The sequence below is a fragment of the Pristis pectinata genome, chromosome 17, assembly GCF_009764475.1.
Source record: "Pristis pectinata isolate sPriPec2 chromosome 17, sPriPec2.1.pri, whole genome shotgun sequence".
NCBI lineage: Eukaryota > Metazoa > Chordata > Chondrichthyes > Rhinopristiformes > Pristidae > Pristis > Pristis pectinata.
In genome coordinates, this window is record NC_067421.1 from 17,683,981 (window position 1) to 17,972,338 (window position 288,358).

At 39.2% G+C, this 288,358-nt stretch overlaps 1 protein-coding gene across 1 annotated transcript; it reads left to right on the forward strand.

The window, feature by feature from the left end:
- The first annotated feature begins 58,928 nt into the window (after positions 1-58,928).
- LOC127579350 (mediator of RNA polymerase II transcription subunit 13-like) lies at positions 58,929-226,350 on the forward strand. The gene is given in 35 exon segments (XM_052032086.1): positions 58,929-59,468; positions 60,531-60,768; positions 137,262-137,346; positions 144,486-144,569; positions 169,159-169,304; positions 170,232-170,423; positions 173,300-173,485; positions 181,067-181,229; positions 183,061-183,162; positions 186,187-186,918; positions 192,285-192,522; positions 194,450-194,552; positions 196,194-196,315; positions 198,194-198,287; positions 198,765-198,985; positions 199,189-199,394; positions 200,027-200,469; positions 200,472-200,837; positions 200,840-200,959; positions 209,105-209,281; positions 211,797-212,020; positions 212,249-212,441; positions 212,741-213,209; positions 213,872-214,091; positions 214,349-214,537; positions 215,123-215,346; positions 216,398-216,540; positions 219,094-219,252; positions 219,384-219,568; positions 220,765-220,813; positions 220,816-220,889; positions 223,270-223,351; positions 223,354-223,442; positions 224,640-224,746; positions 224,839-226,350. Coding segments are annotated over 35 exon segments (6,627 nt in total). The 5' UTR covers positions 58,929-59,399; the 3' UTR covers positions 224,972-226,350.
- The last annotated feature ends 62,008 nt before the right edge of the window (positions 226,351-288,358 follow it).

A 288,358-nucleotide genomic window follows, 5' to 3' on the forward strand; every position in this document is an offset into this window, starting at 1 on the left:
AATAAACTGCTATGGTGTATAATGTGAAATATTTAACTATATTTCCCATATTGGTGTGATCACACCATCCAAATTTTATGATATTCCATAGAATAAATAAAACAAATACTGAAGATACCATCCATTAAGAATGTAACTGTCAAACTTTCCCATCGTTACCAACATTTCTTTGGTACTGCAGTGGAATTTTCCCTTACTGAAGCAGTGTCCTCCAGCGTCCCATACAGTAATAGCTCTGGTTTCCATATCCTTCTGGGTTCTTTGTGCTGTGTGCCACATATAATACATAAGAACACAAGAAACAGGAACAGGAGTAGGCCAGTTGGTCAGCCTGCTCTGTCATTGAGTACCTTACCTCCATATCCCATGATTTACTTGCTATCCAGATATCTCTTCATCCTTGTTTTAAATGAAGTCAGTGACTGAGTGTGTGAAGACATTTCTCCTCAATCCTAAATAGTCTATGCCTTTGAACCCTGGTTCCAAACTACTCATCAGGTGAAACATCTTCCCTGCACTCATCCTGCCAAACTCTGTAAGAATTTTGAAAACTTCAATGAGATTACCTCTCATTCTTTTAAACTATATAGAAGTCAGGCCTATTTGAACCAATCTCTCCTCATAAAATCAATCTTGCCATCCTAGGAACCAGTCTGGCAAATCTTTGCACCATTTTTTGGGGTAAGAAGACCAAAATTGTACGCAATACATTGGTGTCATCTCACCAATGCCCATAAAGGTCTTCCTGTATTCAAATCCTCTCAAAATTGTGGCCAACATACCAACTGCTTTTCTAATTTCTTGTTGTACCTTCAGAAATAAGATATCTTTATTAGTCACACATACATCGAAACACACAGTGAAATACATCATTTTGCGTAGTGTTCTGGGGGCAGCCTGCAAGTGTCGCCACACTTCCAGCGTCAACATAGCATGCCCACAACTTCCTAACCTGTACGTCTTCGGAATGTGGGAGGAAACCGGAGCACCCGGAGGGAACACACGCAGACACGGGGAAAGCGTACAAACTCCTTACAGACAGTGGCTGGATTTGAACCTGGGTCGCTGGCACTGCAAAGCTTTACACTAACCGTTACACTACCATACCTGCCATCAGGTTGGCTTTTAGTGATTTGTGTCCAATATTTCCCAATCTGTCACCTTTTTGAAAAACACCCTGCTTTTCCGTTTTGTGCACTAGATCTGGATGACCTCACCTCTTTCCATATCTCCTGCCTATTACATTCTTGCCCGCTTGCTCAGCTCCCCTTGGAGCCTCTTTACACCCTTCTCCGTACTCATAGACCAATCAGTTTTGTATCATCGGCAAACTTGAAAATATGACACTTAGTCTCTTCAGTGAAATCATTGATATGTGCATTATATCAGAGAATAGTGGTAGTGGTGTTCCAGAAACACCTCTCAACCCACCAAGGGAAATAAGACAGGGGAATCAGATGCCAGCATTAGCTGAAACTGGCAGGTGTGAATCCCCCAGGCTGAAGAAACATTGCAAGAGATTGCTGCAATTCCAAAGAGCTTCTAAATAAGTTTTTGCCCATAAAATGGGAGCACTGAGTCTGCCTCAAGCAGCTTGAGAACTACAGTGCAGGAAAAGGAGACGTATACGATGGTGAACGGAACAGGAGCAAATGTCTTGTAAAATGTTATTCCACCCACCAAAATAAAGGAGTTGATAGGCCACCTGGGTCAGGTGAGGATCTCATTAAGGATTTTCACAGTTGACTGTTCTAATGCCCGTACTAAACTCTCATCTTCCTCTGTCTGTTAACCTGAGGTCATTCAAGGTGTTGCCACCCATATCCTGATGTGGCCCATGTCTCATTGATCCATTGCCTCTGAGCTCACTGACCTTCAGAGTGGCATGGTCTACCAATAAACCAGTTTTAAAATTCTCATCCTTCTTTTCAAGTCTGTCTTTGAACCCTTCCCGTCTTATCTCAGTAACCTCTGGCCTGACAACCCTCTGAGATCACCACACTCCGCCAGAAGTTTGCTCTCTCTCATGCACCTTATATTTGTGATCTGCTGGGGGAAAGCTCCGGAGTTCTACCTCTAAAAATCCCTGCCTCTCTGCCTGTCTCTCCTCCCTTAAAATCCATAAAACTCGCCTCTCTGACCAACTTTTTAGTCACCTCTTCTAAAATCTCCTTATATGAATTTTTACTTGGTAATACTCTTATGAAGATCCTTAGACCCTTAGAGTATAGTTAAGTTGTTGATACTTCGTGTGTGAAGACTGTAAATTACTGCAGAGACAACTATAAGACAGTCATCTCTAGCCAAGATCATATGCCTGCACTACCCATCTGTGGCTGTGAAAGTGATGGGCACATTCGATGTTGAGGTCAGAAGGTCATTTCGAGTAGGCATGGGGTCCAGTAGAAATATCACCTGCCAGGTCATTCATTCATCAGGCCAGTGACATACATTTCAGCAGAGTTGAGGAAGTCATCCAGGTTGGCAGGGGGCCCATCCACTTCTGTTACATTGCCAGCTTTCCCATGGCGTAGGGTTCGATAAATGACAGTTCACAGCAGCCCCTCAGCTTTCTAACTATAACGTGATACCACAGCAAAATAGTCAGGTGGTGGCTTGTGTATTTATGTTGCAAGAATTCTTCATGTGGATTCCAGATTTTCTGGAGTTTTTCCTGCTGTATATCATCTCAAAATCAAAAAACTGTGGATGCTGGAAATAGGAAACAAAACCAGAAAGTTCTGGAAACGCTCCACAGGTCAGTCAGCACCTGCTAAAAAAACTGTTAGAATTTCAGGTCTGGGAGCCTTTGTTGGAACTGGGAAAGAGAGAAAACAAGTTAGTTACCAATGGCAAAGAGGTAGGGGAGGGACGGGGGTGTGTGAAGGGAGTATCTCTGATAGGGTGGGACCAAATGAATGACGGTGGCAGTTAGAAGCCCCTTGTGCTTCTCAGGAATTCCAACCTCTACCAGGAAGATGGACAAGTGGATTATGCGGGATGGGGCAAACTTAAAGTTGTGCTGGGCAATGATCTCATTCGGAGTTGCTGGACTAATAGCCAAGGAGAGCTATATCATGGAACATGATGACGGGTGATGGTGATTGGATTGTTTTCAGGCCATGTCTAGGATTAAAAGGAAAACATTCTGTTGTTTCTTTATTTGTAATACTCGAAAAAATGCAGTGTTAGGAAGAAAGTATGGGCTATTGAGAGGATGGTGGGGGTAGCCTTGATTTAATAGATAAAAGAGATGCTCTGCAGCTCTAGCCTAGCCCCCATATTGTTGAATCTTGCTGTGCCTGCTACTTATACTATCCGCGGGGGGGGGGCGCGGGGGTCGAGGGTTGTAGCCCATTGAAATGTTTGAGTCATAGAGAGATCTAGCACGGGAAGAGGCCCTTTGGCCCACCAGGTCTGCACCAACCACCAACACCCACCTACATTGATCCTACACTAACCCCTTTCTTTATTCTCCCCACATTCCCATCAGTTCCCTCCAATCCTACCACTCAACTACACACGAGGGGCAATTTAGAGTAGCTAATTAACATACCAACTTGCATATCATTGGGATGTGGGAGGAAACTGGAGCACCCAAAGGAAACCCACACACCCGTAGGGAGAATGTGCAAGTTCCACACAGACAGCACCAGAGGTCAAGATTGAACTCAGGTCTCTGGAGCTGTGAGGCAGCGGGTCTACTAGCTGTACTTCTGTGCTATTCTTCTCTTCCACTGCATTTCATTGCTTGGCCTTTTGCTCAAAAGAAATTGACCACAGCTCACCTGCATACTCATTACACCCAGCTTAGAAAATTGTCTGCTGTTTTCCCCTGGCCTGCTGTAGTAACCCTCTAGACCTCAGGCTTGTGAAAGGTCTTTAGCTCTAAATGCTAACCCCCTCCCAGATAGTGTTCCAGCATTATACAGGAGCTGTCTTCAGTCAATAACAGAGCCACTGTTGTGATGTATGACACTCGGTTTGTTCTGGGTGGGATCATTGGCTGGCAGTAATGCCTGGGTAACACAATGCCACCAGTCATGGGCCCTCAGAGGCTAAACAAAAAAATAAAATGCTTCCTGCAGCAGGTGTATCTTTGCTTCTTCTGCCCAGCAATAAAAAAAATGTTCACTACAAATGATCAAAATGGCCTTGAACATTTTTATTCTTGAGTTGGATCAGACCATCTCTGGAATAAAAAGAAACATCATCTGGTGTTTCTTCATACATAATAGATGGAAAATATGCAGGGCTAAAGGAAAAGAGCATGGGAGGAGAACTAATCAGATAACTCAGAGATCTAGTATCAGCACAATGGGCCAAACGGCCATTTCCTGTGGTGTTCTGTACTTTATTCATTTTTGGTCTGAAACGTTTTACCAGCTAAATGATACCTGGTGTTGATTATTCCATATTCACTTCACTGATAAATTCAAACTTCTCAATAAAGCTGAGGTTTGACCAAGTGTTATTGCAGTTACATATTGACCATTACACATAAGGTCTACAGGCAGGTAAATAAGTGCCTCACTGCAGTCTGCTGTGGTTTGCCTCATTAATAGCTGTCTGCTTGCTAATATAAGATGCTGGTCTGTTATACAGTGGCAAAAATGTCACAGTAGCTCATTCAGTACTTAAAGACACACACACATAACATTGCTTAAACTACAAAATAATCTTATTCAATGACGACTGATGCCGCTGGGGCAGTTAATTAAGTCCTGAACCCCCTTGCCTGTGCAAGCCAAAGTAGATGTTGTTTGGGTGTGTCTGAGAGGTACTGGGTATACCAGAACTCTGAATGCCTTCATTTTCAGATTATCTGTTACTAGAAGACCATGCTTTAATCCCAGAACTACAGTTTATTTAAGGAGCTCTTTTCAATTCATGAAGGATTAAACAGAGGATCTGTGCAGACTTGACTGTTATGGATAGGTTGCAGATAATTTCTGTTTTCTCAGACTGAATTGGCCACTGAGGTGTCAGCACTGAACAGGCATTCAAGTGAATGCATTAGCAGAGTCAATGGCCAATTGGCTTCCACCTTCAACCTTTTATGCTGATGAGAACAGTCAAATCTTTACTGCTGTCCTTCAGAGTGGGAGCATGGAATCACTGAAAGTGCCAAAGTAGTTATATTGCATCCATAAGCTGTCATTTTCTCCAAGGGTTCCACTAACACTGCTTTTTCTGGTAAGTTCACAATCACAACCCCAGTTGTTCAGGAACTGCAGCCAAATGGTGGTTCTGGGCATTCAGCCAAGACAGGAATACTGATAGCTCTGTTGTTCTAAATGTAAAAAGTATGTAGCTAATGACATAGTTGAGATGTGTAGATAATAAATAAATGCTACTGGTATATCATCAGTGAGATGGCTATGTATTTACTTCATAAACAGTTCACCTATACATTTCATGGCAATAATAAACACTAATGTATTCCTAATAAAGTCTGAAGGATGTGGGTGCTCCATGGAACTCAGTAAGATTATCAAGTGAGTAACTAAATTATACAGACCATGAAAACTGAACTTTCAATCCCCAGTCTCAACTGAACTTGCTGATTTGAATGGTAGGAAGTTCAATAATTGGCCACAGCCATTGGGTTAGGCAGAGCAATGTACCCTTAGGTTGTCTATTGAAAGTGAAGGCATGCAATCTTGAGTTCAGCTGCATTGTCCCCTGCAGTTGAATCATCTGCAGACATTCAGCATTTCATCAGAATATGCTCCTAACTGCCTGAGGATATTTTCTCCAGTTAAAGGCAGTTCCGACATTGGAAAAATGACCACACTTCAAAAGATCTAATTGTAAATTGCCTTGGGATACTCTATTAAAGTTACTATATAAATGCAAGTTTCCTTTCATTTGCAAATACAAACCCCTGTTGCTTTGGTGTCAAGGCTCACAGTTTAACCTGGACAATAGGACTGATGCAAGGTTATCAACCTGAAACATGAGCTCTGATTTTTTTCTCTCCACAGAAGCTCACCAGCCAGCTGAGCATTTCAAGCATCTTCTGTTTTATGTTCAGGTTTCTATCATCTACAATACTCTGCTTCCCATTTATTATTAACTGAAGTGACCATCGGGAATGGCCATTTCAGCAGGATACTCGAGAGCCTAAAGTGACCACAGAACAAAACCCCATCAAGGAGGGGGTTCAACTGAGAGACGAATAAATTGTTGAGACGTCACGCCAACATTAAAGAACAGACTCAACGATTTTCCTGAAGGTACCAGAAACCTGAGACCCACACAATTGATTTTTTGTGATGCTGATTTTTCAGTTCCATTAACCATCAAGCTAAAATATGGGGATCTATTTGTTCTGTCAGTCAAAATGCAATTGTTTCTGCATTTTCCCTGCAAGGAAAAGACCTTTGCTTGCTTTTAATCCCTCAAGTTCCCTTACCCTTCACTGACCTTCCCATCACTACTTTACGTCCCTCATAACCTGCTGAGGCCTCAGCCCAAATCTTCTATGTTCAATGCTCTGATCCTCCCAAGCCCGTGCATCCCCCTCAAAACACCCAGGCAACAATTCCCCGAGCCTTCTCACCGTCCATCCACCCAACCCGTCAATTCCCTATCCACGGATGCTCAATCTCTAAACCCACCCTCCCAACCCAGTCACTCACTGGATCATTCATTTCAATCTGTGGACCTGGCCCTTGACCCTGACTACAAGCCTCGAATGATTCAGATGCCACCACACTAGCCATTACCCCTACCTAAGGAACCAATCATTCTTACCTCCCCTGGCCACAGGACAAGACCTGATGTTTCTGCCCCAGCACTGCCCCACCCACCCTTTTTCACCTCACCATTGAACTGACCCTGAGTCTTTTACCCCAGTGCTATGCCACCCTCCCTCCAATCCTGGCCCCAGCACAGCCCCCAAACTACCCAAGGCCACCAACTTTCCTTCTCTAACTCCTGCAAACCCACGCACAGTCTCAAACATAACCTTCATCCCATTTTCAGAGAAGATAGAATGTAACAGCTGTTTGTTTGAAGATTGAAATGAAATTTGCCACAGGGTGGGAGGTGGGGAGGGGTGACCCGTGGCAGAAATTGTCACTTGCACCCCACTGCATTGCCAGTCTAACCCACCCATTAGAGTTCACTGGCCTTTGCAGACGAAGTTGCTCAATGCAATGTGGGTCCCATTCGAATTAGCGTCAGCTGGAAACAATTGTGATGATGTCACTAAGTTGCACTGGCTCTTTGGGATAGAATTGAACCCTCATCCCAATTGGTCGTGGTAAAGTGGACCTAAATGAGACATTGTTTGCAATGGAATCAGTGGAGTCTAATTGGACTGCAGTGAAGTTTCAAACATAGTTACAAACAACAAGCATGAACTCTAGGATGGAGTACTCACAAACATACTTGACAGCAAGACTGCAAAATCCCACATCAGCAGCACAGGACCATTATGTACAATAAAACAAAGTCCTAATTACAAGAGCTGGTTGCCACAGTGGATCAGAGCTCTGTCACCCTGATGTCTGTGTTCTCAAGTAGCAGAATATGGGCTCACAAGTGCAAAGCATCATTGTGAGGTAAGACTTTTATCACATGGGGAACAGGGAAAAGTGGGTCCAAAATAATGTCCTGGAGCAGATTAGCTGCTCACCTCTCTGTCAGGGGATGATGTGTTCACAGTGCCTACAGAGAAAGTTCCAACAAGAAAATAAAAATGGACTTATTCTCAAGCTTGTATCACGTTGTGAGTTTTGTAATTGCATCTTTATATAGCCTATGCTTTGCATAGAACTTCCTCTTCCTGTATCTATACAACTAAATGTCATTGTATACAAAGCATCAGTTCCTTGTTTCTGTTTCATAAAGGATTGTCAAAACTAATTGATTTTTAAAAAAAATTATTTGCAGGGTCTGGATGTTGCCAGCAAGACCAGAAATTACTGCCCATCCCGAAGAAGGTGGTGGCAAAGAGCCTACTTAAAACTGCTGCAGTCCCTCTGGTGAAGGTACTCTCTTCAGTATTTAGGCCCAGCAATGATAAAGGACCATAGATTTATTTCCAAAGCAAGATACTTGTAAGGGAACCTGCAAGTGGTGATGTTGCCATGTGCCTGCTGTCCTTCTCATGCTTGGCGGCAGAAGTTGCTGGTTTTGGAAGTGTTGTCAAAGTAGCCTAGGTGAGAAAATAAAGTGCATTTTGTAGAATTACACACTACAACCTGTGAATGATTAATGGGGTGCCAGACAAGTAGGCTGCTTTGTCCAGAATGGTTCTGAGTTTCTTGAAAGTTGTTGGAACTGCACCCATCCAGGTAAGTGGCGAGTATTCCATCACACCCCTGATTTGTGTCTTGTAGATGATGGAAAGGCCTTGGGGTGTCACCTGCTGCAGAGTGCCCAAAATTTGACCAAATTTTGGTCGAAAATTGGTATTTTGTTACATCATGTGATTTTATGTATGGCAGTTACAACAGCATTTCTTAACAGTAAACCACTTCAAGGTATTTCATAGAACATCGAGCAGTACTTCACAGGAACAGAACCTTCAGCCCACAATGCCTGTGCCAACCATGGTGCCAATTTAAACTGCGTATCTGCCTGTACATGATCCATATACCTCCATTTCCTGCCTGTTCGTGTGTCTGTCTAAACACCTTTCAAATGTTGCTATCGTGCCTGCTTCTGCTACCTCTGTTGACAGTGCATTCCAGGCACTTGCCACCCTCTGTGGGGGGGGGGAAAAAAACTTGCCTCAAATCTCCTTTCAACTTTCCCCATCTCACCTTCGAGCAACGCCATCTAGTATTTGACATTTCCACCTTGGGGGAAGAAAGACTGACCATCACCCTATCCATGCCTGTTATAATTTTATATACTTCTATCATGTCTCAAGGTCTGTGCAAGGTGGGGTTGAATGGAAAAGGCATGGAGAAGAAAACAAGAGCAGGAGGTCCTGAGTTTGAGTTTGGAGGAAGCCTGAGGAGGTAAAAAGACATGGTGAAGGAATTGCCATGGATGGAAACTACAACCTTGGTGGTGGAATTGAAGCAACATACAGTTAAACACCAAAAAATGGAGGGCGCAAATTATGATTGCGGATGGGTCAAAGTGGTGTGAGATTAACTCATGGAGAGATTTGTAAAATCCACAAAATGCTGGAGGAACTCAGCAGGTCAGGCAGCATCTATGGAGGGAAATGAACAGTCGACGTTTTGGGTCGAGACCCTTCATCACAACTGGAAAGGAAGAGGGCAGAAGCCAGAATAGAAAGGTCAGGGGAGGGTGAGGAGCACAGGCCGGCAGGTGATAGGTGCATCCAGGTGAGGGGGGAAGGCAGGTGGGTGGGGGAAGGGGGCATGAAAGGAAGTGATGCAAGAAGCTGAGAGGTGATAGGTAGAAGAGGCAAAGGGCTGAAGAAGGAATATGGTAGTGGAGGACAGTGACCATGGAATAAAGGGAAGGAGGTGGAGAATTGATGAGCAGGTCATGAGGGCAGGGGAGGGGAAAGGGAAGGGATGAGGGGCTCACAGGAATGAGAAAAAACAAAGGGGTGGCTACCGGGAGTTAGAGAAATCGATGCTGAGGCCGTCAGGTTGGAGATTACCAAGGTGGAATATGAGGTGGTGTTCCTCCGACCTGTGTCTGGCCTCAACATGGCAGTAGGGGAGGCCATGGATAGACATGTCAGTGTGGGAGTGGGAAGTGAAATTAAAGTGGCTGGCCACTGGGAGATCCTTGCACCAGGAGATTTGTAAAATGATGTGTCTATGACTGGGACCTTGGGAAAGCCAACAAGAACAGCAAAAATGAGTGACACTTAGGAGGGGTTATAATTAACCAATGGAATTGAATAATGATGCACCTGATGCATTGCATGTAGCCTATGACAGGGAAATTTCACTTGAAACACTCTCGCTGCTTAAACAGCCAAAAATATGGTAAGCAGTGAATGTCTTCCTTTCTGTTCTGTTCCTTGAATGAAACACATGGACTATATTAATCAGAAACCTGTATGTGGGATTAAACTTCCTCAATGTGCAGGATTACATGACACCTGATCTCACCGTGTTTCTCTTTTGCATCATGCATCAAGGGAGGCTTCGATTTCTCTACAAGGAGGAAACCTCTGTAAAGAATGAAGATCCACGGTGTTGATGAAGGGGAAAGATAAGATGAGATAAATAAGGGAAAAATCATTAGGGCAATGGCAAGTTTTAATTTTAAATACTTGTACCTAGAAATTGGATTTCATTTGTTTTGGGTGGATTAAGTTGTTTATGTCCATGGCATTAACACCCAATGATTACACCAGCAAAGAATCCTAAAATTGACCTAAAGGAGGTTTAAATCTGAGCTGGGATGGTTCAGTGAAGGGTGCAGTGAAAGAGGAACCTGCCTGTTTCCTGGTAGGAACTGCAAAGATCCACTGCCTGCACGGTTACAGTCTCACTCCCAACACGCACTGCCATAGAGATGGCCGCAACGAGGATGAGGCAATTGTCTGTCTCTTTGTGGAAAGTGTTTGCCAAGAAGGTGTGGAAAAGGATGCAAGGGTCCTTGTCGAGGTTCATCCCCAGCAGCTGCACGACAGAGGATTCTCTGATCCCTGGGTTGTTCCTGGGGACGCACACCAAGACAGACATCAAGTGCTGCTGGAGGATCATCAAGTCAGTGAAAGATGAAAAACTCGTTGGTCTTCCAGTGCAATGAGATGTACGTAAGGGAATGCTGCCGACTGACACGTTCCAGGCTGCAGGAGCTCGGTGCAGCCAACACAAAGTCTTTGTGGAGAAGATCCTGCTGCTAGAAGACGCTGACTGGCTGTATCCAGTGTAACAGTCTCTCAGACACTTGAAAGGTGTGTTGTTCAAAGAGGCCACGTGAGTGGCATTGGTGCTTTGTACATCGAATATATTAACTTGACGATACTATGAAGGTATTGACTTAAAATCACTATGAATGTATAGATCAGATGATTAACTATTCAATAAGATCATGGTTGATCTTTTGCCTCAATGCCAATTCCCTTCACTGACCCCATACTCAATTCCCTTCATATCTAAAAAATATACAACTTCCATCTCGTCTGTACTCATGAGTGAGCCTCTACAGCCCTCTTCGGTAGAGGATTCCAAACATTCACTACACTCTGTGTAATGAAAGCTCTTGTCATCTCTCTCCTGCATGCTTCACCCCTTATTTTAAGACCACACCCCTGGTTCTAGACATCTGAACATCCCAGCCAGGGGAAATATCATCCTTGCAACTATCTTGCCAAGTCCCATAAACATGATGCACTGAAATGCACAAAAAGCGTATAAACAATGAAGGGAAGTGGTTTGGGAAAATACTTTGACCACTGGACTATGAGTCTAGCAGATGTTTTGATCAAGACGTCAGCACCTTATTGTGGATTTCAGTGTTCCTTGTTATGCAGTTCAATGAAGGTCACAAGTTGCACCTTTGTGCCCTAGTTTATGTTGGTGGTGGGGGGGGGGGGGGCAAATGGGTGTAGCATGAATAGTGACGACGTTAGCCACTGGGAAAACATCAGGTGCACTCACATGATCAGGATGAGGAAATACCTGTTCCAGCTTCCCTGTTTTACCTGTAAATTCTCATTGGCATGACCTAACTCAAGTTAAAATCTTTTTATGTACTGTTTGTGCAAAAAAAAGTGCTAATCACTCTCAAGGTTTGGAAAGCTTCCATTGTTTTATGGTCCAGGGAAAGCATGATTTGGAGTGTACTGTATAATTACTAGCAGAATTAAAATGTAAAGAGGAGCAAGAATAGATAGAATGAAGTTTTGAGAAGTTGCGAAGTGACTTAAGAAGTATTCGAAATTCTTCTGAGTGTCAACAAAACAGACAATGCCTAGAGTTGGAAGAAGGAAGTCTCTATTACAATAACAAATTGTTTTTAGTAAAATGTATATCAGACAACGAGTTTTGGCTATTAGCAGCACAAAATGCTTGCGGAACTCAGCGGGTCAGGTAGCATCTATGGAGGGAAAATGACAGTCGATGTTTTGGGTCCAAACCCTTCACCTGGACTAGATGCTGATTGAACTACTGAGTTCCTCTGGCATTTTGTGTCTTGCTCCAGGTTCCTGCATCTGCAGTCTCGTGTGTCTCCAAGTTTTGCCCATTGTCTATCTGAGCAAAATCTGCCAAAAATCTTCAATTGTGGCAGCAGCATTCAGGTCTTGGACAGATTTGATAAAATAGAAAAATGCAGTAGAAGAAAATTCCACTGGCAGGTAAGTGGAAATCCAACCATTTGGAGGCAGGTCCAGTAACTGAGTACTTGTCCAATTTGGAGTCAGAGGAACTTATGAGAACATGGATGTCATTAAATGAAGATAAAGTATCATTGCTTGTATAGAAACTTAAAATTTATTGGGAGCACATGATATAATCTCTCTGAATGCAGCTTTAATGAATAGCTACTTTTGATATTAAACCATTTACTGTGTCCAGTGATGTTGGAATAAAACCAATGAAGAAAATGAGAGATATTTTATTTTGCTGTTTTGGCATCTGTAGTGGGCACTACAGTAAAAATACATTAACTACATCAAGAAAGGATTGTTGTACATTGTATGTGGTAATGTAATATATGACAACCAGCCATTTGTAAGAACAGATACAACTTCGACATTGTTTAATCAAGTTAACTAAGTGCAGGCATAGGATTTTTAGTCATTAAAGTGCATTTATGTTCTTGACAATCAGACATTTACTTGGGGCAGTGAAGTATTGACAATACACAGGAAGTTATGCCTCAGCTTTTAAGCATGTTGTATAAATCAGGTTGTTGTATGCTTACACTGCTGTGTAAGTCATTTCTTTCTACTTAAAAGACTTTGTAACATGCATTATAAACTTAATTATTTAAAATTAGCATTCATGTTTTTCCAGAGGTTGTTCCCAGCGGTGCTACTTGTCCTTCTGTAGACTGAAGAATGGAATTGTCTGGACAACATACAGTATATCTAACTATAGTTTGAAGGAGGTACGCTTCTCTTGGAGTGAGTTAACATTCTCTGTTGTTGCATCTCTCTTCAACAGTCGTCAGATTATTCAAGATTGGTAATTACTTTCCAAGCAGCCCCTTCAATCCTACTTGGTGCTGATTGAAATTGCCCGTGACACAAGCCACGTCACTTGCACACAGAAATAAAACTGACTTTCACTTGGAGCAGGAGTCTGCGACAGACTCTGAGAAAGCCAAACTCCAGTGGGCTCCCAGGCACAGAAACCTTCGTCCTGTAACATCCCCAGTAGCTTTCTCACCCAATGCTATGGAAAGTGGAAAAAGGCACGAGGTGGGTGGACCTCGGGAGGCTACACTGTAACCAAAGGGACAGGAGTAACTTTAGGACACTGTACTCCAGTACCACTGTACACTGCAACCTTGGGACAGGAGTTTGAGAAGGCTTCATTCTTGGGAGCAGGTGGGCAAATCCTGAGGAAGGCTAAACCTCCCTTGAGAGGCCCAGAGGGGTGTACCTCACCCTCTGGCTCTGAAAAGAGATGTCTAAAGATTTCAGGCCTCTTCTCTCCCTGATTCCTCTAAGCTCTATAAGTTGTGTCCTGTAAAGAAAGGTTTCTGGTGTCCATCAACAGAGCCACTCAAAGGCTTCCACAAGCAAGTTTCTGATTGGCACCTATGTTGGACCTGATGAACCACATCCAAATCCAATCTGCACATTTAATGAAGATTTAACAATAGTTAAAACACATGTTCACATGTCAAGGTTGAAAATTTGCAACCCACAGAATGTCAGCCTGTGGTGTACATAGGGATCTTGATGAATAAAGGGATCTTGGGGTCCAAGTTCATAGCTCCCTGAAAGTGTTGACGCCAGTAGATAGGGTGGGAAAGAAGGCATATGGCCTACTTACCCTGGTGAAGTTAAGTATAAAAGTCAGGAAGTCATATTTCAGTTGTATAAAACTATGGTCAGGCCACATTTGGGGTATTGTGTGCAGTTCTTGTTGCCACATTACAGAAAGGATGTGGAGGCTTTGGAGAAGGTGCAAAAGAGATTCACCAGGATGTTGCAAGTATTAGCTGAGAGAAGTTGGAAATATTTGGATTGACTTCTCTGGAGCGTTGGAGGCTAAGGGTCGACCTGATCAAAGTACATAAAATTATGAGAGGCATAGACAGTAGTCAGAGGATGGAAATGTCAAATTCTGTTCTGTTGTCAAATGTCAATTTTGTTACTGTTTTACCTTGTTTTACCTGTGTAAAACACTGTAATGAATTGATCTGTACGAACGGTGTGCAAGACAAGTTTTTCACTCTATCTCAGAACATGTGGCAATAATACTCCAATTCCAAATACTAGAGGACATCGCTTTAAGGTAAAAGGGGGAAAATTTAAATGAGGTGTTTGTGGCAGGGTTTTACAGAGAGTGGTAGGTGCCTGGAACACGAGGGGAGGTAGTGAAAGCAGAAATGATGGTAGCATTTAAGAGGCATTTAAACAGGCACATGAACAGGCAGAGGATTGAGGGATATTGACCATGTGCAGGCAGATGTACAGTTTAAAATGGACATAGTGGTCGGCACAGACATTGTGGTTTGAAGGGTCTGTTCCTGTGCTGAAGTGTTCTATGTTCGACCTCAGCCAGAGAGTTGAGCAGATAATTTTAATTGCCCACTAGTCCTGCTGGCACCTAACCAGTTGGGTTAAATCTCTGCCTAATCTTTAGTCTCCAATTCAGGTCTGATGAGCATTGATCCATGTGTCGATGGAGAACTCTGACTGTGTACCGGATGCACCATTTTATAGAATGTGGTTAGTGGGGAAATGCAAGCTCATGTAATTGATAAAAGAACTCGGGTGGGAGGTAGGGAAATCAATAAAAGGGATAAGAGCAAAAGTGACCACCATTTGGATTTCGGTTATTCAATAAGAAGAGTAATTTTCACCTTCACTATATTGCAAATCAAAGCCAGGCTGGCTCCAGAATGGCTGGGAAATCCCCTTTTCCAGTATACTTCCAAAAACTGTTGAATCAAACGTTACAACTTCATATTGCACCCAAATTGGGTGTTTTGAAGAAAGTAGGCAACTTTGTGATACAGCTGAGTCTAACTAAACAGGTTGAAGTGCTACAATGAAATAAACTTTTCCAAGTGTGGAAAAAAGAGACAAATACTTTGATTATTCTTGTGTTTTCTATTAAGGTCCAAATACATTGCCCTCCTCTCCACATCACTGTACTGAAAACATTGTCGGGTCTTAACATAACTCAGAACCCAAACACTGTCCAACTTCTTACCACCTCTATATTTCTTTCCCATCGACGATCATTTTACAAATCTAAACTGGGCCTCTTCAAAAGTATTGAATGTCTCTTAATTTATCTCATTTTATTCTAACTCTTGGAGGTGTACTGGCCTAAGGAATATGGGGATCTTTACTGAGTTTTCCTAATTAAGGTTTAAAAATCATAAAGAATCAACATCGAGAAACATCACCCCTGACCATAAAATGTTGATAATATTTGGAATAAAGCCCACATTTTAGTGAATCTCATTAATTCTGAAGGGGCTAATTGGTAGTTTGAAAATTCCAAATTGAGTAGGAGTAAAAGTCAACTTGCCAGCTCTCTGCCTTCCTGCAAAAGTCTTGAGCTGTTTGGCGGCTTATGGAATTATTGTCTGGAATTGTGCGTTGGTGTGTGCTAGGCAGAAGGTCTATTTCAAGTAGTTGTGGGTATGACCCATAGAGCAAGGCAGCCCTTACTGTCATCTGTTGTCAGACACATTTTTCCACTGTATTGGCATGGAAATATAAAAGGAATCTATATGGCCCTTGCCAGAAATTTATTCCTTCTGGGACTTAACTCTCTAGTTGTTGTAGTACATCAATGATCAATAAATGAAGCTATACCTGCAATCAGGCTGAAACTATCCATTTGGATTTTCATTTTGAAAGACTGCACATTCAAATCTTCCTCTGCTATTGTTTGCTACAATATAAATATCTCTTTCCTTGTTGAGCTGAAGGCATCCTGCATGTTAATGTAACTTGAAGATAGTTAACATCGAAACTTGTCATTTATAAATTCACTGAACAATTGAGTATCCCAACTGGTAGTAGAGGTCTTTGTCACTGAGGTGACTTCAAAAGTCAAAGGAAGAGAGTTGCATGTCAAGATCACTCCTTAATGATAAGAACAATCACCGAAGAGGTGATCACTCTCTATAAACAAGAATAACAGTATCAGAACACTGTTGAAAGAAAAGCATAACCCTTCTTTGATGCACTTCTCCCTCAAATAATGCCATCAACATGCAGGCCAGCTTGTTACTTTATTTGTGGAATCTTGCAACAATGGTGGTCACATTTCTCTGTATAACTCCACTGTTCTTCTGATAGGTGGATTATCAATTTTTTTTAATATAATTCTAAAAGGTGAGATAAATGTCTGCATCACAGAAATGTTCAAACCATTTTTTATCTTCAAACCATACTTTTCTTTCCCCTGGGTTTCTGTAATATTTACCAATAATTTCAGCGTTGTGCTGTGGCTAAATTCACAAATGGCCATATTTACCAGTTTGCAATTCTGCAATGTACTATGGAACAGTTTTCATCATCAAAGGTTCTGAGTAAATGCAAGTTGTTCATTGGGTCTACTGGTTTAAAGGAATTTTCACTCATATTGAGGGGATTAATTTTGACAATTCTACCCACTTTCCTTAAAAGACACAGATCAGTGGTTTTGCACTCATATTCATTTCTGGATACAATTCTGTGTTACCTTCAGCAAAACACATGCCAAAAAAAGGAGGAAAACTGAAAAGATTATCAACAAGATAGTTCACAAGTTCATGATGCATTCCAGCTTTTTGTCAGAGCAGGAGGTATCAGAAAGTCTGGCCCCTGCTTCTGTCAGCTCACGTCTCAGATATTCAAGTGCAGGCTGTCAAAAGGGATCACCGGTTCAAATTAAAAGCATAAGCAGATAAAACCTTCCAATACCCAAATGTTGATCATCCTCCTGTGTGGGTGGGTAATTTACTTGGCATCTTTCTCAGCCCTGGAACTTTTTCCTGGTCACAAGCAGTTCCTGCTGAGTTCACACTCAGATGCAAGTACAAAATAGTCATAGTTATTGAGTTATGCAGCACTGAAACAGGCCCTTCAGCCCAACTCGTCCATGTCAGCCAAGTTGCCTACCTGAGCTAGTCCCATTTTCCTGCGTTTTACCCATATCCACCTGAACCTTTCCTATCCATGTACCTGTCCAAATGCCTTTTAAATGTTGTAATTGTACCTGCCTCTGCCACTTCTTTTGGCAGGTTGTTCCACACACCCACCAGCCTCTGTGTAAAAGAAAAATGTTGCCCCTCAGGTCCCCTTTAAATCTTTCCCCCCTGACCTTAAATCTATGTCCTCTAGATTTAGACTCCCTACCTTGGGGAAAAGACTGCGACTATTTACTTTATCCATGTTCCTCACGAACATACAGAATCACCATGAAAACAGGCCCCTTGGCCCACCATGTCCCTGCTAATCATCAGCCAGTCATTTACACTAATCCTACATTAATCATATTTTTTATTCTGTCCACATCCTTATCAACTCCTCCCAGATTTTACCACTCACCTATATACAAGGAGCAATTTACAGTAGCCACTTAACCTACCGATGCACAGTGGGAAGAAACCCACCTGGTCATAGGGAGAATATGCAAACTCCACACAGACAGCACCTGAGGTCAGGATTGAACCTGAGTCTCTGGTGCTGTGAGGCAGAGGCTCCACTAGCTGCGCAATTGTGTTGCCCACAAGTATATACAAATGTTCTCTTACGTTTTTAAAAAAAAAGAACAAATTGTAAATTTGACTTCAGGCATAACTGAGTTTTTGGAAAGATGTTTTTAAAAATGTATTTCTGTTTAAAAACAAAATGTTCTGATGACAGATCATCTTCTTGAAAGCTTAACATTGTTTCTCTCCCCACAGTTGCTGCCTGACCTCCTGATTACCTCCACCATTTGTTTTTATTTCAGATTTGCAGGATCCACAATATTTTGCTTCTGTATTCATGCAAACAGTAGTTGCTTTCCACTATGTGTGTTCTCTCAAGCTAGCCTTGAACAAAGAAACAATTTATTTTCAGGAAGCTGTCCTCACATCTTATGATGTTACAAATCTAACCTACCATATTTAAATAAAGCTTCAATATTATACCCATAGAGGGATAATTTACCAGCTTGGGGATTTATTAAAAAAATATTTTAAGTCTCATGCATAACACTGAATTAATATTTAAAAATTCCTTCAAGACCATGTAGAATTTTTCAACAAAATATTGCCCTTAACTGAAATCACTCTTACCAGTAGCACGATCCCCTTCATTAATAATTGATTTGATAGCAGTATATGGGAAAATTACTATTAAACTAGATTTTCAGAATTTTCGGTGACTTTTTCTTATCTTTGCTGTTAAGTTAGCTGCTTGTAAATACAGCATACTGTTTAAAAAAAATAGCATCAAATCAAAAAGTGAAGCAGAGGCAAATTTTACTTGGCATCTAATAGTGGGATGCCTCAATGGGAAAATCCCTGGGTCACTGAAGTAAGAGAACAGCCTTCAGCTCTCATTGTGTAAGAATAAGCTATTAACACATTCAGGAGCTTCTGTTCCATGACTGCTCACTGTTAGTAGGTAATTAATGGTGTTTGTTCAAAGTAGGACAAAAAGATGCAGGGTTATTTTAGATCATTAGGCTACATTATAGCTGAAAAAATGTGTTAGCTTCATATTGCTTGGTCTCAGCTCCTTAAACCCTTTCCCCATTTTGTACATTAATTTTGCCCTGCTCTTTGTAGGTTCTCCAGTATTGTACATTTTCCTTGACATTGGAGTCCCTCAGGATCAAGGATGACATCTTCCACTCCAGTTCTATGGGATATGAGGTGACTAGTGAGGCCAATGTAGTTTCCACAGAGTCTTCCAAAGATGGAGCAAGAGGTGCCTGATGGACAGGTGAATGGTCGTTTGTATGCTCCTTTCACCACTGGACTTCTGGATGTTCCCAGTGCATGGAATTGAGACAGTCTCCTCCTCTGCTTTGAGCTCTTATGGACAAGGAATTCCCAGGAGTCTGTAGTTATTTTCCCCGGGGAGATTTTAAGAACAATCCTGAAGTTTTTCCTCTCAGATAGAAGAACTCAGAGTAGATGAAAATCAAAAAAAACTGCAGATGCTGGGAATTTGAAATAAAAACAGAAAATGCTGGAAATATTCAGCAAGTCAGGCAGCATCTGTGGGAAGAGAAACAAAGTTAATATTTCAGCTTGATGACCCTTCATCAGAATTGCATTTTCTGGTTTGATCTCAAATTGAGTATCTGATGTCCTCTGACTGACAGGGCAGAGAGAAAACCTTTGCCTGAGCCCAACTTATAATACAACCACGTGGAGGGAAAGGGCAGATGCTCAGGCAGAGATAAGAGTAGGGCTACGGAAATGAATAGAAATAAAACAAGCACAAGACCAAGCTTCCTTTCACCTCCCAGTCATCAAAGGATTGCTGGTGTACTTCATTCCTCTGCAGATACTGGTCTGCTGCTATATCATCACATTAACCCAATTCTGAGAGCTACTGTCACATGTCAAGCTGAATCCTCCACTTCTGGCTTTGGTTTAAGCAGGAGGAGGCTCAGATTTGATAAGGCCACTTGAAAACATATTCTGATTCATGGCCTTTCCATCATATTCCTGTTGGAGCAAGGGAGAATAAACCAGAAGCACTCTGAAGGTCATATTTAATTTTAAATATTGACTCCCTTTGGGAGCTGGATAAAATGAGGCCTTAATTTAGTATTGAAAACCTGCATTTCCCCATTATTGGGAAAATAAAGGCCAAATGGGTCTAATGAACATGTCATCTTACAGTTGTGTGCCATGATCCATTGCATCCATGGTCCAGTTTCCATTTAATCTTCAGAGTGAGACAAAAATAAAGGTAAATAAAAATCCAGGTCAGTCTGTTGGGGGAGGTTGTGTGTGTGTGTGTGTGTGTGTGTGTGTGGGTGGGTTCGATGCTTGAGACTGTTGCATGGACTGCAGGAGCAGTTTGTTGGGTGAGTTATTAGTAAGCAGGGAGAAATCTGAGAAATTCCTATCTAACCTACTAAAATGATCAAAGCAGGTTTCAGGGATCAAAATGATTACAAGATGGGTGACAATATGATAGATGTCTTTGCACCTCATATATTAAACCAGTCGTAGACTGAATCTTGCCCATTTTGAATGCTTGCTGAGAATTTGCAGTCACTGTATGAGAGGGCAACTTCGTCCATTATTAAGTGACCATATGCAAAATGAAAAATCTCGAAACTTCCAACCTGGTTCTCAGTGTTTGTGATTTAGGTGCACGACCTCTGACTTTCCCAAACTTAATCAACTGGAACAGTTATCGACACAGACACACAAACTGTTTCCTCTACCATTAAAAATCTCAAACAAATTAAAATCCTTCTTTTTGTGGAGGACAGCTAACTGGCACTTAAATCCTTTCATAGTTACCAGATAACTTTAGGCTAAAAAGCATTCTAATGAAATTCCTCCAAACTTTTTCCAATGTTTTCATATCTCCCTTGATATGAGAAGGCTACAACTGGCCTCTGTAAAATAGATGAGTTCTAACCAATGACTTGCACATGGATATTCTATTCCCTTTAGTTTTGTACTGGATTATCCAAGCAATACATTCCAATACTACTGCTTTGGCTCTGGCTTTTCAACATTGGACACAAGCATTTAAAGTTTTATTTACAATTACATGTGAATCATGGTTTCGCTCAACAGTTTTCAAGGTTGTAAACTTACATTGTATATGTGTGTCGATAACACCACCTCTATCTACATTGAACGTGACATCACTGTTTATCATCGGATCATTCCCCATCACATCCAAATCTGCTTGTAGTTATTTTTTTCCTCACAAAACTCTTCATCTTTTATTACAGTCAGTATATTAGGCTAACAGTGTGAATGATATTTTACCAGCACAGAACATGACTTACCTGACTGAAACTTCAGAATATGGGAGGCACCAAAATGTCTTAATATTGTGCCTTTTATTCTCATTCCTGTCATAATATTATGACTTTTTTTTAAAGTATCTTTCCATACACATCACAGTAAAAAAAAATGCCTTTTTAAATGGCTCACTTAAATGAACGTATTAAGGTAAATCACTTTAAACATAAAGAGCCCAGCTGTCCCACTTGAGCCGCATAATTGCGATGGAGCTCAGCTGGTCACCACATGCAAGCTCTGCCTGCACACTCCTTCCCATTCTGGTTGTCTGTTTGTTAATCCCATGCTGCACATAACTTGGATGAAGTGATCTGAAGTGAGCTCTGACTTGTTGGTGACCCTTCCAAGTCCAAGCAAGGATGATCATGAAGTATTGGTGTGGCAGCTTTATTGTTTTCCTTCATCTTTTTCCTTTTTGAGGATGGGCTTTGACTTCCCAGACCAGAGTTGCCACTGGAAATACATTGTTATAATACCTCATGGATGGCATTGAGTAAGGTGTTCAGAAGCACAATGCCAGTTTTAACTTGACCGTTTCCTCCATTTCCTGACGAAGCAAGTTGCAGCAACCGAGAATCTGCTGGAAGAACTCAGCGGATCAAGCAGCATCTGTAGGAGGAAAGGAATTGTTGATGTTTCAGGTCAAAATCCTGGGTGCTGAGATAGAAGTGAGATAAAAGGCTGAGATACAGGGTTTGGGCTGTCCTGATGCAGGGTTTCGATATGAAACATTGACAATTCCTTTCCTCCCACAGATGTTGCTCAACCTACTGAGTTCCTGCAGCAGATTGATTGTTGTTCCAGATTCTTGTGTCTCTTGTGTCTCCTACAAGTTGCAGCCTGGATAAAAAGCAAGACTGGCCTTTCACAGCCTGGGATTGCCATTCCAGACAACAAAATGCTTTTTGAGTGTCCTCACTTATTATTTAGGAATCATGGCAGTTAATGTGTGCAGAGCAAGATCCCTCAAACAATAATTAGATAATCTATTTTACAGTTCTGACAAAGGGTCACAGACCCAAAACATTGACTGTTTCTCTTTCCACAGACACTGCCTGACCTGCTGAGTCTTTTCAGAATTTTCTGTTCTTATTATCCATTTCACAAGTTGCAAATTAGCCATTGTCAACAGTATTTAAAGGAACTTTGTAATAACTGCAAGAAGGGGAAGCAGGAAGCATTTTCATTGCCCTTGCTTTTGTGTTTTAGACCAGTATTTGATCTCTCTGTTGCTGCAATATTTTTGCTGCCACTACAAACCAGCACTGACTTCTACTCCCAACTCCAACCATTCCCCTTTAATGTTCTGGTTCGGACCTATTGTGATTTCTTGTCTTGCCAACTTTCCCACCCTCCAATGGCTGCCAGCCTGTAAGCAGCATGCTCAGTGCTGGCAGCTGCCCATGTGATTGTCAAGAAAGCCTGAGCATTAAAATCCTTCAAAGGATCTCAGCGGGCAGGTGGAGTGAGGTGGTGGTGTGGGGAAGACATTGGTGGACAGCCAGCCAAAGCAAATTCTTCCCTACTGTTCACTGATACTGAGCAACGGATGATTCATGAGAACTGCGAACATCAGTGCTCACACTTATACCAATCTAGTGAGATGGTGTTTGATGTTTTTTAGGTCTACTTTTCAGAGGACAATTCTTCAGTGTGTGAAACTGCAATGGAATGATGTATAGTTCCAAGCTGGGTCAGCAGCATGCAGAGGCCCAAAGGAGAAACCTATTGTGACATGAGTGTAAACTGGAAATTCAAATTGTTGTTAGCAATTAATTCCAGATAATCTCCACTGGACAATGACAATTAAATTGAAAGTATCATGCACTGAACAGTCCTCTAATCTGATTGTTTTAATGTGGATATTCTATTATGCTGCAGTAAATCTTCATCGTTTTCTAAATCATATTTGATGGTTGTCGTCCGTGATCGGAATTTTCTGGGATCTTAGTTTCCAGCAGGAAACAACACTTAAAAATAAAACTGAGTGAGAAAAGAGGAGTGATCTCTAATCACAAACGCTACCATCCAAAATCCAGATGGAAATACAGGACCAGGGAATCAACATTTTTCTTCATACTGTGACATCATGTTTCTTCTCCAATGACGTCAGGATTAGGGAGATTGATACCCAACCCACTGTCTCCAGTTCATGGCTTCATTAAAGTAGATTTACAAATTCTTTTCTGCACCAAATGCCTAGTCTGAGATTACGGTCAACTAACAATTCATGTGCATAAACTAAAGAGCAAAGAATCAGTGAATACAGCTATATAGATTACCCGATATAACCTCTAAAATATCCTTGCAATTGGGGGACTATACTCCTATTTAAATTTTATCTGAATGTACATAAACTTTTGGTTAGATTGAAACAGAGAAGCTTCTTAGTAATTTGGTGTATCTTGCAGTATTTCTCGTGTTTTTCAAAGCAAATAATGAACTCTAGGCCTGAGACGGACTAAGTCACTCCAGTTCATATTCAAATGAGGAGACAGTGGATTCTACCCTTTGTTGTGGAATGCCATTTTATGTTGTCTTTTGAGATCAAGCATCGAGCATGACATTCAGCGTTTGTGTTTCCTGAGGTGATTGGTGAGGCCAATGTGGTTCTTCCACGGCTGAGGCAGGAATGGGGGTGGGGGTGAGTGCGGGAGAGGGGGTGAGGAGGGTGGGGTTGAGGGGGAGCAGGAGGGAGGGGGTGAAGAAGGTGAGTGGGAGTTTGAGTTGGTCCTCTCCTCTATCAATTATGCTGGGTTTCTGCATACTCCTGATACATGGATTCAGAGTACCATCCTGAATGTCTCTTTCTCCTCATTGAGCAGTCATGGATCAAGGATTGCCAGGAGTCAGTGGGAATGTTCCTCTTTTTCAAGAAGGCTTTGATCATGTCTATGAATCTTTTCCTCTCTATGCCCAGTAACCACTTCCCATTACAGAGCTTAGAATAGAATGTCTGTTTCAGGAATCCGGTGTCGATATGCAAATGATGTGGCTTGACCAACAGAGCTGACTGAGTGTAATTAAGATCTCAGTATTGTGGATGTTGGCTTCGGAGGGAACTCTGATGTTGGAGATTTTGCAGAGAGCATTGAAGGTACTTTGAAGTATCTGCAGTAGGTAGCTCATGTCTCAGAAGCACATAGGAAGGCAGGGATTACTGCTACCCAGCAGATCACAGGTTTTGTGCCAGGTCACAGAGCAGAGTTATAGAGTAATACAGCACAGAAACCAGCCCTTTGGCCCAACTCTTTCATGCCAACCAAGTTGCTCATCGAAGCAAGTCCCATTGGCCCATGTTTACCCCATGTCCCTCTATACCTTTCCTCTCCATGTACCTGTCCAAGTGTCTTTTAAACGTTGTTATTGCACCTGCCTCAACTGCTTCCTTTGGCAGCTTGTTCCATATACACACCACCCTCTGCATGAAGAAGTTGCACCTCAGGTCTCTTCTAAATCTTTCCCCTCTCGCCTTAAACCTATGCCCTCTAGTTTTTGATTCCCTTTCCCTGGGAAAAGGCTGTGTACATTCACCCTATCTATGTCCCTCACGATTTTATACACCACTATAAGGTCATCCTTCCTACGCTCCAAGGAATAAAGTCGTAGTCTGCCTAACCTCTCCCTATAACTCAGGCACTCGAGTCCTGGCTACATTCTTGTAAAGGTCTGGGGTCTCCATTTTCAATACTTTTTTCCTCAATTGATCAAAGGCTGTGTTGGTGCATTGAAGGTGGTAGTGAATTTCATTATCGATACCTGCCTTTGCTGAGAGGTGGTCTCTGAGATATGGGGTGTGATCCATGTTTTCCAGGGACTCAGGTGAACCATTATCGTCAGAGCATGCTGCTGCATAGTGAGAGACAGATTGGCAGGAACTTTGTCCAAAGCACTGGAGCACATGAAAGAGAGACACTAGTGAGTAGGTTAAAAATTTCAGGAAATAAGTCAAAAGTCAAAGTTGAGTTTATTGTCATATGCACAAGTACATGTATGCACAGGTGCAATGAAAGACTTACTTGCAGCAGCATCACAGGCACATAGCATCAGATAAGCAGCAATCACAAGAAAAAGACATAAAGTAAACATAAATTAAACAATTTTTACAAGAAAGAACACAATTAGAACAAAAAAGAGTCCATTGTGGTGCAAAGTGATCAAAGTGGTCCTAGTGTGGCTATACTAAGGTAGTGATTGGGGTTGTGCAAGTTGGTTCAAGAAGCAAATGGTTGAAGGGAAGTAGCTGTTCTTGAACCTGGGGTGTGCGACTTCAGGCTTCTGTACCTCCTGCCCGATGGTAGCTGCGAGAAGACGGCGTGGCCCGGATGATGGGGATCTTTGATGATAGATGTTGCCTTCTCGAGGTGGTGTCTCATGTAGATACTACTGAAGGTGGTAGATGTAAAATGCCAGAAAATTTCAGCAGAGCAGGCAGTATCTGTGGAGAGAAAAATGGGTTAAAACATTTGAGCTTGATAACTTTTTAAATCAGAATAGTTTAGAGGAATGATAAAACTTAAACTGCAGTTTAAGTGGGGGAGGATAGAGAGATAAAAGGAAGGTCTGTGATACAGTGGAGGTCAGGGGGGATAATGTCACAGTGAAAGTACAGTCAACATGTCAGGAACCTCGCTGTTCAGAGACCAACATTCACATAGAAGTCATGGAATCACACAGCATGGAAATGGGCCCTTTGGCCCAACTGGTCCATGCCAACCAAGATTCCCATCTCAGCTGGATCCTTTTGCCCACATTTGGCCCATATTCTTCTAAACCTTTCCTATCCATGTACTTGTCCAACTGCCACACCAGCAGCTTCCAACTGGAAGTCTGGCATTGGTTTAAGTTAAATGAAGAGGTGCAGTTAAAGGTGCCCAAACATTACTCCTGGCCACACAATGAATTCAAATGGTTACATTTTAATGACTAAATTAAATACAAACATTCAGGATTAATTTTGTTAGCTGCAGTTGACCAGGAGTTCAGCCTGTCACTGAAAGCATCAAGGGAATTCATGCTGAAAAATGATGGTTCTGAGCGCATATGGATGGTAGAAGTTCCATCCCTTTGTTATTGATACTTAGCAGAATTTAGAGAACTTAACACTAAATCTGACACTGGAACAATGTTTTTTTGTTGCATCTCACAGGTAATTGCTGGGTTTATACTGATGGTTTATATTGATAAGCTACTGTAATGTCAGATGCTGGACTGGTGCCAGACACCTAAATAATACAACAAAAATTTATTAGCTTTCCAAAGTAATATTCCTGCCTGAGTTTCCTGCAGTTAAAAGGTTCTCTTTTTTCAGAAAAAGAGAGGTTTCTGACAAGCATATACTTAATTAAAGTATCAATCATTTGTCTCGTGCTGTGGAAACCTGTCAGTTGGCAACACAACAGAATGTACAGAAGCCCTGATTGGGCAACAGATTAGATGTAATTATATTTCTGAAATCAGAAACAAACTCCTCCCATGAAATAAGTTTGTAAGCAATACTGAGGGGAAAACATTTAACTCTTTATTCAAGTTCTGTGTATTTTTAACTAGTTGTGTTCATGCTTGTTTTCATTTACATTGGTGGAAGTGTCTCATACTGTTGCTTTGAAATGCAGATGTTCCTACATTCAGTTGGTGATTGTGAGTGTGTGTGTAACTGTGTATATAGTTTGTATCTGTGCATGTCTGTGTGTGCACCTGTGAGTTTGTGTATGTGTGTATGTGTGTGTATGTGTGTGCGCGTGCGCGCGCATGTGCCCATGTATGTGCACAAGGTTCTGGTCTTGAATTCTTTGTTTTTTTTTGTTCATTGCACCTGTGTTACTTCAAACTGGTTGGACCTGATATTTAGCTCAGTGCTGACATTAAAACATTTTTGACATCCATTTCAGCAGAATGACAGCTTATCCAAATTAATTAGGACCAGGGGATGTTTGGATAATTGATTAGTTTCAATAATCAAACACCAATTAGGAAAACATATATATGAGACATCAGTCTTCACTGTTTTATGCAGTGATGCAGAATATAACTGATCCATTTAACTGGGGAATTCATTTTGTTGTATCTTTGTTTTTTTTAGTAAATTCTAAAGCGGAAATTTTCAGTTTCTGTGGACGAGTTTACTTCCATCGTTGTACAATGACAGAGAACCCCCGCTATATCCACCTTACAACAAAAGAATTGAACCCCAAGGAAATAAAATGTATTGAATTAAAACTGAATACCTCTCATTCAGTTTAGTTCAGGTCAGGCCATCAACATTCAGTTAAATGGTATCCCACTGTCTACTTTCATTCTACAACATTCTACCAGGACAGCTGTATTGAGTAATTCCTGTTAGCTTTACTCTCCAGTGAAATGATAATTCCCTGCTTTGACTATTGTACCAATAACTCACTGTAGTGCAGCAGATGTATTATTTCCTCCAGTTGGTACCGTCTTTAGTGTTAGTGCCATGGGTTAACAAAACACGACTGCATGATCTATGGTCTTCTATCCACAATGGACTTTATCTGTGTGTGTTTGTGTGTGTGTGTAAATATCCTGTCTTCTAATACCAGCATCCTCTGCCAGACCAACATCCCTAGCATGAAGCTCTAGTTACACTCAATCAGCCCATTTGTGTGAGCAATACCAGACTCCCAACACAGATCCTTGGTCGCAAGTTCTGTCATGGCCAGAGATTACCAGGTGGAGAGAGGAAAAGAAATCAAAGATCTTCTCAAAGCCTCCGTGAGAAAATGCAATATCCCCATTCACTTATGGGGATCCCTAGCCCATGTCTGCTCATTGTAGTGAAGGGGATTTTGGATTGGCACTGAGAACCTCAAGCCCATTGGTTGGAAGCACACACAAGCCCAGCATAAACAGGGGGAAAAGGTGCACCATTTTCCAAATTCCTGCTCCACATCTTATGGCAGAGCCCACTGGTCCCACATTGCCTTCACAAGCCACCTCAAATCCATGAAACTGGAACAGAATCAAGTCCCAAGTATAAATATCTGCATTGATGCCTTTACTACAAAATGATAGAACAGAAATTTGTGTTGTGTAAACAACAGCCTCTGTTCCAAAAAGGCTATTCATGGAGTTCACCAAATAAGGGAGGAAGATAACTTGGATGTCTACAGCATCATCACAGTCCCATACATCCTTACAGTTATTGTTATTATTGCCTAATAGGTACAAAATATGCATATCTCGATCACCCAAAGGCCTCTATATTAACTCAGTGGTTTTGTTTTGGTGCTAATGGCTGAAGGTAAATTTGCATTTACATAATGTAATTCACATCCTCAGAACATCTCAAAGCAGTTCACACTCAATGAACTATTTCTCATTTAAACAACATCAGAAAACATTGCAACCAAAGTGTCGCACAGACAACAGGGAGATGAATAGAAGCTCATCTGTTTTCAGGGCTTTAGCTGAGGCATGATTATTGGGTAGGACATTGGGTGAGGGATATGAACAAGCAAGGTGAAGGAAGGCACCAACAATATCACACAGTTTGCAGAGCATGTACAAATCCTAGAGTGTGCCTTTATTCCACAACCTTCTGGCTCAGAGTCAACACTGTTACTCCTGAGCCAATTTGCAAGGTATTTACCCTAATCCCCAATGTGGGATAATCACCCAAGCTGCCTTTCAAGACATTGCTTCTAAAGCAGCTGATATAGTGACCTAACATTAAACGGTTTGCCTACCGTCCTGAAAGGAACATATTCTCAGAGCAGGGGGTGGGTGGTGAGGAAGGAGCGTGGATAGAACATGAAGACAATGAACAAAAGAACATTCAATATGGGTATAAAAATGTTCAGCAACTTTGACCTCTCATTTAAACATGTACACCCTGACATAAATCCTTATTCAAAATGGAAAAAGGTGCAAAAATCTGTTTTATGTGGGTAGCAATCCTTTCACCAAAAGGGGTGAAGAAAATCTCCTCTTCTATGTGGTAGCATTAATACTTTCTGGACAGGTCCAAGATGAAAACAAAGCCTGCCTGGAAAAGTGCAGATCTGATAACAATACATTAAAAATTGCTGAAGATATATATTTGAACCTGAGATCAACCCAAGTTGATGGGATGGAAGGAGAATACATGGAGGAGATCAAATAACCTTTGCTCAATGAGCTCATCGTCATAATAACTGGCAAATACTTTGAAAACATTAAACTCTCCAGGCAGATTGGATTTCAGGCATGTACATTGATGGGATGTAGATGCTGTTTGCAGGTCACAACCCCTTAAAAAGAAATATTAAAGAAAGAAAATGTAAGTTATATAACCATGCAGCACTGTAACAGCTTGTCAATACTGATAATACGGTGGAGAATTTGGTCAGCTGTGTTAGGGTGGTGCCCTGATAAAACCGAGACTAAGAAATGAAAACTTGGATAGCAAAAACCCAAAACAGATACTGCACTTAGGATGAAAACAAAATGGATTGATTTCAGTCCATGGCAAGGACTTTTACATGTCTCAGATTGTTTCTGTCTTTTGCAAACTGTCTCTGTGTAAATCCACAAAACCACAGTTCCTGTACGCTCGTATCCCAGCACATGACTTCAATCATATCTCATCACTAGCTGCCAAAAATGTACCATCCAACTTGTAGACAATCCGATCACTACCACAGATATGTGTGACTCTTAATCACTCATGGTTGCTATTATGACAGCAGCTGCTAATTCCTGCAATAGTAGTTCAATGACATTTTATATACAATTCAAACTTTGCTTATTTTAGCTATGCTTAGAATGACTAAGAACTGCCAAAATAAATACAAGGTTTCAGTCTTGCACTCCTGACAATGAGGTAACTTTTCAAGTTAATTCCTTGCTCAATAGACAAATTATTTTAAACAATTGCCAGCACAGTAGTGGACTGATTGATCTGCAGTGAATCTTTTCAGGCTTCACTGAAGTGTCTTACTATTTAGAACTTGTACATAAGAGGTTTATTCTTAGCCTGCTTTTGAGTTTCAACTTACCTTGTTTTAACTTACAATGAAAATGAGATCCTATGCAAAGGAAAAACATTGTAATTCTTGTTATTCATCAAGGGAGAAAACATAGCCCTTGTCTCTAAAGAAGTGCATTATTTATTCATCCAAGTGTTCCAAAGCATTAAATGTCCTTTTACTACAACTAGACCATGAGGAAAGTATATATTGCAAATTATTACAGTACTCTTGCCAAGTGTACTGGTCTCCAGCCAATCAAGCAAACCATTCGGGAATCCTGAATCCAACAGGAAATTCCAAGCATTTGCCTTGCCATTTGTTCTGTTTCCATTCCTAGAACAAGTATTACAGTGGTTATTAGCTTGACTCATATAAATATTTAGAGGGTACTGAGAAGATTTATAAATATGTAAACTCTATTTTTATTACTACTTCTGATAGGTTCAGATAATCAACAATAAGGCAATTGACACTCCAATATATTTTTTACTGCCAACGTAAGCAGCTCTTGGTTTGAACAGGGCTTTTAGCCAGTGACTTAATCTTGTGCATCAGATGCTGGAGTCAGTGCAGGAGTCTTGCAGAATGAACGTTTATCTGCTGGTTTGTTGGTACATAGAGGAATGGGTGCAATAGTAAAATCTTCTGTTGTGTTAAATCATGAAGATATAGAATATTAACAGGTTTGGTTTGAATTGCTTTGTGGAATGTATGATTAATCCGATTGTGATGTTGGGAATCTGAGTTTCAATCCTGTTTGAAGTCATTTTCATTGTTGAGCTAAATGTTATTTGACACTTCAGTTTGCTGCTTTATTTCAGTCACCAAATAAGCTCATTTGTTCAAATTCAATTGGAGTGCGAGAATTCCTTTAGATAGCTAGATGCAAATCTCCATTCCCTGTGTGTTGCCTTGGATCTAGTACTTACAGTGGATTGCACTGTTATTGCAAGAGACAAGACGAAACATGAATGCAGCAGCAGAGGAAAGCACTTGCTTCAGGGGCAAAGACACAATTAACTTTCAGGGGACTGGGGCATGCCTTAAATCTATGGCAAACAGTATGCAGTGAATGGCCCACACTGAGTAACCAGCACCCCCCCCCCCCCCACAAAAGATATGTTTGAATAACGGCTGTTGCATACAACAGTGTGTTTTTCTCATCAGCAGTGTGGTTAACATATCACTAGCAGATGGATTACAGCCAAACATCAATGAAAAAGAATTCATGTGGAATTCAGAACTGCATTATGATTTGATAATTATATTTCTGTTGGCATTTACACCACATTATTATAGCAAACTCATTTTTTTAGTGTTGAAACTTCAATGTTGTTGAAGAAATTGGACAACATTTTGAAATATTTGTACATATGTATGATTACGTTTCTATGTAGCTCTCCATGTACGACAATTCATGCTGTAAACTATGTGTACTGAAATCATGAGCACATTTTCCATAAACAGGTCTATGGTTTTGCTATACCTGCCCTCCTGTGCAGAAGGAAACTTTCCTAGAGGAAAACAGAAGTTTGTTCTCTTGGCTAAGGACAGCTGGAACTTGAGCTATGTGAGTTTTGAAACCTTGTTAAATAATTGGTTCCTCCCCAAGACAGAATAATCACCCATTCTTCGACTGAAGACTGGCAAAGTACATCTCAAGATAAAATTTCACCAGAGATTTGAAAACACCTGTCGAAAAGGTGCTTGAAGCCACAGTGAGCCTGATAAACAATTGCCCAAAAATAGGTGTATCATAACCGCCTTTTTGAAAACTATATTTGATGAAATTTTGTTTATAACATCCTTCATATTCATTAAAACATGTTGCCCATCTTCCAAAGATAGTTCTGTTTTACCACAGGAAGAAAGCACAGGTGTGTATATCAGCCATCTGAAATCTCAGGTAAGTAGAAGGAAAAGTTTTATTTTAAAATTGACAGCTTGGTTGTAAACATGGAATAAATCCACATGACATTCCTGAATGGCAGTAATATGTACACAGCTATAAAAACTCTTGTTTGTGGAAGGTACTTAAATACATGCTGTGATTAATCACACAGTCATGAAGCTAGCCTTGCTAATCATGTAGCAGTCAGAGGTACTGTGTAAAAAGAAAGAACAATAAAACAGGTAGTCAAGCAGTAATGCATTTTGACTGCAAGATTCATGCATTATACTATTACGCTTTGGAAGTGATCAATCAGAGGATACATTTTGAGAAATTACTTTCACCAACAGGTTTTGTAAAAATGCATGTCTAGAAATTGGATCATGCCGCACACATTTTACAGCCATAAAGAGGGGTCCAACATGGTAGATGGCATGTGAACACACAATTAGGAGCAGGAGGAGGCCACTTTGCTCTTCAAACCTGCTCTGCCATTCAATAAAGTCATGGGTGCCCTGACTGTGATCTTAATAGAATATTCATGTCTACCCCCTTGCTTATAAAGAATCGATTTCCTTCTGCCTTAAAAAAAATTCAAAGATTCTGCTTGCACTGCTCTTTGAGGAAGAGAGTCACAAAGACTCACAACCCTCTAAGAGAAAAGAACTTCACCTCATCTCTGTCTTAAATGGGTGAATCTCGAATTGGGGATCACTTTAAAACTGAAGTGATCCCCAATTCTAGATTCTCCCACAAGAGGAAAGATCCTCTCCACATCCACCCTGCAGAGACCCCACAGCATCAACGGAATACACACTGGAAAGATACAGTGTGCAATTTAGAAAAGGCATCAGCACAGGTGTCCAAGATACCTGGCTGAAGAAGGGCTTGCAAACCTGTTTGAGATTTACTTAGTAAGATATATTTGCAACTGTCTACTGTCTGAGATGTGTAATCTGTGGTTGGTATTGTTAGGTGCTTGGCAGACAAACCGCTGGTGCTCAAGGGATTGCTTAAGGCTCCCATCCAAAATCTCTAATTATTTGAGTTTGGAGCCAAGTAGAGTTCCTGGCCAACTCTCATCCTCTTCCTGGTTACCTCCCTTCCCCCGGACTTTCCATACGCATCATGGGCAAAGCCCAAGTCAATGCTTCCCAACACAAGGAAGCTGTTTCTAGGACCACAGCTGACACCTGCAATTTGACAATAACCAATAAGTAAGGCTGCCAAATAATTTCCAACAGCCCTGTTACAGGACTCCTTGAGCGTGTCAGGTTCTCTCCTGGATTTAAACAATATCCAAATTCTAAATTACAATATTCAATGCATAATAGCCCATAGATTACCTTCATAGTTATATTCTCATGGCACATGGAAGGCATAAATCCGTACTTATTTAAAATAGATAATAATATATCTTTGTCAAGTCCCCATATTTTAAACCACTGTGTATCCTATTGAATTTAAGTACATCAAATTAGATTCATTTAATACAAAGTTATGATCATTTTTCTAGTGACTGTGTATCATGATGGAGAACAGCATTAAGAAAATTAAATCAAAAGGAAACTGAAATTTAAAATATTTACTCTGATTATGGTACAGATGTATTATGTTTAACAAGATTCAGAGACTTGGCTCCTGGAGATGTTATTGTTTTGAAGAATTACCTTAGCTGGCTAAGGCAAGTTGCTGAACTTGCATGGTGACTGATGGATGATGTTTGGTGGATAAGCCCAAAGTTGTATGCTCTAAAAATACATCAAATGATTCAAAACTATAACATCTGATCTGTCAGGTGCCATGCTTAATCAAACTGAGACTCATATGCAGCACAACTGTGTTATGATCCCTCCAGATCTGTGAAATGGAATGGTGTGATGGGAAATGGATCACAGGATCAGTGAAATATTGCAGGGGCAGGTGAAGACTGACTTAGGCTGGTTGGACCTGGTCGAGAAAGATCGTCTTGCAACAGAAGAAATGAGATTATCAATCAAAGACCTCTCTTGTTCAGCTCCACTTTGGTTACTTTTGGCCTTGTGATGTCCGTGAGATAAATATGTGAAGGTCAGGGGAGGTGATGTGGGATGTGGAGAGGAAAGGTGAAAAGTGCTTTGATTGCTGTGATTAGCAACATTGGTTGTACAAGCTTTAGAAATTTCCCGGCCTCAATTGATTCAAAGAAGTTTACAGCTCAGGTCAATGCTTCTCAGCTCTCGGCCCAGATTTCTGCAGGTCATGGCCCTTCAAGTGCTGGTCCATGGTGAGGGTTTCTGCTCCACTACCCCTACAGACAGTGAGTTCCAGATCTTCACATGGTGAGCGAAGAAAGTTTTCCCCAAATCCCTTGTAATCCTTCTGTCGTTTACTTTAAATCAATGTTCCATCAGCTATTGACTTATCTGGCAAGGAAAGTTTATCCTACCCACTCACCTCTTAATAATTTTGTATATCTAGGTTAAATCTCCCATCAGTCTCCAATGTTCCAATGAAAATAATCCCATTTTATCCAATATCTCCACATAACCATCATTATCCAGCCCACTAATGAACCTTGTCAGCATCCTCTCCAGTACTATTAACTCCTGTATTTGGCTATCAGAAACCTAATGACATTGTTATATACATTGTGGTACACAGTTCTAGCATGACCCCACTGCTGTTATATTCTATGCCTCGGTCAATAAAGGCAGGTACCCTAAATGCCTTTCATTCACCTTGTCCACATGTCCTGCTACTTCCAGGGATCTGTGGTCATGCACTCAAAATCCCTCTGTTCCTCAACACTACTCAACACCCTACCACTTGTTGTGTATTCCCTAGTCTTGTCTACAAATAATCTTACACTTCTCTAGGTTACATTCTATTTCCCAATTTCCCACCCACTTAATCAGTCAATTGATATTTTATTCCAGTCTAAAACTTTTTCCTTGCCATCAATGACTTTATTAATTCCAGTTTCCCTTGTATGTAAGAAGAAATAGTGAAAGGATTTACAGACTGATTAACAGTCTGATGGACCATGATATTAAAAAGTCCTTGTGTGCTCCTATTATCCAAACACTAATAGTCCTTTAACAGCTCCTACAGCTCAAACAAAGAATTGATAGTGGGGGCAAAGAAGGCAATTCTACTCCCACTTTCACTCCTGCCTCCACTAACTAGATGTCAATCCAATACTTCTAGCCAAAGCTGCAATTTCCACTTGCCATAACGGCTCGAATGCTGAACCTGCTCAGAAGCAGGAGTGATGTCATTAGTCCAAAGGCTCACTTCCTGCATTCAATCTGTCATGTGAAATTGGAAATATGCTTTTGAAGAAAGACCTTGCAGAAGAAATTTTCACAAACACAGTTACCACACCATTACAGATCAGAAGCAGAGCTCCTTCCCCCATGGTGGATACTACGGCTACAGACAGTAAATCAGAAGTAACTTAGATGAATGCAGCTCCTTTGGTCTAATACTATCTCTTAAGTTGGATGCCACTATTTTTAAATTGATTTTCTTTTGTCTTGGAGCTCCCAGTATATATTTTTGACAGAATTCTTATTTTGAAATATCTTGCAGCCATTATGGTGAATATATGCTGTAGATGTTGTGTATTTAGACTGTCAAAAGGCCCTCGACAAGGTGCCGCACAAGAGGCTGATTAATAAGATGGGAGGTCATGGAATTACAGATAGGATATTGGAATGGGTGGAGCATTGGCTGGTAGGCAGAAAGCACAGGGTGGGAATAAAAGGACCCTGTTCTAGTTGGCTACCGGTTACTAGTGGTGTTCCGCAAGGGTCAGTGTTGGGGCTGCTTCTTTTTACTTTGTACATTAACGATTTGGATGATGGAGTAAATGGTTTTGTGGCTAAATTTGCAGATGACACCAAGATAGGTGGAGGAGTAGGGAGCATTGAGGAGACAGGAAGGTTGCAGGGAGACCTAGATAGTTTAGGACAATGGGCAAGGAAATGGCAGATGAGATTCAATGTTGAGAAATGTGCGGTTGTACACTTCGGAAACAGAAATAAACGGGCAGATTATTATCTAGAAGGGGAGAAAATTCAAAGTACAGAAATACAAAGGGACTTGGGGGTACTCGTGCAGGATACCCTAAAGGTTAACCACCAGGTCGGATCGGCAGTAAGGAAAGCGAATGCAATGTTGGCATTCATTTCAAGAGGTATAGTGCATAAAAGTAGGGAGGTGTTGATACGGCTCTATGGGGCACTGGTGAGGCCTCATTTGGAATACTGTGTGCAGTTTTGGACCCCATATCTTAGGAAGGATATGCTGATGTTGGAGAGGGTTCAGAGGAGATTTACAAGGACGATTCCCAGAATGAAAAGGTTTACATATGATGAGCGTCTGTCGGCTCTTGGACTGTACTCACTAGAGTACAGAAGAATGAGAGGGGACCTCACAGAAACATTTAGAATGTTGAAAGGACTGGACAGAGTAGGTGTGGCCAAGCTGTTTCACTTGGTGGATGAGTTCAGGACCAGAGGGCACAACTTCAGAATTAGAGGGTACAGGTTTAAAACAGAGTTGAGGAGAAATTTCTTTAGCCAGAGGGTAGTGAATTTATGGAATTCTTTGCCACGTACAGCAGTGGAGGCCCAATCATTGGAGGCATTTAAGGGGAAGATAGATAGTTATCTAATTAGTCAAGGTATCAAGGGATATGGGGATAAGGCCAGAAATTGGGGCTAGAAAGGAATAGTATTTTTTTCTTTTTTTTCTCATGGAGCAGACTTTTTTCCCTCATTTCTTATTTCTTTTTTCTTTCTCCCTTTCTTTTCTTTGGAGCAGACTCGATGGGCCGAATGGCCTACTTCAGCTCCCTTGTCTTGTGATCTTGCGATATGACAAAATCAAATTTTAAAACAAAACACGAAAATGTATAATATTTGCTACAATTTGATCAATTTTTTTGCATTTTAAATGAATTATAAAATTATGAAACTGGCTGATACATATTTCCTTGTATAGGGATGTGAAGTAAAGGATATGCTCAACAATAGCAATTATAGAATTGGGATATATTGTTTAAGAAAGCATGCCTAGAAGTTGGATCCATATGCACATGTTTTTATGCACATTTTGTGTGGAAAACCATTTTCTGTGCATTAGATCATTCAAGTGATCCTTTCCTGGTTTATTTGTGACCATAAGGAAATTGGCCTAGACATGATTCACTTTAGCACATCTAATGTTTACTCTTCACCAGACATCCAGCAGTAATGACTTTACTCAATGCATGGCAGCTATGTCTGTGTTTACCAACAGAAACTGGCTGTTAAAGGTGTAACCCGCATCCTTGTTATTTTCACTCACAGTAAAACAAGGAACAAACCCCACAGCAAACTGACAAAGAAGATACGAACTGGGGCATTGATGTTTTTCCCACAACCTCTGCCAGACATCTACTGGTCCATATTTATATATCCTGTTTGTTATGTCCTCAAAGAACTGTAGCAAATTTGTCAAACACAGTTTCTCTTTCATAAAACCATGTGACACTGCTAGATTGTCTTATGATTTTTATATGTGTCATGCTAATACCTCCTTTTTAATGGATTCTAGCATTTTCCCATTGACAAATGTTAGGCTAACTGACCTACAGTCTCCCTTCTTTCTTGAACAGTGGCATTACATTTGCAGTTTTCCAATCCTCTGGGACTTCCCAAGAATCTAGGGAACTTTTGCAGATCACAATCAATGCATCCATTATCTCTGCAGCCATTTCCTTTAAAACCCTAGGAGGTACTAACGATGGAAATTGTTTTAAGTTCCTCCCTCCCTCCAGTCCTTTGATTAGCTGTTATTATTGGTGCTTTTTAGTTTCTTCTGTCATGAAGACTGGTCCAAAATAATTACTTAGTATCTCTGTCACTTAATAATTTCCCATTATGGAATCCCCAGTCTTGTCCTTGAAGGCCACAATGTTTACATTAGCTACTCTCTTCATTTTTACATACCTGGAGAAACTCTTATTGCCTTTTTAAATATTATTTCCCGGCTTAATCTCATACTCTATCTTCTCCCTCTTTATAATGTTTCTAGTTGTCCTTTGCTTGTTCCTAAATATTTCTTAATCCTCTGGCTTACTACTAGTTTTCCAATATTCTTTGCCTTTTCTTTCAATTTGATGCCATAACTTCCTTAGGTAAACATGGATGGGCTATCCTTCCTGTAACACCTTCCTTTATCACCAGAATATACATTTGCTAAGGTTAGTGAAAGAGAAGTTTAAAGTTCAGACAGCAGGTGCCCATTCTCTGATGTCCCTGAATCTTCCTATTCCAAGTGCAGGCCTGACCCTTCTTACTGTTCCCCCTTACTCTCCCCTATACCACAATGGTATAAGGACAGACTTGGCTAAAGTGGACCAGGAAAACAGGGTAAGGTGGTAGATTAGCAAGGAGATCTTTCATTAACCTCAGCAAATGTATATTCTGGTGAAAATCGCATAATAGGACATGGAGGGGTAGAGATTCGCATTCAGACAAGTGATCAGGTTTTCAGGGGATGATTTTGGAGACACAATTATGTAGTGGGGGAAGGAATGGAGATATAATCGGTTTGTCCGAATGGCATTGGCAGTGAGAGTGGGGTGGTTTAGTAGGAGCAAATGTCAAGAAAATTTCTTAAGGGAACCCATCAGAACTTTAATACCTTGACCAACACAAGGGGCGTTGAAGGAACTCAGTGGGTCAGGCAACATCTGTGGAGGGAGATGGACAGTCAATGTTTCGGCTCAAGATTCTTCATCTGGACTGGAAACGTCGACTGTCCATTTCCCTCCATAGGTGCTGCCTGATCTGCCTAGTTCCTCCAGCGCCTTTTGTGTTGTTCCAGATTCCAGCATCTGCAGTTTCTTGAGTCTCTGATACCCTGACTCCCAGCCACAAACCTGGTAAAATTGGTTTTCTTTAACAAAAGCAGAAATGGGCCTCAGACACACAAATGAATATTTTTCACATAGTGTTAGAACATAAATTGCAGACTATGCATGGAGGACCAGGAACAAATTTTGGAAACCAGGTGACTCATGAACAAAGGACCCGATCGTATGTAACAGTCAGGCTTCAAATTAAATTCTTTCTCTTCGTGCACTGAAATATTTTCCTTTGCACAAGAATTTCTAGTCATTGATATTTTCTTTCCCCTGGCAAGTTTTGGAAACATGGTTATCAAAATATACATTTCCTTCTTTTAGATCTTGAATTTGAGGGATTTTTCACTTATGCACAGACACTCAACTGAAGCTTATCTCTAGCAGCTTCACTATGTGCTTCAGTAGCATCTCATATTCTGGAGCTTTACATACAACTGCTGGCGCTGTATATACCTGTATTATTTAATTCTTGCAGATATTTGTAGTCACTGTGCAGGCATTGCGGCATTCCAGCTATGGGCAAAGTTATAATTTTAATGCCACTCACAGGTTGGTTATTTACCTGATATCTTACTGCAGAATAGAAAGATGTCTTAAATTGATAGTTCTGCTGCAGTAGTTCTTCATGCTATCTCTGTCTTGATGAAACAGCCCCTATGATCTATAAAATGTAGTCTGGTGAAAGACGCCACAATTCCTACTAGTTCCAAATTTATCGTATCAGCAGTGGAAATCACCAATGCAAATCTACCATGCTGAAGTTATTTAAATACCACAGAGGACAAGCCATTTTAGACATCAGGAAATCAAATCCCATTTCTCAATTAAAATTGTTTATTCTCAGGATGAGTAAAAGATTCAGATTTGATCTATAAACCTGAAGGGTAATGGTAGGGCATTCTGACAAATGTTTGTAGATTCTTTTGTCTTCCAAGTGAGAGATAGCGCTATATTCACACAAGCAGTAGTTGTCTTTCTTGAAGTGAAGTGTTAAGTACAAGAACGATCTTCCCTATGATTTTCAAAAAAATTATGGCTTCCTGTTACACCCCTCAGGCAGACAATTGCAAATTTACATGACGATCATGCTTATTTCATACAGTCTTTACACATAATCCACTTTTAATTGCAACTACCAAAGTGAAAACAAAGTACGTATTATATATTTAACTACCATTGGTTAGAATAGCTCTTTTAGCTAAGGGCTCAGGTGATGTTATGTATCAAGAGAATAACTGGTTTATGGACATCATCTACATCCAAATCTAATCTTATTATTGACTTTTTAAAGCCTTTTATTTTGACATACAATATTGTTGTGCAATCTCTATAAAATGGATGTATCCCTAATGAGAATTTAGAAAAGTGCTGACATTAGAGTGAATGAAGACTGCAAGAGGCCATTGTGATGGCACCATGACAAAATAATAATATGATGGGACATACAAAATGGCATTACAGAGGAATTAGGGATGGTCAGCAGTAAGAAGTAGGACTATAATTTAACTGAGATAGTCAGATGACATCATAAACCACACTCCTTGGCTTGTTTATGCACATTATCTCCTCCAAGAGATTAAAGCAAGTTTGTAGTCACATTCAACTGTTGCTTTATAAGCAAATAGGGGAAAATTCTTATTGCAAAAAACTTGTGTGTGATAAATATTGGGAGTTGATTCAATGAATTTTACTGACTGACAGCTTGCTGTAATAAAGAAAGTATACAGCTTAGTTCAGGTATATGAGAAACAATCAGCCCATTGTGGAAATTGCTGCAATTCTCCACTTTGTTTCAATGGTTCTAATGCAAAAAAGGTGTTGTATTCATTATTCCTTCAGATTGTGAGCCTGTAGGCTTGACCTGAAACTGGCTGCATGTTGCACAGAAAGAACTGGGATCTTGAGACTGACTGTTTCCTGTAGCTGAACTCAGATGAATGTTTTGAAAGTGCAATTAAGAGAAACAATCTGTGTGCTGACAGGGATTAAGTGCTCTGTGACTGGAGGCATTGGTTTGCATTGATCTGTGAGGCACATTCCAATGTTCTTATGCCTGAACAATGGAAGAATTGATGAGCATTCACTTTTTCACTATAAGCAGATACTAATTTCACTATAAGAAGAGAACTGTTCTATTCATTTCATTCAAAATGATTGGAGAAATCAGAAATATTTCACTAATGGCATTTCGCCATATTCCATCTCACCATTTTTAGTTACAATGAAACTGGCAACTTCAGTTAATTGATTCAGTTGCTTCAATTAAGTGATAATTTATCCTTCCAGGTTTTGACAGTTCGGTGACCATGGTGACATTCTTTGATATACTATGGCTCTATCTGAGAACAAAAACATGTAGAACACTATTTCTATTCAGCACACTTTGCTACAAGTTTAAGCACTTTATTATTTGGGTATTTCTGCACTTAATAAATGAAATAAGGTTTCAACCTCATATTAAGACAGAATTAAGTATTTTATCATAACTTGAAACTTCAGCCACATCTTACACCAACATTTTAGGTTTGCACATGAACTAGAACAAGAATTCTCAGCAGATCTGAACTATGGTAAGTTCAAGGGACATGCTGGTGGGTCGTAAACAGGGATTTCAAGATGACCCTGTGCTTTTGAACATAAGTGGAAAGATCAAAGGTCCAAAGGTCCAGACTTGTATCGCATTCAAAAATTAACTTGAATGTATATTTATTACAGCTTGCCCAGAGAAGATTAATCAGCAAACCTAGACAACACTCTAATTGGCAGGTTTCATGAAATACATTTTCAGTGGTGTATATTAAAACCATTAAAATATTTCCAAGAAATCTCTTTAAACAGAAGGCTGAAGTCATGGAAATACACAGGATTGTATAATCCACTTTGTTATTATGGTAATAAACCATATTCTCTTACAAATGCTTATTTTAATATAAACTCACCACATCTCTATTGAAAAATAAGCCAACGTTTGGAAATAGCTATAAAGTAAGATTAAATCTGGATCTGATATATTTCTTTAGTACAAAGGACAAACTATAGAGGATTTTTTCAGCCAACTCAATGGCAAATCAATGCTGCCTTTTGTGAGCTTCTGAAAACTAATAATACCTACTACCTTATCTTGCGTTTACAAGGCATTTGCCTTTATCATGGCACTTAAAGACAAACTTGCTCATGTTTTCTAATGACCTGGAAGACAATTATTAAAAAGGTGGTACTGCAAAATTTTCTCATACAACCTCTCCACACTGAGCCATACAGATGAAGGGGGGTCTTGAGTTGAGCTTTAATCTGTGCTCGGTTCAATGATCTTGAGTTGACAGTAGATGGGGGGGGAAGGGGAAGTAATGGCTACAATTGGAAATGGTTCAGGTCTGAACTTAAGGCTGCTATAGATCTTAGAGTGGTGGCGGTAGATTGCAAAGCACAGCAAACAAATTGAAGCTTTCTCATTACCTGTTGGCAGGGAGGGGTCATGTGTCTGTATACCTATAAGGTAGTGCACATGAGCCAGTGTCTGCCTTCTTGGCACATAACAAATGTTCTCATCAATTAAGCTCAGAAAGCCCCAGAAAATACTACAGGGTGTCCCAGCTTCACACTGGATTGGAATTATACTCCAAAATTAATTTGCAAAAGTGATGAGTGACAGTTTTATGGTGTAAGCTTGGGTTTAGTGCATGCACCCAGCAGGCAGGATGGGTTCAGACTCCCAAGTTATACAGTTACAATCCTGGTGCAACTAAATGGCATCTAGTACCCAGTATTGCAAAAATAGGTGCTTAGCTGCAATCTATAGTGCTCTGCACCATGCACCGATATTGCCAGGGCTCAGAGTAGGTACTGATCCACAGATAAATGACTGGAAACATTTAGGCTGATTGGAGAGCATCTGGGCTGGATTTATGCTTTGAAGTAGCATTAATTTAAAGCAGAAAGTGACTTGCAACCAGTGAGTAATCCCAGTATATACACTCCAATTTCTAATATATGTAGATTTGTTTGCCTGATTTATACACATGTAAGAAAAACTTTCACTGAAGTATTGGATGATGTCTCTATTATAACCAAGGAGGCAACATATCACAACTACACAACCTTCTTTCTAGTTCTATTCAGTCTGCTTAGATCAGCACAGTCCCAAGACAGGTTAATGTGCTGATTAAAAACAAAGGATGAATTAGAAGTTTTTGGAAAAAAGCTCTTACATACCTGATTAATACAGTAATAAATATAGGCAGACAAAATTGTACATTTGTTTTCACAAAGATATTGCAACACATACACAAGTCAATACATCACAACTGTTTTTGTACTACAGAATGCAGCACAGTTTTAATGTGGTTAGTTGCTTTTATATTTTGTCCTTCAATACTTGTCTTCTATATTTTTAAATGCGTCCTATTAATTCTCAACTCATTCTCTAATCAATGACTAAAACCCTCCTTCAACCTTCATGAATCTGTGTCTGCTTTCATCTTATTTAACACTCTAGCTGCAACAAAGAATATCTGTTGAGATTTTAACTGAAAACCATGTATGGTCCAGACTTGCTTTTCTTTAATGAACAGACTTTCCTGTCTGTAAATTCAGAATGCATTTTGAAATCCTAGTTTAGAATAACCCACACCAGCGTGAGTCTTACCAGACCACTGTTCGGTACCCTACAAACAATCAATGAGAGATTCCTGTTTTAACCTCCATTGTAATGTAGGAGAATAAAGGTTGATGGCTGTAGATGCTGTTGTTTTTTAATCTAATATGTCTACACATTGAATATTTAGGTCCAATGACTCGCTCAACAGATTACTTCTGGCATATTGGGATTTACATCATTTTAGCCACAAAGCATCTGAACATTTAAAACTTAAAAAATTGCTTTGTATGTGCCTAAACCATCATAAAGCACCACACAATTCATCTTTCCTTCTTTCCTTGCAACACAGAAAGAGGCCATCGTCCCACTGGGTCTGTGCCAGCTCTCAGACCAATCCCATCGATCCTATTCCCCCCACTTTTCCCTGTAACCTGTTCTCTCTGACTGGCTCATAAACTCCATTCTGATTGTCCTACCTCCAAATAAGACTAGGAGTAATTTACAGTGAATAATTAACCTACCAGAATGTGTGTGGGATGTGGGAGGAAACCAGAACATCCATGGAAACCCATGCAGTCACACGAGAATATGCAAACTTCATACAGAGAGCACCAGAGGTCAGGGTTGATTGAACCAGCACCATTATGTTGCCATAACCATAACCAACCCAATCTCCGGTTGAGCCAGATTTGTGAAATCAATAACTTTCTCTTAAAATTTTTCCTTTGCTGCAGATTAATGCTGGAAATGCTCAGAGGTTGTGGATGTGAAATTGAGGTACTTGAAAGATGAAGTGTGAATTGTTTACCTTGTTTTATCACTGGAACTGTAAGAAGCAAATATTAATGTTAGGGGCTGATAAGCAAAACTTCCCATTGTGTAACGAGAAGGGGATTGAATGAAGACAGGAAACATAACCTGAAAATAGAAATTAATCTAAAATGAACAAATGGAAGTAGTTATATATCACTGTTATAATATTGAACAAATCTGTTTGACTGCCTATGTAACAGAATTTGAGCAGATTAGTAACATTAACAATGACAGTATGAGTGACTGTTCTGATTGTAATTACCTTCTGCTACTCATGGGTTCTGCTGACAGTGCATTACTTCATCTTTCCAAAATTTAAAAATGTTTGTATCTCCAAAATATTTATCTGCTGATAAAAAGTATTAGTTTTTGAGCTGAAACAAATTCATTTGTAGGTAACAATGGGCAAAATGGTTCCTAAATTTCCTGCCATTCATTCCAATACTGACAGTGAACATCCTGAATAAACTGATCGTTATAATAAAAGCAGAAAACATTTGAAAGAGTCGGCAGGTCAAGCAGCATCTGTGGAGAGAGAAACAAAGTTAATGGTTCAAGTCAAAGATTCTTAATCAGAATAGGGAAAGTGAGAAAATCAATTGAAGTTCTACCCTTGATTTTTTAGATCCAAGCCAGGTTATCTATCGAAGTGGATTCCAAACTGATTGATGTGTTAGAAGGAGTGTCATCAGAAGCTGAGAGTATTTAAACTGCCAAAGAGAAGTATCAAGAACAATCTCTTTTAATTATTCAAGATCCTGAAGAATGTAGATGAGAAAAACACCACTACATTTGATCTGGCCATAGAATCAATCACTTTGGGTTAAGTCTTTATTTAAGTCTGAAAAGCCATGTGCAAAATTAGCACCCGAAAACATGAGATATGCCCCTGGATTTACAATGTTTTTCTTCATCAGTTACCTGATTTTTTAAGTATATTTCAGTTTCCCTACATTTGATATGTGGAGATAAGTCACATACAAAATACAGTGGTGTCCCTGCATATATTTTTCCAATTAGTTAGTTTAATGAAAAATAATATATTCCAGAAATGGTATTCAACATGTTGTAGAAGGGTGAGAAGCTATCTGTGGTTAGCTTTATGAAACCATGAGCACAATGTGTGGCAACGGTGAATTGAACTAGTAAGATGTTGGGCTGTATAACCAGAGGATTCAAGCACAAATTTCAAGAAGTGATTGTAAATTTTAGTGACTTGAGTTGTAAGAAGTGGCAGCAGAAGCTGGAGAAAAGATTTATAACGGATGATCTTAGTGAAATATCCAAAATTCTGAACAGTGTAGACAAAATGAACATTGATATGTTTGATGATATCACATGTGATGAAGTAGGGCTCAGCTTCAAACTTACATGGAGATGGCTTATGCAGGTTAGATGTAATTACTTAATGTGGAAAATGGTGAATATATAGAATAGATACCATGACTAATATGGATGCAGTGATTAAACAGGCAAATTCAAGGTAGTTGGAGAATGACCTGCAGGAAACTTCATTCTGGTACAAGAGATATCATAGGATATGATATTTCCCAGAAACTTGTACAGTGGCATGCAAAAGTTTGGGCACCCCGGTCAAAATTTCTGTTACTGTGAATAGCTAAGCGAGTAAAAGATGACCTGATTTCCAAAAGGCATAAAGTTAAAGATGACACATTTCTTTAATATTTTAAGCAAGATTACTTTTTTATTGCCATCTTTTACAGTTTCAAAATAACAAAAAAGGAAAAGGGCCCGAAGGAAAAGTTTGGGCACCCTGCATGGTCAGTACTTAGTAACACCCCCTTTGGCAAGTATCACAGCTTGTAAATGCTTTCTGTAGCCAGCTAAGAGTCTTCCAATTCTTGTTTGGGGGATTTTCGCCCATTCTTCCTTGCAAAAGGCTTCTAGTTCTGTGAGATTCTTGGGTCGTCTTGCATGCACTGCACTTTTGAGGTCTATCCACAGATTTTCGATGATGTTTAGGTTGTGGGACTGTGAGGGCCATGGCAAAACCTTCAGCTTGTGCCTCTTGAGGCAGTCCATTGTGGATTTTGAGGTATGTTTAGGATTGTTATCCTGTCATAGAAGCCATCCTCTTTTCATCTTCAGCTTTTTTACAGACGGTGTGACGTTTGCTTCCAGAATTTGCTGGTATTTAATTGAATTCATTCTTCCCTCTACCAGTGAAATGTTCCCCGTGCCACTGGCTGCAACACAAGCCCAAAGCATGATTGGTCCACCCCAGTGCTTAACAATTGGAGAGGTATTCTTCTCATGAAATTCTGCGCCCTTTTTTTCTCCAAACATTCCTGCATCCTCACCACAAAATTCAGCGTCAGAAGTTTGCAAAGGAACATCTAAACAAGCCTGATGCATTTTGGAAACAAGTCCTGTGGACTGATGAAGTTAAAATAGAACTTTTTGGCCGCAAGGAGCAAAGGTATGTTTGGAGAAAAAAGGTGCAGAATTGCATGAAAAGAAACCTCTCCAACTGTTAAGCATGGAGGTGGATCAATCATGCTTTGGGCTTGTGTTGCAGCCAGTGGCACGGGGAACATTTCACTGGTAGAGGGAAGAATGAATTCAATTAAATACCAGCAAATTCTGGAAGCAAACATCACACCGTCTGTAAAAAAGCTGAAGGTGAAAAGAGGATGGCTTCTACAACAGGATAACGATCCTAAACACACCTCAAAATCCACAATGGACTCCCTCAAGAGGCACAAGCTGAAGGTTTTGCCATGGCCCTCACAGTCCCATGACCTAAACGAAAATCTGTGGATAGACCTCAAAAGAGCAGTGCATGCAAGACGACCCAAGAATCTCACAGAACTAGAAGCCTTTTGCAAGGAAGAATGGGCGAAAATCCCTCAGACAAGAATTAAGATACGCTTAGTTGGCTACAGAAAGCATTTACAAGCTGTGATACTTGCCAAAGAGGGTGTTATTAAGTACTGACCATGCAGGGTGCCCAAACTTTTCCTTCGGGCCCTTTTCCTTTTTTGTTATTTTGAAACTGTAAAAGATGGCAATAAAAAAGTAATCTTGCTTAAAATATTAAAGAAATGTGTCATCTTTAACTTTATGCCTTTTGGAAATCAGGTCAGCTTTTATTCACTTAGCTATTCACAGTAACAGAAATTTTGACCAGGGTGCCCAAACTTTTGCATGCCACTCTATCTGCTACAATAACTCAGTGGTCTTTGCTAACTACTATTTTTTTGTGTTAAATCCTGAAAACGTAAATGATTGTAATTTTACCCTTACCTACTCATTGGGAAATTGACAGTTTCTGATCAATGACCCTTCCGACCCTTGATAAATTTTACATTTTTTGAAGGTTTTTCTGTTGACTTGAAGGTATGATTGCAGACATTATGATGAATCGGGAGCATGAAAGTTACCTGGACAGTGCACTGCAAAAGACACGCCTTAGATGAGGTAGCTTTTAGTTTAATAGTGGTCAAGGGAAGAAAGTTTTGACCACAAATCAAGCAGGCTTGGAAACCTGAGATGTTGTGACGGAGGTGGGAGTGTTTCCATGGGCCAGCTGTCCTTGGTAGTTGGGTCATAGTTTTGCCAGATGCTGTTTGCAGTAGCCTAGGCAAGTGACAGCAGAGCATTTCTCACTGGAGGATGGAGTGTATGTTTAAGATGGTGGATAGAGTTTCAATAAAGCAGGTTGCTATGTTCCAGATGGTGTTTCATGGATCCAACTAATGGAGTTTAGTCCCACTCCTGACCTCTACCATGTCGTTGGTGGAAAGGCATTGATATCTCAGGTGTGTGTGTGGTGGAGTTGCTTGACACTTGTTTTGATTTTCCAGTTATCAGCCCATGCATCAATACCCTCTAAGTCCTGTTGCATGTGGGCATGAACTGCTTCACTTCCTAAGAAGTTGTCAATGGAATGAATGTTGAGCAATCATCAATAAACATACCCCACTCTAACCTTATAATGGGAGAATGGTCATTGATGAAGCAGCTGAAGAGTTTTGGGTCAAGGACCTTGCCTCAAATAACTCTAGATTAATGTTCAGTGGCCCAGCCAATGGCCCAGAGTTTGCAGTCAGTGGTGAGACACCCATATCAACCACTGAAAACTGCATAAAGTTCAAACTTACCTAATGCGGGAACTTGAAATCTGGAACCTGCTAAAACTCTTATAGTAAGGCTCCGCATGTCAATAGGGCCTTTTACGTAATAAAGAGATCACGCAGGGAAGTCGGGGTGGTGTGCAGAATGAGGCCTGTCCAAGAAACATGTCAGAAAATCTTTGACACCCGGTTTAGCCACACTGCCTTGATTAGCTGTTTCTGATATTCCCACATTCATTAACATCTAAAATATCCAAAAACTATAACGATCAAAACTATTAACTTTTATTTTACTTTCAACTTTTAATTTAAAAAAAAGTTAGAAAATTTCAAAATGCTTTAGAAATCTGTCTCACAGCCAGTCCCCTCCAATAAAATCAATGGAGGAGTTCATATGCTGGACCCAACCTGCCACAGATGTTCATGGGGATTCACCATAAGTCATGGGTACTTGCTGCAGCTTCGGGATCCTCCTCTGGATTGCTTTGAGTAAAGGTCAAACACCTGATAGAAATGAAATTAGAGCAACTTCTGCAGAAATCCTGGGTTAACTGCAGTTTCTACACAAGCTGAAACTGGTTAACATTGACGTTACAGCTGCAGTGTTAATGCATCCTGGGAATAGCCACCACAGCTGAGGGCTCTTTTCCATTCACTTTCCTTTGTTAATCTAATTCTTGACAAATAAATGTTAACAGTGGGCCAATGTTCCAGGATATGAAAATAAGTCACTACCTTATGATATTTAAAGATCTAATCACTTAAATTTCTACAATTATGTTCTTTTCATAGCAGTCTTGCATTCTCTTAACAAATCATAGCAAGCTACAGCCTCAAAATAGTGCTATGTGGGAGTTTCAAGCCAGATTTGTTCAAAACCTGAGGAGAAAAATGCTCTTATGCATAAGGATGATGGGTGAAAGTAACTTAAAATTCTTACTGATTTGATAGCATTACTAACATTATTGATTTAACCCATTTGTATTGACTGCATCAGCCACTTTCTTACCTGTATACCATGCATGTTAGCACTGGCTTACAACCACCACTGCATGAGGCTCAAGGCCATTAGGAGTGGGAGAGAGCTGGGAGAGGATTGAAATGGGGTGGGGATGATCAGGCTGGAGTGAGACAGGGTGTCTGTGGATTGGTCAGAGATAGAACGGGGCCGGGGTTGCTTGGAGGGGGATCAGCTCAGGCATAAGGGGATCTCAGGTTTTGGTAGGGTCTAGGGCAATCAGTCAGAATAGTAGCTGGATAGTCATAGAGTCACCTTACCCAACTCTCTCCCACTCCTAACACTCCTCATGCAGCTGTGGTTGTAAGCCAGTGCTGACAGGCATGGTGTACTGAGAAGAAAGTGGCTGATGCATTCAATGAAAATGGGTTAAGTCAGCAATGTAAGTGATGCCAAATCAGTAAGAAATTTAAATTACTTTCACCCCTGGTAAAGGAGTCATAGAGCCATCCAGCATAGAAACAGGATCTTCAGCCCACTGTGTCCATACCGACTATCAAGCACCCATCTGTATTAATTCCATTTACCAGCACGTGCTCCATAGCCTTCTATTCATTGGTAATTCAAGTGCTATCTGTTCTGAAAATCTGTCTCCAGCACCCCCTCAGGAATCAAGAATCCTGATGCCATCAGTAATGAGTGGAAACTGGATGTGAACACTATGAAAAGACCCCAAAGGAAGAACTACCTGGAAGGTGACGGGCTCCCAGGCTGCAGGTCCTTGTTAATATTGGAAAAGCAAACTTCAGCTCCCTAGTTAAGGCCTGCTTTGGTGTGCTTGGCCTGCGTCATCTGCAGGCTTTGAATGCACAGAAAGAGTTTTGTGCGTGTGATGGCTAAATGTGGTTTGTACACCATTTGAAGTGGGTATGCATGCCTGACAGCCTCTACACCTGTGTCATATGCACATAGGACCCAGAACAAACTTTCAGCCATGTCCTACCCATGCCTTGAGGACTGAATTATGTTCAGTGGTTGGGATTTTGATCAAGTTTGAGCTTTGTTGCACATAAAATTGTTGTGCTATACAATAGAATTTCTAGTCACCTGTGTTTGCTATGATTGTAATGCATACTTGCTGTAGGTAAAACATAGCTAGGGAGTGAGTTGCCAGTGTTTACTACTAAAAAGTTGGAAAAAAAAATCGCTGAAAGCCTACCTGCACATTAGGCTTTCTTTTATTTTTTTAAATCACTGTTGAAACCTGGTGCCGGCAATAAATGTTGACCATGCACAATGTACATTTTCATTCACTTTGTTTCAATAAGGTGGTTTGTTCATATAGACCACTGGCCAATCTCATTTGCTTATGGTCAGCAGTGAATAAGGCAGAATAAGTGAAACTGTGAGTGGAACTGGGACAACAAACAAAAGAAGTTCACAATTACATGAAAGTGAATGAATATTTTGTCAAAGAAATATTTAAGTTAAAGTCTGAAAAAATCTGTAATTATTACTGGCCTTTTTAATTTTCTTGTGCTTTATGGAGACTGAAAGATGATGCATCTTTTGAGTAATGGTTTTTCAAAACATCCTGAATTTTCTTGAACACTTGTAGAATGCAACAAAACTCCCTCAAATGAACCAAACATAAAATTCAAAAAATTTAAGTCCAGTGTACATTTGATCCAACACAATGTCAACCTTCATTCATAATGGCATCTCGCTATGAAAAAGACAGGCAGAAAATAATTAGCATTGAATCTGTTCCATTCAGTCTTGCTGCAAGCAGGCAAAGTGTGCCTCAATATGCCCCAGCTCCCTGCAGCCCTGTAATTCTCCAATGTGGGAGAGCCAACAAAAGGTCTTTAATGATTTTAAAAGAAAATTCTTAAAGTGGTCAAAAACAAGTTCCAGGAAGTAACAGTGACAATGAAATACATCCCCGAAAACTCATCATACTTTTGTGTACATCACTCTCAGCCACTTCTAGCAACATATGCAGCCTCCTTTAAATATTTGCAGTGAGCTGCACTCAGTGCATGAACTGACAATGGTCAATGATTCTTGGTGAAAAGAGAAACCTCTTGACATTTAACCTAGATCCATGCTTCTGTAACTTAAAACATAAATATTGTATTCACACAGCATATTATTTATTTTAGATATCTGCAACATTATGTCTGAATTCGATCAAATCAAAACTGCACAAACCACAGAGACTGTAATAAAATGATTTAACGCAAAAAGGTCATCTTCAGCAAGTGACAATTTTGTAGGCTTTCCCATTAAATTTCTCTGATGAATATATGAAAAGTTATGGATGAAAAATGACCATCCAAAACATCAAAGCTTATTCCTCTGGTACTTTACTGTCACTCCAATATCGTCTAGTTTCAATTTGTAGTCACAGAATGGTCTCCCCTTTACTGGGGAGACCACAGATTACTGACCACAAAGCCAAACATCCTCATTCACTCCGTGAGTGACTCTGAGCACCTGGGGCCTGCCAATTTACCGTGACTATCACTCCGGCCTCTCCATCTTTACCCTCCTACATGATTCCAAAGGAACTCAAAGCAACTTGAGGAAAAGCATTCCAATTTTCGATCAGAGACACCGCAGCCTTTCAGACTTAACGCAGACGTTCAACAATTTCTAATGTTGATCTTGCTGCTCCAGTTTGCACCTCCACTGGTTCCAAAGTTTGTTTCTCTACTTGAACCATCATATGCACTTTTGCCCTGCATCATCTTCCCTGTCGTCATTGAACTGCTGCTCCACTTGTTCACTATCAGTAAAACACTAGTCCTTTCCAAAAATGCCTGATGATATCATGAGCCAATCCTTTCAGAAATCTGGGCTGTCCAAAGGGTTCCCAGGGAAATACTAGTAACTCTGGGGCAACTAGTGTATTGAGTCTCTGTACTTCTTTGTTAATTTACTAACTAAATTACACTAATATTCTTCTTCTTCTTCTTTCTCTTGCAGCCACTCTATGTTTGTGGGTTCTAAAGTGACTGATGAGGCCAATGTAGGAAGCAAAGACTCCTCCACAGATGGGCCTGGAGGTGCCTTGCAGGTGAGCTGCTAGGTAAGTGGTGAGGTGATGCACTCTTTTTGCCACTCAATGGGCCTTCTGTATGCTCCCAATGCACGGCTTTGATTCCAAATGCTCCTTCACAACTTTGAGTGATCACAGGCCAGTGATTCCTAGGATCACTGAAAATGTTGCTTTTACTCGAGGTGGCTTTAGAGCATGAAATTGAATCTTACTTCCATCTACCTAGTAGTGTCTTCCATTACAGAGCTCTCTCAATAATATTGAAGCCTAGTATTCTTTGGCAACGCCCCCCCACCTCACCTCACCTCACCTCACCTCACCTCACCCCACCTCACCTCACCCCACCCCACCTCACCTCACCTCACCTCACCTCACCCCACCCCACCCCACCAACCCTGGCTATGAACCATTATCTTAAATAGTTGTTAGTGGGTCAATGACTGTTTCAGGCTCTGTGCACTACTTTAGGACTGAAGTGGAGGAGGAGAGAGGGCCAGCTGTCACAAGTCTAATCAGGGACTTAAAATGGTGATCTGTTAAATCGCTAAGGAGGTGGGAACAGGACATATTTAAAACCAGGTCCTCCAAGGATCTCAGAGTGGGAGTTTGAGGGTCACTGGGCCAAGTGCAGGTTACAGGGTTGGGGTCTGGACCAAATAGATATTTGAGGTCATGGGGGTTGGGGCCTTGGGGAATCTGAGGGTGCCTAGTGTCAATGTATGAAAGGGTTTGGTGGTGGTCAGTACTGCTTGGGGAAGAGCAAGGAGGGTTTTGGTTCCCAAAGTTTAAAAAGTAAGTATAGGACTTACCTTAGTGGGATCCCAATATGCTGTGAAGACTTTGTTGTTCCTGTTGTCCCAATGACTATCACTCCCAGGATAACTTTGTTCAATCTCCTTGCACTTTTCCAAAAGGAGAGTTGCACAGATAATGCCATGAAAACCACCCCCACTGTGCAAGCATAACACATTCCAGGAAGTGCCTGATCGAATTTTGGGAGTAACACCAAATGATTGGCAATTGGCCCTTAACGTGTTTCACTCCCTGATAAGTACAGCTTCAGTGGTGTGACATGGACATAAACAGCACTACCCAATCTCACTTCCAGGCATTCATGTTTTGTGTATTCAGGGTATCAAATGACTTACAATTAAACTCATGTTTATAAACAATCTTGCAATGTGTGTTTTAGCTTGATGTTTGAACACCCTAAACTGTGAACATTGATGAAATATCTGAATCAAAGTTAAATATAGTGCAGTTTACTAAGGATATTATAAATGAAGAAATATTCTCAAATTAGATCTGAGTTTCCAATCCACTTTATAATATTCAATATTTGATATTTGCGTATAACCTCGACGTGGATCTTAATTTGATATTTAATGCATTTTAAAGACTGTAAAGGACTTTTTCAATGACTGCATCCATGTGCAAGAGATATAACTTTTAAATAGGTTTTGAGGAAAACATGCAATAGAAATGCCAGAATGGCAAAACGGGATTGGAAGAATGGGATCCTGTATTCTTCTCTGCCTCACTGATGCTGCGGCATGAAGTTCACTTCCATCTGTCTCAGGAGAAAACACAGAAACTTCATGATTTTTTTAAATAAATTGTCATCTTTAGACGTAAAGTTACATGATGATTGCAAATGTTTTCTGTTCCGTGAATCTACCTGCCGACATTTAACTGAGATTTAGCCAACAGATTCTGTCATTTTGATAGAAAAATCCCTGTATGTATCAGATGATCGGGTCAGTGTTCAGTCAGTAAGGTTATCAGAAGTAGGAGAAACATGCAGTCATGTAATGAAGTGGACATATGTCTCCAACATGCAATGGAAAAGGATTTGGATATATGTTTATTAGATTTGTTCTGTGCTCATTCCAGATTTAGGAATGTTTCAGGTTACAGCAGTATTAATAGATTATTCATGTATATTCATGTCAAGTTATCAATTTTTTAAATTGGCAACAAAGCTGTATTTTAAAATACAAAATTTCTGTATAATGTAAATAAAAGGAGCATTTTTTTCAATTATCTTCTTAAGGTAGTGTAAATGGACACGAGAATGTCCAATCTTCCTCTCACCGACTTCTGTTCTCCCCTTCACCACCAACCCACACCCCGCCCACCTCACTGCTGCTACCGACTCTTACTTTCGAAACGCCCGTCCAATGCTGGTCTTTATTATGCTATGTTTCATTTTATTTACATAACCATACAATAAAGTTAAATGTGGTTAAGAACATTATGAAGAGTTTTCCAGGAACATTATTCCTGTCCAGGGCAATGTTTATAATGTTTTTTCTGGAATTTAAACTGAAGTACGTTTTTTATACCTACACCTTAGAATGACCATTGTTTTCAATTTGATGGGATGAAGTACAATTGTTATGAATAAGTATCACCAAGTCAAGTATTGCTCAGTCAAATCTTCTTCAAAGATTTTGCATACTCGGAGAGGGTCGACTATTATTAATATCTGCAAACACTTGCATCTAAATCTGGTGTGCCATTGTAAAGTGCAATTGGACAAATTTATACAGTTATGTAACACTGAAAGCGGCAAAAAATAAATTATTGCATTGTAATTTAATTATGATGCAACTGCGTACTCAGAAGTTAAAGTAAGAGTCTATAGCAAAACCACTGAACAGAATTTGGCAAACTATCCCATTTATCTGAAGAGCAAGACTTGTGTTCCTCCAATTAATAGAAAGAGTTATTTTGACAGCTGCAGTGGAGGTTTTTTGTTTGTGTACAATTAAACTTAATTTTCCTTAAAGCCGCTTCCCCTTACCTGAAAAATGATTATTAATTTCCAAATGTGGCACTCTAATATATGTACTAAAATTTGTGGTTCTACTTTAGTCATGATTCACATTGTAGACTTTTAGGAATCTGTGTAAGCATTTTCAATGATTGCTGAATAGATGAATTGACTTGAAGTATGTTTACAATGAACATGATTTGTTGCGTGATTCATTTTGCCTCCATTTGGCTTTGTTTCATGTTGTGTAAAACCATTGCGACATAGAACCTCTATTATACAATTTAAAGACATCAATAAAGCAGCATGCAAAGTAGGCAAATATTTACAATTAATAAAACACATGACTGCTAGTACCAATAATTTGCAGTGTATGCATCATAGCGCTTTGAGCAGTAATCCCTCTCAATTTTCATAATATGCACAATATTTATTTTCTTACATATAGCATCTGCAAACTTTTGCAATGAATTTTGTCTCAATATCTCAATATTATAAAGCAGTATTCTATAGATCATAGAGATTTTTCCTGATTATTTTTTAAAATAAAGATCACCTTATATTATTTATTGTACTGAAAAATACTAATGGACTCCTCAAATTATTAAACTACCATCATTTTTATCTATTGACAGTGATAAAGTACTGGATATCAATAATGCCAACATTTTCAAAATTAATCTAAAGAACTTTCTGACAAGGCCATCAGTAGAAATGTAGAACAGAAATATTAATACAGCAATCTTAAGTCCATGCAAGTGATATGTCTGAAGTAGGTAATATTTTAAAGTAAGTAATTTTAAAACATAAATTTTATTTTCTACTGCAGTTGGGAAAATGCTACACAAAAAGACTATTTGGCACTTATCGGTTAATTATTTGCCTATAGTTATATTTTATTTAGTGGAATTAAACAACAGCCATTACTATCACTGCATGATGGATGATTAACCTCAGTTATTTCACATCTAATACAAAAATCTTTATTTTGCAAGGCAAAAACCTGCAAAAACCATAATGAAAAATGTAATTTGTATCCAAATAAAAAAACTAGGAATGAAAATACAATATTTCATTAAAAATAATTGATTTTGAAAAAAGCATTTCAAACATGTATTGCTACACTCAGGAAAAAAACAAACTGAAAAAAAATCTTGTTTTAATATTGTGCCTTTACTGTCAGGTGGCCTATCTTTAGATTAATTGTCAAATAGCAATAGCATCAGTAACAATTGAAGCAATATGCTGTGACTGATTACTAGTTTTATTATAGCTGTTGTTGAAAATATTTCTGGATGAGCAATCACAAATCCATTTTGAGAGAGCTAGAATATGTTGTTACAGATGTTTTTATTTAGCCTTATCAATATGTGTCACTTAAGAAAACTTGGTTGTAGCATCATGCCTCGGTCTAAAATAGCACCTGAAGGGAATTGAACCTAAAAATTATCATGATAATACTTTCCTGAAATAAATTGCTATAATTTGTCAGAGTCTCATGTCTATAAACCAAATGTGATCCTTTAATCTAGTTAAGTCCATTTGTGACATTAAACGTCCATTTTTAGACTCTAGGAAAAAAAAAACGAATAGCTTTTATGTGATTTGGTTAAAGAATTTGTAACATGGTATAATTTGATTGAGTGGCAGAAATATTCACAATGCCGATATTAGGAATGCTTGCAGGAAGAGCATGATAGGCTCGGTGCAGAAATGGATTGTTAATTTTCCACAAATTTGTAAAATTTCATCAAGAAGCTGAAATACCCACTGTATATTTGACCAAGTTCAAGGCTTTGATGAGCCCACAACTGTTCTTGCAGGTAATCTTTGCCTGGTTTTGTCATTATAAGGTTGATATTTTTATTTATGCAGAGTGAATGGAAGGTGCAAAGACAGTTTCATAGACATGTGCAATAATGTGATTGTTAGGAACAGGGAAACAGCTGAGCTATATAATATTTACAAGCAGAAAAAATTCCAAAGCTAGCAAAATAAGTTGTTACAGAAATAAGCACCATGGGAAAATAAGAATTCCATACAGTACAGGCCACTGATAATCAGGACAACAGACTTATTTTTTGTAGCCATCCCACTTTTGTAGAATATGTTCAAAGATTAAACATAAATATATTTTCAGATGAGTATATGGATATCAATATATTATAACATTGGCATCTATGCTAGCTCAGAATTTGGCAATAACCTAGTGGCAAAAAGCAAAGGTCAGCACCATAATTATACAAAGTGTGTCTTTCTGAAATTAATTTCTGCTGTAAAGCTTAATATTATCATCACTTATGGGAAATACTTCAATTTTAAAAAAATAAATTAAGAGATTTTTTTCATTTTAAAAGTAACCTTTCTTTTTTATAGATCTCCCTGTGCCATACATTATTCCTGTGCTGAGAAATTTGGCAGTTTATCTTCTCCAAGCATCTGCCAGTGCCACAGTGTAAGTGCCTGCTCAGAAGTGCATGAAAGGAGGTTGGAGTGATTTTTCCTTTGATGTTATTCTCCTTGTTGAAGAAAAATTGCCTAACCTCAATGCTATTAGATTTAAAAATTGTTTGAAATAAATATTTACAGTTTCAAAATTCCCCCTTTAAAACTTCAAATATTTTGGGCTCAGAATAAACCGATAAATTACTACACAAAAAATTACCTGGACTATTTGTTATTTATTTTGCTAATCGCTTTTAGGAATGATTTGGTTCCAAAAAAATTAATAAACTAGGTACCACCTCTGTAAAAGATGTTATCCATGAAGGTCTGGGAAGTTTAAACCTATTACTTTCAGCTAATTCAATTTTCTTGTTTGGTTTAAATTGATTGGAATAAATGTTAAGGACAGTACTTAGCTTTTCCCTGGAGTCATCAAATATCAGGGAGTGTCCTCGTTAATATTTTGAATCGGAGAGATTCCCCCACTGCTGAAGTGTTTCCTGCTGACATTTTTGGCTGAGCACCAGGTTATATCGTTGCCTGTTTATTTACTTCATTTCCACACTATCATCTGTGATCTCAAATATCATTATTTATGTTCAATTTCAACGAATTGGGCATCATCTTTATTAAGTGATTTATAGAATATAATTAAAGACATAAAATAGATGTAAAATTCTGATAAACGCTGGAATATCTCACAGCAATCATTTTGAATGGTTTAAAAGTGAAATAGAGCAAGATAAATGTGGAGTTAAAAGGAAAGATGCCCCTTGTTGACCTTCACATGGGAGACTTTCAACCAATTTACTGTTTTAATGGATGACAACCATAATAGTGCAAACAAATAACAGCACATTTAATACTATTTTGGACTATAATTAAATTTTGAAGGAGGACACTTTTTAATGAATTTATCAGATTACGACTGTGCATAGATTTAAATTGGTGGCAAGATTACTTCCGTCTTTGGGAAAAAAAATAAGAGGTGTAAACCTGCTGAGATAATAAAAAGTACAGCGTGCAAATAACCCAGGCCCCGGTGTTATTGGTTCATGGCTGCACGATCCGCGCCAACCAGCGCCACCAGCGGGTCAGGGGCGCCACAACAGCCGAGGCGGCTGGTGCCCGACGTTGGGCTAGGCCACGCCCCCCCCTTCGCCTTTACCAACCCCTCTCCGCCGTCGGTGTTGGAAGGGGGGTGTGAGGGGGCGGGGAGGTGCGTCGGACACGTGACGCGCGGGGAGCCAATCGTTGGCGGGGAAAAGGCGAGCGCCTCCTCGCTGTCGCCATTACGCTGTGTGTGTGTGTATCTGAGAGAGTGAGTGAGAGAGTATGTGAGTGAGAGAGAGAGAGAGAGAGAGAGAGAGCAGCAGCCTGCAACGGCGGCAGCGGCACCAAGAGCGACGGCCGGCCGGCACCGAATTCTCTTTTCTTTTTTAACTTGGGTGGTGGACGCAGAAGACAACAACACTCTTGGGGCAGAGACAGAGAGAAAAGAATTATAATTAAACCTTTTGGGAGCCTGCTGAATTAAAGCGGACAGTCTCTGGGCGGACGTCACTCCTTCCATCGCTGTGGAGATTTTCAGTTCTAATTTTTTAAATATTTATTGCTTATTATTTTTGTGTGTGTGCGCGCGAGGAGGTGGTGGCGTTGGGGGTCTGATTTTTTTTTAAAACTTATCCACATCCCCCCCCCACCCCTTTTCCCCTCCCCGCCTCCCTGGATCTGTGTACATATTTATTATTTTTTTTGCAAACCAAGACGGAATCTTTAATTCGACCTCCGGAGAGAAAGTCATGCACGGAGCATGACTGCAGCAAACTGGGTGGCCAACGGTGCTAGCTTGGAGGACTGCCATTCGAATTTATTCTCTCTGGTGAGTGAGTGAGAGAGAGAGAGAAAGAGGGGCCTTAGGCTGTGTGGGAGCAGCCATTTTCTGCTAATGGTTTAGCATAACCGTTTACATGGCCTTATTTTCCTGTCTGGAGTTTATTCCCCAGCCCCCCTTCCTCCTCTATTTTTGATGCTTACGCCCCTCCTCCTCCTTCCACCCCCTCCCTCTCCCTCCTTCCTAAAAAAAAGCCTCCACTACGTATTGCACATTATTATTTTTCCCTTAACAGAGCTGGAAGCTTTTAATCCACCATCTTGAAGTGGAAAAATGTCTGCATATTTGAAGCCGAATTAAAGCGTGCTCTTTTTTAAATAATGGGGGTGATGGTGGAAGGGACAGTTTAAACGCAGTCTAGATGCAACTGATGCTGTTTGGCGTTTACAGGGCAATTATTCTCATTTTTTTATTCTCCTGCGTCCCCCTCCACTCTTTACATTTTCCGGAGCACGTATTCTCTTTTTTTAATACTCTGTCGTAATAAATCATATCTCATCTCTGAAGTTTCAATGTTATACACTTTTTTTTGTACCAGTCATAGTTTTCTTCACTCTTGTTCTATTCGATGCATTCTTTAATCCAGAGTCTTTTTAAAAAATCTTGTCACCTTAATGTCTAAACCGTTTTAAACATTCACAATGCCATCTACTTTGTAGATAGTGTTTAACACTATAAATCTTTTTGAATGTGTTTATGGTAATGCACTTGCCATTATTTTTCCTGTAGAGATTTTTTCCACTGTGTTACACTATACTATTCCTATCCATTATGTAAACTATCAATTCCTGATCAAAGTATATTAAGTAGCTATCGTGAGTTGCTTGACGATGTCAGTGTTTTTTCCCGTCATTCATATGTTGTAATTGATTACGGTTGTAATGGTATTGACTTGCACTCAGGATGATATTGTCATATTGAGTATTGGTGCAAAGTTCAAAATATTCTTATAACTGTATTTTGAAATGGCAGAATTAATAGATTTAGTTTTGAAAGATGGTCTATGTACATTTTTCTTGAGACGTTTTTAAAATATTTTTCAACCAACAGGCTGAATTAACTGGCATCAAATGGCGTAGGTACAGTTTCCAGGGACTTGGGGGCTGTGGTCCCATCATCTCAGCACCAGCTCAGGATGATCCTATTTTGCAGACCTTTATTAGATGTCTACAGGCCAATCTGCTATGTGTATGGCGACGAGATGTGAGACCTGAAGCCAAGGAATTGTGGATTTACTGGTGGGGAGAGGAACCGAATCTAGTTGATATAATTCATCATGAATTACGAGGTGAGTTGCATCTTCCTTCAATAAAACAGTTGAAGTGAAGGAGGAGTTCACATGTTTATTATTTTTCAGGCTTGCACTGATATTTTGAAGGTGCATGTATGATGTATCAAACCTTGGAAGATTTTTTTTCCTTGCAAACCTGTCCGGAATGCTTTGATGATTTTGGGCTTGCCCCTGAAAATGATTTTATGACCATTAATTGCAGAGATGTATTCATTAGTAATTTAAAAAGAAAATTCTTCATGGGATTTTCCAGAACTGGCAGGGACTTTCAATAGATCTCAGGAACTGTTAGTTGTGATCCCAGAAATTGACTGTTCTTGTGTTGCCTTTCTTAAAAACAAATTATCGAAAATATTTGTAGAAATCTTCCCCACTCACCTGTGGAAGCTCTTGTTGATTCGAGTGTGGTGGATATTTTGGGTGCTTTGTGTTCAGATAGAGATGCATTGTTTTAAGTGGCTGGTGTTTTACAGCCTTTGGCCTCTGGATAGCTCCAGAGGGGCCTTCTGCAAGGTAATTTGACTCTGTCAGCAGGATAGTTGTATACTATTTACTGCGAGAATTCTTAGAATTCCTAACTATTCTCTTCCACGTTTCAGATTGTCTTCCACTTTTGAAATGCTGATGCTTTAATTATTCGTGTAAATTTTGTTGCATATTTTGTAGCATTTGCACACGAGATGTAATAGTATACTTTGAAAAAGTAATTTCTTATTTGCATATAGAAGTGCAAACAAATTGAATAGAACTTGCTCTGCACAGTAAAGATTTTATGGATAGTGAAATTAGCAGCCTGGAAACACATTTCAGCTGTTGGGGAGCCCCCTTACTCGGAGATCAAACACTTAGCAAGAAACTTGTGCAGGATGATGTGGTCGACAACAGCTGAGAATTTTTTTGTCGAGGCATACTATGGCTGTGGATTTAAGCCTTTTTTTGCACTTAGATGAAAAATAGTAATATGATGTAAAATCAAGATGCTATTTTGTTGAATATCTATTATTGTTATAAATTGGTAAGCTATTCTGCCTTTCTTAAGGAGTATTATGGCACATGTCGCACAGTTGCATGCTAAAATTTAAGAAATGGTTTGGAAAAGTTATTTGCCAAGAACCATGAAAACAGGTCTGTGAATGAAGGATTTGCATGTGTCATCTAGTTAATGAATTTTGGTAACTTGTTTGACTTTTAGCTTCTATTACTTTGCCTTTCTGTCATTACCTTGTACTTTGTTTAACATCTGTGAACATAGATAACTAATCATTCTGTGGACATTAGTTGCAGATTGGTAGTTTAAAAAAACTGTTGGCTGAAGTGCAAAAATAAATGGCAGTTTCCAGTTATAGTTCTGTCTGTGGTTAAATCTTTCTGGAACTTTCTTTAGAAGAATTATAGATACCGTCCATCAAGTTTCTACATGAAATGTGAGTTGGCAGTGAATTGAAATTAAGCTGACAATTGATACATTAACATCTTTTGTATATCTTGGTTACTTAGTATCTATTGTGAAATTTCAGTAGGAAGGCTGATGAAAGGTTGAAATATTTTGAGACTTGAAGATCAGACTCTGCAATGGTAACAGTTACAGTATTCTGCAATAGGAATTAAGTAGAAATAGTAAAATCACAATTTGTTCTGGTGTGCACTGTTTGTTACTAGGGTGACACTGATGTAAGCATTTTGCAGTTGAGGAATGTTTTTGCTGTCTTCTAATATAGCTGAGCTAGGTTACATTAACCTGGGTATTTTTAAAATATTAATTGCTTTTTAACACTGCAGTTTCTCCATTTGTGGGGATTTGATACTAGCACAGGTTATGGAAAAAAATCAAGCTCTTAAGCTTCTAGGCTTTATTAATGAGCAATCGAGGCACACATTTTTGAAGTGAAAGCAGAAATAATTTTTGATTTCTCAATTTGCACTTTGTGCTTTATAACTTTAAAAGATTAAATGTTAGTGACGTTGCATGTTGTACTTAATGAGGAAAATTGTTGGTGTCATTTGTTGATCAAATTGAGTATAGTATCTTAATCAGCTGTTGAAAACTTTTTGGCTACTTCAGTTTAGAAAAAAGTTAGAATTGACATTTTTTGAAAGGTCTTTATTACTTTAAGCACTGAATTTCTTTTTTGATTAGTTGGACTGAGTCTTCTATTTGCTGAGGTTTATTTTCCTGCTTGTTTCTTGTTCATCATTTTCAAGCAGTGAAAAATCATTGCTATTCTGGAAGTTAATTAGAAAGTAGTTCACAAAATAGGTGTAAGCTTTTAGTTTTCTGTAAACCACTAACCAGTAATATTTCATTTGTGAATTAATGATTTGTAGCTCTGGCCAGTTGCTATTTGTCAGACAGCGTCCCACGTTGGATAGAGATTTGAAATAGTGTGAAAAAATGTTTAATATGCCTCAACTTGGCTTGGAGACACTTTGTAGTTGCTTCGAGGAGCTGAATTTAAATGCATGGCCATAATGAGATGCTATTGTAGCTGCTCATTGTGGGTGGAGTTTTAAGGATGCAGAACTGTAAGTGTATTGTCTGAATGTGCAATCTGTTTCATTTCCATTCAGGCCAGAAGCCATTTCAGAGGTCGCAGGCATTCCTGAATTAGGGATAACTGCAGGTATTGCACATAGTCATTTGAGTGAATCATGACCACTTCAATTATTGATAAATGTGCAAATTGCACTGATGAAACTTTAAATTCAAGCATTGTTTAGTGAGTGTGGCTTTTGAACTTCGATGGAAAGTTTAAAATTAAACTGTGAGTCTTTATGTTGAAGATAAAGTAAACTTCAATGCATTTGGGGGATTTGCTCCACCCACTAGCAGTTGTAGAGATGTTATAAAGTGAGTCAAGAAACCATATTGAATAAAGGTTTTGTATTGATGCAAGTTTGTTTGCCTTCATGTTGCATACAGCAGACTGTTAATGTTTGCTCCTTTCTCAGTGTTGATTCTGTATCCTTTTTCTCTTTCATTTGCACGTTGCGGTGTGGGAGGCAGCCACGAACTGCTGCAGTGGCCTTGCATGCTCTAACTTGTGGTTTCCCTTTAATCCCTACTTTCTCAGCTGTTTTACCCCTTTTGGTGTCCCGCCATCCTGTTACCCCTTCAGTTGGTGCTGCTGTCAGACAAAAGTTTCACAACTTTTTGATGAAATTGCAAACTCTTGTTCTTGCTCAACTGTTAGCTGCCATTTTTTTAAACTTTTGTTTTGGTCATCACTCTTGTTCACCTCTTCCGTTGTTTCATATTGATCAAATTATTAAACTCTTCCTTTGGATTAATAAGCCTTTAAAATTTATAGAACACACAAGTTGCAACAAATATGTTATTTGGTAAATGTCCTTATCCCACACACTGCTTTAAAAATGTGTTGATTATAAACTTTGGTAGTTAATGATGTCCAAACATTGTTTTTGGATAGAAGGTATTTTGCCATTATTTTATCCAAACCAGAAAATTTGTTACAATGTAGGTGTTCAGACTGCACAATCCAAACTTCACTTGGAATCAATACTGCAGGCTAAAGTATGGATACTAAACTCAGAATTTGGGGGAAAAGTTTTAATGCAGGCATAAGAAGGTCTAGTGATGCATTTAATTGTAATATCAACTTTATGAATTTTTGGCATGTTTATTTTGGGTATTGTAATTTCATTTACTGGTGTGTGGCGGGGGGCGGGGGGGGAGGTGGATGCTGGAGGGAACAAATTGGGTAACTGTGATTTGTGGCAACATGACTAGATTCTGCAGTCTGATGTTATGTCCTTACAGTAAGATAGCATCTGTTGTTTCACAGTGTGACACCTTACCTTTCAAAGTACTTTCATAGTGCCACCTGCAGGAATATCAAGTACTGCAGGTGTTTGAGTTTGCAATGAAGTCTCAAAAATTGATTTTTATAACATTTAGTTTGATTACTTTGCACCACTAATTTTCTATATCCATATACATATTGGCAGCAATTTTATGTAGGTGGCACAGAAGTCAACCTCTGTGCACTTGATTATTTTTCCATTGGCTGTCTTAGACCTGGAATTGGACTGATGCTTTAATCAAAATGTTAGTATCTGTTATGCACTCCTATACATTATTTTTCTCCTAACATAATATAGATTGGCATAAATTTCAGTGATTATATAGCCAGAAGATTAATGGTGTCAATTTGTATTTCTCTTGCTTCTATTTGAGCAGAACATTAAGTGGTTACAGCATTATTGAATAAAGGTGATCATGTTAATTTCATCTGATGAACAGAACTTTAGTCAAATAGTTGGAATCTAAGGATCAACTTGAGGAAAAGCAGGGAGGAAGATTTAAGGAGCATTTTCCAAAGCATAGGGCCTTGGCAGGTAATGGGAGGGCCATTAGTGATGGAACGATTACATTTGGGGTATATGTGGCCAGAAATGGAGGAGTGCTCCTTTTGACCATTATGTAACTAGAATGGCTTGGAGATGAAGTGGGTCAAGGCCATAATTTTCTGCGTTACCGATGTCCGAAGATTACTTTCTAAAATGCTGATTCCAGTTTTAAAAATGTATTGAATGCTTCTGAAACATTCAGAATAAATTCTGTTTTGTCATTAATGGTAAAGCACTTGTGATAGAATGTCCAATGGTTATATTCTGATGGTTTGGTATTGCAGAAATTTATAATCTTCAATTTGTTCAGCAGTTGAAATGAAAGGGATTTTCCAGTGATGTGTTGCTGAAATTTGTTTTCTAAATAAAAGTTTATTTTGGTATTGCTAACTATTGGAAGCTGTTATTCCTTGGTTTAGACCTAATAGTTTTTAGGAAAGGTTTTACTTTGCGGGGTAGTAACTAACATTCATTTATACTTTTGAGCTTCACTCCAAATGACTGGAACAGACTATGTTTGTGCAGTTTTGTGGGAGTGTCAATTTATGTGATCTTGAGCACATTGTTGCTTATTTCCAGATTTGTCTGCAGAACTGTCGTGCTTTTAGCTGAATTGTGTGTTGAAGCTAATTCAGTAATTGATGTCGTAGATTATTATGCTGTTGTATTTTTCAGTTATTGGGAAGGATTTAATTCTCACCTAAAAAAACTCATCTGACCTGTTTGTGTCCATAATGTAATGTTTCTCCCAAAGCTCTGCAAATACTTTGTTTGACACAGCATTAACGTGCCAAGTTGTGAAAAATAAGGTTTTTTTTGCAGAGGGGAGTTTGTATTCCTTCTCAGAATGTGATTGGTCCAAGTGGTGTGCATTGTTGTGGTCACCTCTAATTTTTATTTGCTGAGATTTGGATGCTTTCAGAGAGAATGCATGTTATTTTTACCATCTAAATAATCGTGCAAAGCCATTGTTTCGTGAATGACATTTGTTGCAAGTTTCAAGCATGTTTTTATTGTTGTGGCAAACCATGAACATGACCTGATTGGTAGATAGTGTACTTATTCAAAATACATGTACCCTTATGGCTAATGTTCTGCATTATAGTAAATCATGGGCTTAAAATCAGATAATGAGGTAGTGCATTATGTAGATCCAAAATACCTTTCTTGACAAAACAAGTTTAAGTAATTATCCTTTACTTTCTGGCAACTTGAATTCAAGATCTTGGCACTTTTCCCTTTTGGCCCAAATATTTGTAAACATCTTCTTTTGACTGCAGGAATAGATAATCTCAGAAATAATCACTTTATTCTTTTGATGGCTGACTTTTATTGTTAAATAATGAATGATATGTTTTTGCAACTGCTTAAACAGCATTCGCATCATTCAGTGGAAATGATTGTAGTTCTGTTTGAAGAGATGTATGCCCAAACTCAAGGTTTTTGAATGTGAAAAAAATTGAACTTTGTGTATAGGCTACATTTTGGTGCATTGGAAACTTTAGTTACAGACATAACACTGTATATTTTTGTTTCCAGCACAGCTAAGCAAGCTAACCTTGTATTTACAATGTGTTAACTAAAGTTTTAAAGATGTTAGGTCATGAGGCAAAAAAGATTAAAATGCTTTGAACAAGGGAGAAAAATTGCAAATATAAGTTAAATGCTGAGCTACTTAAACCTTAATGTGCAGTTTCTTTGTCATGCAGAATCAGTGTAACGGTGTTAGTTGCATCAAGTTATGATTTGACAACCTATGTGTGAATTATACATGTCTGATTTTTAATTTTGGTTGTATAGTTGCCATTATGTAATGTGGCAATTGTTACTTTTCAGATTTGTTTCATGCTTAGTCTGGAATGCTAAAATGAGGATAACTTTAAATCTTCCCTTTTGGATTGTACAAATAACCTCCATTTCCTTCAATATAATTTTATGTACTGTATTAATTGCAGCTCGTATTGCTTAGTGAAGCTCATCTTATTTGTTTGAATTTGATTGGGAAATATTGCCCAGGGCATTGGGATTCAATGACTCCCTTTTCCAATGGGCAGCCCTTAAGCTTACTTAGCAAAAAAGTCACAAGGTCTTAAATCTGTCTATTGTCTACCCTTCCCAACTCTAGACTTGTCTCCTTTCCTATTTCCAACAGACCATTGTCTCCCAAATTCTAAGTTGCTTGTTACTGGTAATGGTTGCTGGGTGTGAATTTGACAAATCGTTTGGTCTGCAAGCCAATTTATTAGTGCTCAAAATTTTATTTTTTATTGACGCAGTGTGAAATTATTGGTTGGTGTAGGTAGATTGCTTAATCCTCAATCATGGGGAAGTCTAGTGGAATGTGGACATGAATTTTTGTAACAGAGATTTTGAAATATCAGCGGTTAATACTACCTTGATAGTGTTGTGTGGCTTTGGTGTCTTTTTGTTTTTGAAAGATGTTATGTATCAAGGGCTTGTGCTATCAACTGTTGCTTGTCAAAATGCTCATTATAAATATGTGTATTTTGTTAATAAATTGAGTTTGGTTATAATCTGGCTACTAGATTCAGATGAGTATTTTACAAGATTACTTGGTGTTTATGAATTGCTTTACTTAAAGTTCACTCCCAGATTTCTTTATAACCTCCAGAACAATATTTTCCTTGATTTATACAAATTGCATATGGAAGGATTTTCTGCACAGATTTATATGCAAGTTTGGTATTGGTTTATTATTGTCACAAGGTGCAGTGAAAAACTTGCCTTGCATACAGTTTGTACAGGTCAATTCATTACACAGTGCAGATACATTGAGTTAGTACAGAGTGCATTCAGGTAGTACAGGTAAAAACAATAACAGTAAATAGTAAAGTGTTACAGCTATAGAGGACGTGCAGTGCAGGTAGATAATAAGGTGCAAGGTCACAAGGTAGATTGTGAGGTCAAGAGTCCATCTTCGTATAAGGGAACCGTTCAATAGTCTTAATACAGTGGGATAGAAGCTGTCCTTGAGCCTGATGGTATGTGCCGTCAGGCTCCTGTATCTTCTGCCTGATGGGAGAGGAGAGTGACCCAGGTGGATGGGGTCTTTGATTGTTTGGTATATAGAGTAGGTAGAAGTGCAACAAGTCTTGTTTTATGTTTGTTTTGCTTAAAATTCTATATTTACTTTTGACAAATTTAATTTTTCAAATTGGCCTTCAACATTTTTTCCACAGATTGTTTGCCATAGGTTGTTTCTTTTAATGAACAGTTCCGGTGATCCAACTAAACACTAGAGCTGATGGACCGGAATTTCTTTAAAAAATGATATCACTTCTGGTGGAATCATCCCAAAACCAACTGACAAAGGGGGGGGGGGGAAAGACAATTAAAATCCCAATCAAGTTTTTCTAATTTTTTTTAATGCTAAATTTACAAAATTGACCAAGGTTTCAGATGGAATCACTCGTGCTACACTTTAGTGTGTTTGTGGAACTTGGAGGACAAGCTTTTTAAACACGAGGATACCAGTATTTCTCTCTTAATTTGCTGAAACCAATGCAGCCTTTAAATGGTTCTGTATTTGAATTTAAAATAACAAATTTGGGTTGCATATAGATGTCAGACTAGACACCTTGATTAAAAGTTTTTTGTCTGGCTTTCATCTGTCTAATTGAAGTCGATCCAGGTACTAAATTTTGCATTAAAAATACTTGAAGAATACCCTTGTGTTCAGTAATACATAAATGAATTTTAACCCAAGCTTGTAAAGATCTTGAGGTAAAAAGCTCATACAATGTATGTTTAGAATCAGACCCTAATGTTGCATCTGATTGTTTGGATATCCTGATAACCCGATATCTGGTTTGGTCATTGAACCCCTGGCTCACATTCCAGACCGGAGTCATAGTCATATAGCACGGAAACAGGCCATTCATTCCACTGTGTCCATGCCAACTATCCATGTTGATTCCATCTTCCAGCACTTGGATGCCTTATTCACCTCTGATAATGAGCAATGATTCCTGCAGTTTACCATGTCTATGTTCATAATTTTATATGCCTCAATCAGGTTCCCTCTTAACCTCTTCTGCTCCAGAGAAAACAGACCTAGCTTTTCCATTCTCTCCTTATAACTAGAATGCAACATCCCAGTGAATCTCTTCTGCATTCTCTAGTACCATTACATCCTTCCTATGGTGCGGTGACCAGAACTACACACAGTACTCCTCCTGAGGTCTGATCAATGTTTTATAAAATTGGAGCATAATTCTTCTTGTATTCAGTGCCCCGACTAAGGAAGGCCAGTATCCCATATGCTGCCTTAATCATGTTTTCCACCTGTGCTGCCACCTTCAAGGATCTTTGGACTTGCATACCAAGGTCCCTCTGTTCCTACCTTTTCAAATGAGGTGTTAGGCTCAGATTCTTTCAGTGTGGCCAGGTGAATGTCAAGGATCCTAGGCTATGATTTTAAAGAAGTTTAAAGTAGCTGCACTTTGGTTCAGTATTTATCACTTGAACAACTTCATTAAAGGAACTGATTATCTGGCCATTATCATGTTGCTGTTTGTTCAAATTGATTTTGCATTTTCTAAATTAAACTATTATCCTTTGGAAGTACTTTGGGACATTTGAAAGTCCTGAAATGTGTGGTATAAATGCAGGTCTTTGGGGAAAAAAAAGGTTGATTGACTTAAATTTAATTTGAACTAATATAAAAATCATTGTGCAAGATTGGAGAGTTCAGATCTGGACTATGATTTGAAGCTGTTAGATGAAAGGTTTTTGCTAATGGAATTTGAGTAAAGGAAATTTTTGTGGAGGTGGGTAAAAAGGTCAGCATGGATGTGGTGGGTCGAAAGACCAGTTTCTGGATTGTACAAATCTTGGGACTCTATAATGTTTGCATTTCTTAGTTATATGATGCAATAACAAGCTTATATTTTGTCCCACCGAATTTAAGGAAATTTTGCACTATGGATGAAGTAACAATGATTGAAGTATCAACTTGGGTTGCTAAGAATGAAGAATAGAAAGAGCGTTGGCCTAATTTTGATTCCACGTTGTGCAAAGAAGCACAGTTTGTAATGCTGAACACCACTTGCAGAGAAATGTATTGAAGCACCTAAATACCTGTACCAAGAGAATGGTCTGCTCCCAGTTGTAACCAAACCAGTTTAGCAAAGCTTCAAAGGTGCCATTGCCAGAATTGGGTCTTGCAGCCGCTTGAGTCATACACTTGTTACTATGTGGAATATAACTCCAGTAAACATGAAACAGTTTAAAATGCTCAGGGTTCTGTTTCATGTGCTTTTTGTAACAAACAATGAAATATTTGGAAAATATATGCATAGTTTAGTTTGTGTTAACTCTTGTACTTTGAGCCACTGGACCTTGTAGTGAAATTTTTGTTCAACCCATCCAGTGCAGAATAGTGTTTATGCTTGTAAATTTTGCAGCATCGCAAAACTGGAATAGATGTGTTATTTACTTTTTTTTCCACTGTCTTAACTTCGGTCTCTGCCTTCCACATATCCTTCTCTCCTGTACTCACTTTCTCTTTTTAAGATAAGGTTTCTTTTGATGCTTTTACAAAATGTCCAGCATTTACAAAATGAATAACATTCTTAGCTTGAGGGATAGGCAGAAAAACATTGCCTTGGTGTGATAGCTTTTCCAGGTTTTTTTTGGGGGGGATGGTGGAATGTTTAATTTAACTTGGCAAGGAGAAAATGATCATATTGAAGCTCATTTTTTTTTAAATCGTGGAGGGCTGTAGGAATGTTTTTCTTTTGGTTTAGTGTTAACTGGGATGTATCCAGGTATAATTTTGATACTCCATTAAATTCTTCAATAGATGATTCCCATATTAATGATCTTAGTAATCATTCTTAATATCGCTGCTTATTCTCAGATGCGCTGGTACTTCACAGAATGCTAATTTGTTGTGGTGTTTTTGGACTTCCAATGCAAGCACTTGCCAATGGTATGCCCTTGTTTTTTGAGATAGGAATCAGCTCAGGCTGCACACCGCTGTGCTGGGAACTTGAAATACATTCCTGCCCTCCACTAGTACTACTCCAGCAATATATAGGACAGTGGTGCCGTGAGGAAGGGTGCCTGTGAGAATTGGTGTTGAGCAAGCTAGATGTGCCCACTCATTGCAGAAAATTGGGTTTCAGGGCTGCACCCTGGCCAGCATGATGAGTGTGGGCTATTGCTGGGCATTGGCAGCACCTGTTCCACATGTTGAGAAACTGACTGACTGGATCTTGCAGTATCCCTCACCATCGCTTGTTGGATGTGAAAGAGGCCCTTGTCTCCTCTTTGGCTGCACAGCTCTCCCCAGCCTAGTGAGCTTTAGAGATATTCTTGTGAATCAGTTTTCATTTCGTTTCTTAATTGTTATATTGCATTATGAAACTGATTGCATTTCTATTGCTGTTGTTAGCTTTCATTTCAGAATGTATGCTAATATAATTGGGCTTGTGTTGAAACTGCAGCGTGGATACAGTCAAATTGTAATTTGAATTGCAGTTTCGTGTGTGCCTTTTTTTAAAGTAATTGGTTACAGCTGGTTTACTCAAATTTTTTAAAGTTATGTAAGAAATATATAAGGAAGAAAGATATCCCAAGGTAACTGTAGCTCAATAAACAACCGCCATATCGTGGATAATGGGAATTCTACTAGGACTTTTAAACAACTTGCTGACTTTGTAGTTTGAGTCATTTTGGTCAGAAAATGCTAGAAGCACTTACAGGACAGGCCTCGTTTCTGGAAAGAGAAACGGTTAACATTTCAGGTTGAAGACCCTTGTTTCATAACTGGGAAACCAGAGAAAACAACTTAATTTCAAGTTGCAGAAAGATTGAGGGAGGGATAGATTGGGCGAAGGGAACATCTGTGATACGGTGAAGCTCGGTTGATCTGATGTTTATGGAGCTGTCTCATGGATTAATGAAGGTAGAAAAGAGAACCTGTGTTATGCAGATCAGAGCTGTTGCTGCAATATGAAACCAAAAGGAGAATGCTAGAAGTGCCCAAGAAATAAGGTAGAACTTGTGGAAAGAGAGAGTTAGCAATGGATGGGTAACTGTACAGAATTGGCTGATTCTGACATGCACAAAGATTTTGATATTGAGTCTCAAAGGATGAAATGTGCCTGCATGAAAGAGAGAGTGCTATTTTTCAAGCTTATATTGGGCCTTGTTGGGAAAACTGCAGGAGGCCACAGATAGCAGTGTGGGAATGGGATGGAGAGTTAATGTGACAAGGATCTGAAAACTTGGGTTGCCCTTGCAGACTGAATGGAGTTGCTTTACAAAGTGGTCATCCAATCTGCATTTGTTTTCACCAGCGTGAAAGAGACCAGGTTGCGAGCAGTTCACCAGATTGGAAGAATGAATCGTTGCTTCACCTGAAAGGAATGTTTTAAAATCTCTGGTGGAAAGAGATGAAGTAAAAGGGCAGGTATTTTATCTCCTGTGGTCGCGTGAGAAACAGCTTTGAGAAGGGGCGTATAGGCAACCACCACAGTGTAACGTCGGGGGGGGGGGGGGGGGTGGGAAGGTGTTGCATTCCAAGGAAACAGTTTGTATTGAGGTTTTCTGTAACATGAAGCCCTGTCGTCTGTGCACGCGTGAAGAAATGCATGTTGAGAAATAAATCGGGCATTTATTGTTTTTTCATTTAAATTCCTTGAGTGAATTTTGTTCTGTATCTCAAGTGTTTATAGTGTGATTTGTGAATTCTGTGTAAGGTTGAATTTCCATTACCCAAATGGTTGTAATGCAGGGATCGCCTGTAGTTGGAGGAGATGGAAAAGTAGTCCAGGATGATGCAAAGGGAAAAGTTCATTTGGATTGCTGAAAGAAAAGGGAAAGATTTTTATGCATGCTTTGATAGGGAGAACTATGATGCCCCCACATCTCTGGATGATTCTCTAATCTCATTCTCTGCGGCTGATGTCTGGACATCCTTCGAGAGGGTGAATCCACGAAAGGCGTCTGGTCCAGACAGTGTACCTGGCCGAGTACTAAATATCTGTGCGGCACAACTGGCTGGAGTATTTACAGAGCTGCTGTCTGAGGTTCCCACCTGCTTCGTAAAGGCTTCTGTTGTACCAGTGACCTGTCTCGATGACTACTGTATGGTAATGCTTGCATCAACCACAATTAAGTGCTTGGAGTTTGGTTTTGGCGCGAATCAACTCCTGCCACAGAGCTGACCGGGATCCACCTTTCAATTTGTCCACCGCCACAAGTTGACAGCGTGTGTAATTTCTCTGACTCTTCACTGTACTCTGGACCACAGCAGCACATGCGTCAGGTTGCTGTTCATTAACTACAGTTCAGCGTTCAACACAGTCATCCCATCCAAACTTATCAAGCTTCAAGACCTGGGCCTCTGTACCTCCCTCTGCAACTGGATCTTTGACTTCCTCATCAGCAGACCTCAGTTCAGTGAGGATTGGTAACAACATCTCCTCTTCATTGACCATCAACACGGGTACACTGCTAGGCTGTGTGCTTAGCCCCCTGCTCTACTCCCTATACACACATGATGGTATGGCTAAGCATAGCTCCAAGGCCATATACAAATTTGCCAACAACACCAGTGTTATTGGATGAAAATCACGTGATGAGTCGGCATACAGGAGCACCTGGTTGAGTAGTGCAGCAACAACAACCTCCCGCGCACTGTAAGTAAAACTAAAGAACTGATTGTTGACTTCAGGTAGGGGAAGGAGGACGAATGTGCGCCAGTCTGCGTCGGTAGTTAAGCGCTGAAGGTCAGCGACTTTTAAGTTCCTGGGCGTTAACGTATCGGGTGACCTGTTCTAGGCCCAGCACGTAAATGCAATCACGAGGAAGGTGTGCCAGTGTCTTTACTTCGAAGGTTAAGGTGGTTCGGCTTGTCACCGAACACTAACAAACTTTTGCAGATGAACTGTTCAAAGTACCCTGATTGGTTGTGTCATTGCCTGGTACAGCAATTCAAATGCACAGGGACATAAGAAGCTGCAGAGATTAGTGGACTTGGCCCAATGCATCAAGGGCACATCCCTCCCCACCATTGGTAGTATCCATGTGAGATTCTGCCTCAAGAAGGGAACATCCATCATCAAAGATCCCCATCGTCTGGGCCACGTCATCTTCTCGCAGCTACTATCGGGCAGGAGGTTCAGAAGCCTGAAATCCTACACCACCAGGTTCAAGAACAGCTACTTCCCTTCAACCATTTGTTTCTTGAACCAATCTAACAATCCAAATCACTACGTCAGTATAGCAACACTGACTACTTTGCACAACAATGAACTTTTAATTTTGTTCTAATTGTGTTTGTTTTTGTATAATTGTCTAATTGTTTTTCTCGTGAATGTTATGTATCTGATGCTATGTGCCTGTGATGCTGCCACAAGGAAGTTTTTCAGTGCATCTGCATACACGTACTTGTGCATCTGATTTGAGATGTGTGGTAGTGGGATCTAGTTGAGGTTATTGGAAACAGGAAAAGATCCATTGAATTTGGAAGCTGATGTGGTAATGGATATTGGTTGCTGATGGAGACAAAACTAGGAAAGGATGAGTTTTGAAAGTGAGAGCAGGGCAGCAAAGTGATGAAATCTTTTGTGTTTAGTATGAGAGCAAGGAAAGCACTGACTATCTCGTGTACTGGGGAAAAAAAAATCCTCAGTTATTGTCATATCAGCTCCTATGACTAGACCATCCACATAGGTTCTTTTGTGATGTCTTCTGCTTTCCTTAATAGTGACTTCCCCTCTACCAGGGGTTGATGGAGCCCTAATTGCATTTCACCTATTTCCTGCACCTCTGCTTCTTGCCTCCTTTCCTTCTGCCCAGAGCAGAGAGAGAGTTCATCCGTGCCTTCCACCCTGCCAGCCTCTACTTTCAATTGATCGTTCTTTGTAATTTCTGTCACCTTCAATGAGATTGCACATTTTTACCTTCTCTTTCAACATTCAGAATAGAACATCCCCTTCAACTCCCTGGTCCTCCAGCAGATTGTAGTTGCTCCAGATTCTTATTTTAGTTCTGGGTTCCAGCAGTAACTCTGACCTGCATTTCACAGCTTCAGCCTGTGTCTCAGTCTCTCATATGAATGCTTCGGGTTTTCACTTGGTATGTGCAGAGCTGAACATGCTTCCATTGGTGTATTATTTTTATTTTGCATTTTCAATAAGAGTACCTTTATAGCCTGTTTGTAAAAGTTATTACTGCAACAATGATAAACAGATTCTTAATGTGATGGTTGAATGTGGACTTTATACGTACCCAGCTTCCATTTGGACAGGGTTATTTGCACTGAGGCAGCTAAAAACTTTTTGCACAGTACTTTGACTCTGAAGAAATATTTGTAAACTCAGTTCTAATGGCACATGCTTAGCTTGGCATGTACTGTATTTGTTAACGATCTAACCATAAAGGTTAACGCAGCTAGTTAGCATACGGTGTAAAATGCACTTCCACAGTATGCAGTAGTTGCTTCTTAACTGTGGATTAATGAGCCAAGAGGTAGCAATATAAGAGCTATTTTGTGAGTGTTTCTTAATTGTTAAATTGCATAACAGTTATGCCTAGTAATATGGGTGCTGCCCAGTTTTCTCCTGAGCATTCCATATTAACAAGATTAGTAAAGGATTATTAAAGATCTAAAAGGAGTCAGCACAGCCTGGGCTGGAGCTATAAAATTTCATTTGGAAATACTGAATTATAATAGAACAAGTCATTGACATTGCACCATCTCTAAATCTCCTTATACTGATGGAATAGCTACTATTTTTAAAAAAAATTAAGCTATTTAAAAACTTTGAAAAATTTGTGCAATTTGCTGTATTTCATTGTTTCAAATATTGTTTCAATATTTCATATTTGTTTCAAATATTTTGCATTTGCTCCGGGGTCATTAGGCAGCACCTTGCACTGAAAACCACTTGTAATTTATAGTTGCAGATGTCACGGTGAAACTGAAAAGCTAATTTATATCAGTTTTTTGTCATCACCAGGTCATTTAAATTGAGGCACATTCCTTTTTCCCATGAATTATTGGAAGAAAACATGGCATAAATTTGAAATTTTGTCAGTTGTGAGAAGGGTTCTTCTGTATTTATTGAGTCGCTTGTGAAAGTGAAACACTAAAATATGTTAGCGTTGTAGGGCCAGGCCGTATGTGACCTCGCCTATTGCCTGCGGTTCCCCAATCCATACTTTCTGGATACAGATGGCTGAACAAACTGGCTACTCTGCACCGACGCCTGTACGGTGCCCAAATGACTGTCAACGACAATAAAAGGATCTTGAATGGCTTTTAAGTCTGTTAATCACATTATAAAAACGTAAACCATCCTTAATGAAGAAATGTATTTAAAATATGTAAAATTCTTATCTAACCTTTTGTTCCTACAGAGTACAATGTCAGTGACCATGATTTATGTTCCATTATGATTCAGCATATCCACCTGAAGCTTTACAGCTCCAGTCCATATTGTGATAACTACCGCTTCCAGCTGTTTGGATGTCCTTGACTAATCTTGCCCATGTGGAATACTTAAGAAATGGATAATGTTGCCATTCCTTTTGCATGTCTTTCCTGGCACAATGCAGAGCGATGGATGTGAGTTTCTTCACCAGGGAATCATTGCTTTGCTTTGAGGTCTAACCATTGGGATGCCTCACTTCAATGTGCAACTGCAAATCTGCAGAAATCTGAGGCCTCTCTGGACCAAAAGCAATTTTGAAGCGATTGCTAACCACAATTTGGCCCATCATTTTGAGCAGTGGATGTTTTTCAGCTTGAGGAGGAATTTAGGCTTGGGTTAGTTACTGTGAAATTTTTACACTATTACTGGCTTTTCAAAATTTTTATTTAATATTTTGTTGTGAAGTTTTTAACTTTTTTCCTTGTTTTGTTAGGTGACCCCTCTTGTGCACATATCCAGGTTATTTGAAATTCATTGTCTTAGGGTGGAGAAAAGTTGAAGAAATAAGCTATTGCAGTTTTGAAATTGTATCAAACTTTTTTTAGTCCATCAATTGCTTTTTTTTTTGTTCAGATTGACAAAATTTTAAATATACATTAGAGAAGGCACCCGTATGGCCCATAGTGTTTGTGCTTGGCATTTTGTTCATCCTGAAGAACCAGTTCTGCTTGCTAAAAAAATGTTCTTTCAGCACTGGGTTTGCAGCCCTTCAGACCACAAACTCGTAAGTGCATTTTCAAGTAATTTTTAAATGCTATAAGGGTTTTCTTCTCTCCTATCCTTTCATGCAGTGAGTTCTAGACTGTTCACTACTTTGAGTGAAAACATTCTTCCTTATCTCCCCTTTAATCCTCTAGCAATGACTTTAAATTACTAGCCCTTGTGGCAATTATAGTCAGCAACTATTTGAAGCTCGGATTGCTAAAGCCCAGCACTATGATTAAATCTGAACCTTAAAGGGCTGAATCTTGCAACTCTAGTTTTGTATTTCGTTCCCTGCATGAACTATTATGGTGTGTGATTCAGTGTGAGCTATTGTGCTTCTGTGCCTATGGCTAACAGGTTGGTACTGTTGTGTAGGACATGTGCAGCTGGGTAACTGGGAATTTTCCATCTTGGGTTGCAGTCTGAGTACAAAGATAAGTTCTATTGATCCTGTGAGTCAGCAGAACTACAGATATATATTTATTAAAAATGTCCATATTTGTAATCTGATGTACACTGTACAAATGAAATTGTACATTGTTAAAAAAATTATTTGGGCAAATGATAGAAAAACAAATTAAGATATGCACAGTGAAGATTTTACTGTCCCTTGTGCAAAATACTTCTGATGTTCAATGGAAATGCTGATCCAAATTAAACATTAAGCTTTCTTAGCAGTTATTGGAAAATTTAAGCTTTATTTTGGAAAAAGGAGTATGTCTTTGGCTTTGTAAAACGTAAATTAGTTCATTTTGATATTGAAATCAAGATTATAGCTTTTTTTTAAGACAATCCTGTGGAAAATCCATTTGGTTTTGCTATGCCCACTACCTGTTTACATTTCTCTTTAATTTGTTTGTGGAATGCTGGTGTCACAGATAAGGCCGGCACTTATCCTTTCTAAGATGATAGTGTGTAGCTGCAAACTGTTTGATATTCTGACAGGTAGGGGGTTAGTTGAGATTAGTAAACTGGGATGCAGGTTATGCTGCTGCTTTTGTGTGCATCCCAGAACATCTGTTGTTAATCTGGATGAAATGGACCTCTTGAACACTTCATTTAAAAAGAAGCCAAACTTATTTAAATTCAGAAAAATGTTTGTGCCCTCCTTTTTAAGCTTCATTTATTTAATTTGCCAGCCAGGAGAAATGGAACAACAAATTGGCAGCAATTTTATTTTTTTGTAAATAATTTGAGGCACTCTGCAATAATTTTGAATTGCTCTAGCTAATCAACAAAAGGGAAAAAAAAGGTAACTTCATCTAAATGGTGAAGGATGGAAATCGGATGTTTCTTATTTACGGAAATGCCTTGTAAGCAAGTTGTTGCCACCTGCACGTGGGAAAATGGTTGCTGGTCATAAGTCCAGTAAACTAGTTTTCAAGTATGGCTTGAGGCATATGTTCTTGCATGCAGAAGTGAAAAAATTGTGAAAAAATGGTTGAAAGACCTCGTATTTAATTTGCTGGACCCTCGTGTTCCATTCCATTTATTAACAGTTCTCTTATAACAGATTTGTTTCCTAAGGAATATTTTTGGGTCTGAAGGTGATACTGATCTCAGATTTGCAAACTTGTTGCAGCTTGGATATGTACTTCAGAATAGGATGGATGGTTTTGGGTTTTTCTGGCTTTCATGTGTTGCAGACTAGGTTACTGTGGGTGAATGTCCCTTTTAAGATAGAGCATAGTGGTGTGTGTGTGTGGAGTGATGACGTCAACAGAAGATAAGGACGTAATGATGTTTTTGGAGCAGACAGTTGGAGTCAGGAGAGAGAGAGGGACCAGCCTGCTCGTCTGTATCGATGGATGAAAAACAGTAACTGTGTCTGTCACTACAATCCACGTATGGATTTTTGGAATAATCGGGTGGAGTCCACTTTGTCGTTAACCTGTAGAGGGAAATAGATATGTGTGTGGATGGCCAGGATTCGAGTGCCTTTTGGGGTGGCAGATGCTTCGGAACGAAGTGGTGGAGTAGTCACTGCTGAGTAGACACTGAGGTGACGTATGAGTTCCAAGGTGGAACATTTGGATTTTGTAATATATTTTCTCTCTCCATTTTGTCTTCAGTCAGTGGCGGTTGTTGAAGAAACCTTTGCTCACGTTTCACCTTACGGCTTGCTGAACTGAACTTTAAGAACCACTCCTGGACTTGGAGTTTGGGAATCTGCCACACACACACACTACGAGTTTAGTTTTTGGGGTTAGTTTTTAAGATTTAACATTTTTACTTCTAACATTCTAACACTTTTACTTATTTTTCTTATCATAAGTAGCTATTAATAAAGTAGTTTTTCACAGTGAGTCATGACTTGGTGTGTTTCTTTTGTCGCTGGTTCGTAACACGTGTGATCCTTGGAAAAATTGGGACAGAAAAGTAATGCCATAATGACCCACCACTAATTCTTCCAAGCTGTGAAAGTGATGTATTAAAATTTAATTACAAATACACAAACAACTTAAAAAAAAATAGTAAACTGAATATTTAATGTACTTTTCTCTTTGCTTCCTAATCCAGTATTCCAATCTCTATTCGAATCAGTAGGTGCTGGATTTAGTGCAAGGTCAATGCTAGTTCAGGCTACTTCAGGTCATTTTTCTCTTTTCCTGAACCTCTACATCCCCTGTAACAACATGAGTGAGTCTCTGCAAGATGTTGTGGACTCCATGTAGAATTCAGTAGTGGAATTGACATAGGGATGAGGGCTTCAAATCTAACAGTAATTCCTTCTGTGTTTGACATTATATGCAATTCTTGAGTGCTCTCTTGTTTAACTGGCTAAATGTCAGTGTCCTGAAACTCAATATATTTTCTTGTTTGCTATGGGCTCTCATGGTTTCATTCTAATTGTGTTGAAATAATCTAAAGTGTGAAGTTTTTTTTATTGGCAGGGCATGTAGTGAAATAAAGCATGTATGGTGACTCTCCCTTGTTGCCTAACATGGAATGAAATGCTCCAAAATAAACAAATAGGAATTCCTGAAATCTGGGCACTGAAGAATAAAATCAGTGGGATTATACTGTCATTATACATCAATGGATTACAGACACTGCACATTCCAGTTGTCGGTAAAGTGTACAAAGTGTGATGTATGTTGTTATTGAGGAGCTGTAGATCAACATTGAAAGTACATGCTGTATGTTGAGCCAATAGGAAAAATTGGATGGATGTATTGAGGGAAAGTTTGTATTAGGATTAAATTCTACCGTACAGTATTAGCCTGGAATGGTAACGTGGAGTATTGGTGGCCTTCACTATGTTGGCTTTGCATTTATATAGTGATCTTGGTATTCCCAAGGTTATCCCAAAGCAGAATATCAACAGGCAATTAAAAAAAATCAGTTATGCAGATGAATCTAGGTGCCAATTTATGTACATGGTCCTTTGAATTGTAAATGCTTAAAAGACCATTAACTATTTGGAAGCTGTCAGAAGAGAGGTTAATTAGACCAAAAACAGCTTTACGTTGAAACATTTCTTGGATATTGTTCTGCTTGAAGTAGACCTCATTGGTTTTCCTTTTTATTTTGGAGATGCACTGAAGTGTTAAACTTGAAGGGAGCTTTCACTGTACTTGCTGAATGTCATGCCAGAGCATGGCTTTCATTCTTTCAATCTGCATCATGTATAAAATTTTCCTTGAAAATTATCACTACGGCTGTTTTCTATTCAAATTTATTGCAGCACCTTTTGTTTTGAAACTTTGTATAAAAATGCATTTCCTACACCTGAATAGAAAAATACACAATAAACTGGCATCAGAAGGGATAAAGGGCGAGGTAGTATGAGTGATTGTTAGAGGTTATCATCAGATAAGGTTGCATAGGTGAAAAGACTCTGTTAGCCTTTCCACAAACATCATCCCAAAATTATTGAATGTCACTCCTATATTGCCAGTTCCTGGTAATGTTATTTTTTATAAACAAAGTTATTTTCATCACCTTGTTGGCATTCAAGTCTGTAATGACAGGTAATTAATTCTATTACATTGTAATCAATGAAGAAGCACTGTTCAGGGTTTAAAACCTGCTTTGTTAGAGATGCCCTCTTTTTTGATTCCTGCTCTAGGAAATTATAAATTGAAGTGAAAGCTGCTAAATGCACAACTTCATTATTTCCTGTAAATTTTTGAAGGAAATTTTGAGGAGAGCATTTGTGGAAGTTGCTGTTATTGCCTGAAAATGCTTACCTTTTGTTTTTTTTGCCCTTTGGTACTTTTTACCAGATATTTGCAGAATAAGCTCCATGTTTTCAGAGATGGTGGGCCTCGTTGTTAGAAATGCCACCCGATCTTCTCTTGTCCATATTTACTTCATCCAAAAATGCGGGGCCTACCTTGGTGTGCCAAAATACTCGATGCTCCGGTAAAGTGGGATTAGTGACAGCAGTCTCCAAATGGCTCTGAAGCATCCTTGAAAGCTTTGACAACTACCAAAGTCCATCCCGTCTTTGCTAGCCCTAAAGGTGGTTTTAATCACTTTTACAAATGTATCAGATGTCTAGGAATGTAAGAAAAATATGCAAAAATTAGAATTCAGTGATTTTTCATAAATGACTAAAAAGCTGATTTATTTTTTCCCTCTGCATTCTCAACAATTCCCTTTTGAAATCAATGAAATCCATTGAAATCTGAATCTGCTAGAATGTAGAGGATTTCCATGTTTGACAATGCATGTCCTGGATTTGGCTCTATTTAAACAATGGAACTGCCAGCAATTTCTTTCAGAGCTATTAAATCATTACTGTGCAGAAATGGGGCTTAGGGGTGTTTAAAGGAATGAAATTTATTCAAACATTTGAAACTTCTGGTTTCTCTCTCATTATCCTAGTGTGTCATAATCCAAATTGACAGTTGAATAATTAAGATCAGTTTGAGTTTTCTGTCTTGTGTCCAGCAGAGATAGGTGCCAGTGTAAACTGGAGAAAAGAATTGAAATTCTTGACAAGTCCCACTTCTTGATTTGCTATTATACATTTCCACTCTGGTCTTGCTGAATTTCACTTGATGGCATTCTTATTTACCTGTTTATTGCCAGATAATCTCCTTCAATGGCCTTCTTGCTCCTGCATGGTTATATTTTTAGTAAATCCTCCACCCCCCACCCTCCCCAAGGCCTATTTCTCATGCCAGGAAAAGAGCACCTAATTCCTCCTGGATACTGATGTAATCGAGTTCTATTGTTTCATCACCTCTGTTGACTGCTCCCTGCTTTGTCATGACACAAGGATATGATGAATAGCAGTTTAATCATTTGGATGTTGGGAAGACCAAAAAGCCATGTAATTCTCAAACTGTAGAACATCTCTATTTACTTTCCTGGTTGCCCTGGGCTAAGATGACCTCAACACTGATGCCCAACTTGATAAACTGCCATAGCTCATCATCTCGAGGACCACCTACTTCCGTCTAGCAATTTTGTCCTTTCCAAGACTCAGCTACTTCAAAACCCTGGGTGTCCTCCCACCTTCCATTCTCGTTATCTAAAATTTCCCTCCCTTTGAACAGGTTCTGTTGAATTATCACCTTTTTGTCCTTGTTGACCTACATTGGCTTTCAACCTAACAATTGTCAAGTTTTGAAATTTCAGCCTTGCTTTCACATTTCACTAAATCGTAGAAACATAGGCATAGAAAATAGCAGGAGTTGGCCCTTTGAACCTGCTGTGCCATTCAATATGATCATGCTGATAGTTCATGGTCAACATCCTCATCCAGCTTTCCTTGCATATCCCTTGATTTCTCTGGCCCTAAGAACAATGTCTAACTCCGTCTTGAATAAATTTTATGACATGGCTTCAACTGATCTCCGTGATAGAAAATCTGACAAATTTAGCACTCTTTGGGAGCAAAAATTTCTCCATCTTGGTCTTAAATGGCTTGCCCCTTGTTATATTGTGACCTCTGGTCCTGGACTCTCTCACCACCTGGAACATCCTTTTTGCATATGTTCTGTACAGTCCTATTGAAATTAGTATTCTAAATTCTGGTGAATATCAGTCAAATCTCTCCAACTTCCAGGAATCGGTCTGAATTGTTGCTGCACACATGTCCAATTCTGCAGTCTTTTTGAACATTGTTTTCTTTTAATTCTGATCTCTTGTGCATTGGCACTTGACACTCTCTGGAACTCTCCAGTCTTGTGCCGTGCACGTTTACTTTGGAATTTTAAAATGATTAATCTCAAGGTTTTGAGGAGAGAAAAAATAATTGAGAATGCTCATGTATTTTAAGTATCAACCAGAATGAAGTGTCAAAATTTTCAGTGAAGTATTAATAAAATGGGAAAACATCTAGCTCTTACATTTGACTCTGCTTATTTAAAAATATTTTGAAATATCCTGTGATTTGTTTTGAAATCAATACTGCTTGCTAGAAAATCATATCATTCTAATTTATGAATTTTTAATCTTAATGAGAAATTTTATACTGCTTTGTTATAATAGTGGCACAACATTCTCTTTACGCCACTCTCTAAAAATGATCAAAATCTTTATTTGGTACACTTTTAAATGATCACTTTTTGGTTCTGTCTTGAAACCTTCTCTTAAAGCTAGTTTGTGCATAACCTACTCGGACAAGTACAGGTTGCTTAATGCAGAAATAGAGCGAGGGACCAGTAGGTATAATTTTTGGTTGAGATTTAATTACCCACCCACCAACTTTTGGCTATCATTAGTCTTTGTTCATTTTCTCTCCCTTGGGACATCTCTGATTAAGGCTTGAATAGAGCATGGATTGAACCTTGCAAGGAATTTTTGAATGAATTATTCCTGGAGAATGGGGTCGAATCCTGACTATGATAAAGCCTTTGTATGGACTGTTCAAACTCAAATTTTAATAAATATAGAACTGTAATAAGTAGTACAACTCAGGATAAATATTCATCAAAAATTAATTTGCATTAAACCTATTAATTCAGTTTTCACTGGAATGAAGGTTGCTTTTCTGGCTTGGTAGCCTGAATGGAGGCCACTTTCATGACTTAAAATAGAAGTAGCAATGGATATTTAGCTTAACGATTTTTTTGGCAAATTGGCTTTTTAAAAAAAAAATTACCTTCAAGAGAAGCAGTTTTTGAAACAAGTTTGAATGTGTATGTGGTTGCTGCTTGTCACAGAAATTTGTTTGAACATTTAGACTGCATTGCCTGCAGCAATTTGAGAGAGCTTGCTCCCCATGATGCATTAATTTGCATATTGCTGGTAATGAGCAAAAGCAACTGTGCATTCATTGTGTTTGCCTCGCTCCCTTGCTAAGGGAAAGATTAATGCTATTATAAACTTCATAATCAGAGAAACATACTTTTTAAAGAGCAAGGCATTTCATCCTCTGGAATGAAAAGCTTACGGAACTTAATTTGAGATGCTGTGCAGGCTGGTTTGGAATTTGAAAAAAACTCCATGTTGATCAAACTTTTATAACTTATGTGGCTTTACATTAATTCTAACTTGAAACACATTTTGTCATTTGAATATTAGTGCATTCTGTGCCTTTTTTTGTGTTTGAGCCATTAGTTTATTGGAGGGTGGCATAAGTTTGCCTTGTGTAGATTTAAGAGAACCCCATTAAATCCAGCGCAGTGCTTTAGTGATCTTTCGTTATGAGTTGCATTCAAAACTCTATTGGAAAGTTTTTTAAACGTGGGTTAAATCCAGCATTTTCTGAGCAGGATGTATTACTCCATTTAATAACCCATTCCCTGACTCTGAAAGTGAATGTTAACAGTGCGTAATTAGTCCTTTGTTCAATATTGTAAGATTGTATGATCCTCGATGCTACTATCACTGATGATGGTAGTGGGAAAGCTCAATTTGGACTTTATTTGTTAATATGTACCCAAAAGAAATTAGTGTATTTATTGAGATTTTCATTATCTTTTTGAAACAACTAAATAATACTGCAGTTAGAGAATATTGTAATTATTGTGGATGATGAGGAATATTGATGAATGACCAGATATATTTTCTGTTTTTGTGATAATGGCTTGTGCTGGTGGATGTTCATTTATTTTCAGCATTGCCATGTTTCCAACCAGTAATTAGCTTCAGGGCAAACTTTATAAGTGCCTTGTTTTAGAGAAATTGGCTATGGCTTTATGCCTCTGATTCTTCAGCACAGTGAGCCTTAATTTTCAAACATACTATTGTGTACTTTACAAGCAGAAGCCAAGTGTTTCTGCCCTTTAGTAGCAGCATCCAGAAACACCAATTTTCACATGTACACTGACATCCAGATCAATCATGCCACTTCCTCCAGCAACCCTGCTTGCCTGATATTCAATCCTGAGAGTAGAAATTTCCATTAATTAAGCTAATGAAGACCAAAGCTGCTTATTGAAAGCTTGAATATCCAAAGCATGAATAATTACTCCATTCTCTTGACAATCATTTCATCTCTTTGGTCATGGTGAGAGAGTGAACTAGATAATTTGGCGGCTTGACTTTCGAGTTCGTCCTGAGACCACCTTCTGTGCATGTATACACTCCATCGTTGAGATTGTTTCCGTTTCCATTTCCATAAGGTTACTCAACCCATTCCTGTCTTGGCTTCCCTGCTGCTGGAAGGAATCCCTCCATAAACTCTAGCTTATCTAAAATTCTGGTCTATTCATTTATTCGGGTGTTCCCAAACGTGCTATGTACCCCTTTCCAGTTTTACCATTTGCTCTTGTACCTGGTGAGGAAAAGCAGTGATCTTGTTGATACTGGAGTTGATCTTGCAAGATTCCTTTGACCTTGGCAGGGGAATCCTGGGAGGAACACTGAGCATCCTGTTTGTGCTGGCAGCACATTGGTTGTGTTCTGCAGGGACTGTAGAAGTGGCTGTACAGTGTTGCAGCTGTCAGACCAGCCTTTTGGAGGGAGGATTTCTGCTGCAGTCATCTTACTGGTGTTGGCTCTTTTACCTAAAACTTTCCTAATCCTTGGAGCTTGGTAACCAGGCATCAGCAGCTGAAAGGCAAATGAGTTTCACTGTCAAGAGTACAGCTGAGATGCCCTATAAACTATATCAACCCCAGCAGCTGTTGATCAGCCTGCTGATAAATAACTCTATCCTTGTGCGATGATGAAAATTAAATTTGCCACTGCATGATTTCTCCATCATGCTCTCATGCATGACTTGCATACCAGAGAGAGAGATACACATCACTGTTTGGGAACTTAAACCTCCTTATATAGTCCCTTTTTCCCACCATGCTGTGCTGACTGACCTGTTAGCCTCTGGATAAACAATATCCTGGTTTTAATGCTTGTATTTTAATTACTGTCATATCTTGATCTGCAGCTCTGTAAAATGTTTTCGCTGTTGTGGCCTTCTGTGCAGTGTTGATTTTTAATTGCTGCTTCATTGACAGCAATGCTTTCACCTGGTATTATACCAATGCTAATGTTTCACTCCTCAATTTAAAAACAGTTCAGTACTTATGTAAACAGTGAAGAGGTTTAACTTCTCCTGCGTAGAGAGCACATTTCTGCTTATTTGCAGGGATCTCTGAATCTGTGTTTGCACGATATATAAATTAGTTGCTGTTTGATATTGCAATCCTAAAACCTGTTGGCTCACCGTTTTTTCAGCTCGAGTAGCAACGTGCAATGGTGTTGATGCATGTTGAATACTAGCTGATTCAAAAAAAAATGTTCTTCCTTTCTGCTTGAAACAGAAGGGTTATGTACGTACATACATTTCAGCAAAATTCTGTAAGTGCAATTCATCCCTACAAAAACTTGTGATTGTCCTGTATTTGGACATGGTTTTTTTTACAGTTCAGTAGAGTTAGTGTAGACAAGCTTTTCTGAATATGAATGATAACCATATCTGTGAACTTTTAATGCTCAAGAATTACAGATTTTTAAACAGTTTTAACATTGAAATTTCCTACTTCTGTTGTTGGTATCTTTAGTGTATCAGCTTTTTTCCAAAGGTTAAAACAGCATTGTTTGGATGTACATTGTCAATCTGTGCTGGCACTCTGTACAATTTCTTTATTCATTTCAAGCTGAGAATGTTATGGATGGAACCCATTGTCAGGCTTTGGTGACCTGAATTTACTGATTGGTGTTGTATATGGAGCTGAAGCTTGTGATTTGCCACATGCTTTAAGCATCTGTTTGGCCAGAGTATACCAAGTGTGGCAGTGAATATTCCATCTAAAACAGTTGGTCACATTGGGACATTTTGTCCATTGATTGGTATTGTTGACAGTCTTGGCTTGAGAATTTCAACCAATTGCAAACCCTTCCACTAATCACTGAAACTGTGCCCTGAGCAGCTTTTGGGAAATTAATTTAAAGATTCTGGTTAGTTCTGAAGATTAGCTTAACTCCACAGGAAATTTGTTAGAGGTGAAATGAGAATAGTGGGGGCAATGGTATGGCCTTGCTTGATACTGGTCCTTACTGAGCTTGAGTTTTGTGGGAAGACAAAACCAAAGTAGAAGCAAGCCATCCTCCATCAAGATTGATCCTTGATCAAGAAAGCTGGCATGGCTTTTCGGTACTTGATTCTTGAACAATCGTGCAGAAACTGGTGTATTTCTGAAAAGAAGAAAAATTTTAAGGATTGCAAGTTTTTCAGTACTCTGGCAAACTGGATCTCCCTCTCCTAGCTAAGATGAGATATTTGATAGATCCTCACAAGCAGTTTTCTCCTCCCTGTCCCCAACCCTAGGTTAGGCTCTTCCTGCTCTTGAATCCCAATCTCTTGCCATTTCTAATTCTGAGAGTGCTTATTTTGACTATGGTGTATGCATTGCCTAATGTTTTAAACTTATTGCAATTTTTACTTGGGAGAAATGGAACTCATGTTCCTAATTTTACCTTTCAATAGAAGAGTACTTCCATAATAAATAATACCAAAATATTTTTCAATGAATGTTTGACTTTTGTTTTAGAATAAATTTCAAATGGAAGCCACTCGAAAGATAATTAAACAGGGAGGGAAAGAAAAGAGGAAGAATAGAGAGATGTTGGAAACCTGATCAAAATTCCTCTCTTTAATTAGCTGTTCACTTTGATGTTTTTATGGGATTTTATGCATTAGATATTATCCACACATAGTTGTGTTCATCAGTATTTCAGAATAATACATTATTGGTATAGGGTTCCTGAAAGACCACTGAGAAATGGAATTCTCGTCAGCAGCCACTGCCTTCCTAGTTTAATTAGAATGATACAGACCTTTGTTTCAGAATTGTGGTATTATGAAAGTGGTACAATTGTTCTGAAATAGTTTGCAACTTCAACCAGATGCACAATCCAATTATGAAGTAATATAAATTTAGTGAGCAAAACCTAATTAAATGGCAGGTTTAATTTCTGGCTTTTTTTCTAGTTTCCTCTCGCAGGTTGTATTTTTATGTAGGAAAAGGTCAGCCAAATTGCAGCTAAGAACAGTCGTAATATATAGTTCATCAACTGATTTACGTTTTTAGGGCCTGGTCCCAGTGGTAACTGGTGCTTGGTGATCTGCAGTTTCTATCTTTTTCAGATTTGCAGTGTTGTTTTGTTACATTGCCCTGCCAGCAGAAGGGTTGAAGATTTGCATTTGTGATAATTGAGGCTTGCTGATAAATAACATTTAGAGTTTTGCAGTTAATTATTTTAATAGGTTAACTCTGTGGTTTGCCCAACCCTAATTGCCGTTGAAGTCAGCGGCTCGTGAGGATGTTTTCAAAGATGCTTGAGAAGCAATCGCATTGTTATGGGATAGATTGAAGTTAAGTATAGCTCAGACCACGTGAGCAGTAGATTTCCTTCCTTTAGAGGACATTAGTGAACCAAATACACTTTTATGATGAAGTGGCAGTTTTGTTGTCACCTATTAAGTTTGATAATATGCTAATTCTAGAATTATTATAATGAAAGTTGCATTTACGCAATTGCCACACTGAAATTATCTGAAGAACTTGACTAATTATTGGATTCATTGCTGAAACATGTAGCCACAATGCCTCCCATCGCAGGTTCAATCCTGCACTATTTTGAGGGCCAATGTAGTTGTGCCCAATCTGAGAGTTGTTTTATTTCGAGGTTCATTTCAATTGCAGATGCTTCTGTTTACAAGCACGTGCATTTTCCAGAATATAAAATTGGATGTAAATGTAAATAAAATTGAAATTTTTGAACTTTTTTCCACCTTCCTGAAGGACCAAGAGTTACTGAGACTGGTGATATCAGTAACATCTCAGCACATTTTATCTGCAGGCAGTTCCGTGAAAAATCAGTTTTCTCAAAGCCAAATAGATTTATCAACTTAAGTTGAATTATTGTGAATTGCTGGTGGTGAGGGAGGAGGGGTGGTGGAAGGGTTAGAATTGGAGTTTGAACCATTTTCATGAAGTGTTGTGCTTCATGTTTTTTGTATCTCATCCTAGTATTTAGTGTGAAAAATGCTGATTTCATTCTGGAACCATATTGTCAGTGAAAATATAGTTTAAAAATTATTTGGCCATTTTCTATCGAACAACTTAATTTTGAGGAATAAGAATTTGTGTACCATGCTTTGGCCATCTCAGAACTGGATTGCGTTTTGCACTGCATTGTTCAGCATGTCTATTGAATCTATGCAGATTCAGTATGAAAGCACACAATAAGATCATCAGCTACTCCGAGGTGATGGCTGAGGGAAGAATATTCACTTGGAGAGCTTTGATATTCTTTGGTAGTGGCTCACATTTATGTTCCATTTGACAGCTGCACTTTGTAATGGACTTCATTTAGATTGCGTTCATTTTGTGAAATGATGCTTATTCTACAGTTTTCTGACTTGGTTCTCCTAACTAAGGCAAACTGTTAAATATCCTTACTGTACTTTAAAGGCTGTTAAACTAGTAGCAACTGATTGCACAAATAACAGCCTTAAAACTTGGAATTGATTTGTTTTATTAATAGGTTACACTTTTTCGCTAGTTACTTTTGAGAAAAGTAATTCACTATTTTAATTGACTGATTAAGACATTCCTAAGTAAGCCATTTTGTATTTATGGACCCTAATTTGTACTGCACAAGTAGCAAAATTATTTTCTCCACAGTATCAAGCTCATCCATAATTTTATGGACCCATACATAATCAGCCCTTGGCTAGGGAACAGAGCACTAACCTGTTAAAACTTTCCTGATAGTTACAACTCAGGATAGTTACTGATCCTCAACTAATGTCAGTATGCTTCAATTAACATGGAGACCAGAAATCTCTATGGTCTAACCTGGTTTCCTACATTAGCTTAACTTATCTCTGTTCAACATTTCTTTACCCCTCAGTCATGTTTCCTTCTGTGCAGCATTTAGGTTTTTAGCTTACAAAGGAAATATGGCTTCCATATTCCTTCTAACAAATGCAGCTTCGTAAACATTTGTAGAAAATTGCATTACCATAATGTTGTCAGCATATTTGATATGAAATGTTTTTGCTCAGTTACAGAATAACCATTGCAAGGTGATATTTTTGAACCTTGATTGTCATTGTTTGAGAGACAATAGAAATTTAAATGTGCATGTATTTATGGTTGTTTGACTTGCCACACCGGTCTGAATGCTTATTCTTAGATCACTGAGATCTGGAAATTAAATAGGCAACGTAAAATTAATTCTTGCATTTGCTAATTTTACGGTGCAGTCTTAAAATACTTACGAATAAGTAATTAAGGCATCGGTTAAAGACTTCAGATCCCTAATAAATAATCCAAACGTGCATCATCCAATCTGAGGATTGCAAAACAAAAATACTGTTATCCTCTGATAATCACAGAAACTACTGATACTTTGGAAAAATAATTGCATATTTTCCATTCTTGGTGTTCCTTGTTAAGTGAACTTTGACTTGGGGATGAGGGTGTGTGATGTTCCATTTCAATTTGGAATGATGCAGTGAAAGAACTTTTACATCATAATGAATAACTTGAAATTATTTCTCTATTAAGTCTGACTGTACATAATTACCTACCAGCCAAGATATTTGATAACCAAAGCAAAATTTATAAAAGCCTGAACCTTGTGTTACAATTGAATGTTAAACATTTTTATTATATTTTGCAGCTATTGAGCTGTGTCATTTGAGTTGTATTGTATACATTTTGCATTTTTTTTATTTATGATGTCCCTTTAACCAATAAGGTTGATTTTATGTCAAATACTGGGAATTTTAATTGTTTTTAAATAGTCAGACGTTCCAGTACATAGCATTTGGTAAGCTTTGTATTGATATTTGGGCAATGCATGCTCGTGTTTCTGGATGTATGATATTTAGTGCCCTTTTCTGGTGTTGGTCAGAATGATCACCTTGAATGCCTAGATCTGTAAAATGCCTAGTTTATTGATTTAGAGTAGATTTTTTTTGTTTTGTAGTTGTGCATCTGTTGTGCAAAGCATTCAATTTCATTTTTTTTATTTACATGCCTGAGTGAACATTTTTTTAAAATCTTGTATTAGCTGGCATAGCTCTTCTTTTCGATCGTTGATTCTTGAACAATCATGCAGAAACTGGTGTATTTCTGAGCTCCTTCACTTAAATAAAACAAGCTGGGTGTTTTTAAAGTCAGATTTTAATATAATTAAGCTGGGAGTATTCAGAGTAGAAAGTAGTATTTAATTCTATTTTTGTACTGTAAAATTACTTCATGGCAAATCTATAGTATTGCCTTAGGTTCTGCTGCACTTGCCCTAACGTGGCCTGGCATGGCCCTGACATGTTTATATTGGTAGCTTGCATAGCAGGCAAAATATTAGAAAATTAGTTCTGAAGTTAGTGTTAATTTATTTTTGTTTCTTGCATATTCCCCAAGATTTAGTGCAAACCAGCTTGAAACATGGATGCTCTTTGTATTTAGATGAAATACTTAATTGGCCAGAAAAATGTTAATATCAAAGTTGACAAGAGGTGCTCCTACCAGATGCACCTCAAGAAATCAATTCTATTCATTGTCTTCTGTCACCTTTTGATGTTGCCTTGGCATCTTTGCTGTGCTGCAGTGAATTTAGGTTTGTTCCAGACAGACTTGCTATTTTTGAGTAAGTCTTATTGTGAGAATCTTTGGTACATTGAATTAGTGGTATTTTTGCAAACCTTTTTGGGAAGCCACCTTGAGTTACTGAGAACAAATTTCTATTAATTGATATAATTTTAACAGCTGTAGGAAAGCAGTGCATTTTAATAGGTATAACAATGGTATCTTTAGCATGAATTTGTGTTTAAAATGTAAGGAAAGCATTGCTTCAAGAGGATACTTTACAAAGAACATTCTTTGGACAAAATTAGTAAATTTTCTGCAGCAAATTTAGAATGTGGTTTGGTTGGTGCTTGGTTAGCGATGACAAAGGCTGAAATTTGACACTGTGTTTGAGATTAGTCTGATTCTAACAAGTGGGGTTTTCAGTCTGATGCTTTCAGAGTCTTGGTAGTTGAACTGCTTTTATATAAAGGCTGTCCTTCGGTACAAATTTAAGATGCTTATTATCACTGAAAATAGTTTCTGATTTAAAAATAAGTATATTACAGTTGTGAAGTTCAGGTTGCTTCTTGCCAGACTGATCTGTTTTTAACTATGTACACAAGAGAAGTCAATGTTTATAATGAGAACAAATATAATAAAATTACTTCTGTCTGATTTTAAACAAAAACAATTCAAAATGTTTAGTGTTAAATCACCTCTTTACAATTAACCTGAAAATGATAGTTAAGCCAGATACCATGACATTTTTGTGTACTTGGCAGACCATGAGACAGTATTTCAGCAAGCTTTTTAGATTTTGTACACTTAGGTTAAAAGTAATATTCTCTTGGATATAGGGAGATGTAAGTTAGCTTATCTGTAAGTCTGTGGGGGGAAATGTATTTGACGACAAAATATCATCGCTACTGCTTTGCGGAATAAATCCAACTGGTGGACTGGTTTTGGGCCAGGATTGAAGTACGTTGCTATGGCATGTGAAAAGCAGCTTTTGCATTACTGGTTTGAGAATACATTCAACTAAATGTTTGGCATTTGGGTGTTGAGTAGACACAATTTTTGGTGTTGTGTAGGCTCCACACACCCATCACTGAAGATTTGGAATTCAATGGCTGACACTGTGCTAGTCTCAGGATAGCTTAGCAACAGTGCAAGGTTGCACAGGTTATTGAATATGACACTGGAGGCCCACGCAGAGAGAGGTTCTGTCCTCAAATTACTGAAGGAATTCAACTGGCCCTAATTTCACTTTTGCCACATCTGTTGTGGCTTTGACTAGCCTTGCATTTACTTCTATCCTTTCACTCTATGGGGGAGCACTATGTCTTTGGTTATGTGCTTTCTTCTGGTCTGTCAAGCTGTACAAGTACTAAGGTAAAGTTTCACAGCATTCATTTTTGATTTTGGCAAAAACCTTGATTTCCAGAGGAAACTCTGAATGTTGAAAGAAGAACAGAAAATCTTTGAAAGACCTGGCAGATCTGGTTGCATCTGTGGAGAGAAACTGAGTCAAGGATCTTTCATGATTAAATGCTTTTTATCCCCACAGCATTTTCTGTTTTTAATCAGGTTTCCAGCAGCTGCAGGTTTTTTTGATTTCCAGTTGACAGTGTTGAAGTCTTGATGAAGTCTTGGAAATTCTTGTGTCATAAGTCCCCTTCAAAATTTCAGCAAGAACATGCAAAAGAAAATGCACCTTTTAATCAGCATAATCCTCTGTCATAATTTGTTTACTCACAGTCAGCTGGTCAGAGGGCATCAGTGCAAGTGCCATCCACTAGAATGCTGTGTACTATCATTAATAAACATGTTTAAGAATGTTAAATATCAGTCAGTCCTCTAAGCTTCTGGGAAGCAGTTCCTGGTGCATACTTCAACTCATTGGACTGAGTGCAGGCTGAAGTGGTATTTTAATCCAGGGCACTACCTTGGTCATTTCGGGCAGAGGTTTTTAACCTGTGGTCCGTGGACCCCAGGGGGTCTGCGAGCAAGCCAAGAAAAAATGGAAAAGCGACCCGTTACAAAGACGTAGCTTGCTTGCTCTAGTATTCAGGAAATCGGCCATATCTTTTCTATCTGTTATTGGCGACAATCTTAGAGACTTAGATGGTGTTCCCTTCTGGTAAGCTGCTGCTTAATATACGATTTGTGTAGTCAGTAGTGTTCGCTACTCACTACTATTCTGTTGTGCACTGTAGTGTTAGTGAGACTGAGTGACGTTGGTGTGCTTTAATAATGCTTACTTACCGTGCATTTACGCCACAGTGATGTCACTGTTAAACAAAGTGCGCAAGTGTGTAAATTTTAGATTAGTTTTGATAATTTTGTTTATCAGGAATAGTAATTAAACTGTCCAGCGTGTATTGCTGAATATGAAGAAATTTCTGAAGAGAAAAGCTGACCAGAAGCCGGAAGATTCTGATGACGAAGGGGATAAGGGTGACCGAAAGAGAAAACAATGTAAGTACGATCCGGAATACATTTCATGTGGCTTCATCGCGGTGGGGACAAATGCGAACCAACCTCTCTGTTGTGTGTTTGCAAACGCTGTCCAACGATGCAGTGAAACCAGCGAAATTGAAGCGCCATTTAACAACAGTGCATCCAGATATTGCCAGTAAGCCGAAGGAATATTTTGAGCGGCAAAAGGAGCTGTACCTCGAGCAGAAAGGCAAAATGACAGCCTGTGCTACTGTAAATGAGAAGGCTCTTCGCGCATCGTATTTGGTAGCAGTTACGAATAGCACGTTCCAGAAAGCCCCTCGCAATTAGAGAAGAGCTTATACTGCCTGCAGCAGTAGATATGTGCAAAGTTGTACTGGGAAAAGAATCCAGTCAAAAACTGAAAGCCATTCCACTGATTAACACAGTAAGCAGAAGAATTGGCCATATGGCGGAAGATATACAGAGCCAGCTGATAGCACGTCTTCAAGTCAGATTTGCGATTCAGCTCGGTGAAAGTACTGATGTTGCCAGAGCTGCGCAGTTGTTGGTTTATGTTCGATATTGCTGGGAAGGAGAGGCTTTGGAAGACTTTTTTTGTTTTGCAAGGCGCTCCCAGGACGTACAACCGGTGAAGAACTTTTCCGTGTGCTTGACACTTTTTTTGTACAATCGGCATTGGCGTGGACAGTGCATTGGAGTATGCACGGATGGTGCTGCCGCAATGACGGGACGGAAGTCAGGTCTAGTCGTACGAGTGAAAGAAGTAGCTCCACGTGTAGCAGCAACATGATTCACTGTGAGGCTTTGGCTGCGAAGGATATGGATGAAAATCTTGCGGATGTGTTTTCCACGTGCATTAAAATCATTAACTTTATCAAAGCCAGGCTGCTTTGATAAAGTCACTATTTCAATAGGACCTGTGTGCAGTAATTTAAGTGTTGTATGCATGAATTATCGATTGTTTGATTTTGTGGGTTTTGGGGGTCCGCCATCTAACGAGGACATGTTCTGGGGGGCCGCAACATGAAAAAAGTTGAAAACCACTGATTTAGGGGACTATTTAACATTTGAAGGAGTTACTGATCCTAGTTTTCATGTTTGGGTTGGAAAGGGGACAAGGCATCTGCTTTAACTTCTGCAGGAAGCTATCTTGCATTGGAAACTCTTTTCTTCCAGTCAAAAAAAGAAACAAAATCCAAATGATAAATGTATTGTATGAGCAGGTGGGCATGTGAGCGCTACTGTCTTGTTGCCTAGAATTGGTACTATCTTGGAAGTATTAGTTTTCTTTATGGCTATAATCTTTAAACTGTTAGAAATGACATGATTTCAGGCTTAATAGACTGTTGCAATCTTAATTGCCTGCCATTGGAAATACAGCTGATGAGATTTGGATTTGCAATCTTCAATTTCGACTGATACTATTGTATTATTATCACTTGTGTGATATCACTGTCCTGGCTGGCATAAATTGGCTTGAATCTCTCAGGATTCTCATCCTGATATTAAAATTTGTTTATGGCATCAGTGTTGCACTATGTTGTTATTATTGAAGCTACTGGCAAGAGATCTTAATGTTATTTTAAAAGTCCCCCTATGCCAAGTCTGATACAAGCTTTTCGATAACCAGTCTGTTTCACCTGGTGGACAAAAGGTCCTTCAGTTGAGAAGTGTGCTGGAAGACGTACAGAGTTTGTGTTTAGATATTTGCTCTTTGTTAATGAAAGAGTTAAACGTGCCTTGTACTGTAGTAAATGATCAAGAACTTTTGATAGCAAATATCAACATCACAAGTGGATTTCATACTCTGCTGTAGTTTTTTTTCAAATATAACTGCAGTGTAGGAAAATAAATGACTGAGATTTGTTCAGTCATTAACAAACTGTTCTGGAGTAAATATGTACCAGGTTTTGTATGTAATTAATAATGTTACTTGTGATCAGCGATGTGAAAAAATGTCTTATTATCCTTCCATGGGCTGAAATTATTTATGGAAAGTTTTAAATGCCTTCCAACTGAGCCTACAATGACTTTTAAACTTTCCCTGTCCATTTATTTTTAAAACACTGCAAGATTTAGTTTCCATTCATGCTGCACTTTCATTTTCGTTTCTCTGTTCATCTTTCTGTATGCACGCTACTTTCCTTTCCTCCTGATCTTGCTTCTCTGGCTCTCAGCTTCACATCTGTTATTTTGTTTTTGCTCCCTTGATGCTCTTCTTGTGTCTTCCAAATCAAAGTCATTGGATGTCTAAACTAAAACATTTCAGCCATGTTAAAGAAGTCTTTAAACTAAGGGCAGGTTAAGTCCCCTTCTTTGCTGTTGTACCTGAGGTGTAACCCGATTTCTTTCAACTCCATGACTGTGTGTGTGTAGGTGGACTTGCCATGACTTTTCCAGTCCTCTCACTACTAAGACTGCTTTTCTTCACCCTGAGCCTCATCATTGGGAAAGTTGAAGCTTTTGTCAGTATTTTATCAGCCCCCTTCTGACCACTGACACAGGATGAACCAGCTTGTGGGCAATGTAAGGACTCTGATTTTGAATTGAGCTGTAAACCTCCCACATCTCCCACCAACATTGCTTGACAACTTTGCCTGATGTTGCATGCTGATATCACTCATGCTTTTACTATTTGCAGCTTTAACTATTTCATTGAATTCCTAGACAGTTTGCTGGCCTATATTCTTTGTAAATTGTGGTTAATCCAGATGTTTATTGCTGTGTCATCTGTCTTGCACCATGCATGTCTCACTCATGTGATATCCCTGTTTCTGGCTGATTTAAATTGGCTTCTTAAAATTCTCATTCCTGTATTAAAATTCCTTCATGGAATCATTCACCCCTTCACAGTAATCTCCTCCAGCTTTAGAATATGTTCCACCCCCAATTTTCTACCTTGAAACTAACCTTTGCATTTGCCTTAACATTGGCAGCGATATCTGTAGCTGACTAGTGCACAAAATTTCTCGCTGAAAGGTACCAATCATTGCACACCATTTTTTTTCTTTAAGAAGGCCAGCCTTAAAACTTCTTTGCCCAATCTTTTGGTAATCCCTCTGGGTTATTTTGATTTCACTGTGTTGTTTTACAGACATTATGCAAGTGCAAATACTCTTGAAGCAATATCAATACAGGCGTGCCTTTTCAGTGGAGGATTTATTTTGCCTGACACTCCAGTTAATCAGAAGGACCAACTGCAATCTCCACAGGTTTCCCATAATTGTTCTTATTTTTGAAATAGAACTTTGATTCTTATCTTCCCACCTTTTGTCATATTTTCTTTTGAGAACAACTGAGTGATTTTTTTTGTTTCCTAATTTGGAGATGCCAGAATAAAGCTTTTGTTTTCCTGGCTGCTTACATTTTTCCTTCCTCTCCCCGCCCCCCCCCCCCCCCCCCCCCCCCCCCCCCCCCCCCCACCCTTTGAATCCATTAGTGTTCATGATTTGTGGCCTCCTCACAGGGTTGTCACTGCTTTTGCCCTTTTGTTGTATTTCAGGAAACATTTTTATGGACATGTGATGAACTTTCAAGTTGTTTTCTTTAAGTCAATGAAGTGTAGTAAAAAGATCAGAGTTCAGCAATTGTTTGTATGTTCTAGTCCTTTCTTTTGAAAGTGTTTCTAAGAATGTGTTCAGGAACTTTTATATGTTCATGCCTTACAGATTTAAAAACTAAACAAGTGTAACTGCATTTCTAAAAGACAAATCCTACTGAGTGGGTTGTAATATTGGGTCATGTTTTTTTTAAATATTTCAGTTGAATAAGTATTCCAAAAGATATTTTACCATGGAGTTGTTTGGTGCACAGTTTTGTTCTTGTAACAATCTGAAAAGATCATTGGAATATGTCTAATAAATCAATGTAAATTGGTGCCTCTGTTTTGGGTCCTGCCTTTACCAGTGCATTGATGATTTAGGAAAGAATCCTGAATTTCCTATTAGTTTTTGTCTCTGAATCGCAGATTAAACCTCGAGTACTCACTTTCCCTTTGAAAGTCGGGCTTTGTCTTGAGTGTAAATAAAATGATGTCGGACGAAGTAAAATGTGCAAATAGAAATGTATTTTCCATTGAATATCTGGACCTTATGGAAAAACTTTTTATTAAAAGTTGACTGTTCAGATGTGTAGCTAGAAGTGTGGAACAGGAGGGTGAAAAGGGTTGTAGTCTGGTTTATGATGTACGTGAGACGACATTTGGAATGCTATTCAGTGTTGTCAAAAAAAATAAAGGCATTGACAAAGGTTCATAGAGCAGTTGTGAAATCAATCATACTATGATCAGAGAGACGAGGAAATAATTTGATGCTCAAGATTTACTGGTTGCAAAACAAAAGCCCAATGACCTTCTATATGTTAATTGCTAGAGATAAAAATCAAATACGAAGAGCAGAGGGCATATTTGAAGCCAATGAAATTGAATTCAATGCACCAAGAATTAATAATTCTGGATTAATATCTTGGATGGTAGAAGAAGGCATTGAGAATTATTCAAAATGTAATCTGTCAGGAGGAGTGGATGTTGGACTGAAGTTAAAGTTGTTAAAAATTTGTTGTTGTGCCTTTTGATTTCCATGCATGCACTGGAAGAACAGTTGTTAGTATGTTGTAGTTTGAAGGAAACGGATGAGAGATTTAGTTTTTAGTAGTTTTTTTCTAGAACAGCTTTATAGGAAATGAATTCCAATGAGCCTGTTGAAAATAAATTAATTTTATGCAGCAGTATTCTCATTTGCCACAAGAGGGAACTGTAATATTATTATAAATATCAGTGTTTCCTCCTGTGATGGAACTCTGCAGCCAGATATCACTCAGTTTGTTTTTGAATCTGAGAAATGTTGCTTTGCCTGCATTCAAAATTCACTTTTATTTATATTTGGAGAAATATTCAACAGCAAGTTAGATCCAAATTGTCACTTGGTGGGGTGAAAATTGACATGTGAGAAACTGTTTGCAGAGAATCCTGTCATTTATTTATCCCTTCCCATAAAACTATTCTTAGAACATTGAGATGATTTTGTCTTTTTTCTTCTTCATTTTTTTGGCTTAATATCCAGTAAATCTGTTTTTGGAATCATAGGTTTAAGAAATCTATTTTTGTATTTGGCTAATTCCAGGTTAATTGAATTTCTCCACTTCTCCCTTGTCATCTTGCATTTAGCCACAGGATATTGCAAATTTTTCTTTCGATGATTGATAGAATGTTTTGCTTCTTGGCTACATTTTGTCCAACTATTGTGCATTTCAATGGAGAAGAATGGCCATGAAGGACAACAGTAACTATTAGGAACTTTAATGATTTATAATGAGTTGAATTGTTCTTAATTGCTCAGGTGTAATTGTTTTTTGGAATATGAGTGTTTGAAGGCCCGAACAGATTTGACAGTCGGCTAAGACCGAGAATGTGGTTCAGTTGACAGTCATTTTTTTTAAACCCCCACTTGTTTCTTGAGTATAGTTTGTTCTGGTGCTCCTGTGTGTTGGTATTACAGTATGGGAGGTCTTTATGTTGGACAGGACTTTTTGTCATTTAGGATTGGAGTGACTTCAGGCTGCAATCAGATGGTTGCAAATACAAAAATTGGAACTCTGTACTTGGCATGGATGGCTTGCTGATGGCTGCATGTTCTTGCCCAATATGTTGAAAATAAAATTATCTTTTACCTGCTAAAGCTTGAGATTAATGGACATAATTCATTAATTTGCTTTATGTGACTGCAATAGTTATCAGAAAATGATTAGAACTATTTTGTGGTTAAACTTGCTACAATATGTGTCAAATCCCTCCTTAATTCTAATTTGCATAATGTGCTCTTGGCATTATGACCTAGTTGTCATTAAGTGTTCAGCATTCTGAAGCGCAATTTAATTGTCTCACAGAGAAGTTCTTTTCATGTGTGGATTGGTGAAAAGATTAGTTGTGATGGTCTTTGCATCTGTATGTAATTTTGAGTTTAGCTCTTCCCCAAATTATGTGGTCTTGGGCTGGTTAAGGCAATATTTCATTGTTCACTGCAACAACTGCAAGCTGAAGTCCTAGATTACAATAAAAATTACTGGGACAAGTTGAAACTGTGGTCCAGCACCCTTGAAACCTGACCACAGAAAACCTGGACCACAAAAATTGCCCCCACTCGTCTTTCTCTGAACAGGAGAACTGTTCTTTTGAAGTGTAGACACTCCCTTAAGTAAGGTAGGGGTTCTGAGAACTATTGGTAACTCGAAATTTCTGTAAATTGGAAATGCTGTCGGCTGAGATTGTACTGGAAGGTTAATTAGCAACAGATCTTAGTTAATTTTAGACCTTATTTAGATCTTAGTTAGAATTAATTATTTAGTATAGATCTATCCTACAGACCATGGGAGTTGCTGTACCACAATGCCAGGCTTGGGAGCTTTAACCTGTTATGTTGTTCAATTATTTCAAACTGGTATTCAAGATGATAAAAGAAAATCAAGAAAATTGCAGATGTTGGAAATCTGACACAAACAGAAAAAGCCGGAAAAACTCAGCAAGTCAGGCAACTTCTGTCAAAAGAGAAACTGTCAACATTTTGGGTTTATGATCTTTGTCAGACAAGTCATGGAAGTATTTGATATAGCTTGTTAATTTCAGCTTAATCTTGTGAGGTTCTAATTATTTCATGCAGTCATGTAATTTTTGAAACTACCAGCCATTTCTGGGTAATGAACGGGTTCCATTTTTACAGATGTTCATAGTTGATTTTCACTGCAAGGCGGAAAATACACAAAATTCACTTGATATGGTAACCGTACTTCCAGGGTATCTTGTAATGCATCAAAGGCAAATAAGATTGAGAAAGAATGATTACTGAAAGTGGGGAGAGAGGAAACTAGTTATTTTGTTTGTAGGAACAAATGTACAAATGCACGTTGAACTTTTGAATTTAATAATATTTATGTGAGCTTGATCATACGTTGGGTGTTCATAACCCAGGAGCAGCCTGTTTTCTTTTGGTCTGATAGAGGAGTTTGAGCTAGCACTGTTCCAAGGTTCAAAGTCTGGATGTTGTGCTCCAAACGGTTCTAGTAACCTTGGAAGGTAGCTCGCTTATGAGGTATAATCTTTGGCCAGTGTAGATAAATAAGTGCAAAAGTAGAGTCCAGATACTAACCTAGGTGCTAATGAGTTTACATTGTTAAGTGCATCTAGGTTAGTATCTGGACTCTACTTTTGCACTTATTTAGCAATGTAAACTCATTAACTAAACAGGGGTTTGGATTAAAAAGAGGAAAATTTCAAGACTCTTGATTTTTGCAAATGCTTGTATTAAAAATGCCAACAGTACATGCTTGTTGTATTAGCAGCACTGATCCCACTGATTCAGAAAGTATTGTTGGAGTTTGAGACACTGTATCTCCAGTACAGATGACACTTCAATCAATTGCATTGTGCATAAATCCATGCATCAAATACATGAAGCAGATCTTATTTTAAAAGAAGGGTGAGATCTTTATTTATTTTATTGACCGTTATTGTTCTATATAAGTATTGATGTCCTTTAAGGAACTTGACATCTTGACAGTTATCTGTAAATTCAAGATCTTTTTACACTATTGTTATATTCAGGGAAGAGAGATCTAATAAACCCCTTTAGTATTTGGATTTTGAATAACTTCAATTTTAATGTTTATGGTGTTGGAAATGTTCTTTGGTGGTATTCATTTCCAATTGAAACATAAAGTAAGCTATACCTTATGTAGGTCTATAAAATGCAACCAGGAGGCAAAGGAACAGAGTGAGAAATCAAATTGTAATACTATTACTGATTATTGACATTCATGCTTCAAATCTGAAGCTACAGTTTTTTCACTGAACATCTTGGCTTGTGTGTATGTAAACATTTCAGCCTTGTCCAGAGATCAGAAAATATAAATCGTTTTATTGGACTGTAACAAAATGGCATATATTGGAGTTATCAGAAAACAAAATACTTTTCGGGAACCCTGACGGATGAAATAAGGTAGTTAGCAAATTGGCTGTAGCGTGGACTTGACAGCAACTGCTGATACTTCAGCAGTCAGTTGAATTGGTCAAGGTAGACTGCCCACCCCACACACCAACTTCTGCAACTTTCAACTGTGTTCAATTGTGTTCAAGTGTTGCAATAGACTTGCAGATGCAAGAAAATTACAATAAAAACTGCTCTTCAAAAGTAGTTTGGTCATGAGTGCTAGGTTATTAGAGCTCAATGCCTTTTTATGCACGCTTTGAAAGGGAGACCCTGTGATCTGTTCAGAGGTGAATCCTCTTGAAGGATGGGTGAACCATCATTGTCAGGCCACGATGATGTACTTGGCTTGGTACTGAAGACCTGTGTTGACCGACTGGCTGGAGTATTCAGGGACATCTTCAACCTCTCACTGCTGCAGTTTGAGGTTCCCACCTGCTTCAGAAGGGCAGCAATCATTCCGTTGCCCAAGAAAAGCAGGGTGAGCTGCCTCTCTGCCTATTGCCCAGTAGCACTCACATCGACTGTGAAGTGCTCTGAGAGGTTGGTTATGGCTAGAAATAACTCCTGCCTGAGCAAGGACCTGGACCTGCTGCAATTCACCTACCACTACAATAGGTCTACAGCAGATGCAATCTTACTGGCTCTCTACTCTGCTTTGGAGCACTGAGACAGCCATAAGATGTACATCGGGTTACTGTTTGTCGATTACAGCTTGGCGTTCAACACCATCATTCCTTCATACAAATAATCAAGCTTTGAAACCTGGGCCTCTGTACCTCCCTCTGCAACTGGATCCTCGACTTCCTTATTGGAAGACTACAGTTAGTGTGGATCGGTAATAACATCTCACTGACTATCAACGTGAACGCATCTCAAAAATGTGTGCTTAGCCCACTGCTCTGCTCTACTCGACACTCATGACTATGTGGCTAAGCACAGCTCACACACAATCTGTAGATTCACAGATGACACCACTGTTATTGGTAGAATCTCAGATGGCGATGAGGAGGCTTACAGGAGTGAGAGATCAGCTGGTTGAGTGGTGTCACAATAACAGCCTCTCACTCGATGTCAGCAAGACCAAGGAGCTGATTGTGGACTTCAGAGAGGGGAATTTGGGAGAGAACACACCGATCCTCATTGAGGGCTCAACGGTGGAAAGGGTGAGTAGCTTCAAGCTCCTGGGTGTCATCTCAGAGGATCTATCCTGGGCCCCAACACATGGATGCAGTCATAAAGAAAGCATGCCAGCAGCTCTATTTCGTTAGGAGTTTGAGGCGGTTTGGTATGTCACCAAAGCCTCTTGCAAATTTCTATAAATGTACAGTGAAGAACATTCTGGTTGTATCACAGCCTGGAATGGAGCCTCCAATGCACAGGATTGTAAGAGTCTGCAGAGGCTTACAGACTCAGCCAGCTCCATCATGAGCACAACCCTCCCCACCATAAACGACATCTTCAAGAGGTGGTGCCTGGAAGGTGGCATCCATCATTTTGGACCCTCACCATCTGGGACATGCCCTCTTCTCATTAATACCATCAGGGAGGAGGTAGAGGAGCCTGAAGACCCACACTGAACGATTCAAGAATAATTTCTTCCCCTCCACCATCAGATTTCTGAATGGTCCATGAACACTACCTCATTATTCCTTTCTTTTTGCACTATTTATTTATTTTTGTAATTTATAGATTTTTATCTTTTCACTGTACTGCTGCCCAAAACAACACATTTTAACATCATGTCAGTGATAATTAATCTGATTCTGAAGTTTGTTGCCTCTGTTTTGGTTGAGTTTCGTCAGTTGTTAATGAATAAGATCTGATTATAGAATTACTGAAGCAATATCAATTGTGTTTTCTATGCATGGGCACTAAACAACTTTGACGTGAAGAGAAGAAAGGTGGCTAAAAGCTGTTAAATATTTCATTGGACTAAATAGAATAAACATTGTGTTGGACAGGGTAGAGTTGTGTTCTGGGGAGATTGCTGTTAATAGTCGGGGATGGAAGTATTATGCCTGCATTGGTGGTGATTACGTTGATTAGGATATGGGCATTCCATAGATGTGGATAAAATGAACTTGTAAAGAATGAATTGTAGGATTTTTCAGCTCTGTTAGAAAGGAATGAGACCATTGGCAAAGGAATAAGTTTCTGTCTTTGTCTTTAGTAGAAGGAAGTTGAGTCTTCTCAAAAGTAGTCTGGTAATGGCAATAGAATAGCAAGTTCTTGAAGATAGTTGGGTAATGTTAATATATTCTGTCTGTTCTCAATCTTGTATGGCATTGTGGGCCATATTAAAGGTTATGTTAGGTTGGCTGCATCAATGCCGTTTACTTCACATGTATCCATTCAAGAGATGTATTGTCAGTTAGCTGACACCTGTGTAATACAAATTGGTATTTTGTAAAAACTTGTTTACTGTTAGACATCTTCCAAGCACATTTTAAATAAGCTAAATGTCATGTGTATCATTGTACATATTGGGTCACAGGTTGAGACCGTGACCATCAACAGTCGTCAGATCATCCACCTGAAACTTGACACATCCAACCACATGCAAGCCGATTGGAGGGAGGTTGGGTACCGCAGGTTTAGTAACTCTCCTCCTTTCCTGAACCCTTTTCACCATCTACAGTGATCCAAGTGTGATGTAATATTTCCTATTTAGTAAGATAAGTTTTGTCTTATGAAATAGAAAAATACTAAAAAGAAAATTTAATAAATAGAAAATAGTAAGTCTTGCTAAATAGAAAGTTGTGTCTAGTTACTTCTAACGAGTCGAAGCTATCCACAGCAAAGCAACTTAATTGCCACTCTATCCCTTACCTTAAGCATTCTCTTTCTCCATGACAGGCATACAGAATGCACTATCTATAAAATGCACTGCAAGAATTTGTGTTGTACCTCTGAGCCCCTCTTCCAGTTGCATGCTATTCGAACCTGAAGAAGTACTGGGTTTAAATATTGTAACTGTGCATAACAACACTGTTTTGTTGTGGCAGTTTAAGAAGCTATCCCATTGCTATTGTCTTGGGCAATTAAGAATGGCTGATAAATGCTAGCCTTACCACTGCATTCCACAAATCAAAAGCTGAAAAAAAAGCTGAACCAGAATTTTACTTGAGGCATAGTCCTTCATCCAATGTGCTTGTAACAGTTGAAAGTACAAAAGACACTGAAGCGCTCCCTCGGTATTGGTGTCTGTTTTGACCAGTTGTTTTCAAAGTGGAGTTATGACCTTTGGGTGGATTGAGGGATGTTAAAAATGGGTTACCAAAATTAATTTTATTTAAAACTCAACCCCACAGAGTTGAAACAGGGCTGCCTGCTGTGTAACATATTATCTGCTGCCCTTATGGAGAGCAGTGTTCATTGACCCAGCTACAACTTGTCATTTCAAAACCAATCTCTGCTTCTGAGCAGGTCCTCGATTATAGCAATGGTTTGATTGAACTTGCTATTATAGTTGGCTGGTTATTAACATCGTATGACTGTTTGTTTCTGATGGGTCACCTGGAAAAAAATTTGAAAATAACTGATCTAGACTATTTTGCTGTATATTCAATAGCAGTTCAAACCATTACTTTCTGGCTTTTTGTCATGTCATTGAGTGGGCAACTGTTAAGCTAAAATGCAAAGTAAAGGAAAGAAGTGCATCATTGCATTTCCACGCAAATCTTTTTCTCTCATTCTGACTGAGCTGCATCATTTTTTCCTGACAAAAAGACCACATTTTACAACCTGTGCAAAAAAAAAAGGAACAGTTAATGTTTGCACTTAGTGAATTTGAAACCATCAGTGCCTTTGCCTGAGGTAGACGGATGGAGTGTAACTGATGTCGAGGCCTCCCTTCCCAACCCCATCCCTCCCGCTGCCCATTAATATTTGGTGATGAGGTTGGAAAAAGATGTGGAGGTGGTTAGATGTGGCCTTGCAAAGTTTAAGGAGATAGTTGTGGATATTGTGGGCCAGTTTGTACTAGGGTGACATTTAGGATGAATGAGTGCATCCAAAGTGCCATTGAGTTGACTTATACTGAGGTCATCAATGAAATTGCTGTCACTAAAGAAATGGTTACAGCAGGAGCAAAGGAAGTGGAAGGGTCATGTTTTGGGAATGAAGTTTGAACATCTTGGTGAGGTTCAGATGATGACAACTTCAGCTGAAAGAAATGTATATAAATCTTGGTCAGAGAAAGGTGTGAGATGATGGCTGGGATAACGCAGATACTGGAAATCATAGGTTGGAAGAGAGATTTGCCAGCTGCTAACCATGTTTGTCAGTGTCAGGATGTCAACAGAGTTATTCAGAATAAGAAAGTTAATGACACATTAATACAAAGATTTCTGTATGTTGTAATTTGATTAGAAGCTCCTGGTCATTACATTTTTAACGTGGTTTGTTCCATTTGCCAAGTATTTGAAGGAAAGCCTTGGGACCTTATTCAAACCCATTGCTTCAGTTTGTCTCCTTTTAGTCAGAGAAGGCAATAAATATTTGAGAATTAAACAAGTGTTTTGCTGTGTGGTAGTATATGTCCAATTTCCCCAGTGGTAATGTACACTTATTCTGTTTGGTTCACTGATTTAGCAGCTAAGACTGACTAGGGATGTTGATAGATTTTTCTTCAGTCCTCTTAAGTAAGGGAGATTAGTCGGGTGCTTAATCTCCTGCACTGTATTAGTACACAATCTGTAAATATTTTTCACTTTCAACTGAGTGGAAAAAGTTTTTAATTGTTAAAAAAAAATTGTTTTATCTAGGCTTTTGCAAATGGAAGAGATTGTAAAGTGTGGTTCAGTGAACAACGTAAAACATAAACTGTTCCTTTTTGCACAGATTGTAAAATGTGGTCTGTGTGTGGGGGGGTGGGGGGGAATGATGCAGCTTGGCTAGAATGAGAGAAAAATTTGCATGAATAGGCAGACAACTATGTAGTAATCTCATTCTAGAAAATGTATTTAAAAAAAATAAGTGGATTGATGGCAAATTTTCCCTTTCGTCAGTCAATGTTTTCTTTCGTTAAGAGAGAACTAGGAGTTGGGTTATTGGTTAATTACAATGACGGATGCTGTAATTTTTCCTTTAAAGATGCAAGTTACTGTGTGAGTGGAACTAAGATGCGCAAGGGATTTTTTTTTCCCTTGGGGGATGATCATTTACTTTCTTTCGCTTCAAGTTTTTCAGGTTTCAAATTAGACTTTGACAATTTAGGCTGATTAGAAGTGTTCTGTGGATTAATCAAATAACAATTGGAGTTTAGGTTGTTTTGCAGAAGGAGGTGAATCTATCTTTTGCATCTAGTAGCTTAGTTTAAAGTCCAAAAATGGACAACTCTGTAAACACTGTAGATTTGCTGAAAATATAATAATGGCTGAACATCAATGACATGTCCCTAAAAACTCTTATGGCAAAATTCACTCCAGAGCATATTTCCTCTATCTCTCAGATGCAATCCTTATTTTAATATTTGACTGGTGATGTGATCTCAGTTTTCAGTAGAAGTAAAATTAATGATGTTTATTGGAATTTCAAATCTGTTGGCATGCTGCCAAGAAATGTCAATGAATTCCTGTTCAAAGTCAAGCAAAATAAATAAGTCCTCTTGGCCAGAAATGCATTGTTTAATTAAAATTTTGAAATGCTAAGCAAATTTATTTAAGGTTGCTAAAACTAGTAAATATACATTTTGACCAGTTTGGAAGTTGAAAGCTTGTGGGTAATGGTTACCTGCGGAGCTTCATCAAATGAAATGTCCTTTCATATCAGTTAATCCAAGTCAGATCAGTGGCTTCAGGTCAGTCCGAAAAGGCTTGGAGCAAGTAAATTGGTGTTGTACTGGATCATGTAGAGAATTGGCAGCTAACTGCAGCATGCACTTCAGCTCATTTTTGACCTGCACCAACACTGGAGCATGAAGTTGCAGAACGTACTGGAGATTGGATGTAGATGCATTTGATCTCTTGCTCCACCCCTTGAATTGCTATCACGTCTGTGGCATTCTTAACTTGCTGAGCCAAGGGACTGTATATATTTCAAATCTGACCTCTGCTTTATGGCAGCTATTGTTGGAACAATTGGCATGAACACATTCATTTAAATTCAATTGTTAACCTTCACTAAAAATAAATTAAGATAAATTGACTTTTTTTTTCCACCTCTACAGGTCCACCCAGGTTATGACAAGGTTTTATTTCTGAGAACTCTTTGTAACCTGTAAGTTGGGAAATGTAGCCACCTGCAACCTAAGGCAAAGTGTAGTTAATACCACTGCATTTAACTTGACCATGCAGATTCCTCTGCAAGGTGCAGTGCTGTTGCTGCAAACCAAGTTTCCACATGGCAGAAGATGCTTGCAGCCCCCAGCAAATCTATCTTGCTGGTTTCACAAACACTCTATGGGCCATCCATAAGTCCAATGTTTGTAACCTGTGGAGGACCTGTTTTTTTTTTAAATTTTTACCTTTTCATTATTTTAGACAAGCTTAATGTAAGTTTAAGTGATTTAAAACAAAATTAATTTTTAAAAATCTTTTTCAATATACCTAAATGTTCTATCAAAGACATCAGAAATGGTTTGGAATGGTTTTGACAGTGAAAACTAGCTGCAACTCTAAAACTTGAGCAGGATGGCAAGTGGGCAAGACCTTTTACTTTCCAGTTCTGTGGACTATCCTTCACAGAGGACATCAGTGGTGATGTTGAGTTGATGCTGGGATTCACACAGCCTCCAATGACAGCAGTAAGCATAAGGGTACTGCGGGGGTGGAAAGTTAGATGTAAGCGAAGTGTAATGTGATGCAGACGATTATTTATCTGAGAATTATTAAGACACATGGTAAGAGATTTGAGGCACTGGTTGAACAAGTTATTGAACAGTGGCAGTAAGTTTGAATTGTGCTCGTATTCTGCTTGTATTATAAATGCATGACGATTCAGATCTACTAATTTTGCCTTCATTCCATGTAAGAGTGCAATAGCTTATTCTGAATTAATTTGAGGATTATCTGTATGATTTACATAGGAATCAATGTGTTGTAAGGAGAAAGATCTTTAAAAATGATTTGTTTCTTTGAACTGGACTCCGGAAATCCTTTATGGTTAAGTGTACCACAGGCCTGCTTAATTCAGCTGAAGCTCTCGCAACTGTGGCCCCAAATACAGTCGATTTGAACACACTGCAACCTTTCAACTAGCAATTCTAACATTTTTTATCCATGAAGTTACTGCAGTATATTTTTGTATGTGGTGAAAATGAATAATTTCGAGATGATCCTGATGCTTCTGACTTTAGTCCAAGTGTAGAACAAATTACAATATATTGTGGAAACCACTTTTCTTAATCAATCCAGCACAACAGCTTGGTTGTTGATTATTGACCACTTATGTATTTGTCCCTTCAAAAATAACTTGCTGGCTGTAAAGCAATATGGACTAACTGGATAATGAGAATATTGCTACATCAATGTAGCACATCTTGAAACTTTCCAGCTCTTCTCCAGCATCTTGCCTTTACTTGCTGTTCCTCCATCACCCTTTGTTCCTGAGGTTATTTTTGTGGAAGCTGGGCAGTTGGACAGTTGTTTCAGTCAAATTGGAGTGTTTTTGTTTGTTGCATAATTTTAGTTTTTATTTTTAACTTGTATATATGTTAATCTAATTTTCATTTCTTATAACAGTTGCACGTGGATTGAGCCAGTTGATGTATTTTGATGGTGTTGACAAGGTATAGCACTTAACATGATTTTTTTTTAATGTTCAAGGAAGAAGGATATCAAGATAAAACTCCCTGAATACTTTTGAAGGTCAACCTAGATTGTGTCCAAAACCTTTTGAGGTTGGCCTTTGCTGCCTTGAACTTGAATAGTTATTAAATTAATAATAAATATTATCATGTTATAATTGTTTATATATTATATATTATTATATATTATAATATAATAATAAATATTATAATAAATAAAAAAATAAATAAAATTCAAATACCACTTGATGCTTGGTGCTAGTGATGACTCAACTGTTGGACACTTGCAGGCTCTGGATTCCAATTTCCAGTTGAACAGTTTCACCACTTTTGCCTTTGTTTCTTTAAATTGCTTCCCCCTCCAACCACCACCACACTCTTTCTCCCCCACCCCACACCGGCGGCAACAACTGAACTAACAGTTGATTTGGTAGTTTTCTAGGGTCTTAACGTATGCATTTATAGACATATAAAAAATGTGTTCCATCTTGACTAGGCTGAAACTGAAACACAGCAGATCAAGTCAGTCACTTCTAAGTAACATCACTGACTTAGAAAAGATCTTGGTCTGTGCTAGGTCACAAGAAAGGCAGATTGGAAAGTAGTTGCTGCATCCACTTTTCTGCTCACCACTTTTATTTGTGACCTTGGCATCAAAGATTTGAGGCAGCAAAACAAAAAGTGTGGCTTCCTGCAGTTGAAACTGCAGTCCACTGCATCCTGCTGCCAAAGCTTGTATCACTGAGACTGTTTCTGAAATCTCTCACCTATGATCAATTAACTCGGGCAGCATTTTAAGCAGTATAAATAGAAGTATTAAATTACAAAGAGATAAGAATAGATTGAATTAGTTGGCAAGACTTGCAAATGGATAAATTAGTTTTTCTGATGTCTCTTTAAAAGAAACAGTGCTTTTCAAATGAAAAACTGGAAGCAGTGAAGATTCAAGAGATTTGTGAGGTGGGAACAGAAGAGTGGTGTTGGTGGCGATGGCCTTTGATGTGACATTTTAATGAGCTTAATACAGACAATAATCAAAGACTAATGGGAATGCTTGCCTTTATATTCCAATATGATCAGAGCTTTTACTTCAACTGTACAAGCTATGGTTATATCAAATTACCACACTAAGACTGCAATGACCTTTGAAGGAGTGCAGTGGAAGTTTACTGAAATGGTAGCTGGACTCAAAAATATAGACGGCAAAAAGCAAGATTTTGTATTCTGGCTTACAGAAGATGTAAGGGTGATTTGAATGAAGTTTAAGATATTAAGGGGAACCCGTGGGTTTCAAACTGAAAACTGTTTCCTTGTTGAAGAGGCTAAAATGAGGGAGCAAAGGGCAGTGTATAGGTAAGGCCATTCCAATTCACAAGACAGCTCTGGCAATGAGGTCTCCAGCTGATTTGGCCCTGTGGTACCACAAAGTGTGACTGCAGTAAATGCATGCCTTGTGACCAAATGAAGCTGGATGCTTTACAGGATATCAATTTGTCTGTGACTTTACAGGTGCAGAAGTGAGCAGACATGTGAGGATGGTACTGGTGATTCTCTGTGAAACTGCTGGTAAAAAGCAAATTCCTTCTGGCTCAATTGCAGTTCCAGCTGTAGCATTTACTTGACATGCCTGTGATTTAATTCTAGAATTCTTATTACGTTGTATCAGTTGCTCCATTTAAAATTTTAGTTATGCTTTTGGGATTTACAACAATTTGTAATCTGTTTAGCCATGTCATTTCTCAAAACCACATTTGCACCTTAGCTTCTGTGAGATGATATCTATGAAAATTCCTTTTAATATGAAACATCTCCATATGATTTTATCTTCTATTTCCAAGGCTGGCTTTGAATATTCATTTATTTCCAAATTTGTCCCCTGCTGCAGATTCTAATATGTAAAAAAAACCCAGAAATAACCAGATTTTTACAGATGTGCAGACTGATAATGTATTGTAGATAGTGCTCTAATTGCTGCTTCGTTCCCTGAGACCGAGCATAGCAACATCTTGAATGATGATACACATTTCGGTTTAAATTGGAAAAGTAAATTTAAAGTGCACTTTCAGTTTTGCTGTCCTTCCTGCTTTATTTTTCTTTCCCTCCTCCTTTATTTCTCATTGTTTTTTTAATTTGGAAAATATTTGAAGTGATTAATCTATTGTTCCATGTTTATGCTAAATAGAAAATTAGAAGAATGAATGGCTTGTGACACAGGACAATAGCCTTCTGTGGAATATAAGAAAGCATGCAGCCTGAAGAACATGTAGGTCCAACATCAAGTCTCAGCTTATTTGCTCCACGGATGAGCTGCTTGGCCAAATGGCTGCATCCTGTCCCACAAGAGCAATATTCCAAATTGAACACAAAGCAAGCTTCAGAAAATCATATTTATCACCTTTCAAATAATATTACTCAGTTTAAAATGTGCTTTCATTGCCATTTATTTTTATTGAAATTATACTAGAGGAGGATTTGTCTTTTGCTTTACTTTAATATATGGGATTCCCCCATTCTTTGGCACTCTTGGAGGGCTCTGCCATGACTATATGTGAAGCCTCTCTTTTAAGAAAGAGGAGTCTTATTTTCCTCATGTTTAGTTCTTGTAGATCATTCTGAAACTAATGTTTGCCTCATTAAACTTGAATGTTCAGATGTGCTTTACAAGTCAGATATGCATTTAAATGCTGCTCATTTTTGAATGTTTGATTTTTGAGATGCCTTTTGCAATATTAATGGATCCCAAGCATTTAAGTTGTCAGCAAGCATGCTTTTAAGAAAAGTGATCTGTGATTTGATTCACAAATACTAATTCCTGGTTAAGAATTTAGTATACGGAATAAATTGAGAATTATTGCAAGTAACTTCTTGAAATTGTTATTGTTTGGAGAAGATATTGTCTTAATAAAATATGACAATATGTTTTCTGAAATTATAATCTCGGATCTCATTTCTCAATCATCTAATCAGGTCGGGGTCAACAAAGATTAAAGAAGTATTTAATGTTTTTTCCTTTTGATTGCAATTAATGTGTTTAATTCAAAACAATGTCAGGTGATATATTTTTGAGGATCAATGAGGCGGGGATATATGGACTGAACAATAGGAGCTTAAGTACAACTGAGATGCAGAGTGACCTTGTGTTCATGTCCAAGGATCCCTGAAAGCGCGGTATGGGTAGATAGTGGTTAAGAAGGCATACAGGATACTTGCCTTCATTAGCTTTGCCGTAGAATCTAACAGTAGGGAGGTAATGTACAACTATACAAAATATTAGTTATGTCACACTTGGAGTACTGTGCGCACTTCTGATTTCCACACCATTGGAAGAATTTCATTTCATTGCACTGGAGAGGGTGTAGAGGAGATGCAGCAGGATGTTGCTTGGCATAGTATTTCAGCAAGGGGAAGAGACTGGACAAATGGGTTTGGTTTTCCTTGAAGCAGAGGCGACTGAAAGGGAACTTACAAAGTTGCAAGGCGCAGATAACAGGAAACTTCCCCCTATAGTAGAAGGGAAGAGGTAGATTTGAGGGAATGAGATTTTTCACCCATGGGGTGGTTTAAATCTGGAATGCACCATCTGAAGGAGTGATGGAGGTAGGTACTCTTGCAGTATTTAAAAAAAAAATTAGATGAGCACCTAAGTGCCGTGGCTTTGACGTCTCCGGGTTGTGCACTGGTTAATGGGATTGGTATAGATTGCTTTAGATCGATGGCAGGGCATGGATGTGAAGAGCCAAAGGGCACGTTTGCATTCTGTATGACTCTCAGAACCTTAGTTAAGAGAATAAATGACCTTTATATGGGAGTTGGTTTATTCTTCTATAATTCAATATATTATTAACAATCAGTTTATTTGAGCAAGATTTATATTTCACCCACATTTAAAATTTCATTATACTTAGCTGAGAAAGCACTAATCTTTTTGATGTTAATACTGTTATTCTAAAGTTAATGAAACGCTCCATCTTTCCAATTTAACAATTATACCAAAATTTGAAAGTAAGAGCCTATGCTTATTGAAACAATTGAGTGTGAATTTGTTAAACGGGCAAGAGATGATTTTATGCGGATTTATAGATTCTCCAGTAATTTCACTTTATTGATGGATAAACAGTTTATTTGTAGGTTTTGTGGAATTCAGTTGCTTGTTATTACTGCTTGTTAAAAAGCCAATTTATTAGAATAAAATTTATATTCTAACATTCTCAGACTTATTATTTTTGTTGTAATGTCAAAGGTGCATGTGTTTTGCAGATTTGTACTTGGGTTATCCCAAGCTGCAAAATTAGGATACATTTTAAAAAGTTGTTGATGTGTAAAGCTGGTCTTTGAGTGTAATTTATCTTCTCATACTTCTGGTGCTATTTTAGCAGAAACAAAGGCAGGTTGTCTTGGAGTTCCTAAGGTTTAGCTATTTCTGAAGTTCACTACCAATAATTAAGTGATGGATTTCAAGCAAACTGGATACTTTCCTTTTGAAAGATAAATTGTTTACAGTCCTGATCATATTTTCTCAGTATATTTTAATATTTGCATTAAATGGTGTAGTTTATATTTGTGCTGTACCTATCACGTGCAATATTTAAATAATCCCAGGTGTGTTTTCTGTATGAATACATATGAAAATTTTTATAAAGACACATTGGGTAGTAAACAAAGTTGGTGGTTGCAGGGAGCATAATTGACACTTGCTGTGTGAACTGAATCCATTGGTTAAAGTCTCTTGATATTGTTGTACTGTGACGTGAAAATTTTTCTTGACATCTATGTGCAAATTATTTTTTCCGAGATCAGTAGCCAGGTGCGTGTGTTTAGATGAGACATTATGTGAATTAAAAAAAAATTTGTTCATCTAGAAATAAAATACCAACATTAATAGATTAAATATTTGTATCAATTCAGAAAAGTCCTGTTTACTTGGGTTCTTGAATAATTTACTTTTCCGTGTTACAATTCCGATGTTGCTTTTGTGCTCTTGTCACATAGATTTTTAATATTTTTAAATTGATTAATTTGAATATTTAATTTAGGACCTACCCAATTTGATTAAACCTGTTGATTATTAACCCGATGGAAAATTAGTTACTTGTTAATATCACATGTACCAATTCAAGATCTTCCTATTGATTTAGTTCGAAAACAAAAGACATGAAAATAGAGATCTAAGCATTGTTCATCCTCAAGCAGGTTTGAAGACCCCTTTCTAACAATTTTAATTTGCGCATTTGATTTTACCTGAGAAGCTCCAAGAAGAATTTCCTTGTTTTACTTTTGTAGTTTTTGTTAATCAGTTCTCTGCCTTTTGTCACAAGCACTTCTGTCACCAGGAACAGCTTCAACCTATCCTCTGTAGTGAAGTATTATTTTAAATTCGTGTCACTTTGACAAATTTGTGTGTGCTTTTCAAAGAGTAAAGCGCGATCATTCTTTGTATTAGTGAGGTTCCTAATTCATTGTGAGATTCTAGTGAAAAATATGTGGTTTCCCAAATTGAACACCAAGTTGTGCTGGGGGCCGAGTTACTGTTTTGTGCAATAGATTCGTATAACTTCCTTCCTAATAAAGTTAAATTTGCCATACATTATTCAAGTTTTCTCAACTTGTTTTGTCAGTTTCAGTGATTGTATATCACAATGTCTTTATGCATCCACAATGCTTTGAAAATTGTAACTATTTGTTTATACCCGTGTCACTCTTCCTTATAAAATATGAATGTTGTTTCACAAATCCCTGCATTTCACCAGACAGTTATTATGTACTCTTGTAGTGTTATTATCTCCATTGTTTATTACATTTGAGTTTTGTTTACACAATTTCAGATTGTTCTCTAAACCACGCACACATCAAAAAAGACTCCCAATGCTGACCCAACAGGAACAGCACTGAAAACTTCCATTGATTAAATAATTGTTTACCATATCGCTTTCTGTTCCTTAGCTAATTTTGTATCACACTATCTCTTCATTCAGTCCCTTGCGCTTCATCTTGGCAAATGAGCATATTAGCTGAAAGTTCATACACATCAACCCATAAATTCCTCTTCAAAGTACTAGCTCAAGCATGATGTCCTTTCAAGCAATCTGTGCTGCCTTTTTCATTTATCATCCATACTTTCCCAAATATTAATTGATTTTTTTTTCATGTTTGTCTTAATTTCCCAAGTATATCTGACGTGTTAACCAAATAGGCTGTTATGTTGCTGGTGGACATTCAACATGGAATTGTAAACTAATGCATTTTGGTGGAAAAAATGAGGATATATAAATTTCCCAATTTTAAAGGAATGTACCCAAAGAATAAGATCAAAAGGCTTTTCAAAATAAGTTGACTGAACCCCTGCTTTCACCTATTAAAGCTACTCAAATGTCATCTTCAATCTGTGTATCTTTCTCCTGATGTGGATAATTAATTTCCATCTTGGCATTGGGCAACCTTCACTTCCCTCAATATATTAACCATACTTGGAAGTCAGTTACTGCAGGAAAATGTAGTTGGATTCTTCCAAGTGGTCTCATTAAAAATTTGGGAGAAGAATCACACTAAGCATAAAAGGAGATAAATTGCAAGTCAGAAATTCTGTGGGACTTTGCTAGGTATCATATATGCTGTAGTCTTGAGCTCCAGAAATTGTACAGTGGGTTGTTCCTCAGTCATAATGTACAACAATTTTCTATACACCAATACATCCAAAACTCCTGAGCATATACCATTAATATTGTGTTACTGATTAGTTCTGGGTGAAGACTTTTAGAAATGAGCACTGTTTATTTGCAACATAAATGCTATTTTGTGTGCCATTTCGGCTTGTACTCTAATTTTCACATGTCGATATAATTTGAAAAAGAATAGTTGCTTCCTCTTGACCCTGTACGTGATTTGAGGATGTGAACATTCATTGTTCATATTGTCAGAAAGCAAAATAAAAATACTGATAATATATAATGGGTAAGTTGACATCTGTAAAAGAAATGAGGTGATGTTGCTTCAGCAGACTAATGTATGTAACCATTTCATTTATCTGTTTGAATCAAGATTGATCTGTGCATTTTGAGCATTCTATTTCAAATTTCTGCCATTTCAATTTCTGTTTGCTTTCAAAGTAATTAGTTTGGCCCTTCAAAAGTGTTTTTTGCCAGGTTATGTCAGGGTCTGTTTCTGTGAACTGTTTGTAACCCAAACAGTTCACAAGTTGGAAATGTGGCTACAAACAGAATTCTCAGGTGGCAGAAGATGCCTGCAAGCGCCGCTGCAGCCGACAAATCCATTTCACAGGTTTCCCAAACTCTTGTTTGTAGGTACGCAAGTTGGGCGTTTGTAAGCTGGGGAGGACATGCCTTGTTCTCCTGGAATTCTTTCAGTGAGAAGTAATGGATGAATATACATGTGAGACTGGTCTTAGTCTCATATAGAACAATATTGGAAGTACTCAGCAGGTCAGGCAGCATCTCTGGAAAGAGAAACAATGTTGTGGGTTGGAGACCCTTTTACAGAATTACCATTTCAGGTTGCTCTTTTCACAGGTAGCACTTTACCTATTTAGTGTTTACAACGTTTCTTGTTTTTATTTCAGACTTTCAGTATCTGCAGTTTATTGATTTTCAATTTCATGAGACGAGTTGAATCGGGGACTTTTAAGAGAGTGTCAGGGAATAACATTGTTTATTGACAAGAGAAAACTGGGCATGAAGTGATCAGATTATTCTTGGACACTTGAATTAATTATGCAGATATGAAATTATTGCACTGAACAGTTTTGAAAATAAACTAGGGAAGATCCAAGGAAGTAAGAGGATTTATTCTTTGTTTTTATGGGTGAACATAATGAAGAAAACATTGTGTTTAAAAGAGATTTGAAAGGGATTTGCAAGATCTTGGTGGGTTTAAAGGTAACTAGAAAATATTTCCAATAGCAGGTGGGTCAAAGGCCACCTCATGCCTGTTGTGCCATTCATTAAGTTTGTGACTGCTCTTTCATCATAATGCCATTGTCCTGCACAAACCCTATACCCCTTGTCTGTGGGCGGAAGAAACGAGATGTGGGGGGAGGGGGGGGTGGAGGGTGGTGAAAGACTTCAAGCAAAGGTTCCTTATGACCTAGAATTATCCGCCTGTAAGGGTGGTGGAAACAGTCATACATTTTATGTGACAACTGGACAGTCACACACTGTTCATTGGTAGCTGCAAGCTCTGGCATCATAATGGTTATTGTCGTTGGCTTTGCAAAATATTAAAAGTGCTGTGGTTTTCAGGAAAGGGTGTTTTTTTATATGTGGAGGGCTGACAGTCGGCATTGAATAAGTGCTCTGCGTGGAGAGCATAATATGATCATGTTTTTGCTCCAGGTTTATTATTTTAAAAGATGGTTGACTGTATGTATGAAAATTTGTAGGCTAGTGAAGCTCTGACGTATAATCTGCCATCAGATTTTATAATCTTCACTGCTAACACGTCAGAGGTACATTTCACATCTCGGAATTCATCAGGAATTTGTGAAACAGTTTACATTTTTTTTGTGAGCACCATTCAAGGCTGATGGTTAATGTGAGATGGTTTTCAGGGTTTTGGCATTTTTGGCATTTGAAGAATTTTAGCATTTTATTTTTTAAAAAAAGCACCTTTCCAGAAAGGAAGAATCGCAAATATATACAAATATGAAAACACAACAGTTAGCAAGAAAGAGGGGTGCATAGGCACTTCAAAAGTAAGGAATTGGCTGAAAAGCATTTTGGGACATCCTGAAATTGTGAAACTCGCTATATAGAAACAAGTATTTTCTTGTGCTGTATTACTGACCAGGTTTTGGGTGTTATTGCAATTTCGTCTATTCTCTTATGGCCTTCTATTTATTTGGTACTTGAGTCTGGATATGCTTTCAGCTGCTTGTTGGACAGTGGGACCATTACAACAACCATATGTAAGTTGGCAATAGTTTTTGCCCATTTTCACTCTTAGTAGCCATATTTAACAAGGGGATTGTTGCTGATTTTTTTTTTTCTCTCTGTCCCAGTTTGTTTACAAGTCCTAATTATTTTTGGTTGATGACCACCCATCAGTAGAACCTGAGGTTTTCCTGATTCGTTTGGATAAGCTCCAGAAAAGCGCACTGAGCCATTATGGGCACTCCTATCAGCACTTAGGAGGATAAATGTCTTCTTTGAGCATTGCTTAATTCTAGTTTATCTGATTTAGTTTTGTTCACCATTTTAATTAACAACCTCCACAGATTTAATTTTCTGGTCACTGCTGTCATTACTGTTCAGAAGTGACTTTGTCCATGTTACAAGAATTGAACACAATGGCTGTTGGCTGTCCTCAGCCGAGGTAAAAAGGATTTAAAAGTATCTTGCACCAATTTCTGCATTGACTAGTTTGGTAACTAGCAAAACTGGTTTGGTACAAGTCAGGATTTATTGACTGCACTCTGGCAACATTTTTAAAAGGATATCAGCTTTCAAATATTAAAATCTCTAATAGTCAAGTACCTTCATCTTTTTGTAGAATGGAATAATGAATTGAAATTTGAGGGCTTTTTTTATGATATTCTCAATTTTCCTTCTGGCATGAAGACCATTGAATAGTCTTTTAAATTCTTCAGTAATACTCAATTATGACAAGCTCCCTGGAGAGCATCATTGGAAATGGGAAGGAAAGTAATTTGAAACCAGCCTAAAGGATGTTGTGGAGGCTGTGGGTCAATGGTAAACTATATACGCATTTGTGGATTTTTGCAAGACAACATCGTTCAGGCCCACTATCAGAGGATTGAGTTCCAGGCCCAACTATCTAATATAAATTTCATAAAGAACAACTTGGTCCACTTCACATATTGCAGAAGTGTCTTCCTATTCATTTTTGCATTTTGTGTGTTACCTGCCAGAATTTTGGACTATATCCTGCAATTGAAACTAGTATTTTTAAGATGTCTAAAGCCATCATTTTTACAAAACCAATCCCTGATGGTTACTGGGCTGACAGTCAGATGGCATTATCCGATTATAAATAACTTGTGCAGGCAAGGACTTGATCTGATGATGCACATCTCAATTGATTTAACCATTTGGTCCATGTATCAAATTTGCCAGTCAGCTGTAGGTCATCTGTCTGCAATGTTGGCTCGGTTTTTTTTCCTTTAGCCACTAGCATAACTTAACATGCTGGGCATTTCCTTGAGCTGTGCATTTCACAGCTTTTCCCTTCCTTTTGTGTAATCTCCATTGACCTATCAACCAGATAACTTCAATAGCTCATCACTATGATTCATAAAATATGATATTATGGTGCATCTGTTATCTGAAGAATAGAATAGAGATTATGTGAAAGAGGCCTTAAACAAGTTGTGTGTTCTACATGTATTTTTAAATTTGCATCAGGCTTCTGGAGGCAATCTGGTGTAAGTAGTTAGCACAAATGATTCTTACCCACTGTTACTGTCTTCAGCTTTATAACACTGCTTTTGAAATTAAGGATGATAAGATTATTGTGATATTTAATTGTGCTTTGTCTTTGAATCCATGTTCAGACATCCAAGGGTGGAATTTGGTAATATCGATGCTGTTTTTCAAACTAATCTACAGTCTACCTCTTGATGGCCTTGCACCTTTATTGTATGCCTGCACTGCACTTTCTCTGCAGCACTTTATTCTGCATTTTGTTACTGTTCGCCCTTGTATATCCTCAATGCACTGATGTGACGAAATAATCTGTATGGATGGCATGCAAAACAACATTTTTCACTGCACTTCGGTACATGTAACAATAATAAACCAATTCACCAACCAGGGAATGTTATCTCAGAGGCAGTTGAATGTTAGTGGATTCCTTAGTTTCTGGTCACAGTCAACTTCAGCACAATCTTTCCATTTAATACGTATAATGTTCTTCACTTTGTACTGCAAGTTTGGTTTCTATGCTCATTTCTTCCTATTCTTGATGAATGTGACTATTCAGTCTTTTTATTCATCCACCTGTAATAGACCCCCATTGTTTTATGTATTTGTTTCTTTAATGGTTCATAGAGTTTCAACTGAAAAAACACTGCCATTGGCCAATCATTCCTTACCTGGAGAAGATAATTATCATTCAAATTTAAATGTTGGTAGTTTTATTTTCTTTGTTGCAAAGTCGGTATTAGGTGATAAAGGTTGCACATTGTATTTTAGAGAGCTGAAGCATCTCATTTATTCAAAGTGTTGCTTAATATGAAGCGTACATATTAATTTGTACTTGGAAAAGTAACCCTTCTGGTTTTTAAAATTTGAAACAATGGTCTGTACTTATTGTGCTGCTGTATGAAAATGTTCCCTGGCATTTATTACAAGGCATTGTTATGCTGTTTCAAAATAGTACCTATTTTATATAGGTAAATTGTGTCAGGAGTTGTTTTTGCATCTATAGAATGCAGTTTTAAGACTAACTGCGCAATGTATGGTTCAGTTAAATAGATCTAGCTTTTTTGAAATATATATGTTCAAGGTTTTGGGGAGACCAGTGCAGTATAAAGATCATTTCCCATACCCTTCCCTCGATGAACATACAAACACCCCACAAATTGTGAAACACTCCACAAAAGTCACTTTTTTTTACTGTGGGGTTCTACTTTTCTTGCAATGGAGCTTGTGGATTGCAAACAATAAGCTCTTGTTAAAATTGCAAGCTTGCTTTGTATGGCTCAGTGTTTGTACTCTTATATGGCTTTATAGTCTTTCCCTCTGGCAAAGTTCCAGCTTTGTCACCTGTCGATTCAATTGGGTGCGTGCATTTTAGTTTCTAGCTCAGCACTTTATTCCGTATGGAATTTCCTTTCATTCTAATTGAAGAGAAGCATTAATTTCTGGTCTGTGGAAAATGGTACTGAAGGAACTTTTTTGAGACATTAAACTTTTACATTCATTGTCACTTACCAATTTTTATCAATTTCTTTTGCTACCAATGATATGCTCTTCCCTTTCACTCCTTTTTCCCCTCAAAAATAACAAGGTTTAAGTTTGCGATTGTTTATGTTGTGTTATTTGGTTATGTGGCAGCTATTTATGTAATTTAGTGATTGATTGATTTATTTGACTGTGGGGGAGGGCATCTTATTGAATTTGCAGCTCAAATAGACACTTGGCTGAACAGGTCTGTGCCAGTGTTTGTACTCCATATGACGAAGGGTTCAGTTCATCTAACCCCATCATGCATCCAATTACTGCTTTGCTTACTTGCGTAACCATAAATGCATCTGTTATTTGTCTGAACTACATTTTGGGAAAGAATTTAACATTCTGACTGTTTCGGGGGTGGGGGAAGAAACATTCCTCAATGGCTATTTAAATGATTATCTACCATTCATAGGGCCTTTTTGTTCAAAGTCTATCGCTGTTGATTCTGACTTTATTCTTGCCCAATTTTGCAAGGAGAGTACATTCATTTTAGTATGACAGATCAGGAAGAGGGCAAAATTAATCTTTCAGGCAGGCTGTATCCCATTCAATACATTAAGTTCCATTTTTAGTTCATGTTCCATTTCAAGTTGCATGAATTGGGAAGACACCTAAACTTGCAATGTATCCTGGAATAGCTGTCAGGTTACTTCATTTTAAAGCTGAATGAGGGAACATGAAGAATTAGTTTTTCTTTTAAGTAAACCAAAGTCCTTTTTGCAGTATTCAGTTAACATTTGGATAGCTAGAACATAGAACAATATAGGCCCTTCGGTCCACGATGTTGTGCTGACCTATATAAACTTTATCCACATTCCCCTCTCTACCTCGCCTCCCATGACCCTCTTTTTTTTTTCTTTCATCCATGTGCTGATCAGAGAGTCTCTTAAATGACCCTATCGTATCAGGCCCTACCAACACCCCCAGCAGTGCATTCCACCATTCTGTGTATAAAAATAAAACCTACCTCTGACATCCCCCTTGAACTTTCCTCCCCGCACTCTAAACAGGTGACCTCTAGTATTGGCTACTACCGCCCTGGAGAACAAGATGCTGGCTGTTCACTCTGTCATATGCTTCTCGTAATTTTATATACCTCTCAAGTCTCCTCTCATTCTCTGTCTCTCCAAGGAGAAAAGCCCTAACTTAGCCTCTCCTCATTAGACATTTTCTCCAATCCAGGCAGCATTCTTGTAAATCTCCTCTGCATCCTCTCCCAAAGCTTCCACATCCTTCCTATTAATGTGGCAATCAGAGCTGAACACAATGTTCCAGATGTGGTCTAACCAGGGTCTTGTGGAGCTGCAACATTCCCTATCTGCTCTTGAACACAATCCCCCGGGTAATGAAGACCAGCACACCATATGTCTTTTTAACCACCCTATCGACTTGTGCAGCAGCTTTGAGGGATCTATGTACTCGAACTCCATCTCTCTGTTCCTCCACACTGCTAAGAATCCTATCATTAACTTGTACTCTTCCTTCAAGTTAGATCTTCCAAAGTGTATCCTTTCACACTTCTCCAGATTGAACTCCATCTGCCCAGCTCTGCATCCTGTCAATATCCCGTTGCAACCTACGACGATTTTCTGCACTTTCTACTACACCACCAACCTTTGTGTCATCTGCAAACTTATCAACTCACCCTTTTACATCCAAATCCAAGTTGTATATAGAAAAATCACAAAGAGCAGGGGTCCCAGAACAGATCCCTGCAGAACACCACTAGTCACCGACCTCAAGATTAAATACTCCCCTTCTACAACCACCCTCTGCCTTCTGTGGGCAAGCCAATTCTGGATCCACAGAGCCAATTTTCCGTAGATCCCATACCTCATGACCTTCTGGATGAGCCTACCGTGGGGAACCTTGTCAAATGCCTTGCTAAGGTCCATGTATTACCACATCCGCTGTTCTACCTTCATCAATCTGTCTTGTCACTTCCTTGAAAAACTCTATCAGGCTTATGGAGCATGACCTGCCCTTCACAAAGCCATGTTGATCATCCCTTATAAGATGTGCATCTCCAAATGCTCATAAATCTTGTCCCTAAGAATCCTCTCCAATAGCTTGCCCACCACTGACGTAAGACTCGCTGGTTTATAATTCCCAGGATTATCCCTTTTATTTTTTTTGAACAATGGTATCCTCCGGTATCACTCCTGCAGCCAGGGAGGACTGAATCTCTTCCCTTCCCATAGTACCCTGGGGTAGATCCTATGTCACCCTGGGAACTTATCTATCCTAATGCTCTTCAGTAGCTCCAACACTCTTTAACCTCAACATGCTCCAACACATTTTCCTGTTCTACGTTAACCTCCTCTTTGTCGAAGTCCCTCTCTTCGATGAACACTGAAGCAAAGTATTCACTCAGGACCTCCCCTACCGCCTTTGCCTCCAAACACATTTTTTCCTCCCTTATTCCTGAGTGGTCCTAGCCATCCTCTTGTTCCTCACGTGTGTGGAATGCCTTAGGGTTTCTCTTAACCCTACTTGACGAGGCCTTCTCATGACCCCTTCTCGCTCTCCCAAGTCCTTTCTTAAGGTCCTTCCTGACTACATTATAACTCTCGAGCCCTGATTGATTTTTGCTTCCTAAACCTTAAATTGATTTCTTTCCTCTTGACTAAATCTTCAACCTCTCTTGTTAACCATGGTTTCTTTTCTTGTTTCAGTGGAACAAACCCATCTAGAACCCCATGCAAATGGTCCCTAAACAATCTCCACATTTCTACAGTGCATTTACCAGAGAACATCTGTTCCCAATTTACGCTCCCAAGTTCCTGCCTAATACCATCATAATTTGCTCTCCCCCAATTAAATACTTTCCTATCCTTGTCCATGGTTACGCTAAAGGTCAGGGAGTTATGATCACTATCCGCAAAATGCTCGTCCACCGAGAGGTCTGTCACCTAATCGGGTTCATTGCCTAGCACCAGATCCAGCATGGCCTCTCCTCCAGTCGGTCTGTATACATGCTGTGTCAGAAATCCTCCTGCACTAACAAATTCTGCCCCATTTGAACCTTTTGCACTTAGGAGGTGCCAATCAATATTAGGAAAGTTGAAGTCTCCCATGACAACAACCCTGTTATTTTGGCACCTTTCCAAAATCTGTCTACTGATCTGTTCCTCAGTGTCCTGTTGGCTATTTGGGGGCCTATAAAATACTTCCAATAGAGTAATCACTCCCTTCCTGTTTCTGACTTCTACCCACACTGATTCAATAGATGATCCTTCTATGATGTCCTCCCTTCCTACAGCTGTGATACTATCCCTAATTAGCAATGCCACCTTCCGATCTCTTTTGAAACCTAAACCCCAGAACCTCAAGCAGCCACTCCTGCCCTTGCGACAGCCGAGTCTCTGTATTGGCCACGACGTCGTAATTCCATGTACTGATCCACACTGAGTTCATCACCCTTATTCTTAACACTTCTCACATTAAAGTAACCACATTTCAACCCATCTAACTGACTGCATTTATGCCCTATCCCCTGCCTATCACATTCTCTGCACACATCACATCTACTTCTACACCAACTAATCTAACATACTGGTTCCCATACCCCTGCCAACCCAGTTCAAACCCTCCCCAACAGCACTTGCCAACCTGCTTGCAAGGACATTGGTCCCTCTCGAGTTCAGGTGTAATATGTCCCTTCTGTACACGTCGTATCTACCCCAGAAGAGATCCCGATGGCCCACAAATCTGAACCCCTGACCCCTGCACCAACTCTTCAGCCATTCATTTATTTGCCTTATCCTCCTTTCCCTCCCTGGCATGTGGTACAGGCAGCAATCCAGAGATTACTACCCTTGAGGTCCTGCTTTTTAACTTCCTAACTCTCAAATCTCGCTTTTCAGGACCTCATCCCTTATCTTACCTATGTCGTTGGTGCCAATGTGTACTACTACTTCTGACTGCTCCCCCTCCCCATTAAGAATACTGTGCACTCAATCTGAGACGTCCCTGATCCTAGCACCAGGGAGGCAACGTACCATCCTGGAGTCTCGTTCTTGTCCACAGAATCTCCTGTCTGTTTGAATCCCCTATCACCATCGCACTCCTCTTTTTTTCTCTCTCTCCTCTTCTAGAGATCCAGCTGCTGTGGCTCTCTACTGGTGATTCATTCCACCCATCTTCCTCTCTTCTCTCCCCCCCCCCCCCCCCCCCCCCCCGCCAAACGGAATCCAAATGATATACCCGTTATCAAGGGAAACCCCACCAGGGTATTCTGTACCGACTGCCTATTGCTTCTTCCCCCCTCATAATGGTCACCCAACTACCTACATCCTGCACGCTAGATGTAACTGCTTCCTGGTAATTCCAGTCTATCATCTCTTTAGCTTCCTGAATGATCCAGAGTTCATCCAGCTCCCTAATGCGGTCTGTAAGGAACTGCAGCTGGATGCACTTCCTGCAGGTGTAGTCTTCAGGGACACTAGGTCTCCCTGACTTTCCACATCCTGCAGGAGGAGCACATTTCTGCCCTGACTGCCATTCCCACTGTTCTACACAAAGACCATTACAAATAACAAAGAAAGAGAACCTACCAGAAGAAGCCTTCGCTCACCTACTCTGCGTCTCCATGCCTAAGCCTCAAATCCCGACTCTAACACTGTCGCACAATGGCTGCTCCGCTTGACCATAACTTTTTATTGGCTGCTACTGTCTAATTATCCAGTTAGCTAATCAACAGTCCTATCTACTCACCACAGCAACAAGAACTACAAAAACGGGCCTACCTTTCTAAACTGCTTCTTCTCATGATACTTACTGTGGCAAATGGGACTTCCCGCTCCTGTGTTCGTACTACTCACCCCAGCCACTAATTTATTTGGCCAGTGCTCAATTGGGATTTTATCTAAGTTCGTATCTTGAGTTTGACAGGTTAGATTTCGGAGAAATTTGTTTTTGTGCTGACTGTTTCAGTTATATGTTTTTCACTTTGATCGTGCCACATTCTTTTTGATTAGCTGTTTTTTGGGGTGCTAATTCTTTTTAAAACTGATCATTTTAAAAACTCACTGGAATGAGGCTTGCTAAATGATCCCCTGTTCAAACCTGGTTAATTCAAATCATATGTAGGTGTAGACTGGCTGCAATGGAGTTGTATTTTGGGATGCATTGGAAATTTTGTGGTTGTTCCTGTGGCTTACATGAATGTTAAATGGAAAACTTCTGCTGTAGGTTACATGTGAGTAAACAGTGGATCTTTATCATGGCAGATGAAGTTCTGTGCAGAAAAGTGAGAAGTCATGCACCTTGGCAGGAAAAATGAAAGTGAATGATGTGAAATAGTATGGTTGTAAACCAGTTACAACAGAGACCTGCTGACGTTAGTGCAGAAATCTTAAAGTCAGCAGAACATGGTACAAAAGTTTTTTTAAAAAAATGTCCTGAGCATAGATCAGACAAGTCAGAAAGTTATGCTGAACCTGTGTTAAATGCCGTTAGCTCACCTGATGTGTCTAATTTTGAGCACTACACTTTAGGGAGTATGTTGAAAGCTTTTGGAAGAGTATAGAACAAGCCATCCTCTGATCATCAGGCTCAGCATGTAAATGCTAAAGAAAAGGCTGAAGCATTCATAATCTTGTTCAGCCAAAGGTGCTGAAATCCCCACAGTCACAGAAACCAGTCTCCAGCCAATTTGGTTAACTCTGCGTGATATCAAGAAATGATTGAGACCACTGGATACAGCAAAGGCTATGAGATCAGACACCATCCCAGCTGTAATACTGAAGACCCATTCTCAAGAACTAACTGTGCTGCTTGCCAGACTGTACATTTACAACACTGGCAACTACCTGACAATGTGGAAAATTGCCCAGGTGTGTCCTGTTTATGCAAAGCAGGGCAAGTGGCTATTTATTGCCCAATCATTCCACTCAGCAATCAGTAAATTGACACTGCTGTCAACTGGCACATATTCACCAATAACCTGCTCACTGATGCCCAGTTTGGGTTTCACCAGGACCACTTGGCCCTGGACTTCATCACAGCTTTGGGCCAAACAGATAAAAGAACAATTCTGGAGGTGAGGCAAGTGTGACATCAAGGCAGCATTTGACTGAATGTGGCATCAAGGTGCTCCAGTAAAACTGATGTCATTGGAAAAGTACTCCAGTCGTCGGAGTCGTACATTGCAAAAAGCAAGTTGGCTGTGGTTGTCGGAGATCAATCATCCCAGCCTCAGAATGTCATTGCAAATGTTCTTCAGGACGGTGTCTCGTGCCCGACCACCTTCAGCTGCTTCATCAATGACCTTCCTTCCATCATAAGGTCAGAAGTAGGAATATTTGCTGCTGATTGCACAAAGTTCAATTCCATTCTCAGAAAATAAAACAGGCCATGCCTGCAAGATGCAAGACTGAGACAACATTCAAACATCGGCTTAATAAGTAACATTTGTGTCACAAGAGTGTTAAGTAATGACCATCTCCAAGGAGAGTCTAATCAACCATCCTTGACTTTCAATGGTATTATTATCACTGGTTTTCCCTGGGCATCACCACTGACCAGAGATTCAACTGGACTGGGCTTTAAGGGCAAGGCAGAGGCTGGGTATTCCATGGTGAATGACCCATGGTTTCTCAGTCCTGATAAGAGATGTTAGCACTTTTTTGCCTCCACATGTGCTGTGATCTGCTAAGTAATTTTTAGCATTTTCTCTTTTTACTTCTCATACCCGTATTATTTTGTATTTTGAATAAGGGACCATGCTCCATAAGAGGTCAACCACTTGGCTGAGGAAGAGTTCCTCATGTTAGCGTTGTGTGTTTGGAATTGTTCACATCTGAGAAATGTGGATGTTGAGTCAATAACTTCATTCAAGGATGAGAGATTTTTGGGCTATTGGAGAACCCAGGGTTAGGGAATTGGGCAGGAAAGTATAATTGAGGCTAAAGGTCAGATCAGCTTTGATCTTGAAGGTTGAGCATGCTCCACAGCCAGTATGGCCCACTGCTGCTCTTATCATTTATCATTTACACTAGTGCAAATGTACAAAAAACAACAGCTGATTGGTGCAAAGCAAAATCCAACCAAAATATTTATGTAAATGGCTAGAAAATCTGTTAGTTGGTGTTGGTCAAATAGGATACTGTGGGGTCAGTTGCCTTTGTCCTGTAGAATCTCCTGTAGCTCACCTGAGAGGGTACTTTTTTTGCTTTTATTGTTTTAGCAGAAAGGTAAAATTGGCAGTATTAAAATTGGCAGTTCACTGAAATGCATCCTGGATTAAATGCTGAAATATCTGGTATGGGCATTGAATCCATGATCTCCTGATTCATAGGCTAGAGTAATGATGAAATAATTAATTTTAGGTACTTGATGCACTGAAATACATTTGCTAGTTCTAGAGTTTAATGAAGTAAATCCACATTCAGTTAAGCAGTTTTGGCAGTGAGTGATGTTGATTTGAATATTGTTGCAACTTTGCTTCAGCTGTTTATAGTTGTCAGTTGGAATTACAGCAGAGCAGTTAAACCAGAGAGTTTGGAATTAATTGCAGACTCCATTGGTGGATGTGTCTGTGGTTGAGATTATTGAAAAGATCAATCTCACTCTTGATTTTGCACGGTTAGAATTTTTGCTAACTCAGTATATTTTGGATTTAAACGGTAAATTTCTTATTTTTCTACTGTTAAAGTTAAATCCAATTAAAAGGACAGGTTCTCCCTGCACAGCTTTAAGAATTGATCATTATTTTGCTCACTTAAATCATTGCAGCATGTCATGTTTCTTTGCATAACAACTCTCACGTTATCTTGTTCTTAGCATGCATTATAGGTGTTATGGGTTAAGTATTCTTCCTTGCGGCAAGCGGTCTGAAACTTTGCACTGTGTATAACTGTCACATTAGTTACTATCTTCTATCATTTTATCATCTTTTGTAATGCTTTCCATCTCTTTGAAAAGATTCATGTACTATTAGTTTTTATTGGCTAAATGCAGTTACAGTATCTGGGGTTACCTATTTTTCACGGTAGGTGTTTGTTGCTCCTATCTTTGCCTTCGCCAAGAATGGGAATTAATTCTACAATGTATTACCTCAAACTTACCCACCTTAACTTGCATTTATTACTGTCTACCTATTTTGATCTTTTGGTCACCAGGAAAATCTTCTCAATGTCTTTTTAAAACACCTATTTAAAAGACTGCCCACCAACCTGTGAGTATAAGGTACTTCAAATCCTTGTCCAGTCATAGCAGCACCCGTGGCTTTTCATCTTGCCTCTATCAACAACTTCCTATATATCTATCTGCATTTGCTGTTGTTTCATATGCCTGAATTTTTCTAATTTCCTATGAAATGTATCATTGCATTTTTAACACACTTTACATTCTATATACTATATTCCTCTTACCTGTACAAAGCCTTTAGCTCCATCAACTGAACAATTAGGGAAAATTCTTCTCAAACTTGGCTTGCCTTTGGAAATTTGTTATTGTGTAACAGTCATTGAATGGTATGTGAGATGTAGCCCCAACCAATGGGTTCACAACAGGCTAAATCCCAATGCAGACTAGCTGCCATCATACTAATCCTCTTCATGTTTGTTGCAGTAATACTGCACCTCGCCTTCAGCAAGCAACCCTCTGAAGTACAGTTTATCTGCAGGATGAAAGGGAAGCCCTTTTGTCTTCATGACAGAATCAAGTTCATCCCAACTTTAGAGAAAGATTTGCAGTACGTGATGTCTGAAAGTGCACATTTTGGAGACTGAGCTTCGAGTTACTGTTGATAAATTCACTGAAGTGTACAAGGCCCTCTATCAGTTTACCTCTGACACAACACTATTGTAATCAAGATCCAAGTGAAACCTTGGCAAAGGAGGATAACTTTTTATATCTTTGGGGCCACTTCTTGGCAAAGAAAAGTGTTGATTACAGAATTTGCCATTGCCTTTAGTACACCTGCACAGCCTTGAGCTGACTGAGGAAAAATACTTCTGAAAACAAAGGTCTGAAACCTCGCACGTGCTCATTGTCTACCAAACAGCAGTTTTCCCTCACTCACTTGTATCCTTCCAAGATATGGACAACCTACAGTAGGCATCTTTTCCGCCTTGGAGGCTGTTGAGGGGGATGACCTGCAGGGGCCTAGCTGCAGTAACCAGGCCTCTGGCACTGGGACTGGTACTGCTGCTCGGAAGGGAAGGGTGGGATAGAGACATGCGGTAGTGATAGGGGACTCGATAGTCAGGGAAACAGATAGGAGGTTCTGTGGCAGTGAGCATGAATCCCAGATGGTATGTTGCCTCCCAGGTGCCAGGGTCCGGGATGTCACTGATCGAGTCCACAGGATTCTTGAGCGGGAGGGAGAGCAGCCAGAAGTTGTGGTCCATGTTGGCACCAACGACATAGGTAGGAAGGGGGATGAGGTCCTGAAGAGCGAGTTCAGGGAGCTTGGCAGAAGACTGAGAAACAGGACCTCAAGGGTAGCAACCTCGGGATTGCTGCCGGTGCCACGCGATAGTGAAGGCAGGAACAGGAGAAGGTGGCAGATAAATGCGTGGCTGAGAAGTTGGTGCAGGAGGGCGGGTTTTAGATTTCTGGATCATTGGGATCTCTTCTCGGGAAAGTGGGACCTATACAGAGAGGACGGGTTACACCCGAACCAGAAGGGGGCCAATATCCTAGCGGCTAGGGTGGTTTGGGAGGGTTTAAACTAGTTTGTGAGGGGGAAGGGAACTGGAGGAGTAGGTCAGAGGAAGAAGGGGATGAGGAAAAGTTAGATCAAACAGGTGGAGAGGCTTCGGGGAAGGAGAAGCAGAATACAGGCTATAAAAGTAGTAAGGTAGATGGACTGAAGTGTTCCTACTTAAATGCAAGAGGTGTCAGGAATAAGGGAGATGAACTGAGGGCTTGGATAAGTATGGGGGACTATGATATTGTGGCTATTACTGAGACGTGGCTGATGTCAGGGCAGGAGTGGATATTGAATATTCCTGGTTTTCGGTGTTTTAAGAGGGATAGGGAAGGGGGAAGAAGAGGAGGAGGGGTGGCGATACTGGTCAGGGACACTGTTACGGCTGTGGAAAGGATGGATGTTGTAGAAGGATCATCTCTAGAGTCCGTATGGGTGGAAGTAAGGAACAAGAAAGGAGCAGTTACTCTACTTAGGAGTATTCTGTAGGCCCCCCGGTAGCGGTATAGATATAGAGGAGCAGATTGGCAGGCAGTGTTTGGAGAGAAGCAAAAATAACAGGGTTGTTATAATGGGAGACTTCAACTTCCCAAATATAGACTGGAACCTGCTTAGTGCCAAAGGTTTGGATGGGATGGAATTTGTTAAATGTATCCAGGAGGGATTCCTGACGCAGTATGTCGACAGGCCGACTAGAGGGAATGCCATGCTAGATCTAGTTTTAGGAAATCAGCCGGGACAGGTGAAGGATCTATTGGTGGGTGAGCATTTGGGGGGACAGTGACCATTGCTCCATAACCTTTAAAATTGTCATGGACAGGGACAGGTGCAGAGAGGACAAGATGATATTTAATTGGGGAAGGGTGAACTATGAGGCTATAAGGAGAGAATTTGGGAGTGTAAAGTGGGATGTCCTTTTTGAAGGGAAATGTACTATGGAGATGTGGTCGATGTTCAGGGATCTTATGCAGGATGTTAGGGATAAATATGTCCCGGTGAAGCAGAGAAGGAATGGCAGGGTGAAGGAGCCGTGGGTGACGAGAGAGGTGGAACGACTAGTTAGGGAGAAGAAGGTAGCATACATAAGGTATAAGCAGCAAGGTACAGACAGGGCCCGTGAGGAATATAGAGTAGGGAGGAAGGAACTTAAGAAAGGGCTGAGGAGAGCTAGAAGGGGACATGAAAAGGCGTTGGCTAGTAGGGTTAAGGAAAATCCCAAGGCCTTTTTCACGTACGTGAAGGGTAGGAGGATGGCTAGGGTAAAGGTAGGTCCGATTAAAGACAAAGGTGGGAGAATGTGCCTGGAGGCGGCAGAAGTGGGAGAAGTTCTCAATGAATACTTCTCTTCGGTATTCACCAAGGAGAGGGGTCTTGATGACGTGGAAGTGAGTGCTGGTAAGGGTAATGTTCTCGGTTGTAGATATCAAGAGAGACGATGTGTTGAAGTTGTTAAATAATATCAAGACAGATAAATCTCCGGGGCCTGACGGGATTTTCCCCGGGCTGCTTCGAGAGGCGAGAGAGGAGATTGTTGAACCGCTGGTAAGGATCTTTGAGTCCTCGTTGTCCACGGGGATGGTGCCGGAGGATTGGAGGGTGGCGAATGTTGTCCCTTTGTTCAAAAAAAGGTGGTAGAGATAGTCCAGGGAATTACAGACCGGTGAGCCTTACATCTGTGGTGTGTAAGCTGTTAGAAAGGATTCTAAGGGATAGCATCTATGAACACCTGGAGAATCATGGACTGATTAGGGACAGCCAGCATGGCTTTGTGAAGGGAAGATCTTGCCTCACAAGCCTGATGGAGTTCTTTGAGGAGCTGACGAGGAAGATTGATGAGGGTAGTGCGGTGGATGTGGTCTATGTGGATTTTAGTAAGATGTTTGATAAGGTTCCTCATGGTAGGCTTCTTCAGAAGGTCAGAGGCCGAGGGATCCAGGGAAGCTTGGCTGTGTGGATTAGGAATTGGCTTGCCTGTAGAAAGCAGAGGGTTGTGGTGGAAGGAGTGCCCTCGGATTGGAGGGCAGCGACTAGTGGTGTCCCGCAGGGATCGGTTCTGGGACCTCTACTTTTTGTGATATTTATAGATGACTTAGATGAGGGGGTGGAAGGCTGGGTTAGTAAGTTTGCGGATGACACTAAGATCGGCGGTGTTGTGGATACTGTGGAGGGCTGTTGGAACTTACAGAGGGATATTGATAGGATGCAGAGCTGGGCTGACAAGTGGCAGATGGAGTTCAATCCGGAGAATTGTGAGGTGGTACACTTTGGAAGGACAAACTCCAGGGCTGAGTACAAGGTAAATGGCAAGGTACTTGGCAGTGTAGAGGAGCAGAGGGATCTGGGGGTTCATATTCACAGTTCACTGAAAGTTGCCTCACAGGTGGATAGAGCAGTTAAGAAGGCCTATGGGACGTTAGCTTTCATAAGTGGTGGGATTGAGTTTAAGAGCCGCGAAGTGATGATGCAGCTTTACAAAACTCTAGTTAGACCACACTTAGAGTACCGTGTTCAGTTTTGGTCGCCGCATTATAGGAAGGATGTGGAGGCGTTGGAGAGGGTGCAGAGGAGATTTACCAGGACGTTGCCTGGATTAGAGCGTATGGAATATGAGGAGAAGCTTAAGGTGCTAGGGCTTTATTCACTGGAAAGGAGGAGGATGAGAGGAGACTTGATAGAGGTATATAAAATACTGAGAGGAATAGATAGAGTGGACAGCCAGCGCCTCCTTCCCAGGGCACCAATGCTCAAGACGAGAGGGCATGGCTTTAAGGTTATGGGTGGGAGGTTCAGGGGAGATGTCAGGGGGAGGTTTTTCACCCAGAGAGTGGTTGGTGCATGGAATGCACTGCCTGGGGTGGTGGTGGAGGCAGATACATTGGACAGGTTCAAGAGTTTGTTAGATCGGCACATGGAGGAATGTGAGATAGAGGGATATGCGGGAGGAAAGGGTTAGATAGTGTGAGGGTGGTTTGATGGACGGCACAACATGGTGGGTCGAAGGGCCTGTTTTGTGCTGTATGGTTCTATGGTTCATCTTAAAGCACTGGAGAAGTTCCATCATTGCTGTCTGTGCAAAATTCTCCAAATCAATTAGCAGAGTTGGCAAGAATCCTAATCTGATTTGCTGAAACTATATTTTTTGTATTATCAAGAATTATTTCCCAATGTTCATGTGGGAAAAATTGATAAATTTCATTTTGTTACAGTATTGGAATCTGGTAAAGTAGTAGCATTCTTTTATCGAGCATATTAGTTCACTTGTGTGATTACAACCTTGAATGCTTGTTCGTGTATTTTAATACTTTAAGAGCAAAGTATTTATAAATGCTGGTAACTTCTAAGAAAGATAGAAAATGCTGGAAATGCTTGTCAAGTACCTTCTGAGGAGAAAGTGTTCATGTTTCACATCAATGTCTTTACCTCTTTGAGTTGGAATTTTACTTTACAGACATGCGTTGAACAAAAATAGAACTGATGTAAAGTGGTGGTTGATGTTGAATGCAAAGTGCACATCCAGAGCAAAACGTAAAGAAGGGAATAACCTCTAAAGTAATATCAAAAATCTTGGAGATACTGAACAGATCAGGCAACATCTATGCAGAGAGAAACATTGTCGCTATTTCGATGATTGTTCATCACAGTTCTGAAACGTTAACTCTCTTTTCTCTCTCTACAAATGCTGCTGAGTATCGGTAGCTTCGTATTTTTTCCATATTTCCAACATCCACCTTTTTTAGTTTGACATGCAAATAAGTGTCTGGTTAAATAGACTCGAACAATAAAATGGTAGGTGAACTGTTGGTGTATACAGTTGGGTAGGAGGTTGTATGGTTCTCTTGATTTTATAAAACTCTTGCTGTTGAAATCTTTTATGCTACCCTGTCCATGTGGAGGCTTTGCTAAGGGCGCAGAAGAGGTTTATTGGGATGCTGCCTGGATTGGAGCACATGAGCTATAAGGAGAGGTTGGACAAACTTGGATTGTTTTCTCTGGAGTGTCAGAAGCTGAGAGGAGACCTGATAAAAGTTTATATTAAAAAAAAATATGAGAAGCATAGATAGAGTTGATGGTCAGAATCCTTTTCCCAGGGTAGGAATATCAAGTACTAGAGGACATGCATTTAAGGTGACTGGGAGAAAGTTTAAAGGAGATTGTGGGGCAGGTTTTTTTTTTACAGAGTGGCTGGTGCCTGGAATGGGTTTTCAGGGATACTGGTGGAAGCAGAATCAATCGTGGCATTTAAGATGCTGTTTGATAGACAAAGAAGGGCAAGGCCATGCAGGGGTTTGAAAACAAGAATTTAGGTTAAGAGCTTAGGTGAGGAAGGTGGTTTGCAGGTGAACAGACTTGTTACAAGTTATGCTCCCTGTAGCTAGATGAGAAGTCCAGTTTTAATGAGGGAGGTCAGAGAAGGAATCCTGAAGTCTGGGGGAGTAAAAGTCCTAATAAAGTTCACAGGTGATCAAAGTGAAACCAAGGCCCTAGCCTGCAATATTTATATACATCATGAGAAGTGGTCACAAGATTAAAAGTTTGAGGTTTGTGCAAAGTAGGCAGGAAAATCAAAAATCATGACAGAAGGATTGATGGCCAGAAGGAATAGATTTCAAGTAATTTGTAAAAGAGTCAGCTGAATAAAAATTGTAAATCTCAGTAGGGAATTGAATGAGAAAATATTGCTGGGATATGTTGAAAGAGTCAGGGAATGGAACTAACTATAGATTTGATGGGCTCGATTGTCAATGCATCTGCTGTATTACTGATTTTGAACTTCTCCCATTTTATTTGCAGCACCCTTTGTACATTGCAGTCTTTAACTCTATCATCTGTTGAATTCAAACTGTGATTCTGCCAACTTCAAATGAATTGAAATGCTTTGTGTAGCATTATTTGATGTTATTTTTAAGCATTCTTATTCTGTGTCCTTTCGGGGAGCTAGTCCACTCTAGGTTGAGTGAACGTCATGTCTTTTTGTCTCAGTTGAATGTTGTGCACAAAACTCAAGATGGAAAATGCTGGAAAAGCTCAGCAGAAGTAACATTTCAGGCCAAACACCCTTCATCAGAGTGTAAGGGTCTTCAACCTGAAATATTAACTGTTGCCCATCTTGAGAGTTTCCAGTATTTTCTAATTTAATTTCAGATTTCTGGCATCTGCAGTTTTTTGATTTTCATTGTCTATAGTACATTTATTCAAAGTTTAGGAGCCGCATTTCATTTTTTCATAACATATTTTTCTTGCATTTCAGTGGTAGATGCGGGTCTCTGGGAAAATGGACTCACATATGAATGCAGAACACTGCTCTTTAAAGCCATTCATAATTTATTAGAAAGGTAAGGCAACATAGATACTTTAAAAATTATTGAATATTTAGCTGAAATTTTACAAAAACATGCATGGTAATGTTTATGATCTAGTATGTGAATTTGTATTTAGCATGCAGAAATATCTTGTATTCAGAATGCACTTTAGAGGGATGTTTGATCTGTTTAGCTTTTTATATCAGCATTTTGTTATATTTTGCAGGTAGAAAAAGGTTTTATTAAAACAGTCAGACTTTTTGAAAATACTCCTCCAAGTATATAATTTGGGCTCATATGAGCTGTAGAAATCTTCTAGCAATTAATAATAATCTCTTTTAATTCTATCAAAGTTGATCTTTATGGCATCTTAAAGGTAAACAAACTTTATCTCATTCAAGTAGCAATAGGTAGTTTTAAAACATAATTTAAGAAATGCTAAACTTTTTCAATAGATTCGTAGGTTAGAGTCTCAGTCCGTCAACTTTTCTTGCAATGTGAGGGCTTGGACCAATAATTTGCATGATGTTGGATTTGCTCGTGCTGGCTGTCAATATTCATGTCAATCAGAGTGTGCAGGAAATTGCAAGGCCTGTTTATTAATCATGGTGTAAATTGGATTGCTTCCCATTACAGTTCCCAATTTTGAATTTATTAAATTAAAAAAATACTTTAAATGTGTATGGCATAATGATGGCATAATGATGAATGCTTCAATTCTTCAGGAAAAGGTAGTTGCAAGGCATCTTTTAGAACAGAGCTTTGTATTTGGCCAGTGAAACCCCTTTGCGAATAGGTAAAGGAACCAGTGTCTCATCTAAATCACTTGAGGAACTTAGTTTGTCTATGTCTATACATCGGAAATCTCTTCTCACTGTATCCTGAGTGTGTTTATCTCAGCCCACGTGGGGATAATTGTTCCTTTTAAAACAGCGTTATTACATTTTTGTTGAACAAAATTGAAATTTGGCAACAGATTTGTTCAGACTTTTAATGGTTTGAGACTTGGGTTATTGGGAAATTCTTTAAAATAAAAAAAAATCCAGAAGTTTTGTGCATTTTTCCCTCGCTTAGGGTACCACCCATGTCTGAGTCTGTGTGTGTATGCATGCATAGTGTTAGGTGGGGCTCGTGTGTGAGCAGTAAATCCCACAGAGGAACTGGACCCAGCTGTTTTGGTTTCCCTTGCTATTGGATCAAGACCAAGCTGTTGTACCTAGTCCATGTGGGAGCTACCTGGCGTTAAAAGAAACTACAGGCAACTTCACTCTTCGTTATTCAGTTCAGGACCTCGAATGTTGGGACCCTCATGGATAGTCCGAACAGCAAATTTGCTATCGTAGCTCAGCAACTCTCAACTGGCCATCTCCTGCCCGTGATAGCAATGCCAGTGTCAAAGGACAAGGTGGTGGATGCATCTTCTGCAGGGGCAAACTGGAAGGGGAACATCATCTTCACACAGTGAGCTTTGCTATTTGTGGAATTAGTGAAAGCATTGTCCCTGAAGTCATCAGTGGGCACATCCCAACCCTGGAAGCTAAGGATGCTGCCAAAGAGGACTTCTCAACTGACCATGGAAAAAAAATCCTGGTCTGCATCCAAGAGGAGGCAACCTAATCTCCTGGGTGACTTCAGTATCATGGTAGAGAAAAATGTAACCCTATGGCAAGGAATGTTTGGCTAAGGAGGAGTAGGAAGGTGGTCCTCCCCAACAAAATGCTCGGAGCATTATCTTATAATCTACACCCTGCTTTGTCGGCAGGACAAACAGATCTCATGGCAACACCCGTGTTCCAGGCAGTGGCACCTATGAGACTGTAGCATTGTCAGAGCAAGGGATTACAAACATGTCCATAATCACTTATGCAGTGATGTATACCAATGATCGTTGAACTGGTCACTGTCAAATTTGTTCTATTATCTCTATCAACTTTGCCCAAAATATCAGCATCAACTGAAAATCAATGTTAAAAATATTCAAGGTCTCCAAGAAAGTAGCACCTCAGGCATTTTGTTGATTCCAAGCTAACTGGAATTGGTGTCACCAGCATGCGCTGTCCTGAAGTCAACCCTATTAGGTGCCTGTGTAAAGATTCATGGTCATGCAGCATGGAAGTGGGCCCTTCAACCTACCAGATCTGTTCTAACCATTAAGTACCTGTTGATAGTGATCCCATTTTATTCTCCTCAATTTTCCATCAGCCCCTCACCTTATCCTCTACTCCCCCAGGTTCTACCCCCATCTATAAAATGAAGGCAATTTACATTGGTCACAACCTACCAATCTACGCATCTTTGGGATGTGGGAAGAAACCAGAGCACCTGGAGGAAACAGGCACAGGGAAAACGTGCAGACTTCACACACACACTGTTGGATGTCAGGATCGAACCTCGGTCACTAGAGATGTGAGGCAGAAGCTTTACTCCCTGTGCCGCTGTGGTGGAGTTAATCACCTGCTAACATTAGATGTTCCTGGATTGGGAACTCCACCATTCCTCAATGGGAAAGTACCGGCTTTATGGGCACCTGATGGCAGAGATCAGCAGAAAACACGTTTGGTTACGAATAGATGACGGATGGAATGAGCTCAGTAAGCCCAGGGATTCATTAACAGCAATGATGTGGAGTTTTCAATGCTGTCAAGGATATCTACAGCCCAAAGACCAAGGTCCCATACCATAGAGTAGACTGCAACCCTGTTGAATTTCTAAAACTTGGTGGCAAAGAGCTTCAGCCGTGAATTCGCAATCTCACATTCCATACCTGGGAAGAGGAGTATTTATATCAAGGGATGTCTGGGATACTATAATCGTGACCATTTTCAAGAGGAGACAAGTCTGTCTGTGATTTCCCTACAGGGAAAGTTATTGCCATATTGCACTCCGACTACCTCTTCCTATATTAATCAAACGGCTGCACCCCAAATCAGAATGTGGATTCTGTTCATCAAGAGGTGCAGTGTACATAATGTTCACTACATGACAACTCCATGAGAAATGCAGGGAGCGGCACCTTTATGACTTCACTGAGCTTTTGACTCCAACTGGGAGAGACTGTAGAACACTCCCCCAATTCAGTCTTTATCCTGCATTTATTTTATGATGACATGCAAGCCATGATCTTAACCATCAGGTGTGCAACAGAAACAATTACAGTAAATACTGATGCATCATCTTCCTGACACAGTCGACACCATTGTACATGCCGTGATATTTGCAAGCATCAGAGCCTTGAAATAGATGCTCTATTTCCAGTTTTGTCTTGAAGAGATTGCCAGGTGGTGAGGGGAACAGATTCAAGGATATACTTGAAGCCTCCGTGAAAATTTCAACATGCACACTGACTTTGAGCACTCTTGGCCCAAGGATTGCTAAAAGTGAAGATGGAGCATTCAGGATGGTATTGAGAATCTTGGGCACACAGAGGTCTCGTGTAAATAGCAGAGCATTCTACCTCTCAAACTACCCACGCAAGCACTCGCTCATGGCTTCATCAGTCACCCTGGAATCCACAAAACCAGAGTGGAGGCAATCTGCCCTTGATCCTGAGAGACAACATCAGAATGAGTAGGAGGAAATGATAACTTCTGAAGGAGGAAGTGAAGCGTTAAAATATTAAAACCAGAGTCCAACTTTGCAGTGGCTGCCACTTGTGTAAACATTTCAATGTGTTTAATATTGTCTGTTAATGGTTTTGTAACATAATGTGGTTGTATTGATGCATATTTGGGGGTATAATGCATAAATAATAGTCCAGCAGTTGCATTGACAGTTAATTTTATTGGGTCATTTATACCTTTTGACACAAAGTTGTGTATTTCTTGTTATGCAGCCATACTATAGTAATCTGGAGACATGAGATTGCAGATGCTGGAATCTGGAGCAAAAACCATCTGCCTGTCATCCCTCCCTCATTTTTTTCCATTTATTACCTTTCAGCCTTTCACTACCCTTCTGCTCTCCCCCCCAACTATTACCCACCAGCCTCCATCTCTAAATTTTCTCTCCTAGCTCCATCTGCCCATTATCCCCCACACTACTGGTTCCACCTTTTACTGACTAGCCCCCATATTACCCCTCCCTGTCACAACTTTTTCTAGCTATCTTCCCTCTACACTCAGTCGTGATACAGGATCTTGACCCAAAATGTCAACTATCCCTTTGCCTTCATGGATACTGCTTGACCTGCTGAGTTCCTCCAGCAGTTTTTTTTTGTTTTCGTAGTCTGGGTCTGATTCCAGGAGACAATCACAACTTTAATTGACAGATTGTGTACTGTTTAATTCACCTCATTAGCTGCAGCTTTGCTGTGTCTCTAAATGCTGTCACTGTTTAAATTTGTGCCATGTGCTTTGGTATTGACTTAAAACCAGTGAAAATCACTCCTGCTATGGTATAGTCACACACACTGGTGAATTTGCATGTGAACTGGAATTGAATGCTTTAGTACTGTGACAGTATTGATTCTCCAAAGTAACTAATGTTGCATTTCCTTATTTCTTTGTCACATGAAAAATGCTCCACAGACTAGTCATCTGACGCTGATCGTGGAAAAAGTAACACAACTTTTTGTGTGCATTCTTGGTGCTAGTCACCAGCTGAAATAGGACAAAGACTGGAGCTCTGCAGCATGATTTGCATCTCCATAGTCCACTCTTATTCATGTTCTTCTTTGGCAAATTTTTGAACATTGGTCTATCAGTGTATTTGTTTTGGTGATCTAATGGAGGGCTTGAAAATTGAAACGTTATAAACTAGACATCAAGTGATTTCCGCTTGTTGGCGGGTCTAAAATTGGGAGTCTGTATATTGAGAGAGAAAACAGACAACTGGTGGTGGGATGAGCACGGAAAGTAGTATTGGGTTAGCAAAACAGCCTTGATCCCCTTTTCAATGTTTTCTGTAAGCAGTCATCAATAAATTCCATGAAGCTGAGGAGAGATTTCTTTACCTCGTGGTTAGAAAGTGGTCATTTCAAGTGACCAGCACAGATGGATTTCAGAGCAAACTGGATAAGTACACGAGGAAGACAGGAATAATGAGCTGATGTGGTTAGATGAAGTTGAATGGGTTGTGGCTCATTTTGAGCATAATCTCCAACCTTTGACATTTATATTTATAATGATTTAGAAGGGGACCATTTAGCTTTCTGGGTCCATCCCAGCTCCCAGCAGAACAATTTCATCAGTCAAATTCTCCATCTCTTTATTTTACTGTATCTCTACAACTAGTGTTCTCTCAAACAATGCCCATCAACATCCCTTTTATTCTTTTGCCATTAGCCTACACCTGGGTCCCTGGAGCTTTGAGGCAGCAGCATTAACTATTGTGCCATCTACAATATGTTGGATCAAATTAATTGTTTCTTTGCGAGAAATCCCAAGTAATTATGTCTTTACTCAGTTCAGATTTTTTAAAAATAGAAAATGTCATCTCAATCATGAAGTTGTTCATTGTTTTCTCAATCAGTTGAAATCAACTTCAGTTGGAGGTGATGAACTCAAAAGTTGTTCTACTTGTCTGACTTTAAAATGGACCTAGCTTTCTCTCAATTTGTTAGTGGCCATTTCATAAAATTGCCATAAGTGTCAGTTGCCAACTGTGTGTTTTTAAAATTCAGTTGATACAAGATTCTCCAGTAATTGGATTTACAGCAAAATGAGTTATGTAGTTTTAATTTAAATCTTGTGCTTTTAAAATGAGGCTCTTCTATATTGAAATTGGTACCTGTTAATCAAATTTTGATGCAATTTTCACTTGGGTAAATTGGATATAGATTGTTAAACTTTTTCGTCAGAATACGGAATGGTGAGCTCCATTCTAATCTGTGGTGATAGCTGTGCTTCTGCATGTTGAAGTGCAAATCCTTTTGCAGTACTTTTTTTATAACCTGCTGTATTCTCCCTCCCTTATTTGTATTAACCATTATGTTGCACACAGTAAGACCTCGCACCCAATTTACATGCAACAATTCCTACTACAGCTTAGAAGTACTGAGGTACAATGTTCTAGGATATTCATATAATTTCCTGGGAGAGGAAAATGTCACTGCAACCCCCACACAATGTGATCTTCTACATTGATTTCAATTCACTATGTATGTGTTTTCTACATTTTAACAATACCTAACCAAATTGGTTATAAAGTCCTTTTGGGGCACCTAAAATCATGTTAAAAGCATTGTATAAATGCATCCATTTTTAACATCTTGCAAAATTTAAGTGGGTTAACGATCAGTTTCTGAACCAGCCAGGCACTAGTTACATTGCTTCCAGAAGGTGTGCCTAAAGTTAACACAATTTGGACAAACTAGAGGTACTTGCCAAGTAGTGACATCTCAGCCCTCAGGACTGCTACATCTTTTGCTTATATCATAGCTGATGTGCTCATAGCTCAACTGCATTTACTGGGTTTGTTTCTGATGATTGCCCAGATGCTTCAACTTGCAACTGCTGTTAGTTGAGGATTATGTGGGTTATATTCTCTGTCCCTTGCTTGGTAACTTCAGGCATATGCCTCCAAACTGGATAGACCTGTGTCACTTGTTTGAGTAGCCTTACCAGTGTCTTGGCACTTTTTTGTATATAGATCTGCAGTGCTGAAGTTGATCACCTTGCTGATCATGGGAGAACAAGTTCATAAGTTTGGCCTCCATTGCTTTGGAGTTCACAAATGTCGAGGATAATTGGTAAATTCTGTCTTCAATATGCAACAGCAGAATTTCAATATACATTCCCTGTGTCCACATTGTATAATATACCGTAGTAACTGTCACGCTTAAGTCTTATTCCTGAAAATACATGGAAGGTATTGCAGTTCCTTGACTGGTTCTCTACTGCATAGTCTTGAAATGAGAGCTAAGATTCAACCTTCTTTTGATGTGCAATAATTTCTGTTTCAATCTGTCCAATAGGACAGGCATTGAGCAGCAAAGAATATACTCTTTGAAACTGTCTTCCATTAATATGATGTCTTTCACAACCTCAAAGTGCCCTGTAGTGACTGTTTCGGCAGTTACTGCCAAGAATTTCAAATAACCTTAGGTTGTAATTTCAGGTTACTACTTCGTGGGATTACATTGGGATCAGTTTAAGTCTAGAATGGTGTTTGGATTTGAGATAGAAAGTAGGAGAAGCAAAATTTGAAGTTTTGCATTTTGCACTTTTTTTTAGGTGTCTGATGGAAAAGAACTTCGTAAGGATTGGAAAATGGTTTGTCAAACCCTATGAGAAAAATGAGAAGTCTGTCAACAAAAGGTAAGCATTAATAAGAGGAAATTCACTTTCATGCTTTTTAACTTGTGTTAAAATGTTTTTGCTGGTGTCTTTATTTTAAACTACTGGGAGAAATGTGCATCATGCATACTGTTGAAATTTGTCATAAACGACATGAGTACTAAGGAATTCAGGCTAATTCTTCAAATAATTCTTTCAAGTTTCCATGAAATCTCTTCCATACTAATCAACACTTGTTTTATGTTTCGCAAATTATCAGTTGTTCCGTGGCCAATTCTATTCAGGTGTCCAGATGGTTAATGAATTTTCTTTTAAAATATTCAACTTAATTTTTGATAAATAATTTTCCTCTGCTTTGTATCGCTTCCATTGCTGGTAGTTGTGGACTTGATGTTTGTTATTCTGATCAATATGTCAGTCCTTTCATTGGTGATACTTTGGCAAATGTGTTGGCACTGTACAGCATGCTGAAAATGTTTTTTTTAAATCCAAACTACAGGAGGAATATCCATTTAAAAAAAAAAGAATGTTTGGTAAAGAGCAGAAGTAGAGGTTGCACTTGTATGGAAATCTGTAGAATAGGGGATAAAACGCAGAATCGAGAATTTTTTTTACTGGAGGCTGTGTCATGTGGAGATGCGATCTGATCTGTTCAACCCATTCTTCAATTTCAATTATTTTGTTAATTTACCATGCAATATCCTATGTTGCAGTGTTGTGCTGGAAATGTAGCAAATGTGGGAGATGCTACAGTGTAATTAAACTCTGACTTGATATTACACTCTGGTTTAATTGTCATGTATCTGATGCATCAGTTTAAAAGTTGGAACAGTTAGAAATGTAAATATCATTACATCTCAATATAATTTGAAAATACTTTCCATGTACTTTGTCATTTATGATTCTAAGCTACAATTTGAAGATTCTCATTCTTCTGATGGAATTGATTTCAAGTCGCATATGATTTTGTTTGGTTAAGGAATAACAAACTCATTTAGGCTCAGGATTTCTTGGCTAGAAAGCAAAATTTGATAAAGCCTTTCATTGTCACTACCAGAGACTAATGTTACACATTGGATTGTACCAATACATCTTGCCACTTATCTTTGTAATTTAGTGTGTGCAAAGAAATGTTAACTTGGAAAAAATCACAATGCAAAATTCAGTATACAAGAATAAAATTTGGACATTAAATATGAATCAAGCTTTCATTTACACTATTTCTAAATCACTACGATGTGTATAATTTTATCACAATTTTGAAATGTGTGTAATTGAAAGGATACTTGTGAAAAAAGTGAAGATTCTAAAAAAAAAATCAAATTTTGTGTAATGATGTAGAGATGAATCATAAAATTGTTTATCTTTAGAGGTGGTTTCAGTCACTACTTTTTACACAGCAGTGAACTCCAGTTTATAAATGAGGCTTTTTAAAAAAAAAATGCATGCGGAGTAAAAAGTAACTCAAAGCCAGAAACCCCAAAATTAATTAGAAGGAATTCATTCAGGGAAAATTAGCAATGAAAATTGTTACTAGGTAGCAAACAGTAATGCACAAAAAAATGTATACAATGTTAAAAATTGTTCTTTCACTCCACTGCAGATGCCATCAACATTCTAATTCTGCTTTATTCAGCTCTGTGCCCGATTTTTGAATGTGCCTAATTTTTGTAGGCTCTGATTATACACAGCTTTAGACAGAAGGCAATATATGCAGAGTTGCCTAATACGTTATGCCGGGCGAGGTGGTGGAGGCAGATACAATAGTAACACTTAAGAGGCATTTAGACACAAATGAACAGACGGGAAACAGAGTGATACAGACCATATGTTGGCAGATGGGATAAGTTAGATGGGCATCATTGTTGGCACAGACATAGTGGGCAAAAGGGCTTCTTCCTATGCTATGCTGTACTGTTCTGTCCAACAGCCAATTACATTAAAATATTGTCACAATATACCTGAAGCAGAAATAATTTTAGTTAACTTTTTAAATATTATGTAGATACTAAAGATCAGAAAATGTATTTGATTATGACATGTTGAAATGTCCATAAACATTCATTGGAGGATGGTGAGAAGCCATTTGACCTATTGCATTGTCTTTTCTGTAAGAACATGCTAGACAACTCGTCAACTGGCTTGTTCCTTTTTAACCCTGTATTTATCAAATTCCTTTGAAAGACCCAGTAGAACCTGCTTCCGTTGCACTTTTAAGCTAGAAATTATGTCCTTGTTTCATGAGAGATTTTCTTCACATTACCTTTGATTTCTTTGTCACTCGCCTTAAATTTGTCTCGTCTGATTTTTGACCTGTTGCTAATGAAAACCATTTCTAATGTGCTTTGTCTAGACCTCTTATAGCATTGAATATTTCATTCAATCCATCTCTCAATCTTTGTTCTCAGGAGGGTATCCCCAGCTTCCCCTCACCTTTGCATGCAACTGAAGCCTCAAAACTGTGGGACATTTAGAATACATTTTGTCAGTATGCTTTCTGAGGTCTTCAGATTCTTAAGTGTAATGTCCAAATTTAGGTGCACGCCTCCAGATCTGGCAAAATCAGTGTTTCATAGAAGTTCAATGTAGCTTTCTTTAGTCCTCTTTGATTCTATAAAGTCCAGAATCTGGTACACATCCTAACTACTCTTTTAACCTGTCCTGTTCTCAAAGATTTAGACGTGTATATCTACTCTTGTGTTTCTGCACCCACTTAAAATTTGGGCACTTCTGTTATTGGCAAATACATCACTTTGAACTTGGTCTAAATTTCATTTGGTACTCTTTTTCTCCCCCCATTCCAAATACTCTTTGCCCTTTTGAAATCTATCATCCTCACTATTAACTACCTGAAAATTTTGAAATTGTCCTGTACACTCAAATACAATTGGATTTGTCTCCTTTATGGAATCATAGTCATACAGTACGGAAACATTACTCCATTGGCTTTCCTTACTCCTGTGGCTCCCTTCCACTGCCTTGATCTGCTCCTCTCCTCCCTTTTATCCCATGGTCCACTGCCCTCTCCTACTGGATTCCTCCTCCTACAGCCCTTTGCCTTTTCTACCTATCACCTCTCAGCTTATCACATCTATTCCCCCCCCCCCCCCCACGTTCTTCCTCTCTCACCTGGACTTGCCCATCACCGGCCTGCATGTGCTTCATCTTCCCCCCACCCCCAGCCTGAATTGTCGATTGTTTATTTCCCTCCATGGATGCTGACTGACCTGCTGAGTTCCTCCAGCACTTCTGTATTGCTCCAGATTCCAGCATCTGCACAATTTCTTGTGTCACAGCTTCTAGTTGTATCTTTCTCCTCAGATGTGAGTAATAAGTTTGAGGATGTATGACTTGAAGCTGGAGGTTTTGTTTTTCAGTTGGGGTTTGGCTTTTTCAATGACTTGTTGGTCGGGAGTTGCTCTATGGCTGGACCAAATAGCTGCTGTGGACGGTGTCAAGGAAAGTCATGTTGCAGAGGTCTTCAAAGTGTTCCTTCCAGCAGATATTGACTGCTTCTGTCTTTGATAAGTTCTCGTCTTATTGGGGTGGAGCCTTGTGCTTGGGCCCTAGTTGGCCTTGACCTAGCTAGAAATCTATGTATCATGGCCAGGCATCAAATGCTCTTCCTACCAGAGAGAGAGAGACAGAGACAGGGAGAGGGGGAGAGCTTTCAGAATGGATTTTCTGCTGGACACTGACATTACAATCCTGAATCGAAGTGTCTTTGAAGCTGTTTCATTTCCACTTAAGAATGGTGATTATTTGGATCTTCGATCTGGTTATTACCATGAAACCCGTTGTTGGGATAGAAGACGAAAGTATTCACGGGTCCCAATCGTAAGCTGCTTGTTGCAGAGTTTCTATAGATGCTGATTTTTTTTTGGGTGGGGTTGGGGGGGGGTATCAGATTGATGGAAATAATAGAACAGATTAGGTAGTGATAAGTCCAGTAGGTATTGGTATTTGTCATGGCAGAGGTAATGTGGACATCTTTGTGGTCCCTTGGACAAAGATGTAACTGATGCCAGGGCTAAGGTTGTTGCCATGAGATTTTGTTTGCCTCTCTGACAAATCAAGATGCAGTTTCTGATAAGACGATGTTGCAAATATTTTGTCAGAAGTTCTTAGTTGGAGTTAGCCTTCCCTGTGCATACCAGAGGGTTACATCTTTTCCTATCCTGGCATTGAAGTTGCCAAAGTAGATAAGTTTGTCTGTCTTTGTGATAGAGGCCAGGACTTTTTCCAGGGTTGGGGTAGAAGTCTTCCTTGGTCTCAGCAAGAGCTTCTGGGCTGGGGAGTCCGCCCTAACAATTAGCATGATGGCTCGGTGCTAGTGAGGCATACACCAATACCGCAGCATGATAAGGTAGACCACGACATTCCTATTCCAGTTTGCCCCTTCGGAATTGGTTTCCTCCTGTTTGTCATGTCATTGTCCAACTAGTTTAGTTCTTATGCCATAATAGTAGAGTACGATCAGTTCTGTCATGGTTGGAATATTCCTGAGAGTCTTTGCATGTCAGGTTGCAAACTTTATATTGTGGAGTGATAAGTTGCCTGTGTATGATTTCTTTGCCCGTGAAGCAACTATTGCTCACCAGCTACTAGGTGGACTCAATGGAATGAAATAGTAAGGGGGAACCAAGATGAGTGAGACCAAACTCTGCTGTATGCTCACGCATTGGTGGACATGCAGGTAGGTGCCACTGGGCATGTGCATGTTCATGCACAAGTATTGGGCAAAGGAGCCCTTGCTCACTGTCTCATTCCTCGTTTCTTACTCCCTCACCCACACTCCCAGCTGCACTCTGGTTGTCAGCTCCCAACTCCAGCCTCACACCTGGCCACCTTCCCAGCTGCCCGACTGACCCATATTCTCGATTCCTGGCTCTGATTCCACAGATGGCTGTGTAACTGTTGTTGCTCTATAGTATACTAATCTTTCCCCTATGACTGGACCAGATGAAGGGTCTCAGCCTGAAACATTGACTGTCCATTTCCCTCCAAGGATGATGCCTGACGTGCTGAGTTCCTCCAATATCTTGCTTGTTGCTTCAGATTCCAGCATCTGCAGTCTCTTGTGTCTCAACATAACCAAAAGAGTTTGTCTCTCTCTGCATCCAGAGAGAGTGATATGTGCTTTCTGAAAGAATAACAGGGAGCAGCATAGGACTGAGGCTCAAATAGTACAGTATTGACTGCATTTAGGGCAGATTGTTCCCTTATTTCATTTTGTTTTGATATGTTTAACACTACACTTTATTAAGTTGTCTAAGTTTTCTCTATCTGTTCTCTTTAAGAAAGAAACACTCCATGGTCTGTCACTTCTGTTAAGTGACAGAACATGGAGTGGTCATATTTTGAAAATGCATCTTACTTTTTCTGTATTTGAAATGAATCATTGGACGTTATACCAAATAGTGGTTGTATCTTTTAAGTTTTGAAAGGTTACGCCAGTTTAATACTGAAGTAAATATTCAGCTTCATTACACTTTTCAATTCTGTGTCAGAGTTAAAATTCATGACATCTATTCATCGTTCCTTCACATCATTAAAAATTAGTGTGTAATATTAGGCCAGCTTTCTGGAGCTACAAATATAGTAATGTAAACTTGTTTGAAGAGAAATCCAATATCCAACTTGTTTTAAATTGAAATAGAATGAAGATTGGAAATACTCAAGTTCGGCGTCATCCATGGAGAGAGAAACAGGATTAATGTTTAGAGTCAATAACCTATTGAAAGGTCATGAACTTGAAACGTTTAATTTGTTTTGCTCTCCAGCAGTGTCTGTTCTATTTCAAATTTCCAGCACCTGCAATATTTTGCTTAAGGATTATTTTAAATAGAAATACATTTCAAAAGTAAAGATCTGAACATTCAAATTCGTGAATATTTTCACCATGTGGCTTCCATCGCTAATTTTATTCCAATTATTAGGCTTGTTGTGCAACTTTAGCCCATTGCTATGTAAATACAGTCCAAGTTTTATGAGCCAGGCTTTTATGTATAAAGGGATGGGTTATTTGTATGTGACATTTTAGAATCTGTTCTCTTGACTGAGTGTCCTGTTGATTTGTGTGGGCTGGAGTTTTAAGGAGGGTTTTCACCAGTTTGACTGCATGAATGATTGAAAAGCTGCCAGTTCTGAATGTTGTTGGTACTACTTGGGCATTTGCTAACACTCGGCAAATGTCAGGTGGATTTGTGGATGTCAGGACCTTGTGTGATGGCCTAGATTATAAACTCAATTGTGCATGCTGCTCAATGATAGATGTACACTTAATGTTTTTTCAGCAGGGTCATTAACTTGTTTTTGCCTGCAGAATTCACTTCCCAGTTTGAATTCATGTCAAGCAGATGTTATTTTGTAGGCTTAATGGAGTTTTTGACTGAATGCTGTTTTTTTTCAGTTATGATGTAGGTTGCTTTTGGATGAAGAATCTGCACGTTAATTGCTGACTTTTATAGCCTTTGTACAAATTCAAGTTTTAATGAAGCTATGTTAAATCATTCATGACAATAGTTTTAAGTTTTTTGCTGCTGCATAACTTTTGTACTGAAGGTCATAAGCAAATGTTTATGATACCTGAGTGGCATTTAGTTCTGTTGCTGTTGGATCTGCCCTTGAAGGTCCTGATATTCTATGTCCTGGACATCATATTGGGGAGTGGAGGAGTCCTGAGTGCGATTTTAATGTAGGGGAATCATTGCACACCAGCTACCACGTGGACCTGACAGGTCTTGATCCAGGAGCAAGGGGAACCAAGGTGACAAAAGACCAGACTCTGTTGCAAGAATATGAATGCTCATATGTCAGTGGGTATGTATGTGGGCACCTCTTAGCATTCAACACACAGGCTCAGAAACATACCTTGCCGCCTTGTACTAGTACTTCCTCGCTCCACTGCTCCCCTTCCACTCCCCCACCCACACATCCTCGACCCCTCACCCTTAATCCTTCCAATTCCCAAATTTCTTCTCTTTTGAAAAGAAATTTCTCCTCTTCCCTCCCCCATTCACCCTGCCCCCCAGACTCCTCCACCCTCTCACCATCACCATCTTTCAGCCCTTGCAACCCCTTCTCTGTGAGTACATCTGTCCACCTTCTTGGCTGTATTCCAGTTCCTCTCTCTGCCCCACTCCAAGCCTCATCTGAATGTGCTGTGCTGCACCTTGCATGCTGCTGAATGGAACTAATCCACAGAACCAGTGGGAAACTGTTCAGCCTAGGTTGCCCTAGCTCAGGAGCCGAGCTGTCATTTGCACAGTGCTTGCATTTATGCATGTTAGGCCAAGCTCCAGTAAGCTGAAATGTATGAGAACATGATCCTTGCACTCAAAAGCCACAAAAGAAAAGTCCTTTACCAACCTGCCCAGCTCTGCAGCACTTCCCTCTGACAATGAGAGTCTGCCTCAAGACTCCGGGGAAAACATGGATCACTTCCGAGATGCCGGGACTCGCTCCTCAGTAAATGCAAATATCACTAATGATGGCTAAAGACTGCTGGTGCACGGAAGGTGATGGTGAATTTCATTACATATGATTGCAAAGCAATGCCTATTACAGAGGCGGTTTACAGTGACTAAGGGATCTTTTTTTTTCTTTTGGATGTTTCTGGTGGAACAGAAGAAACTTTTTCTCATTACCTTACTTCTGGCTGAAGTTCAAAGACAAGACATAATTGTCCTGGCTCTGGTATCATTAAGCATTATTTCAACACTTTTGAGAGGGGAGAACTACACATTCAGATTTTAAACTCCCTTTAAAGTTGAAAAATATGGAGACGCCAATGTGTAACATTGGTTAGGAAACTGCAAAGGAAAGATTGCAAACTTGTTGTCCGTGATAAAGCTACATTGGCTCGCGAAGCAGCCATTCAACCAATAGATCGAATGTTGCAAGATCTGGGACGTGATAATAAATTAATGGGATGTGTTAATTTAGTGTTAGCTGGAGAACTTTGGGGGAAAATGTTAAACGATGACACTTGAAAACCAATGTGCAAGTGCATTTGATAGATGATCTGAGAGTCTGCTTCGAATTTACTCAAATTAGGAAGTGGAGAAATTAAACACCAAGACTTAACAGGAATGATTTTGATGAAAATCTTGGGCCGAATTCGAATTGTTACATCACTTTATGATTTGATGCACACAGTTTTCCCAAATGTCACTCAACACCATTTAAGTTGCCAGTGGTTGAGTGAAAGCAATTTTAGTTCCAAATTTGTTCTTTGAGTTGTATATTATTTCATTTACAAAGTGTTGCAAAACCCAGTTACATGGAAATAAAGGCAAACATCATGGTTGCCAGCATAATAACCCCAGCATCACTGGGTCTAGCAGATAATATTGAATATATTTTGTATAACAAGTCATTTCATGTTATAAGCGATTGTAACAAACTTTGTAAGGCTGCACTGCAAATAAAATAGAAATCTGTTGTACCAATGGAGAAGACAAGTACTTGTGCACCTTTCACAGAAATAAATCCCTCCTGTGTATAGTAATCTCTTGTATCTTTCAAGATTGAATTGCTGCTTCTGAAGATCTGCTTTAAGTCTTGCCAGTTTCCTGTTAGGATATGAACTATATACGTACATGTTAGTTTTTTTTCTTGTGAGTAGAAATATTGTTGGGCTATTCAGTGCTGAAGTTAGAGTAGAACCAACTCGTGAATGGCATAACCATTGCCTGAAGCTGCATTTCACTATCCATCCTTTGAAGTAATAATGCAGTGTATAGAAAGAGTAAAAGTATGGTTTATATTCTTGTTTTGTTTATTTTTAAAGCAAGAACACACAGTAGGAACAGGAGTAGGCTATCAGGCCTGTCAAACCTACCCTGCCATTCAAAATGATGGCTGATTTATGCTGGCCTCGACTCTTTTGTGCCAGTTCCCCCATAACCCTCAGTTCCTCAATCTTTCATATGCTTATCCATCTCCGCCTTGTATATCCAATGATCTGGTCTCCACTACCCTCTGGTGGCAGAGAATTCCAGGTGTGCACTACCCTCCTGAGTATATTTTTTAAAAAAAGTGAATGTTAAATTTTAACAGATGACTAATTTTGCAATAAACTAAACAATTGTTATCCTAAATGCACTCCTCAGTTTCACATTCATTTGTGGTTACAACTGACTTCTGGAACATTTCTGGAGGAAGGCAAGCCAAAAACAATAGTGGACCATCCAGCCTCTCAAATCTGCTCTGCTCTCACCAAAATTATGGCTGATCATATCTCAAACTCTTTTTTTCTTACCCAAAGCCCAGTTTTTGTGATTCCCTTAATTTCCAATCTTTTGATCTTCATTCTCAATGTAATTTTATTGTTGGGAATGTTAAAGATTTATAACCTGTGTAAAGAAAGCTCTCTTAATCTGACTTAAATAGTCAACTCCTCCCGATACTGTGCTGCCTAGTTCTAAATTCATCAAGCTGAGGAAATGGACTTTCAACCTCTCAGTTATGAATCCCTTGCAGAATCGTAAAAGCTTTAAGATTTACCTCAATTCTAATCTTAATTTTGCTCATGGTTCTTCAATCTGTTCTTTCAAGCCAAATCCCTCATCCCAGGAATCAATCGAGTGAACCTACACTGCTCTGCCTTCAAAGCTGGTTATGGCTTTTGTATTTGGAAATGAAAACTACATACTGAATGCTATGGTTTGACAAACTCCTGTGAACTTGCAACTTCCTTCATCTTGTTCTCCTTTGCAATAAAGACCAGCATACTTAATTGTCTGCTCTCTGTCACTTTATGGTTTCTTGAACCAGCATACAAAGATTTCTTCCCAACTTTGATCTATGTTGTAAGGATACAAAAACTAAAATATACTCTCCCCTCTTCACACTTTCACACCAGGCCAGCAAATTTGGATTTAAAAATAATAAATGTATCTGACTGATTTGTATGGATTGTGTGTAGCTGAGGGCCCTGCACTGAACCTTGTGGCATTCCATTAGTTAAGTCTTCCAACCTGAAAAAGACCCATTTATTCCCACTGTTTTCTGACCTTAACCAATTGTATATCATTGTTAATATATTGCCTGCAACCCTGTCAGCCCTTAATGGAATCATGATGTTTTTATCTAATTTAGCAATTATAGCATTACTTTAAAAAAAATGTAATTAATACTGAATAAGGATGGTGTATTCCTTTAGTCTGTATATATGGAGGCTCATTGTTCTTTCAGTTCATTATATGTTTAATCAATGAATAACATTAGTTGTCGCTGTGATAACAAGCTTTATAGTACTGTAAGATAAAATTGTGATCTAATTCTGTATTTTTGGCACCATAGCAACTTTGACAGCTCTTTTGTAAAATAAATGATTTATAGCAAAAGAATAGCACAATCTGTGGCTTTAGTGTAGCTAGTAGTCAGCATATTTCATCATTCATTGCCTTAATGCAGATTTTGTGTGATTGTTACAACTTTCCTGGGCCAGTTTTATATAGCTCTCAACTTCCCAATCAAGAAAATGTTATGTTGTTCTTTAATCTCCTCCAATGATCAAACTTCCACAGCCCGCTGGGGTAGAAAATTCCAGAAATTCACCATCCTCTGAGGAAAAATTCCTCTGCACCTCAGTTTTACATGATCACCTCTTCTTATAACAATATCTCCTTGTTTGAAATTCTCCCACTAGTGGAAACCTCTCAACATCTGCTCTGTCATGCCTACTTAGGATCTTGTGTTTTGCCAAGGTCACCCTTCATTCTTCTAAACTCTGAAGAACACAGATATTTTTTAAGCCATTTGTGATTATAGCCCTCTCGTCCCAGGAATTAGCCAAATGAATCTCTTCTGGATGACCTCCATTGATTGTATATGCCTTTTTAAATAAGGGGAACAAAACTGTACTCGGCACTCCAGTTCACCAACAACTACTACAATTGTTGTAATACTTGTCTATTTCTAAGCTCCAAAGTTCTTGAAATAAGGGATAAAATGCCATTTGTCTTCCAAACTACTTGCTGCACCTGCTTGCAAATGTGATTTTCTTTAAAGTACTCTTCCCTGAAGAGTTTCTGAATGTCAGAAATTGCTGGTAAAACAGAATTGTTATTTGTTTATCAACATCTAAAAACCTTGTTTACCAACCTCTGGTTTGAAGTGCCTGCCCAAGGCAAAAATTAAACATTGACAATTTAAAGAATATCCCAAAGTGTAGTCTGAAGCATGACATTTGCAAATTTTGCAAGTAACTCTTCAAATTATTTTCGAACATAACCAGCACATACAAACATCATAATTTCAGTTTCAATGGACTTGGCTGAAATTTGGCCAAAAAATTGCACTGTATATTTTTGCCTTTATCTAGTTTCTTCCTTTTAATCCATTACAAGATTTAAAGTAACTGTTTCAACCGCATACTCTTTAGATTCTCTACAGTAATAAAATTGCGTAGTGGTGTATAGATTTCTGGTATGCCCTTTCATAGAACCCGGCACTTTAATTCAGTTGTGAACTTTGCAGAAACCTTCGTTCCATTTGCATCCAGCACAATGATATTGAGGACTTCTGCTCATCATTTACTCGGTATACTGAAATAAAATGGGGGTAAATACAAAAATTAACATAAGGCAGATTGTATAGGGTTTATTTAATCATTTTTATTGCCTATTCCCAATTGTCCATCAACAGAGGAGCTTGCTGTCTCATTAGAGGACATTTCAGAGTCAACTGCACTGCTGTGGAAATTGAATCACACGTAGGCCAGAATGGGCAGGGATAGCAAAGTTCTTCCTTGAAAGACATGAATCAGATGCATTTTTATGACTTTTCAATACTTCTGTTCTTACCATTGCTGAGACTAGCATTTTTGTAAACATTCCATATTATTTATTGAATTTAAATGTCACCACTGATATGGTTGGTATTCAGATTTAGAAGAGGCCTCAACATTACGACTCCTGAAATTTAACTGTTGCATCACTCTCATTATCGCCATTACTGATTAGTTTTTCAAGATGAGAGGTTAGGATGTGTAACGCTAACTTGCCAATATAATTAGTTGTTGGGCAGAAGTAGACGCAAATGTTTGAAGGATTCCAGGTTGGGTAGCATCTGTGGAAAGTGTTAGTCTTTGGCCAGAACTGGGAAAAATTGAACATGGAGTACAGGAAAGAGGTCACGAACCTTATGTCATGGTGTCAGAACAGCAACCTTGCCCTTCATGTCAGCAAGATGAGAGAGTTGTGGGAGGGCACAACCCTGACCTCATCAATGGAGCAGCTGTAGAGATAGTTGACAGCTTCAAGTTCTTTACCTTATCTGGTTCCTTCACACTGCAGTGATCAAGAAAGCACATCATCACATTTACTTCCTTGGGCATCTGAGAAGATTTGGCACGTCCACGAGGATTCTCTCGAACTTCGACAGATGTTCGAGAAAGAATGTAGGAAGTATACCGACAGGTTTCATCTCAGCCTGGTATGGCAGCTGCACTGCCCTGGACTGATAGAACCTGAAAACAGTGGCAAATGCAGCCCAGTCCATCACAGGGTTGTCACTTCATTCCTTCCAGTCCATCTACTTGGTGTGTTTCTTCAGGAAGGCTTATAGTATAATAAAGAATGCCTGCCATCCTGGTCATTCTCTCCTCTTTCCTACCTACTGGGAGAAGATACAGAAGCTTGAAAGCTAGGATGTCCAGACTTCAGAACAGTATCTACCCCATGCTATCAGACTTCTGAACCAATCACCTCTTTCACATCCACTTCCCGGTGGTGCTGCCACGTTCTCGGATTCTTAATTCTATGTCTAGCGGTTATTCTGCTATCGTCACTTTTTTTTTTGCACAACAATCTTTGCACCATTCAGTTGTTTGGGACTCGTCAGTATATTTATTGTTGTATTTATTATTACCACATATACTGTTTACTCTGAGCTTCATGTGAGCAAGTAATTTCATTTGCACCCTGGTGTACATGACAATAAACTAAGCTGGCCATGCAGAGAAGTGGGAGGAGGGGGTGAGGGAACAAAAAGGAAGGGCTATGAAAGGCAGGAGAGATTAAGTGACAAAGGAGGGTGGTGAAAAGTGCAAGATGAAGGATGGTAATAAGGAGTGGTACCTTTGGCGGTGTTTTATCATGAGTTGCTGTCCAATTTCTACAGTCTATGAACCTCGTCAGCCCCATCGATATTCTTACTGTTACAACTGAGTATTGCTTATAATGCTCTTTTGCTCTTCACTGCAGTTTTAAGTTTAGTTTATAGAGCACACTTTTCCTCCATTTTGTTGCCATCTCTAGTTGGACATTTTTATGCAGGTTTTATCATATAAACCTGCAGCAATGCAGGAACAGCCTTTATCCACACTTCTAAAGTTGTTGTAACTGACACATGAAAGTGAGTGAACATTCTTTTCATTTTGATTTTTTTTAATATAAGTTATGGATTCACAACCGTGTACAAAAGATTATTTTTCTTGTGTTTGCAGAGTAATTTCTGGTTTAATTGGTCACGCTAGTTATATAAAGATGTACGTAGGTGACCCCTGTGTTATGGGAGAGGGGGATGTGTTCCTCAAACAGACAGTATTGTGATTTTCCGTAGTGTGAAGCTGGATCATCTGCGCATTCACACACGTTCTATGAGAGCAAATTTTCTTCTGTGTATCAAATTTTTGGGTAGTGATTGGTGATTTCTGTAAGAGTGAATTTCCATAACTCGAACAGCCATTATACGGGACTCACCTGTATGATGAAACAGCACCCTTACTTCGGCTAGCAATTACAACTGAACGTGATAAACATGAAATCATTTTCCAGTTGGAAGTCATTGAGCTTTAGAAAACAGTTTAAGCTTAACCAGGATAATTTGGAATAAGAGGGAGATGAATTTTGATGGACAGAATATTATGCTTATGTCTGTTCCTTGTGAAGATTTTGGGACATGCCATTTCCTGTTTGTCACAATAGGCCTTTGTCTTGAATTAATTGCACCGTTCTTAAATTCTGCTTCTGATTAGCCACTTGAGTAACTTCCTTATTTCAAAATAATGTATGGTTCCTTGTATTGGGTATAAACAAATGATCTTCATAACGTTTAGTTGCACAGCACAGAAACAGGACCTTCAACCAAAGTCATCCATGGTGGAGTTTAGACGCACCAGTCCGAACAAGTGTCTCAAATTTCTGCGGTGAACTCCTTCAAGAGGTTTAAGTGCTCATCAGCTTGCTTTGAATGACTTGTAAAAGTTATTAGGCCTCTATCAGATTTTAAAATCTGTTAAGCTAATTTTTTGATCAAATTAATGTAACTTCCTGCAAGCAGCAATGTTTGAATGCTTGACACCAGTGTACTTGTGTGCAGTGTACAGTATATGTGTACTTTTAGTGCTATTGCTTTGAAAGCATCCTTCTCTAGCATAATCTTGTTTGTGCTTCAGTCCAATGACCAGTTTTGTTTCATTATGTATCTGTCAAGGAATCTAGAAATGTTCACTCTAAATTGAACTATCATTATAAACTCTTGAAACTTTTCTCATCGCAGCTTGTAGTTGCAAAGCCCCTCATGCTTGTGTTGGGTAAGCTTGCAAGCATTGGTGCTTACAGCTGTATTTATCATTTTGATGAAAATTAAATGAGTTCAACAGATTCTGCAAGATTTGCAAATTAGTTATTCCAAGGAGACTAGAATAAACTTGCAGCCAAGAGTGTCTTGCATCTGATATGTCAAATTAGAATTTATCCAATCTTGTTTGATTCATTCATTTGTTTTTCCTTCATGCAATACATAATACAAAATTAAAATATATTAGCCACTTGGGATAAAGTTAGATAAACAAAATCGCATTATTTTGTAAATTTGAACAGCGGCAACGACCATTTCCATTCATCTCGAGTAGAGACTATTCAAAGTGCTTCATGGAGACACAAGATTAAAAATAGGTGCTGAATCTTAGGAAATATAATGAAAGATCAGCTCATGCTTGTTCAAGGTCCATACAGCTTTTTAAAAAGGGGGGTGGGGGTGGCGGGGGAAGAGAAGAGAATTTAGGTGAATTAAACAAGTACCTTGTTAATTGAGAGGAAAGCCATAGGCTACAGGAGGACATGATCAATTGGTAAGATGGTGGGAGCAATGGCAGATGAAATTTAAAACCGATAACTGTGAGGTTTGCACTTTAAGAGGACTAATAGGGGTAAGCTGTTCACAATGAATGGTACAGATCGAGGGAGTAGGAATAGAAGTTCTTTGATGTACAAGTCCAAGGATCCCTAAAAGTGGCAACATGGAGATAAATGGGGCACATGGGATACTTGAGACACAAGATTCTGCAAATGCAACAGCCAGGCTTTCCTGGTGGCCAGCCACTTGAATTCCACATCCCACTCCCACACCGACACGTTTCCCACGGCCTCCTCTACTGCCACGTTGAGGCCAGACGCAGGTTGGGGAAGCAATGCCTCACATTCAGTCTTGGTAGTGTCCAACTGATGGCCTCAACATCAATTTCTCAAATTTCTGGTAACCCTTCCCCCCCCCCCCCCTTTGTTTTCCCTCATTCTTGTGGCCCCGTCACCCCTTCTCTTTTCCCTCCCCCATCCTCACGACCTACCCATTACCTCCCTCTTTTTCCCCACCTCCTTCCCTTTATTCCATGGTCTACTGTCCTATTGGATTCCTTCTTCTCTAGCCCTTGTCTCTTCTGCCTGTCACCTCCTAGCTTCTCGTATCATTCCCTTTCATTCCCCTTCCCCCTCTCACCTGGGCTTGCCTATCACCTGCTGGCTTGTGCTTCCCACCCCACCTTTTTACCTTTTTTATTCTGGCTTCTGCCCTCTTCCTTTCCCGTCCTATTGAAAGGTCTCAACCTGAAATGCCAACTGTTTATTTTCCTCTATAAATGCTGCCCGATCTGCTGAGTTCCTCCAGCATTTTGTGTGTGTTGTATGTGGGATACTTGTCTTGATGAATTGAGGCACAAGATATAAGAGAAGGGAGATTAAGGTACAACTTCATAAAACATTGATTATGCCACAGTTAGCGTACAGTGTTCCATTCTGATCATCACACTGTGATTGCATGGTAGATATTGTCTGGGGTGAGGTGTTTCAGTTACAAGGAGTGAATGGAGAGGCTGGTTGTTTTCCTTGGATGCTGAGAGGTATGTAAGCTTATGAGGGGCTAGGTGAGGTAGTTTTTGCCATAGTGGAAGCCTTTAAAACTATAGGGCATACATTTGGGGCAAGGGACGTGGATTAGGGAAGATGAGGAAATTTTTTTCTCCCAGAGGATTGTTGGAATCTGGAACACACTGCCTGAGTGGAGACAAGTACTTTCGTAATATTTAGATATCTATTATAAGACTTGCAGTGTCAAGACACAAAGCTATGGACCAAGTGCTGAAAAATAGGATTAATGTAGGTAGGTACTTGATATTTGGCATGGACATGAAGGGCTGAAGGGCCTGTTTCTGTCCTGTGTTACTTTGTGACTGACTTCAGCAGTTGAAGGAGCAGACACCTTTGATGGGATTGAGAGAAAGGTAAAAGGAATATAGATCTGAAGCAGGGACAAGATCCTTGAGGAATTAAAACACAAGCTTGACTTAAATAAGTAGAACGGTATTGCACAACAAGAGGCCTTTTGACCCACTGCATTTGTGGCAGCTCTTAGAAAGAGCATTCCAATTAGTCACACCTGGCTCTTTCACATATTTCTGCAACCTTTTCACCTCCATTTATTCTGATTCCTTGTTGAAGCCAACTGAATCCAATATCAATCAGCAGTGCACAAAAAAAGCATGAGATAAGATTTTTAAAAATTAGGCCATTGGGGACTGGGAAACTCTAAGTGTGGGGAAAGTCAGAATGATGGTAAATCTGTCACTTTTGCAGAATAAGATATGGTTACTGTGGGAGGAGATTAGATGGGGAATGGTGATTCTGTGGAGGGATTAGAACACAAAAAAGTTAAATTTCTGTTAATGTATCAGGAGCAGTAAAGGTCAGCAGAGATAGGAAAATACAGAACTTGGTACAACTGAGTATGTGATCAATGCGATTTTAGAGGAATTGAAGTTTATTGTACGTGGAAGGAGAAAGGCTACCGATCTTCCACAGAATGGAGAACTGTGATGACAAATGAAAGGATGAGGGTTTCAGCACTTTGGCTGTCTCGATCGCTAACATCACATCAATGTCATGAGGATGATGAGCAAATAGTGAGAAGTAAAAAAAAAACTGCATTTATTTAGCAGCTTTCAAACCTCAAATCCCAAAGTGATTTAGAACGAATGCAAGAACACAAGAAAATAGGAGTGGGAGTCACCATGGCCCTCAAACCTGTCCTGCCATGCAATATGATTATGGCTGATCTATGGTGTCCCCAACTCTCTGTATAGTTTCCCCATAACCCTCAATTCCTCAATCTTTCACCTTAAATACATCTAATAATCTGGCCCCCACTGCCGCCTGGGGTGGAGAATTCCAGAGATTTACAATGAGAGAAGAAATTTCCCCACAACTTGGTTTGAAATGAACAGCCCCTTATTTTTCAATTATGTTCTCATGTTCATGACTCTCCCACTAAGGAAAATATCTCAATATCTACTCTATCAATCCCCCTTGGGATCTTGTATGTTTGAATAAGGTCACCCCTCATTCTTAAACTCCAAGCATCTAGCCTCTCTTGACCCAAACGCTCTAGCTCTCAGTGTAATCACTGTTGGAATGTTGAAGTGACAGCCAATTTATACATATTGGGCTTCTGCAATGAAGCAGTTGTGACCAGATAACCTCTTGCCTACTTCTTATTAACAAGCTTTTCCGAGTTTATTCCTCTGCTTTTCCGGGTAATGGATTGGATCTTTTAAGTCTATCTGAAACAGCAAGCAGGGTTCTGGTTTATCATTTGAAATGTATCATGCGAAAAATATGACCTTTCGATAGTGCAGTAATCCTTCAGCTCTGTATAATTGTGGATTGCCAGCTTTGATATTTTTACTCAAATCTCCAGAATGGGAGAAATTTGGGATTCACTTTTCCACAACCTTCCAACTCAAAATGCAGCTATTGGTACTCTTCCTGTTAAGTATAAGAGTGGCTTCAACTCTGAGCAAACCACAGAACTGATGTAAGCATGCATACAGGTAGAGAATAGTATGGCCACTGGTAGTCAAGGAGCAAATAATACACCATTTTCGTGAATATTGTTCACTTCTCTGGTTGTTGTTGCTTGTGCTCTGGAGCAATTGTGGTGAGCAGCAGGATAGTTGTTAATGTATTTAGGTGATATTTTTAAGGAGGATCTAGCTAAGGGAATAGATTAAGAGTGAGGTGGTAGTTTACAAGTACAGATGGCTCCTTAGCAGAGTTCAGGATAGTAATTGGGTGGCCATGCAGAAGAATGAGAAGTGCAAGAGTCTTCAGTTTGTGTTACTCTCAAGCCTCTACTAGGTATTGGAAACTGCTGGGAGCGATGATACTTTGAAGTTGTACGCTATGGGCCATGGCCCCTTTGGGTAAAGGAACTGTAGAAGAGGCAACAGCAAATCATAAAAATGCAGTCATTACAGGAGATTCCATAGGTAGGTGTTTTGACTCCCAGGTACTAGGGTAAAGGACATCAGGTTAGTTTAAGGGCAGAAAAGAGCGTGTTGTGTTTAATTGTTTTTCCAGACTGAGTGATGTCAGACAGTGATGTTCTCCCAAGAGTCAGTTAGAACCACATAGATATTGGAATAAAGAGTAAAATTTCAGAATTTGCAGATTACACCAAACTTGGGGGTGTGGTAAACAGTGAGGATGTTGGCAATCAATTGTAATAAGACCTAGATAAACTAGCAAAATGGGCAGAAGTGGCATATAGAATTGAATACAGTGAAGGGCAAAGGGATAGAATTTGGCAGAAGGGATAATGAAACTTAATATAAATTTATGTGTGAGGGGTAGGGACTCATAGGTTCATGTGTGTGGATCTTTGAAGTGACAAGACACATTGGGAGCAATTAGCAAAGCATATGGGATCTTGGGATTTTATTAATAGAGGTATTGGTTGCAAAATCAGAAATTAAGCTGAAATTAGGTAGAACAGGAACAGGCCGATCAGCCAGTGATATCTGCGTTGACCATGATGCCAATTTAAGCTAATCCCATCTTCCTCCACAAGGTACATATTCCCTCTATTCCCTGCCTGGTGATGTTAATGAAGCATTTAGACAGACACATTGCTATTGTTATCTGCTTCTCCCACTTCCCTAGCAACATATTCTAGTCACCTACCATCCTCTGTCTTTTTTAAAAAAAAACAATAACTTGCCTCATAAATCTCCTTTAAACATTCTCTTTTAAACTTTCTCCTTCTAACCTTAAACCTATACCCTCTGGTATTTGACATTTCCATCCTGGGAAAAAATCTCATCATCTACCCTATCAATGCCCCTCATAATTTTAGATACTTCTATCAGGTCAGCCCTCAGCCTTCTACGCTCCAGTGAAAACAATCCAAATTTGTCCAACCTCTTGTTAGAGCTAATACCCTTAATCCAGGCAACATCCCGGTGAACAACTTCTGCATTCTCTCTAAAGCCTCCACTCCTCCTTCCTGTGATGCAGTGACCAGAACTGCACACAATACTCCAAATGTGGCCTAACCAAAGTTTTGTACAGCTGCAACATACTGCCAAGTTTTATACTCAGTGCCCTGGCCGATGAAGGCAAGCATGCTGCTGAGCACCTTCTTTACCACCTATCCACTTGTGTTGCCACTTTCAGGAAGCTATTGACTTGCACCCCAAGATCCCCATGTAAATCAGTGCTCCACAGTGTCCTACCATTTACTGTATAACATCACTGCTCCTTGGCATCCTGCCATTTACTGTACGTAAAGTTTCAAATATCAAATATTGCACCCAGTTTTGGTCACCACATGGAAGGGTGACTAAACCGATTCGATTTGAAGATGATTTTGGAAAAAGTCAGTTTGTTGGGGGGGGGGGGGGGGAACTGCAGTTCTCCTTGAAACAAAAGGGGGTGACAGTGGTTGGTCTGGCTACAAGATTATGACAGGTATGGCTAAGGTAGACACAGAAATCTCATCAGCTGATGGAAAAGGTTAGCAGGCATGAATTTGAGGTTTTGGACAAGAGATACAGGGTGAACACAAGGATGGACCTTTCCTCAAGGAAAATGATTATGACGTGGAATTCGCAATCTGTGCAGGTGATGGGAATTGGAAACCATTGAAAATTGAAAAAGAAAATTACTTGGGCGCTTGAGAGAAATAAACCTGCAGCACTGTGGGGATTGGAATATCGAATTGCTCTATAGAGAGTTGGCATGGATTTGATGGGCCAAATTACTGTTTTCTGTGCTGTAATGATTCTAAGTGACTCCATGTTTTTGACTGAATCTTGCTGTCTGACTTGAGGATGGCTCAAGAATAGAAAGCTGAGCATGGAGAAGATACTTTTTTTTGCATTGTGATGCGGGTAATAGTTTGTCTTGGAGATTGTTCTTGCGACCTTTTGTTTCCATTTGTGATTTAGCGCAGAAGAGTATTGATATTCAAGGTTGTTGATATCATTGAGGAAGGGAAATTGAGAAGGATTAGTAGGTTAGCAGGCTATTGTAGATGTAGTTCAATGCTGAGAAATAAATTAATACATTTTTAGAAAGAGGCAAGGAAAACCTGCATTCTAAATGACTTTGAAGTGGAGCAAGGTGATCTGTGGCTACATGCACATTTGACCTTTTGGGTTGTTATTGCCAATGCAAAAGATAGATTGAATTCTGCTTAAGCGGATATAAAAAGATAAGTGGTGAAAATCGTTTGCACACACTGCGAATTGACTGTAAGCAGATTGTTGCCTGCGAAATCCAAGGGAAATTAGAGCAACATTTTTGATGCTTGTTAAGGGTTCTTAGAGCCTGGAGCTGTGGTCTAGAAACCCTGCAGCCGTTTTACTTAAGGTATTAAGGTTTACATAAGGTGTTTAGCCTGCTTGATTCTCATTCATTGTAAGTTAATTGAAAAATAACCTGGCTGGTATGTGTGATCATAACATAATTGATAATTAATGTCATAGTACTCGCATAGTACAAGAAATTAAATGTGGATCATGAATTACATATAATCAATTTCTTTCTTCTTATTGCTGGTTTTATTTGCTCTTCTAATTCCATACTTGGAATTTCTTTGACCTCTCATAAACTGGTGCATAGTCTATGATTATTAATTTTATATGCTTCAAAATTAAACATCTGAAAATTAATTTCAGAAGTCCTGAATAAATTTTGAGGACTTGCCTTTAAGGAGCAATGTTCTTTGTTCAAATTACATCCTTTTCCTTCTCTTGGCATAACAACAAGATGGAATCTCTGCTTATTATTGATGTGGGCAGTTTACATAAAAGAAAATGATATTGGCTTTTGTTTTGTAAAATATTAATCCATTTCAAAAATGTTTCAGTTCAATAAAACAATTAAGCAGTTAATATTGTTGATGTTCCTTTGTATTTGTTAAATTCCACATTGAGTTGATTTTAAGAGATCATATCTAAGATCGTGTATATTAGAGAAGGTGGTAGTTGATCACTTTTGGCAGTCACTGGATTAAATTTGTTTAGGTTTTTCCCTTCCATCAGTGATTTAACAAAGTAATTATACAGTTTCATGAAAAATCTGATATTGTTTAATGAATGTCTGACACGGCAGGTGGCACTCTGCATGAACCATGTTTCAGAATAATTAGTAACAAACCCTTTGAATAGCTTGTCACAAGATGCACCCGGAATATCTTGAACTCATTTTCACTCAGTTTTACTGTTTTTTGTTGTACTGAAGTGGCTTTGTGGGTTTTAAATAATGGTATAAATCTTGGATTGGTGGGAGTGAAGAGTCGCCTTGAAGTTTTGGCATAATTATCTTTTGATTAGACTACACTAGATTCTGTTTCTACACTTTTGAAAAGGATAGAATGTGCTGATGGTGAAAATTTAATCATTCAAACATTGACCTTTAATCCTGAAGAACTAAAATCTGGATCAGAGAATTTTTCATAAATTGTTACTTCAGGCCAATAAAATGTACACATTCATTCTCCACTAGTCTATTTCATCTTATCCCTATCTTGAGAGTTTGAGCCAGCTTTTATTTAAATAAAAAGAGTGGATTGTGCTTTTTACCTCTTGAGTAATCATTTTGTTGCTCTACCTCTTCCTGCACGGTAGCGTAGCGGCTAGCGTGATACTATTACAGCGCCAGCGACCGGGGTTCAATTCCAGTCGTGGTCTGTAAGGAGTTTGTACGTTCTCCCCGTGTCTGCGTGGGTTTCCTCCCACATTCCAAAAACGTACAAGTAGGTTAACATGGGTTTAAATGGGCGGCACGGTCTCATTGGGCCGGAAGGGCCTGTTACCGTGCTGTAAATAAAGTTTATACGTTTTATAGTTTATTGGTTCTCTCTAGCTCTGTTTTTAATATGTTACTTTGCAATTATGTAGAAATAGAAACTGGAAAATATTTTTCTCTTTCAAATTGTCCATTAAGTTTATTTGTTAAGTTAGTTCATTTTCAACGATAACAAATTATGAAGATCATTTGTCTATTGGTGCTTAAGTCTGGCTTCTCAGCAGAATGATAAAATAAAAATAATCCTGGACTAAAGGTAGCGTAAGTAGTTAGTGATGGCAAACTTAATTTGATAGTGTGCAAATGGGAGGGATGGGTTAGTATTTGGTAGGAAATTAAGAAAGTCCCTCTTCACCCTTGAAGACTTTCTTCCAGAGAAATTCCTTAAATCTTTTGACTTTTTTTTTGAGTTGCACTAGGAAAGATCATGCCAGCCATTGTCTTTGCCTTCAAATGATTAAACTTTAAACTTTTACAACACGGTTCTACAGTAAAACTCCTTGTGGCTAGAGTTTGTTTTGAGCTCTATTATTTTGAGTTTTATTATTCAGAGTTCTATTGTTAATTCCAGTTATGTCAGCATGAATATATAAGCATAGCAACAGTTGCTTGGAACAGGCAAAAGCATTTGGATCTCAAATCCATTAAGAGCTGCAGTTAATCTGTCACTTGAACTGGACAAATTAGCATCTGTTAGAAATATTTTTATGTAGTTTTGGGTTTGAATCTTTGCCAGATTTAACGAATGGGAGGTTTACAAACTTAGAATTTGAGTAGCAGACACAGCTGTGAAATAACTGCTCTTGAGATTTAAAAAGAGTACCAAGTTGTGCTGTGTTAAGAGTAACTTAATATAATGCCAGGATCAGCAATAAAGCCCTGCTGTGGTCTTCAACAGCTTATTTTGGCAGTTAAGTTTAAGTTCGTTTCTCAGTTCACAATTTAACAAGTAAATTTGTTAACAATATTTTTAAATCACAAAATAATACTCTAACTTTCTTTGCATGCTACAGTTGATACTACAGCTGATTCATGCAGCTGTGAAATAAATTGGATATAGTTCATTTGGGCAACCTATGGCTTGTATTGCATTTTGTTGAAGAGCAGCTACCATCTTCTATAAGTGTGTTACGTCTAGCTCCAGCATTCAAATATTTGGAGAAAATTTTCAAACATGGCAAAGTGTTCTTGCAAAAGGTTTATAAATAATTAAATCATTGTAGTTATTTAAGTTCTCATCATTAATGTTTCTATCCATTCAAATCTATACACCTTGATACAGGCTGTGAATCACAAAGATGAATCTGTTCTAAGGTTGACATGCTGCAGAATCCTTTAACATTTCAGACTGTGTTTGAAATTTGAATTTTGTTCAGAAAGACCAAATGCACAGTGAAAATGTAGATAGTGGAATAAAATTCTGAAAGATGTCAACCAATGTACTGTTTACATGCAAAATCAGATTTGTGCAAGGATTTGAAGTTTAAGGTGTTAAATTATTTATTATTTTGTTGTTTTTTGTGACATTTATTACTGTCCATGGGTGCAATTAGAATGCAGATGAATTACTTGTTTTGTTAATTTGCTTTTTGAAGCTTGTATTAAAATGAATTCCAATAAAATGCCATAAGTGATATTTAAATTATTTGGGAAATACACTAGATTTAATAGAAGTGACATTTCTAAATGATCATCAGTTTCTCCATCCTGTAGAAACACCTATCCTATTTTTGCTAACACTTTGATTATTCAAAAGCTGGAGTATTAATTTTCAGATCTTAATTTCCTCTTGGTTATATCTAAAATAGCAGCTTTGAGTGTAAAAAGGATTATTTTAGTGAAGTTCGAAAGGTCCATTCTCCTGAAAGGGAACAGACCATCTTGAAAGGTTGGACTAGAAACATGTAAAGTGGGAGCAACTTTTAGATTTTATACAAGATGTGTAAATATTGTTTTCGTTACAAGCACAGGTGCATCTGTTCATCAAAGTTATTCCTCTTTTACAGGCCCTAAACATTGTTTGCTGCTTTTGTGAAATATACCTAACCTATTTTTCTAAGGAAAGCTGCAGTTTAACCTCATTTCTCCTTCCATTTTTCATTTAATATTAGAAGCTTGGGAACACACGTTTCATCAGAAAACAGTGTTTCTTTCTTTGCTTACTCGTTTATACAATTCTGAAAGTGGATTATTTGGCAAAAAAAAGCATTACAATGTTTTCTGATCTTTTGCAGTGAGCACCTTTCCTGTTCCTTTACCTTCTTTCTGCATGGAGAGAGCAACGTATGTACAAGTGTTGAAATTGCCCAACACCAACCTGTGTACCTCGTCAATGAAGAGCACATCAATGTAGCACTATCATCAGCCACACCTTTTCAAGGTGAGTTACTAAATTAGTTTTCTAAATACAGTTAAACTGATCTGTACAGCCTAAAATGCTGTTGATAATGATTTAGGAGTTGTTGATTTATTGTCAATTGATTACTTTGGATTGAAGTGGATGTGAAACTAAACAGTGGTGATGTTAGCTGCTAAACTCAGCAGTTGCGCTGATTCACAGGAGAAAGCTTATGGCGTTATCTTTAAAGCAGTACATTGGGTTTATATTGCATGTAAAAAATGCTTTATAATATAAAAGTAACCCATAATTATTAAAATAGAACACCAGGCCAAGAGAGAGGCATGTTTGCCCATGGTGAGGTAAGGTGAAATATTCACTAGGTCAGTTCAGGAAAAGAAAATTCAGGGAAGGCAAGGAAGGCGTATGGGTTGAAGTGAGAAAGGGATTTAACTGCAAGTCCACTGATCCAGGAACCAATAATGGATGATGGATGAGTAGAACTTGTTACGGGTTACAGTGCAAATAATTAGAATTTTGGATTTTGTTTCGTATAAATGAATAAAAGGTGGATGAAGCCTTCAGCAATGTGAAAGTAAGAAATGGGAGTCATTGGGATGGATAAGATACTTGGAAGCTATTCGGAATAGGTTAGGATGCCAAAGTTGTAAACCACCTGGCCAGCCTTAAATAGTGGCTGAGGATAGGATGGGATTGCTTTGAAAGGTGACTGAAATTATTTGGTTTGAAATGGAATATTAGTAGCATGTTGAAACATGTTGGTACCAAATTTATGCATGGTTATCTCAGAAGCTTATTCTTAACATTTTTTAAAAATTGGATTATCTTATCCTCGTCTTTAGAACAGTCTTATTTCTGTTATGTTTCTATGTTCGTGTTCCTGAAAAAAATATGCCACATTAACCATCAGTACCAAAACAATTATTGTACATCTTACCCTTTTTACAGTCATTATTAGTCCATTTGGACTGAATGGCACACTTACAGGCCAGACGTACAAGATGTCGGATCCAGCTACAAGGAAATTGATAGAAGAATGGCAATATTTCTACCCAATGGTATTAAAGAAAAAAGAAATAAAGGAGGAAGAAGAGATGGATTGTGATGATGACTTCCCTGTTGCAGTTGAGGTTATTGTAGGTAAGTGAAGAGTGCGACTGACAGAAACAGTGCACTTATAAGACCAATTTAAAAACCTGTGAGTGTGTACTCACATTAGCATTTTTTAAAATCACAGGCACGTTGGCCTTTAATAATTTTTACTTTGTAATCGGCCTAATTTCATTCTAAAATTAGGAGGCAGATTGCACTATTGGACTGACTGGTGGTTCTGTACATCATATTCAGAAATAGTAGAAAAGGCCTTTGATGCCTCAAGTTATCGTAAGGCCATCGGGGCAGTCTGTGGAAGGGGCCCGAGTTTCTGTACTTTCAAGAACTGCTCCACTTTGAGATGGCAGTGGATCATTAGCAGCCTGATGGTTACAAAGCTTAAGTATGACTATGTGGCTAGTGTGGGCCATGAATGAGGTGTGGGCCAGGTTTGGCATGATCTGGCCCAGTGTCTGTGAGTCTTAGAATGGTTGGGTCATGATCTGAGTGCTCGGGTACTTTTCCTCCAGGGCCAAGTAACTGTGAGATCTCTATCATTGATCACAGATACCCTCTTGGTTATTTTTCCATTTAAAAAAATTAAGGTCTTTAAATATGTTGATTTGCTATTTGAAATTTAAGCAAAATATAACTATATATAAGAGATGATCAGTGATGATCAATATCTAACTAAGATTTCCACAGAGTTGGAGCCCTGGGCTCGTGGACAAATCTGAAATTAAATTGTATGCACTGTCGGTACAAAAAAAAGTTCAATTGCGTTTTGTTTCAGCAACCACTTGATACAGTTATTTTGAGCAATGCAAGTATTCTCACTTTTGGAACACCAAAAGTAACTTGCTTCTCTCAGAGATGGGCTTTGCTCTTAAAACCTTGGGCCTGGCTAATTTAAATCGATGTTGACTTTAGAACATCTGGCCTCTCAAGCCTGCTCTGCCTTTCCGTAAAATCATGGTTAATCTGATTGTAACCACATTTGTGTCTACCTCCAATAATCTTTCAGCCCCTTGCTGATGAGTAGTCTATCTGCCTTTGCTTTAAAATATTCAAAGACTCTGCTTCCACTGCCCTTTGTGGAGAAATGTTCCAAAGACTGAGAGGGGAAAAAAAAAACTCATTTCTGCCTTAAGTGTGCAATGGTTATTTTTAAAAGTGACCCCCAGTTCTAGTATCTCCCAGAAGTGGAAACATACTCTCCAGATCTATCTTGTGAAGAACCTTTAGGATTTTATTTCATCAAGTTCCTTCTTGTTCATCTAAACTTCAAGAAATTCAAGCCTAGCCTGTTCAATCTTTCTTAACCATTCCAGCTATCAGTTTAGTGCATCTCTGAACTGCTTCCAATGTATTTAAATCCATCCTTAAATAAAGAGACCAATACTGCACATAATACTTGATGTGGTCTCACTAATGTTTTATATAACTAATTATAACATCCCCTAGTTTTGTGCTCAGTTCCTGTAAAAAATAAATGATAGCATTCTGTTAGCTTTCCCAATCACTTGCTGTGCCTGCATACTAGACTATTATGAATCAAGCACTGAAATGCCCCAGGTTGCTCTGTATCTCAAAGCTCTGAAGACACCATTTATGCCTTCTCATTTTTTCCTGCCAAGTTGGATAAACACATATTTCCCCACATTATTCTCCATTTGCCAAATCTTTGCCCACTCAGTTAACTTATTTGTATCATTTTGCGGTCTTCTGATCTTCTCTTTATGGTTTACTTTCCTACCTATTTTTTGTGTCACCACCAAATTTACCAAGAAATTGATTAAACGTGATTTTCCTTTCACAGAACCATATTGAATTTGCTTGAATACTTAGGAAAAAGGGACAGTCAGCATCCACTGGAAGGATCATTTTGAGAAAATCCTCAAATATAACTGTGTCTTTGACATAAGTGTCCTCAATTCCATCCCACAGCAAACTATCTTATCCAGCTTTGCCACCAACTCAGTCCAACTAATTGTTGAAAACAGCTACGCCATCTGACCTTGGAAGCAATTATCATCCCTATTGAGATTCTAAAACTTGGCAAGGGGGAATGTCAGTCACAAATTCACAATGTATGCAAAGAGGACAACATGCCAGGGAACTGGAGATGCCATCATCATGACCAACTTCAAGTAATGAGGAATCAAAATGCAGAAACTGCAGAGACAGGAGACACGAGACTACAGATGCTTGAATCTGGAGCAACAAGCAATCTGCCAGAGGAACTCAGTGGGTTGAGCAGCATCTGTGGGAGAAAATAAATTGTTGACATTTTGGTTGGAAACCCTGCATCGGGACGTGATTCAGGGTTTTGACCCGAAATGCCGAGCATTTTAGAGGTGGATGACTCCATTGGGTGGAGTTAGCATTCCCTGCTCACTCCTTCCCAGTTGTGCTTTTCTGGACAGTTGTGTCTCAGCCTGATCTTCCTGGGTGACTTCAATGCCTGGATCAGTCATAAGTTATTGCTGAATTCACAAATGTCAATATTTTGTTGAATATTCTGCATTTGAACTGGGATAATATTTGGTTCATTCCTGCAGTGGCAGAAAGGCTTCTGCCTATGATATTAGCTTTGGAGTTATATGAAAAATAAACTTGAAAATTCATTTAATGTTGACTTTGAAACCTGCAGTATAGTGCAATCTGTTTAATAACAGGTAATGCAAATTTAGAATTTTATGTGACATGAAAAGGTTGGAAGAGATCTATAATGTATTTTCTGAAATGGTAAGGGTGACATCTTTTAAGAGTTGAACATAGCTTGATCACCAGCAAAGAACAGGATTTCTTAAATTTATTACATTAAGTTTACGTTGGAGTTGAAGTTGACATGTGGTTGCCTCAAATGTATTTTAATACTTCCATGTATTTTGTAATGATTATGGTCTTTTATATTTCTGTAGGTGGTGTTAGAATGGTATACCCATCAGCTTTTGTGCTGATTCCTCAGGGGGATATCCCAATAATTTCAAATGCTGCTACTGCAGGAGGTCATACGAATCCAGCACAAGGACCAGGAAGTGTGAAAGACACCAATAGCTGTGGATTGCCACTTACGCCACCCACCTCTCCTGAGCAGACCATAATAGGTATGCTTCCCACATGTAGTCATTATAGACTCTCTAGCCTTTGTATCTAGCAGTAAATATACATATTAGGACCTGCAGGAGACAGCTTGGCGCTCAAGCCTGCTTCACCATTTAGTAAGATTGTGGCTGATATAATTGTAATCTCAACATTCTCTACCCACAGTAACTTTTCACCTCTTCCTTTCATAGATTTATCTACCTCAAAAATATTAAACTGCTTCCACTGCCCTTCTAAGGAAGAGAATTCCAAAGACCAAGGACCCTGTGAGAGAAAAGGTTTTGCCCCATATCTCTCTCGCTTGGACAACCCCTAATTTTTAAATGGTGATCCCTCATTCTAGATTCTCCCACATCCACCCTGTTGAGAATGCTCATGTTCTTGTGTTTTTATCAAGTCTCTATTCATTCTTTTAAACTCTGATAGATACAAGTCAAGGACCCCCTGCCTATTCAAGGTATCGATCGAGTAAACTTTCTCTGAACTGCTTTCAACACATTTGCATCCTTGGAAAAGGAGACTCCATACGTGGTCATAGTCACAGAGAGATGCAGCATGGAAAAAGGCCCTTCAGTCCACTGAATCCATGCTGACTGTCGACCACCCACCCACCCTAGTCTGACATTATTCTCCCTACATCAACACCTTCCCACCCGCCCCCCCCCCCCCCCCACTCCCCCCACCGCCCCCCAATACTCTACCACTCATCTACACTCTAGGGGCAATCTGCAGTGGCCAATTAACCTACTGACCAGCATGTTTTTGGGACATGCTGAAGACAGCACCTGAGGTCAGGATTGAACCCAGACCTCTAGCACTGTGTGGAAGCAGCTCAACTAACTGTGCCACTGTGCCGCCCAATACAATGTATAAGTGAAGCATAACCTCCCTACTTTGGTATTCAATTCCCTTTTCAATAAATAACATTGTTCTATTAGCTTTCCTAATGACTTACATTAACAGCATGCTCACCTTTTGCAAATCATTCACTGGGCCACCCTGATCACTGCACATTTCAGACATCTGCAATCTCTCACTTTTAGATAATGTGCTTCTTTGCTATTTTGTCTTTCAAGACAGGCATTTTCCCACATTACATGCCATTTTCAAGGTTGTTGTCTGATTGTCAACCTATCCATATCACTTCGTATTCTCGTGTCCTCTTCACAACTTGCTTTACTATCTTTTTGTCCTCGGCAAAGTTAACTGTTACTGTCAAAGCTTCATCCAAGTAATTTATATAATAAAATTGTAAAAAGCTGAGGTCACAGTTGCAACACTGTGGCACACCACTTGTTGCATTTTTCCAACCAGGAAAAAAATAACTTTGACAACTGTTTTCATTTAGTCAGAAAAGCTTTTATCCTCATCAATATGTTACCTCCTGCATATGATGAGTTTTTATTTTTCACAATCTTTTATGCGGCACCTCATCACATGCTTTCTGGAAATATAAAAATAATATCCTACAGTTCCACTTTATCCACAGCATATGTTAACACTTCAAAGAACCCCAATAAATTGTGATAGCTTAGTTATTAAATGAAATTCAAAGTTATTAATTGTTGCAGGAAAGATACTGAAAGCAATTCTGATGTCTAGCATAAGCCCACCTACAAAGTTATTAGTGAGATTTCAAGTTCATTTGTTTGGTTTAGTGAAACAAGACTGATATTTTTACTTGCTACCAAGTATGTTCCATTTCCACTTATTTTTTTATTTCTTGCTCGTTTTCTATTTGTTTTATTTACATTTCTTGCTCGTTTGTGGTCTATTTGTTTTATTTACATTGTTTCTCTTCTAATTTTGCATGTGCATCATATTTTGAATGTTTGAGCAAATTCATTTGCACGGTACGGCACGGTAGCGTAGCGGTTAGCGCGACGCTATTACAGCGCCAGCGATCGGGGTTCAATTCCCGTCGCTGTCTGTAAGGAGTTTGTGCATTCTCCCATGTCTGCGTGGGTTTCCTCTGGGTGCTCTGGTTTCCTCCCACATTGCAAAGACGTACGGGTAGGTTAATTTGGGTTTAAAATGGGCGGCACGGACTTGTTGGGCCGGAAGGGCCCGTTACCACGCTGTAAATAAAATTTTAAAAAATTTAATTTAATTACAGCTTTTCCAATTAAGAAACACACTTGTCGGTAACGTGTCCCATTTGCTTTTGAACATAGAACAATACAGTATAGCAACAGGCCCTTTGGCCCAACATGTCATTGCTGACCATGATACCAATATAACGAATCCCAACTGCCTGCATGTGGTCTGTATCCCTCTTTTCCCTCCTTGTTCATTTGTCGAGCTGTCTCTTAAATGTTGCTGTCGCATCTGCTTCTGCCATCTTCCCTGGCAGCGTGTTCCAGGCAGCTACCATTCTCTGTATATTTAAAAGAAAAACTCGCCTCGCAAATCTCTTTTAAACTTGCCCCCTCACCTTAAACCTATGCCTCCAGTATTTGACATTTCCACCCTGTGAAAAGGATTCCGACAATCTACCCTGTCCATGTCACTCATAATTTTAGGATTCCATTAGGTTGCCCCTCAACCTCCGATGCTCTGGAGAAAATAATCCAACTCTCCTTATAGCTAATACTCTCCAATTCAGGCATTATCCTGCTGAACCACTTCTGCACCCTCTCCAAGGCCTCCTCATCTTTTCTGTAATGCGGCAAGCAGAATACGCACGGTACTCCACAGGTGGCCTAAGTTTTATACAACTGCAAAATGACTTCCTGATGTCTATATGCAAATCCCTGACTGATGAAGGTAAACATGCTATGTGCTGCGTCGACCACCCTATCTACTTGTGATGCCATTTTCAGGAGAACACATTGGTGGGGAGAGTGGTTCACTGACATGTCAATCATTCATCTTGCTAAAATATTCATGTTGTGAACAAATATTTCCATTGATTCATTTAAGATGGTGCAAACTCAACACTTGGATACTTTTGCAAAATAAGCAGTCAATTTAATGTTGTAGGATAGAGGCACATCAGGAAAACAGCTGAATGATGAATCTTGATGTTGAAGACTTTGAGCATTTAATGCTAACTTGGGTGTTCAAGCATGGAAAAATTGACAACAACTGATTATTGTGTGGACTTACGTTACTCATTCACTTCTTGACATTTTTGGATTGTTCCAGCCGGTTCCTCTATTAGTTAACATTAATTTCTCGGATTTATCTAAGATTTGGGATGAAAAACTGGTGATTATCCTAAGATTATTCTGATCGTAAAAGATTCTGCTTTAATGACTTGCCTTTTTCTGTGGATAAACCCATCAGAATTCTACGCAGACACGATTCCAGTTTCATCCATATATTCAATTTTTGTTTTGAAGTTATCTGCGAACTTCACAATATTTTAAAATTAACATTTAAAAAATGTAAATAAAAGAAAGGTTGTTCCCTTGGTTCCAAATTCCTTTTGGAATTAACTTGTAGTTCGGGGATAGATTATTTCAGACTTAAATATTCAAACTATCTATCAACAAAATTGAGATGGGACTTGAATTTCAGTTTTTATTGAAAAATATATGATTATGTTCCTACTAAAGGACATATAGTTGAAAATAGTAAATATTTGACGTGGCTTGTTCTTTGGAGCCAACGGTTTTTTAAATTCCCACCTTAATTTAATTAATTTAAATGTGCTATTTTATTTCATTTGTTTTACTCTGTAGCAATTTTGTATAAAATAAGTTTATTTTCCTGTACCCAAATTTTAGAAAATTATACACTTGTGGCATGCAAGTTTAATTTTTAAAGGAATATTTTACATGTCAATTTGTTGTTAACATGTGACTATTTATAGTGGTATATGAAATGCCACAAATTCCACCAATTTATAAGAACCTTTATCAGATTTTTTTGTTGACAGTGTTTATTCAGATTATTTATGAACTTTTAGCTCCCCCTAATGATGCAATTTAGCAATATCATTTGTTTCACAGCTTATTCTATTTCTGCTTATTTTAAGTGGTTTCATGAAAATTGACTTGCCTTTTTTTTTGCTTCCTAATTTAAACTGAATCTTGTATGATCATCTGAAGACTAGTAATTCGTTATACTGTTTGAACTTAGATATGCAGGATAATTTTTGAGGTAAATTTATCATCAATGATTGCACAAATGGAAGGCTGAACTGAGCAGTTTCCTTTTCAAAATTAGAAATTAAAAATTATTTTTGTTTACAATGCACTATTCGATTTGAATACTAAATACCTGAATTATCAGTTAGCATTTCGTGGTATTCCACTTTTTTTTCTTTAAAAAAGTATCTTTATCTTCAATGTTGGAACATCCATGTTGTGGAATTTTTTTGTCCTTTTATCATGCTCATTTAAATTAGGTATTGTTTGCCAAATGTAGACTGAAGCTACCTTGGCTCAACTTTAACAATCTAATTTGCCAGTTAAGCATGTTAATTCATCCAATATGAATTTCTTCATTTATCACTTTGAAATTTCAGAGAACCCCTCAGATTAAATGAGCATTGGCATTTTTTTTTGTGAAAAACTACAACTATTAGGTCCTAAATTTATTCCAATCAAAGTAGTCTCAGGCAGGATCTAGAGAGAGCAGAGACTGGGAAAACATGCCCAATTATCCTAATCTTGGTTCAAAACCAAGTATTTAAGATTATCTTTGTTAATTGAGTGTGTGCCCAGGAGCTCTTAAATTTACTTTTTAAAAATAAATCAAAAATAAAAACAATTATTTGATCATGTTTTTATGGTTCATCATTTGTATTTTTGTATAAAGTAGATAAAATTTAGTTCAAAAATAGTTGTCAAGAGCAGTGTAGTATTATAACTGTTGACTTGTTTAAAAGAAGGTAGGTGCATTCACTTTGGCAATAAAATTAAGTCATTAAGCTCTTCGGTGTATCGCTTCAAAGAAAATTTTCCCCTTTGCCTCATACGTTTGAAGAAATGAAATGGAGGTGACCTGACAGAACACTTGAGTTATTTTGCAAAGTTTGTTAATGGGGAAGCAAGATTTGTTTAGGAAAGGAAGTTGTTGGCACAATTGTAGTAATGGATTGTTGGTAGTCAAAATAAATGCTTTGACAGAGTCCTAAAATTCTTGGTGTCATTTCATGCCAGAAAACTATTTACACACAACTTTGAATGTTACTAGTTTGATTTACAGATAACTTGATAGAAGGATCAGATATTTCTCCTATTTTAATTTCTAAATATAACTGTGGGCAATTGCATGGTCCAGTTATTCTAACTTCCTAGAACAAGTATTTTAAACAAGACTTTCCACCATGTACTTCAAAGTGACCGCACATTGTAATTAATAGTAGATTGTATTCTCAAAGTAATAGTTGAAAGATATTTAAAAATTGTGATATTTTGTATTACTTTATTACTTTACATTGACCAGAACATGATCTGTGTTTGAAAATGAACCAACATTGCTTCTCATTTTGCAATGCTGAATTACTGTTTCAAGATCTGAATGTCTTTTTCAGCAGGATTTGTAGGTTCAATCGGCACCTAAATTGTGCACAGAATCTAGAATTGTGTTTTTAAATGCAAAGCTGAAAAGGTCCGTGTATGGCCTCTAGTGGCAGAACTCAGATATGCCACTTTTCATTTTGTTCCACAGTGATGTTGATGAAGTGGAATTTTCTTCAGGTCTTCATGTAGGGTCTCAACCCAAAACGTTGACTGTCCCTTTGCCTCAACAGATGCTACTTGGCTTGCTGAGTTCTTCCAGCAGTTTTTTTTTCCTCCAGCTATCCTTGTTTATAAGGTTTAATACAGTCAAAAATATTAAAGTATATTAGAAAATCAAATTCCCAGAATTACAAGTCATCCCCAGGTTACAGCAGGGATCCATTCCTGTGAACTGTTAGTGACCCAAACAGTTCAAGTCATAAATGCAGCCACAAACTGAGTTCCCAGGCGGCAGAAGATGCCTGAAGCCTCACGGCAGCTGGCAAATCCATACCGCTGGTCTCTCAAACGCTCAATCAGGTGGTACATAAGTTGGGCATTTGTAAGCTGGGAGGACCTGTATGTAAAATTGTCAATAAGTAAATGCTCAAAAAATGACAAAAAAATGATCTTATAAATTCTGCAATAAGATAGTGATATTTTGAGTGATATACAAAGAAAATTTGCAGGAAATGTGGGGACCTTTCTTTAAAAGTGCATGATTATCATTGGGCATAATTTCTGGAAAACTCAGGAGCATACTCGTCTGAAAACACTCTGAAATCATTCATTTGCCAAGAAAATTCTCGTTCCATTCTCTAATATCTGCAGCACAATATCTTTCTAGGCTATTAAGTTTTTATTTTGCTGCTTTGATTTGATGACATCTTTTATGGCTCCAGGTGAAAGTTCAAATGTTAAACATGTTACGAACCAGCAACAAAAACACACCGAGTCATGATTTGGTGTTAAAAACTATTTTATTAATCACTACTTATGATAATACGTAAAATAAAAGTATAAATGTTAGTATGTTAAAATTCAAAAATGTTAAACCTTGAACATTAACCCCAAAAACTAAACTCTTCGTGTGTGTGTGTGTGGCAAAGTCCCAAACTCCAAGTTCAGAAATGGTTCTTAAAGTTCAGTTCCGCAAGCCATAAGGTGAAACATGAGCAAGGGCTTCTTCAACAACCACCGTTGTCTGAAGATAAGACGTAGATGTAGAGAAACATCGAGAGAGTAATTACGAAGTCCAAATGTTCCACGATGGAACCCAAACGACACTTCAGTGTTTACTCGGTAGTGACTTCCTCACCCCGAAAAGCATCCGAATCGTGGTCGTCCACACAAATATACCCGTTTCCTTCTACAGGTCAGCAACAAAGTGAACTCCACCGGATTACTTCCAATTTCCATACATGGATTTCAGTGGCAGACACAGTTATTGTTTCTCATCCATCGATAGAGAAACTAGCAAGCTAGTGTCTTTCTCCCTTCTCTCTCTCTCTCTCTCTCCCCCCCCCTTCTTCTGACCTCTTCAACAACGTCATTACGTCCTTTATCTTCTGTTGACGTAAGCAGGCCACACACACACACACACACACACACACACACACACACACACACACACACACACACACACACACTCTATCTTAAAGGGACTTTCACCGAGTCCGTAACAAACATGTAAAAATGTTTCAAAGATGATACTTAGCTGAACGGAATTATTAAATGTCTTTGAGAGTTTCTTCACAGTTCTTGAATATTCCTGGTTTGATTGGCTAGCACTGGTTCAGGTTTCAGTGTTTTTGATGTTCTGTCAAGAAAAATAGAAACAATCTGTTCAGGGAAGCTTAAACCCAAGTCCTTCAGTTTGGCAAGATTGGCAAAGTTCCAATTGATTAAAAACCTGCTGAGTTGCAGGCAAATTGTACTTTACCAGCAAGGTTGACAAGTTATGCTAGTGATTTTCCTGTCGGTTTATGTTTGTTTTAGTTTAGATGCTTCCATGGACAGTTGTGGCAAGTTTTATGCTTAAACAGGAATAAGATTAACACTACTTGTGGTCTATTGCAAAGATTGTCGGTTGCTTGTTGTCAATACACTTTCATACTTTTTTTTGTAAAGCAGGTGATGGGATTGTGCAGGCTGTTGTCAGTCATGTGAGTGGACAAGAAGGAGCTGTAAACTCAACAAGCCCAAAACATTCTGGTAAAATTCCTCCAAAAGTAACTAATCAGATGGTTCAGAAAGTCTGGAAAGAATGCAATTTGAACAAGACACAACTAAAGTAAGTTTAAATGACTATGATTTGATTTTGAACTGTAGAACACTTATGTTCACGATTCCATTCATAACCTTGGAACTTCCTGCAATTTTGATTGCAATTTGACATTCCTTCCTAATAGGCATGTTGCAAAACACTGAAATGATGCACTTGTTAAGTATGCATGTAAATAGCTATATGTCTCCTGCTATTTGCTATTCTGTTTCCTCGTGAGTGCTACCTCACATTCAGCAGTTTCATTTTACTAATGTTTTCAGCATGCCTGTTAGTAATTTTAAGAGTCTCATTTCCCCATACTCCTCCTTGACTTAGTTTAACTTGTATTTAATTTTTATCATAACTGCAAGTTGCTTCAGGCCTTTTCTATGCATGTTTTACTCACATTCATTTTTCATTTATCTGCGGCATTCAGAAACTTTAAGTGGGCTCCTTTTTAATCTGCATCGTTATATTCCTTTAGCAAAATTCTAAAGTTTATCTGTAGTACTGTGCACCAGTTCCTCTTCATTCTAGCCTTAACTTGCTAACCTTTAGTCATTCTAAAATTTATCATACTTATCTGCTACCTTTTTGTTTTAGTGCCAATTTTCCACAAACAATTAGATCTAGTGGTGACTTCTTAGCATGCAGCCATTGTGCTTGATTCAGAATTCCTGCACATTACAGTAATTCTGTACTATTTACCCTCTTTGCTACCTTCCTGTGTTGACAAATGGAGAATTAAAATCTTATAGCTTCATCTATTTCTCCCCCCCCCACTGATCAATATGCAGATTTCATTAGTTCTTCCACATCGTATATTGACCTTGCACCCCCTGTTCTCTATTCTGACCCCCTATGAAACAGTAGAATCTAATGTGCTGCTTTTCCTTGTCTATCCAGTTTACAGCCATTTCCTTAGTGCTGTTAAAACTACGTTTGCTGCTGTTTTTCACATGGCACCTTTGAAATTATGCTTTTAATGTTAACTATAAATGCGGAAAACACTGGAAATACTCCGTAGGTTTGGAGAAATAGTTAAGGTTAACTTTTGTCAGGATTGACGATCTTATGTTTTGTATTTGTATTTCTTTGCATTTCTTTTTGTGCTAGCAGATAAACTAACCTGGTCGGTCGGAAGTGCATGTACACTTCGAACCAAATTGTTCAGGGCAAGACAGAGGTAGCTTTTGCCTGCACCTGAATCAGATTTGATGTTTGTTATTGAAGCTCAAGTCAATTAACTTGGCACAACAAATGATAAGGATACTAGTTTTTAATAATTCAATACTTTGTCTCATTTATTGTCCATACCCTTAAGGGAGTGTTGGGCACTTAGTTAGAAAAATGTATTTTTATATCTCTCTTTTTTGAATAAAAGATGTCCAGTAACAGGAAATTTTGATGTGGGGACTATTGTCATTTTCTGGGCATAAACCTACCCAATCGGGACTTTATGCTTCTATTGACTGCCTTATGTGGGCAGTTTCATTTAAAATGATTAGAGAGATTGTCCCACATCTTTTTGTCTTTGTTTGGCAAAGTTGATTTTCAATCGAGGGTACTCAAAAGCAAATGCACTCTATATTTCGGTATTTTTCCATGAAGAAAAGTCCTGTTGTCGCACTTTATTTTTCTGCTTAGTAAAGGAATGAACAAATACAGAAAAATTTTTTTAACTTTTATAAGATGTACACTGGTAAAAGAAGACAGTACTTATAGGAATGAAATGTTTATCTTGTAAGTATTCAACTGACATTAACCTTCAGCAAGGGCATTGATTTGTGAAGTTGAATATTTGAAGAGAGATTAATAAGATAACTGACTTGTCTTTTTTAAAACGGGTGTATAAAAGAAGACATTCAACTAGTGAAAATTCTGAGGAAGAGGTAGCCAGCAATGCTGCTGCTTGGGATTTTACAGAACCTGGCCAAAGAGTCAATTGTTCTTGTTCAAGGTAAGATATTTTGAAACTAACAAATCATACATTGCTCTGCTCATGAATGATCTAACGTTTTCCATACTTAATTTTCTACTTGAGTATTGGTTTACAGTGAACATATGTGAACGCATAATCAGGATTCCTTTCGTCCTCCGCCCCCCGCCCCCCACTGAAGTCCAAACACCAAATAAAAGCTTCAAGTTAGATGGGTGAGGGTAGCCTGTCAAATTGATATTCCTAACTATCCAAACTCCCCTTTCCCACCTCAGATGCATCCTTTGTTTGTTAATTAATGATAGAAAATGAGTCATGCAAAGAATGATAGTCAAGGAAACCTTTTCTTCCTTCTCTCTTCATCTCACCCTTTCTCTTACCAAACTTCTTTGAGGAGGATCACAATGGGAAGTCACCATCTAAGGTCAATGAGTTTGGGCCTCGGGCAAACGTGGGGTTCAGATTTTTCCACTCTGTTTTGAAGATAAATGCTGAACTTTTAAAAGCGTCTTCATCTGTCAAGTATTGCATAATTTATACATAGTACGTATTGTGAACAGTGAATATCTACGTTTGATTTTTGGCCTGCCTAGAGCAACTAAACTTTACCCAGAAAGAACTGAGTTACTTATTCATTTAGCTTTCACATTATACTTCATTGGTTTTGTAAGTTTGTCAAGGTGATATTTTAGTAAAACTGACAAGTAAAATCATTAAAGGTTATGAAAACGCAGTAGATGTTATGAGCAGTGACATATTTGTACCAACTTTCTTGGTCTCCTCTTCCCAGAAGAGTAGTCATTTGATATTGTGGATCATATAAAAATATAATCCACAATAGTCAAATGAATACTCTTCTGGGAGAAAAGTAGTCATTTGACTCTTGTGGATCATACTTTGCCCAGTAATCAAGACAATGAGAATGCAGTTAACTTTTTTTAATGTTGACAGCCAAGAATACTACCTTTGTGTATTTTTGAAAATTTCCAGTTTTTTTTTCACCAACTGTCAGTTGGCATGAAACCATAGAGAGTTCTGCAATTCTTTCTGGAAATGCCTTGCCAAATATTAGAAATTCTCTTGCCCATTTTACTGTACTTCCGCCTGTGTTTGGCATGGATCAGTTAACAATCCGTCAAGGCCTAATGTGTGCTGATACTCCAGAGCTGGCATGAGAGTATATTCTCACAATCTGTTTGTTAGGAAACTATAATGGTGGAATGTCCTTCATGTAAATTTCTTCTGACAAAACGTAAAAGCCCTGCATCTTTATTCCAAGTCTTATATTGGTAGCACATTGAGTGAAGGCACTGAGTTGTTCTTATCTCAACTTTTCATCTTATATTTGAAAGAACTAGATTGAATACCATCATGGAATAATCAGATTTGCAAGAGGATCTAGAGTGAATCTTTTGATTTGACAGTTAATTCCTCTTGGGATTTTACTCTGTTCCTAATTAAATTTGTAGATTTCTCTGAGCTTTAGTTTCCCATTTTAAAAAAAAATTCGCTGTATCTCCCAGCCCAGCATTAGCTGGGATTTAACCAGTTTGCATGTCTGGCATGGGCTTAAACTAGCAGCCACATCTTCCATTCTGTTGCTTGTTGCAGTTGTGCTGTTTCTGTGGGCTCCTATGCTTCTAATGGAGCAGTACAAACCTTTGCAGTCTTCCATCTGTCAGGCTGGGAAGCCTTCCCACTGAGACAGTACAGTTTCTCCAATTCATTTGAATGGGTCTGTTATTTGCTGGAAGAATGACGAGTGTTTATTTTCAGTTTTGAAGTCTTTTAATTGTTTACTTGTGTCCATTTTTTGGTGCTTTAAATAAAATTGTTGACTGTATTTTTAGCTTTTGACAGGTCCCCAGTGTTGTTGAATATTTGAAAATGTCAAAGACATTCACCAACATTCAATAACATTGACAGTGTGGATAGCTGATGAGCCTGTAAATGGGGCTTCATTAGCTATCAAAGCCATTTTTGAGTGAGTGTAGCAGGTTGTCTGTACTGAGTTAGGCCCTATGTTACACTCTAAATGCCAGGAGCTGGGCTACCAGTAGAAGAACATCTTGGAGCCATACTGAAACAACATGGTACAAGGGCAGGCTGCCAGTGATTTCTGGGCAACTGAAGGTATGCTCCATTATCTTGCAAGTTTTTATTTTGGCATAAGTGTATACCGTATTTTGTGGATTGGGATTGCAACTTGCTGTTGTTCACCAGTTCACAGCGAGCATATTGGCACTGCTGACCTCTCAACTGATTTGAAATACAGATCTTCAGAATCCTGCTAGCACTTTTTATTAATGCTGTGTTGATGTCCTTTATTTTGGTGATTACTAAATTGAAAATGCTAAATATCTACTGTAGATAAGCCATGTGGTTTGAAAAAGTATTTACCTTCAGTATTTCTTTGCAGTGGTTCCCTTGATTTCATTTCTGAGAGGTTGCTACTTTGACCTACTTCTCAAGTTGCTGTTTTGCTTCCATTGTAATTCAGAAGGGTCCAGTACGACATTCCTTATCAAAGAACCAAAAATGTGATTGAAAATGTCTTAACTTTCCTGCAATTCATTTTGTTTCTGTCGTATCTTTACTGCAGCAGTAATTTCATTCTTGGGTAACCTTCCCTCTTGGCTCAAACAATTTCATCTGTTTGTGGATGTTGAGCTTTCTGCAGAACAGCTGTCTAACTTTCAAGGAAATGAATAAGCATTTTGCCAATCCAATGAAGTATCTTACATTTGTTCATGCAGTTCATTATAATTAGAATTTATTGTTATGCCAACATAAAGAAATGGGTAATAAAATATATTGTGTAGTTTTTGTAATTCTTCAGTGTATTACTACTTCCTCAAGATTGAGACCTGTAGATTTTACTTCTCTACTACAAAAAGTTATTTATTCTTACACAAGGTTAACACCCAGTGTTGGCCTTGTTGATTTTTTTTGTTCTGACATGGTGCTGTCTGGACATGCTCTTGAAACAATATATTTGATTATTACTGAATATGCCCTCAGAACATTTTTATTTTTCATTTGCAGGCAAAAGCTTCTAAAGCAGCGAAGTGCAATGGGCACAAACCGACCACCATCCATTTCCCAGCCTGGCTTTAGTACTGGGCTTCCTTGTGCTTCCCTGCCATCGTCTGCCTCCTCTAAGCACAAGACAAATGAGAAGCAGGAAAAAGGAGATAAGCAACAGAAACGGCCTATGACTCCATTTCATCATCGACTGTCATTAACAGATGAGCTTTGTATGGAACAGGATCCTACAGGACAGAAGCTTGGATTAGTTGGCCTTGATGTCCCCTTAGAAATGCAAAACAACAGGAAATATGGCAAGCCAGCATCTGGGCCTCCAGGAAACCAGAGCAAGCCACTTAATTTGAATCCTATGGATTCACCACATTCTCCCATCTCTCCACTTCCACCAACTCTTAGCCCCCAACCAAGGGGTCCAGAAGCAGAAGGTTTGGAAGGAGCTCCTGTGCCCATCAATCCATTGCTGTACAGTAATGGTCTGGAACTTCAGGCAATTCCCAGTCTTGATGATAAGACTGGGCTTTTATCACAAAGACTACCACCAGTGCCGGAAGTCAGCGAGACAACTTTATATAATGGTATCGCTGCACAAAATTTGGAGTCTTCAGATAAAATCTCATGGCAGTGTTACAAAACTCTTTCCTGTGCAGAAAGAGAGTTCAGGCCACCAGAACTGCACTGTGACAGATGTGACAGCAAGATGGATAATCCAGATGGGTCAGCACTAAGACGGTAATGTTTGTATTTTAAAATTAATTGGTTTTTATTCGTGCTGCATCCAAAATTTTGAGGTGTTGCATTAAAGTGTGATTTGGATTTTTAAAATAGAAATCATTGCTGTTCCTGGCTTTTAAAATATTAATTGGTATGAAGTATATTGCGGTACTAACATGTTTTGTATTAGTTACAGTGGCATGCAAAAGTTTGCGCACACCTGGTCGAAATTTCTGTTACTGTGAATAGTTAAGTGAGTAGAAAATGAACTGATCTCCAAAAGTCAAAGTTAAAGATGAAACTTTCTTTTCAACATTTTAAGCAAGATTAGTGTATTATTTTTGATTTGTACAATTTTAGAGTGAAAAAGGGAAAGGAGCACCATGTAAAAGTTTGGGCACCCCAAGAGATTTGAGCTCTCAGATAACTTTTACCAAGGTCTCAGACCTTCATTAGCTTGTTAGGGCTATGGCTTGTTCACAGTCATCATTAGGAAAGGCCGGGGATGCAAATTTCAAAGCTTTATAAATACCCTGACTCCTCAAACCTTGTCCCAACAATCAGCAGTCACAAAGCAGGAGAAGGCTACAAGATGATAGCAAAGCGTTTTCAGGTAGCCATTTCCTCATTTCGTAATGTAATTAAGAAATGGCAGTTAACGAGAATGGTGGAGGTCAAGTTGAGGTCTGGAAGACCAAGAAAACTTTCTGAGAGAACTGCTGGTAGGATTGCTGGAAAGGCAAATCAAAACCCCCGTTTGACTTCAAAAGACCTTCAGGAAGATTTAGCAGACTGGAGTGGTGGTGCACTGTTCTGCTGTGCAGCGACACCTGCACAAATATGACCTTCATGGAAGAGTCATCAGAAGAAAACCTTTCCTGTGTCTTCACCACAAAATTCAGCATCAGAAGTTTGCAAAAGAACATCTGAACAAGCCTGATGCATTTTGGAAACAAGTCCTGTGGACTGATGAAGTTAAAATAGAACTTTTTGGCCGTAATGAGCAAAGGTATGCTTGGAGAAAAAGGGGTGCAGGATTTCATGAAAAGAACACCTCTTCAACTGTTAAGCACGGGGGTGGATCGATCATGTTTTGAGCTTGTGTTGCAGCCAGTGGCACGGGGAACATTTCACTGGTAGAGGGAAGAATGAATTCAATTAAATACCAGCAAATTCTGGAAGCAAACATCACACTGTCTATTTAAAACAAAAAGCTGAAGATGAAAAGAGGATGGCTTCTACAACAGGATAATGATCCTAAACACACCTCAAAATCCACAATGGACTACCTCAAGAGGCACAAGCTGAAGGTTTTGCCATGGCCCTCACAGTCCCATGACCTAAACGTCATCAAAAATCTGTGGATAGACCTCAAAAGAGCAGTGCATGCAAGATGGCCCAAGAATCTCACAGAACTAGAAGCCTTTTGCAAGGAAGAATGGGCGAAAATCCCCCAAACAAGAATTGAAAGACTCTTAGCTGGCTACAGAAAGCATTTACAAACTGTGATACTTGCCAAAGGGGGTGTTACTAAGTACTGACCATGCAGGGTGCCCAAACTTTTGCTTCGGGCCCTTTTCCTTTTTTGTTATTTTGAAACTGTAAAAGATGGAAATAAAAAAAAATAATCTTGCTTAAAATATTAAAGAAATGTGTCATCTTTAACTTTATGCCTTTTGGAAATCAGGTCATCTTTTACTCGCTTAGCTATTCACAGTAACAGAAATTTTGACCAGTGGTGCCCAAACTTTTGCATGCCACTATATGTCTGAATAAATACTGATGAACAAAGACTAGTGAATGTTAAAATGAACAATTAAAGAACTTGGTCAAAATGGTTAATATACTTCTGGATTGAAAGTTGTAGAATAAAATTTATTATTGCATATAAATTATATTATTCAAAGTGTTGAGAACGTAACGAAGCAGTTACAGGCCCTCCTCATGTTACGAATGCCTGACTCATGGAAGCCCACACCTATGAACAAATGTTTGTGACACCGGTGGGATGGGTGGGGATGGATTTGCTGCTACTGTGGGACTGTAGAAGTCTTCTGCCTAGTGGAAACGGGGCATTTCCACGTGCCTTCTCTCCCCCACTCCCACTGAGCCGTGACGACTGGGGGCTGGGTCGAGCCGAGCAGAGCTGGGAGCACTGAGCAGACTCAATCAATCACTCGTTGAATTGGTGAGACTGGCTGGCGGCTGCTTTTCCCATATCTGCTCGCTCTCCCCCACATTATTTATGTTCATTTCCTACTTGCTAACAGTTTGGGTTTTAAACAGTTCTCAGGAATGGGACTCTTGTCGTAACCTAGGGACTGCCTGTATGATTTTTCATATGTCTTACTAGGTGTAAATTTGTACTTTATTTGGAAGTGTTTTAAACAAAATTCTGAATGTGGTAATATTGCAGATTTGTATTATTTGGCTTTGCACAAGTACATAAACACTCCCCACTTCCTGAAAAAGCAATGCCCAGCTATTTCATCTTGCATAGTATATTCTCTGTCTTAGTATTTAAAAAGTGATAATCAATACCTGAAAAATTCCAGTTGAACATATTTACAGTAATCTTATCAAATGATGCTGCAGTCTTACCAGCAAGTTGTTCATTAGATTCCAGTATCATTTCAAGTAATTGGGCAAAAGTGATTAGGCTGTCTTTATGAACTATTGAGAAAACATTGTGTTGTGATTTCAGCTATTTATATTTTTTTCCAATATGTGTGTGTTGTGGGGAAATCACCTCGGGTTATTTATTGTTTAAACAGCAACTGGTAGGTTCTGAGAATCAAGAAGGTTGGGAAAAAATGAGCACAGACTGAATTGGCCTTTTACATTATTGATGTTGGCACAAGCAATGAAGTAAACTGAGCAAATTGAAGCAAGCACAATTCTTTTCCGTTGATTTACCTTTCAGTTCAAATTTAAATCTCATGATTCATTTTCTTTAAGGCCTGAAGCTCACCCTGGTAAGGCAGTAAGTACTGAAGCTGCCATTTAAGAACCTAGGTTTGGGACTTTGTTGTGAGTCGGACATGATAGTTGAGGGACAATATTTAGACTCTTCTGCTCATAGGGCAGAAGGTACAGAAGGAGCTGAAATTGTACTGAGTCAATGAATTTTAGTGATAGGGCGTGAATATATGTTAGGTCAGGGTATAATCACCCTTTGTTTTCTTGCAGATGCACTTCGATAATCTGGCAACCTGATACCTTAAATATTTCCTGTATCTGACTTTTTTTTACATTCACAATTTTTATAGTAAGCTGGCAAGTAGTTTGTGTGAGTTATCTAGGTTTAAGCCCTTCATTCTGTGGGGAAGTAGCTGCCTCCTTATTGATTGCCAGATCATTAGATTTGAGTTCAGGAACTACATGGAAGTTTCTGAACACAAATATTAATCATGCCATTCAACCCTGCATCATGACCAGAATTCCATACACTATCCTTCTCTGAGGATGTAATGATTTTAACCTTCATTTTATTTGTTATATTTTTTAAATTTATTTATATTTCATGTATACTTATATTCTTGGTATGTGGATATCACTGTCTGCTAATAGTTTCCAAGGTCTGTCATACCAATTTGAAGCAATTGAGTGGCATGCACAATTACTTTAGGGGTAGTTTAGAACCACCACATTGGAGTCAGTTGTTGGTTTGGACAAGCTGTCAATTAAAACTGGTTGGGTTCCTTTCCAAATGGTCAATAGTGCATCATATGAGTTTCTCTAACAATCTGGTAGGATTAACAAAGTGACAATGAAATTGAGTTTTTAAAAAGATGGTCAAAATTTTCAAGCAGCAATGCTGGGATTTAAACCGTCCTCTAGAAACATAACAATGACCTGTTCCCACTGATCTTTTTTTTCCATTCTGATCTGAAGGTGACTTCATGTGTTCCCAAACTTGAATACCATTTACTGTGTCCTCATCCATTCGCTTAGGCTGGAAACTTACCTGCATTCTCTTCACAACTTGCACTGTCACCCAGCTTTGTATCATCAGCAGATCATCAGAGCCATCGTATGGCTCATTCATCTAAATCATTGATATTGATTGTGAACAACTAGAGCCTCAGCATGGATACCCATGACAATCCCAGTGGTACCAGCTGGGATTTCCGCCATCTCCTGTCTGTTAACCAATCCTCAATCTCATGTGCACTAATTTTGTTTAATAACATCTTGTGTGCTATCTTATCAAAGGCCTTCTGAAAGTTCATTTGCACCGCATCTATTGGTTTCCCCCTTAATCTCGGACAAGCACAAAATATGAGTAAATCCAGATATGATTTCTTTCATAAATCCGTGTCGACTGTGCCCATTCCTTTTAGTGTTTCTAAATATGCTGTTATCTCTGGCTTCGTAATAAATTCTAACATTTTCCATGCTAATAATGAAAGGCTAACTAGTCTGTCGTTTCCCTGTTTTCTCTCTCCCTCCTTTCTTAAATAGTGGGGTTACAATTACCAACTTCCAATCTGTGCGAACAGTTCTAGAACCTAGAATTTTGGAAGATGTCAACCAGTGCATCCACCATCTCCATAGCCACCTCCAGCAAAACCTTGAGATCCAGGTTATCGGTTCCTGAATATTTACCAGCTTACAGTCCCAATCATTTCTCTAATTATTTTTTTACTATTTTTCTCCACTATTTTCATTAGTTTTCTTTTATCTTTTTCTTTGAAAAAGACACAATTTTGATGTTTCTTTGCCATTTCTTATTCCCTGTATAAGGATCCGTTTTAACTTTTGCTAATCTTTCCCTTTTCACATATCTGGGGAGGCTTTTACAGCCTGATTATTCACATATTCTACTTTCCTTATCAATTTCTTTGACCTGTTCTGAATTCTGAAATTTCCTCAATCTTCAGACTTGTTCCTCTTTTTTAACCAGCATTATAAACCTTTTTCTTAGATCTTGTACGAGTTTTAAATTCAATTGTGAACTGTTGTTGGTCCACTTTACCTGTTGGGTTTTTGTGCCTTTAAGGGATATGTATTTGTTATAAACTTTGTAACTAATTAATTAAATGTTAGGTTTTTAATTTTTCTCTTAACCATTGTAATGTTTCATTTGATTTCTGTTATGGATCTTTCTTTTTAGCCTTTTGTTTAAGAACTGAGGCTATGTCAGAATCCCTGACATTTTTTTTATTGACTTTTAATGTTTCTCAATGGCCCAATCTATTTGATAATTTTCTTCTCATTATCTGTGTATATAGATGCTATACTATTTTATGGTTTTTGCATTTGCATTTCATATTTCCTCTTTGCCCGTCTTTCTTGAAGCATTTTTTCTGATATTGACTGATGTGTTTGATTCGTGTTTCTCCTTAAAGAGTACACTATTAAGTCTTGCTTTTTATTTTTAGACTTCTAGCACAACCTCATAAACGGTTCAAGGTTTCTGAAGAGAGGAGACAGGTACATATTCAGGAAATTAATTACCTGGACCCAACTCGACTAATGCAGCAGCAGAGTGAAGGGCCAGGGGAACTTAATGACCCTTATACTTTTGTGGACGGTGATATTGAATACAGCTTTACTTCCATTAAAAAGTTTAAACTGGGCTCTGAGAAAGATGCAACTAAGAAATCGCAACAGAATAAGGTAACATTTCAATATTTCACACATATTTGTATCCAAATTGTGAAAGACAACATAGAGAATTAAATTGGCTACTGTTGCTCTGTTGTATTCTTTTTGTAATCGGTTCTTACCTTTGAAGCGAGGCACAAATTCCTCCTCCTGTTTATGCTTAACAGTTTACTTTGCATTTAATATACTAGTTAATAAAAATCACTTAAGATATGTACCGAGGAAAAAAATTGTATCCAAGAAAATGTGCGTTATTTGCTTGGGTACACTTTTTCTCAAATTTGTTCCCAAACAGTTTATTTGCTTTTTGTTGTAGTTACCTGTTCAGTTGTCTTTAAGCAAATGTACTAAGTAAGCAGCAATAATATTGTAACTGTATTCTTCAGGACAAAATATAACATTGTATCTTTTTTTGTGTTTCAAAACCACCTGTCAAGGATGAGCTATACTTAGTTATTTTTATGTTGTTTCTGATTTGTCCATCCTTCTTTCTCCCTTTTGTCTCATTGATTATGCAGAGGTAGAAAAGGTGGGAATATTACAAAAAATCAATTTGTTTAGAAAGTGAACTTTGTACTTTTTCACTGTTGATTCACCTGAACAAAATTGGTCACATATTCATTGATGGAAATGTTTTTGATGTGCGTTTTAAATGGGTTACAATGGGGATTATTTTGACAAAAATACGTTGACTTCTACTTGGGTTTAAAGTCTAGATACAAATATGTATGGAGAAAGAACCAAACATAATTTTTGTCTTCATTCTATTTTAGGTGTCACTACTACGGCTTTCAATATTTCATTAAAAATGTTTTTGTTTTCATCAGTATTAAATATGTTAATGCATTTACTCCTAATTTTTTTTTAATGCAGGAGACAGATATAGTGAAGAAAATAGTTTATTGTGTGTTTGTCCAAAGATTCAAAAATTCTGGAAGGTGTTCATAAACATGGACACATGATCAATAGGATATGCTTCTACAGATTAAAGTATTCAAATGAGAATTCAATTTTTTGGCAAATAAACACATAGAAATACGTTATTTTTAAAGTGCATTTTATGAGGTTCCAGATGAGAATTCCACAGAAAGACTAAGTGTTTTGTTAAATGTTTGACAAAGGAAAGCAGGAAATATCCAAAAAAAGCAGAAAATAAACAACAGAAAATCTTGTTGGAAGACTGTAAGAGTTCTGAGGGGTCTGTTACTCTATGCTTGTAATATGAAAACGGTCAAGTTACAAATATGAATTATTGATAATTGTGTATCTGAAGCATTAAAATTAATAGGCTAAGAAATCGCAAACATTTTGAATGGAGGTGCACCAGTTTCAGAGTAGAATTTGGAAATCGAGGTAATCAAGGGGAATGTCCAATGAACACTTACATTCGTTATTTTTTGACACTGGTGTCACCTGTAGGTTATTCATGTACATAATAGACCCTAGAGTCATTGGAAGAGTAGAAATGAAATTTCTGACCATATGTAAGTCATGGCTGCATTTGGGATAGTTTGGTAATCCTGTTTTAAACCTCTTCCATGTTTGTAAATTTGCAGATAATGTGCCAAGTGGAAAGTATTTTTTGATTGCTAGTGGCATATTTAAATTTGGCTGTGAGCATACAAATATAAAATGTTCCATTTAGGTCCTATTGTGGATATCTTAGGGCAATTAATTATGTATTATGTGTCATTTTAGGAGGAGAAAAATTGGATCGATTCCAGAATATAAAAAACTGCTGAATGTCATTCACAAAACCTGATTTGTTCCCGAAGGAGATGTGAAAATAAACTTAGAATTTGAATTAGAAGGAAATGTATTCCAACGTCTTTGATAGAGTTAGAGAAAATTTGCATTGGCCAATTTGTGTCACTGCATAATTTACATATCTTGTAAACCAATCTAAGATGTTTCAGGATTCACTGTTTTTTGTTTTCAGCTAGAAGATGGATTTGGTACAAGGGAAGCTGCACCTACTCATGCCACACAGTTACCGGATGGAAAAGATGCCATGTCTATTTTTAGCACTGCTCCAAAATCAGGTATCCACCAATCCTGATGTTACTCTTGAAAAGCATAAGATACAGTATTGCACATGCAAACACACACACAGACTTGCAGACATATGTCCTGTTATGAAGTTTCCGCGAGCAAGTATATACACACACCCCTCTGGCATCCCAAGCGGTGCCTTCCACACTACCAAGCTCAGTAGCTACGCTGCACTTTGACAGGTGCTCACCCTCAGTTCTTAGTGTTCGCCAGTTCAGTATGCAGCCCCCCCCCCCCCCCAATGTTTCAAACAGTGAATTACCATGTACCACAACTGATGACCCTGTCTCACCAAAATAATCAGCACTTTCTGTAGTAGATGCCTTACACATGCACCACATCGACCCCTCCAGCTCTCCACTGTGTTCTTTGATGCTTTGTAATCCTGTGGTCATTGGCCCAAACAGATTTAATTATGGGATACTAAACTTAAAAATACTCACTGCCTTAAACTGCTGTGGTCACTGGTCACGTAATGGTCATGATTGTCTCTGGGATAAGCCCCCAAGTGTTGTGACTGTGACTGACTCACTGGAGACTGGAAGATGATAAATGCAGAAGGTTGTTATTAATCACAGAAAGCAGGCATTTCCTTGGAGACCCTTGCAGTCGAATCTCTGTGAACTCAAAGTACATCAAGTTTTTATACAAAGATAACAGCAGGTGATTCAGTTCAATTTCAATAGCTGCAATGGCATTGTTTACTTCAATATTTAGCATCTGACAATTGAAGTACGTATTTACAATGGAAGCACACTATAATTGACAAGACACCTCTAAACGTTCAAACGCCTTTGTAATTCCCACGGCTTCTGAGGACCGAGAACCCAGACACGCAAAGTTAGTGTTGTGAGGGGTGACTGTCTGGATACACAAATATCCCCATTATATGACTATATTACTATGTTCAAGCATATACGAGTATGACCAAGTTTAATGTGCTCAGTTACAAAATAAGTCCGGTCTGGAAGCTTCCTTGATCTCAGTCAAAATGGTACAAAATAACTTAGCTGAAATGTTTGATGTCTGGTTTGATCGAGGCCAGTTAACATATCCCCATCGTCTTACATTTGGCTGATACATATGAGAACCTCTCATGGTCATGTGGAGTTTGCAAATCCTATCTATTGATTGGCCTCCTGCTGTGAGCCAGTAGCCTGTGCTCTATATACAGTACGGTTTGTTTACAAAGCTATCCTTTTAATTTCAAAACATTTCAAATGTAAGTTACAGACTGTACTTTTTTGAAGACACAAAATATTGCACACACTGGAATCTGGAGCAGTAAAGTGCTGAAGGAACTCGGCGTGTCAGGCAGCATCTGTGGAGGGAAATGGACAGTCAACATTTTGGATCGAGGCCTTCCTCTGGACTGATGCTGCCTTACCCGCTGAGTTCCACCAGCAGGATTTTTTTGTTTGAAGATGGGTTCTCATTTATGTTAATGCCTGCTATCCACATAATTCCGTAACTCTTGAATAATCCCCAACAGTACGCACCAATCCTGAAGTCACTCCTGAAAAGCACAAGATAGTGAAATGCATGTGCAATCTTTAAGAAAACTTGACAAGATGATTTATTTTATTTAGCAAGGATAAAGAATTCTAGAATGTGGATTGTTTATTTTTTAGAAACACGGCAATCTCCAACCGGGCGGACAGTACCTGCAAGCCTCACACGGGAAACTGATCTTGTGGTGTCTTTGAATGATTTGGACAATCTTTTTGACAACTCTGATGATGAGGAGAATGGAGTAAGTGGATTCGTACTAACAACATAAAACAATATCATCTTGGCAATTGAATGCTTTTTTTTTAAAGTTACTAATTGTTTGTGATGTTGGCCTTCTTTAGGGGACTTTGACCTTAATAAACTTGCAGGTGCATGACAAAATTGTGTGTTAGTTGCAGATACAAATTAATCCATAAATTAGGGTTATAGAAACCTTCTATGACCACCCACAGAAATAATGGTTCTAAGGTTTTATATTGCAATTTTCAAATTAAGTACTGCTTGCTTCTGTTCATAATTAGTTTGGTTCCATTATTATAGTGGAATTAAATTAAAATTGTATTTGTCTCTTTCAGTTTAAGCTATTTTAAACATAATATTATATTGCTCGTAATACTTTTATGTCTGTATATCTGCTTTCAGTTTTACAAAGCAATAAATTGTTTTGATCAGAATATTAAATACGCCATTAAATTTGATCACCATGTTGCATCTAGCAGTGTCGCAGAGTTTTACATGTTTTGAGAGTAAAGATTTTTTTTGTACTATTGGCTTCAATGAAATTTTTGCAATTTTTATGATTGTGGCTTTGCACTTCGTGTTTATTGGTAATTTTGACACCAGAAAGTCCCCAGTCTTTTTCATTCAAAGAGGTCGGCATTGGAATTTTTCTTGCTTTTATCGGCATTGTTATTCTCTAATTAAAAACAAATCGCTAGACATAACCTGCACAATACTGTAAAGAAAGTAGAAGAAAATAATGGAAGTACTCAGCAAAACTTTTCATGCGAAGAACACTCATTGACCTGTTGGACAGCTGTTCTGCCTTTCCGAGAAGATCTTTATCCTGGTTACTAATTACAACTTGTTTCATACTGTCAAAAATGATGAGGAAACAAGGCAGCACCTTGGTGGATTTTCTGATTTAAGTGGGCATATTAGTCCTCCTCCCCCACCACCCCCCCCCCCCCCCCCCCCCCCCCCAGATATTATAGGTTTATTATCGTCACATGGTTTGAGGTACAGTGAAAAGCTTTGTTTTGCTTGCCATCCATACAGATCATTTCATCACATCAGTGCATTGAGGTAGTACAAGGGAAGACGATAACAGAATGCAGATTAAAGTATTACAGTTACAGAGAAAGTGCAATGCAGGCAAGACAATAAGGTGCAAGGCCGTAACGAGGTACATTGAGGCCAAGAGTCTGTTTCCCTGTTGGATTTCCGGCTTTACAATTGACATGGACCTCAATCTAATCCAGGTTGTCTTCCAAATTCTCCTGTTTGCTTCATAGTGCTAAATGGTTTATCACTTTAAAGCAACCTTGTTTGTTAACTTTCTCCATGAACAATTGCACTTAAGAACCAGAGATTTCAATTTTGAGAGTGAGCAATAAAAATAAATTCTTAAAAATTATCTATTTTAATATTTAGATTAGTTAGTCATAGGGCCTCAGACTGAATGAAATTGTATAATGTTTAGGCAGTTCAATTATGCAAAGGATATCCATTGCAAATTTATCCAGTTGGTAATTTTTCTGCTTTGAGGCAACCTTGTTTCTGTTATCTTTCTCCATGAAGGATTGCAACTTCAGACCAGAAATTTCATTTTTGAGGGCCAGAAATAGAAATCAAAATAATCAGTTTGGATTTTATTAACTACTTTGCTGCTTCAAATTAAAATTAGTCATAGTTAAGCTATAGCATGGACAATTTGTTCGGGGTACACATGGGGTGGGGGTGGAAGAAATATTTCTGAAATTCGCACATCTCTTGCTTATTCTGCAGTTGACTGGTTTTCTTGCCCCACCTTTTTTTTGCTTGGTCCAAATTCAAACTGAATGATTTAAAAATAACAAGTTTAAATTCATAATTTATCTATTATTTCTGATAATTGCAGACTTCTTCTCCGACACGATCTAAACCAGCAAATGCAGGGTCAGAAGATCGAGCTGTTGGCAAAGACGTGAAGACTACAGGGCCTTATCCTCCAAGTATGCGTTTAAGCAGTTTGTCAACATTTTCATGTTCTGGTCCTGAGAATATTACATATTTATTGAATGGAGGGTTGGGGTATATTAGTGAACACACAATTACAAAAGTTCAATTTTGTAATTAATTTATGTTAATTTAAGTTTACATAATTTATGTTTGTCATGTTTGTAATGTACTGTTCTGCTGCTGCTGCAAAAAGCTCACTTTCATGGCATTTATACCGTGGGTATGGACACACAAGACAGTAAACTCGAAAATAAACAATAGTTTGTAGTAAGATTTTCAATATGAACTACTGTCCTTTTTTGACATTGCTAAGGCAGAGTTGATGATTTTTGATGAATATAAGACAATATTGTTGACCTAATATTTACTGAACTTTATGTAAGTTGGATGATGACTAGAAACAAGTGGTTATAAATTTAGAGTTTGCATAAATGAGCAAGTTCTTGATATAATTTTGTTGTTTTTTCCAGCTGTTGCTGACCTGCAAAGAATGTTTCCAACCCCTCCATCGCTGGAACAACATCCGGCATTCTCTCCAGTGATGAACTATAAAGATGGTGTTAATTCTGAGATGGTTGCAGGGATCAACAGTGTGGAAAATCCAGTGAGCAGTGTAACTGCAGCCCAGTTCACAGAATTCAAAATGGAGGTAGAAGATGGACTGGGTAGCCCTAAGCCTGAAGAAATAACGGTTAGTAGAAACAAAAAGTGCTTTGTTTCTATTTTCAAAAATAAAGTTTCCATTGGAATTGTTTATATTTTATTCTTTAAAGCACATTTCATTTTTCTTCTATCGGTACTTCAAAATAAATATTTGAATTGTAAGTTACTTTGTTCTTTTGGTTACAAGAAATGGATTTCAGAAGTATCAGCTTATTTGATGCTCTGTTCCAGGATTTCTCTTTTGTACACAAACCCCCAAAGGCAAAAGCTTTTGTTGGGTCTTCCATGTTCGCGCCACTGAAGGCAGTACCCAGTCAATGCCTCGCCCCTCTGAAAATACCAGATGCCTGCTTATACAGACCATCGTGGGCGATTCCTCCTAAAATTGAACAATTGCCTGTACCATCATCTGCTTCATTAATTCGGGATGGATATGTGTAAGTCTTGAGAAAGCATGCTGCTTCAATTATACCTGTTGGAATCATGCATTTAAAAATAAAAGTTCCTTTTGTGCATTCGTGCATGCTGTGGAAGGTACTGGTTACATTTTAAGTTAATTAAATATTTTTAACTTAAGCTGAAGTTTGAAGTAATAGTTTTAAATATGATGCAAATAAAAGTATAGAGTTCTGTATTTCAAATTGTAGTCTTTTTCAGTTAATAGTAGATGGAGTTCTGTTCAAACGTCTACCTTTCTTTGGCCTATCTTAATAAATGTAGCAACACTCAGTTGTCTGTGTTATAGTTATTTCCCTCCATGTTCTTTTTATGCGAGTATATTTGCACTTTAGACACTTGAAAAAATGAAGTAATTGAAAATGTATTTAACATTATTGCTTATTAATGGTATTTTGAAAACTTAAGTAAAGGGGGAGTGAGATCAAAAACTTTAAAGTGTTGGAGGTAGGATTATACTTTTCATTACTGTCAGCAAAAGCTTCTTTTATACTTTCACATTGTGGTTGTTCTTCTATTTAGCATTATTTTCTCGTACATGAAAGTAATTAATTCTACCATAACTATCTGAAAGCACATTTTTTTTTTCTGAGACCAACTGTTTATCTTACAGCAATGTGCCTAGTGTTGGGAGTCTGACAGAAGATTATATACAGATGAGCACTCCTCAGATGAGCACACCTTTGGCAGTAAGCAGTACTGCACCTGCTAGTAACAGCGGTGCTGGTATATTGCCGTCTCCAGCAACCCCACGCTTTTCTGTCCCTACGCCTCGCACACCAAGAACACCAAGGACTCCCCGTGGTGCTGGGACTGCCAGTGGGCAGGGTTCAGTAAAGTACGACAGTGCTGATCTCTGTTCTCCTGCCTCGACACCCTCGACAACACGACCATTGAACTCAGTAGAGCCAGCGACCATACAGTCAATTCCACAAGCGCACAGCTTGTATGTTACACTAATCTTATCAGATTCAGTGATGAATTTCTTCAAGGATCGCAACTTTGATAGCTGCTGTATCTGCGTTTGTGATACCAAAGGGGCAGATGTTGATTTATACATCCAGATCCAACCAACGAAGCTCAGAATTCATGCACCTGTGGATTTAGTGCTGTTGTAAATCGCAGGCTTGGATATAATGCAGGTCTCTTTCTTGAGGATGAATTTGATATTTTTGGGAGGACCTCTGAAATTGGTCAAGCTGCAGAAAGGCGATTGATACTGTGCAGGAATTCTATAGAACCACAAGGGTTTGATGGTTCGAAGAGGCCACATGACCCAACGTCAAACCTAATTTTCCTCATACAGGACCAGTGTACAGGACCTTTCACTTCTCTAAGTTCTTTGGATTACATTTCCTTGGATAGATCAGCACTTCAATCAGCAAACTGGAACTATGACAAGCTGAGAGCCGATAACAGCGATTTTGCACAGAGTGTTTCAATGCCCTGGAGCAGGGTCGGCAGTATGTGGATAATCCTTCTGGTGGAAGATTAGATGAAACACTAATAAGAAGCAGAAGTTTACACCCATGGCCCAACAGTAATGGTAAGTCTTTTGCATTAAAGTTGCAATTGCATAAATGTGCATTATTTTGTTAGAAGGTGCTGTTAATCTATCTTCCCCACTGAGTTGAGAAGATGGTTATGGTATTTTGAACTTTTTAAATTGTTATTAAAATTGCCTCTTTCCCCAAGATGTGGAAGCATTGTCTCTTTGTAAGAAGGAACTGCCTCTCTCAACACATCACGTTGGGTACACTTGAAAATAATTATCTTTTTTAATTATTCTCGTTTTGGTATCATTGGTCAGACCAGACCTGAAGTACTATATATAGATTTCCCCTACACAAAGGGTTAACCAGATTCCTTCCTGGGATGAAGGCAATTGTTTCATGAGTAAGTTTGAGAGGTTGTTTCTCTGCTCATTGGTGTTTAGACCAATGAGAAGTGATTTCCTGGAAATATGAAAAAAATTGAGGGGGGCTTGACAGGAATAGGCACTTAAGATGTTTCTCCTTGTGTAAGTCTGATGCGAGCAGACATGGTTTCAGAATAACAGATCACTTATTGAAGACTGATGAGGAGGAATAACTTTCAGGGACTCAGTCTTTGGAATTCACTAACTCTGAGATCTGTTGAGACTAAGACATTGAAAATAATTAACAATAGAACATAAAAGCAGGAGCAGACTATTTGGTCCCTCTGCTATTCAATGAGATTACAACTGACCTTTGACCTCAGTGCCACTTTCTTGCACTATCTCCAAATCCATTATTCCTTTAATATCAAGAACCCTAATCTTTCTCTTGAATGTACACAGTGATAGAGCCTTCACGGCCTTCTCGGACCGAGAATTCCAAAAATTCACAACCTTCTGATTGAGGAGGTTTCCTTCCATCTCAGTCCTAAATGGCTGAACCTTTATTTGGAGACTGACTTCTGATTCTTGACACACAAACCAGGAGTAACCTTTTCCCTGATTTACTGTGTGAAGCCCTGTAAGAACTTTGTGCTTCATTGAGATCTTCTCTGCTCCTAAACTGATACAGGTCCAGTCTGCTTATTCTCTCCTCATGTGATAAAACCCCAATCCTGGGAATCATTCTAGGGTAGATGTTGGTTTTCACACACCAGGTCCAATCACTGAAGCCTTCTGTTGCAATCCTCCTATTGTAATTATATCCGTTCTTAGGCAGGGAGAGCAGACCTGTACACAATATCGTCAGGGTCTTACATAATTGGTTGATATTGGAAAATTTGGATTAAAGAGAAATAGAGGTTTTTTGTGATCAGGCAGGAAAGTGTTAAGATCAAGAACAGCAGTCATCTTATTGAATGATGGAGCATGCTTCCTCTCTGTGTCTTATCCTGTGTTGATTTTTTAATTTAACTGGGGCCATTTTAGATTCAGCAGATCTGCTTAATGGTAACTATTATCTGGAAGCTAGTTATTGAGGGGTGGAACAATAACCTCAGGGTTACCTGCTGTTTAACTTCTTTCCTGCATGCAAACTAAAACTTGAGTTGGTCGTTTCCCCCCATTAATGACCATGTGTGTGCAACACTGCAAGCTTCTGAAATCATGAATCTGTACCATCATTCACAAAGAAAATATTGTGTAAGGCAGTGATATTAAGGGTATACAGTGCTGTTATTCACTGGCATATTTTTTTTATATTGAGTTCTGATGTGCAAGGATGAATTTCATAGTATTCTGCAGATCTTTTACTGGAATGGAAGAGTGATGGAGGAAGGCTCGCACTGCATACCTTGATTTTTACATGTCTGTTAGAAAATTTGTTTCCAATGAGCAGGAGTTTGTGCAAGCCTATGAAACTTCCTGCCAACCTGTCTGTTTATGTATTGAAATCAAAGGTGGATTTTATTTGTTGAACAGTAAAGTAAACAAGGGCATTGCTCATTTCATCTATGTTTGTTGTATAATCATCCCCAAGATCTATCCTGTTAATCCCTGATGTGTTTTATTTTACTCTGATAGATACTTTAATTCCTTGATGTTTTATGCATTTGCTGGGTCTGGTAAGAAGGATTTTGTGAATTTTAGTTGGGTTTCGGTGAGAGTGTCAAGGGTAGAACTAAGTCACTGGGCAGATAATTGGGAATGAGTTACTGATCGGTCACAATCTTAATTCAGTGGCAAAATTCAAAAGTGAATTGAATGGCCACAAGAGAGAGCAGGTGTGGAATCTGGAGCAACAGACAATCCTCTGGAGGAACTCACGAGTAAAGCAGCATCTGTGGGAGGAAAGGAATTGTCAACATTTCAGGTCAAAGCCCTGCATCCTGATGCAGGATTTTGACCCGAAACATCGCAATTCCTTTCCTCCCACAGATGCTGCTTGACCTGTTGAGTTCCTCCAGCAGATTGTTTGTTGGATTGAATGGCCTAGTTTTTCCACGTTTTGCAAAACTGGCTTTAAAAACACGCCTGGTGCAGTACATATTGTTGCAATATGGGAGCAGCTCAATCAGTGCATCTGGGTGTGCACCTGCAATGAAATGAGCCTCATAATATTTAGCCACACAGTCCCCATATCCTTTCCACCTCTTCACCATCATTTCTATCCATTGAAATAGTTTGCTTTTGCTGGTTGCTTTGGAAGTGGTTCTGTATGTGCAATGATGCATGAAGCTGTTTCCTCACTGTCAGTTCGAAATCTTGTATTTAATGTTGAACTCCTCATAACTCCTTGACCTTGTAATTATAGAGCAATAGAACTGTACAACTTGGAAACAGGCCCTTCGGCCCATCGTGTTTTTGCTGATCATCATGCCTTTCTATACTAATCCCACTTGCCTGAATTAATTCAATATCCCTCTATGCCCTGCTCATCCAGGTACCTGTCAAGATGGCTCTTAAATGTTGTCCAGTGGAAATTATCTGCTTCTATGCGTCTTGTGTAATCCTTCCGTAATTTTAAACACTTTAAACTCCTCATTACTACTTGGCTTTTATATTCAGCACTACTTCTGGGGTGGGGCAGGGAAATGTATTGATTCGCATCTTAGTCTTGTCACATAAGATATTACCTTTGATATCTTGTGAACCTTTATCCCAAATCCTCGATATTGAGTTTACTTTCATTCAGGATGCATTTTATTGCTGTTATTTTTAAAATCCACAATGAATTGTTTCAAATTTTGCACTGCTTTTCCATCTGCAATATTTAAACCACTTCCAAATCCAACATCACATTTTATCCTTTTCAAAACTTCACTTTAACCTCTAAAGAACATTCATCAAAGACAGTTGATGTTAATTCCTAATTTTGGCACGGATTCCTTAGATCTGTAGACAAATAGGTGAAAGTAAATAGTGACTAAAAATAGTCTTTGAATAGTGAAAGTAGAGTTTATTGTCATATGTACAAGTGCATGTATGCGCAGATAGAATGAAAAACTTATTTGCAGTAGCATCACAGGCACGTAGCATTAGAGACACAACGTTCACAAGAAAAATATAAATTAACAAAAATTATACAAGGAAGAACACAGAACAAAAGAAACAAAGTCCATTGTAGTGCAAAGTGGTCATAGTGTTGCTATACTGAGGTAGTGATTAGGGTTGTGCAGGACCACCTTAAACTTGGTATCTATCTATAACCTCGCTGGAAACGCTCCCCTTAACCCCCTTGTTTTCACCATTCCAAACACTTTTTAATCCAGTTTGGTTTTGCTTCCTCAATATCATAACCCTTAATGGAGACACAAGAAAGACTGCAGATGCTGGAAATCTGGAGCAACACACAAAAAGTGCTGGAAGAACTCAGCAGGTCAGGCAGAATCTATGGAGGGAAATGAATAGTTGACGTTTTGGCCTGAGACCATTCATCAGGACTGGAAAGAAAAAGGTCAGAAGCCAGAATGAAAGGGTGGGGGAAGGGGAGGAGCATGATCTGGCGAGTCATAACCCTTAATCTTCTCCAATAAGGTGTGACAATGCTTCATTGTTTTACCCTTTGCACTACACACCAACCATATATTCTCCACTCAACCATGTTTATTGTCTCTTTGGAGTGGCCAATCCATATTTTTGTATTCACTTCACCAATGTACACAGTCTCCTATATTATCATCCCCTGGATTCCAGGGTATAAGCAGTTAATCTCTGGTGTGTTTTATTTAGTATGAGATACCTTTAATTTCATTATCTCTTGTTTAATAACATTTTTAAGAAATGCTTCTGCTGTGCTTTATTAGTGCATATTAATTATATTTCCTTTAACTTGTTCTGATTTGTTCATTACACTACACCTTTTGATTTTAACATATTTCATCATACTACCTCATGGTTTATTTTAATGTTAATGTTTTTATTTGTTACTAGTTCTCTTTCAGTTACAGTAAAACTCCATTAATCTGACACGCTTGGAAACTTGGTGCTGTTCTGGCAGTTTTTCCCGACTCTTTAATGTTATTTCCAAGTAATACCCCAACACACATTTAATTCGCATTTTTAGATGTTGAGCAATACTGCAACATAATAAATTATCCACGGAATCCAGTAGTTTAAAAGGAACGTGGGAACCATCGCTGTTTCTGAGCAATCAGATAGCAGATTATCAGAGCTTTACTGTAATTTGTAACTTCTTTTTAAACCAATGTGTCCTAAAACTAGAAGATTTTTCAGTGGATTAAAATTATTCTATACCTTATACCTCTTTTTCTTAAAATAAGAAGGTTTTGTCTACCTTGGTTAGCTCGCTTCCCATCTTTCCAAAGCCTCCCCTCATTCATTCTGGTGTACTAGATTGGTTGTTTCAACCCTGATCCAAAACCTAATCCAAAATGCAAAACTGTCAACGGTTCATAATCTTAAACAAGCAAAGTGAAGAGAGCTGTGATCTCCTTTTGTAATTGTTTGATTGACAAGGAAATGGTTGATTTAAAAATGGTACAACAGAACCAAGTCAGGGGGTTAAAGCTGACAATATTCAATGCTTGCCAAAAGAGGTAGAAGGAAATCTTCCTATTCTGTTTTCCTTTGTGATTTCTTTCTCACCTGATGATTCATTACTTCAACGTATTTTTTATTAATTTATTCCTTCCGTCAAAAGAAGTGTGTGTTATTAGGAAATTTAATATTCCTCAAGTGCAGTGCAGATTAGGATTTTTATGAAAATTGGGGAAAAAAATTAAATCTAAAAGATTTACAGAAGCTGGAAATCTGAAAAAAAAAAGTCAGCAGGTTTGGCATCAGCTATGGAAAGAGACTGTCAGTGTTTCGGGTCTGCAACACAGAAGGGCTGTGATGGAAGATCTGCAGACCTGAAACATTGACTGTTTCTCTTTCCACAGTCGTTGCCTGACCTGAGTTTTTCCAGTACTTTGTTTTGTTTAGGATTTTTATGGCGTGCATACACACGCACTCCGATGGATTGCACAGTGAATAATAGTGAAGGTAATGGTCATCCTGGAAAATAAAGTAATTTTGTAAAGAAATACATAATGCAGACTATAATATTAAACTACCATTTATTTTAATCTCACTTTTGCTTGAACCTCATTCTTTCCACAATTTGCTTCTTAAATCTCTCTAACCAGATTCTGAGCTCTGCCATAAATTTGAAGTGATAACTAATTATGTAGTTTCTTCTCAACTACTCTTCAGCATTCAAGCTCACAGCTCTCGTCCAACTTCCATTACAATGAAGCGGCGGTGCAGGTTGACTCTGTGGTTAAGAAGGCATATGGTGTATTGTCCTTCATCAATCGGGGAATTGAATTTAGGAGCCGGGAGGTAATGTTGCAGCTGTATAGGTCCCTGGTCAGACCCCACTTGGAGTACTGTGCTCAGTTCTGGTCGCCTCACTACAGGAAGGATGTGGAAGCCATAGAGAGGGTGCAGAGCAGATTTACAAGGATGCTGCCTGGGATGCGGAGCATGCCTTATGAAAGCAGGTTGAGGGAACTCGGCCTTTTCTCCTTGGAGAGACGGAGGATGACGGGGGACCTGATAGAGGTGTATAAGATGATGAGAGGTATTGATAGGGTAGATAGTCAGAGGCTTTTCCCCAGGGCTGAATTGGTGGCCACAAGAGAACATAGGTTTAAGGTGCTGGGGAGTAGATATAGAGGAGATGTCAGGGGTAAGTTTTTTACTCAGAGAGTGGTGAGTGCATGGAATGGGCTGCTAGAAATGGTGGTGGAGGCTGATACGATAGGGTCTTTCAAGAGACTGTTAGATAGGTATATGGAGCTGAGTAAGATAGAGGGCTATGGGTAAGCCTAGTAATTTCTAGGGTAGGGACATGTTCGGCACAGCTTTGTGGGCCAAAAGGCCTGAATTGTGCTGTAATTGTTCTATGTTCTATCACTGAAGTAACAATGAGTATAATGTTCTGGAGTACAAAAAGTAAAATGAGCAATAAAGAAATTTCCCTGGCCTCACTGAATTTCTTATAGCTTTACCTGGAGTCTAGTGGGAAACTGAGGCTACAAATCCAAAGACTTCAAAATGGCAGACAGCTGGGAACAGATCAATACGTGTATTTGTCCAGTTTCTCTGTCTTCTATCCATTGAGGCAAGTAAAAGTTGCCCTGTTAACTTTCAGAGCCCACACACTTCAAATGTAAGACTATTTACCATCACTTGTCCTGTTTTTATCTGCATTCCAATTCATGGATTCCAAGAGGCTTTTTGCTGATCTGTGTGGTGGAAATAGTTGTCCCTTGGGCTGCAGCATATTGCAGAAATTATGAATGCAAATAAGCAGTTGAGAATGATGAAGCAAGAACTGGAAACGCTGGAAATACTTGGGTCAGGCAGCAACTATGGAAAGAGAAATTGTTATAGTTTCAGCTCAACGAATCTTCCATCAAATCTGGGAAATTACACAAAAAGGTAAAAGGGGAAGAGAAAACAGAAGGCTAGGTCTGTGATGGGATAGAGACCAGGAGCAATTGAATGGCATGTGGCAATGGTAGAGGCTACTGGGGGGATGTAAATATGAGGAAATGAATGAAGTCCTAAGTTGCCAGAAAGAGGAAAGGTGGAGGTGGGAAGCATTGCTAGAAATGTGAGCTTCATGGTTTGAATTGCTGATTTTCTGAAATTGTTCATTTCATTGTTAAGGCTGTAGTCTGCCTCATTCAAAGATAAGGTGCCATTTCTCAAACCTGCATTGCGCTTTATTTGAGCAGTGTAGGAAACCAAAGATACAGCTAAGAATGGGATGGGGAATTTAAGGTAACAGATAACCAGAAGCTCAGAATCACTCTTGCTAATTGGATAGGTTTCAGGAAAACAAAAACAGACTCAGTTCTGCAAAGCAGTCACTGAGTCTGTTTTTGTTTTCCTGAATGCAAGCACCAAATGTAGTATGCTAAATTGGAAGTCCCAGTAAATTACTACTTCACCAAGAAAGGATGTTTCATCTTTTCCTTCACCAATATGGATTTCCCTACTCTGTGTACCCCCCCATTCCACCATAAGAGAGGCTGAATATTCCATAATTACTTCTTCCTTTTCTGTCATCCAGAAATCTGAATGCACTTTCCATGTGAAACCGTAACTTTTTTGTACTATTTCCAGATGAGTCCAAAATAATAAGAAACGCTTGAGGTCTGAAATGGGAATGTTGCAGGGATGAGTTGGTGAGTGGAGTTGTACCATTTTGGTAGTAGAGTTTTGGATCAGCTTGGTCGAAGTTGGAAGAACAAATCTGTTGAAGAGAACTTTCGAACAATAAGAGTCTTTGGACAATAAAAGTATGGATGAAACTTTCAATGAATGAATACAATTGAAGGCAGTTCTGCTCATCCAGAACACAAGATGTTGCAAGAGGCTGGTATAGTCAGCTGTATCAGAGGTTTTAGGCAAGCGATTACGCACCACAGTTACAGCCAAGTAGGAATTCATTTATGACTTTGATTTTGTATCATTTCAAAACCATAATGTGTGGAAACCTGATGGGAGAGGAAAGATGGAGACTATTTTGGGATATTTATTGCATTTAAGGACTTCAACGGAATAAGAATTCGGAGATTGGGTAGGTGTTTTCTAAAACTGAAGGAATGAGAAGTGGCATATTTATTTAGGAATGGAAAGTGGTAAATTTGAAAGACTGGGTGCTTCGCCCTTCCAGTCAAAACACATTACTTCATTTCCAATTATTGACAACAGATAGGATCTTTAACTTATTGCAATAACACAGTTTCTTATCTGCAGTTCTGGATGTAAGCATCCTTTCATCACAAGATGTGGTTCGTATGCTGCTCTCACTGCAGCCTTTTCTACAAGATGCCATTCAGAAGAAACGGACAGGAAGGACATGGGAAAACATCCAACATGTGCAAGGACCTCTCACCTGGCAACAGTTCCACAAGATAGGCAGAGGATCCTATGGTAAAGTTCTGTTCTCATATTTATATGTTGTCCTGAATTTTATTAAGCTTCTGATTGCTCTTCTATTATTTCAGTTACCTAGCTAAGGTCAATGTGATATGCATTACCCAAACTGTTCAAGTATTACGGTATTTGTTTTCTGGTGGGATGAGATGTATTGTTGCACAGATTACCATATTTATGGCTTCTGTTCTCATACATTATCTTGTGCAGTTTTAAGGCAGGTGTGGGTAGAATTACATTGGCATACACTTAACTGAAATCAAGATAAAGATGATCAGACCTAATGTGATTCAAGTTGCAGAGGAGGGGATTCAACCTCATAGAAAATTGGCATTGATACTGAGATAGAAAATATTGAAGACAGGGTAGCTGCGCCAAACTCTGAGAGCAAAAGATAAACAAAACGCAAATGATTAATATTGGAGGAAGGAGCTGCTAGAAATGACAGAAATGGAACAAGAAATAAATTCAGGAAAAGACTAACGAACAAAAAAAAGCAAGAAATTACAATGCAAGATAGGATAAAGTTATTATTGCAAGATTTTATATTTTTGAGGCGCAAGTTAAAAAAGGTTACAGGATAATATACGTGTATGATATAGAATCTCGATGGATAGAATTTAAAGGTAAAACCTAACCTTTTCTACCATGCAGTTCAATAAATGATACGAGTTAAAAGATCGATAACTTACTAGGATACAGTAATGGAATGGCAGAGTAATTTGGCATTTCTATGAAGTGAGCAGAAGGCATGGAATAATCATGAGAGATTCCAATTCCTTTTTCCCCAATCCCACCACAATGGAATGGCAAAAAGCAGGAAAAACAATTTATGTATAGAAGTGTGTGTGTGTGTGTGTGTATGTATAGTATGCTGTTTTTCTCAGTTGATATCTAAGATGCATAAAGCAGAATAAAAATGGATATAGTAATGGGTAATGAGCCAGAACAAAAAGTGAGTAATAGAACCATTTTTGAAGGAATGATAACAAAGGATGGTTCAATATAAGCATCAGGAAAGACATGACAGCAAAGAGAAAAGTAATACGATGGAAAAGAGAAAATTAAAGAAATGAGGGTGGAAGTAAAAGTGAACTAGGAAACCTTGAACAAAGAAAATGGGAACTGTTCGAAAAAGCAATCAATGTTCAAAGAAAATTGCACACGAAAATCCATAAGTAAACAAGTTGATTATGTAACACAGATGAATGACAAAAGGGAAAATTGAATCCAAAGAGGGCATGAAAGAAGAACTGCATGAAAGGTAATAGATAAAAAATCAAACCAGTTTAAAGAAGAATCATCATCAGGATAGAGAAATTGTAGTTTTAAAAAAATAAAGTATGAAATGAAATATTAAAACATTATGTCGACACATTAAAAGGAAAGTTAAAGGAATAGGGCCACCAAAGAATAAATCACATAATCTCATTACTTCCTCCTGTGCTGTGAAAGGAAAGGCTGCCATTAACTCCTCCTTGTTTTCTCCTTTCTGAACACTTTTTAATCCAGTTTGCTTTCTGCTTTCTCAATATCATAACCCTTAATCTTCTCCCATAAGGTGTGGCAACTTTTCATTGCTTTACCCTTTGCACTACATACCAACCATATATTCTCCATTCAGCTATGCATTTTGTTTCCTCAAGGAATTCTGAAGTTTAACATCATCTTTGGAGAGGAAAATAGGAAATGTGTCCTATACACAAAAAAAAACGTGAGTTGGATGAACAAAAGATTCTAGGGATAGGCATAATTATGTCATATAAAAATACCACCATTGGCAGCAAAACAAGAATTTGTAAGTGGTGCTATTTTGGTAGACTTGCATGAGTTTTGTTATGCTGCGCATAATCTATTGTGTATGGTTTGGTGCTGATGTCCATGAAATAAAAAGGTATCACAACATTGGAGAAAGTGCCAATTAGATTTCACGCATAGTGCCAGAACAGAGAGAGTACAGTTATTGGGAATATTAAATGGTTTGTTGACTTGGAAAGTGGTTGGAACTTTTTTGTAACTTGTTACTGCAGGAATTGGTTGAGATAAATGGCATGAGTGGTTTCATAAGGAAGGCAAACACGTATGTCAGAGGATAGTAAAAGAGGTTGAAATGAGTTGGAAGACTTGGGAGGTACATTTTAAAAAAAAGTAGCAGAAATGTGATTGGCTTGTTTCATTGCTGTAAATTGCGTAATGTGGGTGGTGGATTTTGAGTGCAGCAGATTAAAAATTAAGGATGTGTGCATCCCACAGAAATGGTAACTATATCCAGTTTTCATGTTTGTAGAAGATTACTGAAGAGGTACATTAATTTTTGTAATATAGTACAGCTCCAATTAATCATGTGACAATCAATAAACATTGTTTAATAGCTTATCTAAATTAGTTAAAAGTTCTGTTGGCGGTTCTGTGTTACTTCTAATACACAAAGCCTAGGAGTATGAAAATGTTTATATTTACATCATTCTGGTATTACCTCAAAGATTAACATACAGTACAATCTTTTGTTTAGGTTCAGAAGAATCACCAGAGCCTCTTCCTATCCCCACACTGCTGCTGGGCTATGATAAAGACTTCCTGATGATCTCCCCTTTTGCACTGCCCTTTTGGGAGAAGCTGCTTCTGGAACCATACGGTTCTCAGCGTGACGTAGCCTACATCGTGGTTTGTCCAGAAAATGAGGCCTTGCTCACTGGAGCCAAAAATTTCTTCAGGGATCTTAGTGCAGTATATGAGGTTAGAATAAATGCTTAACAATATAAAATACATGTATACAAAATAAATCTTTCACATAAAGTTGCAAGTTTAATTATTATTAGTCACAATTAATTATTGTATTATGTATACTTATACCTTCAAGAAAATATAGAGATCACAGCAGGTCGATTGTAATTATATTCCTACATTTGATCGAAACATTCTCAACATTTGCCGATCAACATAAGTACATTTTTATTTTAACAGACCTGCAGACTTGGTGAGCATAGACCTATCTGCAAAGTATTGAGAGATGGAATCATGCGGGTTGGTAAGAGTTCTGCAAAAAAGCTGGCAGATGAATCTGTCGATGATTGGTTCTCTCAAACCTGGGTTAATGATGAGAATGACAATCTTGCCAAGTTAAAGCTCTATGCTCAAGTTTGTCGCCACCACTTGGGTAAGTTTTAAAATTAACATTCATACTTTTCAGAAAAGGCTGAGCAGTACGTTCCTCAAAGAATGTCATTTTCAGTATTTGTAATTCATTGATTTCATTTACATTTATACAATGGAACATTAAATTGAATTGTGTTGAAGCTGTTTAATGAGTTGTAAAAGTCTTTTTCAAGCAGTTTGCTTTTCTTTAAAATCCACAGTTGGTATCCATTTGTTCGATTGTACAAGTAATATCAATTGCTGAGTGGCAATTCTTCAGATTCACTTTATTAAATATTCCATTTACTCCCTAATATCTAGCACCTTACCTGGCTACACTGCAGCTGGATAACAGCTTGCTGATTCCACCAAAACACCAGCCAACAGCATCATCTGGTACCCAGGGACAGGCAACAACTGGAGCTGGTGGGCCATCATCAGGAACCGGGGGTACTTCTGCACCAGTGACAACTGGTACAACAGTTACTTCCACAATCAGCACTGGCAGTAGCACTGCAACAACTGGCAGCTCTGGTGTAGGAAGTGGGTCAACAGGGACCTGCTGCACTTCTACCTCCTCCACCACCACCACAACCACAACCACTACCCCAGTTTTGCATCAGACAGGAACAACCTCATCCACTTCAGGATTTAGTGGGACTGTTGGGACTGCTTCACTTCCGAGTGGTAGCTCAGGCACCAATGCAGAGAGACCTCCAGGGAGTACACCCAGTGCAAGTGGAGATTCGGATGCCCAAAATACAGCACAGCAGCAGGAAGTGCAAGAGAGGTAAGTATGATGCAAGATAGACATTAAGAAAGTTTACAGTTCATTAGTACGAGATTTTTTTTGTCAAAACCATAAAAGAATTGATATAATCACTTTTACATAATGGTATGTAAAAACAAGCATTGCTTGGATTTTTATAGTTGTAGCACTGTGGAGCATTTTAACTACCATAGTTGGTACAGTTTAAGTAAGTATTGCATGAAATTGTGAAGCATTCTTTTGGGATAAAATGATAAGTTCACAAATTGTAACTGCACTCTCAAAATTATTGGCCACTTTGACTATTGGAGGTTACCCATTAAACTGTTAGAAACATTAAGAAATTGCACAGTACCAAATTGATTAAATGCACAATGATGGCCTTTAAGTTAATCACGTTATCAGATCCTACATCCTGAAAACAAATGTAAAACAGACTGAGACAGTAGCTGAAACCTTGCCAGCTGGAGAGATGGAGAAGGATGAGGACAGAACAAAACTGGTCACAATAATAAGGAAGTTTTATCTGCTCCTTGGTTCTGTTCTGGATGAAGTGCTGATAACAGAAGTTTTTCATCTGGTGTGTGCCATTTTATTGCGTGGGGTAAATAAAATGTTGAAATGTGCTCATAAAATAGTTGAGCAGTGATTATATTTCACACCCATATGTTTCTATATTACAGTACTACAGAAAGAGAGCGGATAGGAATTCCAACAGAACCCGAGTCAGCTGACAGCAATGCATATCCACCAGCTGTCGTCATTTATCTTGTTGATCCTTTTACGTAGTCCTCAGATGAAGAGTCATCTTTTACAAGTGGATCATTGCTAGGTCTGTTACGGTGCTACTTGGAGATGCTGGATAATCTGCCAGAGCATATGAGGAATGCATTCACTGTCCAGGTAATTGAAAGTAAAGTTGTATTTTAATTTAGTAAAATTCAGTGTTCCCTGGCACCTCAATTTTTGTTTTATTCTGAACTTTATTTTACATTAATGCAGAACATAGAAAAAGCTAATCTTCATTCTGTGTGGGATTTTCTTCCTACCATAGAATACCCATGCTTCATTAATTGACGTGTATCTGCTTTAAAAGTTGCATTGAAGCTGTTACCTCACAATGTGATGCAAAGAAGGGTGAAACTTTTGTTTTGTTTCAGATTGTGCCTTGCCAGTATCTACTACAACCAGTGAAAGATGATCACAGTTCTATATACAGCACTTAAAAATCACTGGCATTTTCAGTTTACACTCAATGCAGACGGCCACTTCCCACACAGATCCACATTAAATCACTAACTGGCTTTGGTCCTGCTTCCACAATAGAAATGACCCTTAAGCATTCAGAGGTGCGTATTAGTTTGTAATTTCCATTGTTAATTTTTGGTTTGCACATCAACAATTTGGTGTGCATTATAACGCAAATTAAATATTCTTTGTGTTAAAGTCACATCATTTTAAAGAATGTTTATTGTTCTAACTGATAACTAGCTTTGGATTTCACTTCCTTTTACTTGCATTCAGTGCCTGCTTGCATTTGCACTAAGCTTAAGGTCATCGTGTGCTCCTTTGTCTCAAGTACTTCAGTGTTCTGTTTTGTTCATAATTAAATACGTATTTTAAGATCAGGTGTTTAAATATTTTACTTCTCTGATTTCCCATCCTTCCATAATTTTTTTTAGATTATAGTGTTGTGGAACTGTCAGCATTTGCAGTTATCTTAAGAATGATTTAATTGCTTCCATTCCATATAGCACAAGAGAATTGTTAATCAGATTGCTTAATGTTCTCATCCATTGTTGTTTTAAATGCCCATAATAAGGTGACTCATATCCTCATTAGCTTATTTTTTCGATAAAGAGAATCCAGCTACCTTCAATTTTTGTTTTTATGGAATTTTTCTCATATCAAGTTGTTTATTTTTCCAATTCCAGCGCCCCCATCCTATACAAGTGTACTCGCCTCCTTATATCTTGGCACCAATCAAGGACAAACAAACAGAGCTAGGTGAGACATTTGGAGAGGCAAGCCAAAAGTACAATGTACTTTTTGTGGGATATTGTTTATCCCATGATCAGAGATGGCTACTGGCATCCTGTACAGACCTCCATGGGGAATTACTGGAGACGTGCATCTTGAACATCGATGTACCCAACAGGTAAGAACTTAAGCTCAAAATGACTTTTACCTTGAGAATCATTTTTGTTCAGTGTGGTTAAAAGTAACCTTGACTAAAATGGCATGTAGATTGGCCTTTTATCCTTAAAATGATTTGTTAAAATAGCAATCTTTTCAAGTAATCTTCATAAAATAATCATCATTCAGTGCTGAATATACATTGCCTGTAATTTGAGGTATGCACTATTTTACTCTGAGAACAATATTCTTATTTAATTACGCAAACTTGTATTTCTCTGAATTTTTATTATCGTAATCCATTTCTTATAGATTTTTTATGGAAAATGTTTAAATGTAATATTAACATTGACAAAATCATATTGACAGCCTTCTGTTTCTACATCTACACAGAACAGTACAGCATAAGGGCAGGCCTTTCGGCCCACAATGTCTGCACTGACCATGATGCCAATCCAACTAAATTCCATGTCAAAATGTAGTTCTATAGGACTAGAGATTACGCATTGTTTTGCCTCAATGACTGTGCTAAGCATTCTGCTATTTAGATATGATTTATATAACTAACTGCAGCCTAAAGTAATAATTTGGTATATTAAGCTATCAGAAACTGAGCTGCTCGTATGTTTGAGATTGTATGATTTGGTCAAAAAAAATGGATGGCTTTTGTAAGTTACTTAGCTGCAGATTTTGAAAATTGTAGGCCTGTTCAAAAATTAGAAAATCCAGTTAATTTTTATTCTTGACAGGAACGATGGACATTGATAGGTTGCTTGAGCTTTACCTGTATTTTATGAATAGACAGTTATTGTGAAAGTGGCAAGGTATTTGCACATACAGCTGTGTGATTAGTTCCAATTACTTCAATTTTGAATTTGAAGAGTTATTTAAATTACTATGATGGATTCATTCTAAATATTAATTAATGGGAAATGAGGCAAGTATGTGCAATACCATATTTCAAAGTTTCCTCTTTGAAGTATGGAACATGATGCAGCAAGCATCTTTACTTGCCTAAGAGTTATGAAGTGTAACATGCAATGTTGAACCATGAAGAGCATGATGTTTTTCAGGTCGAGGAGAAGTAAAGTGCCTGCCCGCAAAATTGGTTTGCAGAAGCTCTGGGAATGGTGTGTTGGAATAATGCAGATGACATCAGTGCCATGGAGAATTGTAATGGGAAGACTTGGAAGAGTGGGTCATGGAGAACTGAAAGGTTGCCAACTTTGATTTAAAATAGCAATTTATACATAAATGCTGTAAAACTTAGAAATATTCAGAATTGTCAAGCATCTTTATTTCTTGAAGTACAATTATGTGAGATGTTTTGCAAAGTGGACAAAAGTTTTGTTCCATTCATAGCCTCAAAGTATTAATCTGTTCTGATACTTTACCCAAACATTAGGTGAAATATTAGGAGAATAGTTTCATTTAAACTGAGCCATTTTATTAAAAATAAATATTATGGTGTGACATATTAAAGATCTGTGAATAACTAGCTAGAAAGGCAGTATAGCAAGCCAAACCCATGTGCTGTTGCAGGATACAGATGCTTATGTGATACCCTATACAAATGATCTGATCTTAATTACATTGCCTTGGAACGTGCCATTAAGAGAGGGTAACTTCACTAATCGGAGAGATAAAGAGCATGTAAACAAGGACAACACACACAAATTGCTGGAGGAACTCAGCAGGTCAGGCCGCATCTATGGAGGAAAATAAACAGTCAACATTTCGGGTCGAGACCCTTCATCAGGACGGGAAAGGAAGAGGGCAGAAGCCAGAATAAGAAATTCAGGGGAGTGGGAAGAGCACAGGCTGGCAGGTTTTAGACTAGTCCAGGTGAGAAGGGGAAGGTGGGTGGGTGTGGGATGAGGGATGAATGGGACTGATGTAAAAAGCTGAGGGGTGATAGGTAGAAGAGGCAAATGGCTGAAGCAGGAGGAATCGGTAGGAGAGGGTAGTAGACCATGGATAAAAGGGAAGGAGGTGAGGAATAGATGGGCAGGGGAGGGGAAAGAGAAGAACTGAGGGGGCCACAGGAATCAGGGAAGACAAAGGGGAGTGGTGGGGGGGGGGAGCTGGGGGGGGATGAAAAACGGGAGGGGTTACCAGAAGTTAGAGAAATTGATGTTGAGGCCGTCAGGTTGGATACTATCAAGGCGGAATATGAGGTGTCATTCCTCCAACCTGTGGCCTCAACGTGGCAGTAGAGGAGGCCATGGAGAGACATGTCAGTATGAGAGTGGGATGTGGAATTGAAGTTGCTGGCTACCAGGAGGTCCTTGCTTTTGTGGCGGATGGAGTGAAGGCGCTCAATGAAGCGGTCACCCAATTTGCGTCGGGTCTCACCGATGTAGAGGAGGCCGCATCGGAGAGCCAGATGCAATAAATGACACCCTTGGATTCACAGGTGAAGCACTTGGGCCTTGAATGGTGGTGAAGGAAGGAGGTGCAGGGACAGGTACGGCACTTTGCACGGTGGTGGGGATAGAGTGCCAGGAGGGTCATCAGTGGGGACCAATGAGTGGACAAGGGAGTAGCGGAGAGATTGATTCCTGCGGGGGTGAGGGGGGGTGTCACTTACTGCATCTGGTGATCCTGATGCGCCTCCTCTGCATCGGTGAGACTCAACGCAGATTGGGTGACCGCTTCGTCGAGCACCTTCATTCTGTCTGCCGCAAAAGCAAGGATCTCCCGGTGGCCAGCCACTTCAATTCCACATCCCACTCTTTTACTGACATGTCTATCCAGGGCCTCCTCTACTGCTGCGTTGAGGCCAGACACAGGTTGGAGGAACAACACTTCATATTCCGCCTTGATAGTCTCCAACCTGACAGCCTCAACATCTATTTTGCAAACCCCACCCCCGACCAGCCTTTGTCTCCCACCTTTCCCGCCTTTGTCTTCCCTGATTCCTGTGGCCCCCTCAGCCCTTCTCTTTCCCACCCCCGCCCTCACGACCTGCCCATTTATTCCCCACCTCCTTCCCTTTTACCCACCATCTACTGCCCTCTCCTGCTGGATTCCTTCTTCAGCCCTTTGCCTCTTCTACCTATCACCTCTCAGCTTCTCGCATCACTCCCTTTCATCCCCCCTCCCCATCCAGCTACCTTCCCCCTCTCACCTGGACTTGCCTATCACCTGCCAGCCTGTGCTCCTCCCCTGACCACCTTATTCTGGCTACTGCCTTCTTCCTTCCCCGTCCTGATAAAGGGTCTCGCCCCGAAATGTTGACTGTTTATTTCCTTCCATAGATGCTGCCTGACCTGCTGAGTTCCTCCAGCATTTTATGTGTTGCTCCAGATTCCAGCATTCGCAGAATCTCTTGTATAAACAAGAACCTTTTGGTTAGAGAGTGTCATTATGAGAGACTCAGCAGCACGTTCCCTAACTACTTAAGGAAATGGTGTAAGTGAACGTGTGAAAAGTAGACGAGTATTTCATCTGAAGAAATCATGGACATCAGAGCTGATTTTTCAGAATGGGATTTCTTGTATATCGCTCACTACTCTTGTTTACATATCAGGAAATGCTAGCTACATGTTCCACAGTTGTTTATTTTATTAAGATCTTAAGGAAAGTATGCTCCAGGGTTTCGTATCTGGGCATATTAAAGGTGTTCTTTGATGTATTGTTTTCAATTAGAAAACTGGCTTGCTGTATGGAGCCAGCATATAATTAGAGATTTAGACCAATTTTTTTTTAAAGGCACACCCTAATGAGAGTTTTTCTTCTTTAAAACTTAAATCACATCTTTCCTCAGATTGGAGTATCCTCATTGGACGGCGCTCACTACAATCTACCAGTAAACAGTTGAAGGAGACATGCACAATGTGTGGTATATCTGCTGCAGACTCTCCCACTATTCTCAGTGCCTGCTTGGTTGCCCTGGAGCCACAGGGTTCATTTGTTGTTATGCCAGGTGTGGATTTTTTTTTGAGAAATCTTAACTGAATATTTCAGGAATGTGTGTTTAGAAGTTTCACTTCAATTTCATAACTTTTATCTGTAAGTTAAACTCTGACAATTTTTTGGTTTCTGGATCTCTTTAAGATGCTGTCACAATGGGTTCTGTATTTGGGCGTGGCACAGCTCTCAACTTGCAAACATCTCAGCTAAACACCCCACAGGATGCATCCTGTACTCACATTTGGTTTTTTCCAACATCTGCCGCTACAGTTGTTGCCAATACTGAAGCTCTGGAAGGTCTTGGTAACCAAGGTGAGCATTTAATGGTGGTTGTTATTGTCATTAGACCTCAAGAATGCACCAATTCCTAAGCACAAACACTATGTTTAGATTCAGAAATTGGAAGCAACATTTGACCACTTTAATGTAGGGGAGAAAAGCGCTGTGTTTGGTGTTGCTCCTTTATCGGTGGGTGGGAATTGTCTTCTCTGCATGTTGTTAGTAGATGCATTTTCTTCAGATGCCTCAGCACTGTCTAAAAGGTCACTGGTACTCTACTAGTGCTCAGCAGAGAACTGATCCATAATAGTACTGCCATTGATCTTGGGGAAAATGCTTTTATTAAAACTAGAAAGCAGAGAGAAAATACATTGATAAAATTTATCAGTTTACCAGCATGCCAAGTATGTCCAGACAGTTTGGTGAACACGGCATGTTGTTCATGTTTGCTTAGTTGATAAGAGCACATTATCTCATTGGTGCTTGGCCATCGTGTCTACAGTTTTAGAGATGATTCAATTAATACTTTTGTTCCTGGGAGTGTTAAGTGAAGTATTGGTGTGTTCTGTGCTATGTGAGCAAAAAACTGGGAGTGAAGGGGTTTATGAACTGAGATATAGAATATAAAAGCAGAAAGCATTTTGGATCTTGATAACTCACTGGTTCAGTCTCACTTCAGGAAAAATATAAAGACCTTTTGAAGGTGCAAAAGTTGTTGACCAGGATGTTCCAAGGATTTACAAAAGATTAGAAAATTCAGGGTAGTTTTTGTTGGGATAGTGAATATTGAACTATTTCGCTATCAAAACATTGAGGTATGACAGAACCTTTCCCTTCTCGCAAATGAATAACTAACCTGTGATAACTGATTTAAGTCATTGGCGGAATTCTTCAAAGAAAAGGGACTTTTTTTCCGCTGAGTTAGAAGACTCTGGATCACTGTACATTAAAAGTTTCTGGAAGTTGATTCTATGAGCAAGGATTAGGACAGGTGATTGAGGGCAAGAATATAAAGCAGGAATATGGGATTAAACCTCACTACTCTTTGAAAGTCAATTTATCAGTGCACGGATTGCATGAGATACTTTAAAACAGAAAGAACCAACCTTCAAAAAGAAAAGTTGAGCATAGAGCATTCATGTTAAGAAGGTTGGTCTTGTAACTGTTTTGCATTTGTTTTATGCAATAATTCTTGTATCGAAACTTTGTTTTGCTTGAACAGATGGTATAGGGAATTTTGGACGAGGATATTTTTGCTGAAGATTTTGATAATGACATCCGGATACTAATAACTGGTATCTCACCTCTCCTGATTCACCAACCGGCATCGGTGCAAGTTCACATTTTCAGCACAGCAGTGAAGCTGGCAGGGTAAGGTGGTGATATCAAACTATAAGCAAAATTTTAGGTTGGAGGGAGAAATACTAACACTTATAATAACTACTGGTTACAAAATTGACAGGTTAAATGAGTGGGAAGGGAGGAAATAGATGGATTGTGATGTTGAGAGTGTATTTAGTTATTCATTTTAGCAGGAAGGATGGCAAAATTGGGTAGGCTGAATTGTGCTATACCTGACCTATCATCAGCAATCATTGTCTGTGCTCTGCTTACTCCTAACTTAACTGAGCCAGATTCAGAGAGCTTACCTTGCTGTCCCTCTGCAACTAAGGGGTCACCAACATCATCAGACATTACTGGGCCACAGATGGCAAACCAGGAAATACTCCTGACAACTACCAAAGCTGGAATAGGGCTGCGAAAGTTGTAAATGACATTGATTGTTCAGAGACATTTAAAGTATGAAAATTGAAGTAAACAACTTGTACAAAAAAAAAAGCCATTGAAGCACAAAAATGTATTTAAATTTAAGCAAAATAAATTCCGAATGTGCTTCCTTGTGCTTAAAACCCAGAAAACATTGCAATCAGTGTGGTTTCTGATCCTGCGCCAGGTCTGATCTGACACAAGATCTAAGCAGTGATTTCCTCAGGAACCGCTGTGGCAGAATGAACTGACAGATTCAGCTCGCCATATTCATCAGTTAGTCTCAAACTTGTGGCCATTTAAACCTTTAGCATACCCTAGCACAATCTGGCCCATAGTTTGAAATTCTGATGAGCTTTTGGGAAACATTATTGTGCAGAGATATTTCAGAATGTTGGTACATGAAGTGCAGCAAGTTAAAGTGCAGGTATAATACTACAATTGTTCAAGCCTTTGAGACCTTATCAGTGTAGGTTTCATTCCATAACTGTAGAAAGGCAAAGTTTGCCTTGGAGACAGTGAATTTACCAGAATAGAATTTAGAAAGAGGGACTTGTCATATCATTATATTTTTTATTTCTTTGAAAAATATTACTTGGGGATTTTTGGTTTGGATTGAAATTGGAGCATGAGCGAACATAAGAAGTAGAAGCAGGAGTAAACTGTTCCGCCCCTTATGCTTGCTCCACCGTTCAGTAAGACTTTGGCAGAACTTTTATCTCGGCACCATATTCTTGCATTAACCGTATATAGCATGATGCTCTTAAAATCCATTGATTTCTTTCTTGAATATACCCAGCAACTGAACCACCCACAGCTTTCACAAGCAGAGAATTTTCTTCACCTTCTGGTCAAAGAAGTTGATGTTGAATTCAGCATTTGTGGATAACTGGCCACCGCATCCTTTGTATTCCATATTTGCAACCTTCAATTTTTTTAACCTCTTGCAAGTTCGGGTGCTACTCGTCTTTAATTTACTCCTCTCCCAAATATAACTTGCATTATTTCCTGGCCTTTACCACGTTCTTTCAGACAGCCCATCCACTAGTTTTGTCATTCAGCCATCACCCTATCACATTCCCTTTTTGTTGTGTGCCCCTTTTTTTTGCAATTTAAAACTGATAAAACACTACAGATGCTGGAAATTTGGGGAAAATGCATAAATCACTGGAAATAATCAGGTCATGCAGCATCTCTTGAGAGAGAAAGTGAGTTAACATTTCAGCTCAAACTTTCATCACAACTGGGAGGGTTGGTTAATTTAACCCATTTCTAACTTCTCCCATTTCTGAAAAAAGGTCATCGACTTGAAACACAAATTTAGTTTTTCCTGTCTATAGTTGATGCATGATTGTGTATTTCCAGCATCTTCTGTTTTAAATCAAACTTGGGGACATGACTTCAGGCATTTGGCTGAACATTTTAACTCGAGACTCCAGTTCTTCACATGCACAAGCGAAAACTATTTTACTTTACAATCGCACATGTAACTTAGTCAATGTTCAGAGTTATTATTTGGGGGACACTTAATGTATGGAAGTTGGTCATTCAGCTGCCATTTCAGAATGTCAATACACAGTAGTCTTCTGGTGAAGTGAATACCATATAATTACATATGATATAATAAATGGTTGGCACATGATATTTTGCTTGGGGGGGGATTAACAGTGCATCATTTTTTGTAATCCTTCAAAGCAATTTATGTCAGTGAGTTGCATGCTTAGCAAACCACACTTTAAGTAAGTATCTCAAGTAGTAGATTTGCACTCATGAAGAAACATCCATTTATATTTCATTTTTCTAACTTGCATCTGAGCGAAAGATTAATTTTGCTGTGTTTCCTTTGTAATCTGTGATCCAAATAGTGCATCATATGATTATAGTACTGTATTTGGTAAAATGGAGGAAATGATTTGTAGTTAACTAATTTATTCAATGTCATTTTGGAATTTGCAAATATTTGGTATATTTGGTCTTGTTACAGGGTCAAAGTGGTGAGCGGCTTCTCTCCACTGAAGCTCATGAGGAAGTTGCAAATGTACTCCAGCAACCACTCGCTCTTGGTTATTTGTATCAACTGCCAAAGCTGAGAATCTTCCTCAGTGGTTTTGGTCTGCCTGCCCTCATGCTCAAAATCAATGCCCTTTGTTTTTAAAGGTAAGTTCCATTTCATCAAATGTTTTATCTGTCCATTCATCATAGTCGTAGGGTGGGATAAGACTATTGCGAATATACAAATGGGGGTGGAAGGGCAAATCCAGGCTATCCTAGTGCTGGAGCATTAATTGTTGTCACCTTGCTGGAGCATGCCCACATATGGGTACTCTGTTTTTCTTGACACTTGCTGAGTTCCATATTTGCCATCCCATCATGTATAGATAGTTATTTAAAAGCATTAAGCTTTGAAAACATTTGTTTGCACTTCCCAGCATTACTAGATCACCTCCTACACTGTCTCTAAAATTATCAGATTGATCATTCAGTAATCAATATTGGATGAGTCAAAATTTTCTTTGGTCTTTAGTCTCCATCAGAAACCCTGTACCCATCATTCCTCTGCCTATTGCTATGTTGTTACCTATTTAAGCAATACTTCCATTTTAAAATTCACTTTTGTTTTAAAATTTTTACATTGCCTCACCCAATTTCCCCCACCCTCCCATCTCTGCAATCTCCTCCAGCCCTATGATGTTATGCGTATTTGGAACTCTTCCAATTCTAGCTGTGCAATCATTCTCCATATTTAATCCCACCATTTTGCAGCTGTGCCCTTCAGCTGGGAAGGCCTTGAACTAAAACCCTTTTCTGCCTCTCTACCCATTCCTCTTTGAAGACATTCCTTGACCAACTCTTGGGCTTCTGATCTTGTATCCTCAAATGCGGCTCAATCTTAAATTTATTTATTAACTCTCCTCTAAAGTGCCTTGGGAAATTTTGCTTTAAGTGTTACATATATAAGTTGTTGACGGCTTGAGGTGCCAGGCACTGACCGACAGATTTCTCTGTAGTAGCCACAAAATTAAATGCAGTTACGTTCCCTGGAAGCAACACATGATCTTGTCGTTTATTAGAGGAAATGTTGGTTTGGGAACTGGCCTTCGATCTATATTTGCTGGATTTGTTGCACATGCTGCTTAACTAAATACTGAGGTGATTTGCATTAGGATATAAATAAAACTTGAATACAGTTTAGGCATTTTGCTGTGTATTAAATACAAAACAACCATTTGAAAAAGTACCCAGAACAGAACAAAGCATAATCTATTGGAAATTGAATTCTAAAAAAAATGATCACTTTTTTTCCAATGTATTTACATTTATTGAGCTGACTATGTTACTCATTATTTGCAATAGGCCTCTTTGCATCACCATGTCTCCCTGGCACAATCTGATGAACTACTTCCTGGCAAGCACACTCATCCTCACCCTCTGGATTCCAATCGAACTTCAGATGTTTTGAGGTTTATGTCAAAAATCTTGTTACTTAATCAATTAAATGATAAAATCAAATATTATAATTGAGGGGGATACTGACTTTTCTGTTCTCTTTCAGGTTTGTGCTGGAACAGTATAATGCCTTATCATGGCTCAACTGTAACCCTGCCACACAAGATCGCCAGTCCTGTCTACCCGTCCACTTTGTGGTGCTTACTCAAATGTACAATGCCATTATGAATTTACTTTGAAACCACAAATTGTGTTATACACAGACCCACTCACTTTTCTGACGAGGGACACGATGTATCGTCAGCTATTTATCAGTGATCTGAAGATCTTGTAAGGGAAAATATCAAAACTTCAGCGAGTATCGTTTCAAGATGATTAAATTCACTCCACATCCAATTCTTTACAATGTGTGAGCATTAACATGCAGAGCACTTTTCTTGGGTACTGCTGCATCATCGGTCTACATTATAAAGCTCTTCCACATCAGTAACTTTTTTGGAATTTTTATGTTACAGCTTCTAAAACTATACTTGTCATCATTGCTACAACACAGAATTTATTTTTCATGATAAATTGTACATTCTTAAAAACACAGTATTGTGAAATCGGGGAATATATAGTGGGGAATATCAACTAGCTAGTGCTTGTAAATGATATTTTATTGTGCATTTGAGTCACCTTTGGTGACTTTCTTTGTATTGTAGATATAAACCAGATATATCAGAACAGTTTGTATCTATTGTGTACAGTGTAAAATTGACAAATTGCAGTACTATTTTTTCTTAATCAGAAAAATTTCACAAGGCCTTTTGAAGAGGAAAATCAAGATTGTAAAATTGTACAAAAAGTTAACTTGGTGAAAATTGTAAGTAGAAGTTTGTAATTTTTCCATTTATTGTCATTCTCCCTCCCAGAATTCATCAGACTGTAGATGAAAATGGGTGTTTCAATTTAAAGGCCATTTTTATCTAAGACTTTACTGATGAAGATAAATGCTCGTCTTCATATTTTTGGAGGTGCAAGTTCAGCCCTCTGTCATTTTATTTAAGTTTTAAGTTAAAAGATTCTGGTGAAGTAATATTTATAGGTTTTTGTGCAAAAAAAAATAAATAAATGGCAATAGATAAAATCCTATATTATGTACTTCAATGTGAGAAAGTTGTATGTATATTTCCCGTGGATATGCATATTTTAGTTGTGGATTTTTAAAAGTTTGAGCATACAAGCCCCAGTTGAAGAACAGAATCCATTTACAGAAGATCTTCATTTTCTTCTGTTAGAAAGCATTCAAGGTTCAGAAATGGCATACCAAAAAGTTTGTCTCCTGATAACCTGGGTTTGCTAGCATGCTTGTATGTATATTTCAGAACATTTTTAAATGTAAAAGCTGTACATTTCACGCCAATATGAAGTTTTTTCTTCTGAGCATTTTGCTGTGGGCTTCTTTTATATAAAATAAAATAAGTGAAGTTCATTTTAATTCTGTATTGCTGAAACAAATACACTAAAAGCGAGTTTGATAAAACTGCAGGCATTTTAATGTCATTCATATATCTTGTGGATGAGAGCTATACTTTTACACACTTTTTTAGATTAATAAATTATTAAATTATCGAAATGCAATCTCTGGGTACATTTCCTTATGGTAAATTTTGAAAAGAATGCACAACTTGAGCGAGAGATTGGAAACTTCATATTGTTTTATAAGATAATATTGTGGCTAGAAACGTCAAAAGAAAATGGTACTTGACTGTTATAATCAAGTCTGTTCATCTTCCAGGATGCAGTTAGTATCCTTCCGTCCTGCAGAGAAATGTTTTCTCTCCTGTTACGCAATGTCTATTCAAAAACGGTAGGGAAGTGAAGAGTTTATTTTGAGTTAGTTTCTTTGAACCTTTTACAAAATGTATCAGGGTTAAGAAAATGAAAATATAGAATAGTTAGAAGGAAATTATATTGCCATGTGACAACTGTCCATCTTTCTTCATAATTGTATATGTTCATTTCCAACACACACGTAGGCTCAGTTTCAGTTATGCTTCAATGGAATGACTTAAAAGAAACATTACATTTTTTATAAAGTCAACATTTTGTGACTTCGCATCACTGGGAAATTGCCAGAAGGTAATTTCACAGATGAAAAAATTCTACCTTTCTTCAGTGGTACACACTTCTGAATTTGTACCTTAGGGGTGTTTCATAGCAAACCTATCGGGCTGTGAATGTGCAAATATATTTCCTGTATGAAAAGTGAATATGATATGTAACATTTTTTTAGCTTTTGATTAGGCCGGAGTTCTCTGTTCTGAAGGCTGTCATGAATTCTGTCGAATGGTAAAAGGATGAATGTGAAGCCTGTGGAATTAAACATTTATATGCTTTTGACAGCTTGTACTGAAGGTCACGAAAGATGCAAATGATCCAATGCAATTAATTGTTGTTACCAAGTAAGTCGAATGTTAATTTTAAAAAAAACTACCGTGCAAATAGTTTACCATGATATTGCACATCAGTGCATCAGGAGTTCTCCTTATTGGCTGCTGTACCATCGGTGGAAGCCCACTTCTGTGAGTGTCATGCGTCACCCAATCTTCTATGGAAGTTTAAAAAAAAGCCAATCAGGAGAACCCCACTAGAAGTTTCAAGCACACCGCTAGCATGAATGAATGAATTTTAGTAGTTAACTCTGGTTTTCTTGATGGTTCTCATCTTTAATTACTTCAAGAATATAATTAGACTAAAAATTGTTCTTGTAATAAACAGTTTCCTTTTTCAAAAGGACACCTTAGTTCGTGGAAAGTGCACCACAAAAGACAATATTTGATCTACTTCCGTTGGTAAAATCTGTTTAGGAAGATAAATTTTCTGCAAATTTCAGTGGATTCCAAATATTTTCTCACAGCACGATTCCCCTGTTGTTTCCAATAGGTATTCGTAAAAGACTTACAAACCATTCCCCTTTGCCTAGGGTTCTCCTTGTTGGTATTTATGGTTATACATGACGGCGATTTAATTGTTTTAAGAATTGCTTTCATCAATATCAAGATGTGATTTGCTGGCTAATGTCAATATAATACACACATCTTTTATTTTGATTTCCCAGTTTCTATTTTGATCCAGTAAGTTTACTGCAACTAGATATTATAGACACCTAGAAGTAGATTTAAGGAATAGTGTTACCGAGCTAGCACAACGAGGTGGAAATACAGTTGGAAGATAAATCCCATCTGTGTGCAGAAAGTGTATCTGCATTAAGGTTGTAGAATTATGAAACCTGGAGACAGAAGCAGAGCTGGATATACTGAGGGTTAAATATGATGCAGATTGCAGGTTGCAACAGAATTTGAAACTTGACGACATTAAAGAAGCTGCAAGAGACTTTCAAAGAAGCTGATCTCAAAGCCATTACTGGAAAATGATGACACCTTTTGAGAATTTATCAAAGAAATGTTGTGTCTGGTTTGCATTCTGACAAGAATGAAGAACTTGGTGATCACCTTTCAAAGCCTGTCTACTCTCTGACCCAAATACTGGAGCATTTGTACACCATTTAAACAGGCCCTTCCACCCACCATATCTGTGCCGACCATGATGTCAATCTAACTAATTCCATCTGCCTGCTCATGGCCTGTATCCCCCTATTTCATGCCCCTATTGCATGCCTGTCTAAATGTCTCTTAAACATTGCTATGGTATCTGCTTCTATCACCTCCCCTGGCAGTGTGTTACAGGCACTTACCCATCTCTGTATATAAAAAAAACACTTGCCTTACAAATCTCTTTCAAACTGTCCCCCTCTCACCTTAAACCTCTGCCCTCTAGTACTTGACATTTCCAACCTTTCGTTACACCTAACACTCTCCACTCTTGTGGGTCTTTTCTCATGGGCCTCCAGTCATTTTTTCCTATATCCCTACCGTTCTACTGAAGCGACTTGTTGTCTCAATCCTTGGATTTTCCTGATTTCCAGGACAGGGCTCTTCCACTTTACACCACATTTCATCATACGTCATTTAATAAATCGGACTTTGTTTTTTTTATGTGTCCTTTTATTCCCTCCTAAACTGTTCATCTGTAACATGGCCTGAAACATTAAAACAGCTTCACTCCTTCCACATGTGCTGTGTGGCAAAGAAACTACTTCCAGGAATTTATGTTAATTTAACATTACCCAGCCCTGGTCTCGAATTTGAAATATGGTGAAGGAAGGACAAACTCCAAGGTGGAGTACAAGGTAAATGGCAGGATTCTGGGCAGTGTAGAGGAGCAGAGGGATCTGGGGGTTCATATCCACAGATCACTGAAAGTTGCCTCGCAGGTGGATAGGGTAGTTAAAGCTTATGGGATGTTAGCTTTCATAAGTTGGGGTATCGAGTTTAAGAGCCGCGAAGTGATGATGCAGCTTTACAAAACTCTGGTTAGGCCACACTTAGAGAACTGTGTCCAGTTCTGGTTGCCTCATTATAGGAAGGATGTGGAGGCGTTGGAAAGGGTGCAGAGGAGATTTACCAGGATACTGCCTGGATTAGAGAGTATGGATTATGAGGAGAGACTAAAGGAGCGAGAGCTGTTCTCATTGGAGAGAAGGAGGATGAGGGGAGACATGATAGAGGTATACAAGATATTGAGAAGAATAGATAGAGTGGACAGCCAGTGCCTCTTTCCTATGGCGCCAATGCTCAAAACAAGAGGACATGGCTTTAAGGTATTGGGTGGGAAGTTCAAGGGTGATGTCAGAGGGAGGTTTTTCACCCAGAGAGTGGTTGGTGCATGGAATGCACTGCCTAGGGTGGTGGTGGAGGCTGATACATTGGACAAGTTCAAGAGATTGTTAGATAAGCATATGGAGGGATATGTGGGAGGAAGGGGTTAGATAGTCTTAGGTGTGGTTTGAAGGGCACACAACATGGTGGGCTGAAGGGCCTTTATTGTGCCATATTGTTCTATGGTTCTATGGAATGTGTACTTTTAGGAGGTGACAGATGCACTGATGATGATGTGACTGGTCAGAATAAAGTGAGTTTTATCATCACGAAGATTTGGTTAATTACATAGAAGAATACTGATGTCCTGTGTTTTCTAATTTTCAGTCTTTTTTTCAAATATAAATTAAATTATAATTGGCACTCTGCAAGGCATGAAGAAATCTAGCCATTGGATGCTGCAATTGATGGGAGTAAATTCGTCAGAGCCCTTCAGAATTGCAGATTTCTTAATGAATAACAGTACTTGTTAATAGATGTAGCGGGCTTGTTCCTTTTCGAAAGGGATTAATTCGCAGCAGGTTAATGATCCGTTTAAGTGTAAAGCATGCCATTTACGTGTTCTTAATGCAATCTCTGAAGGAAGAGTGAGGTGTTTGCCTTAGAGGCAAGTGTTTGGGATTGTTGTGCAAATTAAAGCTAGTAACTTTATTGCAAACACTGTGCAGAGCACGTAAATGTAATGAGATCATTAGAGTCCTTTAGGTGTCTAAAATTATTCTTGGCTAAAAACTGTCGGTCGAAGTGTTTGTATGACACTAAAATGTTCTGTAGAATTCCAAGCTCACCTTAAATGGTGCGATTGTTTTGATTCAAACAGGAAATCGCGATTTGAAAGTTTTTGTCAAACAAGTAATTAGTTTGACCTTTGGGAGCAAAGTGTTAATTGAAAATATATGGTGTACTTTACGCTGAAAATTGTGACATCAATACACGGAAGAGACATTATTGCACTTTAAACTATGTTGGAATGACAGTGGAATACAATGGTTACTTGTTTTTCACACGTCCCACTTTTATCAGTTAGTGAGATGTCCACTAGTACATTTGCTTTTGAGGTGAGAAATGATTTGAAATCATAACCCCACGTGTTTGTAATGAACACGTCCCAAGGTAATAACACTGATCCCAATTATCTCGACAGTCAGTATTCGGCACCTGCGCTGCGGGCCTCTTTGTGAGATTACTGAGTTAGGCATCTTACTTTATCTATCCCCAAAAAATCCTACCAACCCCACCCCCTGAAGAAAAGACAGACTTGTGCACCAAAACCTCTCCTCCCATTAGGCAAAACTCTGATACGTTAGGTCTTTATGCCCCTGGACCATTGAGTATTTCCAACATATCATTTCTAAACCGGCTTGGAACTGTAATCGTAGCTCTTAGTTCATCCTGGGAAGATGGTATATTCCAAATGCCGTTCTGATCATTTTCAGGTTGCTCATTCCAACAACATTCTTATTTCTGCATCAGTGGTAAATAGGTTTGTAAATTCTTGAACGGCTCCTGGAGATTTCTGGAATCCTGTAGCATTGGGCATCCGATTTGGGAGTTTTCACAGTATACCACCATCCCGTGCCAGTTAGGAAGAGAAAGTACTTGGTAACCCAGATGAATGGTTCTTGATTATTAAACAACCCTTCTTTCCTGAAATACTCTGTCTAAAACCCTTGTGATTTCACCGCCCCCCCCCCCCCACCCCGGGTGCTACCTAACAATTCCAGAGATCAAATGTAGGGTCAGAAATCATGGTCATAAACTGAGATTTTTTTTTGTCTTTTTTTTCCTTTTCTGTTTATGAATTTTGGATCTTTCCCAATTATAAGTTCGGTGTCTTTGTCCTATTATATGTTATAATGTGTGCAGAGTTTGAAACTGAAAGGAGACAAGTTGGCAGGTAATTTTAATATTTGCATCATAATACATGTGATATGAAAATTATAAATGATATTCAGAAGAGGTTGAGAGGAATGAGTAAAGTATTACTTGGATATTTTTCTGGACAACTCTTTAAAATCTAATTTGAATGGACCTTTACAGTCTCAAAGGATAGGTAAAGTGTGGGTCTCATTTCGTTGCGAAGAACATGGGAGATACTTGAGTTTCACATCATTAAGAATGCTTTTCAGGAGTTGGCATGCTGCAACTATATCTTTGGTCGTAATTATATCCTGTGTTTCATAACTTCCGTAGCGTTAGTTTTTGATCAGATATTTCTCATGGTTATCCAACATTTTCAGCAAGAAGATGGGGGTGGAGAAGCTTGAACGGGGAAAAGGAGAGAGGAAGAATATGGGGATGGGAAGGATAAAAGAGGAGTGAGGAGCATGGAGAAGGGTGATGGATGATCAAGGAGAGAGAATGATGGTGGAAGGGGAATAATGGACAGAGAGGAGACCTGTGGAATCACAGAATGAGGAAAGCATCTCAAAGAAAATAGCAGAGATTTTCTGCAGAATACCCAGCAGCCTGAAGTTGACAAGAGAAGCTGGGCCAGAAGAATTGTCTAGCGGTTCTAAATTCCCCTACCTATGACAAATTTCACCTGCATTTACCAAGGTAAAAACTTGAAAAATATATATGTAAGCTCATAACTGGAGCTTGAAACTGCAACAGAAATACTGGAAGAGCTTGGCCAGTCAGGTAGCGTCTGTGGAAATAGAAACCAGTCATCACTTCAAGTCAGTGACCCTTCCTCAGGGTGTGGTGGGGGAGGGGGTGGTGGAAGGATGGTTGTTCTACTTTACTCTGGGCCTCAGTATAACAGTGGAGGAGGCTGCACAGAGATGGGTTGGAAAGGGAGTGGGATTGAGAAGTTAAAGTGACATGTAGATGTGCCAGATATTTGGTCATAATTCTCCGTATTATTTTGTGAAACTGTTAAGTCTTAACTCAATTTAACCTGGTTCCTACAAAAGCCTTTCCCGCAGTTATTTCTATTGGGTGTAAAACAAGCTTTCTGAGTTACCTTTCTCTGAGGTTATTTCTAATTAATCCCCCAAAAATGATGTCTCTTCAACTAAGTAAAAATGCCACTATATTTATTTGAATTAAAATATTACCTCAGCTGAACTTAAGAGTTGCAGATGCTATTCCAAGTTTATGAAGCAACTTCATTCTCTGCTGTATTATTACTTGGCGAATATTAGTAACTAAAATTTTCAGGGAATGTAATGTATTTAGTTGTATTTAATTGTTGGAAATGAGTGTGTACAACACATGGCTACATCAAATTCCTTCATACTTTTAAAAGTTGGACTGTTTAAAAATGATAAGTTACAGTATTTTTAAAAAATATCTGGCAGGAGGATACATATCTTTTTTCTCCACACCAAATTGTGAATTAGAAATTTGAAAATTATCTGCATTGTCAAATAGAAATGTACTTTAGAACCCATGTTTGCTTTTTTGCAGTAATCCACTTGCATAAAAATATTAACTTTTCCATCCCCAATAATTTATTGACATGAAGACTATGAATAAAAGCATGGCTTGTTCTAGTCCATAATTTACTGATGGTGACTAGGATGCCCTGCTCCTGTGCTTGATACAGTTGCACCCTGTAAATTGTGAATGATCCTGTTGGTTGGTGTAGCATTTCAATTGCCAGTGCTTAGTGTTGCACTTACTGGTATTCATTCAGGCCAAAATAGTGATGGGTTTCACTGGTGATTAAAGGGAGGTAGAAGAAAATTATTTGCAACTAGCCAGCAGATGGCAGAATGGTACCATGCATGTGCAAAGTGTCTGGTAGTTCTCTCTCGGACCTTTGCACAAATGTTGACACAATGTACAGCAACGTTCTTAAAAAATCTAGTTTTTCAATTAAGATAATTTATTATTTTAGTGTGATCATCTTTGTAAATACATTAATTATTTGAAAGGTAGAACTGTCTGTAAGGAGTTAGTATGTTCTCCTCATGACTATGTGGGTTTCCTCCAGGTGCTCCAGTTTCCTCCCACATTCTGAAGATGTACGGGTTGGTAGGTTAACATGGGTATAATTGAGCAGCACGGGCTCGTTGGGCTGGAAGGGCCTGTTACCGTGCTGTATAAGTAAAATTTAAATTAAACTGCCTAATGTTAGTGCTTTTAACCAAGTGTGCTACAAAATTATCAAATTCTTAACTCTTGTTTTTGTGATGGGCTGAGGGGAAATCAGGGGCTCAGTGAGGAGACAGAAGGATACCTAGAAGCTCATCAAGGCACATCTCCATGAAAGAGGCCAAAAGCCTTTATTTGCTTAAACCAAGTAAGGGGGTGAAGCAACAAAGGCTAAGTCAACCCATGAGCCTTGTTTGACCTTCCAAAGAAAGAATAATGAATTGCATTGTCCCAAAAAATAACGAATTGTGATGTTCCAAAGCACAGGATTTTTTTTAAGTGCAGTAGTTTATAAAATGCTACTTTCCACAAAACAAATCAGGTGAAGTAATAGACATCTTAATGGTATGGTTTGGACTGCTGTTGGAAGTTTCTGGAAAATGACTATCTCTACGCATTGTGATCACAAGACATGATGTGGGGGTGGGATAAGCAAAAAATGAAGTTAAACAATTATTTTTGAAAAATAACAGACTTTGTGAGGAACAGACATGTTCTTGTTACATGAGCAACATTGGTAAGGTAGTTTATCAGCAAAACTTCAATGTGGAAAGGACTTTAATAATGTACAGATGGCCCAACAGCTGAATACAATTAAGATTTTTCCCACCCTGTCTGTAAAGTCTGCACTGCTTTCGTTAGAGGTCAACTGGTGTTCTAAGTTTCAGTGGTACATATTGACTATCACCTAAACGTGCCTGCATCACAAAAACATCACTATCTTCCCTAGGTTGGAACTTTATTGGTATGTTCCTCAAAGTTAAAAATAGTGCTGTAATCTTGAAATCTGCTTACTGGTTCTTGGACTACGAGCCTCTGAATTCTTTATTGCAGAGGTGCTTAGAAGAGTATCAGAAGTGCTTTAAATAATTTTCTTATCCCAAGTTTTAGAACTCCGTCTGGTGGTCCAGTCAAGGACTGGTGATATTAGGGTGATCAAGAAGGGGAAGTTATTTGAATGCCCATCCACTTGATTTGGAGTCCCACTGTACTTTTTATGTTTTCCTCTTGCACTGGCATGATCCATCTATTCAGAGGACAAACTATTGGCTATGAACACTTGCCAGTTACTGCCTGGAATGATTTCTTGACCCCCCTTGCTTTCCCCTTGTCTTTCTTTGTACTAATCTTCTGCTCTATTCCCCGATAGCAAAGCCAAACTCTGTCATCAGAATGTAAAGCATCACAGTTGTGTATCCATTGCTCAATGTGGCATTTTTAAGCACACTTCCTCAGCATGCCACCTAACTTAACACCCCTTCAATCAAACAGCAGTTTAAAAAGAATGCCTACAGGGCACAACAGGCTACACTGCTCACTTCCAACTGTTAGTGTTTGAGCATAACTATTGCTATAGAGTAAATGTAGCATGACTGTAGCTGGTTAGATTACATCTTGGGCACAGTGAATCACTACTTGCAGGAAGGAAATTCCTGTGATCTCAGGGGAACAACTGACAAAGGGGTTAATGTACTATATCACCTCTACATAATAAAATAAAATGGGAAAATCCTTTAAGGGATGCTGTAGCTTGTTTACATAACGTTTTGACCACACAGTTTTGAGAGGATTTGTAAAAACAAATAATTGGTGGAGCATGGGGTTGTAATTCAAAATACAATCCATTGATCTGATCTTTGTGCACTCTTTATTCAGAAGTCGTAAGCTGTAATAATTTTTTGCAGATTGCTTACAAAATGGTGTGCAATGGATTATGGGTATATTGAAGAGTGGTGTTCAGCAGATTGATTATTAACAAGTGTTTACAGCATGTAGATAACAAGTCCGCAAGATTATTATAAGTGACCAGGAAACTGAGTTTGCAGTGCATATCAGCATTGTATCTGGTGTTTTACTTCATTCCTTACTAAAGCCCAGTTGCCTTCTGAACTATCCATAATGCCATATCATCAGCACCCTATCAATCAGGGCACTGTTTCCGTATTCATAATTTGTAAAATGCCCCAGTGGGCTTGATTAATGGAGCAAAAAGATATTTCTCTTGTGTATACATCTGGTAACCATATTTTCTTCATTGGTTGCTCATATTCCCAGTATATTTTTTTACATTTTCATACTAACACTGTTCAAGCTAGCCATCATTTCAGTTGATTTCATTTTAATGGGTGACGAAATTAGTCTTGAATAGAGCAACTGATTTTACTGACAATATCAATCCAGTTACTAAAGAGTATGTGACATCACAAAAAGAGATAAACAAAATTAAATATGGTGGCATGTTACGTTGGTAATGATGGATTTGCATTTTATTTAAGAGTTCTCTTAACAGAAAGCATGAATAAGAAATTGTGACAAGGTTAGGGCTCCTCGCATTTCCAGGGTATGTGTCCTCACCAGCTTGCTGTAAGGAGCTGACCCTCTTATTCTGGATTTACAACAGAATCCCCAGGACTGGTAGTACAAATTATTGGGCTCTGCTAAGACTCGGGTGGTTAGTCATGGAATGGCTAAACGTGTGTATTGGTTTGGAAGTAGATTGTTAAAGGAATAGAAAAAGCACTACTTATGATCCTTATGTACTTAATACTGGTTCTGATGTCAAAAGCAAAAACGTGTGCCACACTGAACACCATAGAAGATATTTTTTTTGAAAAAGGTAGCTAAGTGTTGCCACTTGTTGATTTAACAGTGGCAGGAAATGCATAGATGGGCATGAAGACAACAGAAGCTCATCAAGGCAAAGAGACAGTACACTGTTAATGGCAAGACCCTTAACAGTGTCGATGAGCAGAAGGACCTTGGGATGCAAGTTCATAGCTCCCTGAAAGTGGCTGCACAGGTTGATAGGGTGGTAAAGAAGGCATATGGCTTGCTTGCCTTCATTAGTCGAGGCATTGAGTTCAAGAGTCAGGAAGTTATGCTGCAGCTTTATAAAACTTTAGGCCACATCTGGAGTATTGCATTCAGTTCTGGTCACCCCATTATAGGAAGGATGTTGAGGCTTTGCAGAGGGTGCAGAAGATGCTGCCTGGATTAGAGGGCATGTGCTATGAGGATAGGTTGGACAAACCTGCGTTGTTTTCTCTGGAGCAGTGGAGGCTGAGGGGAGATCTGATGGAGGTTTATAAAATTATGAGAGGCATCACTAGAGTAGACAGCCAATATCTTTTCCCCAGGGTTGAAATGTCTAATACCAGAAGGCATGCATTTAAGGTGAGAGGGGAAGAGTTCAAAGGAGGTGTGCAGGGCAAGTTTTTTTTTACACAGAATGGTGGGTGCTGGAATGTGCTGCCTGGGGTGGGGGTGGAGGCAGATACGATAGGGGGTGTTCAAGAAGCTCTTAGATGGGCCCATGAATGTGAGGGAAATGGTAGGATATGGATATTGTGTAGGTAGTAGGGATTAGTTTAGTTGGGCATTTTATTACTGATGTAATTGGTTCAGCACAACATTGTGGACTGAAGGGCCTGTTCCTGTGCTGTACTGTTTTATGTTCTGAGGCACACCTCCATGAAAGAAGCAAAAGCTTTTATTTGCTTAAACCAAGTGAGGGGATGAAGGAACAAAGGCCAAGCCAACCTATGCACCTGACTTGTTCTTCTAAAGAAAGAATATGAATTTTGATGTCCCAAAGCACAGTAGCTGTTCTTATAGACTACTTTCCACAAAACACCAAATCAGGTAAAGTAATAGACACCTGCAAACTTTTCTGCACTGCTTTGAATATTGTCAGAATATTATAGATAAACAATGACTGGCCATGGTGCATCAGTGAAAATGTGCCTCTGCAAATTTAGTAAGTATTAGTGTATGTGTGGAGGTGAGCTTGCTTAATAACTGAGGCCAAACTGACACTCAAAGGCAGATGTTTGAAATAGACCATGAATACATTCTTAGAATGAAAGAATTTTAAAAAGTTATAAAATTATATGAAATGGCAGAGAGCAAGTCATTTTTCTTTTAGGATAGACTGGAGAAATGTCGTGAAGGAACTGTATTCTGTAATTTATTGTTAATGCTAAGCGATTCACTAAAATTCTTTTATTTACAGTTTGTCAAATGAAGCTTTTTCTTCAGCAACTTGACCCTCATTCCCAGGAAATACATGAAACTGGAACATACGATCATGCCAGTACCTCATCTTTCACTGTCTGACTTCAAGCTGAATTGAAAGGAATTTGAAGCTTTGAATGCTACGGCCTTAAATCATGCTTTTATTTTTATTGAGGGTGCAAGGTAAATTTTTTTCCCTCCTGCTCTTGGCTATTGAACCAAGTAATAGTTACTGGAATAATCTGCTGCCAGGCAATCTGTTAAGGACTCTGTGAGGAACATGAGCAGTTTTTGACAATTAACATTCCCATAGCAGCAGGTTGCGAATTTGGCCAAATGAGGATTGAACCAGTTCTTTCACTTTGTGGTGGTCTGCGTAGGTGAGTCAATGCACTGTATTTATGTGGGAAAATGCCCCAAGACTCTTCACAGAACCATTCGGAAAGATTGGCAGGGTCATCAAAAAGCTTTGCCCATATGGTGGACCTTAACAAGAAGAGCTAAAGAAACTGAGGACTTTTGAGATGAAATTCTAGAGTTAAAAATGCACAGGGATGAATGCATGACCTCTGACAATGAAGCAAAAGTGTGGAGATGCAGAAGATGCCAAAGCAGGATTTTGGCATTATTTGTCGAAGGGAGTTGCATGAGCCCAGAAGATTAGTCAGAGGTTAAAGAAAATAACATTGATTCAGCTTGAAGCAAAGCTCCGAGAGTTGTATGGAATTGTGTGAAGGGAGTAACCTTTAAGTATAGATCGGCCATGGAGGGGACAGTAAGGAAATGCACCAGAATGACGACAACGGTTGAAGAGTTGCAGGAAGGTTGGAAAAATTGCATTTGTAAGTTTGAATGGTCTGTTCAAACACAAAAGTAATTTAGTGCATAAGATGTGGAGAGTAAAGATTTCTTCTGTTGGGGAAATACAGAGCAAGGAAGCTTCAAGTTAAAATTAAGAAGTAGCTAGTTAGGAATAAGAGACAACTTGATCTACACAAATAGTAAATACCTGGATTTCTCTGCCCCATAATCTGTTGGTGATAGCCAATTGAAATTTTCAAGGTTTGGACCAATGGATTTTGCTCTCAAGGGATATGATTAAAAGCTAAGTACATGGATTAGAGAGATTGATTAGCTTTGATATCTGGGAATAGGAGAACAGGCTCACAGGACTGAATGCTCTCTGCTCCCATGTTCCTGATAGTGCACTTGTGTACAGACCAAGAGGGAATCAGAATCGTCCATCACTTTGTAGTACTTTATAATTAAAAATAAGTTTTGATCCTAATCACTTTGTGATATTCATGATTTCTGATCGATATTGTTTTAAATACTGTCAATAATTCAATATTTATTCAAAATGTCAGACTATTTGGTACAGATTAACTACTATCTGTCTGCATATTTGATTAAGTTACTATGCAAAGAATGATATAATAGATCTAACAGTTCAGCATGAAGATGGAGTTGAAAAGAAAGCGTAATTTGCCTACAAAAACTGATTTTCTGTTTGACTTGGTGGTCATACTTTCCATCAGTGTCAGATGGTTTGGGGTTCAAGCTTTGTTCCAGAAATTGGGAGAATAATTCAAGGAACTATGAAGGGAGTCCTCCACTGTCAGAAAGGATTCCTATAATACTTGGAAGAAATGAGATGTCCGTGAAATCGCTCCAGATCAGAATAACCTGCAGAACCAGGCTACGGTCACCTCTGTTGTCTATTCAGAAAGTAGCTGGCCTCAATGGTCTTGAACAAATTTACTTATCAACATCTTTTTTCATGAACATGGCCTTCACACTAGATGCAAAACATTTGAGTATCAGCAATCAGTTGAATTTATCATCTGCTCTTGAGCTTTATCCCCAGACAGTTTTTCTTAACTCAAATGGAGAAGTCTTGTCTCGTGCAGGAAAATAGATTACCAACAATGCACCCAAGAGTGTGATCCTAATGCTAGTAGGAGGCACAATGTTGCCAGCTACATTACCTGTTCCACCAAACAAAACCTGTTCAAATTACCAGTAGATTACTTTGTTCCTAAAACTTCTACTCTTGAATAGTACAGGAAGTCCTCTTTGTGACCATTCTCTCTGCTGTACTTTGTCTCCTCTCTCTCTCTTGCTCTCTCCCCACTGCAAGACAGCTACTAGTCAGTGATTGGGTCACACACACAAATTGAATCATCAAAATCAACTGGGGGCAAAAATGATCTTGTAGTTGATCTTTGGTGGTACAGTTTTAGATCCAGGTCCCTCAATGTAATTTCTTACCGTTTGCAAAGACTGAAGCAAAATTAATATTTTTTGGTGTGGTACATGCATCATTACACAAGGAGCCCTTTCCTGATCGGAATGCCTGAAGTATTGTTTTAAACAATTTGAGTAATTAAGTGTCGTTAATGGTTTTTGGATGCAGGGAAATTTTGATTAGCCAGAATTCCCAGTGTCGCTTCACTCTCTTTATTAGCAGATCAAAGGAAAACACTTGGATTCTGTGGACCAGTTCAATGATTATCCAATGCATGGTTCTGAGACAAACTGGCCAATGGGCTTTGACGACTTCAATGCGCTGAAAATTAAATAAAACACTTGCCATTTTATTTCCCTCAACTCCCCAAAGAAGGGATAGAATTAGATATTCTGACTACAACTGAGTGAAAAATTTAGCCCACTGTACAAAATTGACAAATGAAATTTCCACCTTTATTATGAGGCTTTCAAACGGCTTGAGTTACTGATATGATTTTAAGCAGTAACTGCTTTGCCAAGCTTTATGAAAGGATATGAATCAATTTGACAAGATCCTTTGAAATGTAAAAGAGAGCTTCAGAATAGCAAATAATGTCTTTTATGACATGAAGATGGTGCAACTGGTAGATTTGCTGCCTCACAACACCAGAGGCCTGGGTCCAATCCTGACCTCGGGAGCTGCCTTTGCAGGGTCTCTCTGTGACTCTGTGGATTTTCTCGGGGTGCTCTTGTGTTCTCCCACATCCCAAAGTTCATAGTATGTAGGTAAGTGGTAGAATCTGGGGGGAGTTGATAAGAAAGTGGGCAAAATTTAAAAAAAAATGGAATTAATGTAGGATTAATGCAAGTGGGTATTTGATGGTCAGCATGGACTCGGCTGAAGTGCCTGTTTCCGTGCTGCATCTCTCTATGACTTTATGATGAGAAAAGAATGCCAAGAAGTTGATGCTGAAAGTGTGTTCTAGATATTAAATGGAAACTATTTGGAGTTTGACCTTTTGCTGAATTACAGGAATGAGAACAGAATACAGGCCATCCGTAGGTAACGAATCAGATCTGTTTTTACAGACGTCCATAAGTCAATTTTTTTTGTCCATAAGTCAAAAAGTACACACATCACTCTACATGGTAACCATTCCTTCACAGTATTATAATGAATGGCATCAAAAGCAAACAAGTCTGACAAGAAGATAAGATATCTTTAATAGCCCGCAAGTGTCACCACGCTTTCAGCGTCAACATAGCATGCCCACAACTTCCTAACCCGTACATCTTTGGAATGTGGGAGGAAACCGGAGCACTCGGAGGAAACCCACGCAGACACGGGAAGAACGTACAAACTCCTTCCAGACAGCAGCCAGAATTGAACCCAGGTTGCTGAGAGAGAGAGGAAACGAGTTCTGCTATTCATATGACATCTGTACGTATGTCAGACTTGTAAATTTAATAATTTTATGGGAGCTTCTTTAAATGTAGGAGTGTCCATAAGTTGGGTGTTCATAACCTAGGGGTGGCCTGTATGCTTTGTTTTCTCAATTCCATTTAAAGCAGTAGTTGCAGCAATTCTGTGAACTTCTCCCAGTTATGAGCTCTTTTGCATAATAGTACGAATAAATACTGAATTACCACTGGTTGCAAACAATTTCATGCTGTGACTCTGTTCATAAAATGCACAGATGAATTCATTACCACAACTGTCAAAAAATTGAATTGGGTTCTAGTATTTACTGCAAGCCCCACTTTTCAAGTTTAAAGCACTATTTGTGCACAAAATGCAATGTTTGATGTCAAGGACCTCAGTCGCTTTGTGTATCAATAGTTTGATTCCACAAAGGTTATAGCATTGGGGACAAACCTCTTGGAAGGAGAGAGCTGATTGAGATGTCAGATTGCAGGTTCAGAGAGTAGAACGAATAATGGCGAAACAGATCGAGTCACATACCAGAGTGGCTTGAGTCTCAGATCTGATTGAAATGTTAGATCAGAGTGAGGAAATGGAACATGTTGAAGCCCCATCACAAGCCATTATGTTGTCAGCCTTAGACATGGAATGTGGCTGGACCTGATAGAGTAGAATGTTAAATTGCAAGGTAGAACTCTTAGTAATATTCCAATCCAATTTTGCAGCAACTTCAACCAAGTTCTATGGAATGAGGATATAGATATGGCAGCAAGGCTGGGAGATATTGCAGAGTAATAGATACTTTGAATACATATGTTAACATAATTTAGACTTTAAAATCCTTCCTCAGTTTTTGTATAAGGGAGTTTAAAATAAAAGTCATTTCCAAAGTTAAAAGAAGCTTCCTTAGTCTACTTTGTACTGCTCCAATTGGTGGAGACAAAATGCAGACAAGTATCCAGCAAGGTTGCATCATCCCCCAGCACTTAATCTTTCCAGCTACAGTGCTGTATCTCTCATCCAACAAGGTGCCTGTGTATCTACAGGACAAATGGAAAGCTGTTCAACCTACATTGCCCCCACTCCAGATCCAAGATCACCCCAGCTTCTATCCTTGAGCTACAGTATTGACAATGTATGCATGTGCATATGTTCAGATGGTGAGTTCCAATTCATCGTCACTCATTCACTGATGCACGTGAGAGAAAGAGATTGCACTTTTCCAGAATAAAGGTCCTCTACCAACCTGCCCCTGATGTACCACACTGCCCTCTGACCAAGGTCCACAAAGGGACTTTGGAAATTGTGGACCACTTCCCAGTGAAGGCAGGCAATGATGAAATTCATCATCGTTTTTGGTGCACTGTCTGAAAAAGAGGTATTTGAAGATCTAAATTTCAAACCCAGCACAAAGCTCATGGTCTACTGGGGAGCAAAGATCCCGAGACATGTACTTGACACACTTTGTCTCTGCAAAATCCTCTAAATTCACTGTCAGGATAAACAGAACCTCAGCATCCTCTCAGAGTCACCAAGCATTAATTTCAGTCAAGTCTGATTAGTAAGCACACTAGACTGCTGAAAGAGATGCTTTGTTTCAAGACCCTTCATGTTGAGAACTTGCCAGGTGGACAGAAGAACAGATTCATGGAAGTGCAGCATTCCCAGTGATCGATGGGAACCCCAGCCCATGAATACTCAAAGTGGAGAAGGAGCAATGGGAATGGTATTGAGAATCTTGAGCCCGATTGTTGCGTTAGTGTAGACAACAGAAAAAGTACACCTCCCAAACTACCTACTGTGTCATGCACCTCCTGCCCCTAATGTGGTCCCACATTGGCCTCCTCAGACACTTGTGAACTCACTGAACTGGAAGAGGAATCCTTAATCTGAAGGGGCTGTGTAAGGAAGCAGGAAAAGAACAATAATATCCATCTTCAAGAGTGGGCATTTTACTGAAAAGCACCCCTTACATGGCTTTTTTTATTCTTGGATCACTGGTGGTTAATTGATTGTTGAAATAGTTTAATGAAGCTCTGTTGAAATGTATGCCATTACCTTCTGGTGATGGTGGCTAACTACAGTGACACATAGCCAGGTGATGATCTCCAGGTGTTTCTTTGCATTTACTACTTTGCCTCATCCAGAGACTGTTTTCTCGTAAGAGCTGGGAAAAACTGAATGGTCAGGAAGTCCATACCGCTTCTCTATAAATTTCTGATAGTTGGTTCAAGATGGCAGAATTAATGGAATTGGATCTTCCAACGACCATGGTTCAAACTTGCTCTCCCTCTGTCGCAAATCAGTAAAGAATTAGATCAGGTTTAGAAATTTGAACAAAGGAATGTAGACGTGAGAAATGGCTGCAAAGGAGCTATGAATATATAACTGTGTTGTTTTTCTAATGAAAGTTGGAAATTTGCTAAGTATGTGAGTGCAAAATACCGTGGACAAGAGTAAAAATAATTGCTGACATTGGTGTAATAAACCTTCCCATTTCTTTCTTTTAAAGACAGACTAAATGCTAGATTCCAGTTCACAGCTGCTGGCAGCTACTGATTCCTTGGTCACATGCCTATAATTCAACGATAATGAAGGCAGACTACAGCCAAACCTCGAGTTCACTTTGGAGAACTGGTCACTAGATGGATATCAGAGGACCAGGAACTATTTATATCCATCCCCTTTTGGCTTGGGGATACCAAAACCAATCGTGTTCTGCACAATTGCCAAGATTCTATCCTGGGTTGGGCAAAGGATTGGATTGATTCATTTTTTTTGTCAGTATGATGCATTTAACTATTACCCAATGATCTTGACATTGGATCTTGGCCATCATGATGAAACATTTAAAAAAAACTATACTTTCTGTCTATGTTGCGTACTCATGAATCAAATTTGAACTCCAATATTTAGTGCAGAGGTGAGAGGGTTATCGTGAACACGGATGATGCAGAATGTAAGGAATATTGCAACATGGTAACAGGGATTCTGATACCAGACCAGGTAACAAACAATAAAGTGAATATAATATGAGTAACATGGAGGATGAACACCTTGCAAAAGGTTAAGTACATACTTGTGTACAACACTCCTGCATCTGATAGGTGCCCACTATTGTTAGCAATCATTACCAGCACAAGTGAAAGTCTGCACTGTCTGAAATCCAAAAAACTGCAGATGCTGGAAATTCTATAACAAACAGAAAATGCTCAGCAGGTCAGGTCGCATCTGTGGGAAGAGAAACAGAGTTAACATTTCGGGTTGGAAACCCTTCATCAGAATTCACTTCAGACTGTTCTGACAAAGGGTCTCCGACTTGAAATGTTGACTCTGTTTCTCTACCCTGACCTGCTGAGTGTTTCCAGCATTTTCTGTTTTTGTTTTAGGTCTGCATTGTCTGTTGTTATTTTTGCCACTTCGCCATTCAGTTCTTAAATGGTTTCCCTGTCAGTCTGTGGAAAGAGCGTGTATTTGTTTTCAGAACTGGTACGTAACAGATGTAACGTTTTAGATGTTAGTGCAACATTGCTCATAGTCTCTGTCTGAAAATTTGAGAATGGAAGCCATTTATTGTGTGCCAACAATCAACAGGGCCATTTGCAGCAGAAAACATTGTGACCTTTGGTCTTTTATACATGCTGTTGAATGTTTGTTTTACAATACATTTAATTGTACTTGCATTTCATTTTTTGCATTTTGTTCTATCAGAGACATGAGGGCTAAATTGCAAAAGCATTCTTGTTCAAAAAGTCAGATTTGTGGCAAAACATAATTTTTCAAGACTTAAGAGGGCCCTCAATGTAAAAATTTCCTTTTAGTTGTCCACTGAGAAATAATAAGTTAGTGTGAAAAATTACCTGAGTTGCTGATTGTCAAGATTCTATGTCCCAGTGAACACTGGAACATGCTGCTAACACTTTTCAGACAAGGTGTTTGGGAAAATTCTGTCAGCGCAAAGTGCAAAGGTTACAGATGTCAGTTGCAGTGTAACCAAAGCATCCCCTCCAATATTTGAATGAAAAATATATTGAGATGGCAATAAGCAGTACAAGTCTGCGTTTCTCCACCATTGCAAATTCACATTAATTCAGAGTTAAGCAATGTACAGCTGATGCTTGGGTTTTCAACCATAGCTTTACTGGGGTTGTGGAGGAGTGTAGTGCAGACAGCAGCCGTCGGATGTGTTCATTTGCACCTGTGTTGTTGGCATTCATTATGCTGTTTGGTAATATCCCCACAGTAAGGCATAATGCCATCTATGTTAAAATGTATTTAACTTTTTTATATACTGCTTTCTCCATTTAAGTAATTTTTCTCTTTATCTTTAAGACCTGTGTAAATTTTCTATAATTTATAAGATAAAATTTCTTTATTCGTCACATGTACATCGAAACACACAGTGAAATGCACCTTTGCGTGGAGTGTTCTGGGGGCAGCCCTCAAGTGTCGCCACACTTCCAGCGCCAACATAGCATGCCCACAACTTCCTAACTCGTACATCTTTGGAATGTGGGAGGAAACTAGAGCACCCGGAGGAAACCCGCGCTGTCACGGGGAGAACCTACAATCTCCTTACAGACAGTGGCCGGAATTGAACCCGGGTCGCTGGTGCCGTAATAGCTTTATGATAACCGCTACACTACTGTGCGTCTTGTTTGTCTTAATGTAAACATACCAGCCTAGGAAACTTGTGGAAACTGAGCTTTTTCTGTTTTTTGTTAATTTATTTCCTTGAACACAAATACATTGAGGCAAATAATAATTCTGCAGGCACTTCATGCTACCATCGGGCAGGAAGTACAGAAGCCTGAAGTCCCACACCACCTGGTTCAAGAACAGCTACTTCCTTTCAACCATTCAGCTCTTGAACCAATCGGCACAACCCTTTTGTCACTACCTCAGAACAGTAACACCTTGACCACTTTGCACTGCAATGGACTATTTTTTTGTTCTATTTATTATTATTTTATTTATTTATATAGCACAGTAACAGGCCCTTCCAGCCCAGCGATTCCGTGCCACCCAATTACACTCATGCTAACCTACTCATACGTCTGTGGAATATGGGAGGAAACCAGAGCACCCGCAGGAAACCCGTGCGGACACAGGGAGAACATACAAATTTCTTACAAACAGTGGCGGGATGTGAACCCCATTAATTGTGTTCTTTTTGGTATAATTTATATTTAATTTGTTTTTTTTTGTGAATGTTGTGTCTCTAATGCTATGTGCCTGTGATGCTGCTGCAAGTAAGTTTTTCATTGCACCTGTACATAAATGTACTTGTGCATATGATAATAAACGACTTGACTTGATGGCATATGAAATAAAAACAAATGGTGCAAATGCTCAGCAGGTCAGGCAGCAGCTGTGGAGAGATGAAATGTTATAGCTGATATACTTCTGCAACCCCTGTGCTGCCAGAACTATTGGAGTATATTTCAGGTCATTTGCTTCATGATGATTTTTCTTTCTCTAGTTAGTATTTCTTGGCAATGTTTTAATTTTAGTTTCTGTATTTTGTGTTTATCTGTAATTCAACATAAAATATGAAGCTAAGGATTTCAAGGAAACATTGAAGAATTGATAGCAATATCTCAAAGTCATTCTGAAGAACTCTTACGACTTTTTTGTTCAGTCATCTCCATCCCCATTCCCACTTCACTCGTTTAATCCCCTATCCCTTTAAAAAGCTGACTTGTATTGGGCTGTGGCTCTGCAAATGCTGGTAAGCATTTATAACTCGTCCGGGTCGTGTGTGTGTGTGTGTGTGTGTGTGTGTCTATGTCTATGCACACTTTCCTGCTGCTAAGAGTGTTTGGCAGGCTATTGAACCAGGAAGGGACTTGTTGCTCAGCTCATTCCAGGTCTTAGCCATTGTAAACATGTATGCATTTTCCTGCAAGTCTTACTGGATGGCATTCACTGAGTAAAGGGAACTTAAACACTTTGGCTACAATAAACAGTGAGAGTAAGCCATAATTCGTTGGGGGGTGGGGGTCCACGGTAGCAGCCTAGAAAGGGAGTTGAGGTCACAGACTAGATCAGTTACAGTCTTCTAGAATGGTGAATCCTCCTTGAGTGAACCTTTGACTTGCCCTTGTGCCCATTTCTTATGTTCTTATAAAATTTGTCCTTTTCATGTTGGATGGACTGTAGGACAAGTTTCATACTAATTACGTGTAGCTTTCCTTAAGCATGGATTCTCTGCTGGAAGTGGGATTTTTATTGTATTTTGTTTTAATTGTTTGCAGCTTAATAAAATTATTCCAAACAAATTGAAGTGAGATAATGGGGAAGGGGGAAAAAAACCTTTGTATTCCAAACTCTCATATTCCACAATATGTACAGACTGAATGATATAGTGTGTTAGAACACTCTATTTTACATTGTAATTTCACATCTGGCATGTCAGCTTAATTGCAGCCTGAAAGGCTGTTGAAGGATTCGTAACAATACTCTTGACTGTGGGACCAATGTTGACCAGGATCCTGGGGGAGAAAATCACTTTGCATTGTTCCTTGGGACTTTCTTGCATCTAATTGAACTGACAGACTTTGGCCTTATTGAAAAGCCAGTCCCTTTGTGAAAGTAGTGCCTCCTCAATTCTGCACAGAAGTGTCAGTTTAGATGTGTTCAAATCTAGATCGTGTCTGTAACTCTTGATGTGCTGATTAACTGACAACTCATCTGTAAGATTTGCCAGACAAATCAATGCAATGAATTACCTTCCTGCCTCCCCAATACTCCCCTCCCAACACTCCCCTCTTCAAAGATATCATTCCCATTGAAATAAGGAAGATAATTGAAATTAGCTGGGACATTTTGGCTCCATAGTGGCCAGTACTTATTGACTTCCCATCAAACATTGTTAATTTTAAGGTTTCTTGTCGTTTCCTTCACAGTATCCACCTGTTGACAATAAAAGGCAATTAGTTCATCCTCCGAGTTTAGAAACCAGCAAAAGATGAGCAAAATGGTGTTCGAGGAATGATAAGCTTGCAAGAAACTGTAATAAATTCATAAGAGCTCGACAGGTATGTGAAGGAAAATATGATTCCTTAGAGCTAAAAGCAGGAGAAATTATAATGGGAAATATTGGAATGGTTGAAAGGTTAAACATACTTTGTATTTGCCTTAGCAATAAAGGATGCCCTGGCCTAGAATTTGCAGTCAGCAATGAAGCAGCAATGCTCACCTCTGATGTCAAAGGAAGATCCCCTTTGAGTAACCTTTTCAGTGAAAGGTAACCCTTGTCCAACACGGCTATTGCCAGTTCATTGTGATCCCTGGCACCCAGCAGCTGTGATGTCATCAAGCCAGCTGAACAACCAATTAAATTAAAGTGTTCTCCGAGCATACCAGAAAGCAATAAGCACAGAAGCAAACAAGAAGCCTGGAGGAACTCAGCAGGTGAGGCAGCATCACCCACTAAGGGCCTGCAGCTTCTTGTTTGTTGCTCCAGATTCCGGCATCTGCAGTCTTTTTATTTTAAAATACAATATTTTAAACCATTTGCAAGAGAACTGCAAAAGACTTTTAGGGCTATATTGTTTTTTGCTAATCATTAATTATGGCTTAGTATGCCTTTTTTTTCAGGAAAAACTCTGACCTTTGAAGAAAATCCTGGAGGAGTGAAGGGACCAGAAGGCAGCAAATCTCCTGAACGTTGTTTAATTCCTCGTGTTCCACAGGAGGCGGAAATAGTGAGTTTGTTATTGTGATCTTCCAAAACTTCCTCAATTCATTTATGCTACTTGTTACCTGAAAATTGCTTTCTGTATTCATTTCAATATCTTCTATTTACTTATCATAGTCAAAAGTGAAGTTTTAACTTGGAAGTTCCAACATTTGATTGGACCAATGACTGAGCCATAATTACTGATTAACAAAAACAATGTAGCCCCTTTTTTTAAAAAAAATAAAGGATCTTTGGCAGTTCTCTCACAAATATTGGATTTTAAAATAAAAATTTTTACTATTTATTTATGATACATCACCTTGAACATGCACGTTCTACAATACTGCTGACAATCTAATGCCAAATTTGTGTGTGGACTATGTAGAAAAGGTGCTTGGTGAGGATAGTTAATAAAATGATTACAGATCAACAATTCCTGTTGCCAGGTTTTCCTTACACCAGCCTGAACCACAGCCTCTAAGATTTGAATGGATCGCTTTGTCTAATGATGCCCGAGCTACAGCCGGCACTGTGATATCTGCATATTTCTGCCTTTGTATGTGACTGGTGGCTGATTAACTTACCACTGTTCAGCAGTTGTTTTTCTTTAATGATAAACAGCATTTAAAATTATTGAATTCAAAGCTTTTGGAACTACCCGGCATTTCTGCTGTTCCACCCAGTTGCTGTAAGACACTCCAGGGATAAAGTTCTGTGGGCAGCATTACACTCCTGCTGACAGGTACATAACAGAGTGCTCAGATTCTTGGTAAAAGTGACTCTTGCTCATCTGGACTTTGTAAGCATTTCAGTCTCCCTGTTCCTGGAAGATAAACAAAGAGATTTGAAGTGGCTGCAGAGTCGCTGTACAAAAACTTGGCCTTTGCTGTGCTTTGCATTAGTGTCCTCTGCTGCTTGTCAGCACGGATGTTTGTGGTGTTATTGATCAATCATGGGCTGAGAGATCCATTTCCTGTATGTTAACATTTTGTCCTGTGGCACCAGGGAGTAACGCACTCACATCAACTATAAATCTACCCATTCAGCATTCACCCAAGTGCTTCTGACTCACTAGAACAAGGCTGGGGAAGTCTGACTAAAAGGTACACTGTTTGAAGAGGCCAAATTAGGGCTAAACCTTCCCATCCAACTTGGCATCTGTGATTCAAGTTGCATTGTGAACATCTGGCAAAGAAAACCTGTTGAACTTGGATTTTACATATTCATAAATATGTAGGAATGTTAAAACCACTACTAAGTTGTCCTTCAACAGAAGTAGTGGAAATTGGGGGAGGAGGTGGCAACACTGACAATTGACCTGAGGGGAAGGTGTGTAGAGCACCAACTACTCTGTTTGTTCCATGAGATTTATTTAGCAAATGCATAATTTACCATCATTACTGGTATGAATGTTTGTATTTTACATGGCAGGGTACTTTTATTTAGTTTGGATTATCAGAAGAATAGAATTTTTTTCTTGAGCTTTTTGCTAAGTTATATTTTTGAGATTTCAAAGTCCTTATAAATGATGGGATGGAGTTTCATGTAAGTGCTAATGATGACACAAGTATATATGAATAAGGTAGAAATAAAGGTATAATTATTGTGCAATGTGTACAGTTGCTACATAACATAGTAAGGGAAAATGTGACATTGCAAGTAGGTGCCAAGTCGAGCTGCATTCTGCTTGCCGAGACAGATGTAGAGGGCCATTTGAATTAACCCTTTGCACCCAGGCAGCACAAGGCAGGATGTCATGGGGCTTCAGTGGAGGCTTTGGTCAGTCATTGCTGAGGCACCACCCTTTTTTAATAAAAACCTGAAAGCCCTAGACAGGGATAAGGTTGGGTGTGGAATTATATCACCTGTCAAATCTGGGAATGAAATTCAGAAGTTTTTAAATGGCCCTTACATTCAAAGATTTTTTGAAACTTACTACAATGCATATTAATGATTTTTTTAAAAAGGAAATTAATGACACATTAAAACACTAATTAAAAGCTTTTAAACAAGATGAGCAAAAAATAAATTTACCCTTCTCTTCCTAATCTCCAGGTCACAAGTGCTCATGCAAGTGAGTGGAGAATTTGAAACGAGGCTGCCTGATTGGTGTAGGATGAGAGAGGTGGATCTGGGAACCTCAGTAAGACCAGGCTCCAACTGGAGTCCATCCATGGAGCAGAGCAACAGAAGTGCCAGCAATTATCACCCATGTGAATGGTTCCATTGTCTAGATTAAACTATTTCCCAAATACCTAGTACATTGCATGTGGGCTGGATTGGAGACACAAGAGACTGCAGATGCTGGAACTCTGAAGCGACATACCAAAAGCTGAAGGAGCTCAATAGGTCAGGTAGCATCTATGGAGGGAAATGGACAGTCAACATTTTGGGTCGAAACCCTTCATCAGGACCTGGGCTGAATTGGATTCTGTTTGACTGGATACCTGGAATTGCCCCCAGGTTCCAGAATCTTCCCGCACATGCAATTCCAGAGCAGATGTGTTGGGGCTCCCAAGCCTGGAATGCTTTGCAGAGACTTTGGCCATGGTTAGGCTTGCATACCAGACTCTCCTCCACCAGAACATCCCCAAGAGCCTTTGATCGGAGGCAAGCTGGAGATGGAGCCTAGTTTCCTGTCAAAGTCTGAGAGGCTTTGCCACAGATTTGGAATGTCTGATATTCAGAGACATTAAAAAAAATCAAAATTGCTATAAATTTAAAAATAATTGTATAATTTTTAAAATAAATTTATAAGAGTACATGAAAGCACTGAAAATAGTTGAAAATTTTAAAGTAAATTAAAATAAATATAATCTCCAAGCCGGACATCCCCATTCAAATAAAATCTGTGATCCCATTCCAGACCTTGTGCAGATGGGAGAGACTGATTCCCCACTGCAATTGCAGGGAATCTCAGGAAATAGGGCTGCATGTCAGTCCCAGCCACTGAGCCACTGGCGTCCTTTTACTTATTTAAAAAATAAGCTTATTCATAAAAATATATACAGGAAATACAATGCAATCAGTACATGTCATTCTTTGCATTTATTATGCTATTAAACCAATGAGGAGATTGATGTTGGTATTTCCTCTTTAACCAGTACACCCATGAAGTGTTTGAGAAGCTGTTACACAGGACCCAGCCCCTCTCTGTCTGGTGACGACAGGACCAGAGGCTGTGGTCCTTCCTGACAGAGCCTTTGTGGTGCTGCACTGACAATCATTGGTATCTCAGTGCATCCTGGACTTGCAGCGATTTTGCATTAATCTGACATTGCTTGTGGGAGAACTGGCACAACTCCGCCCTTTTAATGTCTATAGAAGTTGCAATTCTATGAATGGGCATGGAAAATGTTGTCCTGGTTAATATTTCTACAATTATTTGCTTCTTATTAGACTTCATGACCAGAGAAAATCTTTGCCTTGGTTTGAACAAAGGAAATTCATAAAGCTTTAGATATGCAAAATATATACCGTGAAGAAAATGTATATATTTGTATATGTGCTGGTATAACATGTTCATTAACTTGTGGCAGACCTTGGCAGGGGAGCTGTATTCTTGGATATTGCATCTTCGTCAATTGGAATTGGTTTATTATTGTCATATGTACCGAGAGACAGTGAAAAAGCTTGGTTTTGCATGCCATCCATGCAGATCATTTCAAACACAAGTACATCGAGGTAGTACAATGGAAAAGCAATAACAGAATGCAGAATATAGTATTACAGTTACAGAGAGCAATGCAGGTAGACAATAAGGTTCAAGGGCCATGATGAGGTATATTGAGGGGTCAAGAATTCATATTTAACATACAAGAAGTCTATTCAATAGTCTTATAACAGCAGAACAGAAGCCCTCCTTGAGGCTGTTGTTGCCTGTTTTCAAGCTTTTGTATCTTGTGCCCGATGGAAAGCGAGAGAGGAGAGAATGCGTGGGGTGGGAGCAGTCTTTATGGAAGAGAGATTTTTTTAAAAATGGACACTCTATTCTGAACTCTGCCATGCCAAGAGATTATCAGATGGGTAGAGGAAAAGATTCAAGGATGTTCTCAAATTCTTATTGAAATGCACAACATCTCCACCATCTCGGAGGACACTAGCCCTCTGACTTTATGTAATGGGGAAGGAGCATTAGTGATGGCATGAAAACCTTGAGTTCATTTGTCAGGACCCCAAAAAAAGAACAGTGTAAACAGCAGAAAGCACCACCTCCTAAACTATCCATCTGGTTGTCCTATCGAGTACCTCCTGTTCCAACAATGGCAGAAACTGCTCGTCTCACAATGGGCTCATCAACTACCTCAGATCCTTGGGAACTGGAGTGGAAGCAAGTCCTCATGAATCCCAAGAGATTACCCAAGAAGAAAGCAATGTGGGGAAAATTTAATTTTCCTTCTCACTTCCCAGTTCCAACCTGAAATGCCAACTCTCCTTTTTCACAGATGCTGCCTGACTTGCTGAGTGTTTCGAGCTTATTCTTTCTCCACATCATTTATTGTTGTTGATTCAAATGGTGGATGGTAAGTGATCCTAAAAGAATAAACTTCTTCAATGAAAAGAAAATCACTCAACGTAGAATAGTTCTGAAAGGAAATGATCAGATGTAAATATGTGTCAGAACATAATACACACAAAATGTTGGAGGAACTCAGCAGGTCAGGCAGCATCTATGGAGGGAAATAAACAGTCGACATTTTGGGTGGAGACCCTTCATCAGGACAAGGGAAAAGCAATAACAGAGTCTTTCAGAAGTCCAGGACTTCAGAGTCCTGATGAAGGGTCTCCACCCAAAATGTCGACTGTTTATTTCCCTCCATAGATGCTGCCTGACCTGCTGAGTTCCTCCAGCGTTCTGTGTGTGTTACTCCAGATTCCAGCATCTGCAGAATCTCTTGTGTCATGTGTCAGAATGTGGCATTTCATGCCAATGGTTTTAGTCTCTGAAGATTTCCACGCTATTCGGTGACAGTCAAATCTTTCGGTACTCATGGACCAAGAAGCACTCTAATTACTCAGAGGGACCGTATGTAAGGGTGAGTGTGTGCATTTGTGACTCAGCATTTTGAACTGTGCTTGGGCCTCTGTAATGTTGTTGGTCACTCCTATAAGTTGCCTCTAAGTCAAGAATATGCCTACACCTAACCATGTAAACCCACAGATTTAACTAAACCAGTACACTATCAGTAAATATTTTAGTATGATGAGGTGAGATACAAACCATTAGGCTTTCTTTGCCTTACAAATGATGAATTATAGAATGATACAGCATGGAAACAGGCTTGTTGGCCCACTGAGTCTGCACTGACCATCTGGTACCCATTTTATTCTTCCTACCTTCCCATCAGCTCCCTCCAGATTCTACCACTCACCTGCACATGAGGGGCAATTTATAGTGGCCAGTTAATCTACCATTCAGAATGCCTTTGAGATGTGGGAAGTCACAGGGAGGTGCAAACTTTACACAGGCAGCACAAGTGGCCAGGAATGAGTCGATCACTGGAGCTGTGAAGCAGCAACTCTACTTGCTGCACCACTGTGCTGCCCAAATTAATCTGTAGAGTAAAAGTGCTGATCAAATTTTGCTAGCCCACCTTTAAATAAGAAATGTAATTAACTATGCATCCCTATCCCGGTTAGTTGGATAGACACAATTGTTCTCTGTTCTTGGAAAGAAAGTAGACTTGCACTTACATAGAGACTTGTAAGGTCACAAGGCGTCCCAGTGTTTAAGAGTCAGTGTAGTACAATGGAGTTGAGAGGTATGGGGCCAGAATGGTAAAGTGGTATTCAGACCAGGAGTGGATCAGCCATGATCTTATTCAATGCCTGAAGGAGCTGATTGACCAACTCCTCCTCCTCCTCCTTAAATTCTCATGATCCACTGTTGTTATGTTCGAAGCCTGGCAGCCAAATGTGCACAGCAAGCTCCCAGGAAGACCAATTCTTTTTTTGTCATGTTGTTGAAAGATAAATATCAGACCAGAACATTGGGGTAATTCCCTGCAGCTCTTTGCAAAAGATCCCAAGACACTGTTTCAACTCCCCGAGAGGACAGACAGTCTTAGTATGAAATATCATGCAAAATCTGGCACTTCTGTCAGTGTTTTTCTTTTACACTTGATTTCAGTGTACTCTAAAAAGAAATGTTGTTCATCCAGTTGATTGCATGGGTCACAAACAAATATGCAAAAACTCTCAAATAATAACTGCAATGAAGACATTAACTTCCAGTTGTAATTTAAAGATAGGTTTTGTTCTCTGTGTACCTCAATATTGTGGCTTAATAACTTGTTGTTGCTGTGGAGGTGCAGAACCGACAATCAGATGCATTTAATTCCCTCTTCAGATCTACTGAGCAGATCTCTGTGGATGCTGGAAACTCCAGCCTTTGGGCAAACTGAACCAAATTAGCAGTTTCAGAAATGCCAGCAAAGAAAACAAAGGTAAAAGAAGAGCAATATGATGGAACAGTTCCAAGAAATCTTGAAATTGGTGTATAGGGATTCTTGAATGAGTATAAGACAGCAATTTCCTCAAAAAATTGAATTGCAATATCATAAATTCTCAGGATTATGAAACACGGTCACAAAAGTACTCCCATCTTGCCAAGCATGGTGTTCGTGTGGCCAGTCTGCTCAATGAACCATCCAGGAGGATCCACCAATAACTTTTCCCAAAGGCCTTTGGGGCAGTCTGTGCAGAACACTGTCTGATTGACTCGAAGTTTTCATTTGCAGAAATGTTTCTACGAGAGACAGGTGGCACGGCGAAGTCCATCCTTCACAACACAAGGGACAGACAGAACCTCCGCATGTACTGACCCTCGATGTTTACTTCCCCAGGCCTGACACGTGGTTTGATGCAGCTACTTGCAAAGGACGAGAGCCAAGGTACATACACCTTCCGGGAGTCTGTGCTGTCTGTGGCCTTCAAATCAAGTGGGCTGGTAAAGGATTTGTGAATCTTTTGGGGGAAGAAGTGTATGCATGTCTCATTCTTCTCCGTGGAGTGGACTCTGGGTCAGATGATAATCTTCGGCAAAGAGTGAGACTTGCTCGCTCTTCATCTCTTGGAGCTCCTCCATGCCACCCCCACTGGCTGCAACAGGAGCAGATTCTGCAGCATTTTTGGAGTAGCCACGTCCCTCTTTGACTCTCTCTTGCTTTCCGAACATCCTTGAGGATGAAAAACCTGTTGATGTTCACCTCAACTCTTTCCCACCGGAGCACGAGGAAACTGAGGAAGGAATTCACAGTTCTCCAACCTGAATAATCCTTTAAGTATCTTGATATTTCCAGGGGCCAGCAATTTTATGTTCGGCTTGCGTATCACCCTGTCAGCCTTCCGCTCTTCTGGAAGCTGATTAGTCAACCAGCAGGAGGCAGTGTTTGGGCAAGAACCCATGTATGATGATGGTGGTGGATCTGACTGGGAGTGTTTGGAACATAAACAGGGAGTCTAACCAGGACAAGACTTTTCTCAATCGGCTTGAGATGCTCTGCATGCAGGCTGTTGGAAGACATCACGCAGCTTAGCATCACTTCCAGCTTCATTCATGAGTCTGGAGGTGATATCCAGGCTGTTGATGTCTCTGCTGGAGTGCTCAGCCCCATCAATGATACAGTTGAAGTCACTGGCCAGAACAACACTGTTTGCTACTTTCCCTTCCCTTATCCTGCAACCACCACTGGTACAATACTGTGTTTGCTATGGTTATTTTAGCACCTTTATGTAATCAATCATCAAATCTTCAGCCATTTGCTGATGTGAAGTCATGCAAGGAAGGCAAATTGAACCCTTATCAACAGAGTGAGGGGACAAAAGTGGTTAATGCTGTATGGTGATTTTTGAGGGAGACCTATATACGAGAGTCAGGGTCGATTAGTCCTGCTATTGTGGGTAAGATGTGAGAGGCCACAAGTGTGGCCACACATTTTGTTCTGCTGTTTGCAGAGCACACTATCACTTGACCCATTTGGCAGATGTCCCAGAGATTTATCTGCCTGTATATTTGCTTTGAATTGCATCAGGCCTGAGAGATGTGTGTTTTCTATAAGAATGATTTTAAACTTCTGCTAACTTAGATAGGATTTCTTTATTAGTCACATGTACATCGAAACACACAGTGAAATGCATTTTTGCGTAGAATGTGCTGGGGGCAGCCCGCAAGTGTCGCCAGGCTTCCAGCGCCAGCATAGCATGCCCACAGTTCCTAACCTATACAACTTTGGAATGTGGGAGGAAACCCACGCAGACACGGGGAGAACGTACAATCTCCTTACAGACAGTAGCCAGAATTGAACCCGGGTCGATGGCGCTGTAATAGCGTTACGCTAACTGCTATGCTACCATGCTGCCGTTGTTGGTAGCACAGGTATTCTTGTTGGCTGACATATTGATTCACTAATGCTACAGCACAGACTAACAGGGCTGACAGAGATGGTCTCACTGGTGATATCCTGTTGTTCTCAATGTTGTTTCATTAAGGCTTTAGCCTGGATAGTTATGCTGCAGCTCCATCCTGTGGAACGACATAAGGAAGCTGCAGCTCTTTCCTTACCTTCATTACTACCCCCGCTCCCAATGCTTTCCTGCTGGTATTTTGCAACCACATTTTAATATCATACAAATGTGCTGTAACATTAGATGCTCTGTGGAAGCTGTATATACCACACTTGAGAATCAGTGTTGTATTAACTTTGATGCTTAATACATTTTTAATGTTTTCCTTATTTTTCTATAGTTGAGCAATTTGCACCAAATGAAAATAAGATTTCAACACCAATAGTTGGGTTATGTTTGTGGAAAAAAAATTTTAATCACACAGGAGAATCGTGAAATGATTTACCAAATAAATGAGGGCACAGCGGCAATTCTGCCCATTGCCTCTGCAGGCTTTTGGGCAGAGCATTCTAATTAATCTCATTCCCTTGCTTCAGAAGCCTGCAACTGTCTTGCTCTTTTTGTAAGTTGCCAATGAAGTGGCTTTCACCCCCTTATTTCCATTCATTTGTTTATGAGGTGTGGCCATCACTGGCTTTTCCATTCTTAATTCTCCCTGAACCAAGAAGAGGTGAAGAATCTGATGGTGGTGCGTCTGGAGTGACATAGAGATCATACAGGATAAGGATGGCATATGTTTCCTTCCTTGAAGGACAGATGAGGTTTATCGAGATGGATTAAATATGGAGTCATTGATTCGTACAACATGGAAACAGGCTCTTTGGCCCAAGTGGTCCATGCTGACCAAGATTCCCATCTAAGCTAGTCCCATTTGCTCACGTTTGGCCCATATCTCGCTAAATCTTTCCTATTGATATACCTGTCCAAGTGCCTTTTAAATGTTGTTAATATACCTGCCTCAACCATTTCCATACACTGACCACTCTCTGGGTGGAAAAAGTCACCCCTCAAGTTCCTATTAAGTCTCTCCCTTGTCACCCTAAACCTATGCCCCCCAGTTCTTGATTCCCCAACCCTGGGAAAAAGACTGTGCTCATTGACCCTATCTATGTCCCCCATGATTTTATACACATCTATAAGATCATCCCTCATTCTCCTAAGTTCCAATGAATGAAGTTCCAAACTGCTCAACCTCTCTCCACAACTCAGTCCCTCAAGTCCCAGCAGCATCCTCATAAATCTCCTCTGCATTCTTATGATCCAAACTGATTCTAATTGTTTTATTCCAGATTTGTATGATTTTGATTTTAAATTTCCCAGCTGCCATGACGGCTCTTGAACTTGTCTCTGGAGCAGTGGTCCAGCCATCTGGGATACTTGTCCAATATATTTTGCTTCCATCGCTCATTGTGTTCTGCGATGCAGTCTAAATCACAACAGCCACAGAGGAACTCCTAATTACTTCACGCTCTCTGTGACCTCGGTCCGATTGTGATCAATTGCATGCTATGGGGAAATTCCTGGATGTGATTCCATCATTTCCATTTCCACAGGATGGGTTGTCAGGGGCTGTTGCATTGGAAAGCAGGAAATGCTGAAGCACTCAGCGTGTCAGGCAGCATGAGTGGGGAGAGGAACAGAGTTGACATTGTGGGTTAAGGGTCTTTCATTTGATCTCGGAGGGAAGGGGAAGGCATGACTGGTGGTTGAATCCTACTGGAGGTGTAACTTACGGAGGGTGATTGGTTCAATGTGGAGGCTGGTGGGGTGGGACAAGGTCCGTGACTGTCTGTGGCACAGAACTTTCAGCACCACTTTCCAGTCCAACAGCATCCACTTCCAATGAATTATTCTTTTGCTTCCTCCAGGAGGGAGAGATCTAGGAGTGGTAAAGACAAAAGAAAGTGGAAGGAAAAATGAGAGGAGGAATAAAAATTGGAATTGAAAGTGATGGATCAGGTCCGGAAATGTGGTAATGCATGAAATATAAAATCCTCCCAGTGCTTCACACGGTCCCACAGTCAGTGATGTCACCATGCCAGCTAATTTGCTTTGAGATATTGGTTGGGGGATAAATATCAGTCAGAAGACTGAAGATAACCGGCTCTCCAAAATAGTGACATGAGATTGCAGATGTTGGAATCTGGAGTTCAGATGAAGAGCCTCGAGGCAAAACTTTGACGGTCCATTTCTCTCCACAGATGCTGTTTGACCTGCAGAGTTCCTCCAGCAGTTTATTTTTTTCCTCCAAAACAGTGTTCTACAATCCCTTATTTCTACGTATATAAGGGCAGATTGGACAGCTACCTAATACCTAAGACAAAGGTGAGACCCCCGACAATGCAGAATTGCGAGTTTGGATAGTTTGAATTCATGCGTCCCAGTCTCTGAGTGAGACTTGAAATATCAAACACCACCATCAGTGAGCCATGACTGGCATGTGGTGAGTCACTACCGAGGCCTCAACTTTACATCAATTTTCTCAATTATTTGGGTAAAGCGATAGAAGGAATACAATGTGACATAAAGTTAGACTTGTGTGGATGGAGGCATAATGTTATACAAGGGACTTGCTCCAGTTATCAGAATCAGGTTTATTATCGCTGACCTATATCGTGAAATTTGTTGTTCTGTGGCAGCAGTACAGTGCAAGACATAAAGATGTAAAAAAATTGTGATAAATAGTGCAAAAGAGGAATAACAAGGTAGTGTTCATGGGTTCATGGATGGTTCAGAAATCTGATGGTGGAGGGGAAGAAGCAGTTCCTGGAACATTGAGTGTGGGTCTTCAGGCTCCTGTACCTCCTCCCTGATGGTAGAAACGTGAAGAGGCCATGTCACAGGTGGTGAGGGTTCTTAGTGATGGATGCTGCCTTGAGGAACCGCCTCTTGAAGATGTCCTCGATGGCAGGGAGGGTTGTGCCTATGATGGAGCTGGCTGAGTCTACAACCCTCTGCAGCCTCTTTTGATCCTGCACATTAGAGCCTCCATACCAGACTGTGATGCAACCAGTCAGAATGCTCTCCACTGTACATCTGTAGAAATTTGCAAGAGTCTTTGGTGACATACCAAATCTCCTCAAACTCCTAATGAAGTAGAGGCACTGGTGTGCCTTCTTTATGATTGCATCAATGTGTTGGGGCCCCAAAATAGACCCTCTGAGATGTTGATGCCCAGGAACTTGAAGCTGCTCACCCTTTCCACCACTGACCCCTTTAAGTGATACTGGCAGATGGCATTCAATGTGGAGTGATAAAGTCTTTTGTTTGGGTGCAAGGAAGCAAAAGAAAAATATTTTTACATCCTTTGAAACTAATAGCCGAAGAGAGGCACAGATCATTAAAATCCAGCACACAGATGCAAGAAGTAATGGAAAGTACCAGTGAAAAATTGACGTGTCTCGAAAGAGCTGGAATACAAAGGGGAGGAAGCTTCAGTCAGTAAAAGCTTCAGTCAGATTACTGCATTGATCTCTGAGCATTGCAGCTTCAGAAGGAAGCTTATTCATTTTGTTATGGATGTAGTGCAGATTTACTGGAATGATACCAAGCAAAGAGAAGTGTGTTAATAAACGCAGGGCAGTAGAACAGATGGTAATAGTCATGTAGCCTCTGTACCATTATAAGCTCTAAAGAAGACAGAAGATCACAGAACATCAGTAATAATAGCTTTGGAAGGGAAGCTTTTGACAGGCTCCACAGCAGTGCCAGGATAATGGGCAGAATACTGCAGAGAAACATGCTCCTGTCAAAACAATCCAAACACAGTCTTGAAGAGCAGAACAAATCAGTCGAGAGTTGACACAAATCCATACTGCTCATCTGGATGTAAAAGAAGCCGTTAGAATACATAAAGTTGGAGAATCATCAGAAACCAATGACAGACCTGCAGAATATATAAAAAAAAAGGAGACAAAGTGATGGCCACAGCTAATGCAGCCTTTAGCCAGAAAAAGAAAATGGACCACCAAGATCTGGCCAAATGACTGGACTCATTCATTTACGACCATCCCAAGGAGAGGTGACTTCCGTCGGCCCCACCTATTCCCTGAGTAAAGTGCTGCTATAAATTAAGCAGGGCTGACTTATGGAAGTTCTCGAAGATAGGGAGGATTTGAAATGAAAAGAAGTACAGTTAACATCAGAGTCATTATCAGAAACAGACATGACACCAAAGGGCTTCAGTAAGGCATTTGATGTAGTATGGCACGATGGGCTGTGGTAAATCATGAGGGCCTACAGCACTATAGAGGAATTGTGAAAATAATTCATTCTTTGAATTCAAGTTTAACTAATGCAGTGTTTGTGAATGGAGTAATTGGTAACTTCTTTTCAATGACAGTAATGTTCTTCAGGAATTTTCCCTTGTTTTGTTCAACATCTTTCTGGACAGTGTACACGAGATTATGGAGAACTTCACATGAACTATATAGAATTATTACCAACTTGTGGTTTGCTGATGACATGAACTGAATGACTGATAAAGAAGAATTGAGGAATCTAACAACATAGCTTATAAAATAGCTGGTACATGTAGAATGCAGATTAGCACCAGGAAAAGAACGATATACCTGAACTCATCGGGAATGCAAGTATAATAACAAGTGATCAGAAACTGGAAGAGGTGAATATCTGTAAATACCTGGGCTCCACCGACCTCAGCCGTGGAAGTGAAGACGTGGATGGGCTCTGGGGATTGGAGCCATGGAAACAGAGGCCGTGTGCCTAAACTGACAGCAATACAGAAAAGTAAAGCCATTAGTTTTGCCACCAGAATCAGATTATTTCATGCCCTTTTCTATCTATTGTCGTATGACTGTGAGGCGAAGAATCTCAAAACCAAAACTGAAAAAACATTGGTAAGCATTTGATATGAAGAATTATTACAAATTCCGAGGTTTTTGTATCTGTGAGTTGTTAGTGCAGTAACCTGTAGTGTGCAGATTACAATATGAGGAACATAAAAGAGCCTGAAAGGTGTGACTGATTTTTCCAAGGTTGTTCGTAAATACTGCACATGCATGTGCATATAACGGCACAGTGGCACTGCTCATAGAGCCGCTGCCTCACAGTACCAGAGATCTGGGTTCAATCCTGAATTCTGGTGCTGTCTGTGTGGAGTTTACACATTCTCCCTGTGACTGCATGGTTTCCTCCTGATGCTCTGGTTTCCTCCCACATCACAAAGATGTGAGGGTAGGTAGGTTAATTGGCCAATGTAAATTGTCCGTAGTGTGTAGAATGTGGGAAGGGTTGATGAAAATGTGGGAAAAATAAAAAATGGGATGAGTGTAGGATTAATGGATGGTTGATAGTGTGGTAAACCGAGGGGATTGTTTCTATGCTGCATCTGTCCATGACTCAGACTATAACACATATGCCACAAGTGTGTATCCTGTACCGAGAAATAAATGAACATGTAAAGCAGTCTATTAACCATCTTGCTGGGAAATAAGAGCTGCCCATTACCACCGTGAAACAGAGGAGCCCCCAGTGGTTTGTCAATGTCAAGGGGAGAAGCAAACTCTCAAAAGCAGCACTTGAAGGAGAGGATGAATGGAAAAGAAAGGACTATGAGTGAAGACCTGCCTGGTTCGAAAATGTCAAGTGGTGGACTGGAACTACACTCCCTGAATTATTACACAAGTCCCAAGACCACACATGTTGAAGGCTCAGGCTGCAGAGGGATCTATGAAGGGGGCTCTGTGAGGGGGGCTCTGTGATGACTGCATTGGTCATGGGAATGGAAATAATAGCAGATTGTTTCCTGTAGCTGGTATGTGGGTGATATTTCTTATCCATGCAGATACCATGAGTTGTTCATGGATCAGCAACTAGTTAAATAATTATTTAAGATGACTGCAATTGCTTTGTTCCCAATTTTCTGAAGGTACTGGGTTGGTGGCTAGATTGCACTGGCTTGCAATTGTCAAAGGCTTTTGAATTGTTTTGAGATGTAAAGGGCACAGTAAAATATTAGCAAGTAATTAAGAACAGCAGCAAGTAGTCAAGAGCCAGTGTTTACCTTGGAATTTCTGGTTGTCCATCTGCTCCATTCGACTTGATACTTGTGTAATGAACACGCATCCATAAATCCATTGAGATACAAACAATCAGTGCTGTGGAATGTCACAGAAAGGAGCTCCATGGAAGGAGTTTTAGATTATTTTTATCACAGATCACCTTAGATGACAGCATCCTTTATGTTGTGGTTCATTGACTTTCTACACAGATTTTTATCTTAAGGAAGTAGAAATCTAGTTTGTAATCAGATTAACTGTCAAAATTGCTTTTATCAGGACAAAATAGTTCTGGATAGTAAGGTAGTTAGTGCAGCAGGTAGAATTGGTGCCAGGATGACAACTGAAGGGCTTTTATAAATAATGAAGTTAGTCACAGTTTGTGGAAAAGGGTGTATGGAATCTTACCCTTGTAACCTGCAATCAATGTTGGCACATCAATCATTTGGCATTTTTTTCAACCACATCACACAAAGGTATTAAAAAAATAGAGGTGCAGAACTATTGATATTTTATTGGATGAGACCTGTGTGGTTGTATCAGGATAATGTATCTTGTAAGGGTAAAGGGACCAGCAAGGTTTACAAGAAAGTGATGGTTGAGAGCAATTGGCTTATTCATGACCAGATTTCCTTATTTGATTCTGATTCGCTTAATTACTGTTTTGAAATTCGTGCATTTACTTGTTCTATTTTGGTTGAATTCCCATTTCTGTCAGGCTTTTGGTATCCATCAATTATTAGTACTTCATGTTTACTCTTTCTGATATCCTATTGTATTTGCAGACAGAGCCAACTTTCTTTTTCACTTCTGTAGTTAGGTTGTACGACGGTCAGTCCATGCCCATGTGAAACTGGAAATGTTAGTGCAGGTTTGCTTTCATAATCAGGATATTTAATTGCCTAGCCAACTCTCTGCTGGAAAACAGGTACAAAACTAATGCAAATGTAAATTGTTTTCAAGCTTAATAGGGAATGGTTACACCTTTAGTTTAGGGCTCGTGGATGGATAAAATTATCAACAGTAGTGTGGCAAAAAGCTGCTCTTATTCATTTCAGATGCTTGTATGGTAAATTAATTCTGTGAGATAGTTATTAAGATAAAAGGGATTAGTTGGACACTAATGCAACTTTCTTAATCTTCAACCAATTGCTTCAGTTGGACCAGATTTATACACCTGAGGATTTTGCCAAGGACTGAAATTCTTTTTGAAAATGTTTTCCTGTGCTGGATTTCTCGGTGCTTATGAACTGAAAACAGATCTATTCCAAGGTAAAGAAAATACTGTGTTAGTGTATTTTGTTACCTAAGTGCAGGATGAGCATTTTGCGAGAGGGCTACTGAAGATAGCCACGTGAAGTACATTGTGTTGGATTTTGTGGACAGCTATGCTGAATGGTGCCAGCGGTTCATTCCAACCCCACTTGCCTTCTGAACTCCTGGGCTTTCACATTGAAACGAACTGAGCTTAGAAGACCATGTCAGAGTGATGCCATTCTCAGGGAATCTGGGCATGTGGTGTAAAGAATAAATAACTTTGTATCTCTTTTACAATCAGATTGAAGAATCCTTACTGACGTATGCAGAGTGTAAACCAAGGACTCTCAATGAGATCAGTTAATTCAATGCCAAAATATTTACAGAGAGTGAAACGTAAAAGAAAATATTTAGCGAGATAAGAGACAGGAAAGAAACTGCTTCAAAAAATATTTTTTAAGGAGTCTGTACCGTTAAAGGTCTGAAGGAATGGGACTCCTACAGATGAGTTTCAGGGAGGTTGTTTGGCAGTAATTATCATAATGACCTTAATTACCATGATTTTTATGTTAAACTAAAGGTCAGGAAAATGTTTAACCTCACCAAAATCCTGGCCATAGTGTTTTGGGATAATATGTTTGCAGGAATGATCCACCCACAGTTTCTGTGTACACTGGCAATTGACTTTACCTCTCCTGAGATTTGAAGACTAGTCAGTTTGGCATAAGTACGCAAATATCATAAGAGCCTACTTATTGCTCCTTTTGAAATAGTGAATATTATAGGATATAAATGGAAAGCAAATATTTTTCTGATGATGATTGTTTTCTAAAGTGAGTGCAAAAGCAAACAATGGTCTCCTAGTGCAGCCAAACAAAACTCAAGTCATTAAACTGTTTGAGCAGTCAGATTTATAGTACACACTGCACAAAAGCTCCAAATGGGAGCATTGTGTGCATCTCCACAACATCTTATTACAAATGAACAGGTGCCTGCAAGGATAAAGCAGCTGCATCTTAAGAAGAAATGCACGTGGTCTTGGAATGTGTTCTGCAGTGAACCATCCTCACTGATGTTTGGGAATCCCTGGCCCATAACCCCTCAAAGAGGAGCAGGAACATTCAGGATGGTATTGATAAAATCGAGGGCATGTATCAGAAGCACATGGACGTACTGCCTAAGTGCCGGAAGGATCATACCACTTCAAACTACCCACAAGCTCTGCCCATATCAGTGGAAGAGTCTGCAGTTCCCACAATAACCCTATCAGTCACTTAGGAACCCACCAACCTGGAGTAGAAGCACCCCATCCTCAATCTGAAGGTACTGCCCAAGAAGATGATAATATTAGACTTGCATTCATTAATTTCTGCCAATACAAAATGTACCACATAAGCTGAGAAAGGGCATTCTGACAAAACTAAAGTGACACTGTTACCTATTGTGCAAATTTAATCACTTGGTTTTAACTGATGTCACATTGATTTTCATTGGTTAGTGTTCTGCCAGATGATGCTCTGAAGTGGATGATGATTTCTTAAAAAAAATTGAATAAGTCACTATACATTTCACCCACTTTTGAGGTCTGAGGTTAATTTAGCATTCGCTTCAGAGCCAATTGAATTAACTGTGAGACTTCAGAAACTATTTTCTTGTGGGTCACTGCCCCTTCATGGCAATTACTAGGGTTAGGAATTTAATTGTGCAAATAATCAGTGGAATTTAGAACTGAGACATCCATCACAATTTTCTTTTCCATCTAGATTGAACTAGTAAGGGTATTGGGGAAGTGAACATTAAAAACCCACTGAGTAGTCTTCATTCCACTCTGAAGGAAAGCTTGGCTGCAAGAATCATTTTAGTGATTCGGGACTAATTCTATCATTAGGTTCCAGGGGCATGAAATTTGGACCCAGATTTAGACTGTAAGACATTGGAGCAGAATTAGGCCATTCAGACCTTGGGGTCTGCTCTGCCATTCAATCATGGCTGATTTATTTTTCCCTCTCAACCTCATTGTCCTGCCTTCTCCCTGTAACTTTGATGCCCTTACTAATCAAGAACCTATCTACCTCCGCTTTAAATATACCCAATGACTTGGCCTCCACAGCTGTCTGTGGAAGTGAATTCCACAGATCCACCACCCTCTGGCTAAAAAAATTCCCTCATCTCAGTTCTAAAGGGACGTCCTTCTGTTCTGAGGCTGTGACCTCTTGTTCTAGACTCTCCCACTACTGGAAACATCCTCTCCACATCCACGCTATCCAGGCCTTTCAATATTTGGTAGGTTTCAATCAGATCCCCCTCATCCTTCTAAACTCCGGTGAGTACGGCCCAGAGCCATCAAGTGCTCCTCATTTGTTAACCCTTTCATTCCCGGGATAATTTTTGTCAACGTCCTCTGGCCTCTCTCCCACATCAGCACATCCTTCCTTCGATACAGGGCCCATAACTGCTCACAATACTCCAAATGTGGTCTGACCAATGCCTTAAAGCCTCAGCATTCCATCCTTACTTTTATGTTCTAGTCCTCTTGAAATGAATGCTAACATTGCATTTGCCTTCCTTACTACTGACTCAACCTGCAAGTTAACTTTTAGGGAATCCGGCACTAGGACCACAAGATCACAAGACAGGGGAGCAGAAGTAGGCCATTCCCAAGTCCCTTTGCATTTCCAATTTTTGAATTCTCTCCCTGTTTAGAAAATAGTCTACGCCTTTATTCCTTCTACCAAAGTACATGAACGTACACTTCCCTTCGCTGTATTCTATCTGCCACTTTGCCCATTCTCCCAACTTGTACAAGTCCTTGTGCAGACTCCCTGCTTCCTCAAAACTATCTTTGTATCATCCGCAGTCTTGGCCGCAAAGCCATCAATTCCGTCATCCAGATCATTCATACATAATGTGAAAAGTAGCGGACCCAACACTGACCCCTGCAGAACAGCACTAGTCACCGGCAGCCAACCAGAAAAGGCCCCCTTTATTCCCACTTCTTTGCCTTTTGCCAGTCAGCCAATCTTCCACCCATGCTGGTACCTTTCCTGTAATACTGTTGGCTCCTGTCTTATTTAGCAGCCTCATGTGTGGCACCTTGTGAAAGGCCTTCTGAAAATCAAAGTAAACAACATCCACTGACTCTTCTTTGTCTATCCTGCCTGTTACTTCCTCAAAGAATTTCAACAGATTTGTCAGGCAAGATCTCCCCTTAGGGAAACCTTGCTGACTTCGGCCTATTTTATCAAGTGCTTCCAAGTACCCTGAAACCACATCCTTAATAACATTTTTCCAACCACTGAAGTCAGGCTAACTGGCCTATAATTTCCTGTCTTTTGCCTCCCTCTCTTCTGAAAGAGTGGAGTGACATTTGTGATTTTCCAGTCCTCCGGAACTATTCCTGACACTAGTAATTCTTGAAAGATCACTACTAATGCCTCTACAATCTCTTCAGCTACCTTTTTTCAGAACCCTGGGTTGTAGTCCATCTGGCCCAGGTGACTTATTCACCTTTAGATCTTTCAGTTTCCCAAGCATCTTCTCCCTAGTAATAGTGACGACACTAATAATTTAACATAGCTTGCCCACTTTTGTGGAAAATGATCATAAAGGAATGAGAAGGGAGCAAATATATTTAAAGGATACTGACTGAATTTTTAAGATAATTGTTGGTTCACCATTACAACACAGTTTGATCCAAGTGTTTGAAATGGAACTGGTTAAAATCCATCCATGTGGACAATGTGGACAGCTTAGGGTGCAACTCTTTCATGTCTCTGCATAGTGATGACATGCTTAATGAGTGAAAGCCTCGTTTGTGGCTTATTGATCAAAAAAGATCCTGGCATCTATTTAATTAGATATTTGATTTCAAAACAAATTGCAATCTTTGTTAAGGATGTGTGCAATGATTTATCATTGTATTTTTGTGCTGCCATTTTCTCTGCAACTGATATTCTTCTCATTAAGCATACAAATGTAAGAAAAGCAGAATTAGCCCAGTGGCTCTCAAACCTGCTCTGCTTTTCAATATCTTCCATCAACTTTCCCAAGGCCCATGTGCCATAATTTCCTTGGTGTCCAAAAATCTGCCTCCATCTTGAATGAACTCTACAATTGAGCAGTAGAGCAAGGTCTCCCTGTCACAGTTTTCTTGGGCAGTCCCTTGGGATTAAGGATAACCTGCTTTCACTCTTGTGGATTCTGAGGAGAGCGATGAGGTCAATGTTGGAACTCCAGACTCTTCCATAGAGGGGGTAGGAGATCCCTGATAGAGAGGAGTAGTTTGTGGGGTGGTGCATCTCTTCCTCAGTTTGGGCTGGATTTCTGTGAGCTGCTGTTACATGGACTTGAGATTCTCAATACCATCCTGAATGCTTCTTCTCCACTTAGAGCAGATGTCAGTGGGGATGTTACCTTTCTGGCTTTGAGCACTTTCATGGATCTTCTGTGCTACCAGTCTGGTAAGCTCTTCACATGATGGAGCTTGGAATAGAGTATCTGCTTTGGGAATCTGGTGTCAGGCATGTAAAGGATGTGATGAAAAACACGATGATGCTGGAGCAACTCAGCAGGAAAGGCAGCATTCGTGGAGAAAAGCAGATGGACCCTTCTTCAGGATTCTTCAGTCTTGTGGAAGCTTGATTTTTGGGAGTATTTAAAGAGGAAATAAATTTTTGAAAGATCTGTGGGGAACTGACATAGAGGAGGAGATTAGGCCTGGGGCAGATCAGCTATGATCATGTTGAATGGCAGGGCAGGCTTGTGGGGTGGAGTGACCTATCCTTGTTCCTATTTTCTGTTCTAATGTACCTGATTCTGTAATCACCCAGTCTCAACAGTTCCCAGGTAAACCAACCCAGCTTCTTCTCAAGTGTAGCTAGATTGACTGTATCACTCTCTGCCTTGGTGTCCAACGAAGGGGGGCTTGAGGCAAGGACCTTTGTAGTCTCTAGCTGCATGTTGTGCTGTGCAAACCACCCAGACTTCGAGAACACATTGTTTAATGGCACGGAGTTACATCCAAACATAAAAGTTAGGAACCGGAGTAGGCCTCTTCGCCCATCCAGCCTGCTCTGCTATTTAAAGAGTTCAGGGCTGATCTGATTGTAATCCAACTCTGCATTTTTGACTACTTGCTGCAACCTTTTGCTCCTCGCTTGCCAAGAGTATGCTCAGAGAACATTTAGCGTCCGCCACCTTTGAAGAAGAGACTTCCGACGACTGTCAACGGAGAAAAATATTTCACCTCACCTCCACCCTGCCCACAAAACTTCTCTGGAAACCACTGACAAGCAAAGCATTGGCTCAAGCTTGGCTGCCTGTCGAAGCCATCAAGGGTTTTCCCATGCCTCTGAATGTCCCTGATACCCAAAGATGTTAAAACGTATTAAAAATGAAATAAGAAATGTGTTATGAACAATTTTAACAGTTTTTTAAAATATTTTTAAAATAATTAGGAGCATTAAAACAAAAATACTTAGGAAAAAAATGACATTCTTTTCTTACTTTTCCTGAGCCCCACAAATACCTTTGAAATGAATAGACGCGTGGGTGCCTTGCTCAGCCTGACCTGGGACAGAATGAGAGGGCTGATTCCCAGTGTGAGAGCTGTGCAACTTCAGCAGGCTCCGACTTCTAAATTCATGCCAATATCTCAAACCTGCTGACACATCCATGGACAAATACCACGAGGACTGCCAGCAAAACGTAGTCCAATCTGGACCAATGTGACAGTGCTGGTGCCATTTATAACGTATCTCCACACATTGTCTGTGAAATAACTCAGAGGAGCATGGCACCGTTCATGATTTGAGGAATTAAGTACTGGTCCCAATGCATGTTGAGAGCTGTGAAATGAAATATTCCTTGTAGGTTCCACTACACCCTGGGTTTAACTGCTGGAGTACTCCTGCTGTTTGCAGTGATTTCTACGAAGAAGTCCTTCTTTTCATATTTTGCACATTATTTATGACATATAATCAAATAAAGGAGGACATCTTTTCTCTACAATTAGGTAATTGTGCACTGATGAGCAAAATGCTGATTAAGTAGAAATTTACAGTTTTCCACAAACACTCTCATGAAAAATATAGACGGTTTCTGTATGGCTGCTTAAATCAGGCCTTCAATATTTGGCTGTTAAAGTGAGTGATCGGTATTGTAAAATATCACCATTGTATGCAGTTAGATTGAGCAGGAGATGTATCACTGCTGACAGTAAAGTCATGATGTTCAACACTGAAGGACCCATAACCCTGTCTCACTGTGGGATGAAGGATGCTTGTCATATATTCATCTGAAATAGAACCTATTTCATGGGTATGGATTACAAAGAATGCCTAGCAATGAAAGCAACAAACGTTGGAAACGTACAGCAGAGCTGTCAAAATCTGAAAGGTTTCCAACTGAGAAATTGATGTCCTTTTATCCGTTACGGATGTCAGTGGGTAGCTGTGCATGTGTAGCATTTCCTGCCTTTATTCAACTTCTTGCATCCATTCTCTTACTCACTAGTGATCTTTCAGCTCTTGAGCGGGTCATGAGCTTGAGGAGAACAAATGCTGAGGCTCTTAAAAAAACAGAACACTTGAGGAACTCTGTTGGTCAAGCAGCATCTGTGGAGGCAAAAGGTGTACGTTGATGTTCTGGGTTGAAACCCTGCATCAAGACTGAGTAGGAACAGGAAAGACCTGCCAATATATTGCAGTGCATAGGGAATGGGATAGAGGCTGGTAGATGATAGGTGGAGCCGGATGAGGTGGGTCGGGGGGAATGATGGGCAGGTGGAACCAGGGTGTGGGAGGGGAAAAGTGAACAAAGGGAGAAGAAAGTTAGGTGGGCAGGTGAGTGTGTGTGGGAGGAGAACTCCAAGGGTGTGGGTTACCTGAAATTGGAAAATTCAGTTTCCTTATTGTTAGTTTGTAGGTTACCCACGTGGACTATGAGATGTTGTTCTTCCAACTTGCATTTGGCCTTTCCATAGCAGTGGAGAAGGCTAAGGTTACACAGGTCGGTGTGGGAGTGGGAAGGACAGTTAAAAAGATGTGGAATCTGAAGCTCGAGATGCTCCATAAATCGGTCACCTAGACTGCAATTGGTTTCACCAGTGTAGAGGAGGCCGTATCATGGGCATCAATGATGCAGTTGGCGATCTGAAGGACAACAACAAACTTTACCATGTGCAAAGATCTGTAAAAGATTGTGCGGAGACTTCAGCGAGACTGCAGGTGGAGCACTGTGGTGGGACCTGGTGACAACCAGTCGGTCAGTCCTGAAAAGCCACTGTTAAATCCCAGTGGTGTCCTCTGATCACTGCCTCCTGGCGGCCAACGAAGACATTATAGGAATTAGTTGGTGGCAAGTAATCAAGGTGAATGTCAAGGTTCTTTATCCTTGGTGTTCAGAAAACGAGAGACTCCAAGAAAGATCGTGGAACCTACTTGATGGGAAGAGATGTGCGAAAGGCATCAGTAACTCCTGGCATTCGAATCCACTGCGATCAGAATCTGCTCCGTGGAGTGCTGAGGTCAGCAGACAATGGAGAAGATGGATCATTAACATATTATATCATTAACATATTATATGCCCTTCACATAATTGTACATAGCTTGACATATTATGGATCTGGGAATCCTACCCTGGCTCTAAGAAATCAGGAACTGGAGACCAATCTCACAGTTAACTGTGGGTTACAAGATTCTGTCAGAGGTCATCAATTGAGTCAAGTCTCTCTTGGGCTTAGTGATTGATCCGGACCAGACCTGTGCCATACCTGACAGAAAGATCTCTGACAACCTTGCGCCGCTCAGGGATATGATCGCTTATGACCGGGACCTGAATGGAATTGGAAACATTATTGATTTCAATAAGAACTGTGAGACAAAGCTTTAAATAAAGAGAAAAATAAGTTACTTTTTAAAATTATTTTGTGTTTAATGTTTATATTGTTTTTAGTGACTGTAAGTATTTTAATTGCACTTTACTGCTTAATTTGTAATTTTAGAACATAGAACGCTACAGCACAGTACAGGCCCTTCAGCCCACAATGTTGTGCTGACATTTTATCCTGCTCTAAGATCTATCTAACCCTTCCCTCCCACATAGCCCCCTATTTTTCTATCATTCATGTGTCTATCTAAGGGTCTGTTAAATGTCCCTAATGCATCTGCCCCCGTACTCTGCCGGCAGTGCGTTCCACGCACCCACCACTCTCTATGTAAAAAAAACTTACCCCTGACATCCTCTTTATAACTTCCTCCATTCACCTTAAAATTATGTCCCCTCGTGTTAGCCATTGTCGCCCTGGGAAAAAGTCTCTGACTGTCCACTCTATCTATGCCTCTTATCATCTTGTACACCACTATCAAGTCACCTCTCATCCTCCTCCTCTCCAAAGAGAAAAGCCCCAGTTCACTCAACCTATCCTCATAAGACATGCTCTCCAATCCAGGGAACATCCTGGTGAATCTCCTCTGCACCCTCTCTAAAGCTTCCACATTCTTTCTATAACGAGGCGACCAGAACTGAACACAATTTTAAAATGTCTCTGAATGCTAGTGATATTTAAAAGTTATTAATAATCACATAACTTCTCTCCATTACAAAGCTTTCAGGGCTGTTTAGGAGGCAGGATTTCTTCAGTGGAGGCCCAACCACAGTTCAAGGACGTGTCACATTGACCAGGTAACTGGGACCCATTCGTATGGTAGCAGTGGCTGTACTTTCCATATTCTGGATATCATGGCAAACCAATGGGTGGCTGTTGGGGTCAGGAGCCATCCTCTTTACACCAAGCGTAAAATGCTCTTTAAAAGGTGAGGTTTGTGGGGAGATCACCATTGCGCTGGTGAAGTCGTGCTCTCGATGGCTGGATCTACCTGAGGCGTTCTTTACCATAATGTAAACAAACACTTCCACTTTATGGCAGCTTACTCCATCTGCCACAGCTTGATCGTTTTATGGACATGTCTGTTGTCTGTAAATGCTCAGAGGATGTGGAAGGGTGAGTCACTTGCAACAACCCATCACGGACTGCAGTGTGAGGGACGGACTAATTGCCCTGGGGTTGCAGCAAGCAGCTTGAACTGACTCACCATTTAGTATCACATCAAATATAATTGCACTTCAGAGTAACATTTTAAAGAAAAATCTTAAACTTCTTTCAATGTGTAATAATCCATTAAGACTGAAGAATATTTTTACTGGAAAAAATCAGTTGAACTTTTGTGTGTGAAAACTGCTCTTCAAGGTCAAATACTCATTTAAAACGAGTTTGCTTTTCATTTGCCATCATTTCATCTTTAATTTCCTTGGCGATAATTGTATCTCAAAGGCAGTAAGCATTCAGCTGAAATGCTCAGATACGAGTGGGAGCCAGGTATTTAGAACAGAATCACTGCAGCTTTAATGTGTGGGAACATCTGTGGCCCTCTGTATTAGCTGAAAGTTTGTCTCCATGGTCTTGCTTTGTGACCCAGGCTTTGTAAACAGCAGAAGCTTGCAGACAGGGGAAAATGAGTCCATATAATAAACTGACACTCACAGCAGTGACTAAATTGATATGGCATTCTCAACCTGAGAAAGGAACTTGCACAGGGAGATGGAGGGTCATTAACTGCAAAGCTCAACTCCCTTTCAGCCATCTCCAAATTATTAAATGGCTATAATTGAAAGAAAGCTCTGCCAAGCCCTAATGGAGCTGTTGTTTTGATAATCTGGAGTTCTGAACAATGTGGGCTGTTCACCATTATCGAAAGAGCTCCTCAGCTTGTGTGTGAAAGAGGTGCAATTTGGTTTTGTTGCACTGTGATGTATTCTGAAGTGGCCAGCCCTTGACTTCAGTCTCTGGTGGTTTTCCCTCGAAAGTGGCAAAGAAAACCCTCAGCTCTCACTGGGGTTTGGAATCCAGTTCTTCAGTTTGTCTTTGAGCTGAGCACGTTTTTCTTTCAAAGTTATGTTTGTGGTGTACTGTGCTGCTGATGTAAGAAGTTAACTTTTATGACATTTATACCCTGTGTATGTATTCCTATGACAACAATAAACTTGAACCTTTAAACATTTCATTTAAATTTAGAGAAGACTATTATTTTATGGGGGTCAAAATATCTTTGACCAGCATTGAGGAGCCTGGTGCATCTATCAATGGTAATAATGACATGTATGCAGTATTTGCGGTAGAAATCTTACAACAGAAGTGTTACTGGGATTTCCATTGAGTTTTGGTTCTGCTGTTTGATAAATTTGTTTTGCGTATTGTATCAGGACTTTTAATCTCAGTTGATTTCAGTAATTGAAAATGATACTAACTTTGATCAGTTACAAATCTAGGGTAGTGTGTGATAAGGTCTATTTCTAAATTACAATATTCTATCAAAATATGGTAGCATGGTAGCTACGTGGAACAGTATAGGACACAGTGTTGGTTCCAACCATGATGCCAATCCAAACTAATCCCATCTGCCTGCACAGGGCCTATATCCCTCCATTCTTTGTGACTAAAGAGGATACAAAGATCTCTGTCAAGGCCGCAGCACTCTTCTCTCTCGCCCCTCCCAACCTGGGATAGATCACATCTGACCCTGGGGACCTATCCACCTTAATGTTCTTCAAGAACCCCAACACCACCACCACCTTGATATCAATGTCCCCGAGAATATAAACATACCCCTTCTCGATCTCACTATGCTCCATCTCCTTCCCTTTGGTAAATACCAAAGCAAAGTACTCATTTAGTACCTCACCCACATCCTCTGGCTTATTGGTCCAGTATCCAGACATCTGCACCATTGATCCAAAGGCACGTTACTGGCAAGGTCCCACCACGATATTTCGGTAACATAAATTTAAGTGATTAAATAAATCCTCTATTAGATGTTAGTGTTAGAATGGAAAAAGAAAATGGGAAAAAAGACATCACATTCATTAACATTCTTCAAGGAAGGAAATTGTTCTTCCTCACTTTGTCTCACCTTTAGATGACTTCAGTAAAGCAGATGACCTTACCTGCCCACTCAGTTCAGTAAGAATTAAGAATAGCCAATAAGTGTGATGTCCACATCCAATGAAGACAATTTTTAAAATCTATGTTGTGAATTTGTCATCCTTGCTTTGAAGTTCCTCCACAGACTGTCTTGCCTCTCCTGGAACCTGTGACGTCTCCATACCCCACCACCCTCAGACACTTGTGTCCCTCCAATTCTGCCCTCTTCTTCATCCATGAATCTAAGCGTTCCACTATGGGAGGGCTTTGTATTCAAATAGTGAGCTCTGGGATACCCACCCAAACCCTCTGTCGTGTGTATTTAAGCAAAGATGTCCTGTCTCTATATGTGACCCCACTGGACATGATGGTAGTCTGCTGTTTCTGCTTTGTAGCAATATAAAATGTTACCGACAATCTTGGTACATGGTCCTCCAGCTTACGGTCTCAACAAATAATTTAACTGTGCTGCCATTCAAAATACGCCACAAGCTCTGTTTGCTGTGCCCCAAGACATTTGCGAGATCATTGCAGAAATGCTCCTTAAAACCTACCTGATCCAGTAAATCTTTGTTTTTTTTTCAGATGTTGCTGACAAGGCCAACATTTATTGCCCATCCCTAACTGCCTTTGAGAAGGTGTTGGTGAGCTGCCTTGTTTGAACTGTTGCAGTCCTTCTGATGAAGATACTCCCACGATCGTGTTAGTGAGACAGTTGCGGGAACAAGACCCAGTATTAACGCAGAACAACAAAATATTTCCCATGTCAGAATGGTGTGTGACTGGGAGGGCACCAAAAGTTGGTGGTGTTCCCGTGCACCTGCTGCCATTGTCCTTGGTGGTAGACGTTATGGGGTTGGAGGTGCCGTTGCTGTGCTTTGTCCTGGATGGGACTGAGTTTCTTGAGAGTTGCTGGAACTGCACATCTACACAAGTGGAGAGTATTCCATCACACTGTTGATTCATGCCTTGTAGGTGGTAGAAAGGCACCGAGGCATTAAGAGGTGAGTCACTCCTAGCCTTTCATCTGTTGTTGAAGCCATGGTATGTATGTGGATGGTCCAGCTGAGCTTTAGGTTAATGGTGACCCCCACCCCCACCACCCACTCCCCCCACCCGGACGTTGATGGTGGTGGACTTGGCTATGGAGGGTATGTTGTTATGTTGCCCGGTGTCAAATTTTGTTTGTGAACAAAACGTGGGCTGATTTTATATGTTACATGTGCTATAGAAGTATAAAGTGTTGTTGTAAATGTCTAGTTCTGCTGCATTGTAAATGTACTTTCACTAGCATGAGAGAGCAGAAATATACAAGATAATTACAGTGCGATTAACCTTGGTAGTACTGAAAGCTCTGGAAACAATTACCAGGAACAGAATGAGCAATATCTTGGACAAGTACGAATTGATTGGAGAAAGACAGCATGGATTTGTTAAAGGTAAATCATGTCTAGCAAACTTGACAGAATTTTTTTTTGATGAAGTAGCAGAGAGGGTTGATGAGGAGTAAATGCAGTTTGCTATCCAATATATGGACTTGCAACATCTTATCAAACAGCTTTTGTATTGCACTTGAAGGCTGTGGAATAAAAGGAGCTGTCATTAGCATGGAAAGAAAATTGGCGACTTAACAGGAAATAGAGCGGTACTATGGCGTTGTTACTCCAGGTGGAGGGAAGTGTCTGGTAGACTTCCTAAGGAGTTAGTTCAAGGATGACATTTAATGTATATTCTGTGTTGCCTTTGTTTTTTTCCCCGCAATCACCTTCTGGTTCTTGACCCTTCTACCAACAGGAACAGTTTCTCCCTATCGACTTTGGCTATACCTTTTCATGATTTTAAATGCATCCAATGGATCTCCTCACATCCACCTCTGTTCCAAGGAGAACAACCTTGGTTTAGAGTCACAGAGTGACATAGAACTGAAACAGGCCCTTTGACCTGACTTGCCCATGCAAGCCAAGGTGCTTCCTGAGCTCGTTCCATTAGTCTGTATTTGGCCCATATTCCCTGCAGCCTTTCCTATCCCTGAACCTGTCCAGATGTCTTTTAAGTTTTGTAATTGTACCCAAGTCTTCCAATTCCTCTGGCAGCCAATTCCATACACCTACCACCCTCTGGGTGAAAAACCTTCCCCACAGGACCCCTTTAAATCTTTCCTCTCTCACCCTAAATCCATGTCCTCTAATTTTAGACTTCCCTACCCTTGGAAAAAGACTGTGACTCTCTACAGTATCTGTGCCCCTCATGATGTTACAAAGCTCTATCAGGTCACCCCTCAGCCTCCTTCACTCCAGGGAAAACAGTCCCAGCCTATCCAGTCTCTCCTTATAACTCAAGCCCTCCAGTCCCAGTAACATCCTTGTGAATATTTTCTGCAACCTCTTAATCACAGCCTTCCTTTAGTATGGTGACGACAACCGTGCACAATATTTCAGGTGTGGTCTCACCATAATGTCCCAACTCTTGTACTCTCTACCCCATCAGATGAAAGTAAGCATGCCATATGCCGCCTTCACCACCCTGTCTATCTGTGTCACCACTTTTATGAAACAATGTACCTGTACCCTTGGGTCTCTCTGTTCTACAACACTGTCTGGAGCCCTGTCATTCAGTGTGTGTCCTGCCCTGGTTTAACTTCCCAAAATGCATCACTTTGCATTTTTCTGGGTTAAATTCCATCTGTCATTCCTTTGCCCACTTTCTCATTTGATCCAGATCCTGTTGTAACCTTAGACAACCTTCTTCACTGTCCACCATGCCACCAATTTTGGAGCCATTCGCAAACTTAGTAACCACACCACCTGCATTCTCATCCAGACCATTCATATATATGACAAACAGCAGGGGACACAGCACCAATCCCTGTAGCACACCCCTTGTCACAGACCTCGAATCTGGAAAAACGACCTTCCTCTGCCACCCTCTGATTCCTTCCACCAAGTCAATTTTGTATCCAGTTGGCTGGCTCACCCTGGATCCTATGCGATCTCACCTTCTCGACCAGTCTACCATGTGGGACGTTGTCAAAAACCATGCCAAATCCATGTAGGCGACACTGACTGTCCTGGCCTCATCAATCCTCTTGGTCACCTCTTCAAACAATAACTCAATCAAATTTGGGAGACACAATCTCCCATGCACAAAGTTATGCTGACTGTTCCTAATCAGTCCCTGCCTTTCCAAATGAAGATAGATCCTCTCTCTCAGAATCCCCTTCGGTAACTTTCCAACCATTGATGTTAGGCTCACCAGCCTTTAGTTCCCTGGCTTGTCCTTCAGCCTTTCTTGAATAAAGGCACAACACTAGCCATCCTCCAGTCTTCCAGTACCTTACCTGTGGCTAAGGAAGGTACAAAAATCTCTGTCAGAGCCCCAGCAATTTCTTCCTTGTTTCCCGCAGTGTCCTCGGATACACTTGGTCAGGCCCCAGAGATTTATCCACATTTTATGCACCTCAAGACTGCCAATAACTCCTGTTTCATAACATTGAGATGTTTCAGGACATCACAGTTCTCTTCCCTGTATTTCTCAGCTTCCATACCCTTCTCCAGACCGATTCCTTCAGTCTATCTGCAAACTTCATTCCTTCAACTCTGGAAAAATTTTAGTGAATCTCATCCTTTACATCTTTCTGTATAGTCCCTTATTGGATCTGACTAAATAGTATAAAAATATTTATTTTGAGCCATTCCATGGAATATTTATTTAAAATGAAGCACTTTTAAAACCTTAAAGCTGATTCTATTTTTTAAAGATCCTTAAATAACTTCTTTTGATAAACCACACTGGTCTTCTCATGCAAAGTATCATCAAATGTAACATAATTTGTTTCAAACAACTATGCAGAATTCAACAAACTATTGTCTTATATGGAAAAACTCTTGTTGAAGGAATTGAGTAATGTCTTAAATTATCCAGTGTTAGTGGATTTGTAATGTTATGTTGATGACCAACATATGTGTACCACTAGTTGCTCGAAGAATTATGAATAGAAAAAGTTAACTGATATTATTGATATCAGTTTTAATACAGCTAATATATACCTGAACTTGTGGAGTAACAAAAATGAAGAAAATGGGATTTAAAGATTTGCAAGCAATCAATCAAAAGATGAGACCAACAACCTACTTTGCAGAGATTTCTGCGCCTACTTTCTTCTGTATTTTGCTGTTGCTACGGTGAATGCTTTAGTTGATAGATAACTGGTAACTATATATACATGACCTTTGACAGCACTCTTTGTTGATTGGATAGTTTGTTTCTGAAGCATCCAATTGTAGAATTATATGACCATTTGCTCATGTCATTACTTATCCCCTGCCTGGAATACGAAAGTGAAGGAAACTGGTTAAGTTGAGCTTATTGCTGGTGAGATTCTGTCAGAGATGAGAAGTATGGAATAAAAAGAAAATTAGTTTAGCTAAATTGGTTTAAAAAAAATTGAAGTAGCAATATTTACTTGAGATCTTCAACAATTGAAATCTCAGATATATTTGCTATCTCGCATGATGGGTAGGGATGCATTAATATCTCTCCAAATGTCATTCAACATGTACTTCAAGGAAAAAAGTGCAGGTCATTTTAGTGATAGTGTATGTAGAAGTATTTTAGTATGTAGTTCAAAGCTCACGTCAGGATCAAATTTGACACCAAGATTACACTAGTCTGTTTCAGTTCAGATAGTTGTCGGATCCTATGATTATTGAACCATTATAGAGCGAGGATTTAAACATTGCAAATAGCTTATCCATAAATTCAGATTTGTTTCTTTGTTTTCTCGCAGTACACATAGAAGGTTGGTAAATACACAAGCCCATTTTCTTTTCTCACTTGACCACTGAGAACGTAGGTGCAATAATTTGTATTGACCCAACTAATCTTTCTTTCTGAGTTTACCTCTGGAAGTAGTAAGGATCCACAGGTCCTCTCCTTAAATTTAGTAACTAGGTTTATTGAATTGCCTCCCTCTGTTCAGAGAGTGGTACAGCACAGAAGTGGGCCCTTTGGTCCAACGTGTGCATGCCAACCTTTTTGCCCCTCTGCACTAAGGCCATTTGCCTGCATGGGTGCAGATCCTTCTCTGCCTTGCCTACTCAGTGCCTGTCTCCTCAACATAGTGTTTGTACCTGATTCCACCACCAGCTCTGGCAGCAAGTTCCAGATATCGTCCACTCCTCAGATGCTCCTTAGTCCCACCTTAAGCCTATGCCTCCTTGTTTTTGATACACCTACCTTGGGAAAAAGATTCTGACTATCGGCCCTCTTTCTGCCGCTTATAATTTTATGTACCTCTCACAGGTCACCCCTAAACCTCCTTTGTTTTCCAGGGAAAACAAGCCCAGCCTATCCAATCTCTTCCCCATAAGTAAGGACCTCCAGTCCAAGCAACATCCTGATGTACTGTCTCCAGCTCAACCATATCCTTCCCACAGTGTAGCAATCAGGTCTGCACACATTATTCCAAGTGCAGTCCAGTGGTTAGCGTAACGCTATTACAGTGCCAGCGACTCAGGTTCAATTCTGGACACTGCCTGTAAGGAGTTTGTACATTCTCCCCGTGTCTGCGTAGGTTTCCTCCGGGTGCTCCGGTTTCCTCCCACATTCCAAAGACGTAGGGGTTAGGAGGTTGTGGGCATGTTATGTCGGCACCGGAAGCGTGGCGACACTTGTGGGCTGCCCCCAGAACATTCTACACAAAAGATGAATTTCACTGTGTGTTTCGATGTATATGTGACTAATAAATCTTTTGTAGAGTTGCAACATAATGTCCTAACTTTTATATTCTATGCCCTCACCTGTGAAGGCAAACATGCTATTTGCCTTCCTCACCAGCCTATTGAACTGTGTTGCCACTTTCGGGGAACTATGGGCTTGAATCCCAAGATCCCTCTGTTCATCAACATTCCTCAGTGCCCTACCATTTACAGAATATGTCCCATCCCTACCTGACTTCACCTCATGCTTGAAAGGATTAAATTCCATCTGCCAATGCTCTGCCTGACTTTCCATCTGATTTATATCCTGCTGAAGCTTTCCTCACGATCCATGATGCCACCAATTTTGGTGTTGTCCACAGACTTGTCGATCATACCTCTCACATTTGCATCCAAGTCATTAATAAATATCATGAACGTCAGGGTTAATGCACTGAACCCCATGTTTCTCTTGTGTGACTGTGGTTGGAGTCCTCACTATCTGATTAATCAGACCTCACCCTCATTAATAGTGGATCATGCCCTCCTTCATCAGTGACCATTGAGCCTCACCAATGAGTGCCTATCATCTCTCGTTGCTTTTTTCAGCTATCCTCTGGATTCCCCTACTTTTCCCCTTTTGTTCTATTTGTCTACATAACAATAGTGCCTGCACTTCAAATATAACTAATTGCTTGTCAAGTACCTGAAGCCAGATTATGAAGCCAGAATATGCTATCTCCATATAGGTTCACTTTTAGTTGTATTGATGGGACACGAGCCATTCAGAGAGGCAAATTACAAAATCTCACTCCTTTCTACCGTATATGGAGATTAATATAAACATTTTAGTTATTGCATTGGATATGTGACACAGAAACAGGCCACTTGGCTTATCAGTCTATGCTGTTGTTTATGCTCCACTAGAGCCCTCCCCAATTTTCCTCATCTAAATCAATCTATTATCCCCTGTTCACTTCTCCGTCATGAGCTTTCCCAACCTCCTGTTGAGTACACCTATAATATTCATTTCAGCCAGCCCCTGTTATAGTGAGCTCTACATTCTCACCACGCTTTGAATGAAGAGGTTTCTCCTGATTTTTTTTCTGGCTTTCTTGCATCTACCTTGTGTTGATGGTCTCTAGTTATGTGAATCCTCACAAATCAAAACATTGTTGCCAAGTCCATTCTTGTCAAAACCCTCTATAATTTTAAAAACCTCTAATAGTCTTTTCCCCAGCCTTCCCAAGAGAAAGTAGGTTGTCTGTTTTTTATTTCAAAAATAAACTTTATTCATAATATATACAGTAAGTACAACTGGCAGACATCCATTGTACCATCAATTCAATAGTTTTTTTTATATAATGCATTGACACCACTTGTATTTCCTCCTTAAACAAAGCATTGATAAGGTGTTTGAGAGGCCGTGAGATGGAACTCAGCTGCTCAGTATCCAGTGGCACAGGACCCTAGACTGTGGTCCTTCTCCACAGAGCCTTTGTGGTGCCTATACTGAGCTTCAGTGTGTCTCTCAGAATGTACACCGACAACTGGGGACATGCCAGTGGACAGCATCTGCTTGCGGACATCTCCTTACACTGGAAGACTAACTGGTTTCGGGCAGACCAAGGTGTGTCTTTCCCTGAGTTGATGGTCTTCCAGAGCACTTGATGTTTGTCTATGTATGTGTTCCTGGGAGATCACAGAGTCCTCTGTTATGTAACTAATCGAGGAAAACCTCAACAAAGGCCTCAGCTTCTCTTTCCAGACCATGGCAAACCCAAAGTCCGTGAAGCAATGGATGGTCATCCCATCCACGCTGCAGGCACCTCGAGGACAGTGTGCGGGGGGATTGATAATTTGGCTAAGACCTAGACTGTTCACATATTTCTCGTGTACCTTCATATTTCTGGGATCACCTTTCTCAACCTTCTCTGTGCTCTTTCAGTGCCTCTATATACCTTTAATAATATGACAACCAGAACTGTGTTGAGTGTTCTAAGTACATAACCTTGTTTGATACAGGTTTAGCACAACCTTCCTAATTTTCAATTCCATTCGATTTGACTGTTTGGCTACTTAATGTGATTTTTAACATTTATGATTTTTGTTTTGTATTATTCTGTTTCATATGCAACAAATATTAAAATGAGGATGGAGTAAAATCTTTTCAGAAGTGTGTAAGTCGCTAAAGCCTAAGGTTCTGTTCTTGCCCAGCTTTGATTTTCCTTAAACTATTATTCATTGCTCTGCTATTTTTTTCAAAAATAAAATGACTTGGGCTGATGTATGGTAATGAATTCCAATTTATCAGTGCATTTTCAACATAAACTCCTCAGGCTTGGAGCCTCATGAGCATTTGGAACAACGTTTCTCCACTTGAAGTTTTAATGTAGTGTAACTTCACTTCAACATCGACTGAAATTGGACTGTGATGCATTGATGTGTCATGAGTAGATGTCCATAATCCAATTGAAGTAATGTTGTTTCACCAGTGAAGTAAGAAGAGTATTCAACTTGTTGCCGAGTCTAATATGTGGCACAACATTATATCTGCAAATATTAGTTTTGAGGTTTGAAGAATTATACTTAGAGCGGAGTAGTTTTGTTTAAGTCACTTAATGTGCAGCCAGCCCATATTTAATCATTTTTATATTGGCATTGCTCAAAAAGCAAATGATGTAATGACATTTCTGTGAAATACTGATGCTCAGTAATTTTATGCATCTAAAATCAGATTCTTCCAGTTTAACATTTATCATTGTACCTGCTGAAATATGGATAGTTAATTTTATTCCTTGCAATATTTCTGTACTTGCACCTACCTTTTCCCCAAATGATTCGCTTCCTCTGATTACTTGGATGAGAAACCTAACAATGTAAGGTTGTCGTAATTCCTGAGGGAACAGTGTCTCTGGTAACTTAATGCTAGATTTCAGTGCCTAACTCACTAACTGGTTGACTACATCCACTGTTGCAGTCATGATGAAAATCTGCTGAAATCATAAATGCTTGACTTGAATCGCTGCTCCTTGGAGATGTTTATGTGCGAGATAATATCTACACCTTCACTCGTGCATGTGCCTGATATTAGCTCTTAAGAAAGAGAGAGAATTTATTTAGTTTTGCAGTGGGATGATGATCAGTTTCCACTTTATTTTACATGATAAGGCAATGCAGCTCCAATGCAGTGGCTGTTATTGAATGATAACGACTGATAAAAGACCACTGATGCAGATTATTAATGTGACACAATGACGTCTACAAGAAATGCCAAGTGAATGGAGGACGTGGGGCAGGAGGTTCTGTATAGAAGGAAGTTCCAGTGTGGAAGCGAGAGTCAAGAGTGAGACGTAAGATTCATTTGGATGAATATCTCCTGTGAAGCATCTGTAACAAACGGGCATTAATCAACTGCAATGTCGTTATGGTTCTATAAGTGTGCTCCCCTAATTTGTGTGCAAACTGTAAGGCCACTGATGTGATGCTGAATAAACCTCAGATTTACCCTCCCGTCCTCCATGTTCTTTCACACAATCTGGCATGAGTCTGCCCCTTTCAGTAAAGCATTGTTGTGCAATCTTCAGCAATTAACCTTTATGTGCAATTTATAGTCTGATCTGCTGTGCGCCAGTGCGCCTGTTTCCTTCTCCCTGTATTTCAGTTTTGAAATGTGCTAAGTTTAAACCCTTAGTGTGATTTTCCCTTGGGAGACACTATAACTGGACTGACATGGTCCTTCCTCATGATGTGTGATTCAGCTCTGAGCATTGTCAGTTTGTTTATATAAATTGGGTTTAAATGTCATTTTATATTTCTTGCTCTCAGGAGTCCTCGATCATTGAATTGTTAGCATGATTTCATAAGACAGTAACACGTTCAATGTCTGGTAGCAAGAGTTTACTTTTCCAGCTGCTGCCTTCTCTCTGGAACAATGATGTAGACGTTTTTTCTTGCCTTTTATGTCCTAAGGAATGCAGTTCTTTCTATATTGATCACCGATTTTATCCTGTATCTTGGTACGTGTGACAATAATAAACCAATAGCAATATGCAAGGACAGAAAATGATGCTTGAAGGAGACAGTACAAAAGGCGACTGTAAGAGTATTGTGTGCTTTCCAGCAATAACAACACTTGGAAGGCCAAGACACTAATTTTATGGCCAAATTACTTCACATTTTCCACTTAATGTGTAAAAGACAATGTGAATAATCAAGGTTGTTTCAACTGAAGGAAAGCTACTTACATTTTTCATGGGTTATATTTTGTAGACCCTATAATTTAACCTTCAGAAAACAGGTGGACTGGTTCCAAACTGTTGCTGCTTTCTGCACAATGATGCCAGTAACTGCAATCAAGCTGTATGTTGGCAGAAAATATGTGTTGCACAGTTGGCTTATGAGAGTGTCAACCACTAAGAGGGGGGGGGGGGACTATATCCTGCAGCTGGAAATTGGGGATATCAAGTGCACTTTTGCTTTGGAGCTGGTCAGTGATGATATTATGAAGGAACCTGAGTTAATATAGCAGCTTTTACACCTTCAGAGTAACACATAAATGCAAGTGTTCCTGTAAGAACGAAGTATATCACGTGATATGGCATCTGATACACTGTTGTACGAGACACAGCTCTGAATTGAGAGCTTATTGCCTTCAATAAAAGATGTTCTGTTGATAGCTCTACCTCTGTTAATGCTTTTACATGAAGCATCAGAAAATCTGCAGATGTTTCTTCAGTGTCTTATATTGCTTCACAGTATTTCAAAATACATTCAATGTTGTGCTGTAGGCAGATGTTACTACCCATCAGTGGGAAATGGGATGAATGTCTGGCCTTTTTGGTGATGTTAGTTGAGGGATAAATGTTGGGTCAAGCTCGTCTTTGTTCATGCTTTGCTTTGACTGGTGCCATTGAATCTTTAACATCTGCCTGAGGAGGCAGCGGATGCCACAGTTACAGCATGTCTGAAAGACAGCCAGTGTGGGAGTCCTTCAGAGGGAATGTTAGCCGGGCTTATGAGCAAAAGTTTTGAAGTAGGTCTGTGAACCACCAATTCTCTGGAACTCTGACTCAGCGTGATATTGCTATGCTAATGCCTGACACTTAAACAAGAAATGAAACCCTGAATACAATAGGCAAAATTTGTTTAGCAATCTTTAAAAAAATTAAGAATATTTGCCATCAATCTACCAATAATAAAAATATATTTAAGTTGTCAGTGTAATTACATGATATGGTTGTTTTTCCTAATTTTAATTATTATGTTACATTTCGCCATTTATCACCAGATTACCTGCCACGGGAGTTCATTTCAGCTATTCTGACAGCAGTTTATATCCCACCCCAGACGGACATGAAGCCTGCACTCAATGAACTATACTCTGTGGTCAACAGCCTTGAAACAGGATACCCTGAGGCTCTCTTCATCATGGCAGGTGACTTCAACCAGGCCAACTTCAAGAGTGTTACCAAAATACTACTGGCACGGCTCTTGTCCCATCAGGGGCCCAACCACCCATGACTATTGCTATACAACCATCAAAGATGCCTTCAGAGTCACCTGCTGCCCTCACTTTGATAAGTCAGAGCACCAGGCTGTGCTCCTTCTCCCTGCATACAAACAGAAGCTGAAATGGGAGGATCCAGTATGGAGAATTGTGCAGTGCTGGTCTGAGGAAATGAGCTTCTACGTGACTGCTTTGAGTCAGTGGAATGGTCCATGTTCAAAGACTCAGCTGATGAGTTCAAAGACTCAGCTGATTTGCCAGCCTAGATGAGTATGTCTCCACCATCACAGACTTTATCAGCAAGTGTGTTGAGGACTGTGTATCAAAGAGGACAATATTGGTGTTCCCAAACCAGAAACCATGGACAAACCAGGAGATCCACTCCCTACTGAAGTCTAGGACTGCAGCATTCAAATCAGGTGACCCTGACCTTCAGAAGAAATTGAGATATGACCTTTGTAAAGCTATCAGAGATACCAAGAGATAATATCAGTCCAAAATCGAGTCCCAAACCAGCTGTCAGTTGTGGCAGGACTTACATGCTACAACGGGCTACAAAATGAAGTCAGGCAGCACCGACGACAGCAGCGCATCCCTTCCCGATGAGTTTAACACATTCTATGCACGTTTTGAACAGGAGGGGATTAGTATGTCACCACCGATCATGACAGCCTCCAATACACCTGAACCCACAGTCACCATTGCGGACATAAGGTCAGTCTTCTGGAGAGTGAACCCGCGGAAAGCACCAGGCCCGGATGGTGTCCCTGGCCGTGTCCTCAGATCCTGTGCTGATCAGCTGGCGGGGGATTTAAAGACATTTTTAACCTCTCCTTGCTTCAATCTGAGGTTCCCATCTGTTTTAAGAAGACCACTGTCATCCTGGTACCTAAGAAAAACAAGGTAATGTGCCTTAATGACTACAGCCCGGTGGCTCTGACATCAACCATCATGAAGTGTGTTGAGAGGGTGGTCATTGGCATGCATTAAACCTCAACCCATTGCAATTCACCTACCGTTGAAACAGGTCTACGGCAGATGCCATCTCCTTGGCCCTACACTCATCTCTGGAGCATCTGGACAGTAAAGGCACCTACGTTACACCATTGTTTATTGACTACAACTCCACCTTCAATACTATAATTCCAAACAAACTCATCACCTAACTCCAAGGCCTGGGATTCAACACCTCCCTCTTCAACTGGATCCTTGACTTCCTGACCAACAGACCACAATCAGTGAGGATAGGCAGCAACACCTCCGGCATGATTATTCTCAACACTGGTGCCCCACAAGGCTGCATCCTCAGCCCTCTACTCTACTCCCTATACACTCATGACTGCATGGCCAGATTCTGCTCTAACTCCATCTACAAGTTTGCAGATGATACCACCGTAATAGGCTATATTTTAGACAATGATGAGTCGGAGTACAGGAAGGAGATAGAGAGCTTAGTGGCATGTTGTCATGACAACAATCTTTCCCTCAATGTCAGCAAAACAAAAGAGCTGGTCATTGACTTCAGGAAGGGCAGCAATGCACA